The 288358-nt window shown below is 38.1% G+C and overlaps 2 protein-coding genes, 1 long non-coding RNA gene and 4 other non-coding genes across 13 annotated transcripts; 5 read left to right on the top strand and 2 right to left on the bottom strand.

Annotated features, from left to right (window-relative positions):
- The first annotated feature begins 51316 nt into the window (after positions 1-51316).
- Ogdh (oxoglutarate dehydrogenase Nc73EF) lies at positions 51317-185601 on the top strand. 6 transcript variants are annotated; one of them, XM_083134421.1, is made up of 21 exons: positions 51317-51416; positions 60870-61346; positions 97893-98102; positions 112949-113051; positions 115065-115124; positions 125509-125767; positions 127319-127553; positions 129770-129949; positions 134237-134417; positions 138202-138329; positions 148034-148186; positions 150853-151081; positions 152335-152485; positions 152598-152725; positions 154346-154524; positions 156068-156190; positions 158583-158746; positions 159492-159639; positions 160634-160788; positions 166315-166434; positions 184018-185601. In XM_083134421.1, the coding sequence occupies exons 2-21, from the start codon at positions 61098-61100 to the stop codon at positions 184115-184117; spliced, it is 3255 nt and encodes a 1084-aa protein (XP_082990547.1). In that variant the 5' UTR covers positions 51317-51416; positions 60870-61097; the 3' UTR covers positions 184118-185601. The 6 variants fall into 6 exon arrangements, with proteins under 6 accessions (XP_082990547.1, XP_082990545.1, XP_082990550.1 ...); XM_083134419.1 differs by lacking the exon at positions 112949-113051 and adding an exon at positions 106645-106765; XM_083134420.1 differs by lacking the exon at positions 112949-113051 and adding an exon at positions 106645-106765 and having other exon boundaries at positions 51382-51525.
- A 3417-nt stretch (positions 185602-189018) lies between these two features.
- On the bottom strand, positions 189019-214741 carry LOC145997028 (isovaleryl-CoA dehydrogenase, mitochondrial). The gene is made up of 9 exons (XM_083133648.1): positions 214577-214741; positions 209891-209980; positions 208419-208640; positions 202706-202867; positions 196323-196488; positions 192860-192953; positions 191056-191146; positions 190684-190852; positions 189019-189364 (listed from the first exon to the last, which is right to left on the bottom strand). Exons 1-9 carry the CDS (start codon positions 214727-214729, stop codon positions 189231-189233), a joined length of 1281 nt encoding a protein of 426 aa, XP_082989774.1. The 5' UTR covers positions 214730-214741; the 3' UTR covers positions 189019-189230.
- Positions 214742-278982: 64241 nt separating this feature from the next.
- Positions 278983-279053, bottom strand: TRNAS-GGA (transfer RNA serine (anticodon GGA)). The gene has a single exon. It is a non-coding gene; the product is annotated as a tRNA-Ser (tRNA).
- A 242-nt stretch (positions 279054-279295) lies between these two features.
- Positions 279296-279366, top strand: TRNAS-GGA (transfer RNA serine (anticodon GGA)). The gene has a single exon. It is a non-coding gene; the product is annotated as a tRNA-Ser (tRNA).
- Positions 279367-279547: 181 nt separating this feature from the next.
- LOC145997027 (uncharacterized) lies at positions 279548-286333 on the top strand. Of its 2 annotated transcripts, XR_014442848.1 has the most exons (4): positions 279548-279799; positions 282930-283028; positions 283485-283583; positions 285643-286333. It is a non-coding gene; the product is annotated as an uncharacterized LOC145997027 (long non-coding RNA). The 2 variants fall into 2 exon arrangements; XR_014442849.1 differs by lacking the exon at positions 279548-279799 and having other exon boundaries at positions 282919-283028.
- Positions 279568-279638, top strand: TRNAS-GGA (transfer RNA serine (anticodon GGA)). The gene has a single exon. It is a non-coding gene; the product is annotated as a tRNA-Ser (tRNA).
- TRNAS-GGA (transfer RNA serine (anticodon GGA)) lies at positions 279840-279910 on the top strand. Its single transcript has one exon. It is a non-coding gene; the product is annotated as a tRNA-Ser (tRNA).
- Positions 286334-288358: the final 2025 nt, after the last annotated feature.

Here is a 288358-nt window from a genome sequence, read left to right as displayed (position 1 = left end):
TTTTCGACTTCTCTCGTTCTACTGGTAATAAATGAAAGCAAGTAATTGGAAATGTCATAAAATATATACAGACCATTATACGCAATTCTTGGGACACGCTTTTATAATTTGTAGTGCATATTTTAAGTCCATACGCTTGTTTTAATGCATGGTTTGGCCTCATTTAGTGTATATAAATTCACCCTCTAACGACGATGTAATGAAATTGAATCATTGAGTAATTTGGTTTATTTTACTTGTTTTTCAGCCACTTTTGGCTAAACGCGAAGATGAGGATCAGTGACGATATGATGAAATTGCAATCACAATAAAGATTAACCATGAACAGGCCGGGATTAAAACCTGGACGTGCTGTGCACAAAGAAATTGATGAAGGGACACTCACAAAAACACCTAAGCCCAGGCCGGGATTCGGACCCAATATAGGCCTCCCCTATGGCGCAGTGGTAGCGTCATCGCCTTGTAATCAAGGGGTCCCGGGTTCGATACTCGGTGGAGGCACATAGTGGTTCGGATCCCACTTTAAACTGTAGGTCCAGTCCCAATTAGCCTTACTGTGCATAAAGTGGACTTAAAACACCAACTCAATCAATCAACAAATCGAACCAGATATGCCTGGCGTCCTTCTTTGCCACAGATATCGGCACTCGATTTTTAAAAATGCCATGATAATCACGTCCATTAGCAAATTAGGGACATCTTATCTTTTATTAAATATTTGGACAAACAAATAATTAGGACAATAATGGATTTTTAGTTAGTTAGTTAGTTAAACTCAATAAATTTATTACAATGCACAACAAACCGATGATTTGTAATGCACTAACCAGTCGTATATGCTACATATACAGGTGGCTTTGTACGCACATAGTTAAAATATGTGAATGACTTGCTGAACGATCCTGCTTCCATACATTCTGTATCTAAGTACATGACCACTTTGTCTCGTTCTGCTTCCCCACCAACTTCGCTTATGAAAGTGGACGTGATTTTTTCCAACAGAGGCACTTTTCCCAGAGTAGAAGAAATGCCTTTTTCTCCAAATCGCTGATTAATTTTGAAGTTATTGTGTTCCAGAAAATATTCAAACCAGTTCATGAAGGACAAGAACGTCCCACTCCCAATCCTCCAGACGCCCTTCCGTATGGGGTATTTAAATAAGAAATCAAATACGTAATGCAAAAATAACATTCGCCGGCCCTCGTGGCGGAGTGGTTAGCACATCGCGCTACGACGCCAGGGGTCCTGGGTTCGAATCCCGGCCTGGGCATGGATGTTTGTGAGTGTCCATTTATCAGTCAATATCAGCATATCATCACTCGTCCTCATCGCAATTTAGCCAAAACTGGCACAAGAAGCGAAGTAAAATCAACCAAAACAACCAAAAATAGCGATCCTAATTTCTTCTCTTTTTTAAGATTTGGAATCCACTTGCTTGCGCTTTAAATTTTTACCCGTCCCCCTTTTTGACGTATGTGTGAAATATAGGTGTAATTTCAAAATTTCAAGTCCGGGCACCCCAGGCTGATATTGAGGCAGCATTCGCGGAGTTGAAACAAGGGAAGTTTCAGAGGACCTGCTCGTGCTTCATCAGGGAGAGAATCGAGGCAGTGATCGAAGCGAAAGAAGTTTATGTTCATACTCCTTTATGTGAAACAAATACGCAATATTCTTTTCACTTCATCAAATCTCTTCCATTAGCAGATTTTGCCAACTCAAGTCAATTCATTGTCGTTTCAAACAGTATTGCGTGCGGCTTCCATCGAAGCCTCATATCCACACTATACGTAAGAATCCTCTAACAGCACCGATAACGGTCGCGGGTTCGAAAAGGAACTTATCTTGTTCGAAATTAATCAAGATGTATTTAAGAACTGGATCAACGATGGTTCAGTTAGTTGGGTGCATGAGTGCCAGGCGGGAGAGACTGAGTAGCTGATCTAAACGGATGTTTTCCGGGTTTGTCCCTTGTTACGCCCCTGCTTTATTTGACAAATTTCATAGATCAATTAGAAAGAGAAAATATATAAGGTGCAAAGTTTAAAAGTTGTAAACTAAAAGATATGTTATGACCAAAAGAGTAGATTTGATTGTTCCAATATACTTAATATTATGACGTAAATGAATGAACGCCGATTTAAAATTAGAAAGATGTTAACGTACTAATCTTTATGTATGAAACTGGTGACGGAAGGTTTAATATATACTTATTGATGTACAAATATTTCTTAACTAAGAAAGGTGCATCAGAGACTTTTGTCAAAGCTTACTAATTTATAAACTGTATATTTTATTGTAACCTGAGAAAGATTTTGTCTTCATAACTTGCTAGACAGGGGTTCGAAATTATATAAATTGGGTAGAAACACGCCAAATTTGCATTGCTAAAGAAGTTGATTCTTAGTATCAGCGCCTGCGTGAGTCTTTTCACAGACTTAGTGTTGAGTGGACAGATACCCCGCAGCTTTTTAAAGTATAAAGTTCTTTAGGACGATCTCAGACGGATATTTAAAAAAAATCCGCGTTCAAATCCGTAAAAACCCGATTTCTCAGTCTCGCGTAATTTTCTACCCAGATGTACGCAGATTGACTTGCCATGATAAATTGATATAAACCTATATCAGGCGGTTCGAATAGTTCTTTATGCCCACCTGATATGGTACCAGTGCGGACCTTTGGAGTTTCCGTGATGCTGACTACAGGAGCTGCGGGAAATTAACTTGGTTTCTTCATCCTCGTCTGTCTGTTTACAGGCACAGTGTTAAGTCGCTCACACCCTGCAGTTGTTGAAATGCAACACTCTTTAAAAAGCTGCCTATGGGTTCATCCAGCCTGAAATAAATGGGCATCTGGGGACAACGTATGAGTAAAGGTGACCGAAGCGTGGTGATCGCATCACCTCAGTTCCCAAAGAAATGGTCGATATGTAGAATATGTGGATTGTGTAACATTCCCTCCGCATCATTCTAGTACCTTCGCGGTGGCACGGTGCAATGACCACGCGAACTTTGCCTTTACATATTTCCGGACTAAATGTAGTTTTAAAAAATACCCACTTCACTCCAGGCCCGTAGCCAGGAATTATTAGTAGGGGGGGCAAAGTCAATTCTTGAGGGGGCAAATTTTTAATATATTATTTCGCATTGGCAGATATAGTGGGGTACATAGGAGGACGCGTTGACCCCCCCCCCCCCACACACAAAGCAATTACTAACCGGAAAGGGATGATATTGTGAAACTCCAACGAACAAAAGAAAAAAAGTCTAACATCAAATATGAATAAAATTTAAGATAAAGAGGCTAATCCGGACTGTATCTACTTGAAATTTAAATGTGCTGCCACCGAAAATCGAATCTGAGGGTCTCTTAGGACTACCACGGATCCTATTTGCTTCAAAGGGGAGACTCTTACATCACTACAGAAAATGTTGGCTTACTGGTTACTTTAACCAATTTGCAAAATATTGTGTGAATTGTATTATTTTATTGTTGAAAACACATTTCTTTGACACCCGACAAACAAATGGGAGCCCCTTGATTGATCAATGACTTCTTGGATTACGATGTCATTTCATACTAAGGAATTTTGTATCCTCTTTACATTATGAAAAATATGTTCCTTAATGACTATAATATGAAATCAACTATACAGTGTATAAGGGGCCTCCTTCACCTTACTCCATCCTTGCTGCGTGAGGTCTCACAGATGCCTGTCACCACCAAAGCGTACAAACCCCAAATATCAGGGTTTTTTAAAATACTGATACTGGTTTCTGTGAAAAACAGAATGGCTTAAGATGAGTAAAATTAGGAAAATCCACTCCACAGCTGAAGAGTTGACAGAATGTTTTGGCAAAAAATTAGGTTATAAAAAAGGCAAAGTTTCCTGTATATAGCACCGTGCCATGAAGACACATTTAGGGGATGTGGGGATAGATCCACACCCGTTCTCGACCTCGGCCAAATTGAAGGTGATGTGATCAGCACCATGCTCCGGCAGCCTTTACTCCCCAGGGTTACGCCCAGGTACCCATTGATTTAAGGTTGGATGAGCCCCAGAGCTGTTTTATGCGGGACAAGACAGGAAAAATTCCGATCTTAGATCACCCACCCCAAGAATTGAACCCAGGTCTCCCACGTGGCATACAAACGCCATAGCGACTTTTTTAGTTTTTAAAGGAACACCCCTAAGCGGTAGCATGCCCTGTTATTCACTTTTTCTCAGGTTGTCATTTTTTACATTTTTGGACAAACACAAACATCCATGTCCAAACCGGGATTCGAATCCAGGACCTCTGGCAACGCAACGTCATTTTCTTGAACCTATATACGCAGGGCAATTTTCACAATGTGTAGAGGACATCAAGGCGAACAACTTTTCTTATATTTGCTCGTCCAGTTCTTGTTTCGATGCTACAATACAAGCCATCGAAAAATGGCATCATCTGCCATTCTTAATGTATGCAATCCCAATTAGCTTCACGGTTGCAAATGGCATTTATTTTTACTGCCTTAAATATTCTAAAAGCAATAGAATACTATGGAAATGATAGCATGCCTACAGGAAGTCAACACTTACCCTTTCCTTTATAAAATACATTTATCATATCACACACCCATGTTGCTTATCATATTTGCCCCCCAAAAACATCATTTGCATTTGAAATCATCGCATTAATGTAAATTACTATGAAAAATCAAATTACACGTGTTAAATATATTATTTTAGGTTGACATTCATTTTTCTAAGGGGGAGGGGTGGCTTTGCCCCCCCCCTTCCATGTTGCTACGTTATTATACTTTCACCTAGAAATTTAGTGTAGAGGAATCTTATCACCGATATTAGACGACATTAGACTCTTAAAGAAAATCAAGTATTTTCAAGCGATTAAAGTTCAAAGCACTACGGGGGAAGAGGGTGCAGTGGCGCAACCACAGGGGGCAATGGGCATTGCCCCTCCCAAACCTTGGACAGAAATCAATTCTAGGGGGACAAACATTGAGGTTAAAGAAAGCAAGACTAGGAAAATCTAAGAGTAACAGGACAAAATGATACTCAAGATACTCTTTCTTGCATTATTTCTTCCAGGCGGCCAAGACCACCTGCAGGGGGACACAAAGGGGCAATTGCTTTTATTGCAGTTTTGTTAAGTTCAGAGCCGTAGCTAGTGGGCGGAGGGAGTTGGCCTTGGGTGCCGAACGATCTAAGTGAAAAAAAAATGTAAAAGAGAATGCCATGGCGCCCCATGGAATTTTAGTGCCATATTAAATCAATATTGTTTTCAGTTTGCAAAAATTTGGATGTAAAAGATTTCTTGCTCGCTTCGCTCGCAGTTTTATTATTTTCTCTAATGCATTGTAAATTGCAGAGAAAAAAGTTGTCTTAAATGTATGAACACAATTATTTGGAGGAAAAGGAGGGCAGCATATTTCACAGATAATTTATTTATTCGTTATGGTGCCTCTATGTTACTGCATTATATATACCCACCAATGCAATGAAACTAAACAGAGAATAAAATGAGGATTTTCTTTCCCGACTGAACTTTCATCAAGGCTTTTGCCCCTCCCCCTCCCCTAATCAGAAGGTCTGCTCACGCCTATGCCAGTGTCTGTGCAAGAATCTCGATCAGTAAAGAAGAGGATGGTGGTCGCCTATACTGTAAGGAGAGTTGTGGAGCACGTGGTGCTATTAACACAGAAGACCGTCACCGCGAAGTGGTACACCGAGGAGTGCCTGCCCAAGTAGTTCAAGCTCTCAAAAACACTCGTCCACGTTCGAAGGCAGACGCTTAGTTGGCATCGAGTATTTTGCACCTACGGGACTGAAAGTGCTGGAGCATCCTCCCTACGGTGCAGACCTCGCCATGTGACTCTGCACTGTTTTCTCACGTCAATAACAGGCAAAAAGGAATAGGTTTTCCAATTAAGAAAACCTTCTAAGGGCGTGAGATGACGAGTGTACCCACTTCCCTCAGGAAATATGGAAGAGTTGGTTCGACGAATGGTTTTGAAGGTTGAAGAAGTGGTGGAAAGTATTTTCAAAGATTTTGAAAATGAGAGGTGTATTGCAAAACTTTCCTAGAACCTTGTCTGTTTACACTCCAAAAGATACCTGGTGTAACCGACATCACACCACATTTTTTATTGCTTTCTAACAGAAATAATAAATGTGAAACACTATCACATTTTCGTCATGTTTGATAACTGACCCAGTAATCTGTCCTACATCTTTCACTAGCCGACTTTCATGGTGGGGTGGTTATACAACGCACTGCGACGTCAGGGGTCGGTCGCTTTGCAAACCCCAGCCTGGGCATGGATGTTGTTTAGGAGTGCCCCTAAATCAATTTCATATCATCACTGGTCTCATCGTCACGATTAACTAGAAGTGGCAGAAAAGAGACGTTAAGTAAATAAAATGAAATATCCACTCTCTCTCTCTCTCTCTCTCTCTCTCTCTCTATCTCTACCACATGTATCAGTATTAGCAAAAGGTAGATGTGGGAAACAAAAAATTGAGCAGTTCAAACTCCATAAAAATACATTCAAGAAAACATATCCAAACACATTACGCATCTTAAATAATATAAGGTCACTCAGAAAGTCTAGATACTGAAAATCGTGAAATCATTTTCCGAAATCTGAATATGGAAAGATTTTTTTCCCAATTCTGGTACGACATTATGGAATCCAACACACGTTCCTTAATAAATCACCAAATCCATAAGTGTCTTTGTTAAGTTCCCAGAACAATATAGGTTATAATTGTAAAGAACAGTGAGAATTCCAGATAGGAATGTGTTCTATATTTTTCACAGGGGGGACAAGGCATGGTCTCAGGGGGGGCAGTTGCCCCCCTTGCCCCCCCTCTAGCTACGGGCCTGCTTCACTCACAGCATTATCGACGGATTATAAAGTGATGTTGGTGTTAACATTCGAATTCCAGGACGTGATTGAAAACTTGGCTACACAAAAAGACGAAAGCTATATATTAATATCAGGAGCGTATATTTCAGGCTAGCTAGGCTATCTGCGAAGCCTAGAGTGTAAAATGCTGAAGAAAAATCGATTAGAAACAGTGAATTAACCTGATTTGAAAAAGAAGATAATGGCGATTCTGAAGTTGGCAATCTGAATTCTTAGGAATTGGCAACCTGAAGTCTTTGAATTTGGCAACCTGAATTCTTAAAAGTTGGCAACCTGAATTTTTATAAGTTTGCAACCTGACTGCCCGTAGGATGGCAACGTGGCTTACTTGAAGACGTAAAAAATGAGCCTAGTCTTTTCCCCTCCTCCATAGCCTAGGACCAGGTGTCATAGTGAGCTAGCCCAGGTCTTAGGACTCAGCATACGCCACTGATTAATATTAAATATAAACTGGGTGCTTTTCTCTTAATTGTATTTGTGTTCCTTATAGAAATTACCTCTACAATCACACCGCCGTTTGAAATCTTCATGCTTTCATAATACAAGTGTGTAAAGATTTAAAGGGCACACATGAACACATTTTCCATACCATCTGGATACTCACACACTTACACAGGGTGTCGCTCTGAATCACTGACAAACTTTCACAGGATATATAATTTTTCTGAATAAGGTTATCTTCATTGTGATCGATCCCCAGAAAACATTTTTATCCGGTATTCATCACGTAAATGGCTGTCACTATCATTATTTCTGACGATGATGAACAAAATCTTTAGTACGTTACGGACAGACAGCGAGGGAGCACCGTCAGAATGTGAATGTCTCAGAATATAATATAACGAGTCTTTGATGGAGAGGTATTAAATACGTTAAACTACTAGGGTGAATCAAATATAAACGGGAATTTATTTTTCATAATTTATTGAAACAAAATACAAATACAAAAGAAAGTAATTACTTTTCTACATAGCTCCCTTGAACTGAAATTCACTTTTGACAGCGGATAGGGAGTTTGGCAATCCCTTTGTCCCAGAAAGTTCTCGGACGTGTGTGCAGCCAGTTGCACACGAACTCTTCCACTTCTGCGTCATCCTGAAAACGCTTACCTCCGAGTGCTTCTTTCAGGGATCCAAACAAGTGATAATCACAAGGGGATACGTCTGGACTGTATGGAGGATGTTCAAGTGGTGTCCAATGAATTTCGTCCAGTTTGTCACGTGTTGCACCAGCTGTGTGAGGTCTAGCATTGTCATGAAGCAGCAGAACACTTCTGATGGGTGTACCACGTCGTTTGGTCCGATAAGCAGCATTAACACTTTCCAGGAGTTGACAATAGTAAGCAGCATTTACTGTTCTTCTTTCATTAAGATAATCAATAAAAATGACACCTCTGAAATCCCAAAAAACTGTGGCAAGAATCTTCCCAGTTGATGCGTGGCTTTTGGCATTGACAGGCCCAGCCTCTTCTTTTTTCCGCCACTCCTAGCTGACCTGTTTTGACTCTGTTGTGTATACCGCGTTTGTTACAACCTGTCCCGGTTCCCGCGCTAGGCGATCGCTGGCTTCTCTCCGTGCTGTGGAAAGTCAAAGCCAGGCAGCCAATTAAAATACGCAACGTCGGAACAGCGCCTACGTAAGCGCCTCTCTTCTGGCTTCCATTCGCTCCTCGCTGCCCAGCAGACGATTTTTTCCTCGTTTCTCATTGACACCGAAACTGTCGAGCGCTCCCTAGCGCGGGAAACGGGGCAGGTTCTACCAAACGCGGTATAGTGGTGGACCCAAGTTTCATCACAGGTGACAAGACGGTGCAAAAATTCATCCCCTTCTCTCTCATAACGAACCAGGAGCCTTTGAGAGATTTCCAGTCGAACCTTTTTCTGCTCCTCAGTGAGGAGGCGTGAGACCCACCTCGAAGCGATTTTTCTGTAGCCCAAGTTCTCATGAATGATCGTGTGAGCACTACCATAACTTATGCCCACTGCAGATGAAATTTCACTGACTGCCAAGCGACGGTCACCTTCAATCAAGTCCTGAACAGCCTGAATGTTTTCTTGAGTGATGCTTTTCCTTGGCCGCCGTTGATGTCTTTCATTTTCCACAGTTTCCCGTCCTCCCAAAAACATGTTGTGCCATTCATACATACGGATCTTTGAAAGGGTGGACTCACCAAACTGTGCTCGAAGTCTGGTCAAAATTTCACTTGGTTTTACCCCTTCGTTTGTAAGAAATTTGATAATGATGCGTTGCGCAATGGACGGGTGTACCTCCTGCCCACTCATCGAGCTACTGACTGATGTTAAAAGTTGACAAGGACTGCAGGGAAGGAACAAACTCCAGATACACCCATTATCATCACCTCAAGGCCACAGGACTCCACCACACTTTCCCTGCAAGTAAGAAATAAATTCCCGTTTATATTTGATTCACCTACGTACAATGCATGAATTGAGCGAAAAGGTTAATTTCAAGTTTTTCATCCTGTCGGCTTCTCTGCTAGCATGATCCCATTTCCATAGAGTAGTGACGTCTTTAGTGCTCTATGAAAGAAATGTCTATTCTGTAGTATTTGTATACATACGCAGACGATAAAATATTGTTTTACGATGACTAGTAAAACCGAAATATGGCGTCAAGTGGAAAAAATATCTAAGGATTTTTTTGTCTCAATGTTCTTTAAACAATGCCAAAATTTCATCGATGGTTACAAGGAAATCCAATGTTAGCTTTGATGACCGGGAGTGTTGGGTGGGGGTGGGACGAATAATAATGCTGATAATCATGTTGGTTCCAGTGTAGAATTTTACGAGTTGTGGAAAGTGTATGTATTTCATTCCCCCCCCAAATATAAGTGCCCCGCGTTTCCCAAACATGACTCTGACGGTGATGTCCCAACTCAGAAGTGCCGACTGAGAAACTCTGACGGAAGTTCCCAACTCAAGAACTTCTCTTTTCTGATGGAATCGTTGAAGTGGATTTTTCTCAACTCAGGAAACGTTTCTGATTGGCCCGGAAGGAAAGGGGTAGAGCTAATGACCGGTGTTTCGTTAGGGGAGCAATATTTCATAGGGGGGATATTCATTCTTCCATTTAAGGTCTTCCTGCCCTCCCCGATGGCACGGTGGTAGCATAGTCACCTTCCAACCAAGGAGTCCTGTGTTCGATACCCAGTGGAGGCACATAGTGGTTCGGATCCCACTTTAAGCTGTAGGTCCACTTCCGATTTTAATTCCTTTGAGGGACCATATTTCCATAGGTGGAGTTTGTTACCCTTAATAACCTCTCTCGAAATTGGTTTTGCAGGGGGTACCACATTTTCCGGTGTGATATCCGTCCACCTTCTAAAGATCTTTCGACGTTATTTCCAGAGGGAACCACATTTCACTGAAGGTGCAATTTATTTTTTCATTGTGAATTGAACTTCTGTAGCATAAAGACGCGAACCTTCAGACAAAATGTCACTGAGAAATGGTAAAAATAAAGGGAGTTGGGTAAAATGAATATCGAAAAATCAATGTTACGAGAGAAGTTAACACTCGTTTCAGCAAATGTTGACCAGGCAGATGCAGGAAAGTAGATGCTCAATATGATTTACTTGAAATATAGCTATTGAGAAAACTACGTATATATTTTTAAAAAATACTTTTTGGCCTGTAATATAGAAAGTAATTTAGACAAGAAAATAATCATTGTAGCTATGTAACATAGCATTTCTTCCCTTTTTCACAGCTTACTTTCTTGGAAACCGAGTTTTTTCTGTTCATAGCTCTTTGAAAGTCTTGGAAATGTTTCAATTCCTGACAATTATCAAATGAGGGAAATTAAGTCACCCATTACCTAAAACGCTAGGTTGAAGATGCTTTGTCATGAATCGAAGTTTCTTTTCATAGCATATGGAAATAATGCAAAGATGTTTTTTTATTTGTTTGTTTGGTTGTGTTTAGGGTAATTTTAATCAAATCCTGTATGTTTGATTTTGTACTCCCACTTCGGAAACATTCACTTTCGCTAAGCCATGGCAGTGTTAACTCTTTCACTGCGGAATTCTCTGGCACACAATATCCCTTGGCTGCGTAATTAAATTTGAAAATATATTTTTTTTATAAACAAATAATTTTCACAATTACATTGCATTATATATGAGAGAGAACTTACAAAAGTCATTCCTTGCACTTGAAAACCATTCTGTAGTCCCTGGTGGTATGATATTTTGAAAAAACAACAACATTTTTTTAGAAACAACAATTTTACAAACATTTTTTTAGAAACAATAATTTTACACAATTACATTGCAAAATATGTTATAGAGAACTTACAAAAGTCATTCCTTGCACTGGCAAACCATTCTGTACGTAGACCCTGGTGGTATGATATTTTGAAAAATTTTGAAATTTTGAAAAAAAAACAAAAACATCTGCTCCATGATGTTACGGAGGGAGGTACAAATTCTTCATCAGACACTACACAAATCACTGTCACCACTTAAAGTCTCATAAAAACTGTCGCTATTATCGTCACAACTTAATTCACCTTCTGATTCTGAGTTGGCAAATAACAGTTGAGTAACATCATTATCAGACAAGTGTTGACGACTTGACGAAGTCATGTTGTTTACATTCGAACATGCATTTGAAACTGACATGTCAGAGCACTCAACGCTCGTATGTCAAAGAATTCTAAACGGAAGCGTAATTAGCGACATCATAAGGATAAAAACAAAACTACAAGTTCAAATAGTTCCAAATACTATCAACAGATGTCAGAAGGCTACTAAAAGCAACGTACTGCAGAAATGCGACACCCGCAGCGAGTGGAAGTACGAAGTCGCAATAATGCGACTTCCGCGGAGCAAGGCACCTGGCGTGCTGTGCATAAATGCGACGACCGCAGCGAAAGAGTTAACTGGATCACAAGTCTTATGTTTCAAATTTTAAAGATGGGATAAGGTTAATTATAAATTAAGGCATTATCCATTTCCATATTTTCCAACGATTTTCGTTATCTTACCCAGTAAACTAATGTAAATACAAGGACAATGAAATTTCTAACAGAATAATGTTCTCTGGGCCTTTCTAGTATCGACAATATTCACAAGAAAAATATGCACGGAGTTAAGATAAAAATATACTTTTTTTATTGAAGCTCTCGTATCTTCCCAAATACTGTCTTCTTGAATTTGTTTAGGTGGGCAATCGGGCACTTGCCCAGTGCCCACCCTTGCCCAACCCTGGCGCTGTCCCTCCTCAGGTGAATGTTTAATTTTGTTTCGCTGGCCGCAATTTGCAGTTTAATGTCAATGATTTCCTGTATTTTCTGGGGGGGAACAATACAAACCATGACTAACTCTCTAGCCTTCCTAAACCCGAAGGTTCATGGCTGCAGCAACACAGGGCTTCCATCTGTCCCTATCTTGAGCAAGATCTATATACTCTTTTCCATCCCTACCGATTTCCTTTAGGTCCATCTCAACGTTGTCCCTCCATCTTCGTCTTGGCCTTCCTACAGGTCTCTTACCATCTGGTTTCCCAACAAGAATCCTGTAAACTCCTCATTCCTCTCCCATTCGTGCCACATGGCCTGCCCACCTAAGTCTTCTTGATTTAATTATTCTAATAATATCTGGACATGAGTACAAATTATGTAGTTCTAAATTATGTAACCTTCTCCACTCACCTGTCTCCTCATCCCTTTTAGGTCCAAAGATTTTCCTAAGGATCTTATTTTCAAATACTCTCAATTTATGTTCCTCTTTCAATGTAAGGGACCAAGTTTCACACCCATATAACACTACAGGCAAAATTACTGTTTTGTACATTTTAACTTTTAGTTTCTTAGATATTAAACGAGAAGACAAAAGTTTATGAAGAGAGAAGTAACATGCATTTCCTGAATTAAGCCTACTTTTCATTTTCTCTTTAATACAATTTTCATTTGTTAATATTACTCCTAAGTATTTGAATTTGGAAACTGGTTCAAACGAGTTGTTATCAATAATTAGATTTTGATTATTACCTAACACTTGGTTTCGGCCTGTAAGCATATATTTAGTTTTCTCTTTGTTAACTTCCAAACCTATCTCTTTAGCAGTTTTGAAAAATATTTTAGCATTAGTCTTAATTGTATTCACATCATCCCCCAGTAAGTCTACATCATCTGCATATGCTAACAACTGAGTCACACCATTTAATTTTAGTCCTTCTTTAGTTTCTTTTACCTTCCTAACAGCATATTCTAAGGCAAAATTAAAGAGCAATGGAGATAATGCATCTCCTTGTTTTAACCCATCATGAATTGTAAATTTGTCAGACATATTAATACCCACACGAATTTTACTTTCTGTTTCACTGGTGCATATTTTTATCATACTAACAAGCTTCTTAGGTATTCCAAACTCTACTAATATATTATATAATTTATCTCTTTTGACCGAATCATATGCCTTTTTGAAATCAATGAATAGCTGATGATTATATTCCCACTTTTTTTCAAGTGTCTGTCTGATGTGAAAAATTTGATCTGTAGTTCATCGGTTACGTTTAAATCCTAATTGATAATCACCTATAATTTCATTAGCATATGGGGTTAGTCTTGTTAAAAGAATGTTAGACAATATTTTGTATGTTGTTGAGAGTAGAGAAATTCCACGGTAATTACAGCAGTTCATTTTATCACCTTTTTTAAACACAGGAACAATTATGGATTCTTTCCACTGTTGAGGGATTTCTTCTTTATTCCATATTAAACAAATTAATTTATGAATTTGACATATTAATGAATTTCCACCATATTTAATTAACACAGCTGGTATTAAATCAATGCCAGGTGCTTTGTTATTCTTTAGCCTTTTAATAGCATCTTTAACTTCAGTCAAGTTAGGTTATGGAACTAAAGGTTCTGCTGTGTGTACTTCATTTACTTCTGATTTATCTCCTACATGGACATTTAAAAGGTCGTCGAAGTAGTTCTTCCATCTATTTAGAATATCGCTTGGGTCAACTAGAAAATCACCGTCTTTATCTTTTATCAAGTTTACTTTAGGTTGCCACCCCTTCCTAAACTCATTTACACCTTTATATAAATCTCTGATATTTCTATTCTTGCTGTTTGTTTCAATTTCGTTAATTTTGTTTTTCAAGTAATCTCTTTTTTTACTTCTAAACGTGCGGTTAACTTCTCGCTTTATTCTATTATAATTGTTTAGATTTGTATCATCAGAGTTATTTAACCACCTAAGTCTAGCCTGATTTCTTATTTTTATTAGATTATGACATTCATTATCAAACCATGGCTTACTTTTTCTTGGTTTATGGTATCCTATACTTTCTTTAGCTGCTGATTCCATTACATTACGTATGTGCTCCCAATTCTTATTTACGTCTGTTTCATTTATATTTTCATCATCATTTAAATCCTGCAAAACATCAAATCTATTTGACAGTTTAATTTGGTAATCTTTGTTAATTCTTTCATCAGAAAACTTTCCTGTTTCAAATTTTATAACTTTTAGATTTTGTTGCTTATGATTTATCACTGAGAGTCTTTCTCTTAATTTAGCAATTACTAAATAATGGTCACTGGCACAGTCAGCACCTCTATGTGTACGAACGTCAATTATACTAGTATGCCTTCTCTTATCAATGAGAATATGATCTATCTGATTATGAGTTTTACCATCTGGAGAAGACCAGGTATATTTATGGATATCTTTATGTTTAAAAGTGGTACTTTTCACAATTAAATTCTTTGAGGTTGCAAAAGTAATCAACCTTATACCATTATCATTACTTAATTCATGAAGACTTTCTTTACCAATCGTGGGTTTAAATGTCTCTTCTTTGCCAATCTGTGCATTACAGTCACCTAACAGAATTTTCATATCATACTGAGAAAATTTATCAAAGACCTGTTCTAACTCTGCATAAAAATCATCTTTAGTATTACCATCTTTATCTTCCGTTGGTGCATGTATGTTTATTAAAATAATTTTACACTACCTACCCTGTAAAACTGCATATGATATCCTATCATTAATAAATTCTACTGTTTTAAGAGCCGAGATAATTCTATTATTTATGAAAAAGCCTGTTCCAAAATATATTGATTATATTGCAGATATTTTGCTCGTAGAAGGAACATATGGCGCGCCGCTTGGTGAAAACAGCATTTCATTGAATTTAGCCTTAAAAGCCTGTAAAGGCTGGGGTGTCAAGTGGGTCGAGATGATAATTTCAACGTCGCTCTGTCTTTTATAAATATGTTGGTCCAATACATACGTGCGCAGAAAAGCTTTATTTATTGTTATTATGGGGATAGTTTAGATAACAGTAATACTCGGTATAGTGGACATGCCCAAGGGGGCATTGGGAGGTTCATGACCCCCTGCCTTGTGCACAGTATTTCTAAAAACAAGAACGTGAATGTCAGGAAGAGATGGCAAAATGAGTGATGACTGGAAAAAAAGAAAGTATATTCGAATATCTGGAGCAGGCCACTGACTCGGTATATTTTAACACAGGCGATAAAAATACGTGTCTGCATCTGCATCCCCTACTCCCGCTTTCATAAAGGATTTGCCTTCATGCATCTTCACATTTTCCGCGTAACAGTGCAAGGCGCTCAGGATATTTTTTTCTAGATAGGCAGTGAATTGGATAAGTTAGAATTAAGAAGAACAACAGAGAAAACAACACATGCAATATTTTAAGCTTCTGTACTAAGCCTTACATAAATAATGTATTCGTCTGTCGGTATTTTACTTCGAAACCATACTAACTAGAGGCCCTTTTCTTTCGAAAAAGGATCCAAATTTTAAGTATTTTACCACAGAGTTTGTGGCATCCGCAGCATAATTCCGACATTCGGATGTGCTAGTACATGAAGCGACTCTGTGGAAAATCGCCCACGTTTTTGCTTATGACTTGAAGAGAACCTCGAAAAAAATCGTAAACCAAATTTGAAATATTTCAGAGTACACTGATATTGGAGTTATGACGCTTTAATTTTCATATTTAACGGTGAAGAATTCGTTCTACCGCGAGGGAATTAGAAGGATTTCCTTTGGTTCAGAAGACATTTCCATTAAATATTCCAACTGGTAAAGATCAGTTCCTGAGATGGCACCGTTTTCATTGGAATTTTCATAGTTCCTAAGTTGAGAAATCCTAAATCGTAAATAGACCTGATTGTGACATGTGTAAAAATTGATATAGCTATTGTTAGATACATTTTGGCATTTCCAATTACACGTCTGTAGGGTAGCATAGGTTTGCTTGTTCCGTCGACATGTATTCTGTGGATGGCCTGGGCATACTTAGTCATTGGGGTCTCCCCGATGGCGCAGTGGGAGCGTCGTCGCCTTGTAATAAGGGGGTCCCGGGTTCGATACCCGGTGGAGGCACAAGTGGTTCGGATTCCACCTTAAACTGTAGATCTAGTCCCGATTAGCCTTACTGTGCATAAAGTGGACTTAAAACACAAAATCGATCGAAATCGATCATACTTAGTCTTTGTCGTATTGTCACTCATCCTCATCTTCGCAATAAGTCAAAAAGTAGCAGAAAAGAGAAGTAAAATAAAAATCAATCAATACAAGCGAGATACAAGACAATGTGTTGAAACAAAGTAATAATATGTGTTGGCTTATTTTGATTCTTACTATTTTATTTAGAAATATGTTTGGCCCTTCCATTAAAAATTAGATAACTGCCGCAGGACATTAATTACCCTTGAAAGTTCTGATCTACGTTATTTGCTAGCACGCCTTTTGTCATTCCTTTCCACAAAATGGATGTCCAAGCGAAAAAGAAACTCGAGAAGGAATGAAACAACTTGTTGCCTGACGCCACCTGTCAACATATTTTCTCGCGGTCAAAGGAAACCTTTCCGGTTCACACCCCCACTCCCTCCCCTAGCAACCCAAGTGCCAGAACCCATCTGGTCGGTCGGTCCTATTTGGTAGACTGCTTGTCGCCACGGTTCCAGCTCTCTCCCTTCGAGGAAAGGACAAGGAACGAAATGCCCGGATAATGATCAAATGCTATCTCTTGACTACACTAGCACTCATAATTAATTATTAGTTGTTGATAATAGGATCAATAGAATTATGCAATCTGTTGCTTGAAACTTTAACCTCGAATTTTCATCGAGACAAACGAAAGGTTTTGTCCTGGTATCAGCTTATCCATTAATTTAGTTCCAGATAAAAAATCACATTATTATATATCGCTCTGACTATAACATTACCTGCTTTGCCCGTTTCTCTACACAAAATTTCTAACTGACAGTATTAGAACAGTATTAGGATGAGGCAACTGCCCCGTGTCCCCGCCCCGGTACGCACACCATTGTTTATGATATGCATTCATTCAGAGCTTTTCTGTAAATAATTTAATTATGTCCTTAAATGTATGAATTAAACATAATTGCCCATATTCCCCAACAGAGTGCTCATATTACCCCAATATGGGTTTGCAGACTCTTTTTTTCTCTCACTTTTTGGTCCCTTGAAAAAGATTTCTACTCATATGTACTAGTGCAAATACTGATCTTCATTTTGCAAATATGAAACTTATTTTTATTTCAATAAATCTCTTAAATTATTAGCAATTTTGCCTTAAAGTGTTCATATTCCACCACTTCCAATACTTACTCCACGGCTCTCTACAGCCCATGCAGGGCCTTGGCCTCCTTGGTGATAGCTGCCCACTCATCTCGGTTCTTCTCTCTAGTTCCCCACCACCTTACGTCCATTTTTTTTAGGTCTTCTTCCACTTGGTCGAGCCATTTCTTCCTGGGTCTGCCAACACTCCTCTTGCCTTCTTGTTTCCCTTGGTAGTTCTTATACCATATATGAATTGAATGTGACCATTATTTTCAGCATTTTGCAATGCTCAGTTTCCATCTGTCTTGGAGAGTTGTGGACGTTTGTATCGAACCACTTAACCCTGTGCAATGTTTACGACTGTTTGATTGTGATCCATTAAATTATTTTCTTCCCTTCATGGAAAAGTGTAAGAAATGTATGTTCAATGTCCATTGAAAACAAAGGCATAGTTTATTATGAACCAAGATACACTAAGATTAAAATTAAATGTCGTCTTTGTGTAGCAGCAACCATTTCCGGGTTAAGTCCTTGCAATCGGCCTTAACTGAATGAGGCTTGATCAGTAGAGGCGGATCAATATGTACTAAAAAGACCTAAATATGCATCACCTAAATATACATTAAAACAGGAAAAAATATGCACTATAAATTTAAAAAAGATATATTGTGACCTACAGGCCCTTACTCAGGGGAGGGGCCATGTGAACCATGCCCCCTCAAAGTATGAAATATTTTAATGAGAACCCATGAAACCCTACCGAAAGAGAGCTATTTCGTCCTTGCATAAATAAATAGATTTATTGTAGGGATAAGCAGGTTCCAGAAGTCCGCAGACTGCAATATTGAGTAATTTTAGTTTTAGAACAATTGGTGCAATGCTACCAGACCACCCGATTTGGTCAGGATGTCCATTCTTTTTAATTCTTATTCCGACTTATTTGGAACTGCATTCGTGATTCAAATATGTCTCGTTTATTTGGTTTACTCACATTTATACATGTTCATGATTTTAATAATCATTGCTAACACTTGAGAGTGTCAGGGAATGCTCTGGATATCAACTCTGGACTTGTACGTTTGCTTTAGCTGCAATACTGCCGTAGCATTCGTGGTCACATCTAATACTCCAACAGCATTTCACCGTCCACCATGGCGGAATGGTTAGCACAGCACGCTGTGACTTCAGGAGTCACGGGTTCGACTGCCTGCCTGGACATGGGTATTTTTTTGTAATTTCCCCTACACTAATTTTATCACATCACACATCCTCATCGTCGCGATTAACCAAAAGTGGGTCGAAATCGAAGTAAAACAACCTAATTCAATCAATGCAGCAACATTTAGGATCTTCTATTTGTTCCATATTTTCGGATCTGGCCCCTCATTCAAAAAAATATTGGGTACGGCCCTGGGACCCATAAGCATAGCCGCCGGAAGAATTAGTTGTAGGAGTTGGATTGATTGATTGATTTGGTGTTTTAAGTCCACTTTATGCACAGCAAGGCTAATCGGGACTGGACCTACAGTTTAAAGTGGGATCCGAACCACTTGTGCCTCCACCGGGTATCTAACCCGGGATCCCTTGATTACAAGGCAATGACGCTAACACTGCGCCATGGGGGAGGCCCTAGTTGTAGGAGTGTGCACCCAGTTTATAATTACATTTTTGGCAACATCGAGTACTTTAAAAAGGATCCTTTTAAGCTTGCTTTAAAAAGCTGTAGTGCACGTAAACTGAAAACGAGCGCCAATTCCCAATGAACTCGTGAAACACCCGCAATCTATTTGTTCATAGGCGATTAACTCTGTAATCCAAGCAGTCTCGATAGCAGTGTGAAATAAAGACAGTTGACACCTCTCGTCCAACTAATATACACACACAAACAAGCGGTCGCAAATATCAAGCAATAGCTTAGGTCGACATGAATGTGCAGTGGCGCACTATGCTAAACACTTCTACAAACGGATAGTGTCTTTGCCCCCTCCCCCCGGCCCCCTCTCAGCTCTCGCACCTTGCCCACCCAGTTTAGGAACCCAATCGCCGCTACAGTGCACGTGGCACACAGATAATTAAGAACTCATGATGCGACCGAAAAGAAAACGATGCATATTCTATTCCCTTGACTCAGCGATGCTGGTTAAAAGCAATGGTGGACTGCGAATAACAAAAACGTAGAGCTTAATTTACACGGGTTGAAATAAAATTGTTAAGACAATGTATCTGATTTATATAAATGTAATAGGTACTTCATAAGTATAATGACCGTAATAACATTTTGTGGAATTCGACGCCCTGCTTTAGAAATTAGCACAATCTCTTTTGCACTCCTGTTCTCCTGGTAGTAAACGGTGGATATCACTTCGAAATTTTAGAAGTGCAGTACAAAGGGAGGGTGCGAGTGATTTGTCGCTCCCCTTTATTCGAGAAGTATATTTGATATGTAAACCTTAATTTAGTTTCATAGAATATAACTTGAACATATTGATTAATAAGACTTTCTGGTTATTGTAGAGTAGATCCGAAACGAGGAGGGAGAAGATAGAATTCATTCCCGGAAAATAAATAGTAAGAGTTATCTTATTTTCATAGACAAGTTACGAAATTAAATCCTTTCAATAACAATTAAGCGTGAAAATTGTATTTTTTTTAAAAAAATATTAACTTTATAATTTTTCACAAGATTATACGAATAACGCTTGATTCAGCCGGTTCTTTGGCACGGTATGAAAACGCGTTTAATAATAATAATAATTTCCGCAAAAATATAATTTTATGTATATTTCTGTAATTTGATATTTGATTCAATGAAGAGATAGGCTGGCCTTGAAATCGGCTCTCCGCTTCTAGTGTGTTGCGCACAGCCTAAGTACATGCTTAGCCCGAAGGATTTTGAACTTTCTTTAAAGGGGTAGATTGGGGCAGCAAAGTATTTGATAGAATGAGGTTGTAGTACTATATAAGTATAATTACAGTAACTATATTTCGGGGAATTCGAAGGCCTATTTTAGAAATAGGCGGGCCCTTTAAATCGGTTTCTCGCGTCAAATGTTGCTCGTTCGGGCTGCACAACCTATCTTGCACTCCTGTTCTCCTGGTAGTAAACTGTGGTCACTTCGAAATTTTAGAAGTGCGGTACCAAGGGAGGGTGCGAGTGGGTTGTTGCTCCCCTTCCTTCGAGAAGTATATTTGACATGTAAACTTTAATTTAGTTTCATAAAGTATAACTTGAACATATTGATTAATAAGATTTTCTCGTTAGTGTAGAGTAGATCCGAAACGAGGAGGCAGAAGATAGAATTCATTCCCGGAAAAGAAATAGTAAGAGTTACCTTATTTTCATAAACAAGTTACGAAATTAAATTCTTTCAATAACAATTAAGCGTGGAAATTGTATTTTTTTTTTTTTAAAAAAAATATTAACTTTATAATTTCTCACAAGATTATACAAATAACGCTTGATTCACCAAATCTTAGAGCCGGTTCTTTAGCACGGTATGTAAATCCGTTTAATAATAATAATAATTTCCCCTTAAAAATAATTGTATGTATATTTCTGTAATTTGGTATGTGATTCAATGAATGCAATGAAACTTCACCTTAGGCCAATACAGTGAAGATTCGTTGCATCATGAAGAGATAAGCTGGCCTTGAATTCGGCTCTCCGCTTCTAGTGTGTTTCCCGCAGCCGAAGTACATGCTCAGCCTGAAGGGTTTTGAAATTACTTTATGAGGGTAGATTGGGGCAGCAAAGAATTTGATAGGAAGGAGGTTGTTGTGCTACATAAGTATAGTGACGGTAACTACATTTCGGGGAATTCGACGGCCTACTTTAGAAATAGGCGGGCCCTTAAATCGGGTTTTGGCGTCAAATGTTGTTCGTTCGGGCTGATGCGATGCACAAAGTGCCGATTTTGGAATTCCATTTTAAATGGTATATCGAGGCAGCTCTGTTTTTCATAGCAACAGGGATGTTGTACTACATAAGTATTACGACCGTAAATATATTTGAGCGAATTTGAAGGCTTACTTTAGAAATAGGCTGGCCTTGAAATCCGATTTTCGGCACATTTCTTCATTTGCCCGGCGTGCTCTGAGGGGGGGTTGATAGATGAGAGAAATTATTTGATTGCAAAGCGTTGTAGTTTGACATGCCTTGAGTCACCTTAGGCCAATACAGTGAAGTTTCATTGCATCATGAAGACATAAGCTGGCCTTGAAATCGGGTCTCCGCTTCTTGTGTGTTGCGCACAGCCTGACTACATGCTCAGCCTGAAGGGTTTTGAAATTACTTTATGAGGGTAGATTGGGGCAGCAAAGAATTTGATAGGAAGGAGGTTGTTGTGCTACATAAGTATAGTGACGGTAACTACATTTCGGGGAATTCGACGGCCTACTTTAGAAATAGGCGGGCCCTTAAATCGGGTTTTGGCGTCAAATGTTGTTCGTTCGGGCTGATGCGATGCACAAAGTGCCGATTTTGGAATTCCATTTTAAATGGTATATCGAGGCAGCTCTGTTTTTCATAGCAACAGGGATGTTGTACTACATAAGTATTACGACCGTAAATATATTTGAGCGAATTTGAAGGCTTACTTTAGAAATAGGCTGGCCTTGAAATCCGATTTTCGGCACATTTCTTCATTTGTCCGGCGTGCTCTGAGGGGGGGTTGATAGATGAGAGAAATTATTTGATTGCAAAGCCTTGTAGTTTGACATGCCTTGAGTCACCTTAGGCCAATACAGTGAAGTTTCATTGCATCATGAAGACATAAGCTGGCCTTGAAATCGGGTCTCCGCTTCTCGTGTTTTGAGCACAGCCTAAGTACATGCTCAGCCTGAAGGGTTTTGAACTTACTTTATGGGAGTAAATTGAGGCAGCTAAGTATTTGATAGGAAGGAGGTTGTTGTGCTACATAATTATAGTGACCGTAACTACATTTCGGGGAATTCGACGGCCTACTTTAGAAATAGGCGGGCCCTTAAATCGGGTTTTCGCGTCAAATGTTGTTCGTTCGGGCTGATGCGATGCACAAAGTGCCGATTTTGGAATTCCATTTTAAATGGTATATCGAGGCAGCTCTGTTTTTCATAGCAACAGGGATGTTGTACTACATAAGTATTACGACCGTAAATATATTTGAGCGAATTTGAAGGCTTACTTTAGAAATAGGCTGGCCTTGAAATCCGATTTTCGGCACATTTCTTCATTTGTCCGGCGTGCTCTGAGGGGGGGTTGATAGATGAGAGGAATTATTTGATGGCAATGCCTTGTAGTCTGACATGCCTTGAGTCACCTTAGGCCAATACAGTGAAGTTTCATTGCATCATGAAGACATAAGCTGGCCTTGAAATCGGGTCTCCGCTTCTTGTGTGTTGCGCACAGCCTGACTACATGCTCAGCCTGAAGGGTTTTGAAATTACTTTATGAGGGTAGATTGGGGCAGCAAAGAATTTGATAGGAAGGAGGTTGTTGTGCTACATAAGTATAGTGACGGTAACTACATTTCGGGGAATTCGACGGCCTACTTTAGAAATAGGCGGGCCCTTAAATCGGGTTTTGGCGTCAAATGTTGTTCGTTCGGGCTGATGCGATGCACAAAGTGCCGATTTTGGAATTCCATTTTAAATGGTATATCGAGGCAGCTCTGTTTTTCATAGCAACAGGGATGTTGTACTACATAAGTATTACGACCGTAAATATATTTGAGCGAATTTGAAGCCTTACTTTAGAAATAGGCTGGCCTTGAAATCCGATTTTGGGTACATTTCTTCATTTGTCCGGCGTGCTCTGAGGGGGGGTTGATAGATGAGAGGAATTATTTGATGGCAAAGCCTTGTAGTCTGACATGCCTTGAGTCACCTTAGGCCAATACAGTGAAGTTTCATTGCATCATGAAGACATAAGCTGGCCTTGAAAACGGGTCTCCGCTTCTTGTGTGTTGCGCACAGCCTGACTACATGCTCAGCCTGAAGGGTTTTGAAATTACTTTATGAGGGTAGATTGGGGCAGCAAAGAATTTGATAGGAAGGAGGTTGTTGTGCTACATAAGTATAGTGACGGTAACTACATTTCGGGGAATTCGACGGCCTACTTTAGAAATAGGCGGGCCCTTAAATCGGGTTTTGGCGTCAAATGTTGTTCGTTCGGGCTGATGCGATGCACAAAGTGCCGATTTTGGAATTCCATTTTAAATGGTATATCGAGGCAGCTCTGTTTTTCATAGCAACAGGGATGTTGTACTACATAAGTATTACGACCGTAAATATATTTGAGCGAATTTGAAGGCTTACTTTAGAAATAGGCTGGCCTTGAAATCCGATTTTCGGCACATTTCTTCATTTGTCCGGCGTGCTCTGAGGGGGGGTTGATGGATGAGAGAAATTATTTGATTGCAAAGCGTTGTAGTTTGACATGCCTTGAGTCACCTTAGGCCAATACAGTGAAGTTTCATTGCATCATGAAGACATAAGCTGGCCTTGAAATCGGGTCTCCGCTTCTTGTGTGTTGCGCACAGCCTGACTACATGCTCAGCCTGAAGGTTTTGAAATTACTTTATGAGGGTAGATTGGGGCAGCAAAGAATTTGATAGGAAGGAGGTTGCTGTGCTACATAAGTATAGTGACGGTAACTACATTTCGGGGAATTCGACGGCCTACTTTAGAAATAGGCGGGCCCTTAAATCGGGTTTTCGCGTCAAATGTTGTTCGTTCGGGCTGATGCGATGCACAAAGTGCCGATTTTGGAATTCCATTTTAAATGGTATATCGAGGCAGCTCTGTTTTTCATAGCAACAGGGATGTTGTACTACATAAGTATTACGACCGTAAATATATTTGAGCGAATTTGAAGGCTTACTTTAGAAATAGGCTGGCCTTGAAATCCGATTTTCGGCACATTTCTTCATTTGTCCGGCGTGCTTTGAGGGGGGGTTGATGGATGAGAGAAATTATTTGATTGCAAAGCGTTGTAGTTTGACATGCCTTGAGTCACCTTAGGCCAATACAGTGAAGTTTCATTGCATCATGAAGACATAAGCTGGCCTTGAAATCGGGTCTCCGCTTCTTGTGTGTTGCGCACAGCCTGACTACATGCTCAGCCTGAAGGGTTTTGAAATTACTTTATGAGGGTAGATTGGGGCAGCAAAGAATTTGATAGGAAGGAGGTTGTTGTGCTACATAAGTATAGTGACGGTAACTACATTTCGGGGAATTCGACTGCCTACTTTAGAAATAGGCGGGCCCTTAAATCGGGTTTTGGCGTCAAATGTTGTTCGTTCGGGCTGATGCGATGCACAAAGTGCCGATTTTGGAATTCCATTTTAAATGGTATATCGAGGCAGCTCTGTTTTTCATAGCAACAGGGATGTTGTACTACATAAGTATTACGACCGTAAATATATTTGAGCGAATTTGAAGGCTTACTTTAGAAATAGGCTGGCCTTGAAATCCGATTTTCGGCACATTTCTTCATTTGTCCGGCGTGCTCTGAGGGGGGGTTGATAGATGAGAGAAATTATTTGATTGCAAAGCGTTGTAGTTTGACATGCCTTGAGTCACCTTAGGCCAATACAGTGAAGTTTCATTGCATCATGAAGACATAAGCTGGCCTTGAAATCGGGTCTCCGCTTCTCGTGTGTTGAGCACAGCCTAAGTACATGCTCAGCCTGAAGGGTTTTGAACTTACTTTATGGGAGTAAATTGAGGCAGCTAAGTATTTGATAGGAAGGAGGTTGTTGTGCTACATAAGAATAGTGACGGTAACTACATTTCGGGGAATTCGACGGCCTACTTTAGAAATAGGCGGGCCTTTAAATCGGGTTTTCGCGTCAAATGTTGTTCGTTCGGGCTGATGAGATGCACAAAGAGCCGATTTTGGAATTCCATTTTAAATGGTATATCGAGGCAGCTCTGTTTTTCATAGCAACAGGGATGTTGTACTACATAAGTATTGCGACCGTAAATATATTTGAGCGAATTTGAAGGCTTACTTTAGAAATAGGCTGGCCTTGAAATCCGATTTTGGGTACATTTCTTCATTTGTCCGGCGTGCTTTGAGGGGGGGTTGATAGATGAGAGAAATTATTTGATTGCAAAGCGTTGTAGTTTGACATGCCTTGAGTCACCTTAGGCCAATACAGTGAAGTTTCATTGCATCATGAAGACATAAGCTGGCCTTGAAATCGGGTCTCCGCTTCTCGTGTTTTGAGCACAGCCTAAGTACATGCTCAGCCTTAAGGGTTTTGAACTTACTTTATGGGAGTAAATTGAGGCAGCTAAGTATTTGATAGGAAGGAGGTTGTTGTGCTACATAAGTATAGTGACGGTAACTACATTTCGGGGAATTCGACGGCCTACTTTAGAAATAGGCGGGCCCTTAAATCGGGTTTTGGCGTCAAATGTTGTTCGTTCGGGCTGATGCGATGCACAAAGTGCCGATTTTGGAATTCCATTTTAAATGGTATATCGAGGCAGCTCTGTTTTTCATAGCAACAGGGATGTTGTACTACATAAGTATTACGACCGTAAATATATTTGAGCGAATTTGAAGGCTTACTTTAGAAATAGGCTGGCCTTGAAATCCGATTTTCGGCACATTTCTCCATTTGTCCGGCGTGCTCTGAGGGGGGGTTGATAGATGAGAGGAATTATTTGATGGCAATGCCTTGTAGTCTGACATGCCTTGAGTCACCTTAGGCCAATACAGTGAAGTTTCATTGCATCATGAAGACATAAGCTGGCCTTGAAATCGGGTCTCCGCTTCTTGTGTGTTGCGCACAGCCTGACTACATGCTCAGCCTGAAGGGTTTTGAAATTACTTTATGAGGGTAGATTGGGGCAGCAAAGAATTTGATAGGAAGGAGGTTGTTGTGCTACATAAGTATAGTGACGGTAACTACATTTCGGGGAATTCGACGGCCTACTTTAGAAATAGGCGGGCCCTTAAATCGGGTTTTCGCGTCAAATGTTGTTCGTTCGGGCTGATGCGATGCACAAAGTGCCGATTTTGGAATTCCATTTTAAATGGTATATCGAGGCAGCTCTGTTTTTCATAGCAACAGGGATGTTGTACTACATAAGTATTACGACCGTAAATATATTTGAGCGAATTTGAAGGCTTACTTTAGAAATAGGCTGGCCTTGAAATCCGATTTTGGGTACATTTCTTCATTTGTCCGGCGTGCTCTGAGGGGGGGTTGATAGATGAGAGGAATTATTTGATGGCAAAGCCTTGTAGTCTGACATGCCTTGAGTCACCTTAGGCCAATACAGTGAAGTTTCATTGCATCATGAAGACATAAGCTGGCCTTGAAAACGGGTCTCCGCTTCTTGTGTGTTGCGCACAGCCTGACTACATGCTCAGCCTGAAGGGTTTTGAAATTACTTTATGAGGGTAGATTGGGGCAGCAAAGAATTTGATAGGAAGGAGGTTGTTGTGCTACATAAGTATAGTGACGGTAACTACATTTCGGGGAATTCGACGGCCTACTTTAGAAATAGGCGGGCCCTTAAATCGGGTTTTGGCGTCAAATGTTGTTCGTTCGGGCTGATGCGATGCACAAAGTGCCGATTTTGGAATTCCATTTTAAATGGTATATCGAGGCAGCTCTGTTTTTCATAGCAACAGGGATGTTGTACTACATAAGTATTACGACCGTAAATATATTTGAGCGAATTTGAAGGCTTACTTTAGAAATAGGCTGGCCTTGAAATCCGATTTTCGGCACATTTCTTCATTTGTCCGGCGTGCTCTGAGGGGGGGTTGATGGATGAGAGAAATTATTTGATTGCAAAGCGTTGTAGTTTGACATGCCTTGAGTCACCTTAGGCCAATACAGTGAAGTTTCATTGCATCATGAAGACATAAGCTGGCCTTGAAATCGGGTCTCCGCTTCTTGTGTGTTGCGCACAGCCTGACTACATGCTCAGCCTGAAGGGTTTTGAAATTACTTTATGAGGGTAGATTGGGGCAGCAAAGAATTTGATAGGAAGGAGGTTGTTGTGCTACATAAGTATAGTGACGGTAACTACATTTCGGGGAATTCGACGGCCTACTTTAGAAATAGGCGGGCCCTTAAATCGGGTTTTGGCGTCAAATGTTGTTCGTTCGGGCTGATGCGATGCACAAAGTGCCGATTTTGGAATTCCATTTTAAATGGTATATCGAGGCAGCTCTGTTTTTCATAGCAACAGGGATGTTGTACTACATAAGTATTACGACCGTAAATATATTTGAGCGAATTTGAAGGCTTACTTTAGAAATAGGCTGGCCTTGAAATCCGATTTTCGGCACATTTCTTCATTTGTCTGGCGTGCTCTGAGGGGGGGTTGATGGATGAGAGAAATTATTTGATTGCAAAGCGTTGTAGTTTGACATGCCTTGAGTCACCTTAGGCCAATACAGTGAAGTTTCATTGCATCATGAAGACATAAGCTGGCCTTGAAATCGGGTCTCCGCTTCTTGTGTGTTGCGCACAGCCTGACTACATGCTCAGCCTGAAGGGTTTTGAAATTACTTTATGAGGGTAGATTGGGGCAGCAAAGAATTTGATAGGAAGGAGGTTGTTGTGCTACATAAGTATAGTGACGGTAACTACATTTCGGGGAATTCGACTGCCTACTTTAGAAATAGGCGGGCCCTTAAATCGGGTTTTGGCGTCAAATGTTGTTCGTTCGGGCTGATGCGATGCACAAAGTGCCGATTTTGAAATTCCATTTTAAATGGTATATCGAGGCAGCTCTGTTTTTCATAGCAACAGGGATGTTGTACTACATAAGTATTACGACCGTAAATATATTTGAGCGAATTTGAAGGCTTACTTTAGAAATAGGCTGGCCTTGAAATCCGATTTTCGGCACATTTCTTCATTTGTCCGGCGTGCTCTGAGGGGGGGTTGATAGATGAGAGAAATTATTTGATTGCAAAGCGTTGTAGTTTGACATGCCTTGAGTCACCTTAGGCCAATACAGTGAAGTTTCATTGCATCATGAAGACATAAGCTGGCCTTGAAATCGGGTCTCCGCTTCTCGTGTGTTGAGCACAGCCTAAGTACATGCTCAGCCTGAAGGGTTTTGAACTTACTTTATGGGAGTAAATTGAGGCAGCTAAGTATTTGATAGGAAGGAGGTTGTTGTGCTACATAAGAATAGTGACGGTAACTACATTTCGGGGAATTCGACGGCCTACTTTAGAAATAGGCGGGCCCTTAAATCGGGTTTTGGCGTCAAATGTTGTTCGTTCGGGCTGATGCGATGCACAAAGTGCCGATTTTGGAATTCCATTTTAAATGGTATATCGAGGCAGCTCTGTTTTTCATAGCAACAGGAATGTTGTACTACATAAGTATTACGACCGTAAATATATTTGAGCGAATTTGAAGGCTTACTTTAGAAATAGGCTGGCCTTGAAATCCGATTTTCGGCACATTTCTTCATTTGTCCGGCGTGCTCTGAGGGGGGTTGATAGATGAGAGAAATTATTTGATTGCAAAGCGTTGTAGTTTGACATGCCTTGAGTCACCTTAGGCCAATACAGTGAAGTTTCATTGCATCATGAAGACATAAGCTGGCCTTGAAATCGGGTCTCCGCTTCTTGTGTGTTGCGCACAGCCTGACTACATGCTCAGCCTGAAGGGTTTTGAAATTACTTTATGAGGGTAGATTGGGGCAGCAAAGAATTTGATAGGAAGGAGGTTGTTGTGCTACATAAGTATAGTGACGGTAACTACATTTCGGGGAATTCGACGGCCTACTTTAGAAATAGGCGGGCCCTTAAATCGGGTTTTGGCGTCAAATGTTGTTCGTTCGGGCTGATGCGATGCACAAAGTGCCGATTTTGGAATTCCATTTTAAATGGTATATCGAGGCAGCTCTGTTTTTCATAGCAGCAGGGATGTTGTACTACATAAGTATTACGACCGTAAATATATTTGAGCGAATTTGAAGGCTTACTTTAGAAATAGGCTGGCCTTGAAATCCGATTTTCGGCACATTTCTTCATTTGTCCGGCGTGCTCTGAGGGGGGGTTGATGGATGAGAGAAATTATTTGATTGCAAAGCGTTGTAGTTTGACATGCCTTGAGTCACCTTAGGCCAATACAGTGAAGTTTCATTGCATCATGAAGACATAAGCTGGCCTTGAAATCGGGTCTCCGCTTCTTGTGTGTTGCGCACAGCCTGACTACATGCTCAGCCTGAAGGGTTTTGAAATTACTTTATGAGGGTAGATTGGGGCAGCAAAGAATTTGATAGGAAGGAGGTTGTTGTGCTACATAAGTATAGTGACGGTAACTACATTTCGGGGAATTCGACGGCCTACTTTAGAAATAGGCGGGCCCTTAAATCGGGTTTTGGCGTCAAATGTTGTTCGTTCGGGCTGATGCGATGCACAAAGTGCCGATTTTGGAATTCCATTTTAAATGGTATATCGAGGCAGCTCTGTTTTTCATAGCAACAGGGATGTTGTACTACATAAGTATTACGACCGTAAATATATTTGAGCGAATTTGAAGGCTTACTTTAGAAATAGGCTGGCCTTGAAATCCGATTTTCGGCACATTTCTTCATTTGTCTGGCGTGCTCTGAGGGGGGGTTGATGGATGAGAGAAATTATTTGATTGCAAAGCGTTGTAGTTTGACATGCCTTGAGTCACCTTAGGCCAATACAGTGAAGTTTCATTGCATCATGAAGACATAAGCTGGCCTTGAAATCGGGTCTCCGCTTCTTGTGTGTTGCGCACAGCCTGACTACATGCTCAGCCTGAAGGGTTTTGAAATTACTTTATGAGGGTAGATTGGGGCAGCAAAGAATTTGATAGGAAGGAGGTTGTTGTGCTACATAAGTATAGTGACGGTAACTACATTTCGGGGAATTCGACTGCCTACTTTAGAAATAGGCGGGCCCTTAAATCGGGTTTTGGCGTCAAATGTTGTTCGTTCGGGCTGATGCGATGCACAAAGTGCCGATTTTGAAATTCCATTTTAAATGGTATATCGAGGCAGCTCTGTTTTTCATAGCAACAGGGATGTTGTACTACATAAGTATTACGACCGTAAATATATTTGAGCGAATTTGAAGGCTTACTTTAGAAATAGGCTGGCCTTGAAATCCGATTTTCGGCACATTTCTTCATTTGTCCGGCGTGCTCTGAGGGGGGGTTGATAGATGAGAGAAATTATTTGATTGCAAAGCGTTGTAGTTTGACATGCCTTGAGTCACCTTAGGCCAATACAGTGAAGTTTCATTGCATCATGAAGACATAAGCTGGCCTTGAAATCGGGTCTCCGCTTCTCGTGTGTTGAGCACAGCCTAAGTACATGCTCAGCCTGAAGGGTTTTGAACTTACTTTATGGGAGTAAATTGAGGCAGCTAAGTATTTGATAGGAAGGAGGTTGTTGTGCTACATAAGAATAGTGACGGTAACTACATTTCGGGGAATTCGACGGCCTACTTTAGAAATAGGCGGGCCCTTAAATCGGGTTTTGGCGTCAAATGTTGTTCGTTCGGGCTGATGCGATGCACAAAGTGCCGATTTTGGAATTCCATTTTAAATGGTATATCGAGGCAGCTCTGTTTTTCATAGCAACAGGAATGTTGTACTACATAAGTATTACGACCGTAAATATATTTGAGCGAATTTGAAGGCTTACTTTAGAAATAGGCTGGCCTTGAAATCCGATTTTCGGCACATTTCTTCATTTGTCCGGCGTGCTCTGAGGGGGGTTGATAGATGAGAGAAATTATTTGATTGCAAAGCGTTGTAGTTTGACATGCCTTGAGTCACCTTAGGCCAATACAGTGAAGTTTCATTGCATCATGAAGACATAAGCTGGCCTTGAAATCGGGTCTCCGCTTCTTGTGTGTTGCGCACAGCCTGACTACATGCTCAGCCTGAAGGGTTTTGAAATTACTTTATGAGGGTAGATTGGGGCAGCAAAGAATTTGATAGGAAGGAGGTTGTTGTGCTACATAAGTATAGTGACGGTAACTACATTTCGGGGAATTCGACGGCCTACTTTAGAAATAGGCGGGCCCTTAAATCGGGTTTTGGCGTCAAATGTTGTTCGTTCGGGCTGATGCGATGCACAAAGTGCCGATTTTGGAATTCCATTTTAAATGGTATATCGAGGCAGCTCTGTTTTTCATAGCAGCAGGGATGTTGTACTACATAAGTATTACGACCGTAAATATATTTGAGCGAATTTGAAGGCTTACTTTAGAAATAGGCTGGCCTTGAAATCCGATTTTCGGCACATTTCTTCATTTGTCCGGCGTGCTCTGAGGGGGGGTTGATAGATGAGAGGAATTATTTGATGGCAAAGCCTTGTAGTTTGACATGCCTTGAGTCACCTTAGGCCAATACAGTGAAGTTTCATTGCATCATGAAGACATAAGCTGGCCTTGAAATCGGGTCTCCGCTTCTCGTGTTTTGAGCACAGCCTGACTACATGCTCAGCCTGAAGGGTTTTGAAATTACTTTATGAGGGTAGATTGGGGCAGCAAAGAATTTGATAGGAAGGAGGTTGTTGTGCTACATAAGTATAGTGACGGTAACTACATTTCGGGGAATTCGACGGCCTACTTTAGAAATAGGCGGGCCCTTAAATCGGGTTTTGGCGTCAAATGTTGTTCGTTCGGGCTGATGCGATGCACAAAGTGCCGATTTTGGAATTCCATTTTAAATGGTATATCGAGGCAGCTCTGTTTTTCATAGCAACAGGAATGTTGTACTACATAAGTATTACGACCGTAAATATATTTGAGCGAATTTGAAGGCTTACTTTAGAAATAGGCTGGCCTTGAAATCCGATTTTCGGCACATTTCTTCATTTGTCCGGCGTGCTCTGAGGGGGGTTGATAGATGAGAGAAATTATTTGATTGCAAAGCGTTGTAGTTTGACATGCCTTGAGTCACCTTAGGCCAATACAGTGAAGTTTCATTGCATCATGAAGACATAAGCTGGCCTTGAAATCGGGTCTCCGCTTCTCGTGTTTTGAGCACAGCCTGACTACATGCTCAGCCTGAAGGGTTTTGAAATTACTTTATGAGGGTAGATTGGGGCAGCAAAGAATTTGATAGGAAGGAGGTTGTTGTGCTACATAAGTATAGTGACGGTAACTACATTTCGGGGAATTCGACCGCCTACTTTAGAAATAGGCGGGCCCTTAAATCGGGTTTTGGCGTCAAATGTTGTTCGTTCGGGCTGATGCGATGCACAAAGTGCCGATTTTGGAATTCCATTTTAAATGGTATATCGAGGCAGCTCTGTTTTTCATAGCAACAGGAATGTTGTACTACATAAGTATTACGACCGTAAATATATTTGAGCGAATTTGAAGGCTTACTTTAGAAATAGGCTGGCCTTGAAATCCGATTTTCGGCACATTTCTTCATTTGTCCGGCGTGCTCTGAGGGGGGTTGATAGATGAGAGAAATTATTTGATTGCAAAGCGTTGTAGTTTGACATGCCTTGAGTCACCTTAGGCCAATACAGTGAAGTTTCATTGCATCATGAAGACATAAGCTGGCCTTGAAATCGGGTCTCCGCTTCTCGTGTTTTGAGCACAGCCTGACTACATGCTCAGCCTGAAGGGTTTTGAAATTACTTTATGAGGGTAGATTGGGGCAGCAAAGAATTTGATAGGAAGGAGGTTGTTGTGCTACATAAGTATAGTGACGGTAACTACATTTCGGGGAATTCGACCGCCTACTTTAGAAATAGGCGGGCCCTTAAATCGGGTTTTGGCGTCAAATGTTGTTCGTTCGGGCTGATGCGATGCACAAAGTGCCGATTTTGGAATTCCATTTTAAATGGTATATCGAGGCAGCTCTGTTTTTCATAGCAACAGGAATGTTGTACTACATAAGTATTACGACCGTAAATATATTTGAGCGAATTTGAAGGCTTACTTTAGAAATAGGCTGGCCTTGAAATCCGATTTTCCGCACATTTCTTCATTTGTCCGGCGTGCTCTGAGGGGGGTTGATAGATGAGAGAAATTATTTGATTGCAAAGCGTTGTAGTTTGACATGCCTTGAGTCACCTTAGGCCAATACAGTGAAGTTTCATTGCATCATGAAGACATAAGCTGGCCTTGAAATCGGGTCTCCGCTTCTCGTGTTTTGAGCACAGCCTGACTACATGCTCAGCCTGAAGGGTTTTGAAATTACTTTATGAGGGTAGATTGGGGCAGCAAAGAATTTGATAGGAAGGAGGTTGTTGTGCTACATAAGTATAGTGACGGTAACTACATTTCGGGGAATTCGACGGCCTACTTTAGAAATAGGCGGGCCCTTAAATCGGGTTTTGGCGTCAAATGTTGTTCGTTCGGGCTGATGCGATGCACAAAGTGCCGATTTTGGAATTCCATTTTAAATGGTATATCGAGGCAGCTCTGTTTTTCATAGCAACAGGAATGTTGTACTACATAAGTATTACGACCGTAAATATATTTGAGCGAATTTGAAGGCTTACTTTAGAAATAGGCTGGCCTTGAAATCCGATTTTCGGCACATTTCTTCATTTGTCCGGCGTGCTCTGAGGGGGGTTGATAGATGAGAGAAATTATTTGATTGCAAAGCGTTGTAGTTTGACATGCCTTGAGTCACCTTAGGCCAATACAGTGAAGTTTCATTGCATCATGAAGACATAAGCTGGCCTTGAAATCGGGTCTCCGCTTCTCGTGTTTTGAGCACAGCCTAAGTACATGCTCAGCCTGAAGGGTTTGAACTAACTTTATGGGGGTAGATTGAGGCAGCTAAGTATTTGATAGGAAAGATGTTGTGCTACATAAGTATAGTGACAGTCACTTCATTTCGGGGGAATCGACGGCTTACTTTAGAAATAGGCGGGCCCTTTAAATCCGTCTTTCGCGTCAAATGTTGTTTGTTCGGGCTGACGCGATGCACAAAGTGCCGATTTCCGAATTCCATTTTCAATGTTAGATTGCTGACAGTGAAGGATTTTGAACTTAAAGTATTTCATAGGAATGAAGTTGTCGTACTACTTAAGTATAATGACCGTAAGTACATTTCGTGGAATTCGAAGGCCTACTTTAGACATTAAAAAGGCGTTTAAATAAGTTTCTCGCACGAAGTGTTGCTCGTTCGGGCTACACAATCGGGCTACTTGAATTTTAAAATTCGGGTGCGTCAGCACTTAGGCTATTTTGCAGCCGTCACGTTATACGGGGCCCAGCCCTTTACAATAACATATGACAAAACTATAATGACGCATAAATAAAATCTTAAAATATTCTGACTGGTTACAACAAGCTGAGGCTGTAAAAGGGCACTCAGCACACATAAGGACAACAAACAGGACAACACACTGGATTATACTTGCCAGTCGCCAGAGCCTCTTTAGTCTGCAATAAGCAGGCCAGGGTGTACTACTTGGAAGAGAGGTTGAAAATTGGGTTGTACTACTACGTGGAATGTAACCTCTTCACTCCAGTTGTTATGTCTTCCTGCCCACTTACAACAAAGTTCTGATTTTGGGCCGGTAGTACCTTCTCCGGTAGTACCTTCTCCACAACGAGTCGGGAGATTTAGGCGTCGGTCAGTTGTATCAAGCATTTTGAACCTACACCTTGTAATGTGGCACTTTCTCTTGCTTGCCGTACGACCTTGCAACAGAAACCGGAGAAAGTTCTATTTTCGATCGTGTTTCGTTTCTTTTTATTAAATTTTCATTATTATTAAAGCCTACTTATAATTTCGAAATATTTGTTAACGGAAAATATAAAATATGTTAAAAAACGATTTAGTGGTTGAAATAAAGTGAAACAGCTGGTAATTCATGTGTCCTACTCTCATTCAATATCAGAGGTTTATCTTATATTATACAGTAGCTATAACACGAAATCTTCCGAAGAAGTGGTTGTTTATTTCTAGAAACCTTTTTATTACAAATTCCTTTTCACCCACTTTCACCAGGTCTCAGACGCTCCAAAAGAAGTATACAAGAAAATAAGTTTATTATATACTCGTAGTTTATTCTCGAGTCTATGCCTACATAAATACACAGCGAATTTTTGTCCATTTGAAAATTATGCTATAGTGAGATAGCCAAGATTCTGTACCCAGTATACGGCACTTTTGCACAGATAAGCGTATTATAATATGTTTATCTTTAGTAGTTGCTTGCAAGGTTATTATTGTATGAGTGCTTGTATAAAACACCGTGGAGGAGTCGCGCTACAACGCCAGGAGTCCCGCCTTCGAATCCTGGGCATGGATGTTTGTGAGAGTCCATTCTTCAATTTCATCCTATCATCACTCATCCCCTTCTTCGCAAATTACACAAAAGTTGCACAAAAGTGAAGTAAGTAAAGCAAATCAACCAACCAACGAACAATACACTGATAAAAATTATACGTACATTATCTTTTGCGAGTTATTTCTCGAAAACAACTCATTGCTTGTTCATTTGCAATGTTATATTCACACCAATGACGACGGAATTGACTCGTAACATTATTTCCACTCATGTTTTAATTTTCAGATTACAAATTTGGACTGCGGAAAAGTAAGTTTTGCATGGTGTGCATTTCGTGTATTGTGTTCTTTGGTTGAGGAAATTTGATATATGAAACACACATTCATTTATTTGGAACTCCATTTTAGGATATTTTTGCAAGCATCAAACAAATTACTCAAATGAAATTCTGGAACCGTCGTTTTCATTTATATATCTGTACCAGCATGCATTCGAATTCTACTTAGCAAATTACAGTAAAACTGCTAATACTAATACGATAACACTGTTGGAATAGGCACGCAAAGGACCACCTAATATTATTTTTTTACACACATATTTATAAATGCTGCTTTATTTATTGTCTTTCATGGAGTAATTAACAAAACCGTCTTTTTGCTGTCATTGTGGTATCGCCATGTGAACTGCACACGCAGATTATAACAGGTACTGCACAGTGAAATTTGTTTCGATGTTAAACCGGCACTTCAGACATTAGGCGAAGTCCCAATCGCCACGTACGTTGCACGATACTAAGTGGCAGGTACTGTTAGGCGGATATTGAACAATTACAAAATTGTGTTAAGTTGGGTTTCAAACATAAAGCGGATATGGTGCAACTGGGCTTCATTTACATTGTTAGCCTACGATTAACTATATCCCGTTCAATCAACATTTTGCTAATTGGATCTGGTCGGGACTTGGGAGTGAAAGTGGCCATCGGGTCACTTAAATATAATCCTTGCAGGATTCCAGGTTGTTAACACTTCATTATAAGCAATAACTATTTAGCAACCTTTCTGTGGCACAATATTAATCCCCTCCAGTGACCAAAAGTCGTTTGTTATATTAAAGCCAATAACCTAGCCGTGTCGATCTGTGGACAAAGGAGTCTTTCCACAACATTACTCAGTAGATTCGTAACAGCTCGTTTTCAGGTATCCATGCTTTCAATCGCGAGTACAGGTGTATTCCGCAGGTAAGTCTAGTTGTGGAACTAATGGATTTCATTGCTATTCCCATTTACGTTCATTCTTTTTGCTTTTCACAAAAAGATAAAATTGACGACTACCAAACCCCCCTCCCCTCCTCCCTGCCATGGCCACAGGCAGTCTGCCCGTTGTGAAAACATTGTATCACATGTTCCTGTCCCGTGGCTTGTCTGGTAGGAGGAGGCAGGGTGACAGTTTAATGACCTTTCGGCCTCCGACTTTCCTTGTGTCTATTTCTCTTCCTACGAAGAGAGTTGTAGGTTTTTCTTATATTTCAGGGTAACACAAACCTTGCAATATAATTCCTATTGAGCCTGAAAGATCTTCATTTGCAGGAACGTCGTTAAGGGTGAGGGGGTCACGGGGGGATCTCGCCCCGGCAGTTGTAACTCTGGCCCCCGTAAACAAAATTTTGCTCGCTTAAAAAAAATAGCTACCTTCTGCACGTTGTAATCAGATTAAGTTTCCGTTTTCCGTTGTAACTTTACCTAGACGCAAGGTGGACGAACAACAAACTTTGCGCTATTTTTATCATGAAGAAACAAGTTGTAAGGCATATAATGATAATTTGTTGAAAACGCTACATCTTGTATTTCACAAGTAACATGCTTCGCATAGATATTGCAGTGCTTATTAATATCCTCTACCCATGGGCGTATTTAAGGGGTTTCAACGGGTCCACCCCCCCTTTTTTTTGGTTCACGCGAGATGGGAACCAAACCAAATGTCTGCAATTTTCTGATAGTTTTGGAATTTCTGCGGTAAGAAACTGCATTGGGAATGTCAAATCAGTTATATCTCCCCCCTCCCCCCGCTGAGTCTTCTTACAAAAAGTTGTTATCTTTAGATAAGCAATGCAAGAAAACCAGGGAAATACCGTAGCATTCTCAAGTTCTTTGACACAGAAAAGTATCAATACTAAGTAGAGTGATTTGTGGAAATCTAGAAACTTTAGAGGCTTTACAATTTACCAGAAAAAGAGAAACATTTCAGCAAGCTCTTCAGTTTATTCAGTGTGTAAACCTGTGGGGTGTATGAAATATCGCCACTTGTACAACATTGAGAACATGTCAAGGTATTTTTTAAAAAATACTAAGACAGAGTTCTGGGAACTTAATGAAATTTATTCCATAGCATATAAACTAAGAGACTATGATAAACAAATGAAGAGACCTAGAACACTCAACCGTCAAATAGGATGAAAAATGCACCAGCTGAGAGCACAAATCAATATTACAATGTAAACCATTATCGTCCAGTTTTTTTACCATTTTGTAGTAGAATGGAACTCACTCTCTCTGAACACAGTCAACACATTGCAAAATTGAAACTTATTCTGAAAATGTGAAATGGCTATCCCTCATTCATTGGAACATTGTGTCATAATGTTGGATGGCCTTGTTGATAGATTGGATTTTGATAGCATGATTATACCTAGACCTGCTGTACGTCCAGGATTTTCCGGGACAATCCCGGAATGATATCATTTGTCCTGTTGTCCCGAATAGTTTCTTCGGGATGTACAGTACAAATGTCCTGGAATCGGGTGGGAAAGAAGACATGATGAAGACTAAACTTTCCTGAACTTTATTTACATTTAAATGCGTAATATTAAAATGCTGATTTTACTAAACAATCAAACTGTACATTGAACCGATCCCTCTCGGTAATACAAGAGATATCGAGTTACAAGATGCTGCAAAGTCAAACTTCACGCTGGCAGCACTGAATTTCAGTTGCAAATCTCTCCCATTGCATAGTAAGCTGTTTATTGTAAATAGTCAGTGCTTGGGTGGCCGCACTGTTCACTCCGCAGTTCCCAAATAAAGTTTCGGCATTGTGAGATAGCAGCTGAATTTGATAGGAAGGAGGTTGTTGTGCTACATAAGTATAGTGACAGTAACTACATTTCGGGGATATGGCGGCCTACTTTAGATATAGGCGGGCCCTTTAAATCGGTTTTTCGCGTCAAATGTTGTTCGTTCGGGCTGACGCGATGCACAAAGTGCCGATTTTGGAATTCCATTTTAAATGGTAGATTGAGGCAGCTCTGTTTTTCAAAGCAACAGGGATGTAGTACTACATAAGTATTACGACCGTAAATACATTTGAGCCAATTTGAAGGCTTACTTTAGAAATAGGCTGGCCTTGAAATACGATTTTCGGTACTTTTCTTCATTTGTTCGGCGTTCTCTGAGGGGGGGTTGATAGATGAGAGGAATTTTTTTGATGGCAATGCTTTTGTAGTCTGACATGCCTTGAGTCACCTTAGGCCAATACAGTGAAGTTTCATTGCATTATGAAGAGATAGGCTGTTTTAAGTCCACTATGTGCAAAAGGCTAATCGGGATTGTACCTACAGTTTTAAGTGGAATCTGATCCACTGTGTGATGTGTGCCTCCACCGGGATTATAATATTATATATGTTATTATCAATCCCATCTGCGCTAACTTTATATCTATACAGTGAAATTCCATTTGAAATTTTATATATCGCATTTAATTTGATTTCATAATTCGAATAGCAGACGAGAAGAATATTTTCAGGTCAAGACCAGACGGAGATTGAGAAAGTAGTTTCTTTCTTAGCCAAAAGGTGACGCTAGTGTAAAGGAGGGAACTTGACCTCTACTGGGCAAATGGAAAACTACTTCGGAAGCACTGTCCTGTAAATCTCTTTTGCACTCCTGCTCTCCTGGTACTAAACAGTGGAAATCGACTCCAAGTTTTAGTGAAGTGCGGCACCATGGGAGGGTGCGAGTGGGTCGTCGCTCCCCCTCCTTCGAGAAGTATTTCATATTTAAACCTTAATTTAATTTCATAGACTATAACTTGAACATATCGACCAATTAGAGGATACAGGACCATAGCCAGAGAGGATTGATATTGATTGATTTTGTGTTTTAAGTCCACTTTATGCACAGTAAGGCTAATCGGGACTGGACCTACAGTTTAAAGTTTTACCCAAACCACTTGTGCCTCCACCGGGTATCGAACACGGGACCCCTTGATTACATGGCGACGACGCTGCCAATGCACCATCGGGGAGGCCAATAGCCAGAGGAAACTGGTGGATTTTTTTATTTTAAAATATTCATCTTATATTTTGTTATGTGAAAACTGTAAAAACTGCTTCTTGAAAAGTGTAATATCAGTGTGTAGATTTTCTGGTTATTGTAGATCCGATACGGGGAGGGGAAGATACAATATATTCCTGGAAAATAAATATTAAGAATTATCTTATATTAATATAAAAGATTAACCTGATGGTAAGAGACCAGTAGGAAGGCCAAGACGAAGATGGAGGGACAACGTCGAGATGGACCTAAGGGAAATCGGTAGGGATGGAAAAGAGTATATAGATCTTGCACAAGATAGGGACAGATGGAAGGCCTGTGTTGCTGCAGCCATGAACCTTCGGGTTTAAGAAGGCTAGAGAGTTAGTTAGAGTTACGAAATTTAAAATTATTAACGTTACAATTATTTCAGACGATTATACGAATAACGCATGCTCCACCAAGTATCGAAGCCAGTTCTTTGGCATGGTATCAAAATGTGTTTAATAATAATATTATTATTAAAAATAAATTACCTTAAACTTCAACGTAAACCTTAATTGATTGCTGAAATATAAATCAGTGAATGTCCAGAAATATAGTGGGAAGGCGGAAACAAAAAAGGATTACATTCACCGTTTTTTTCTACGTCACTGACGTCCTGGCTAGGGGCTTCTAATCGGGACTGAACCTTAATAGAATGTTCCCGGTCAACACGATCAGCGTAGAAACTTAATATCTATAAAGTGAAATTTTATTCTAAGTGCGGAAGAGAAAAAACTTCGGAAGCAATGTACTGAACATCTCTTTTGCACTCCTGTTCTCCTGATACTAAACTTCGCCTCGAAGTTTCGAAACCGTTAAAGGCCATCTGGTGTAATTTCGATAATGTACATCTCTTTTGCACTCCTGTTCTCCTGGTACTAAGCAGTGGATATTTCTTCGAAATATATGTATGCATGGAACTTACGTTCGGCAACCTTTAACGGTAGTCAACTTCCCATCTGGTGTATTTTGGATTCTCTTTCGGGTGCTATATTCATGTGCGCGGAACGTTCAGGCTGGTTTCTTTCAGGCTAACTTAATATATATGATTCTTGTTGGGAAACCAGATGGTAAGAGACCTGTAGGAAGGCCAAGACGAAGATGGAGGGACAACGTTGAGATGGACCTAAAGGAAATCGGTAGGGATGGAAAAGAGTATATAGATCTTGCTCAGGATAGGGACAGATGGAAGGCCTGTGTTGCTGCAGCCATGAACCTTCGGGTTTAAGAAGGCTCGAGACAGGCACGTATCCAGGAATTCCTTTCGGGGCGGGGCTGAACATCATATTTTTAAGGGGTAGTATAGATAGAACCTCACAATTGTATGTTTAAGGCCTGTGGTGGCGATTGGGTTCCAAAACCGGGGAAGGGGGGGGGGTTGCAAGGAAAGTTTACTTTTACTGCGAAGATATTGCGAGCGAAGCGATCAAGAAAATTTTACGAAATGTATTCTTATTTGTATAATATTTGAAATCCAGGGGGCAATTTCCACTCTGTGCCCTCCTGCAAGTGCCCTCGGCCGTCTGAAAGATAAATGCATGGAACACGTGAAAACTAATTCCATCTTGAGTATCCATTTGTCCTTGTTTTTCTTTCTTCCTCAATGTTTGCTTCCCCTAGAATGAACTCAATCCAAGGTCGGGGAGGGGGGATGGACAATGCCCCCTTCACCCCTGTAGTTGTGGCACTGTTTGTGAGTGTCTCTTTATCAATTTCACGTCATCACTAATTTTTGCGATTAGCTAGAAGTTGCACAAAAGCAAAGCTAAGTAACAAAAATTAAATATCCACTCCCTCTCTCTACCATATGATTCATATGATATGAATCAATATTACCAAAAGGTAGACTTGGGAATCAAAAATTTAAGCAGTTCGAAGTTCATACCAACACATCAAAGAAAAACATCCGAACACATTAGGGAACTTTAATACAACACTACTCAAAATGCCACAACTGTTCTAGATATTGAAAATTGCGAAATCATTTCCCGAAGTCTGAATCTCGAAGAGAATCCCCCCTTGCATCAATGATTGTAAAATAGAACTAAATATACACAATATTGCAGACTGCAAACTTCTGATGTCTGCCTCTCTACACAACAAACACATTCATTTTTGCAAGAAGAAAATTGGAATTTTACAAATTTGAAAAATCGTCGATGTTATTTTCGTAGCTTATTGTAAGTTCACATTTAAATATTTCATAGTTCGAGGAGGGGCATGCCCCCCGTGGCCCCTCCCCTGGGTACGGGCCTGCCCATATTATATAATATTGCCTAAAATACCAATTTTTCTATTATTTTTTATTCATCTTTATTTCTTCAACTCAGGTTTAAGTACATTGTAAATGCATTTATGACCTAATACATGCAAGAAAATGCCCTATAAACTTAGAAAAATGACCTAAAAATTCTGAAAGATTTTTAAAACAAATTTATAAACTACCCAAGAGAAATTCAAATTACAAATCAACGTTACAGTATCTATCACATGCTCATTGCGTATGGTGGTAGTACAAGTAAGAAAGTTCACTTTTTGTCATCTTTTACACTTTAAGTACTGAGTTACAGTACACAACGAATGATTGTCGGTTTTTGGACAAGAGAGCCTTGTACACGGAAATTTTTTTCTCGACTTCCACCTACACAAGAGTAGCTTACTTGAAATGAACAATATCATTTCCTGTTAAGTCACTTTCAATTCCATAGAGTGCAAATTGCTCCCTGACAAAATATCCGATACAGAGCACAAAACTTTGTACCCTTTGTTTTTTTTACAATAATCCGTCTGGCGACAATATATTTACTGATATAGGGGAAATCACATTGTTTGAGCTGAATTGTTATACAACACCTTGTGTCAACAATCCTGCACAGAATTTCTTTGTTTCTTCAAACACAGTCATTCAGAACTGAGCTGAAGACAATGAGACGAGAGTCGGGAACCTCTCTCCTTCAAAGGGTTACATTTGCATGTAAAATGTCCCTTCTTTCACCAAAATGTAGAAAATTCATAAAATGACTTAAAAAATGGCCGAAAAATGACAAACGGTTTTAAAAGTCTAAAAAATTACATTTACTTCAAAAAGGTTCAAAGAATTGCAAAAAAGTGCCCAAACAATGGCGTTACCATTTATACACTTACGTGTAAAATACGTTCCTATCTACTTATGCAATGTTTCTGCCTTACCAAAAAAAATATGCATTTGCATCAAAATCCTAGCCCTAGTTATCACATTACAAAGGATGTAATATTATTGAAATTCCAATTTCTCACCACCAAAGTAAAGAACCTGGATAGCTACTTGGTGACTCGGACAGAACGACACCAATCAGATGTCAGCCCACCCCTTCCTTTTTTTCAGCTCCACATTTATAGTAGTCAATCATTATTAAATTGTTTCGTTCTACGTGTATTTCGATGCCCGGCCTGGCATGGATGTTCATTGTGAATGTTCTCATATGAATTTCATCATATCATCACTCATCATCATCGCCGTGATTAGCCAAAGTGGCAGAAAACGACGTAAATAACCTAATTCAATCAATTGAGCATTCAACACTTTCGAATCTCCCCCCCCCCCACAAATGCTTTGTGTGAGCCTTCTTCAAATCAACATGTTCTCGTTGCTGAAATGGCGACCCTCGGAAGAAGTTTCACCTACGTAGGTGACGTCACAGCAGGCCTGTAGCTATAGGGAGCAGAGGGGCAACTGCCCCCCCTGTAAAAAATACAGAATACATATCTACCTGGAATTCTCACTAATCTTTACAATTTGATCCTGTATTACTCTAGCAACATAACCAAGACATTTATTGATTTTGTGATTTATGAAGGTGTGTCGGATTCCGTATAATGTCGGATCAGGATTTGGGGAATAAAATCTCTTCCAGATTCAAACTTCAGGAAATGATTTATCAATTTTCAGTATGTAGAACAGTTGTGATATTTTGAGTAGTCTTGTATTAAAAGTGCCTAATGAATTTGGATGTTTTTCTTGGATGTGTTGCTAAGAAATTTGAACAGCATAATTTTTTGTTTCCCAAGTCAACCTTTTGGTAATAGCGATTCATGTGATAGAGAGAGGGAGTGACGTGAAATTGATGAAGAGACACTCACAAACACTGCTGCAACCACAGGGGGTAGGGGCATTGTCCCCCCCCCAATCTTGAACGGAAGTCCAATCTGGGAGGGGGCAAACATTGAAGTAAAGAAACATGACTAGCAGAATCTAAGAATAGTAGAACAAAATGGATACTCAATTTGGAATTAGTTTTCAAGTGTTTCTTGCTATTTTCCTCCAGACGGCTAAGGGCACTTGCAGGGGACAAAGAGGGGCAATTGCTCCCTCGATTTCAACTTTATTTTACAAATAAAAGTACATTTCGTAAAATTTTCGCTCGCTTCGCTCGCAAGGTCAATATTTCCTATTCTTATAATCCCATTTTCAGAGCTATAGCTAGGGGGCGGCGGGAGTCAGCCCTGGGAGCCAAAACGATCTAAATAAAAAAAAATGTTAAAGAGAATGCCATGTTCCCCGTGAAAGTTGTTGCGCCCTATTAAATAAATATTGTTTTCAGTTTGCAAATATTTGATACTAAAGATTTTCCTGCTCGATTCGATCCCAATATGATTATTTTCTGTAATGCATTCTAAATTACCCGAGAGTGAGGTAAGGCCAGATATATACTTCAGACTGTTGCTGCTTAAGTGCATGAACAATTCTTTTGAGGAAATGGAGCGTTCACATTTGAGAGACAATTTGGCGGATGAATTGACCATGTAATGTATTTAAATTATATATATATATATATATATATATATATATATATATATATATATATATATATTAAAGAAACTTTGAATACGTACACAATTTAGCGTTAACATGTTGCATATGTGTTTTCTTATTTTATGTCGCTCTATGTTACATATGTTTAAAATATATGTTGTATACATGAAAGTTATACTTGTCATATGTACAAAATAATAATGTTCGTCATTATTCTGTCCTTGAAAAATACGGTTTGTGTGCTTGTTTTCCATTATTAGCTAATATGAAATTGAACGTGTTGAAAAAATATTTCAAATAATTTGTTCAAACACAAATGCTTTAGCACCGACTTCTATCCCCTTTTGCATGATTTACGACGATAATAACGTCTTGTAATGCTACTATTATTACTACCATTACCACCACTATATTACTATTATTATTATTGGCACGTTTGTCCTGGTACTTGACCCCCTCTCCAGATAAAAAAAATGTGGTTTCGCCTCTGCTCACAAAGAAGACTCATGCCCAGGCTCGAACCTGGAACCCCTGGCTTCGCAGTGTGTTATGTAACCATCCTACCATGTAGGTCGGCTAGTGAAAGATCTAGGACAGCTTACTGGCTCAAATTATTATCAAACACGATGAAAATGTGATAGTGTTTCACAATTATTATTTCGGTTAGAAAGCGATAAAATTTGTAGTTCGATAGGGTTACACTAAGCATCTTATGGAGTGTAAATATCAATTTCAAATCTTATGAATCATTTCTCTATCCAAACGCATCAAATATGGTAAGCAACATAGGTGTGTGTTATGATATCCATTTTATAAAGGAAAAGTTAAGTTTTAACCCTGACTATTTGCATGATATCGTTTCAATAGCATGTTATATATTGCTCTCAGAATTTTAAACGGCAGTAAAAATAAATGACATTTGCTACTACGAAGCTTACAATGGGATTGCATCCATTAAGGACAGAAGATGCCTATTTTGATTGCTTGTAACATCGAAAGATGAATTAGAGGCGCAAATAGTGACTGAGAAAAGTTGCTTGCCTTGATGTCCTGCACACACTGTGAAAATTGTCAATGTTATCAGGCGGCACCTTATGAATGTAGGTTCAAGAAAATGACAAGTAGAAAAAAGCTGCAGTGAAATAAATACGATTGAAAATCTCTCAAATTACATTCTATTTATTTTCTTATATTTATAATAATAAATTGTGTCTGTAGCAGAAGTTGTCTGTTAAACCTACCTCAGGCACAACCTAATTTTTTGACAAATAATTATGTCAACTCTTCTGCTATGTAGTGGATTCTCCTAATTTTATTCATATATCTTAAGCCATTGTGTGACTGGTAAAAATTAGTATCAGAATAAAAATCCCTGATATTTGGGGTTTGTACTCTTCTGCTCAAAAAGTGGTGACGATAAGCTGCTCAGAGACTTCGTGCCGCGGAAATGGGGTAAAGCGAAGGAGGCCCCTTATATCTTTCGGTTTCGTACCATAGTCATTAAGGAAGGTATTTTTCAAAATGTAAAGAGGATACAGCATTTCCCTCGATAAAACTTGATAAAACATGAAATATTAATGATGACAGTGTAATCCAAGAAGTCGCTGATCAATCAAGGGATTCCTATTTGTTTGTCAGGTGTCAACACAATATTTTGCAAAATGGTTAACGTAGGCAAAGATTGTCTGAAGTGATGCAAGAGTCTTTCATTTGAAGCAAATAGAATCCATGGTGGAGTAAGGGACCCATTTTAATGTTTTAGCAAGTAGGTCTAAAAAAATGTAAATGTTTACACAATTCATCAAAGTGTAGATAATATGTAACCATTATTATTTAATTAATTCTATTTTTCTTGCCTAACACAACACAATGGTGTTCTTGGATTCTCGTTAGATTCCTTTGTGCGTAAAAATCTTGCATACTGGAAACTAGAGGAAAACATTATGAAGCACGATTTATAAACGTCTTCCTTAATCAGTTCTGCAGAGAAGCCCAAAGCTGTTGGTACATATTAATCGTCTATGAACATTATTGACCTGTAAATATAACGTAGATACAGTCCCGATTAGCCTATTTATGTTAAACTTTATCTTTGTATTCTTTGGTAGTCCGAAAAGGTCATTATCGAAATATTGTTATTTGATGTTGCTCGAACTTTTTTGTTCGTTGGAGTTTCATTCAAGATATCATCCCTTTCCTGTTACTTATCACTTTTGGAGGAGGGGGGAGGGGGGCATCTTCCAATGCAACACAATATATTAAAAATTTGCCCCCTCTAGGATTGACTTCGCCCCCCCTACTAAAAATTCCTGGCTACGGGCCTGCGTCACAGAGAAACTGGCTCTGGCGGGATTGTAAACACGAGAGTTGGGGGAAGAAAATTTCTGTAGGACCTTCAAAAGCGGGCCAAACCTGAATCTGATCCGCGAGCAGTTTGGGCATCGGGGTAATGGTTGCGGTCGTAAACTTGGGAACATTACGACAGTGAGTGAGTCCTAACTCAAGGTTAACCCCCGCCCTCCTCCTCGAAGCCAATGCGTCGCTATTTTTCCACAGAAGATTTGAATCTGAAACCTGCGAAGATTGACATAACAGCTACTGAAGGGAGGCACGAAAGCTCAATTGATCATGATAATTAGACAGTGGCGTAGTGGCCGCCCGGCAATGCAGGGTGTGGCGAGGTGTAGAACCATCCCCGCAATATTCTTTCTCTCTCTCTGCTTCTGAAATTTTATATAGCTTAGAAAATCAACAGGAAGTGTCGCTTATGAAATAATTTAATTTACAAGACAGAAATCCGGTTTCCAGTAACATATGATACGACATCTTCTATAATAAGCAGGGGCGTTCTGGTTCGGCCAGAGGGGCCCGGCTAACTTAACATATGTGTCCCCTCCGAAATGCAGAATTAACTTCCTTGCTCGCAGGTGGACATCTATAGGAAAAATCCCATATCTCATAACTAGACCTCGGATTTTTAGATTCTAAAAATCCTGAAATAGGTCCTAAAAATCTTAAGCTAGGCTCGAAAAATCCTAAAATAGGTTCGAAAAACCCTAAAATAGGTTCTAAAAATCCTGAAATAGGTCCTAAAAATCTTAAGTTAGACTCGAAAAATCCTGAAGTAGGTTAAAAAAAAACTTAAAATAGTTCAAAATTTCTGAATACTGCTGATTAGGTATAGTCACCGGCAATGAAAATGGGAAACATATATCCTGAAATATGCACTATCTTGATTAACGTTATGTGTGTTGCCTAACCCTACGGCGATGGCAGAACTCAACATTGGAAATTTGCTATTAAAATCCACTCATCGCCGTATAGTTAGACACCAATCTGTTTTCATGTTAACCACAGTAAAACTCCGCAATTTTGTCTGTGAGGATCATCTTATATTCTGAAAATCTTACAACAAAAATATAGTGAGTGGTGCAAACTTCAATGCTGAAATGTTAGTTTGCAAGGCGTGAATGCCACAAAGCATGGAAGTGACGCCAAAGTGAGCAAGACCACACAGATCAGACCACTTTGTATTGCACAGGTAACAGTGGAACCTAAAATAGGTTCTAACAAGCAAAATAGGTTTTTAGGCACTAAAAAACTTTTGTTGCGTTTTTTAACGAAACGCTGACATAACTTATTATTTCTTGCATGAATCCAGTATAGAAACATCCAGTTACTCAACCAGTCGTTGCTTTGTTGCTGCACAATATAAAGAATTAAATTTGATAAATCATGAACTTTTATCACTAATTTTAATTTTACGTGTGGTATTTGAATGTAACTTCACATCAAATATTTTCAAGATGGCTCTAAGCCTTTTTATATTCAAATAAGAGCTGAAAAAAACTGTAAAATAGTTTACACCTGTTCCATGTTACTTCAAAGTGGTCCCAAAACTCAGTTTGATGTGGAGTCGAATTATCCCTTTGCCCTAAGGGTTCACAGCGTACGGGTTAAATGTTACCATTATTTGGGGGCATTTTGTGAAGTTCATTTTTCTTCCATATTGAAATTCTGTGGACATTTCCTTCTTTCCAGTGTGTTTTTATTTTATGATCTACAGTGCTCGAAGTGGATACTCCTATAGCTGGTATGCTTGGTCGAGGAGGATTGATTTGGTGTTTTAAGTCCACTTTATGCACAGTAAGGCTAATCGGGACTGGACCTACAGTTTAATGTGGGATCCGAACAACTTGTGCCTTCACCGGGTATCGAACCCGGGATCCCTTGATTACAAGGCGACGACGCTACCATTGCGCCATCGGGGAGGCCTCTTGGTCGAGGAGGGTCTTTGTGTAGATCAGCATAGAGACAATGAAGAAGTGGGGGATGCTTATGCAAATTATCCTAACAGGAGGGGATGGTTAATGGAAATGTACATAACTGGGGGAAAAGCACCCCTCTGCACTCCTTCTCCACACCCACAACTCCAGCACTGATGATCTATTATTAATATAAAAAGGTCTTGTTTCATGAAATATATCGAAAAGAAATGCTATTGTTGAAATTATTATTAATAATGTCCACTATTATTAAAATTGAAATCCTTTTCGGAATTCAGTCTTTCCGATCGCTTTCATTGAGTGACGAATTTTCAGTGAATGAAGTCCCATCACCGCCCTATTACCCGTCTTTCAAGGCTGGAGTTCCGCCATATTTCCTTCTACTAGATTTCAATTGAACTTGTGATGCTGGGTTAACACTGGAAATCTAGAGGTCCAGTTCAACCCCCAAAACAGAAATGAGCACATTGTTGAATACATTAGTTACTATTAGTATTAGAAGGCTAATGTTAGGGGATTACTTTATATCATACATTTTAGTCCGATGAGAAGGTCCGGAAAAATGCAGATAGATACCTCAAAAATTTTTAGATCCAATTTGTGCAATTGAAAACAATATTGATTTATTAGCGCGCAATTAATTTCCCTGGACGCCACGGCATTCTCTTTTTACAACTTTTTTTAGATCATTCGTGCCCAATGGCTGGCTCCCGCCGCCCCTCTGAACTTGATGAAAACAAGAATAGCAGATAATGCGAGCGAAACAAGCAAGAAAATTTTACAAAATGAATTTTTATTTGCATAAAATTTGAAATCGAAGGGGATAATTGCTCGCATTAGCCCCTGTCCCCCCTGTAGTTGAGTCACTGTATAATGCAGACATATTTAAGCAATATATGTTTACTTTGGATACTTTAGGCTCACTGCCATTGTTAGTCAACCTTATTCTGCACAGTTGCCCGACTAACCTTGTGTTAATGCGAATACCACGCACCCTTCCCCCTTCCATCCAAACCGATTCTAAAGGCATAAGAGATAATGTTTTACTTCAACCCTATCGCCGCGATCACCCACAGGTAGGTAGAAAACCTATACATAATAACCAAAACTAAAAATCAATAACAAGTCAATCAAACGATAATTTAAAGTGGGATCCGAACCACTATGTGCCTCCACCAGGTATCGAACCCGGGACTCCTTTATTGCAAGGCGAAAACGTATTCACGGCGCAATCGAGAAGGCAGTTATAAATATCTGATACATAAAAAATATCAAATAAATTCCCTTATATGTATTAAATACTAATGTATTTTTACATGTTCAGTAATTTACTTTATATTTAATAACATTATAAATATTAATCATATAGGCTCTTTCTTCTCAGTTGCTTGGTAGAAAATTTGAAAAGTTTCATGCACATACATAATATATATGTATAGTTTGTGTATGTCTGTGTAGACCACAATCTTCTTGCCCCCCCCAAAAAAAATCAATCTTCAATGATTTCGCGCCCTGGTAGGGTATGTAGCTGCCTGGCAAAGTCCTCATTCCGTAAATTCTCGAACTGCATGAAATCAGAAAAAGACATATATTCCCCCCTCATTTTCAGAAAACCTGTTTCACAACCCACCCCTGTCCTTTCTGTGGTGAAGGACACTCCAGTGGGACAATGAATCTTCCCCCCCCTATTTACTGCGAGCAGCAAAAGAAGACGGCCGCGCCATCTACTCGCCACCGATGGAAATGCAATTTCAAAGCGCAGCGAGGTTTAAATGTGGGGTAATCCTCTACTCCTAACTCCTCTATGATAGCACTGAAGCGATAAAGCAGCCATCTAACGGAGCAAAATTACTCTATGGTATGACATCTTTTGGCGCAGACCGCACCAACCGGGCCTCTCTTATCGCACAACACGAGGACTAACTTGCGTTCTGACGTCAGAAGAACAACCGGACTTTGTTAGGTCAGGCCTGTCAGATTTGTTTTTTTGAGAATAAATATATTGTAAATATATTATTTATGCTAAGAGATCTAAACCTAACAAGCTTAACCTAACAACTTAGTCATTTAGTCTAACAATGAACTCCTTTACCGATGACGTCAGAACACAAGGTTGTCCTTGCATTGTGCGATAAGAGAGACCCAGCAGCCAGCACCAACCAGCCAGCGAAAGGATTTCTATTCACTTGTCTTCTCGAGACCAGATGCGGCAAAGGAAAGCTATCGTACTTTAGGGTAGGAGAAACATTTTATTTGGGAATACATGGTTAAATTTGGAGTGTATTGACATTATTACTGAATCTAGTTTACAGAGTGTTTTCTTTATGTAGCCACATTGTCTCAGGTACGTGTGTTTTCAAATTTATCGTGTCGTAATTCCAGGTCTACTTATGTGCCTAGGTGAAGTAATTTTTGAATTGCAGGTGCACACGTATATTTATTCAGTGTGATGCCGACGTAAGTGTACAGAGTTGCGTCATGGCGGTTTTCGTTTTTTAGGGGAATGTTTGTACCTAAAGTTTTTACATTGATTGCTAGAAGTCCAGGATACCCAAACTGATAATGCAAACCTAGTGCATTAAAACTTACAATAGGCACGTAATAGCACTTACTATTTCTTGTTTTGGGATTATTTGGAAAGAGCTTGTTTTATGGACGAAAGAAAGAAAGGGGAGGCTAAATATGATGTTCCTTGCACTTAACCACCTACTGCCAACCACACAGTGTCGGAAAGTTTAATGCGGGGCCGTCGACCCACTGTACCCCCTCGAGAATTACGTCAATTTTTTTAATCGACAGATTTTAATGTCTTACGTAATAGAAAAGTGGTTCCAGTGTTAGGAAACCACAAATAACTGAGATATTTGATCGCAAAGTATGACCCGTGTAACCACAAGAAACTCCTATTTCGGACTACTTTCACTCATTTTCCCCGTCAAAAATTCCCAAACAGCAGCAAAACTAACACTCCTGGCATAACATAAATGTGAAATCACAATCGGTACCAAATATGACCCTCCTAACCTAACCATTTCCAATACGAACGAGAATACATAATTTTCGAAAGTACTAAGAAAACAACGTGAATTCACTATTGTAACCAAACCTGGCCCTCCTAACCTAACAACTATTTCCAATGCGAACAAAAGTATATAATTTTAAAAAGTACTAACCTTAAAACAATGTACTTTCTGCTACGTGGTTGCAAGGGCGAAATGTGCCAATTGGCAGACAAATCACACATTTTCATTGATAGCACTCCACACTAAAAACGTATGCTCACCTTCCAAAGAAAATCCGGGCCAGTACCATGTCACATGACTGTCTCACTTATTGCACAACACTTTAGCAACCTTGTGTAGAGATGTCACGGGCCCTACGTTGATAGGTTAGGCTAGCTAGGTTCAGTACTCTTAGCCTAAATAATATTTTGCCATTGTATTTATGCTGATGCTACCTTACCTAACCTCGTAGGCATTCCTCATCTGACGGCAGAACACAAGGGTCTCACTTATTGCACAACACTTTAGCAACACTTTGTGTTCTGACGTCACGGAAGATAGCTTTTTAATTTTAGGCTAAATGCCTACGTTGTTAGGTTAGGCTAGCTAGGTTTAGTTCTCTTAGCCTAAATAGGCTAATAATTTGTCATTGTATTTATGCTAATGCTACCTAACCTAACCTCGTAGGCATTCCTTGTCTACCGAAACATCGTCTGCAGTAAATCTCACACTCCCTGATGTAACACCAGGATTGCCAACCTTCAATCTCAGACATTTCCAACACTGCTCCAAGTTACAAAACACAAACAACGTAACAACATGTTTCTTCATGTCACATGCAGATGGCAACGATGAAAATGACGTCATAAATAGTCCCATCAAAAAACTCTCATTACTAGACTATAATACAACCCCTAAAGCTAAAAACAAAACAAATCGTTTGTATAGAACATAATCTTCATAAATGACACAAAAATCATTACCTTATCGCGGGGCTACAGAGGGCCGATGGTACCGTTTAATGCTTATGTGAGCATGATATGAGCAATTTGATTATAAGTGTGGGTAACAGTTTCATACATCGGAGACACATTTCTTCAATTTTACACAAGAAACTGCTTACGGAAATGAGTTTCTCGGTTTACAACGTTCATCGAGGTATTTTCTTCCATCGTGTATTTTTCAAGAGGAATATCTCACCGACGCACAATTGCCATTGCTTTCATTTGCTTGCCCTACGACAACTTGATGCTTCGTACGTTTGATGATGTAAGCCCCTGTCAGTGTTTCAACCCCCCCCCTTTTTTTACTATGCTTGCCTAACGTAACCTAACCTTATCAAAAATGGTTCGTGGGGCTATCCATGAATGGTTGGTGGGGCTATCCGTGAATGGTTCGTGGTGCTATCAGTGAATGGTTAGTTGGGCTATCTGTGTATGGTTCGTGGGGCTATCTGTTAGCTACCCGGGCTATCTGTCAGTTACCCGTGCATAATGTATAATTTCCACCGGTGACGAACACGATAGTAGGTATTTTTCGGTGAAAAAGGTTTAAACACTACATACTCACGTGAGTCAAGATGTGCCCGCCATATTGTGTGTTCCGGAAGCAAAGGAAGGCATAAAGAAAAGCACTCAGAATGTGAAAAATTGTGTTTGTTTTCGTGTAAAAAGCACAATGGCACCTTGAACTATGTTCCACAATACACAATTGGTAAGTACGAACCATGCGAAACACAAAATATGCGATTTTAATGTGTCTCCGATCTATGAAACTGGTACCTAAGTGTGAGTTTTTAAGTCCACTTTATTCACAGATAAGGTTAATCGGGACTGAACCTACAGTTTAAAGTGAATCCAAACCTCTATATCCGAGTGGTTAGCACATTGCGCTGCGACGCCAAGGGTCCCGGGTTCGAATCCCGGTCGGGCTTGGTTGTTTGTGAATGTCCATTATCAATTTCATAATTTCATCACTCATCCCCATCTTCGCAAATTAGCCAAGAGGCACAAAACGCGAAGTAAAATAAACTAAATCAACAACAAACCTCTATATGCCTCCACCAGGTATTGAACCTCAGACCCCTTGATTACGAGGTGACGATGTTGCCATGAGTAGGTTAGGCAGACCAGGTTTGGTGCTCTTTGCTTTGTCATTATGGCATGGGCGGTTATTCCATGGAATGAGTCATTCCCTTGCAAAATATAAAACTATGTTTTTGTGGGCAATTTATTATTACAGTTTTATTCAAATTGTTCGTGTGTAGTCGCCTGCTAGCCAGCAGACAGCTTCACTATATCGGTAACACTCGGCACGTTTCGTTACACTTCGGGAAGGGGAACGCATCTGCCTACTCATTCCGCTGCCTTGTAGTATCTCGTGCCTTATAATGTAATGTTTTTTTTCTTAATTAAGAACTAGTTTTTTTTTCCTTAGATTTATTCCAATGAATTTCATTTTTGTTGTGTGGAATTTGTATCAAACAGATATGTTTAAAAAATCATACTTAACAGTTGACTATGTTACCGTGGTCCAATTGACCCGAGGGGAATGAATCCATAGAACTCATTCCAGGGGGAAAGTCGCTTGGAAAATGGCCTCAGCTCGAGAAGTATATAAGAGAAGTGTGAGATTATTCTGGTGGTACACCACTGCCTAATTTACTGAGTCTAAAAACTAAACTAAAATGGTGGGTTAGATGTTCGGCATATTAATTCAGATCAATACACACTGATCCAGAATCTGGAGCTCTCTATTTGACCCCTAAATCAATGCAACTGTGTAAGATTAGATATGTCAAGGAAAAATTGACATTTTTAGGATTTAGATTTTTATATAAAAATATAGTTTTATGACCTATTTCAATAAACACTTGCAAGCACCGTACTAATCAATACATTTAAAGACTGAAGTACATTCGTAGAAATAAATTTAATGATTATGCTGATGATAATACCATAATAGTGAAAATTGTTAAATCGGCCTCTGTGGTTTAATGGTTAACACACAGAGCTACGACGACAGGGTCCTGCGTTCGAGTCCCGAAAGATGGAAGTTCGAATGGAATTAACTTTAAAATAAGACCGGAAAATGTTAGTTATTATTATTATTTCAAATCAGATTGGGAAATGTTAGTTATTATTATGTGTTTTCATTTCTTATGGCATGTGCTTCCCTTGCTGTAGAAAGCACCGACCGCCCCTGCATTATGGTGTTACTATGCATGCATACATTTTAAATAAGTTGGTATTTCCGTGCCTACGTTGATCTTCTGCACATGTATACAACATTTCCCATTTGTTGACCTCTATGGCAGAGTGGTTAAGATGCCATGGGCTCGAATTCCAGCCTAGACATGGATGTTCTCTGTGAGTGTCCGTTTATCAATTTCGTCATAGATTCTCATTGTAGCAGTTACCCAAAAGTGGCAGAAAAGCAATGCTGAAAATGCAAATGAAGTTAATATTTCCCTTTTGTCTCCCGAATGGTGTAGTGGTAACATTCTGACCTTGTAATCAAGGAGTCCTCCTGGGCTTGATGCCTGGTGGAAGCACATAGTTGTTCAGATCCAGCTGTAAGTCCAGTCCCGATTAGACTTCTGTGCATAAGGTGGACTTAAAAATGCTTAAACCTACAAACATTTTCCATGTGAAAACATGTAAATTGGAACATGGTAATTTTAACTGTTAAAAGCATCAAATTTGATCCGTATGACTTAAGATGACCGGACCCCTCTCCGATTTTCTTCATATTTGACATACTTATTAATTGAGGCCTGCTAATGACGAATCTGAAGTTAAAATTTGTCGCAAACGTCTAGAAATTGCAAAATAATTGTAAACCATCGACGTGTGGTTAGGTTAGGCAAACATAGTTAAAATTTGGTGTCGTGGTAGTATCAGGAATATATATATTTCCTTTTGAAACAAAAAATTTCGCGAAAATCAGCTGTTTCCATTCTGAAAACTAACGCCTTATTTTAGCTTATTTTGCAATTTCTAAACGTTTCCGACAACTTTTAACTTCAGATTCATGATTAGGAGGCTTCAATTAGTGAGTATGCCAAATGTGAAGAAAATCGGAGAGGGGTCGGATCATCTTAAGTCATTCCATTTGATCTTACTAATAAACTGACAGCAGGGTGGACTATATTTTTCTGGCATAAAATATAACCCTTTGAAAAAGCATTCTTACAGATCTCATGTTAAATCAGGATGTCGACCAGTTAAGAATGTCAAGGAATTATGCCTGTGGTCAAAACTTTTTGCAATTACAGTATAGTGATTTTACATTGTTATATACTGTATAGGGATTTGATAAAATTGAATATTTGAAAATCTAAAATTGTATTGAGTTGTGGCTAAGATTTGTTCACTTCATTTCTTAAGAATTATATTCTTGTATGCATGAAGTTTTGTAAAAGTGTTAAATAAAGTATTATCCAGGATGAAGTCTGAAGCATTAATTTTTACATGCATAAGCAAGTCTAAACAAAGTACAGCTTTCATCTTAACCGACCTTGTGGTAGAGTTTTTCCATTGAATAAAAATATCTAGTTTCTTAATTTCCAACTATGCATAGGTAGGGGGCAATTAATTAAATGTTATGAAAAAAGGGAAAGAAGTCAAGAATTTTGGATTTGTTATTTTGGTAGACACCATGTAAACTGTGCAGTGCATGTTATGTCTTTTAATGCTGCACTGTAGCTTAAAATTATGGAACAACTTAAGATGACCGGACCCCTCTCAGATTTTCTTCATATTTGGTATACTCACTAATTGAGGTCTGCTAATCACGAATCTGAAGTTAAAAGTTGTCGGAAACTTCCAGAAATTGCAAAATAAGCAAAAATAAGGCGTTAGTTTTCGGAATGGAAACAGTCTATTTGTGTGAAATTTTTTGTTTCACAAGGAAATATGTATATATTCCTGATACTACCACGACACCAAATTTTAACCATGTTTGCCTAACCTAACCACACGTCAATGGTTCGCAATTATTTTGCAATTTGTAGACGTTTCCAACAAATTTTAACTTCAGATTCGTCATTAGCAGGCCTCAATTAGTAAGTATGCCAAATATGAAGAAAATCGGAGAGGGGTCCGGTCATCTTAAGTCATACCAAAATTACTCATATTATCTCAGGTGTGAAATGTATATTGCCTAACTTGTTTTTAAACTTGATTAATTAATCTCCTTTTCACTAACAAAGCTTTTCTTTAGACAAAGGGCATCTCACTAGTGGCTGTTAAATGGAATGGCATTGATATTCATCCAGCAATATAGATATAAGTTTTAGTAGTAATCAGTGGTGGTGATTGGGTTCCAACACTAGGAGGGGGGCCAAGGACAATTGACTTTCTCTTGGTAGATAAGATTTAGCATAGTGTGGGGACAAAAGTGGGGGCAACTACCCCCCCCCCTCCCATCGTCGCCACTGGTAATAATATACTATAATAGAACCACATACAAAGAAGCCTGCGCAGACCCGCGACTCCTATGCGTGGAGTCAAGGGGCAGAATGGAGCATGCTTCCTTATGGCCGGAGTTGATTGGAAGAAAAGGGGGGAGGGTGCATGGAGACATTTTGCCGAAGGTTCTTTTGTTTGTGGTCGCTCTATATACTGTTTTCCCTAAATTTTACTTGATTAATTACAGTCTAAAAACTGATAATTAGCAAGCTAGGGAACATAATAAATTGCATTATCAAGCTTTATTTATAATTTATACAGGGCATACACAAAGGAATGGTGCAGTTTCAAAAGTTAATAAAAATAAATATTTCTCACGTTACACGAGTGGAACATATACCATCAGTGTCGGAAACTGTCCAAGTTTCTCATTCGCTACCAGCAGTTCACTGCTCATGCTTACTGTGAGGCTGCTTGGCCAGTTTCCAACATGGCATTGCAGCAGGAAATGGCTTTCTGCGTGTTCCATTTTGAGGTGTTCAGATCTACGATTACAGTGCAGCATGGGTTTAGTGCACTGTTTAAGAAAGATGCACCACAACACGAGAATAACATAACCATGTGGTACCGACAATCATGGGCAAGCAAGGTACTTTTTTTTCCAAAGGGGGAGCAAAGGAGGCATATTTTTCCCCATAATAGTGATGGCCCCCTAAAAAAAAAATATTTGTCTGAAATTATCATGTTCCTTGAATGTGTTACTAATAATTAACATAAATTACTGTGGCTGAAATACAATTATGTGGGAAATATATAATTTTGGTACTACTTTACTATACCGGAGACACCTATCAATGATTTATTTTGCAATTTTTTACATTGCTAATGTACTATTCTGCATTGCGGAACATTTATTTAGGTGAAATAATGAATTTCTAACGAAAATAATGTGTTATTTCTTACATTAACGAGTACTTACTGTTGTTCCTTATTTCCCACAAACCATCCACGGGTAGCTCCAAAAACCATTGATGTTAGCCCAAAAATTCACGATAGCTCCCACGAACCATCACGGGGACGAGGTATGCCTACTAGGTTAGGTTAGGCCTGTTAGGTTAGGTTCCATTAGCACTCCTTTCATTCAATTTAGCATATACGGACAATACAAGAGCGTATTGTGCTCTCGTGCTGAAAGCAAATGGCGGCAGCAATAGCACGTTGGAAATAGATTTTCGTAGAAAACCACATGCATTTGCATTAAAATGGATCAAAACTACATTACCGAACATCAACAACGCTACAGAAAATGATTTGCGTAAGTACTTTCTCCTGTGAATTTGAAGAAATCCATCTCCGGTATAGTAAAGTGTTCCCATAATTTTCAGGTGTACATTCATTTTCCGGATGTCCATGCTGACAGTTTGTGGAAACTGGATGCTTGTGTAAAGGGAAGAGTTCTAGCCAACCTCGTGTGTCGGATGAAAACATTGAAAGAGTGCGTGAAACGTTTCGGTGAAGCTCCCTCCTCCCCCAAGTCAGTGACTAGAGCGAGCAGGGTTCTCCGACTGAATACCAATTATGACGATTACATTCTACAACTGGACGCAGCCCTCCTCCCCCCATTTTCACAGGAACGTACGGGTGCTTCTCGATGGTGTTCTTTCACAGTGCTGGATCGGACTGTTGCAAATGGAGACAACAACCATCTCTTTTGGCCACCCCATTTGCCAGATCTTACACCATGTTGTTCCATTCTTTGGGGGGTCATTACAGGGAGTGTTTAGGTATCACCATTTCCCAAGTTCATCTATGAACTTCGTGATCGGATAACATATGCACTGTAAGCCATTACAGCAGACATGCTATGTTGAGTGTGGGATCAGTTTGATTACCCTGTAAATGTGTGTCGTATGACCGATGGCACACACATTGAAGGATTGTAATTAACGCAAAAGGAACTTGGACAGTTCTCACTGCTGACCGTGTATGTTGTGTCCCAGTAAAGTGAGAAATATTTTTTTTTATTAACTTTTGAAACCACACCATTCTTTTGTGTATGCTCTGTGTATTATTAAATTATATTATAAGGCTTACAAAGAAACAGATTTTTATATCCTAAGTGGGACGAACCATTCTTTTCCCAATATAATAATAATATAATAATAATTTGGTACATAGAAAGGTAAGAAAATATGATTCAAAAACAGAAGAACAAGGACCACAAGAAAACTTGGATCACATACAAGTTTTGGTGCCAAAGAAAGAAAACCGTAATGAAAACATTAGTTAAAATATCAATACCAATCTCAACTGCAAATCAAAAGATACTATTTATAATAAAATCATTCATACAAAACACAAAATTAGGTCATTGAAAGTAATTATACATATGTATTAATGAATAAAGAGAAAAGAAACATGTACCCACAGTTTAAAGTGAGATCGGAACCACTTTCCACTGAGAATGGAACCTGGGATCCCTTGATTACAAGGTGACGACAATACCACTGCTCCATCGTGGAGACCTTCAAGATATTGACTAATGTAAATGACGCATAGTAGTGCTGAAGACTAATATATATTACTGCAGTTTATTTTTATTGTATATTATTGCAGAATATAGGCTACTTTGTTTTACAATTTCATGAAATAGTTGCAAACCTCTTAAAATTATTGCAAGAATAAAAAAAATATCAGTTGGAACCATTTTTATTATTAATAATAGAAATGATCATAATACTTGCTAGGAAAAATAAAATGCTTGTAATCCAATGCTTATTTTATTGTGTGATACACTTTGTTACAAAATATCATTAACTTTTGTACACCTCTTAAATTTCTTGAAGGAGAATAAAGAAATACAACAGTATCATTTTTATTCTTAATGGTAACAATAATCATAGTAGTTACAAAAGCATAAAATGCTTGTAATTCAATTCTTATTTTATTGTGAAATACACTTTGTTACGAATTTTTTTAAAAATAATTGTACACCTCTCAAATTTAATGGGAGAAAAACTATATGACAATTAATACAATTTTTATTATTCATTATAATAACAATAAAGGAGTATTAAATACTTTAATCCAATTTTTTATTTGATACAAAAACTCATTATAGGGGGAAGGTTCTGTTGCAAGTGAACATACATACTGCTCATTGGGTTAATGTACCCTTCCAAGCTACTTATTTTGTGTTCTGAACTTATAATAATTTAATTCAATCCAGATTAATCACATTCTACTCTTTCACAATGCCTTTTCTTTTGTTGCAGCATTCAGCTGTTTCAAAGATAGGAGTCAAGTGTTGAAGCAAATTTTGTAGGCATTTGGCACAGCCACTCGTCTGAATATAGTTTTTTGGGTGAGAGCCAGTGTGTGAAGTGTGCAGTGGAGTTCTGAGCCATTTGGAATCCGTCGGCCCCAGAGAGACAAGACTGGTGTGCCTACCTTTGCCATCAGCCTGGCTACAAAAGTTTCGCAAGAATTAAGGACGTGCAATAATGCATCGAGCTCGGACAGTGATAAATAATTTGGGCCCCTTGGCCCCCTTGGTGCCGCAGGTCACACCGGAATGTTTCGCCTCTTGGCTGTTAAAGACCAAAGCATCTAATGTTGTGGCAGCCACCACCGTTCCTGCAAGGCACTACAATGCACCGGTTGCGGCTGAACCGTTCCTCAACGGGAGCACTTCCAACTATGTGGAGGAAATGTACAATTCGTGGTTGCTGGATCCGAAGAGTGTGCATGCAGTGAGTACAGAATATTTTTTTTCTCCATATTGAAATGCCTAAATACCATATTTTATGAGATACCCTGTGTGGAAGGTACACATTGTATGTGTGAAGAGTTTTGCAGTTTTAGAGCTTGAAGAAGAGAAATGTGTTGGTTTGTTCTGGTGCATTTCCCCGTGTTATTAAAAAAACAAACTATTTTGAATTTAATGTAGTTGGTACCCTTAACCCTCTGTAAGAAAGTGAAATATTTTGCATGGTTTATGAAGATATCGTTTATGAACGTTTTCTGTTGTTCTCAACTTGCAAAGATGTGTTAAGTAAAGTAAAGCATGTCTGTTACTTTAGCGTGTCACCTTACAGTGAAGCAGAACAGCCCAGGTGAATATAGCACTCAACATGACATTCCACAACAGCGGCTATAATTTGCATCATTAGGTTTGGAGTTGATAAGAATTTTCGACATGATCTTTCTCTATTTTAATGTGCATGCAAATAGTTTTTACTAATAAGAAGAGGTGAACGTCCTCTAAGATGACACGTTTTTACTTATGCATCCATTCTTTGGGTTCAAATATATCCATTATTTGTGTTTTTCTGTGCACTGAAATCAATATTATATTGCATAAAACTTCTGTATCTGTCGATAAAAAAAATCACAAATTTTCATTGAAATGTTTACATAACAAAGATAGAGGCAAGGAAATTCTAATTAATCCATTTTATTTCAAGCACAAAGCTTTTGCACAAGAGAAATGTGTGTGAAAAATAAGAATGTTTCTATCTTCATTATTTTTGGCAAAACCTAATTTTGTTCATTACTGTTTAAATAGACTAAAAAGGAACTGGAATTTTAACTATCAGTTTCATTGCTTGGTACTTGAAATAAATAAACGAGTTACAGTTAGGGTCCGCAGTGGTCGAGTTAGTAGGGCATTGACTGCGATGTGAGTGATGCATGTTTGATTCCTGGAGGTGAGTGACCTGAATTTTTCCAGCCTTGTCCCTACATAAAGCAGCTTCTCCATCCTATCATAAATTGGCAACTGGGAGTAACCAGTTGATAGCATGGGCGGAGTAGGAGCTTTTGCTTTAGATTGGGGAGGGGGGAGGCAGACTCTGGGAGAAGCATATGATGTACCTGAGGTTTATTGAATATTTTCTAGTTTATAAGGGGTCCGGAGGCCTTCCCCCGGGAATTAAAAAAAAAAACAACTTAAAAACACTGAGTTTTAGGCCTTTTAGATTCGAGAATGTTAAATTTCCTCGCTTAAGTAAACAAATATTAATTAGTATATTGGTTGTCAGTTCAGTTTTAAAAGAAGCAAAACAGTACGATTATTGGATTTTGCATTTCATTAATTTTTTATTGATACAATATTCGTATTACTTTAAAAAAAAGTTACAGTACAATAGTAAGCTTCATAAATTTTAGAAAAAAAAAATTGAAAAGTTCTTTTGATGCCTCAACAGTAATTGTTGACTCAACACAAAGATATTTTATGTTTTTCTTTCTTCAAACTGTACACATCAATCAAATCGTGTAAGTTAATTTTTTTTAACAACATCTGATTCAGAGTATAAGATCATTAAATTGTTCAATCTCTCTTGACCCGTTATGCAACGCAACCAGTTGTGGATTCGCCTCATAGCAGAAAATGTCCTCTCCAAGTGGCACTATTTGATGGTAGGGTAAGAGCAATTTTCAGAAGAATGGTACATTTTTTGGATGTTTCTGTATGTTTGCTCAAAAGTGTGTCCACTATCTTTGGAACAACATTCTTCAAAGGTGTACTTATCAAACTCAAACCTGAACTTTCCATTACATTTCTTAAAATGGTAATTTCTGCCTTCAACATTGTTGTGTCATTACCAGGAATGTTCAAAAATGTTTAGACCATGGGTGGTTATACCATGGAATGAAGGGAATGAGTCATTCCCTCGCAAAGTAGAAGTATTAACTGTGTTTATGTGGTCAATTTATTTTTAGTTTAATTCAAGCTATTCTTATATAGTCGTATATCTAATTCTAAGGGCTATTTTAAAAACCGAGACACGTGTGTCATGATCGTAGGAGATGACAATCAGTGTCTGTGTCGCTCACCCTCGGCAAAGGGAAGGGAGCATTCGGCATTCTTCGTAGATCTTCGGCGTAGGGAATGCATGCCTGCCACTCATTCCAAACTGTTTTTTTTTCGAACTAAATCCACCTAAAATAAATTAAATTGCTATATTTTTTCTTCATTTACAGCGAATTTTGTGTTGTCAGTTATCCCAGTAAATTCCATGTGCGTTATTTCTTTATTTTGTATGAAAACCATAGGTTTAAAAGTCAATTTACTTAAACATCACAGTGTCATCGGCAAACTCAAATCCACGCTGAAATTTTCCTGACAATGTTTGCAGGGAATAATCTTGCAAAAAGAACAACAGTCTGAACTGGAGATAATGAATCGAAAAAATAAATTGAAGTTTCTACAATAAGTTGATAAAAAAAATGCAAGAAAGTTTTCCTGATGACTTTTTCTATTCTTTGAAATTAAGTTGTGATCAACATTTCACATGGCTCGTCGCAGAAGTGATCTAAGTGTCGCTTATTCCTCAGATTAATATATCTCGATGGGAGAACAGAAACCTTTGTTTTACTTGAAGGAAACCTTTTTTGAATTGTTCAAGTTAAGCATTTCTGAACTAAAAAACTAACATTTTCCGATTAATGCAGAAAGTGTCGAGAATTAACGACTTTTTTAAATGACCATATGCATTTCTGGACTAAAAACTAACAATTTCCGATAAGTTTCAGAAACTTACAATGCAGAAAACGTCTAGAATTAACGACTTTTCAAAATGACCATTCGGTATGGGATGGGATTTTTTTTCCCAATTTCGGGATCCCGCACAGCCCTAAGAAATACCCAAGGACAGTAATTGAGAAGCTGCTATAACTGAAATGAAAATGCAGAAGATTAATTCTACAATCTAGTGATAGAAGAATTCATAAAGAAGGCGTTAATAATAATAATAATAATAATAATAATAATAATAATAATAATAATAATAATAATAATAATAATAATAATGCTTTTTAAAATGTCTTGCTATACACCAGAACACAACAATCACTCTTATCAAGCCACGAATGGAAACCACGCAGTAGTCTACAGTAGTAACTGCAGACTGCACTGACAGCGTGCCTAGGAATTAGGACGAGTCTATTTCAGGAGAAATGGTGGAGGAAGGTAGTGAGTTGAGTGTTGCGTCAGAGCCAGTGTTTCCAATCCCACTTGTAAGGACTACCCGCTATTGCGGTGCAATTACCGCACATGCCAAAGGTCAAGATTTGCGGTATGGCTTCATAACAAAAATGTAGTAACTGAACTTAATCATGTATTATTTTTTAGTCTTTTTTAAGTTGGGGGGCTGGCCCCTCCAGAACTCTGCCTAAGGTTGGTAGGTGGTTGGGGCATGATGCTGATCATTTCACCTCTGAAAATGGCAGAGATCGAGAATCTACATGCACCATCATGGCATGGTGCAATGTGCATGGGAAACTCATCTTTTAGTTATGGTTAATTAAAAGAAAAAAAGTTTCAAGGTTCAAAATTAATTGTGTTTCGGAGGTGCTGTCTGATGATGACCCCTTTCACTTCATGCTTTGTTACTCACAGAATGAAAACCTTGCATTATTCCTTGTTTTAATTGTGAGAGTATTATCTTTATGGTTTTATTCTGGTAGGGTGTACAGAAGACAACAAAATTTATAGCAAAAAAGGGGTTGGACTCCTCTACCTCCCTTTTTTATAAACTTGAACTTGATATGACTGTAGCATTCAAATGGTACGTGTGAAATTATCCACTGTACATAACTAAGGGAACTTTGAGACCAAAGTGTCATGCAAGACGGGGTCACACTGAAGCCACAAGAAATATGACAAGGTGGCTAATCACCAGGAATTCAAGAAATTATTGGCTCCGGGAATTTTTCTCCATAGACATGAAAAGTTTCAACTTTTATTAACCCTTAACTAGTGAGGTGCGGTCTCACAGACCACTTGAGGTTCTGGAAGTTTCAGATTACCGCCTTTCGTTCAAGCTAGTGTCGCCACCTTCCGTCTACCTTATGCAATAGTGTCCTTGGCTCTCCTCACAGCATCCGTTTCTTGCCAGCTTATCGCATGAAAGGAGCGAAGCTTTGTTTATTGCCAAGTGTGGTCTGCCTGACGTACCTCACAAGGAGTGACGTGCAGTCTTCTATTAAAATTAGAAAAACAGAAAAATATTTTTGAATACTTCTTGCTTTCTGCAGTTAATTGCACTTACTAGTTGCTTAATATATCGTAAAAGGTTATTTTTTGTGTATGTATTTGACAGTACGACAATTGAAATGAATATGTTCACACTTAAAATAATTTTTGTAGATGAATAAACTAATGAATATAGTAGCTATATAACTTACGTTCTGGCACTAATTGCTGTCAAATCAGTCACTAATACCAATAATGTATTATTCAATATCAGAAAATTAAATTGGTTATTTATGTTGATTCAGGGGTGAAATATTCAGAGCGTACCTTACAAAGTATGTTCCAATATAAGCACCTCACAAGTTAAGGGTTAATCCAAATCCCATTGAATTTAAACATATTTATAAATGTCCTGAGGCAAGTTTTTAATTGTTTAGCTTTTTTTATCAAGAAGGAAAATAAAACTGCATGGAAAACAAAACAGAATGTTCTCAGTCCGTTTAATTTACTTTGGTAGTGTCCTTTGCAGAACAATCTATCTGACAGATGGAAGATGTATGCTTGAATTTTTGGAAAGTTCACCTTGAAAACGGGGAATTACTATATGTGAATTATACATCCTCGAGTGGCCCCTCCCTGTCTGGCATCAAACTACATAACCCGAATTACTACAGTCCCTTGTCTGTGAAAATAGTTACTGCAGATGTGGGACCAACAGACCGAAGCAACACAGTGCACACTTTTGAGAAAACTGCCCGGCCTGTTTGATTCTCAAGGGATAAGTAATGTTCGTAACTTGTCATGCCACCCTAGTTTGAAAGGCTGTATTCGTTTCTTAAAGTTAGTTTCCAGATGACAAATATCACTTGCACTTGCAACAAACTAGAAGATTTTGAAAGCATCTTATATATGATAAATAAACACAGATTATACACGACGAAATGCTGAACTCTTACTGGGAATTTAAATGCTGGTTTAACAAAACGTTATGCTAATGTAACAGAGGATGGCTGTTCTTACAACTACAGGGTGACCATAAAATTTTGAACCATTTTAGATTAAGATTAACACATTTTCTTAGTGCAAAACATACTCCATATGTTTGCCACCAATCTCAATACACTTCCTCAAATGTTTTCACATATTTTCTTGCATATATATATATATATATATATATAGTTGCTTTTCTTGGCTTTCATATACAGGGAAGATATGATTGATGATGGTCAACTATATACTGATATTACAATGCTGACATCTGTTAAAGTAAATATTGGTGCTGGTGGTTTTGAGAGACATTATAAAAAGAATCCTGTGAAATGTCAGACTGTCTTTGCTTGTATGATGTGGTGAATAAGTTTTACTGTTGGACATGTTGATTATTCTCGACTTTTAAAAAATTCGAAATGATCAAGGGTATGCAGATTTGAATCATCTTAATATGCACCTTAGAAAAGAAAAGTGAATCATTGTTCAGAGAGAATTTGGAATATTTGATAACAGAAAACAGAGGGATGAGGGTTAGCACTTCTTTGCTTTGCCAATCTCTTAAGTTTAGAGTCAGGAAATGCAACTGATTCCTGGATGTAACCGGGATAGAATTTATAAAATTTGGTCTCCTAGGTTATCCTTCATTTTGAACCCTGCCAACATTATGATCATCAACAGCATGGTATCAAGGTACATACACTGGTAAACTATAACTATGGATACATGTGACTAAAAATTATTCTTTAAATTTCAATAAAACTGATAATTTGCTACTCTGATCTGCCAAAAGAGGATATCTAAATGTTCCATTTGAAACATTCTTCGTGGAGGCTTTCTGTTACACCCGGGGGAGGGTTGAGGGGGGTTTTGCCATTAGGCTTTCCTAGAGGCTGAACAAAAAATGAGACCCTGAAGGGGCAGAAGGTACAAAGTCTTTTAACAAGAGAACACTCACCCAAAACTGTTTCCTAATACTGCACACTCACCAAAGGTAAAGAAACTGACATTACATTATGGTAGCCGCACTGGCCACGAATTGGGAGACAAGAATGTTGGTTTCAACCGTCAGAATCCCTACACTTGACTTTTGTTGGCATTCAAAATGTTTACATTCGTGTCTTCGAGGAAGAGTTGTTTGTATTGGAGCCCTGTTGCGTGACCTTCCACTGTTCCCTTTGCAGTCTAGTTGTAATACAGTATTGAAAATAGGGTTATTTGGAAGATGTTATTTAAATGCTAGAAACTCCTTCCTTCTGCCTTCTTTCTTGAAATAAGGAAGTAAAGGATTTTACATGTTTTATTTTGCTAGTATGACAGTATTACGGAGTTTTTATAGTCAGTGGTCTTTGTACCTTCTGCCCCTTCAGGGTCTCATTTTTGTGCAGCCTCTGGGATAGCCAAATGGCAAATCCCCCTCCCCCCACTCCTCCCCTGGGTGTAACAGAAAGAGCCTCCACGAAGAATGTTTCAAGTTGAACATTCAGGTAGCAAATGATGAGGAATTTAAATGAGATGGTTTTATCATCTTCATGTGTGATTTGTCAGTACTTAAAAAAAAAAATGAATTTATGGTGCACATGCCAGTGTGCCACTGACATGACAAATCTTTTCAGTTCAATCAAGATAACACATTCTTTTATATTTTTTCCCAACCTAGTCATAACTTACTCCTCTGACAAAGTACCCCAGTTACAAAATTCTTTCTCTGGCATTGGGTTTCCATAAATCCTGAAAAGAATAAATGTTGCAGATTAAGGTCCATGTTCTCTTCTGTTTCCTGCAGTGCTTTTTACCATCAGGTCACCTTTGTCATACTGATTTTTTTAATACAAAAATGAAAACGTAGTGCAATAGTAAAGAATGAAAAAAGTTTTGTTCTATCAACATAAAAATATGTAGTTTTCTGTTCCATAAAAATGTCATGTGGGGATGTTGGATGATTAAATGAAATCTCAGTTTCACTTTTGAATTGTTATTTTTATCTATGTTATCAACTTTTGACTAGTTTCCACCTTACATACCCTTCTGATCCAGAAACACCAATACCACGATTTGAGTTACCTTTAAACAGTGAACAAGCACTGAAAGATGTTGACAGGCATAAAACTATACAGCTTGCCATACACGATGGCTGATGTATCCTTGTGCACAGTACGGTGGAGGTACATAGTGGTTCTGATCCCACTCTAAACTGTAGGTCCAGTCTCGATTAGCCTTACTGTGCAGTGATAGCGTCGTCGCCTTGTAATCAAGGGGTCCCGGGTTCGATACCCGGTGGAGGCACAAAGTGGTTCGGATCCCACTTTAAACTGGAGGTCCAGTCCCGATTAGCCTTATTGTGCATAAAGTGGACTTAAAACACCAAATCAATCAATCAATCAATCATGTGACTAACAGTCCATCCATGCTGTTCTTACTGAAGCTCATATGGTAGAATGGCACTAGTTTGTCCCCTGCAGTGTTACCCACAGTTAGAGGTAGTGTAAAGGGGGCAGCAGTGTAGTGGTGACATCATCTTGTAATCAAGGGGTCCTGTTTTCGATCCCCATTGGAAGCACACAGTGGTCTCACTTTAAATGGTGGGTTCTGTGCCCATTACTTTTTTTGTGCATATAGGAGACTTAAAATAAAAACTAAAAAAAAAAGTGTATCAAGGTAGGAGGGTGGTGAAAGACTGTGGCCAGTAATTTCTGAGTGGAACAACATGGCAAAGCTTCACTTTACGCATGATGATGCACAACCTCATTTTGCAACTGATATCTGTGAATGGCTGCGTAGTTGTTTCCCAGATTGATAGGTGAGAGATGTGCATGGGTTTATCCGGAATTTTCTGTCCGGGGCAAGGGGGAGGCAGAATATTATTTTTAGGGGGATGCAAGGGTACATTTAGTCAAAATGACCATAAATTGTGCCTGTGTGAAAAGTTTTTGGGGAGGTGTCTGATAAATCATTCAATATGCAGTCACAAATAATTTTCTTATGGCCCACCTGTAAGCCAGATCTAATACTATGCAATATGGATGAAGTGCATTAAAGTTCAGCCACAAGAGTACCATGCTGGAACACCTGAAAAGTTTAAAAAACAAAATTTATAATTATCTCAAATTTTGTCATAGTGGTCCTGAGTTTGAATCCCAGCCTGAGCATGGATGTTATTTGTGAGGGTCCCTCCATCAATTTTATCATGTCATCACTCACCTTATCGTAGTGATTAGCCAAAAGTAGTAGAAAAGCGAAGTAAAATATAATCAATCAATCATCTCATGTATATGTCAAGAGATAATCACACTTTCAAGAAATTTGGGATAAAAAGTTACAATCATTGAAATTTACGAAGTTTTTTTTTTTCACAAAATAATTTGAATGTTCAAAAAATCTTGTGACTTTTTCCCAAACAGGAACATTTCTGGAGGCCTCATTTCATCATTTGATACAGGCTCGTAGTCAGAATTTTATTTTGTGGTGGGGGGCTCATCCCAAATCAGCAGCACCCCATGTGAAGGTTAACAAGTCGGGGTAGAAGCCCTGAAGATGAATTTCTGAGTACAGTGGGCACCCTCTTGGCCAGGCCTTGGTTTAACTGGCCGCTCATCTGAGGAAAACAATATTGATTTCTTCCAGAATAAAGTACTGGCTTCTTTAAATACATGTTTGTATTTTTCAAGATGTAGTCTACAATTGTTTAGTTTTTAAAATGTGTACATACTTACAGTAATACATGCACGGTAGTTTTCTGTCCTTTTTTTCCTGCTCATCTTGTGAAGTGATGTTTACTGTATTCCATTACATAATTTGGTTGAACTGGCCATTTTGTTATCCAGCTAAGGGTCCAGCCCCGTTGTGGCCGGTTAAGAAGGCACGCACTGTATACTACAGTACAACTTATTATACAAGATTTTAATCCCGCTAAGGAACTGAAAATTAGTTACCACTATGCACTATTTCCAATGAAACATTTATAAGACTTGGCATGGGGGTGCTTCAGCCACCAGGCTATGTGCCTGCTTCTGTACTTTATTTATTTATTTATTGAAATTTCCAGTACAGCAGAAGCCATTTTAAACCAGATAGAAACAACATTAAAACAATAGACTAAGATTAAAAACACAAAAGAAAGGATAACATAAAATAAACAAAAATAAAACAAGCCAAAAAAGTACCAAGTTAAATAGATCAGTTTCACAAAAGCATTACTTATGTACAATTTTTTATATGTTGGTGACAAAAAATGATATGAACTGAATATATCTATTTGGTTTAGGATGATATTGAACTGATTTGGTAGCCTATGGAATAGTGAACGTTGTATGAGTGAGAGCCTGGGAGTTGTAATGTGGAAAGTCTCCTTGCTCCGTGTTTTGAAAAGCAATTTTTACTGCCTTTAGAATACAAATCAAATACTACGATAAATTCTGGTTCTTTTGGATAGAGAGGCAATGTAGACAAAGAAAATATTATTTGTTGCTTTTAGCTACTAGAAACTAGATTCTTTGAACAGCTGCATCTTGTATCTGTCGAATTATTGGAAGTGGTAAAAGGGGTACAATTGGGATCGAAGGACTTGGGGTACTGTACTCCCTTCCAAGATTTTGAGTCCCGTTACTTCTCCACTGTTCCTGTCCTGCCTTGCTGGCATGGGGTGTTTGATATAGCATCTTGTAACCGAAGGTTCCATATCGTGCATCATCGCCTTGTAATCAAGGGGTCATGAGTTTGATACGTGGTGGATGCACATGGCACAGTGGTTCGGATCCCACTTTAGTTCAGTCCTGATTAGCCTTTCTGTGCATAAAGTTGACTTAACTCTCTAGCCTTTTAAAACCCAAAGGTTTATGGCTGCAGCAACACAAGCGTTCCATCTGTCTCTATCCCGGGCAAGATCAATCCAATCTTTTCCATCCTTACAGATTTCCTTTAGGTCCATCTGAACGTTATCCCTCGATCTTCGTCCTGGAAATTGACTTAAAACAACAATTCAATCTTAGTTTGGGCATGAGTGTTTGTGAACGTTCATTCGTCGATTTCATCTAATCATCATTCATTCTCATTCTCGATTAGCCAAAAGTGCCAGAAAGACTACATAAAATAAAAATAATTACAAATAAAAACCTGTGGCAAATTTTATTTGAGTACCTCGCTCACTGAAAATATAGAAGTGCAGTCTAGTGCATATTGCAAAGCTCTGAAAGAGCAAAAAGTCATTCCCCCAATAGAGGTGCAAGGAGAGACCTTCCACATAGTACACCCAATTGTCAACCTCTCTTTCATGTAGTACACCCTGGACTGCCTTTTGCAGGCTAACGAGGCTCTGGCGACTGGCTCTATGGCCAGCAGTAGCGTGCCCAGGATTTTCGAAAGGGAGGGGTTATGTGTAGTTTTTCTTGGTAGTCAGCCTTCATTTTGTCACACATTTTGCCTACCTTTGACGTTCTTTCTTTTAGGAATGCTGGACCAAAGGGGGGGTTATAACCCCCACCAACCCCCCCTTGGGCACGCCACTGATGGCCAGTATAATTGTGTGTGTGGAGTGCCTCTTTACATCCTCAGCTTTTAACCGGTCAGAATATTTTAAGATTTTAGTTATGCGATGTTACGAGTTATGTTATTTGTTATGGTAAGGGAATAGCATAACTGCTAACGCACTCAAAATTTTAAATTGAAGTTCAAATTTAACAGAAAAAAATCATTCCCCTAATAGTGAGATGTTAACATTTTTTTCTGCTGGCCCAGTGGCCAAGCACGTTGAGTGTTCGACTTTTGACCAAAAATTCCTGTTGGGGGAGAGTTTTTGTTGCACCCTGAGTTTCACAATTGCAAATTGTCTTCCCTTTGCAGAAAAAGCGTGAGTGTGTGTGTGTGTCGTTCGGTCAGATCGCGGCGCAAGTTCGGAAAGGAAAAGTTTTGGGTTGGTTAATTTTAGCCACCGGCTAGTTGGGTCATGTGGTTGGGCGCTTCTAGATCCCTCCTCTAACGCCTCCGGCTTGCAGGCCCAGCTGTACAGCACCGATGACGTCACGTTGTCATAGCGACCGGGGAGGGGGGCCCCCTTTTAAAAAGAAAGGTTACCTTCGTTACGTAACGTGAACGTGTTGACTTTGAAGGACACTCGCCCTTCGTTTCGTGACGTTGGGGTTATGTAAGTTCGGAGTTCGAGCCTTGCCTAGGTGATATGTATTGATCTACACTTTGTGGATTGCTACTTCTGACAAAGGGACAATAGTGTGTAAATTCACTAGTTTAGCAGGAAGAAATTTAAAGTTGTTAAATTGTTTTGGTTTATTTTACTTCGCTTTTTTCGCCACCTTTGGCTAATCGCGATGAGGATGAGGGATGATACGATGAAATTGATTGAAACACTCGCAAAGAACACCCATTCCCAGGTCGAGATTTCAGTTCGGGGCCGCTGGCGTTGTAGAGCGCTGTGCTAACCACTCCTCCACAGTGGCCCGGCTATCTTTATTATTACCGTTGTATTCAGTGTTTGACTTTTTTAGTTCAACAAAATTTTGGGAGCAGCTGGAAATTTTTCAGCTATATTCCTGCATGGAACGGCTCGGGGGTTTACAGAGCCTCTAATCAATGGGTAGCTGAAGGGTAAAAGCGGCCGGAGCGTGGTGATGACCCCCATCACCTCCATCAAGGATTATTAATAACAACCCTTGGTTCAATAGCCCATTGAAGGTCCGCGCCTATCTACCAAATGCAGGCCTCGCTCCCATCTGATTCTACCCAAGGTCTATGGAACTCACCCGAGGTGGGAGATAATCCAATCAGTTACCGGGTGACATGTGGTCAGCACGACGACCCCCCAGTCGTTGTTATAGGTTTCCACGACCGGTTTACGCTGCTCGTTCGTAGCTTCCCAATTTCCTCACGATGGTGGGTGGCCACCGGGCCCCCACACAGGACGTAATCTCAGGAGAAAGGTTGTTGCGCTTCCACCAGGAGACTCGAAGCATCGAGCGTCCCTTAGCCCGAGCCCAAAGCATGACGCCTTAGATCGCACGGCCAAGGTGCTGGACTCATAATGGATTCCAGGGTTCGATACCCGTGGAGGCACATAGTGGTTCGGATCCTACTTTAAACTGTAGTTCCAGGTCCGATTCGCTTTTTTGCATAAAGTGGACTTGAAAACCAAGTCTCAGTCACTTCCGCGTGCACCCTGGACTGCATGGGCGTCGCAAGAAATTTTTGCAGAGGGGCGGTCAAATGATAGAAGTTGAACAGTAGAATAATAATTAGTTTTCAATTTCAATTTTATTACTCCATATAAACCATATACATTGGTATTTGGAGGGTTCAGTACAGTTCATATAAAAGAAAAATATATAATTACAAATTTTCTATAATTTACAATCTAGATATTCACTAACACTATAATATTCCTTATTAACTAATAGTTTCTTTAATTTATTTTTGAAACTTGTCATACTTTCTGCTTTTATATAATTTGGTAAATGGTTGAATATTTTAATTGCCATCTGTTGGGGTTCTTCTTGAACTAATGTTAGCCTGGTGAAGTAAGGCTTTAAGAGCTGTTTATTTCGGGTGTTATATGTGTGTTCTATTGAACTTCGCAGCGCAATATTTTTTCTGGCATATAATGACATTTCATATATGTACAGAGAAGGGAGGGTTAATATTTTAAATTTCTTAAACAACGTTTTGCACGATTCCCTAGGCTTTATACCTGCTATAATCCTAATGGCTTGCTTTTGTTTTCTAAATGCTTCTAAACTTGCCGGTGAGTTCCCCCAAAATTCTATTGCATAATTTATTAGTGAATGAAACATTGCATAATATACCTGAATTAGTGAATTTGTTTGAAGTGTTTGTTTTAATAACCGCAGTGCAAATATTTTGGAATTTAGTTTTTTAACAAGTATTTTACGTGGTTTGACCAATTTAGATTTTCATTTATAGTAACTCCTAAAAATTTTGTTTCTCTAACTAATATTACTGGAAGATGGATATTCTTTACTACATCTTTAATTTTATTGTTTTGTTTTGTGTGAAATAGCACGTAATTTGTTTTCTGTTCATTCAATAGTAATTTATTACTGTCAAACCAAGATTTCATTTCTTCCATTGTTTTTTCAATGTTGGCTTCTAACTCGTTCACATCATTTCCCTTTATTATTGCGCTAGTATCGTCTGCGTACAACAAAATCTTTGTATTCTGTATATTAAATGGTAAATCATTTATGTACAAAAGAAAAAGTAGTGGGCCTAATATTGATCCTATTATTACCACGGTTATAAATGGTATTATACAATAATAATTATTATAAACTGACAAGAATACATTTTATTCGCAATAATAATAATTATTATTATATAAATGTGGAGACTCGATCCACCATACGAGTGAATACCATCACAACTATTGCCATTATGTCTTTTGCATTTTATGCAGTTAGTATCTGAAATGCATTTTAATATTAACTTTTGCACGTCTCGTTTAAGAGAAGGCTTTAAGTGTTAGGGGGGAATTTTTTTTTCGTAAAGTTTGTTGTGTGGCTCTCACCTGCAACTGTAGTTCTTAGAGTTTGAAAACTGGAACCATTTGTTCTTTGGATGAAATGGTATGTTCCTGTATTTTTCAATGTTTTCGATCCAATGCATTTCTACTTTGATTATTCTGTTCGAATACTAACTAAATGAACTTTATTTCTGTTCTTAACAATAAGAGTAACAAACTTTCGGCTTTCTTATATCTTTAAATGAACGATGTCAATTTCCAGGGGGGTCCACCGACCCGTTCGACCCCTCCCGACGCCCATGCTGGACTGCATTTTTGCACACCAACATGTGCGTTTGTGATTGTAGTTTCATCAATTTTATCTTATCGTTATCACCTTTGATCCTCATCGTCGCGGTGAGCCAATAGAGGAAGAAAAGGTATGTAAAATAACCAAATGGAAGCAATATGCAAGTGGGTAGCTTTATACCTCTTACTCTACGTACCTATTTTCAGCATGGCTCATCACCGGGAATTCTGCGTGAATTATTGGCTCCAAGAATTGTACGTGAATTTTTCACCGTAGACGTGAAAAATTACAGACTTTATTCATCCAAACCTAATTGAACTTATTCATATTTATAAATGCCCTGAGGTAAGATTTTCACCGTTTTTATCAAGAATGGAAAGGAAATCTGGGTGGAAGTAAAACCAAATTATCTCCATCCGTTTACTCTGTTAGTGTACTTTGCAGAACAATCTGTCTGACAGACGGAATATTGTTGGAAGATAAGGTTCTCGAAGTTGATTAGGTAAATTTGAGTATGGAATGCTTATGCAGTTAACAATTTTTCATACAGTAGTATATCCCGTAACATTTGTGACTTGTGTTTGTAGATGTATTTCAAGTCTGAGTATGTGAAATGGCAAATGTAAACTCTTCACCGTAAATTAAATATTTTAAATATGTATACCGTTACCTCCACACCCCCTATACGCCTTCATGGTGTGGTGCTAAGCACTGTGGAGCACTTTACCTTTACCTTTTTATGTATACCGTTTAATTAAATTGAACTATAATTTTTGGATACATGGGAATCACAGACAGGCACGTAACCAGGGGGAGGGCTAAGGGGGCTGAAGCCCCCCTTAAAATCCTACAAATATACAATTTAAATAGTTTATAGTGGTAATTAATGTTATTTGCTTAGCAAGGTTAAACATTAGGTAGAAAAATGTTCAGTGTATAATAGAGGAACGAGTTTATATTTTTATATTCTGTCATTCAATCAAAAGAATAAATGAATCCACAGCTCCCAAAATGTATAGTTTTCTTTGTGAGAGATCACACAATATAAGCTTTGAGTAAAATTTGTTCCTAACTTTTTCCTTTTTTGAATGGAATGTGTAAAAGTTTTTAACATGTAATAACTCTGAATTTCAGTACAAATTGTACAAAATATAAGAAAAATAAGAAAAATAATAACAGTTCACTCATATGGTGGATCGAGTAGTAAAATCTCCCCATTCATATAATAATAATAATAATAACAATTGGATTAAAATTTGTTTATTTTAATAACTATTGTAATGTGGTAAGAATTACTATTGCCATTATTGTTTCTACTAAACAAGATAATCAATGGCCTGCCCCCCCTACAAATATTTCTGGCTACATCTGTGCTGGTAAGGGATGAGCCCCCTCCCCCGAAATAAAATCCTGGCTACGGTCCTGACACAGACCCTGTATTTTTTAAAAATATATTTAAGGTTGAAATAGAGAAAACATCTGCTTGTACCCTTGAATTTTTGGAAATTTAGCCTTGAAAACCGGGAATTTTACTTGAATTTCATCATGTCCTTGAGTGACCACCCTAATTTTACAAGTTTTTTTGTGCACATAAATCTACGCTCAAGTGACGCTGCTCCGTGGATAGAGAAAGCCGGAAATACCGTCAATTTGTTTCATCGCCTTCGGTTGTGCCAGGCCCGTCAGTTATCTCAAACGTGGAATGTGCTTCGAATACAGATGACCGATAAACGCACGGGGTCAAGCTTGTAGCGACGGTGGATTCTTGTGTTTCCCACATCACGTTGGGTCTCGCTCGGGCAGGTTGACCTACCTACCCCAGAATCGATTATTTTCAAGCGGAACTCGGGGAACTTGTGTTGCTTGCTGCTGCCGCCTGGGTGGACATGTGTTAAGGTTCTTTGGGTACATCGAAGCCGTTTGTTTATTCAACTTTTAGTTCGATTCTCTTTGCACGCACGTGTCTAGTTGGTTTCAAAGTGCAACACTGAGTTCTCTGCTTTGTTGGTGAGTGTGTTTTTGTTTACTTTATGCACAGACAGGCTAATCGGAACTGGACCTATAGTTTTGAAATGGGATCCGAACCACTGGGTATCGAACCCGGGGCCCCTTTATTACACACGTTATCACTACGTCATCGGGAAGGTCATCCTATATTATTATTATTAAAGATTTTGGATAAAATTCCTTTTCTCATTCCTCAAGCAGAGTTTTAACCTTCCAAACGATTTTTTCATCTCCCCGTTAGTAAAGTATGACAGTGTATTAGCAAATGGTTTTAACTTTTTGAGAAGAGCGGGGGTCTTCCACTATTAATGAGGAATTTTTTTATAGTGTTCCGGTGTTCCCTTAAACCTTTTTAACGTGTTGTTTATTCTGATCGGTCTCTTGACTACCTTGCACTTTCAACCTTTCTCAAGATGCTTTTTACACCCCTTTTCAACCCAGGTGAGGATTTTGTATTTGCCCGCATGTTTTGAAGGGTGCAATATGACCACATGTGGCTATGCACCAAAAAAAAATAAAATAATAATAATAATTCAGTCAATCGAAAAGTAAGGGGTGCCATTTTTGAGAAAGCACCCAATAGTCAATCTCGCTTCCACGTAGTACACCCCTGTAACTGCAATGTTGCAGGCCAACGAGGCTCTGGCGTCTGGACTTGCGGCCAGTATAATCCTCTGTTTTGTCTTTACATGTGCTGAGTGCCCCTTTACAGCCTCAGCTTTTAATACGCATAAGATGATTTCAAAGCCCAGGTGTTGATTTTAGCTAATGTAAGGGACTGTCCCCGTATAAAGTGACGGGTGCAAAAAAAAAGCCAAATTGCTGATGCACTCACAATTTCCATATTAATGAAAACCACGACAACAATTTTTATTGTTATTTATTTCTACTCTTCAAGTTTTATCAGTAGCCATCCTCCCCCCCCCCCCTCTTAAGAAATGTTTCTGGCGTCCTCCATGATTTGGTTGAACCAGGCTGACACTGGGATACACCTGCCATAAAATGCGACGAGCTAGAAAGGAATACGAAAGAAATATCTCCTGCTCCCAAATCGCTGAGAATTACAGAACCATTCGGCCAAGGTCGGCATCTCCTTTTTCCGTCACGTGGTCACGTCTGTAAAATGCAAGACCGTTGTCATTGTTAGTGGTGCGGAACTGGGTCAAACCTGGTTAACTCTCACTTTCTCTGTTGACGTTGCAAACTCTGGGTTATGGAGTACAAGAAACGATCTCGAACCTTTTTCGGCACGGTGGGCGTTCAGAGCAAACTTCAAGCGGTCATTGTTGCTGATTTTATGACCTCGCTTTCGCCCGATATCATTATTGGAGCTGTTCTAGACCAGTGGTCCTCAACTTTCCCGAGAATTCGGCCCGGTAAATTCCTTTTTAGGAAAGTCTATGTCCCGATCCCAAGAATTGTACTTTCTATAAATTTTTACATTATAACCAGGGCCCGAATTTTGATGACAGGTCACCTTTTTTCCCTTATTTAGTATGAAGGATATTAGATCCAGTTGACGAAAACTAAGTTCTTGATTAATATTTTATTCATATTAATGTAAGTTGTAGTGTGCATACATCTTCCTTGGTACTGTCATTCAAAGTCGTATGATAACAATCTGGTCTTAAAGGGGAGGGCGTACAAGATTCTGCTTAATTCTAAATATAGGTACAAATTCGCAAATACATTGTTTCACGAGCGTACTTTACACCAAAAGATTAAGCCTCTCCCCTGTGGATTACACCGTACAATCTCCCACATAGTGAAGGAGATATTATCAGCACCACGCTCCAGTTGTTCTTATTCCCAAGGCTTTCCTTGGAGTTGAACGGCATTAGTAGTGTCACTTCTGTATTCATCTTAGCGACCCCGAAAACTATGGATTCCACACTAATATCGGTCGTTTTCTATTATTTTTACATGTCATTCTCTTCCCACCCCCACCGGTAGGGGTGCCAGAGGGGTCTTGGAGCTGAACGGCACTGGGAGTGTCACTATTCATCTTAGCAACCCAAAAACTATGGATTCCACACTAATATCGGTCGTTTTCTATTATTTTTACATGTCATTCTCTTCCCACCCCCACCGGTAGGGGTGCCAGAGGGGTCTTGGAGCTGAACGGCACTGGGAGTGTCACTATTCATCTTAGCGACCCAGAAAACTATGGATTCCACACTAATATCGGTCGTTTTCTATTATTTTTACATGTCATTCTCTTCCCACCCCCACCGGTAGGGGTGCCAGAGGGGTCTTGGAGCTGAACGGCACTGGGAGTGTCACTATTCATCTTAGCGACCCAGAAAACTATGGATTCCACACTAATATCGGTCGTTTTCGATTATTTTTACATGTCATTCTCTTCCCACCCCCACAGGTAGGGGTGCCAGAGGGGTCTTGGAGCTGAACGGCACTGGGAGTGTCACTATTCATCTTAGCGACCCCGAAAACTATGGATTCCACACTAATATCGGTCGTTTTCTATTATTTTTACATGTCATTCTCTTCCCACCCCCACCGGTATTGGTGCCAGAGGGGTCTTGGAGCTGAACGGCACTGGGAGTGTCACTATTCATCTTAGCAACCCAGAAAACTATGGATTCCACACTAATATCGGTCGTTTTCTATTATTTTTACATGTCATTCTCTTCCCACCCCCACCGGTAGGGGTGCCAGAGGGGTCTTGGAGCTGAACGGCACTGGGAGTGTCACTATTCATCTTAGCAACCCAGAAAACTATGGATTCCACACTAATATCGGTCGTTTTCTATTATTTTTACATGTCATTCTCTTCCCACCCCCACCGGTAGGGGTGCCAGAGGGGTCTTGGAGCTGAACGGCACTGGGAGTGTCACTATTCATCTTAGCGACCCAGAAAACTATGGATTCCACACTAATATCGGTCGTTTTCTATTATTTTTACATGTCATTCTCTTCCCACCCCCACCGGTAGGGGTGCCAGAGGGGTCTTGGAGCTGAACGGCACTGGGAGTGTCACTATTCATCTTAGCGACCCAGAAAACTATGGATTCCACACTAATATCGGTCGTTTTCTATTATTTTTACATGTCATTCTCTTCCCACACCCAACCCTAGGGGTGCCAGAGGGGTCTTGGAGCTGAACGGCACTGGGAGTGTCACTATTCATCTTAGCGACCCCGAAAACTATGGATTCCACACTAATATCGGTCGTTTTCTATTATTTTTACATGTCATTCTCTTCCCACCCCCACCGGTAGGGGTGCCAGAGGGGTCTTGGAGCTGAACGGCACTGGGAGTGTCACTATTCATCTTAGCGACCCCGAAAACTATGGATTCCACACTAATATCGGTCGTTTTCTATTATTTTTACATGTCATTCTCTTCCCACCCCCACCGGTAGGGGTGCCAGAGGGGTCTTGGAGCTGAACGGCACTGGGAGTGTCACTATTCATCTTAGCGACCCAGAAAACTATGGATTCCACACTAATATCGGTCGTTTTCTATTATTTTTACATGTCATTCTCTTCCCACCCCCACCGGTAGGGGTGCCAGAGGGGTCTTGGAGCTGAACGGCACTGGGAGTGTCACTATTCATCTTAGCAACCCCGAAAACTATGGATTCCACACTAATATCGGTCGTTTTCTATTATTTTTACATGTCATTCTCTTCCCACCCCCACCGGTAGGGGTGCCAGAGGGGTCTTGGAGCTGAACGGCACTGGGAGTGTCACTATTCATCTTAGCAACCCAAAAACTATGGATTCCACACTAATATCGGTCGTTTTCTATTATTTTTACATGTCATTCTCTTCCCACCCCCACCGGTAGGGGTGCCAGAGGGGTCTTGGAGCTGAACGGCACTGGGAGTGTCACTATTCATCTTAGCGACCCAGAAAACTATGGATTCCACACTAATATCGGTCGTTTTCTATTATTTTTACATGTCATTCTCTTCCCACCCCCACCGGTAGGGGTGCCAGAGGGGTCTTGGAGCTGAACGGCACTGGGAGTGTCACTATTCATCTTAGCAACCCAGAAAACTATGGATTCCACACTAATATCGGTCGTTTTCTATTATTTTTACATGTCATTCTCTTCCCACCCCCACCGGTAGGGGTGCCAGAGGGGTCTTGGAGCTGAACGGCACTGGGAGTGTCACTATTCATCTTAGCGACCCCGAAAACTATGGATTCCACACTAATATCGGTCGTTTTCTATTATTTTTACATGTCATTCTCTTCCCACCCCCACCGGTAGGGGTGCCAGAGGGGTCTTGGAGCTGAACGGCACTGGGAGTGTCACTATTCATCTTAGCAACCCAGAAAACTATGGATTCCACACTAATATCGGTCGTTTTCTATTATTTTTACATGTCATTCTCTTCCCACCCCCACCGGTAGGGGTGCCAGAGGGGTCTTGGAGCTGAACGGCACTGGGAGTGTCACTATTCATCTTAGCGACCCAGAAAACTATGGATTCCACACTAATATCGGTCGTTTTCTATTATTTTTACATGTCATTCTCTTCCCACCCCCACCGGTAGGGGTGCCAGAGGGGTCTTGGAGCTGAACGGCACTGGGAGTGTCACTATTCATCTTAGCGACCCAGAAAACTATGGATTCCACACTAATATCGGTCGTTTTCTATTATTTCTACGTCACCCCCTTCCCACCTCCTCCCCTAGGAGTGCCAGGGGTGTCTTACCCCCACATATGTATTGCTCTTAACTATTAAAATCCTGAATACAAACCTCTGTTTATAAAAAAATGTGATTCTTTATTGTGTATTTTTCATCATATTTTCTACTTTTTTAGTTTTATATAATTTTTTTCAAGATAACATCATTTTTGGTCATTTTTCACGTTTTTAGTCCTTTTCTGTTCTTTTTTGTTGTGTAATTGCAAAAAAAGTAATGTTATTGCATTACCTATCACTCATTTTTTTTGCTAGTAAAGGACCCTTTGATGTCGGTAACAATGAAAGCAAGAATTGGATTGCCATGCGATTGTAGGAAAAAAGCAACATGCGGCTCGATGTTACCTACTGCAACAAGTTAAGATTTTTACAGATTTTTGTACCTAAAATTCACGTACACTTTGTAATTTCAGTTCTAACGTTACACAACTGTGCCGTTCTCTCATACCCTGAAATAAAGACAATTTTTGTCACTTTTAGGTCATTTTATAGATCATTTTTTAGGTCATCAAAATCCGGACCCTGATTATAACTACTGTGTGTCCGTGAAATTAAATATTAATAAATTATGGCTTAATCGTAAAGAGTAATAGTTTGAGTGTGGGTTTGTTGACAAATATAAACTTAGGTTTAAATTAGTTGTCGAGCACTGGACCTAGTGAAATCTTGAAGTTTCCTCAGACCAACATCATTAAATTAATTTGTTAAGTGCTTATTTTTATTCGCATGTTGCATTTTGAACACCGTAAAATTCCAATTAATACTAATCGGGAAGTCTATGACTTTATTGTTGCGCTCGGAAATCTGATAATTACATTGTTAATTTGATTTTAATTTTGTTGGTTAAGAAAAATATTTCGCGAGAACCTCTAGCAGCCCGGCCCTGTCGTTTCCGTGTGAAATCTTTCTAAATAATATTATTTCTTTTTCCAGAAACAGTTGGCCTCTGACTATAAACGCTCTTATGTCATTAAACGCGACAATTGAGGTCTGTTGCTTTCCTTTTTTTTTTGTTCATATTTTGCAAGATTCACACTCTTAAGTGTACTTAACAATATGATTAAAACTATCAGTGTACAAACCGATAATGCACAAAGCAACCTATATTGTAACCTATAAAATTGTATTGTATAGCCCTTATGTTTAAATGCATTAAAACACGCGTTCATATGTTTTTTAAATTTTAAAAAGTCTTGCATATTTCAATATGCCTATTTTATGCCAATTATGGTTATCTCGTCAGTATTCTACCACGAGTAACATTTTTTGTAGAGGTTAACATTTTTTGTAGAGGTTAATTGACTTGCTTTATTTTACTTCGCTTTTTTGTGCCACTTTTGGCTAATTTGTGAAGCTGGGGATGGGTGATGACATGGGCCGGGATTCGAATCCGGTACCCCTGGCGACGGAGCGCGATGTACTAACCATTCCGCGTAGAAGTTAATTGACTTCATGCATATATTTAATGGAAACCTAATCCAAACATAATGAAAGCATGATGTTCACTTAAAGTTTCAAGAAGCTTAGCGTATTCCCTGTGAACATTTTCGGACGACAGCACTGCTTACGAATTTAGGTAAAAATGGCAAGCGGGAAAAATGGAAAATACAATTGTTATGATTTTACTTGAAAATTGAGAAATTTCTTGTACATCACAGTTTGAAGTTAAAATTTAATATAATGGTGGTATCTTTAAACATTAATTTTATTTGATGTTTCCAAAAATAATTGTTATGCCGTTTATTTATTTCTTTTGGCAGGAGTTAACTGCCGCTGTAGAATCACATGTTAATAAAAGGTAACCTTTCTAATGAAACTCGAGGGGCAGCATAGCATGGGTTTTCATATTGACTGAAAACAAGTTGACGCCTTGCGCTCACTTTCTGACGAATCACACTTCCGAGCCAGCTGGCCTATCTACTTTCGTTCCTCCAACAAATTTCGCCCAGAGACACGAACTTGTTTATTTATTAAAAACCCAAGGTGAATAAACATTGTCTTGGTTAAGTACAGTATCGTAAAGTGACGAAATCGAAGATGAATAAATATTGTTAGTTTAATACAGCATCAATGTTTCTTCTTTACAATTTACATGTGAATTATTTATATCAATTCATTTGCTTTTGCTTTCTTTTTGTCCCCATTTTTATTTTTGCCATTCTCACTATGATACGAGATCGAGACAATGCCTGATACCATACCTTGCCCCAGGAAATCGAACCGGGACCTCCCGCGTTGCAGCCCGACGCCCAAACCGACACCACGCAAATCATACGTTTCAGAGAGAACGACACCAGCTTTACCTACCGTAAACATTCAAAGGTTGGCAGCACGCGAGAACATTGCATAACGCCTCCCACACTAATGCACTCCATGAGAATCATAATTTGCTCGTTTCGGAACAGGAAGATGCGTGCAACTCTGTGACGCAAAGCGGATTGTCCTACAATTAATTTACACACTCAAAGCCCGGCCACCTCACCGTGACGATAACAAGGCACTACGTCACTCGCATCTATAATAGCCGGTGCTGTAAACACGGTGGAATCTTCCACTGGCAAGGAGGAGGAATGTAGGGCACCTAGCGCATCAAAGATGGAAAAGGAAAAAAGTAGGCTTACCATACGTCCGGGATTAACCGGGACAGTCCTGTTTTTTTAGTGCTGTCCGGGATTGCAAAATGTCCGGGGTTTTGAGAATCTGAACATGAAAATAGCTACCGGTATTGAATATTCACGACCAATTTTTAAGCCGTTTTAAAAGACTGATATTTCATGTACTAATATTTCTAAAATGGTTGTCTTTGCTATCTGCTCCAGTTGAGAGAGTATTTTCAATTATGGGGAATATTTGGTCTGCAGAAAGAGGTAAGCCCCGCGACAGGTTAATCTTGCAGCAACTTTTCGCATATATAGACCCAAACGTGCGCGCAGAAAATAGTTCCGCTGCAATACTGCGGATTTTCTCACTGTGATATGAACAGCTCAGCAGTTAAGGCGAGACTGGCACGGGGAAGCTGAGTGCCGCTCTAGAGTGGATTGATACATAAAACCTGCTGCAAACTTAACCTGTCGCGGGGCTTAGACTTCTAGTATCCACTGTTAAACATCTGCTGAATGTTAAAATTAATTCAGAACTTTCATGTTGTGAATTTTATGATGTTATTAAAACAAACTAGCCATTTCTGAAAAAAGTCATGTCTAGTGAAAAGTACAACTGAGTCAACTAAGAGATAATGCTATCTAGAACAGAGAGGTTTCCTAAACATCAGAAAATGTATTATTCAATTAAAAATTTGAAAATTAATTGATTGATTTTAGAAAATAATGTTAGTATTTTTTCTTGTAGAATTTATAGTTTAATGTTTCTATAAAATGTTAAGGCTTTTAAGTAATTTCAATTTATTTTTGTAAAAAAAACTGAAATTCAGCAGTAACGAGTTGATCGCGAATATGTCCTGGGTTGGACCCCAAAAAATATGGTAAGCCTAAAAAAAAAAGCCGATCGTGTCCCTTGTCGACCACTGGTACCTCGGAAACTACAAGGGCTATGAAAACAAAACATGATTGATGAAAAACAGTTCCTCCCGTAAACGTATACTCTGTTCCTACTATCTCTGGAGCAATAGGCAACGCATAGCGGCAGAGGAGAGGAATCGAGTGGGCAGAGGGAAACCGTGCACGAAGGCTGGTAACTGCAGTCGCTTTTCCCCCTCCATGCAATTCCGTTCATTACGCGTGTTCGTTGGTGGAGCCGTGTCGCGTCACTACTTGTTTTCGTTCGATTGCTATACGGGACAGAGTATAGTCCACTCCGAACTGCACTTTGCAGACTAGCGAGGCTATGGCGTCTGCAGTCACAGTCAGTATAATCCTCTGTTGGGACTTCTATTGTGTTCTGTCCCTCTGTGTTTGTGACTGTCCTTTCTCAATTTTCATCTTCGCGCTTTTTCGCCCGCGTAGCTTCGTTTATTACCCATTTCACACGCTCCATTATTCGCGGTTGTAAAGCGACCAGCCACTTTTTCGCTCTTGATGGCGTCCAGATTTCTGAACATACTGTCCTGTGTAGCTCTCCCAGCCACTAAACAGCGTGTATATTGGGCAATCCTTGGGAGGTAAAGGTGGCAGGAGCGTGATGCTGATCACATCACGAATGTGTGGAATCTTACCTCCGCTCTCGCACTACACTTCGGGGAGTAAGAGGGGACCTTTTGAGGAAGTCAACCCCACCTTAGTATACCCCGGTAAGTGCAGTCTTGCAGACTAACAAAGCTCTGGCGTCTGGACCCACGGCAAGTATAATACTCTGCAGCAGGGATGCCCTGCGTCATGGGGATTTTTTTTCGGGGGAGACAAGATTTCATAGTTTACCTACCAATTCTACACAAAAATAGGGGATCGTTTCGTTTAATTTATGACTTGTTATTAGATGCTCAGCATCTACTTCATGATTTAACAACTTCCACAAGATAAGACCACTATTTCCTGTAGGAAACATGAAAGTGAGCCGTCCTTTTTCTTTCTTTAGTCTTTTAATTTCAACTGCGATGAAAGGTTTCGAATGTCATGCGCCTTTCGATTGTTGGCATCTCGGCCAGTGGTAAACAATGCCTGGTGTTTTCTTTCAGTTTTGGTGTTGGATGATTTTAAGTACGATTAGTTTAGCTTGTATATAGCCTATGTGTTCCTGCGCTGCGACTGACTGGATAATTGTAAAATTCTGTCTTTTAAAATTTAATTTTTAAAAAATGAAATCAAATTGTCCACATTCAAACAAAAACCAATAACTGCGTGTTTATACAAACTATATTCGTGTGTGTATGGGGGGGGGGGGGTGATGAACAGTTCATTTGGGGAATTTTGATGAACGACTTTGGAGGGGGATTCGTCCACGGCCTTGGGGGGATGGGACCCCTACTCTGTAGTGCTGTGTTGAGTGTCCCTTTACAGCCTCATATTTTAACGTGGGCAAGGATATTTTAGTACTGAGAGACGTATTGATTTTATTATGGTAAGGGGATTGGCTCCCTTTAATGTGACGCACGCACAATTTTACTTTCAATCAATCAATTCCCTACCCTTCATTGTTCTGACATATTTGTGATAGTTTCGTGGCACTTCAAGCCTGTACGACAACAGCGTAAAGAAACCACACGAAGATTCACGGGAATAAAATAGATGTACCCTTTTCAGGTTTTGGAATATCGTAGCGGTTTTGCGAGAGGACAGGAAGTTTCGAAAACGAATTTGTTGGCGGCGGATCAGGTCCAACGCGACCTTAATAATAATAATAATAATAATACTGGTGCTTTGAGTTGAAATTACAGTTATTATGTAATGCACATTTGAATTGAAATTGCAATACTTTCCTTCCGAGCGTGCAACATTTTGTGCTCGCTGAATTTGAAAGCGAAAGCGTTCACGAGCGCGGAGTGTATGCGGAAGTTCGCATCCCATTTATCAGTGCAATTGGACCGTAGTTAATTGAATCACAAAGCATGAGAGGAATTCCATGATTAGCGAGAGTGCGCGCGTGGCTGTAATTGTCTTAATAGCAGGGTTCGGAACTATATCTTCATGCTTAGATCCAGTTTGGTAACGTACTACGCCCAAGTGCCATTCATAGTTCGGTGTAATACCAGTAATTGTACTTCTGATGTTTTGGAAGTATTAAAATTTACTTACTTCACGAACTAGTTTACTTTTGTGTTACAAATGTGACCATTATGTTGTTTTTCCGGCACACCCGTTGTCAATTTGAACCGTGCTTACATCTCGACTTTAGGAGGCAAAACGCACTATAAATGCCCTGTAGAGCTGACATTCATGTGGTGCAGTTGTTTCAGCCTAATACCAGCAAGATTAGTGCAGCTCTTGGTTTCTAAGGCCCGTTGTAGACAGAATCATTTTCCTTAGCATTTTTGCTAGTGTGAATGCTTCCGAAATTCTTTTCGCATTTTTATAGCAGACAAAACTTTACACTGAAGCACTTCCTATTAACATTTGCGATTGCGATACGAACCGTTCGAAAAACGTTAGATATGTACAACACGAAAGGCATACGAGATGAGCCATTGCCCGGTATTTACAATTCAAACAACTAATTTATTCTTCCATACTTTTCCTGTATACGTTATAGAGTATGTATTGAAGATGCGCCATTGATTGGTACCTGATGCCGTTTTATAGAAAACGTTATTCCTCCCGATTGAATAGTTATCGGCTTTTTAAAATGCGAAGTGATACATTCTTTACATCTTACGCGGCCGCCATTACAACTGCACCCGTGACATAGCGGTCGCTTCTCATTGGTTATGCGAGAAATACCATGCCATGGCATCTGAAATGCCATAAGATTTTTCACTTTAAACGGTAGCTTTTTTGGTCATGGCGTAAATGCTAAGAAAAAGTTCTAAAAGAAATGCTTTCGTCTTAGACTTCAAGACTGAACTGCGAGACCACACTCGAAGATGTCCGCTTTAAGTGCGGTCTTCTGCCTTTCGGACAGCGTGAGGCTTCATAAACATGGAGGAAATTCCCATACATCGCCTTCTCATGGCGGACAGACCTTGAGGAATTCAATAAGAGAGTTGGGAGAATCTATTAGATCAGAGAAATTCCCAGGAATTTTCTAATCGATGTGCGATTGTGGGTCTGCGTCCGCATTTTAACTTCACCGATCGAAGTCCACATAAACAAATGTGGAGTGTAAATATAGAAAAAAAAAGCATTGGTGGCTGTAGGCCTGCCACGTGTGACCTTTGGCACTGATTTGTATTTTGAACTTGAAAGAAAGCTCAATGAGGTTCAGAAGTTAATATGAGCCAGGATGTTTTCGCTGTCTGGCCGGATCTTGTCGGCTCAAAGTCAACATAGCAGGATGCGCTTAAGTACCTTTGGTTAGTAAAGCAGGACAATTTTTTTTTTAAAAAATGCAAAATGATGCAAGCAAAACAGATATGGTGTTGAATTGCGCGTTACTTTTTTAAACCCTAGTTGTGGTTAGTTTCATTAATGATGACTAGACGTCGGATTTTAGGTTTTTAACCTATTTTTTCCATTACAGGTATGTAAGAAATAATAAGTTATATTAGCGTTTCGTTAAAAAACGGAACAACTGATGACGTTTTATAGTGTCTAAAAAAACTATTTTGCTTGTTAGAACCCATTTTAGGTTTATGCGCCTAAATCAAGCCTTTTTTTTAGGTTTTTGTGTTTTTTAACGTTTTACAGGATTTTTATGTCACAGGAATTTGCTTTGTTTGAGCACGAAAAAAGTCAATGACGAACGTGTTTGAAACGTACTCTCTGTCGATTTCCTTCCTCCAAGTCCATGGTGATTTTTCAAAGCTCTAAACAAAGCAAAATGTCTGGTGCCACTGTTACCTGTACAGTAAAAAGTGCAAACTTCTGATATGTGTGGTCTTTTTCACTTTCGCGTCACTTCGGTACTTTGTGGCATTCACGCCTTCCAAACTAACATTTCAGCATTGAAGTTTGTACCATTGACTATGTTTTTGTTGAAAGATATTTTCAGCATATAAGATGATCCTCACAGACAAAATTGCGTAGTTTGACTGTGGATAACATGAAAAAAGATTGTTGCCTAACTATAAGGCGAAGAGTGGATTTTAATAGGAAATTTCCAATGGTAAGTTCTGCCATCGCCTTAGGGTTAGGCAACACACATAACGTTATGCAAGATAGTGCTTATTTCAGGATATAAGTGTCCCATTTTCATTTTCATTTCCCAGTGACTATACCTAATCAACATTTTTCAGGAATTTTGAACTATTTTAAGTTTTTTGAACCTACTTCAGGATTTTGCGAGCCTAACTTAAGGTTTTTAAGACCTATTTTGGGATTTTTCGAACCTATTTTAGAATTTTTAGATCCTATTTTAGGAACCTAAAAGCACACTTTACAGAACCTAAAAATCTGAGGTCTAATAATGACCCAGTCGGTAGAGCAACTGAATGAAGCTATCGTATTGTAATCAGTGGGGCCCAGGTTTGATTTACGTAGAGGTAAATTGCACACTGGTTCGAATCCGAGTTTTAACGTAAGTGCATGGAAATTTCAGCGCAAATTGTACTCGACCAGGACTCGAAATACAATAAGCTTTGACAGAAACAATTGAACATAGGTAAAAACAGCGGAAGCGAAACAGGTAAAAACAGCGGAAGCGAAACAAGGGATGGCTCGTTGGCTCAGTTGATAGAGCAATGGCACTGTATGCCAGAGATCCGAATTCGAGTCCTGGTTCAAGCCTGCATTTTTCGCTACGAAATTTCATATTTGAGCATAAAGTGAGCCTAAATAGTCTAGGTTCAAATACCCATCTCTGCCTCGTTTCTAGGTGCAAATGCCCATCTCGGTCTCCATTTCTAGGTGCACATGCCCATCTTGGTCTCCGTTTCTAGGTGCAAATGCCCATCCTCATCTCAGTTTCTAGGTGCAAATGCCCATCCTCATCTCCGTTTCTAGGTAAAAATGCCCATCTCTGTTTCTAGGTTCAAATGCCCATCCTCATTTCCTTTTCTAGGTGAAAATGCCCATCCCGATCTCCGTTTCTAGGTGCAAATGTCCATCCCGTTCTCGTTTCTATGTGCAAATGCCCATCCCGTTCTCGTTTCTATGTGCAAATGCCCATCCCGTTCTCGTTTCTGGGTGCAAATGCCCATCCCGTTCTCGTTTCTGGGTGCAAATGCCCATCTCGGTCTCGTTTCTATGTGCAAATGCCCATCCCGTTCTAGTTTCTGGGTGCAAATGCCCATCTCGGTCTCGTTTCTAGGTGCAAATGCCCATCTCGGTCTCCATTTCTAGGTGCAAATGCCCATCCTCATCTCAGTTTCTAGGTTCAAATGCCCATCCTCATCTCCGTTTCTAGGTGCAAATGCCCATCCCGATCTCCGTTTCTGGGTGCAAATGCCCATCTCGGTCTCGTATCTAGGTGCAAATGCCCATCTCGGTCTCCATTTCTAGGTGTAAATGCCCATCCTCATCTCAGTTTCTAGGTGCAAATGCCCATCCTCATCTCAGTTTCTAGGTGCAAATGCCCATCCTCATCTCCGTTTGTAGGTGCACATGCCCATCCCCCTTCGTTTCTAGGTGCAAATGCCCATCCCGATCTCCGTTTCTAGGTGCAAATGCCCATCCCGATCTCCGTTTCTAGGTGCAAATGCCCATCCTCATCTCCGTTTCTGGGTGCAAATGCCCATCCTCATCTCCGTTTCTATGTGCAAATGCCCATCCCGTTCTCGTTTCTATGTATGCCCATCCCGATCTCCGTTTCTAGTTGCAAATGCCCATCCCGTTCTCGTTTCTATGTGCAAATGCCCATCCCGTTCTAGTTTCTGGGTGCAAATGCCCATCTCGGTCTCCATTTCTAGGTGCAAATGCCCATCCTCATCTCAGTTTCTAGGTTCAAATGCCCATCCTCATCTCAGTTTCTAGGTGCAAATGCCCATCCCGATCTCCATTTCTGTCTCGTGTCGAAAATCGATATTATGGTTATTTACATATTTTGTCTGATCTGATTGAAAGTATTTTATTTTCACTTGGGGTTTTTAGTGATTTTGTATTTCAGTTTTCGATATTTGCTTCCTTTATACTACCTTCGGTTATTGTACGTTTGGTTTGATAAATGCTATATTTTTTCGTTTTTTTCATCATTAATATTGTATTTCCAATATATCCCATCTTACGTCTGTTAATATCAACCTAAGAGTTCTACATGGCTTTTATCTCCTTGACGTTTTCGTGAGGATATGACATTTTTCATGGCTGGATTTCCGCCAAACAGCTTCTGCCGTGCAATTTGTAGTGTTGTACCCGTGACCTTGAAGAGTTGCTTCATTCTTTACGCAAGACCTGTCAACAGTGTTCATCCGGCTGCCTCTTATCAGTTGGTTTGTAGTCGTTAGGAACATTGTATTATAGCAAGATTGCACTTAAGAACTGAGTAATCGGCCGGAAACTATAATCATTTTTCTCCGTGATTCTTATACCTGCATAGTTCCAGGAAAACAACTGACAGTAATTGTTTGGTTTGCATTATTATTGTTATTTATTTGTTCAGCACAGGATAGATACATTTCCCAATTATGTTGAACATAATACACTGTGAATAAATAACTAGAAGAAAAAGTGAAAATGTAAACGTCTATCCATCAATTTATGAACTTATTGTTGTGATTATCTATTTTTCAGCACACTACGTGAGTCTGTGAACATTTCGAAGTCTACAGATTTTAATAGTTCATTTACCGTGTCCTGCATGCGCACTGCAGGTGAAAACCTATGCGTGTTGACCCTTGACTTCTCCGTGTAGAATAATTTTCGGTTTCTTGCACTGTGTCGGCCTACATTAAAGTTTATGCTTTCTAACAGTGCAGAACACTCATAGACATGATTAATCAATTTCTGTAAGAAAATTACATCACTGACGACTCTTCTGTTGAACAAAGTTTCGAGACCGAAATGCTTGCATAAGGATGTATAGTTAGTTATTTTTGTGATATTCAGTGTTCACCTTCAAGCACAGCCATTTCACAAACTGCCTTTAAACGCTCTCCACTTCCTCTTGCCATGTCTTGTACTGTGGATTTCATATGGGACTGCAGTATTCCAGTACTGGACGAACAAGTGTGACGTATATAAATATTTTGCATCAATCGGAACTTGAGTAGTTGATTGGTCTTACGTCAGGAGCACACTGGCACGACACAGTTCAGTCTGTTACAGCATGGAGGGAAATTTCCCTCGTGACGGGAAAATAAATGCAGAATTTAAGGGGAAAGGGAAAAAGTGAAATTCGATGCTCACATATTAAATTCAAGATCATAGGAGTGGGGAAAAATACTCCCTTTTGTTATGTAATTTATCACCCACTCACCCAAGCCTATTAACAGCTAGTACCAAGAAAATGTTAATGAATTTTCGTATTTTACATATTTTGTTTTCATCCATTCAACCAATCCAGACAGTGGCTTCGATTAGGGGGGCGTGGGGAGCAGTTGCTACTGAATCCAGATATTTCTGTGCATCAGTGAGGGCAATTGGGTTCCTAAAATGGGGGGCAAGGTGCGAAAACTGGGGCAGGGCAAGGACAATTTACTTCCCCTGCCCCCCCCCTCACTCCTCTTACTCTATGCCAGGGCTGTGAATTAATATTTTCTACACCTAAGAGAAGTACTACCACCACTAATAGCAATAATAATTCTTGATAAATATTTATAATCGCATAAATGAATATTTTTGGCTCTTTGAAAGTGACATTGTGCTCAATGTTATGGCAACACTGGTCCACTCAAATCATGAATTACAATGGGTAACTTTGCAAGGTTAATTTATACAGCCAGAGGCAAAGATAGTAGTAGGGAAATTGTCCATCAGTATGTTGTTTGGTGATTGTTTTCAGCAATGTAAGATTCAAGAACCAAAAGAAAATTGTCATTTTAACAAAGAACAAGCCTAAGTAAAATTCCATTCCTTAAAAAGTAACAAAATTTAGAAATAGTAGCAAAATAGAGTTGGACATTTTGTGTACTATTCTCTTTGACATTGAATGTACACCCAGCAGCAAAAGTAATAGTGGCCTGTTTTCCAGGATGTGAAGATATGAATTGAAATAATTTGTATCTGTGCAGTTCTGTTAAAGATTATTCAGTTATTTGATGTTCTAATCTTAAAAAAATTAAGTCTGTGATGAAACACCCCTTTGAGAGGTAAGGCCTGCCAACCGACTTTTCGTTGGGTGACGCGTGGTCAGTGCATATAGAGTCCCGTCTCCGCTGTTTTCTGGCTTCAGAGACCAGATTCTGCTATATCTTGTTTTCAAGCAGCTCTCTAATTGTCCTCACGATGCTGGGTCAACACTGATTTTTTTTAACTATTGGGAATCGAACCCAGGACCGCTTACACCAAAGGTGAGAGTGCTAACCATTGGCTATGCGAGAGCCTCTTAACTGCAACACTATATTTACAGAATACAGTTCATTATAACGCAAATAGAAGCAGCTACTCAAAATTAATGTCAATATAGTCAGTGCTATAGTCCCAAAATTTTCAGAGGGTATACGACGCTAACTATTGTGGAATAATAAATATGAACAAAATGAAAGTTGATGGAAGGTATACGCTATCGAGAATGGTTAACCAGAGAGTATATGGTGTATACCACCTTATACCCTCTACTACACCCCTGAATATATTAAAATATGCTGGAAGAATTTGGTGAAATATGTAAATTATTAATTTAAGCTTTCATTTTTTCTGGCATTTGGCAGAACACCTGACATACTGCCCCTCCCCCAGTGACTGGTTAGTTAGGGTTAGGGTTGCCAGATCATTATAAGGGAAAACTAGGACATCATGTCCCAAAATTTAGGACACTTTAACATTCACAATAAATAATACACATTTCCAGAACATGTAATGTAAAGCTTAACACTTTGCAGATTTTAAAAAATATGATTTCTTAATAAATTCTTAAATGCAAAATTTTCAAACTTGTAATCAATACTAAACAATACACTTCTCACTACACGTGTTTTAACTCGTACTTCTCAGAGGAGCCAGCTTTTATCAAAATTTCAAGTTTAGTCAAAATTTGTGAGAGACTGAAGAGTCAAATTCTTTGAAATTATACTGAACCCCAGTACCATACTTTTTTACAGACTTTTTGAAAAGAAATATTTCTCTCATGACTTCGTTGTGCTGATGGTATTGAAAATACTCTCTCATTATGACCTGGAATTGCAAACAATTATTCAGCAATTACCGTAACTTGAAATGGTTCCAGAAGTTTCATCTAGGGTAATTTTCAGTTCAAAAACTTTGTTCTCTACAGCCTCTGCTTTATAATCAAAATATTGAATAAGAATGGGAAACACCTTGTTCCATCATAAATCAGAAATTCTGATCAGGCACTGAACAGTGACATCATCAGAATGTGGCCACAAAACTTTGTTCATTATCTGCTTCCATTTTTATTATAGCAGAAACTTTAATTTTATTTTGGGGCAGTGACTGAATCAAATCAAATTGCACTACTGAGTTTGAGTGTGCAGTCCATAGACTTGTAACACGCTTGATTTCTCTTTGTGTAACTAAAACATGTATTTTCCTAATTAATATTATGTGACACTCAAAATGTAGGAGGCCTCCCCGATGGCGCAGTGGTAGCGTTGTCGCCTTGTAATCAATTCCCAGTGGAGGCACAAGTGGTTCGGATCCCACTTTAAACTGTAGGTCCAGTCCCGATTAGCCTTACTGTGCATAAAGTGGACTTAAAACAACAAATCAATCAATCAAAATGAAGGACATTTATGATATTTTTTAAATTCCTCTGGGAAAACCAGATGTCTGGTAACTCTAGTAACACTGCACAATATCAAGCCCTTGGTAAATCTTGCTCATAACTTGCAGATAATGAAGTCCTCAACCTGAGTTGAAGTACAAACTAAGGAATCCCCCTCTCCCTTGATACCAGGTCATCTTGAGCATGGTAAGAAATCAACACTTGTTGTAACATGTTGACTTATTCACATTTTACTGTCTGAGTGATGTCATTTGTGCAACTGAGATAAGATTAAAAGTAAGAACTTATCCATATAATGCCACATGTGAATGTAAGATAATGTTCCTGTTTGTAAACTGCCATAGGCAAGATAGTGTGTTGTCATGTGTGTTGATAAGGCAAATGTAAACCAGGGTATTAAGTTGTGAAGTTTCTTGGACTTTTAGATATAATTGACCTTTCGCTCCCTTAGCAGGGAACAATGAGACTTCGTGCCCTACTCAGAGGTGGGGAAAATAATATTGAACAACCTTTCTTTAGTTATAGTTTGTAAAATTGCACAAAAAAAACAACCTAATCAGAATACATGCCCATATACTAAATCTTGATTTAAATCAATGCAGCTTAATTTAAACACATGCAACAAGATACAAATGCAAGACAAATACAAGGATGAATGTCATTGATCAAGAGCAATATGCAATAAAATTAAAGAGACTAATACAGTAAAACCTTGTTAATCCAGACTATGGGGGGGATAAGTTGACCGGTTTAACGAAAGTCCGGATTAACTTAAATAACCTAAAAGAACAGTAGAAAGTGCATTAAAACTCCGTTTATAGCAACTAAACATGTTTATTATGGTGTATTTAAAGGGCATATGCCTAAATACACTATACAGTACAGTACAAAATCTGCGGGAAACAGAATTTCATCAGTGGTTGACTGCCTTTTCTCTGGGAAGTTCTCTTGTTGACTTCTAGCCACATTTAAAGCCTTGCATTCTGCTTTTTTTTGGCCCTTTGCCTGTCTGGCTTATTGGGGTCCAAATTAACAACGTTTTACTGTACTTAAACACACTGTCTCCAAGGATTCTGTAATTTTTTTGCATATTTCCCTGATGGTGTAGTCATTACCCTGCTGCATTGTATTCAAGAGGTACCAGGTTGCCTCGCTGGTGCAAGCACAGTGGTTTGGATTCCACTTTAAACTGTAAGCCCAATCCCGATCAATCTATCGTCGTCACCTTGTAATGAAAGGGTCCCATTGATAACAGGTTGAAGCACATGGTGGTTTTTAATAAGGTTGAGCTGATACTGATGTCCATACTCGAAAATGTCAATAATTAAGAGTTGTTCAAAATGTTGATCATATTCTTCTCTGATTATATGCATCAATTTACCAAGAAATGTGCTTTAGAATATTCAAGAATTACATCAGAATGTTAAATGTTAGTTATGTAATCACAAATTCCAGTTTGTCATGCAAAATAAAAATATAGTTTGAATTTTGCGGAACTTCAAGGATAATTAGACTCCCAGGGTGGCTACCCGCTGGGAATTCCAGGAATTCTATGAGAATTATTGTCTCCGGGAGTTTTGCGTGAATTTTTCTCCATAGACGTGAAAAATTCAACTTTTATTAATTCAATACCCATTGAATTTATACATATTTATAAATGCCTTGAGGTAAGTTTTTTCCATGATTTAGCTTTAATTTTTATTGAGGAAGGAAAAGGTATGCAGTTTTTCGTAGATTAGTATATCCCGTAACATTTGTGACTTGTTTGTATATGTATTTTGAGTGCATTTGTGGCAAATGTAAATTAAATATTTTAAATATGTACACAGTTTAATTCAATTGAATTAGAATATTTGGATACGTTGGCATTACACAAACCCTTTATATTGTTAATATGTTTGTGTGTGTATGTGTGTGGGTGGTGTGAGAGGTGGTAATATGTTAAGTTGAAATAGAAGGAAACATATGCTTATACCCTGAATTTTTGGAAAGTTCGCCTTTGAAAACCGGGAATTATACTTGAATTTTATCATGGTCCTAGAGTGGCCACCCTGACTCCACGAAAGTGTTGCATGGCATTTTTGTGGATCCCGTGAAAGACCAAAATGCTGGAAAAGTATCGGCCGGTATCGGTGTATGAATTCTAACCGATACTTTCTGATACCGATACCACTGGTACCTAGTTTTTATCCCACTTTAAACTGTAGGTCCAGTCCCGATTAGATGATCTGTGTATTAAGTGAACTTATAACAAAAAGTGGAACTCAAAATTAAATTACAAACTGTAATTTATTAGAATTTTGAAGCTTAGAGAGAGTTTTTAAAAGAATCCATTTCATAATGAAATTTGAATTATTTGCTGTATTGTGTAAATGTGCTTTAACATTTTTTTTTCAAATCAAGAATGTACAGCCATTTTTTGTATTACTATTTGAGTTTATCTGTATTTATCATCTTGGTTTACAGTATCTGTAGATGAATTTAATTATTTGAGCTTAAGAGTGAAAAATGCATTTTTTTTCTAAATCCTGCATGCTCTTTACTTGCAGTCATGGGATGCATTTTTCCGAAGTACATCAGCAGGGGCATCACCAGGCCAGGCATACCAACCCCCACCTTCACTTGCCCTGCAGCAGAGAAACCAGGTTCCTATTTCATCCGTCGTTCCGTACCTTGGTGGGGGTGCAGCTCTCGGGACCGTGGATGACAAGCTGATAGATGACCATTTGGCTGTGCAGGCAATCATTCGATCTTACCAGGTAGGAGGGCTGTATTTACAAATGCTTAGCGCAGAGGGTAGATCTTGCATGGTAAGTTCACCAGATCCTTGCAGGATGGAGTAAATGACCTGTTTTCCCTTACACATGATAATGCAGACAAAAATCTTTTGACAAGTGTGATCAAAGTAGGGGTTCTGTATTTCCTGGTGAAGTGAATCGAACAAGTGTTTTTGAGCTACGAGACAGGTTAAATCGATGTTAGCATCTAATGTTCAAAGCGAATACATTTCTCTCTAAAGGTTGGTTGCGAACGCTGATTTAACCTGGCTGGTAACACGAGAACAGTTGTTCGAAGTGAGTTTAAATTTCCTGAGACATTTCTTCATTCACAATCATCCATTCTACTACATTGAAATCGCTAAATGCATGGCCAAGAAAATAGGTGGCTGGACAGAATTGCGCTGGTGCCACATATGGGAAAAGCAATGCGGGAGCGGGACAAAAGTTGCTGGTTCCCCGTGCACTGTGTGGCAACATCAACCGGGCTGCGTTGCCTAGTTCGAGTGTCAGACTGACCTCTCTCCGGGACACTTTTGTGTCATCCCTGACCTTTCGTGCATATACTGTCAGTCCATATCGCATAGATTACAAAGACTCTACAACGAGATCTTTCATTCTCTTTATCCTCCGAACCCATGGGATTGTGCTCAGACTTGGCAACAGCGCAAACTTCTGCCTAATTTCATGGCCGTGCCTTTGTTATAAATTAAATTTAAACAAACTACCTTTTAGTCATGTGTTTTGTGGTCGTTCAGTGTTTGAACAAATAAACATTGCATCTTCTTCAGGAAGCAATAGAAAATATTTCAGCTGAAATCACATGGTATTAAAATATTAAAATTATCTAAAAAAAGGTTTTACCTGTTTACCTTTGTAACTAGATCATTTCAACTTTTTTATACCATGTGATTTTAGTTGAATAATTTTTTAATGTATCCTGAAGAAGACCCAATGTTTATACTACTACAAGGTAGTTTGTTTAAATTTCACTTTTTACACATCAATATCTTTTGTTGCTCTTCTGCTATTTCCCATGAAATCATTTACACATTTTTAATTATTAATATATATTTGCAAATATTCATCTTTCTTTGAAAATGTCTTGATACCAGGTTGTCATCTTACAAACAACAATTCACTTAAATGTTTTAATAATTCACAAGCATGTCCCTCAGTAGATAAGAAATTACATTTTTTATTTAATTGCATGTTTAATTTATTGGAGAAAGATCTCAGTACCTCATTCCTGTTGATTCTCCCTAGAAATTCATGTCAATACCATTACGTGATCATTTGAATGTACTAAAAAAAATTCAGACAGAAATGTTTTATTTCAATCGTGATGTAGCAGTTTGCCAAAGTTTTGTTCTAAATTTGTGTTTGATTACTTTATCGGATAACTACAATATTTTTTTAAAATTTAATTGAATGAAGTACATATTTACCCAAAATTTTATGGCAATATTAATAAAAAAAATCAATGTTTTGTTCACTTATCATTATTATTGTCATCCATTAAATAGTAATAATAATCAGAAAGAAATAATTCAAATATATTAATTGTGAACACTTTGTAGAATGCTGATGTAGTATTTGCTTCTACATGTTTGAATAGTGAGTTAAAGCATACGTGATTTAAGTTATTTATTAAATAAATACACACATTTGTTTATTCATACTGTTAAATGTGCCTTAAAAGGGCGAAAGCAGAAGTGCAATATAAATAAAATGCTTGAAGGACTACGTGGTGTGCTAAAGTAGTGCAAAGAATAATGCAAAAGCACGACTTAAGTTATGAAATACAACAGCCTTGCAGTTTTTACACAACTGTAATTTTTCTGAAGAAAACTTTGAAATATGCTAGTCCTTCATGCACCGTTTGCTGTACACACTATTTTTTGTTGTTTATTTTGATTTTTTGTTAGGACTGCAGAAACTGGGAACAGAAATAAAATGACCACACGTCATTTATGAACCAGAGTTACAACTCAAAACTCCAGTTTATTTTCTTTCCATTGTCTTCTACAGTATAGCTCATCTTTCATAATTGTCTATTATTTACACATGCATCTTAAAGAAATAATTTGACAACTTGAGCATAATTGTCCCTTTTTGAGATATTTTGGTGATGCGTTTTTTAAAGGTCCATGCATGGTGCAGTGATGTGCAGAATTCTAAGAATTTTATTATTTATTTTTGTGTATAAATGTACACATAGTGTACGGATATTTTATTCAGTGGGGTAACCATGCGATTAAAAACTAGCCTGGATAATAAGCATTTTGAATATTAGAACTTATGATAGAAAAATATAAAGAGGTATAGTAAGTAAGGAATGATTTATGAATCAGGCATACACCTGGTTTTATATTCATAATTCTTATTGTATACATTATTCATAATATTTAAATACAGTCTGTTCATAAAGTAATGCAACCTTATGTAAATATGAGACATTAACGACTAATTTCAAAGCATTTGCGGCTGGTCCTATCTCCAGACGTAACCCCTTACATTTTTTTCCTTAGGGATATCTCGAAGATCCTCATACAATTCAACATCTTAAGGCAATGCTGTGAGATCAAGATATCCATGGAAACGTGGCATATAGTGTTTGCAAGCATGATTCATCATTTACAGTGGTGGGGATGTAACACTTCTTATTAATCTTGTATCTCTTCATGAGGTTGTATTATTTTCCGAACACACTGTAGTTAGTGTACTTAGTCATTTGTTTATTTTTATTTTTCAGTGCTCTTATTATTGTTTCTTAATTTACTATTATTCATTTTAACAATTTTTTCTGATGATACAGGTATTTTAAAAAAAAAATATTTGTAAGATATCTTTACAACTTGCGTTTAATGGTGCCACTCATGAAATAGTGCCATTTCGTAAGGATCCAATAAAATCTTTAATGTGTTCTTCCATGAATTTGTAGTGCAGCATCTATGCTTTTTTTAATTTTAATTAGGGAAGCTGAGTGAATGACTTGGGTAAATTCTCTGCTATACAGTGTGGTATTTGGTATAAATGTTTTACTTTTTCTTGGAGGTGTGTGTGTCTGTGAATGTATTCAGATGTTTGTTGTTCTTTTGTCTGGAACTGTGTTATTTTTGTAAGCATATAACTGGCAGGGTGTAACTTCTAGTATCTGTCTTGCACCTGTTAAAAAGCATGAGTAGAACAGGGTGGCTACTCACCGGGATTGGCTCCGGGAATTATGTGTGAATTTGCTTGAATTTTTCTCCATAGACGTGAAAAATTGCAACTTTTATTAATCCAAATCGTATTGAATATATACATATTTATAAATGAGGACTGAGGCGAGTTTTTGACAGTTTAGTTTTAATTTTTATTGAGGAAGGAAAAGAATGCTGTGCGAAAAATAAAACAGAATTATCTCGATCTGTTTACTTTGTTAGTGTCCTTTGCAGAACAATCTATCTGACAGACTGAAGATTATTGCAAGATATCTTAAAGATGACTAGGTAGATTCGAGTTTGAAATTCTTACACAACAATTTTTCGCAGGTTAGAGTATTCCATAACATTTTTGACTTGTGTTTCTAGATGTATCTCAAGTCTGGGTATGTGAAATGATAAATGTAAACTACGGACATCAAATTAAGTGTTTTAAATATACCGTTTAATTAAATTGAATTAGAATTTTTGGATACATTTGAATCACACAGACCCTTTATATTGTTTCTATATTTGCGTGTGTGGGTGTTGAGTGGCGGTAATAAAGGTTGAAATATAGAGAACATCTGTTTGTAATTTTTGTAAAATTCACCTTGAAAACCGGGAATTATACTTGAATTTTATCATGGTCCTAGAGTAGCCACCCTGAAGAATGAAAAAGCATTGTATGCTTTTTGCCGTGAATAGGCAACTTTACCCCATCCCTCATTCTGCCGTAACCATAGTGCATGCCAGGGTTGACAGTCGAAAGTGTGACCACGTCTTTTCCTTCTTCTCGTCTGTCAACAGTCAGCCTTCTCGATATGGTTGCATTGCCCAGCGACATGCATGTGAGGGAGTGATGAAGACACGAAGGTAAAAAAGAAAAGGGCTGAACCGAATCTTCCATGAGCCTCAAGAAAATGCTTTAAGATAACGGGAAAAACACCCACCTTCACCAACCGCTTCCTTTCCTGTTTAATAGGGGGGAGGGTGGGGAGAGGCAAGATGCTGAACTAGCCATCCTTTCATACTATGGGAATGAGAGACGCGGTAATAGATAAGTAAGGTACTCACGTTTTCCACGAAGCTGTTTTACATTATTTTCTATTAATTTTGGTAGCCACTGTCACCATCCTCGTTGGAATTCGTTGTGGTGTTGCTTGGCACGTTTATCTTGTTTTTTCCTAAATCACCACTAGGTGTGCTGCTGTCGCCTGCATGTCTGTGTATATGTCGTCTGCTGTTCACCAGTGTTAATTGCTGCAGTAACGGAAGTCAGGCGTGGTGAACCTGACCACTATCTATGTTCAGTTCATGGTTGTAGTGCATGATGGCATGTGTTTGATTTTTGTGTCTATGAGAGTGTGTGCTTTGTATTTGACATGTACTTTCTCAATTTCATGGTTGTGGAATTGAATATGCTTGGCAAGTCCGGTGCTGGGTTGGGCAGCTTTTGCATTTGATAGGTGCTGCTGAATTCTCTCACTGATGGGCCTGATGGATCTGTCGATGTAACGAGCCTTGCACTCGCATTCAGCATCATAGACGCCTGGATTGTTGAGGATTCATCATTTATGTTTGTTTAGTTGGTCAGCTATAGTAATGCATTTGGCTGAAAAAAGATTACTCCAAACTCTGGAACTCAAATTCATCAAATATGGACGATACGCTGATGACACCATAGTCATATACAAAAAAACAGAAGAGATCAACCTGTTGTTGGAAAAACTAGATAGCATCCACCCCAGACTAAAATTCACCATAGAACATGAAAAACAAGGCATAGTCAATTTTTTGGACCTCACTATCAGCCGCGGGGGCAACAAATTCACAACCACAGTTTTCAGAAAACCAGATGCAGGCAACCAATATATCCATGCACTTTCCAACTATCCACCCAAGCAAAAGGCCAACGTATGGCTAAACTTCTTTCGAAGAGCCTTCTCCTACTGTTCCAGAGAAAAAGACCTGAGGGACGAGATAGCAACCATCATGGAACCGGCACTAAAACATGGATATACTGAATGTCAACTCTCCACATGGTGCAGCAAAGCTGAAATTTAAGTTGGACAACCTGCACCATCAACACAACCCGCTCCACCATCGCAACCAGATCCCAGTAGCAAACCCAAGTGGTTTGCCTTTCCCTACCATCCCACCACAACCAACCGCCCCTACAACATCCAAATAGCGCACAAACCAATCTCCAAAATAGCTGACCAACTAAACAAACATAAGCGGTACTTCCTCTCCACCCTCAACAATCCAGACGTCTATGATGCTGAATGCGAGTGCAAGGCTCATTACGTCGACAGATACACCAGGCCCATCAGTGAGAGAATTCAGCAGCACCTATCAAATGCAAAAGCTGCCCAACCCAGCACTGGACTTGCCAAGCATATCCAATTCCACAACCATGAAATTGAGAAAGTACATGTCAAGTACAAAGCACACACTCTCATAGACACAAAAATCAAACACATGCCATCATCCACTACAACCATGAACTGAACATAGATAGCGGTCAGGTACACCATGCCTGACTTCCGTTACTGCAGCAATTAACGCCGTTGAACAGCAGAGGACATATATGCAGACATTCAGGCGACAGCAGCACACCTAGCGGCGATTTATGAAAAAACAAGAGAAATGCGCCAAGCAACAACAACAACAAATTCCAACGAGAATTGTAGCAGTGGCTACCAAAATTAATATAAAATAATGTAAAACATGTTGATGTATACTAAACTCCCAAGAATGAATTTATGAATATAGTTTTCTCTCCAATTGGGGAAATGTAGAACTTTTAAAAAGGTTGGAAACTGAATCTTTCTCCATTTACAGTTACCTTATTGGTGCAAAGGGTTAAGCTGGAAAGATTGAAGAAGTAACTACCGTTACAAAGATTGGGTTGGTAATGGTCACAATCCTTTCCTTTGGTCCAGTGTTCCTAAAAAAATGAACGTCAAAGGCAGGAGAAGATGGCAGAATGATTACTGACCACTACATAAAATATACATAACCCCCCTTTCAAAAACCCTGTGCACGCCACTGGTTTCTTTGCTCCCTTTTAGACATGTAGCAAGATTGGGACGACGTAACTGGGAACAAGCATAATGCTATCAAGCCACCACTATTGGTGCATGGCATTCCTTGTACTCTATATTATAATATAAATCAATATAAAAATATCAAATTGTAAGCTACATTAAATATAAAAAAATAGGTCATATTAATGCGAGTTCGAACTGGGCACAGCCGTCTCACCCATGGTCATTGTTGGACCCTCTGCTGTGTTGCCTATGTAATGCTATTTTTAGTGTTTGGCATATTCTTTTCGACTGTGCCCGATTTTGCTTTCCTCAAAGTTTAAATCTTCCCAAGTGTTTATCGTTCCTTTTGGGATGTGATGACAGTGTTTTAACAAATGTTTTTGAGAAGAGTAGGCCTCTTACACTGTTTATGAGGAAGCATTTTAGTGTTTCCTTACCTTTTTAATGTGTCTTATACGTCCTGTGCAGGTCCCATTACAACCTTGCACTTTTAACCCTTTTCAAGGGACTCTTTGCACCCCTTTTTTAACTTTTAAGTTAAGAGTTTTAGATAAGAGGATTTTCCTTGTACACTTTGAAGGGTTCAAAATGGCCATTTGTGCCAACACACTCAGAACTTATAATTCACTAGCTGATACCCGGAGTAGCCTGGGTATTTACTTATCACAATCTTCTATTAGACACAAAAGTATTGAATTCAAACTATAGTGTATAATGTAACTAAAAGCTATGGATTCCACACTAATATCGGTCGTTTTCGATTATTTTTACATGTCACCCCCTTCCCACCTCCACCCCTAGGGGTCCCAGGGTTGTCTTACCCCCAGATTGTAAGTCATATGTGTACCAAGTTTGGTTGAAATTGCTACAGGCGTTCGAGAGTTATGCCAGAACAAACATACATACATATATACACACATACATCCATTTTTATATATATAGATTAATTCATGTTTATTCCCTTACATATTGGATTTGGTTTGATTAACGTGCAAAGTTGAAGAAATAACACTCATTTATTAGTAGCCTCGATCATCATAGAGTGGTCTGGAAAGCTACGAAATGTGCTATTATGGAATGAGTGGAAACCATGTCCATATTGGTAGTAGAGCTACTATCTTTGACGTGGCATATCTTTGACTTCGTGCCATTAGCACGAAGTAGCAGTAACAAGAACACAAACACAAAATGATGTATTGCAATTGTGTAATTTTTGTCATGACTTGTTTAAAGATTTTTGCGTGCACTCCGTAAGCACACCTGATTAGGAGACTAAGCAGTCATGACTGCTCTCTTTTGACATTGGTAATTGATTTCAGACCATGCTCTTGAATGTACTGTCTTTTCTGTGAACTGCTCAAAATTCTATTAAGCTTTATGCGTTTGTCCCTGATTTATGATATTTTTTTTCAGGTATTGATTGTGCATGTTTGGGAATTTACTTTTGTTTGCAAATTAGGTTCATAATTATGATTTACTTAGGGCTGAACCGATACCAATGTATTGATATCAAAAGGTATTAGTCAAGAATTACACCAATATTTTCATGAATATCTTTATCTCATGGTATGTGCAAAATGCCATGTGACAATTCCACAAACTCTAAATATCGTGAAAGTCTTGTGGAATCCACAATTTACATTCATTGTACACTAATATTGTGTGATTAAGTGGCAGCTTTTTTTAAAAATATTTTGATTATTAATATACTGACTGCCATGTCGGAGACCAGAGTTCGATTCCTGAAGTGGCTAATCTAAGGTCGGAATTTTCCCGGTCTTGTCCCCGCTCTGGTGCTCACCCAGCCTCAAATCATTGGGTACGGGGGCAACCCTGGCAGGTAAAGGTGGCCGGAGCTTGGTGCTGATCACATCACCTCCAAAATGGCCGAGATCAAGAATAAGTGGAGCCACATCCCCAACAATGTACCTTCATGGCACGATGTTATATGCACGAGAAACTTCTTTTAATATATTAAAGTTAATCTCTGTTATTGATATTGTATAGTTCCAACAAAATATTTAACGTATTAACATTTATAAATATTCTGAAAAGTTTAAAATTTTGTCTTCAAGCATCGGTATTGATCAAACTTATATCAGCTCAGCCCTAAATTTAGCATATATATATATTTAGTTATAATTTATGCTTCCAAAGGAAATATTAGTAGTGCAGTTTTTGTGCATGATGGTAGTTGCTGTTTAAATATATATTTTTTTTCATTTCTTTCGATTTATCCTGTGTTTTGAAATCACTGCTTCTCCTTGCAACATCTGCAAATAGGTTGAGGGTCACTTCTTGGCGACTATAGACCCATTGGAAATTATGTACCCTACTACGTACAAGCCCTACAGGATGGGTGAGGGCAAGTCTGACCCAGGTCAGAAGGCTGCGAGTTCATTCGGTAAGGGATTTTTACAGCCTCCCTTATTTCGATGTAGTTGGTGGAAAGAAAAGAGCAGTATGAGTATGCAAGTACAATATTACATCATGTATTTTCGGTTTTCTGTACAAGGAAGACTAGTATGTAGGGTGCCTTACGCTAATTTTGTGTGGATAGTTTTTCTATTCTGTAAGAAGAAGGTAAGTGCCGATTGCTATGTGAGAACGTGATCCGGAACTGTTGTGTTGATAGTCATGAGCTTATCTAGAGGTAATGTGGTAGAATATTTGTTTAGAGATGTTGTTTTGTATTTAAGTTCATTTTAGTTGTTTTGTATTTAAGTTCCTTTTAGTTGTTTTGTATTTAAGTTTATTTTAGTTGTTCCTTAGCAGTAAATGTAGTGTGTTTTATGAGCATGTAGAACCTAACTGTCCATTGTCCTATGGCGTGTAGAATTTTAATGTTTTAATATTTTCTCTAACAATAAGTTTTTCATCATTTGCAATTATAATTCATGTGATCTGACAAAATAAGCATCTTGTTGCAACACGTTAAAGATGATCACAAAGAATTTTCTTTATAATTTCATTACTAGGTGTGTTATACCGTCCTCCTCCGTAGCCGAGCGGGTTAAGGCGTTCACTCGTCTTGAGATTGTTCGCTGCGGGACGGCGTAGGTTCGAATCCGGCTCTGGTCGGAATTTATTCGGCCTACGTATAGGACCGGTGGCAACCCACCATCGTGAGGAAATTGGGGAGCTCCGAATGAGTGAGCGGTAACCCGGTCGAGAAGACCTACAATGGCTGGGGGTTCGTCGGGCTGACCACCCGTCACCCCAATATTGGTCTAAGATCTCCACGCTATAACAGGTGACGGAGGAACAGTGTGGGAGGGAGACCAGCAGTCGGTAGGTAAGCCAAGGCTCTCATAGGGCTGTCGCGCAGTGGTTATTATTAGGTGTGTTATACCATGATGAACATACAAATATTTTTTCTTCTAATATGCTTCCTGAGGGACAAAGTGACATAACTTAAGTGTACAAGATACTATACTTATTATGGCTTGCCATGTAAATATCCAACAACTGTGGTTATCTTACTGTTATTTTTCAGTTGAGATGCATTGGTTGCTATTATAAAAATGCTTTATCAAGGCATATTAGAAATACTTTATGTATTGCAAAAGTTTAAAAAATAGACTTTTTTTTTTCCATATTTTGAGTTCCAGTTATGCTGCAAAATATCACATGAAAATATTACTTAATTCTATTTATGTTCTCCCCTGCAGTATAGTGACTAATGACCTTCTAATAAATAAACAATATAGATCCCACGTTAAATCGTAGGTCTAGTCCTGCTTCTACAAGCACAGAAGTGGATTTAAAACATTACTTTTTCCACTTGTACTCAACTATTAGTGTTTTTATTTAATAAAATTTGCATTCAATTGCAAATGCATTTCATCACTTCATCATTCATCCTCATCATCACAATTAACCCAAAGGGGTGGAAAAGCGATATAAAAAACCAAAGAAAATAATTTGTACGACATTACACCATCTTGGTAGTGATGCTAATGAAAGGATTAGCTTTTGCTTATTAGGAACAAAGTGCAGAAATTTTAGTTTCAGTAGCTGATATCAGTTTTTTTGTATAGTTTTTTTTTTGCTTTACTAAAGTTCTTAACATTTGTAGTGCATGTGTTTGAGTAACAGAGACTACTCTGCTGGTGCAGTTCATTTTCATTTATTTGGTTCGGTATTTGGATAATTTTCGTATTTTGGTAACCTTAGTATTCTATTAGTTTCTTATTTTGTAGGCTTTATTATCAACTTCCATTCGTTAGGTGTTTACACTGTCTACTCTACTTGTGCCATACTGCATTAAGTTTGTGGCTCACGTATGGATCCCAGATGTTCTGTAAAATACAGGAACACAAGTTTTTTTTATTATTAAGATATCCCACTCCTCCAACAAAAGTCCTTGGAACAGGTTTTAGTCCTTGCAAAAGTCTCTGGGATATTGTTCCAACAAAAGTCCTTGGAACAGATTTTCGTTCTGGCAAAAAAGTCCTCTGGACAGGTTTTTGTCCTTGCAAAAGTCCTCTGGAGAGGTTTTGTTCTTGCAAAAGTCCCGAGGATGACAAGTTTTTATCCCGGCAAAAGTCCCAAGGACAACAGGTTTTTGTCCCAGCATAAGTCCCAAGGATCACAGGTCTTTGTCATCACAAAAGTTCCGAGGACAGGTTTTTTCTGTCTCTGCAAAAGTCCCGAGGATGACAGGTTTTTATCCCGGCAAAAGTCCCAAGGATGATAGGTTTTTATCCCGGCAAAATCCCAAGGATGACAGGTTTTTGTCCCAGCATAAGTCCCAAGGATGACAAGTCTTTGTCATCACAAAAGTTCTGAGGACATTTTTTTTTTGTTTCCGCAAAAGTCCCGAGGATGACAGGTTTTTATCCCGGCAAAAGTCCCAAGGATGACAGGTTTTTGTCCCAAGAGTCCCGAGGACAGGTATTTTTTGTCTGCAAAAGTCCCGAGGACAGGTTTTTTTTGTCTGCAAAAGTCCCGAGGACAGGTTTTTTTTGTCTGCAAAAGTCCCGAGGACAGGTTTTTTTTGTCTCCGCAAAAGTCCCAAGGATGACAGGTTTTTATCCCGACAAAAGTCCCAAGGATGACAGGTTTTTGTCCCAAAAGTTCAGAGGAAGGTTTTTTTTTTCCTTCACAAAAGTCCGGTGGGCAGTTTTTTTTTGTCCGTTCATAACTCCCGAGGACAGGTTTTTGTCCCTGCAAAGGTCCCGAGGACAGGTTTATATCACATACTTCAGTGTTAGTGAGTATTCGAGTTTAGGCCAGTGGGTATAGTTACACTTGCCAGAGGTAAAGATTAAAGATGGAACCATCTTTTTATCATGCTTATTTGTTTTTTTCTGTCTGCCAAGAAAAGCTGAATGATTACAATGTATGTAGTTGAGGTACACAGTTTTATATATTTTTTATATAAGGAAAGTATGTCACTCACATAGTCTACGTAGTGTTGGAAGTAACATCTATCATGATGATTTTTTTTTTAGTTGGTTTTCTGGTCAGTATTTTACTAGCCTGCTAGTGGATCTTGTAGAATTATCTGTACTCTGGCAATACCTTCTTTCCTGTAATTCCTCTTTGTAGATGTAGTACATCGTGTTTCTGTTATTATTTATGTCCAAATATATTTATTGTTCAAGAAAACATTCTGAAACTGCACATTGGTAAAAGTTATGCCCTGAGAAATTGGTCATCATAACATGATATGAAGCCAGATGTTCATCATCCATATCTTCAGTTCATAATTCATCCTCATTGACACAATTAAGGCAAGAGGTAAATTAACCAAAACAGAAAGGAATGAACAGAGGAATGAAGTAGAATATTTTGACACATCCAGCGACCAATCTCCATGGTGTAGTGGACCACGAAGCTGCGAGTGCTGGATTTGTTCCCTGAGTAAGGCATGGATGTGTCAGTGTTTGTCCCATTATGTATTTCGTCTAATCATTATTCTTTCTCATCATAACAACCTAGAGAGGTAGAACCAAATCTAAGTCTAGTTATAAACATGAGATTATTAATCTTTGCCATTATGATATTTCAAAGAGCAATCCCTTTTGCCTTGTTTCTTTTGGCTTCTTTGGGTATATACTGGTTTGGTGCAGGTGCAGCGGTTCTTCCTTCTGGTGGTGCTACATGACAGTGGTTCTTCCTTCTGGTGGTGCTACATGATGCAGGTCTTCATGATCATTGTGGTGGCCTAGCACGTTTGGTACTACTGAGGGTTCCAAGTTTGAGCTCTGGCCTGGACATAAGTGTTCCTTTATATCTATTCCTTTCATTAATTTTGTGTAATCATCATTCATCATCATTGTTGTAATTAGCCTAAAAAGGCAGACATATGACATTTAAAAAAATCATGGGAACAACACCTTGCTGTTTGGCAGTCTTGTAGCACCGTGAACACAAATTTCTGCTTTATTTTGTGCTACTTGAAGTGGTTTAATTTTGTTGTAATCGACACAGACAAGCAACCAGTAGGCATGAAGGATTAATTCACAACTAAAATCTTCTGTACAGAAATATCTGTACATGTTTCAGAATAAATATCTCTGCTTCAGTTTGCTTTCACATTGTACACAAAATGATACACAACATGTGTTATCTAAATTACCATACTGTTAAACGAAACACGTCTTGGACAAAACCTTACACAGCTTTGTCAAGACAAGTTATTGCAGTTAGAAATTAATTTCAAGGAGCCAGACTTACAGAATGTAAGAGAAATTGCAGCACAGCTGTCCTGATGACATAGTGGTAAAAGGGTCCCTAGTTCGATACCCGGTGGAGACACATAGTGGTTCGGATCCCATTTAAACTATAGGCCCAGTCCTGATTAATCTTGCTTTGCATAAAGTGGACTAAAAAGCGAATTCAAGAATATCATCGTTTTATTTAGATAGGCTAATCATGAATGGTTCTCCAGTTTAAAATGGAATTCAGATCTTTGTAGTGCACATCCACTGACAAGGGAGATTATCTGTGTGTCCCCCTCCGATTTCCATGAAACTTGGTAGGTGTATAGAGGGGTCCAAGAAAAGAAATACGTGTTCTTGTGTGCCAGCTAAAAAACTGTTTTATGGGGCAACCCCCCCCCTCAAATGTCAAGCTGAGGAGAAATTGAAGTGGGGATCTGACCCTGAAACCACGTAAATATGGCATAGGAAAAAAACAGGGTGCATAGGGGCCCTCTATACACGTGCCAAATTTCACGGAAATCGGAGGGGGACACAGGGGTCAGATCCCCACGTCAATTTGTCCTCATCTTGATATTTGAGCCTCTGGGCCCCTCTATACAACTGCCAAGTTTCATCAAAATCGGAGGGAGACACAGGGGTCAAATGCCCACTTCAGTTTGTCCTCATTTTGATATTTGAGGGGGGGGGGGTTGCCCCCTAAAACAGTTTTTTAGCTGATACAAAAAACACTATTTCTTCCTTTGGGCCCCTTTATACACCTGTAAAATTTCATGGAAATCGGAGGGGTACACTTAGATAACCTCCCTTGTGAGACCCGTTGATTGAAAGGAAGTGCAACACAAGTGAGAAAGAAGCAAAACTAGGCTTTCTAAAGGAGGAAGGAGAAAAATTCAACTGTATTTTCACTTGTAAGTTACATAGATACTTGAAGCATTTTGCAATTTTAGAAGCTATTTAGGAGTGAAAACTGCCTTGATCTGGCCCCAACTGTGCATTTAGAGTTCTAACTCTGAACCAGCCATCACGGCTAAGTGACGTGCTTGAAGCCAGCGGTCCTGTGTTGAAATCACAGGTAGGACATGCACGTTTCATTGCCCTTGTTCCCTCATCTATGTCATCATTCATTCTTGCCACAGTTAACCCTGGGACAGGATTACAGGTCCTCTTGTTTCTGAATAATTGTTGATAAGCATTGTTATGTATGTGTTTAAATTAATTGTGGGGCTTTAAAGTTGGTAAATCTCCTGAAATGGAAAAATATTGTCTACTTTAAAAATAAATACAATATGTATTGAACCATACCTCTGTGCTATATTTTGGGTATGGATGGAAACATAAGAAAACTATGAAATTTAGTGAATACAGGCTCGACTAGACTCGAACTTCAGGGGTCTGGCATAACATGCCATTGCTCTATCACTGAGCTACCAGGATAATCTGTATATCCAGATATCAGAATATCCGATATCTGGATATTTGAAATCTGGATAAAATTTTATCCAGATATGGTTATCCCTACTTGATAATAGAACAGTGGCACAATATGCAAAAGACACAGTTTGGAGTCCTGATCAAGCCAACACATTTCAATAGATTTTGACGATAAAATATTTCCTTTGTGCTCGAAACTTAATGTCACAAGAACTATAAAGTTTGCTGTGTATAATGTACAAAGTACGATGTAACACATTGTAGAATGGGACTAAAAGGACTGCACCATGCTTTGATTCCTATATGTGTATGCCATTAACTGCACCAGGCTGGTTATTCACACTTAGGTGATTGGTTTTTTTACAATAATAGTGTGTGTAGTTACTAGTAGTAAGGTGTGTGTGAAATGTGTGTGCGCTTGCGTGTGATTCGATGTAGATAGATCATACATAGGGTTTGGACACCCTTCATTCGTCTATCTTCAGATCCGAGGTCATCATATCGCGGAGCTGGATCCTCTTGGAATATCGAGTGCCGACTTGGATGACAGACATCCCCCAGAGTTGCTCTATAGTCACTATTCTTTTGGTAAGGCAAATGTACAAAAAAGTTATACATGATGTAATCTTTTTATGTACGTGCTTATTTTTTGCACGGTTGTACTTGATTTGGTTAAAACATGTACCATAGTCTCACTTCTTTTAATTTAATAAAAAAAAGTATTAAATTTAGTTTAAAGAAAGAAAGCATGTTGGCTGTTCATACATGTCATTGCCTTGTACTAATGTGGCTAACACTATTGGTTCGTAATTGCCATGCTAAGTGTTATTTGTTTAAGAAACTTCATTTTTTTCAATTCCTTTGTTTTTGACTTAAAGTTGCACATCTGTTTATTTATCTTGCTTGATAAAATAAATTTTATTTTCTCAGTCATTGTTGGGTATTGTATTGATTCAAAATATATATTTTTTTTTGAAAAGGTTTATCTCAGATGTTGATGATGTAAATTTTTAATCAGAATTGTACATGTGTTCATTAATGTTTTGATATTATTGTACATGTACTTTTTGATTTTACAGTCAGCTTAAAAGTAACCTAATCTCCCTCTTTTTGTGTTACATATCAGAACATTGATAGAATTTGATTTGTGTATATGTAAAGTTTTTCCATGAGCATAAGGAGGATTTTGAGATTTGCAAGCATCTCTTTATGTTGATTATGAAGCTGTATATATTAAAAAAATCATGAATAAATGGGTTTCGTATTCCTCTCTATTTATACAGAATAAAACAACTGCTCTCTTTAACTTAACACTTTTGCTGATTCGAACATTATTTTGCTTTGTCGTATTATTATTTATTACCCGGTGGAGGCACACATTGGTTTGGATCCCTCATTAAACTGTAGGTCCAGTCCCGATTAACCTTACTGTGCATAAAGTGGACTTAAAACACCAACTTGAACTTGTCATATTATTCATTAACATTTCTTCTTTCTGTACATGTTCTTTATGCAGTTAAATTAAACATTATGTTCATAGGGTACAAATGAAAAGTAAGTGCCCGTGTGAAATTCTAGCTTCCATCTGCCACCAGAACACACAGATCTCAATCTCCTTCAGCTACTTACCTTTCGTGAAGGTAACTGCACCTTTCATCCTTAAGTTATTCTACTAGTGAAGCTTCTCGGAAGTTGTCAACTCTTCAGGTTTCAGTAAAAAGAAAAAATGTGTGGTATACAGTAGTACTTTTGCATTATACCTTTAATTTTCATGGTCCTAGTAAAGCAAATGGCTGTGCGGTCTATGGCATCAAGCTACAGGATGTGCGCAGGTTCAAGTCTTTTGGGTGGGGGGGGGGGGGGGTAGCAACTTTCGGCAAGTGTATGGGACTGGTGGCCACCCACCATGAGGAAATTGGGGAACTACAAATGAGTAGCATAACCAGGCTGCGGTAGCTCAGTCGTTGGGGTGTTCGACTACCAGGCAAGAGACATGAGTTCGATTCCCGGGTGGGGGAGAACCGGGACTTTTTCCCACCTGTTCAAGTGGCTCCGGCACCCACCCAGCATCATGTAAAGTGTGTAACTGGAGGAAACTGGAGGGTAAAGGCGGTCAGGAGTGTGGTGCTGATGACATCACCCACACCTTCGGCCGAGATCAAGAAACTGTGCGGCCCTAACTCCACACTCCCTATACACCTTCATGGCATGATGCAAAGCACAGGGGAGCATTTTACTTTTTTTTAACCAAGTGATGGAAACCTGCAACAACAACCGGGGGTTTGTCATGCTGACTGTACGTTTCCCGTAAGTAGTTGAACGATTACCTACCTCTGCCGAGGCATGTGCGAACGAGGTCGGTAGATAAGCCCTGTCCCTCAAGGCTTGTTGTGCTAAATATTAGTTTAAATTTTTTTTCTTCCACATTTTACATTTTCACCTTGGTCAAACACAAAATCGAAGTGTCACTGTAGTTTTAAGTACGAAGAAAAAGAAAGGAAATTGAAATAACTGAAATTCAATTTTCGGGGTCATCAGCTTCTGAGATATACCTCTATTAAGTGCATTGTAGAGTAGACTCTATTGTTGTTGTGTCTTTAGGTAGGGTGGTAAGCACGAGCTACTCTGGCCTGCAGGAGAAAGTGGAAAGCATCTGTAAACGTAGGTAACACCCTGCAAACCTATTTTGTTTTAAGTAAAAAAAAAATAAAGTAAATTTTGTATGCTTGTATATGCGTGCGTGTGTTTGTCCTGTACATTTCTGTGTATATACATAATTTATATTAACACTTAAAAGTGCATGAGAAGGGTTTCTCTAGTGTAAGCATGATCAATACTTGCATGTATTATGTAAAGTGGGATTTTTACAAATGTATTTCATTTTTTAATAAAATATTTCACTTATAATTTGACTTTTTCTGTGCATCAGTGGGATATCGGCATGACGAATTTTGCATGAAGATAAAATTTCATTTCATTTGCTTGGATTGTAACACATTTATTCTTTTGTAATATTGTAAATATTAAATAGAAATAAGTATTAAAGTTATTGAAATTCTTATAAATAATGATGATGCTACATTCTTCATAATTTAGCGAGAAGCATAAGTTAAATTTGAATTATGCAATTATTCATTTATATTTATAAAAGTAGCTAAAATTGTGTTTATGATTTTATAAATACATCAAGCTGCCATACAGTATAATGCGTAGATAAAAACATTCAGCATTTTCACAAACTCGAATTAGCTGATATATTACTTCATTACATTTATTTTGTAAACAAAAGGTAAACAAGTTAACGAAAATTGATTTACAATTAAACACACCCTATTATAGATTAAAATAGGATTCTACTTATTTTCGTTACGTGGGTGTCTATTACTATGTATGTACATGTTCTTTATGCAGTTAAATTAAACATTATGTTCATAGGGTACAAACGAAAAGTAAGTGCCCGTGTGAAATTCTAGCTTCCATCTGCATGAAGATAATTTTGCATGAAGATAAAATTTCATTTCATTTGCTTGGATTGTAACACATTTATTCTTTTGTAATATTGTAAATATTAAATAGAAATAAGTATTAAAGTTATTGAAATTCTTATAAATAATGATGATGCTACATTCTTCATAATTTAGCGAGAAGCATAAGTTAAATTTGAATTATGCAATTATTCATTTATATTTATAAAAGTAGCTAAAATTGTGTTTATGATTTTATAAATACATCAAGCTGCCATACAGTATAATGCGTAGATAAAAACATTCAGCATTTTCACAAACTCGAATTAGCTGATATATTACTTCATTACATTTATTTTGTAAACAAAAGGTAAACAAGTTAACGAAAATTGATTTACAATTAAACACACCCTATTATAGATTAAAATAGGATTCTACTTATTTTCGTTACGTGGGTGTCTATTACTATGTATCAGAAAGGAAAGTTTCCTGAATTTCTATCATCAAATTTTAAAAGAGTTTTGCGCTGTATTTGTTACAGAAAGGTTGATCTCTTCTTAACTTATTCGTTGAAGTTGTTCTTATGGAATCAATATGATTAAAATTACTGTTTTGCTAATTTTGAAAGATATTAGATTATTATTATAATCGTTAATTACTTATATTAAACTTGGATACTATATTTTCACTACCAATGTTTGTTGACATTAGATAGTAACTGTGTGCATTGCTAAAACGTGTACGATGTAGTGCATAGATCTAATCAGAGATAGAAGTTTGTTAAATATTTGTTTTCTCTCTTGTTCAGAAGTACGTACTGTGTTAACATAGGCTATCAGTAAGGAACTTGATTTTTCACACCACAATAAACTCCAATTGTTGCAAGTTTAATTACCAGTAACTGTACATCCTAAGCACATTATTGATGTTGCACAAAATCTCAGAGGAATTTGAATTTGTCTCAATTGCTAATTTCTCCACATTTTCTATGTAAACAGTGAAAAATTATTCAAGAATTCCTCATTTGTCATTGCTAGAGTCTGAACTGTCATCCTGTACCATTTACATAGCAAAAGGTTTTTATTGAATTTTCTGTGGTAATGAAAATAGGAATACAGAAAATTGTCAACAAAATTTTATTTCTTACAAATATCAAATGTGGTCGTACAGCAATAAATATTTCACAATAATTATTATATACACTGGCAATTCTTAACCTTTCACATGCCACATACGTACCACCTCTGCCATTTAAATATAAACAGGATGGCCATAAAGCCTTTCCAACATTACAAATGTTTATTACAATAACACTTGTTGCACAGCTTCGGCACTCTCTTCACTGATGGATGGTCACCCTGTTCGTGGGACGGGAAAGCACACTTCCAGTCTCCTTAAACTTGTCATACCATGCAACAATGCTTTTGTAATGCTCGTCCATATTCCATCCTAAAATTTCGCTCTACAGAAATCGATGACTGTGTCATAATACCATAAAGCACATTGAGCTTTGTCCTGCACTGGCGCCATTTACAGTTCAGCAATTGCAGCGCCTTCTATACTAACTCAGCCTCTACCTAGAACAATGGGGAAAAGCCATGCAGATGTAACTGTAATAGTTTCTTTGTAAATAAACCCTTGTAATGTTGGAAAGACCCTCCCTGTATATTAAATGGCAGGTGTGGTGCATGTGTAGCATATGGAAGATTAACTGCCGGTATGTACCATACTGTGAACTTCTCAGTTGGCAAACAGTCTATTGACACTTTACAGTTAATAAAATTTCTTTAGTAACAATGTTAAACATCAACATTCCATATCTCAAAATTGCTTATCGAATTGCATATACTGACCTTATTTTTTAACTGAGGATGAAGAATTAGTGGTATTAAATTATGTACTTAGTAGGGAAGTTCTAAGATGTACATGGTAAACAACATCTGTGCATTCAGCAACTGAAATTCCTAAATTTTTCAGTTTGGAAAATCAGGGATCCTAGCTATTAATGATCAATTAAATTCAATTTTAATTTGCTCCCTTCATAATGCCACAACTATTTATTATCATAATGTCTTAATTATAAAATAAAAGAATACACAAACCTAGTTATATACAATATGTCCACAGTGTAAGTTGTAGCCGTAGGTGACTGCATTTAAGCACCTTGTAAGATACCCACGCACTGGAAAACTGGCACCATGGTCGACTTTGATCTGTCACCCAAGTTCCTGGATTCGAATCCTGACCAGAGCATGGGTGTCGTGATTTGCCAAAAGTTGCAGACAGCTGACTAAAAAAGTACAAACAGAAAATATCTGTGATCAATTTACATAAAACCAATGTTTTGCGACATCAATACCAATATATGGTTATCAACACAGCCCTAAAAATATTTGTATTATGAAATGAGATATATTCCATGTCTCATGTTGTCATTATAACATACCTTGCATAAAGCACACCAATACCTGAAATATTGCTCTACAAATTTCCAAAGCTACTGTTTTTTTCTCTCAAGAATGGGAAAAGAAGTTAACAACAGTTACATGTTCATTGAAAGACAAGGTTGAAAGTAGTATAAAAGATTAAAAACAAAGTGTATAACGTATATATATTTTATTAACATTTAACTTTTTCTCACTGCTGAGGAATAAAATTGGAGTTTTGGCGAATTTGAGGAACAATTTTTTTTCAATTTGCTGTAACATTGGCATTAGAAGGGTACAAGTTACCAATCATGCATTTTTAGAATAAGAAATGTAATAATCTCTTTGCATGTAAGCTTCAATTATAGTGTTTTGCAGGAGGGTTTGAACAGTTCCTCCAAAATGTAGGTTTGACCTAATCTAGAAATTTAAGTGTTTGTTTAGTAGGTTGTTTAGTACTAACATGTGTGTTTTATTTTGTGAAACTGCGGTAAGTATATTCATTAACAAGAATTTGAGTAGAGTAGAATTTATAACCATTTTGTTGTTATTAATATGAATGTTGTTGTCTGATTCAAAGGAGGATGCTAGCTCCAGTTTTAGTTGTATCAGTGGTCAAGGGTGTTGAGTGGTAGACTCACGATTTGGGCATTTGTGTTCCTTTGTGACAATCGTGCATTGTCATCGTCATGATTAGAAAAAAAAGTGTCAGGAAAGCAATGCAACTTGAATAATTAAAGCTTCAGTTTTGCTTTATGGTCAGTGTTTAGTGTGTTTTAAATTTCTTGCCACCACTCTCCGTGGTGGAGTGGTCCGTGTATTGGGCTACTAAGCCAGAGGTCCTAGGTTCTAATCCTGGTTAAGACACGTGTTTGTCCCATCTTGCATCTCATCAGTTCATTCATCCACATTGTCGTGATTAACTCGTTAAATTAAGCTTAAAGTTTATAGGAACTAATTTGCCACTTGTAACTGTGAACTTTTGTCAAGCAGTTATCATGCACTTATCAGTTGATACATGTGGAAACCTTTTAAATGATATACACAATCAATAATTTACAGAGAAATTATTCATTTGGGTGATTTACTTGATAATGATAATGGAAAGGATAATATAAGAAATATTGAATATTTAACCTTGCTAGATATGAATTTTAAATCTTAAGAGAATGTAAAACATTTTTTTTTTATTAAGATCAGATAACATTTGTAAGTATCACAAAGTATGATTTTCTGAAAAATTAACTTAAAAGGTGTGTTAAATTCTGGCACTTTTGTAAACTGAAGCTCTGTCTGAAGCTTTCTATTAGGTTGGTAAACATCGACACACATGCAATGGAATAGAAGTGGTAATGCAGACCCATCAAATTGTAGTAATACAACATGCATGTTTGAACTAAATGCTAGAAGCACCAAATCTGATCAACCTAATCTCCTCACGTAGTCATATATAGGTGGGATTTTAAAAAAATATTTTTGCATGAAAGTTGCAGTTATCAGTAAGTCTCTTCAAAATGTGCTTCTAGACACAGAATTCGGTCAACAACGTTGGAATAAACTACTTGGAACTATACTTCAATTTCAACTTGCTTGTCTGCATGATGCATGTTCATTGGCAACAAAGTTGAAATAATGATATGCTCAATAGTGAAGTATATTTAGTTACAACGTATAATGCAGCTTGAAGATTATAATCTGAAGAGAGATTCTCCAATGTGCCAAAACTTGTCAGGTTTTTTTTCTAATGGTGAACTTTTGTCAAATATAGTTCACATGTCAGTAATCAATTAATACATGTGGAAAGGAATTGTAATATAACCTTTGTCTGGTAAGTTTCGAGACTGGTAAAATAACTACAAAAATATTGTACTCAAGAATTATTTGAGTTGCCTCTGGAATTGACACATCTGCGTATGCTTCTGCAGGTTCTGGTAGCACGCAGAGAACTCCTCTTCTGGGATGCTGCATAGCTCAGCTGTTGCGGCCGCCTGGATATTTACAATGTGTCTATGTCATGTCCCCTTCAACTGTGCTCTTTTCAACAATGGAAATAGGAAGGTATCACACAGACACATATCAGGAGAGTATGGAGGGTGTGGAAGAGCTGTAATTCTGTTCTGCCATAAATTCCTGGACAGACATAGCGGTGTGTGGTCGTGCGTTGTTGTGCAAGAGAAACCATTATCAAGAAGCCTATCGGTCAGGTCATCATCGTCTAATTGCCTCCAGCAAATGTTTCAAAGCACTCACACAGAGAGTTTGGTTCATTGTTTCATCTTGAGGCACATTGTCATCAATATGGGTTGTCGATGGCCGCCTGGAGCGAGGCTCATCTTCCACCAACTCCCTGCCATTCACAAAACTCTTGTGACACTCAAACGCTCATGCTCTTCGTGATGACTCCTCACCATACGTCTTCTGGATAAGGTTCCAGGTTTTCGTGGCTGGCTTTCCTAACTTCACACAAAACATTATGCTCACATGCTGCTCGATTTTCACATCCAATGCTCTATCATCGCCAAGAACAATACCACTGCAGCGAAGACACTTGTGTTAACATGTACCTCCCTGCCACCTGGTGACATCTCGCGGAAACACTTTCAAGGTCACAGGAAGAGCTGAATCAAGCGTACCACCTGCCATGAAACTGATTTCTAATTAATTCTAATTCTACTTCCAATTATAGCCTGTGTCTCAACTCTCCGGACAAAGGTTCTACTACATAATCAAATGACTTGAAGTCATTTTATGCTTGCCACACTGAGATGTCGCTGCTTCTGCTAGCCTGTTGATATAGCCTGCCTGCTTTTGTGGTGATCTGGTTACCATATATATGCTACAAAACCAGGGATTCTGAGTAAATTCATTCTCAGTATTACAGGTACGAGGTGTGTCCATAAAGAAACAAACTGAACTTTCAAACTAGCACACCATTATATTGATACTCGCTATTCTGCTTCCAACGCTGCATAGTGGATTCTTTACAAACAATATTCAGTGTGTCATGCCTACTATGCAAGCATTCAATTGAGTCAGTGTTTCATGTTTTTAGCAATTTTCTGATACAAAGAAAACAAAGATTCCTGTGCATCAGCCCTCCTATTCTCCTGATTTGGTAACTGCAAACTTACTTCAATTTCCTAGGATGAAATCTACCCTAAGATACCATTTCCAGACCATAGAAGAGATTAAGGAAAATTCGTTAAGAGATCTGCCAGGTGTTACACAACATGCATACCAGAATGCATTCCAAATGCTAGCAGCAATTTACTAACTGGAGGAAACTGTTTAGAAGCAGATTAAGCTGTATAGCAAGTACATAAAATAATTTTGAAAATGCAGTTAGTTTTGGTCACACCTTGTCTAATAGCAATGTAAAATAACAAAGATATAAGCTCGTTAGTAGTAAAAATTTCCACCTTACAACTGAGAATATAAGCAGACATCCACAAAAGGTTAAAACCACTTTTTCAGTCACTTAAGTCAATATTGACATCTGTTAATGATGACAAAAATTGGAGCTAAACTTCCTCCTTTGACAAATTTAATTAATTCAGTCTATGTTTCTTTCAGAGGGCTTTCCTATAGAAACATGTCTGTTTTAAATCTGTCACAAAACATTAGAACTTGTTAAATGTGCACATTATTTCCATCATCTATTAACACCAAGAATATATAAAAATCTGTATTCTTAAGTTTGTAGTGCCAGTGTTTCAAACCCCCCATCTTTTATTTGAAGGCAATAGTTCTTACAGTTAGTATTCACATAATATAATTGAGGAAAAATAATGTCGTCTGGTGAACTAATTGCAAGAGAAATGAAACCAACTGCCCCTATAGTAAAAAAACAAAAGAAAAATGTGAGGAATCTGATTTTAAAGATTTTTCTATCACTCTCGGACCTGTAGATTTGCTGCCATCTTCAAAAAATGGTGCCAAAAATTCACCTTGTAAAGTAAAATCTCAAAAACGGTGCGTTGTACACAAAAAAAGTGAAGATAACCAAAATGAAAACAGAAAATTTGCTAAATTGTGGTTTTTGTTTGATAGAGGTTCCATAAATCTTATTTGAATTACAAGGCTTCAAACATTTTCTTTAATTTTTAGATTTAGCGTAAGTTGGTTTATGACACAAATAACAGTAAATATGTAAGAAAGAGACTATGTAATTTACATCATAAAGTCACTGGACCAAATTCATAGATCGTGATTTCCTCCAGAGAATGTTTTTTTGTTTCATGCTTTTAGTGTCTGGGGTTGAGAAGATATGTAGTTTAATGCAGAGTCGTGAGATTTTCTTGTCTTGAAATTCAATTAAGATTTATGGTAGCTCTTATCAAACAAAAACCATAATTTTGCAAATTTTCTGCTCTTTCATTTTGGTCATCTTCACGTTTCGTGTACAATGCACCGTTTTCGAGATTTTACTTTTCGAGGTGAAGTTTTGGTGCCATTTTTTCAAGATGGCAGCGAACCTACAGTTCAGAGAGTGGTAGAAAAATATTTAAAATCGGATTCCTCATATATTTTTTACTATAGGGGCAGTTGGTTTCGTTTCTGTTGGAATTAGTCCCTCAGATGGTCAAAAAAATTGCATAACTTTCCTCTACTAATAAAGCTCTCTGCAGATGTACCTGGGTCGATTTAGACCTCGCTGTCCACATCACCTTCAGTATGGATGCCCTCTACTCATTTTGTCCTGCACCTCTCCATTACTGAGATTGCCATGGAGGTTAAACCTTTTTGATCAGCTTGCTGTGCTGCAACTGGAGCTTTAACGCCATTCTCCCTGTAACTCTGGGTCTAATATCCAGAACTGCCATTGGTTGATTTTGAAAGGGTGGGCCTGCATCCCTTCAGCAACCCCAAGTAGGATTTCTAGTTGAGCGAACTGACTGGTTATCTGGGAGTTTTAATGACCGTTAGAATTTCTTGTAATTCATTAATGGTTGCTTTGTGTGCCTTGGAAATGTTGGCACTAAACAATGCAGAGGTGTAAGGAGTAACCCTTCTGTAAGGCACCCAAATGCAAACTCTTTTCCATTTATTACAACCTCGACTGCATTTTGCATACTAACAAGGCTCTGACACATGAACCCAAAGCCAGTGTAATCCTTTGTAGGATTTGCATTGTGTACTGTCTAGGGCTGAGCCGATGCCATTACTCTTACCGATTCCCACTGATACCGATACTTGAAAATTGCAATAATTAGAATTTGTTCAAAATATTGATCAATATTGGTGTGTTAATATTCTTCTCGAATCAATTTACCAAGAAATTCGCTTCAGAATATTAAAATTGATGTTATGTAATCGCAAAATATAGTTTTTTGTAAAAAAAATTTTGCAAAAGAGAAAGAAAGTTTGAATTTTGCATAATTTTCTGGATAATTATACTCTGCGAAAGTCTCTCACAGTATTTTTGCATACACCGTGAAAGATCAATTTGCCGGAAAGGTATCGGCTAGTATCGCCGATACCGATTCATCGGCATCGGCTCAGCCCTAGTACTGTCCCATGTGTACTTCTTTCAGTTCATCTTATTGTCATTCACCTTAGCAGCAATTGGGTGAAAAACTGGGAGGGGGGGGGCTAGGCAGTGTACTTGTTCCTGGTAGGCCTCCTCACGTGTCTCCCTAATCGCCATCGCTGACCATTCATCCTCAGCTTTGCCACTAGCCAAAAATGGCGCAGTGGTAGCATCATTGCCTTGTAATTAAGGGGTCCTGGGTTCGATACCCGGTGGAGAGACAAGTGGTTCAGATCCCACTTTAAGCTGTAGGTCCAGTCCCGATTAGCCTTACTGTGCATAAAGTGGACTTAAAACACCAACTCAAACCAAACCAAAGCCACTAGTCAAAAGTGACAGATAAGCAAAGTATATTTGCAAATTTACTTAAAATTGGATTTGAACGTAATTTTATTTCAGGAATCCAATTAGTGAACTACACATTGCAGAAACTCTGTATCGTAACTACAGATTTTTATATTTTCTTGGTGATTTCATACAAAAAAAAATATTGACTGTCTTATAAATATCTTCATGAATGTGTACTATTCTGAAATTCAGAATCAAATCAGTCATGTAGAAGTTAAAATATAAAAAGAAATAATTGAAATAAATATTGGAATGTTGGTAAAACCATGGCACTGAAATTGATATGATTGATAAGTATAATTCTTGAATAAATACTCTTAAGAACTATAAAAATTGCTGCATATGTTGACCTTAATTTCAGTGCATGTAATACATGAAACATGCCAGATTTTGTAGTTTAGAATGATGTGAAAATATATCTTGCCACGGCATGGCTGTTTTATGTTAAGTGCAAACCAGATTAATTTAAAGAAAATTAGCAAGAAAAAATTATTCCTGATAAATTATATGTTTTTTCATGAAGGATTCAGTTTAACGATTTAATCTTTTATGGTTAAATACAATGTAAATTTTGGCTTTATGCAGGAATTTTGTTGTTATTTTGATGTTTGCACTTATTTAACTACTGATTTAGCATTAGAAATATATTGAGTTCCCTTACACATCTGTGTGTCTAATCACTTGCATCTAATTTTAGTTAAATGGACAGAAATATAGATTCATTATTTCTTACAAGTATTTCCAAACTCTGCATCAATTTCCATCATGGCGTATTATGCAACTACACTAAATCAACACTTAACGAAGATAGAATGCAAACTATTCTGTCACTGTATATTAATTTAGTTGCTCTTATTCACTTACGTCAAACTATAAACTGTAAGTTCAGTGTAGCTCATTTCTGATTATTCTATTTGTATTGCTCACCTCTTTAGTTCTGGGTTCAAATCCTAGCTTGAGCATGACTGTTCTTTGTGAGTGTCCGTTCATCAATTTCATCACTCACGACCATTTTCTGAATTAGCCAAAAGTGGCAGGAAACCAAAGTAAAATAAATCAAATGAATCAATTCAAAACTTATTTGTATTAATTGCATTTACGTAGAATCCTTTATGCATTCTAAATTCTTTGTTGCAAAGCTCTGTTAATAATTTATTTATCTAGGTTTTTCTCTATTACGTTCAAGCTTAGTTTTTACACAAATTTATATGCGTGCAAGTATTATACAGTGAATAATGTGAATAGTATTCTGTTCATCTTATGCTCGCATTTTACAGAGGATAAGGACATGGACCGAGTATTCAAGTTACCGTCGACGACATACATTGGAGGGAAAGACGAGAAGGCTCTCCCCTTGAAGGAAATTCTGGACAGATTGGAGAACGCATATTGCAGGCACATCGGTGTCGAGTTCATGTTCATAAATTCCTTGGAGCAGTGCAACTGGATCAGGAAGAGATTTGAGACGCCTGGAGTGATGGAGATGGACGATGACCAGAAGAGACTTATCCTTGCAAGATTGACAAGAGCCACAGGGTAAGATTTGATTTCAAAGCTCTTTACTTTTTTAAGAATATACAGGGTGATTCAAAATGTTGTTGACTAGAGCTGACTCTTATTTATTACCACTGATACTGATAAGTAGGGCTAGGATTTTGATGACCTTAAAATTACCAAAAAATGACCTTTAAAAAATGCATTTATGACCTAATACATGCAAGAAAATGCCCTATAAATTTAGAAAAATAACCTAAAAATGCTGAAAGATTTGTAAAACAAATTTATAAACTACCAAGAGAAATTCAAATTACAAATTAATGTTACAGTATCTATCACATGTTCATTGCGTATGGTAGTACAAGTAAGAAAGTTCACTTTTTGTCATCCTTTACACTTTAAGTACTGAGTTGCAGTACACAACGAAAATCATATGCAAATTTTCAAAAGTCAATGATTGTTGGTTTTCGGACAAGAGAGCCTTGTACATGGAAAAACTTCTCTCGAGTTCCACCGACACAAGGGGAACATCTTGAAATGAACAATATCACTTGCTGTTAAGTCATTTTCAATTCCATAAAGTGCAAATTGCTTCCCTGACAAAATTTCCGACACAGAGCACAAAACTTTGTACCCCTTATTATTTTAACAATAATCCATCTGGCAACAATGTATTTATTGATAGTGGGAAATCACATTGTTTGAGCTGAATTGTTACACAACAGCTTGTATCAACAATACTGCACAGAATTTCTTTGTTTCATTAAACACAGTCATTCTGAACTGAGCTGAAGGCAATGAGACAAGAGTCGGGAACCTCTCTCCTTCAAAGGGTTACATTTGCATGTAAAATGCATCTTCTTTCACCGAAATGTAGAAAAATGGATAAGATGACTTTTAAAAGGCTGAAAAATGACTTAAATGGTTTAAATAGTTTAAAAAATGACCTTTACTCCAAAAAGGGTCAAAAAATGCAAAAAAAATGTCCTAACAAAGGCATCCCAATTAATTCACTTACGTATAAAACACGTTTCTATTTACTTATTCAATGTTTCTGCCTTACCAAGAAAAGATGCATTTGCATGAAAATCCTAGCCCTACTGATAAGGTTTTTGGTTTGATTTGGTTTGAGTTGGTGTTTTAAGTCCACTTTATGCACAGTAAGGCTAATCGGGACTGGACCTACAGTTTAAAGTGGGATCCGAACCACTTGTGCCTCCACCGGGTATCGCACCTGGGACCCCTTGATTACAAGGCAATGACGCAACCACTGCACCATGGGGGAGGCCCCCTACTGATAAGGCTTGAACATTGTAACAATTTAAAGTTTTTCAGAATATTTATCAATGTTAATATGAGGTGAACTCAATAAATATCACTTTGCATAATTCTCAATATATTTAGGTACTGCAAAAGTTTCCCATTGCATTTTGCAGACCATGCAAGAAACCTGGACTTCAGAAAAGCATCAGCTGATGTGAACCAATACTTTCCAATACAATACCATTCTGATCTAGAGACAAAAAAGGGAAAATTAATATGTAATGTTCCTAGGTGACTTCCCTGAAATATTTTCTTCATATTTTTTAGGCTAGAGGCATTCCTGGCTCGAAAATGGTCCTCCGAAAAGCGTTTCGGTTTGGAAGGCTGTGAAATCCTGATCCCAGCCATGAAGCAGATCATTGACAAATCTACGGAACTGGGAGTTGAATCCATTATCATCGGCATGCCTCATCGTGGACGACTGAACGTGCTGGCTAACGTCTGTCGCAAGCCCCTCGAGCAAATCTTCACCCAGTTCCATGCCTTGGAGGCTGAGGATGATGTAAGAGCTTCTCTTTTTTTTTGTCTTGTCTGCTTACAGTGGATAATTTAACTTTTCTAATATAGGGTGTACGCCTTAAGTCATAATGATGTGCACAAACTAAATTAAAATTACTGGCCTTGTGAACTTGGTGAATTCAGTTTTTGTTTTTTTACCAACTTGAGGAACACAGTAGGCGAAAGCATCATTCATATTGTTTTGGTTATTGAAAGTTTTCACATGGCATCCAGCGGAAGACAAGTCCACCTGGCTCTTCTTTCTATCTATCTTTCACTTGAGAGAGAGAGAGAGAGAGAGAGAGAGAGAGAGAGGAGGAGGAGGAAGAGAAAATGAGAGGGAGAGAGATGGATGCCCACAACTTCTTCTTCTTCTCTCTCTCTCTCCTTCTCTTCTCTTCTCCTTCATCTTCTTCTGACTCCTTCTTCTGACTCCTTCTTCTTCTTCTTCCTCTTCTTCTCTTCTTCTTTCTTTCTGAGAGAGAGAGAGGAAGTGAAAAAGGAAGAGAAGAGAGAGAGAGAGAGAGAGAGATAGGAAAAAGGAAGAGAGAGAGTGAGTGTAAAGAAGAGAAGAAAAATAAACAAAGAATGAGAGAGAGGAGAGATTGATTGATTGATTTGGTGTTTTAAGTCCACTTTGTGCACAGTAAGGCTAATTGGGACTGGACCTACAGTTTAGTGTGGAATCTGAATCACTGTGTGCCTCCACCGGGTATCAAACCCGCGACCCCTTAATTACAAGGCGAAGATGCTATCATTGCACCATCTGGGGGGCCTGGGAGAGAGAGAGAGTGAGAGTGAGAGTGAGAGTGAGAGAGTGAGAGTGAGAGTGAGAGAGAGAGAGAGAGAGAGAGTGAGAGAGTGAGAGAGAGAGAGAGAGAGAGAGAGAGAGAGAGAGAGAGAGAGAGAGAGAGAGAGAGAGAGAGAGAGAGAGAGAGAGAGAGTGAGAGAGTGAGAGAGTGAGTGAGTGAGTGAGTCTCTTTTATTTGAATAACAGTTAAGGCACACTCAGCTTGTGCATGTTGTTTCATATCTCTCTCTTCAAATAATATTGTGGGCTGTAAGTCAACTTCTTTTCCATGTAGTACACTGTGGAGTGCATTCTGCAGGCTAGCAAGGTTCTGGCATCTGGAACTGCAGCCAGTATAATCGTCTGTGGGGTTCGTGCTGTGTTTTCCCTGTATGTTTGTGATTGTTCCTTCATTTATCTTATCACCATTCCTCATCTTCGCAATTAGCTGAAAGTGGCAGAGGAGTGAAGTAAAATAAACTAAATCAATCAATCTTATCAAATAATATTGTATTTTCCAAACTAAGCCCCACGACAGGTTAGGTTTGCAGCAACTTTTCGCATATAATAGACCCAAACATGCACACAAAATGTAGTCCTGCTGCAATACTCCCGATTTTCTCACTGTCTGTGATATGAGCAGCTCGGTAGTTGAGGCAAGACTTGCATGGGAGATACTGAGCGCCATTCTGGCGTGGTTTAATACATAAAATCTGCTTCAAACTTAACCTGTCGCGGGGCTTAGTGCAGTTCAAAACCATCATGTACACACATTGTCTGCAAGTAGCAGATGATTTTCGCAGAACAAGCCAGCCTTCTAGTCTGCGTGTCGACCTCCGTGACAGGGTGGTAAGCACAGGACCCTTTGATGCCAGGGGTCCTGGGTTCAAATTCCAACCGGGGCATACGTGTTCTTTGTGAGTGTCCATTCATTAATTTCATAATATATCCTTATCATCATGATTAGCCAAAAGTAGCAGAAAAGCGACACTAAATAACAAATCAATTATAGTCTGTGCATTTCGTGGGAGAACAAAATTCACTCGTCGCACAAACATTAACTTTATGATGGCCGTAACAAAACTTTACAAGCTTCACATGAGGAATTAAGGAATGGCCAATTGTCATGTCATTTAACACATAGACTCTGGTGACTTAAGTGGGATCCGAACCACTATGTGCCTCCATTGGGTATCGAACCTGTGAGCCCTTGATTACAAGGCAACGACGCTACCACTGTGCCATCGGGGAGGCCCTGGTGACTTTTGGACCATGCCTATACTCGTAAAAAACAAACCCAGTTTCTGCTTCACACTGAGTGAAGAAGTTCTTGATTTCTGTGAAGTAGTTGCATTGTGGATTAATGAGAGTTCAAATTGTTCACAAGGTGGTTTCAACAATAGAGCTGAACCATTGGATTTTCTTTGCAGGGCTCTGGTGATGTAAAATACCATTTGGGCACATACATCGAGCGTCTCAACCGAGTTACGAACAAGAACATTCGCTTGGCCGTGGTGGCGAATCCTTCCCATTTGGAGGCTGTAGACCCTGTAGTGCAGGGCAAGACAAGAGCAGAACAGTTCTACAGAGGAGACAGCGAAGGAAAGAAGGTAGGTTGCAGAAGCAAGCTAGTTGTTATTACTACGACAGGCATATTATTGAGAAGACGATTGAATTTCTTTTACTATGGCTAGAAACTAAATATGTGATCCTTACAGTTTCGACTGCACAATTTCAGACAACATAGACACAATAATAAGCACATTGAAATCACAATAAGCAATCCATTTCTTGTTATGTAAAACAATATTTATTGTTACAAAGGCAAGGATCATGTAATAAACATTACAAATTAGGTAAATTCACAAATTGTTAATTGTTGTAGATTGCTTTGGTTCAACACAAACGTTTTTTCACTAATGTGGAACTGAGTTTTATACCTAGGTATTGCATAAAAATGCACAAATTCACATGTAATTAATTGGTCAGGACATAATAATTTTTAATTTGTGATTATATCATTCTTTCTCTGAAATAAACGAACTTACAGGAATTATTGTTTTTTGAACAACTAACTCATTGAAATAGGTATATTTACCCCCAAACATAGGAACAGTCTTTTGACATTGCAGATTGAGATCCTTAGCATCTCGAGGGGCCCGAACAGGCCCACCAGCTGTGGAATCGAATTGTAAAGAAAAGTGCAAACAAATAACAAAAAAATATCAATATATATATTATATATATATATATATATATATATATATATATATATATATATATATATATATACACTAATGATGAAGGAGACAGTAAACACTTACCACACGAAGAGAAATTGTTCAATATTTCGCGATCTATGTCGCATTTTCAAGTTGAAGAAGAAAGATCGGCGTTGCTAAGAGAAGAGGCACAGAATACTGACCGTAGCGTCTCTACGATCAGTGTTGCCAGAAACAGTTGATAGATCACGAGAAGTACTTTCACCAGTGTTTACTGTAAGGTGGGTGGGTAATTTTGGGGAGGAGAGGAAAGGGTTACTGGTTGGCTAGGTTGAGTCTGGGGGGTATAGTGGCGTGCATGCCTGTTATGTAGGCCCTTTCCCAGCGCCTGCGGAAAGATGTGTCAGCACACTGACATTCCTCACCCCCCACCACCCACTGACTGCACCTCCGTCTTGAACCTTTCCAACCACAACCTCACAACCACCGAAATTGACGTTCTTTCCAAAGGTCTTACCTTCTCCCCAGCCACCACCCCTAACAATTTCCGGCTACTATTTGACATACAAACCTTCGCCCGCAGACTTAGGTGGACGTATTTTTGGGCCAAGAATCCCCCCTCCAATGCTAATCCCTCAGACACACATCCCAGTCTCCTCCAATTCTGCCCCCCCTCCCCCCATGATCCCCCCTCTATTCCCAACAACCACCCTCTTGAAAGATACATCACCTCTGTTATCAACAATGTTTCTGACAGTACATACCTCCAAAACTCCTCTTCCCACCACAATCTAACCCCGGCCCAGCACCAAGCCCTCCGGTCCCTCCGCAACAACCCGGACATCAAAATCCTCCTCGCCGACAAAGGGTCCACCACAGTAGTCATGAACTCCTCTGACTACGTGGCGGAAGCCTCCCGTCAACTCTCCGATTCATCAACCTACAAGCCCACCACGGTTGATTCATCTACCACACACCTTGACAAAACTCGGGATTTTGTCCTCTCCCGAGGACCCCCTGAAGGCCTATCCAATTCCACCATCTCCTCACTCATACCTGACAACCCCCGCACCCCAACTTTCTACATCCTCCCGAAAATTCACAAACCGAACGAACAACCCCGGGAGACCCATTGTGTCCAGCTACAATTCACCCACTGAACGCATTTCAGCCTTTCACCTCCAACCCCTCGTCCAAGCCCTGCCCTCCTACCTCCGTGACACCAACCACTACCTTAACATCATCCAAAACTTACTACCTCTACCACCTAACACCATCCTCACAACTGTTGATGTCGCATCCCTCTACACTAATATTCCCCATGCCCATGGCCTCCGTGCCACAGAATCATTCCTTAACAGCCAACCCAAACCCCACAATCCCAGCACTCACTTCCTGATACAACTAGCCAACCTTGTACTTACCTGCAACAACTTCTGCTTCGGTGATCAACATTACCTGCAGATACGTGGCAAAGCCATGGGTACCCGCATGGCCCCCTCTTATGCCAATCTGTTCATGGGCAGGCTGGAACAGGAATTCCTTGACTCCCAGCAACTGAAACCACTCCTCTGGCTCAGATTCATAGATGACATTTTTCTCCTCTGGACACATGGCGAACCCTCCCTCACTACATTCCTAAACCAACTTAACGACTTCACCACCCTCAAATTCACCTGGTTCCATTCAAAAGACCAAGTGACCTTCCTAGATGTGGACATCCACATTGCGGGAGATCACTTGGAAACTTCCATACATATTAAACCGACCAACCACCTCCAGTATCTCCACTACTCCAGCTCACACCCCTACCACACCAAAAAAGCCATCCCATTCTCCCTTGCCCTCAGAGGCCAGCGCCTCAACTCATCCCCCTCATCCCGCCAAAACTACAACCTACGCCTGCACCAAGCCCTAACCAACTGTGGCTACCCCTCCACCCTCATCAACAAACAAATCACCAGAGCCAACTCCCACAACCGCACCAAACAACCTAAAACCAACCCTCCAACCCTGATCACCCAATACCACCCCCATATTATGAAAATCAGACATACCCTCCACTCCCTCCTCCCCATCCTGCAGAGTGATCCTGATACCAGGGATATCTTTCGGGATAAACCCAGGGTCGTCTTCCGTCGCCCCCCCCAACCTCAAAAACATCTTGGTCCGGAACACTCCCACCCCATCCACACCACTCCCCCAGCTAACAGGTGCAACAAACCCAAATGCAAGACCTGCCCCATACTCATCACCTCCCCCACCCTCCCGATCCCCACAGCGGCAGGCGAGTTCACCCTTCACCATAAGGGCACCTGCCACTCATCCAACCTAATTTACACCCTCATCTGTCAAATCTGCGGCAACTTCTACATAGGCGAAACCTCCACCCCCTTGAACCTAAGGATTAATAATCACCGTTCCTCCACCCAAAACTCCGATTTCACTGTTGCCATCCACACCAACAGCCATAACACCACCTTCAATAACTGCTTCAGTGTTGCCATCATCCATCTTTTACCCCCCCCCCACTCTGACACATCTTTCCGCAGGCGCTGGGAAAGGGCCTACATAACAGGCATGCACGCCACTATACCCCCCGGACTCAACCTAGCCAACCAGTAACCCTTTCCTCTCCTCCCCAAAATTACCCACCCACCTTACAGTAAACACTGGTGAAAGTACTTCTTGTGATCTATCAACTGTTTCTGGCAACACTGATCGTAGACACGCTACGGTCAGTATTCTGTGCCTCTTCTCTCAGTAACGCCGATCTTTCTTCTTCAACTTGAAAATGCGACATAGATCGCGAAATATTGAATAATTTCTCTTCGTGTGGTAAGTGTTTACTGTCTCCTTCATCATTAGTGTTTATCCGCCCTTCTGGCACCTTTTCTGATCCTATTCCTGTGTTTATATATATATATATATATATATATATATATATATATATATATATATATATATATATATATATAAGTGCCATCTAGTGAACCAGCGTGAAATCAAGTAATATGATTATGGCCAAATATGGCCATATACTTTGTTATACTAGGACTTAACATAAAATTTCTTGAATATCAATTAACAGCCTTCTGTGAATAGCGATAGCAAGTCATTGTAATTGATACGAGGGTAAAATAATTGTTTTCGCAGGAGAGACATGGAATTATTATTAGTATAATAATGTATGTGTGTGTGTGTAAAAAAAGTTAATGTTGGTATTGTATCAATGCTGGTGAAAATTTCACATTGGTTCCTAATACACAGGGTGTTTCAAAAGTCACTATCTATTTTAAAATGCTCAAAGGAATTGGCAAATCGGCAGTTCATCATCAGTGATATGGGTGTAAAATGGAAAATTTAACAATTACACACACTTCGACACTAACCAATTAACATTTTGTAAATACACAAATTTACACCAAAGATACATATTTTAATGACATCATAGCAACATCATATAATGATCTAATGTCCCGGAAATGGATAGTGACTTTTTGAGACACCCTGTACAAAAGGAAACAAATGAACCATTCATGGTCTTCATTAATAATTTACCATTGGATGAGTAGATCAATAAATTATACATTCATATAATAATCATATTGGTATCTGTAAAAGTTACGTTTGTGATTCGGTAATTATTAATAAAAATGCTGTATTAATTCGCAGGTGATGTCGATCCTGTTGCACGGTGATGCTGCTTTCTGTGGACAAGGCATAGTGTTTGAAACCTTTCACTTGTCTGACCTCCCTGACTACACCACCCATGGAACTATCCACATTGTGGTTAACAACCAAATTGGTTTTACCACTGACCCTCGATTCTCAAGATCTTCACCATATTGCACAGGTATGCTATTGACATTACTTGAAGTTAATTGTGAAGTACAGATCAGCCCCGTTGTTTGTTTGCAAATTCTGTGTTTATTCATTCTTAAGAGTACAAAGATGGCTGAATGTTTCAGGCCAGATTTGGTGAAGCAATGGTGTACATTTATTTCTCTTGTAGTCTACAGTTATTACAAGCATAAAAACAGTTTTTAGTTGTGACGTTTCAGGAGAACTCACTCTCCCTTCATCAGACATTTATTTTTAGTTTGATTAAAGCTACAGTTATAACAATGGTTAATTTTTTTTAAACAAAATAGAATCTGTTATACAATGGACGTTGTTAATGTTACATTGTTGTAATATAGCTAGTTAACTGTGAAAACAAGCAGTCTGTTTTATTTTTATTTTGATAAAAAAAAAGATAAAAATTTTGATCACATTATTTTTTATTTAAAAGTTATGAATCCCAAATATCATTAGGCAATGATGAATTACAACAATGTAACATTGCCAACATCCATTGTATAACTGATTCTTTTTTGTTCAAAAATTTTTAACCATTGTTATAAATGTATCTGTAATCAAACTAAAAATATATGTCTTATGAAGGGAGTGTGTGTTCTCCTGAAATGTCACGAGAAACTGTGTTTTTATGCTTGTAATAAGCGTAGACTACAAGAGAAATAATTCTACAATGTAAGCAATGCGTACGTACATACAAGAAAAATTATTAAATGGTGTACATGTGGTACAGATGTAAAAAATGTTTATTTTGTGAAAGAAATGTCTATTGCAGAACATGTAGTTTAAATTTTACAATTGGCGATGATGATTCACAGAAAAATGAAGTCAAATTGTGTTACAGTTTTAAAGCATAACACACACAGTAAATTTTTGTTAATGCTTTTTGTGCATTCAGACTACATTATCATACTCAATTTTTTTTCATTTGTTAGTAGACACCACAAAGTACTTCAAAATTTTATTCAGTCAGTTTAGTATGAGTATTTTAATCCAATTGCATGTCTAGAACGTTACATTTTATGTGTAGATGTTACACACACAACGCTGGAATGCTCCAGTAACAATGTTGAACAGTATTTTAGGAGGAACTGTGATTGTTTCAGGAGCTGTACTTTTAGGTTTGAGCTTGACTGATCGGTTTGGTTACCTACTGGTCTTCAGTAACTACAAAAAATGCAAAGACACCTAAAAATGCAACTCCCAGGCTACTCTATGCAGGCACACGTCTCCCTTGTGCGACGTGTGGTGTTCCCAGATTATCAGCTAGTATTCCCCAGAAGACTCACTGGTATCTAAAAGAACTTTCAGCCTAATTATCTGGTAGTGGAGGAGAACTTAGCAGAATTACATATCCAGGAATGAAACGAGATCCCTTTCATTGGACCGACATATTTATTTGCCAATTTAACACAGACATTTTGAAATCACATAGGCCTGAACAAACATATATACACTTTTACATTTACAGCATTTACATAAAAGCAACTTGGTACTTACAGTAACTGGAATCAGCAATATATAGATAGATATTAAGACTTTACACCTGGTTTGGGGCCTTTGTTGCACACACACACACTATGTTCGGAGATGGCTCGTTTTTGGGGGGAAAACAGCTTTTAGCGGTACAAAAACACATGCTCCTGCATGTCTTGCACCCTATCCTAACTATTAAGGAGATCGTGGGTGGTGGATGGTTCTTATGAGGTTGGATTGAAGTGGATTCACTCAGCTATGCACTCAATAGCCCTGCTAGCATAGCCATGTGGCCATACGTGAGAGAAATGGAGATCGCAAACTGCGCAATTTCCGGTATGCCCGAGTCCCGATTATTGGCATGGAAACTTTTCCTGACTACTTTTTATCCTTTTAGCCCTTGCTAGGCATTCGAGGGACTATAATTTGCCATTACAATAGTTAATAGTGCTCACTTGCATTACTGAAAAATGGCACAATCATTTTTCGTGACCTTACTCAGTCAAAAACTAACACAAAATAAGAGCGTGAAGGCTTACCTCACACACAGTAAAGGAATTTTCTACCTTTCCTCATGACATCAGGGCCTGGAATGCTTCCCACTAAGGTCATGGGTATCTTGGATCAAGTAGTTCCAAGTTTGGCCACCAGGTGTCTGACTAGGATGGGAGCTTTTTAAGCTTGCGAATGCTTTTACCAAAAAAAACACCGATTTTTTTTTTTTTTTTATGCATAGGCTGACTAAGGTCATGGGTAGCTTGGAATGTAGTTCCAAGTCTGGCCACCAGGTGTCAGACTAGGATGGGAGGTTTTTAAGCTCGCGAATGCTTTTACGAAAAAACATTGATTTTTTTTATGCATGTTTATGCTAAATAAGTTATGTGGATGGTATTTTCAAGACAAGGGGGTTATTCTGCCCCTACACAAATGTTACGTTGAAAATGCGTAAATAAATAAAAATTTCTTCTAAGTCAATTGTAGCACATGGTGCTCATGCATGAAAAATGGCTTTGGCATGTTGATAATACAGTAAAAACTGCATATCCCAGAACCTCTATAAGAAGGAAACCTGTAAATACGGGAAAAAAGTCCCCAGAACGGACCGATTTTATACCTGAAAATGACCTGCTTAAGGCAGAAACCTCGTTAACGCCGAAACGGAACACCATTTAAAGACCAACCAGATGTTTTTATTCTCGGTAAGATGGAAATTTCTTCCTTTATTTTTTTTCGCTCGCAAGAAAACAATGCAATACTGTAAGTGGAACACGCCTTGGTTGCCACTCGCTTATCGGTAACATTGTCGATATGAAAGAATGCGCTACAATACTCATAGCTGTTAGGATTCAGTTTCTCTCTTTCATCTCTCACCCTCTTTCTCCACCTTTCTTTGTCTATTTCTCCTCTGTTCTTTCGTCATCTTTCTATTTTTTCTTGTTATCCCTCTTTCTTTACTTTTATCTCAATCTTTCTTCAAATCTCTTATTCCATCTTTCAGTCTTTCTCTTTCCCTCTATCCACATCGCGCTACGGTGCCAGGGGTTCTGGGTTCGAAGCCTGGCATGGGCTTGGATGTTTGCAAGTGTCCATTTTACTTTGCTTTTTGTGCCACTTTTGGGTAATTTGCGAAGATGGGGATGAGTGATGATATGATAAAATTGATGTATGTATCGCATTTTTATTCATATACGCACATGCATTAGTACTCTACATTATAAGTAATGTGAAATGTAAATCTGTCTTTCCATTATTTCCTGCAGCTCTCTATACTGTATTTAAAGTCAACCCTGTATAAGAAGGAAACTGTTAGATGGAAAATTTTGCTCTGAACCATCATGTTCCGGGATAGACAGGTTTTACTGTAACTTATTTTGACATGAATTGCAGTTTTTACTTGGTTTTAGGCTGTTTCTTATGGTTTTTGGTTATTAACCTTAATTTCCGCTAGTATTACTAGTAAACAAAATGGCTTCCCATGGCATTTTAGCCGTGGTAGCAATGAGACTTGCACTTGGGTGGAGTAGTGTGCTGTTTTGCTTGTATTTAAGAATGTATGTCCAATCCTTGATTGGTCATAGAACCACCTGTGTACAACAGTATCAAGAAGTGGTATGAGAAATTCACCAAGACCTGTAGATCATGTTAAACAAAGCAAAGATGGCACATAGAGAATTTGTGAGGTGTGTACAAAAACTTGGAGAGTTTGTCGATCAGAGTTACCACAGACAGTTGTATTGTTTATTTGTAGTAAGTTTCTTAAATGTTTCACAAACTTATGAATCACCCTGTATTGGTTTTGATTTCAGATGTTGCTCGTGTGGTGAACGCCCCCATTTTCCATGTGAATTCTGACGACCCCGAGGCTGTGATGCACGTCTGCAATGTTGCAGCTGAGTGGAGAAACACATTCCATAAAGATGTAGTCGTTGACATTGTAAGTTAATTGTCACTATTTCTATATGTGTGTTTGAAAGGGATGTAAGAATATTCTGTGTTCATTAAAATTAGAATACTCATATATTAGCATTAGCTTTGTAAGCAATGAAGTGATAAAAGTGTGAATTTCAAATCGCAGAATGGATTTAGTAGGGTTACAGCATTAATACAAATATTTTGAAACCAAACTTTTCTCTTGTTACGTACACTTACTCAGCCAATGAAAACTGATGGAATCAAATTACTACATAAAAGAGTGAATATGTTCCAGAATTACCAATAAAATAAATTCATGTTCTATTAATTTTAGTGGCGTCTGCCACCCCATACGCTGAGGAACTCGTTGCTTCACTGCCGGGTTGGCTTCCAGTTCCTGTAGTTTCCTCGTGTGCCGCTAGGAGTGCTAGTGTAGCCAGTTTGTCTGCTGCGTACGATGGGTTTAAGTTGTTGCAAGAGTGGGGTCAAAAGTGACGTGCCTGTCCACTGTCGATATTAAGATCATGCGGAAAGTGCATAATTGCCTGCATCTCTTTGATTTTGGTGTCTTATCAGTGTGTGTGCTGTATGCCTGACCGAAACTATTTTGATGTGTTTTGTTGAATTTTACGTGCCTTGCTAGACCAGTAATGGGTTGGGATTTTTTTGCATTGGATGATAGGTGCTGCTGTATGCGCTTATTAATGGTTCTGATGGATCTAACCAGCAAACAAACTGGTGACGAAAAAAAGCCAGCATCCTAAACAAACTGTAACGACCCTGCGTGGTCGCCTTTTCCTAATAGACCCTGCGTGGTCATCTTTAACATATTATTAGGCCCAACCTGATTTACACCCTCATCTGCCAAATCAATAATCACCGTTCCTCCACCCAAAACTCTGATTTCACAGTTGCCATCCACACCAACAGCCATAACATAACCTTCAATAACTGTTTCCGTGTTGCCATAATCCATCTTTTAATCCCCCCCCCCCCCCAATCAGACACGTCTTTCCGCAGGCGATGGGAAAGGGCCTATATATCAGGCATGCACGCATTTATACCCCCTGGACTTAACCTAGCCAACCAATAACCTTTTCCCTTCTTCCCCGAAACCACCCACCCTATGCAGTAAACACTGGTGAAAGTACCTTATATTTGTTTCCTATCGTCTTTCTCTGGCAACATTGTACCAACGCTACAGTTAATATTCTGTGCTCCTACTCTTCATCATTCTGTGAACCGCTTTCTTCTCCGTTAAAAATGTGGCCGAGGCTACGAAATATCAAACTTTTTCCTTTAATGTGGGAAGTGTTTACTGTCTCCTCCTTCATTTGTGTGTGTGTGTGTGATTGTATGTATATATATATATAATCACCGTTCCTCCACCCAAAACTCCGATTTCACAGTTGCCATCCACACCAACAGCCATAACACCACCTTCAATAACTGCTTCCGTGTTGCCATCATCCACCTTTTACCCCCCCGCTCTGACACATCTTTCCACAGGCGATGGGAAAGGGCCTATATAGCAGGCATGCACGCCACTATACCCCCCGGACTCAACCTAGCCAACCAGTAACTCTTTCCTCTCCTCCCCGAAACTACCCACCCACCTTACAGTAAACACTGGCTAAAGTATTTCGTGTTTGCTTTCAACTGTTTCTGGCAACACTGACCGTAGAGACGCTACGGTCAGTATTCTGTGCCTCTACTCAAAGTGTCGTCGATCTTTTATCTACCTTCTTGAAAATGCGACTCGGATCGCAAAATATTGAATTATTTCTATTCGTGTGGTAAGTGTTTACTGTCTCCTTCATTATTTGTGTTTATCCGCCCTTCTGGCACCATTTCTAACCCTATTCCTGTGTGTGTGTGTGTATATATATATATACATATATATATATATATATATATATATATATATATATATATATATATATATATATATATATATTTTCATTTTCAAGAAGGTAGATAAAAGATCGACGACACTTTGAGTAGAGGCACAGAATACTGACCGTAGCGTCTCTACGGTCAGTGTTGCCAGAAACAGTTGAAAGCAAACACGAAATACTTTAGCCAGTGTTTACTGTAAGGTGGGTGGGTAGTTTCGGGGAGGAGAGGAAAGAGTTACTGGTTGGCTAGGTTGAGTCCGGGGGGTATAGTGGCGTGCATGCCTGCTATATAGGCCCTTTCCCATCGCCTGTGGAAAGATGTGTCAGAGCGGGGGGGTAAAAGGTGGATGATGGCAACACGGAAGCAGTTATTGAAGGTGGTGTTATGGCTGTTGGTGTGGATGGCAACTGTGAAATCGGAGTTTTGGGTGGAGGAACGGTGATTATTTATCCTTAGATTCAAGGGGGTGGAGGTTTTGCCTAGGTAGAAGTTGCCGCAGATTTGACAGATGAGGGTGTAAATTAGGTTGGATGAGTGGCAGGTGCCCTTATGGTGAAGGGTGAACTCGCCTGCCGCTGTGGGGATCGGGAGGGTGGGGGAGGTGATGAGTATGGGGCAGGTCTTGCATTTGGGTTTGTTGCACCTGTGGGCTTGGGGAAGGGGTGCGGAAGGGGTGGGGGTGTTTCGGACCAAGATGTTTTTGAGGTTGGGGGGGCGACGGAAGACGACCCTAGGTTTTTCCCGAAAGATGTCTCTGGTCTCGGGACCACTGTGCAGGATCTTGGTCCGAAACACCCCCACCCCTTCCGCACCCCTTCCCCAAGCCCACAGGTGCAGCAAACCCAGATGCAAGACCTGCCCCATACTCATCACCTCCCCCACCCTCCTGATCCCTACAGCGGCAGGTGAGTTCACCCTTCACCCTAAGGGCACCTGCCACTCATCCAACCTAATTTACACCCTCATCTGTCAAATCTGCGGCAACTTCTACCTAGGCAAAACCTCCACCCCCTTGAATCTAAGGATAAATAATCACCGTTCCTCCACCCAAAACTCCGATTTCACAGTTGCCATCCACACCAACAGCCATAACACCACCTTCAATAACTGCTTCCGTGTTGCCATCATCCACCTTTTACCCCCCCCGCTCTGACACATCTTTCCACAGGCGATGGGAAAGGGCCTATATAGCAGGCATGCACGCCACTATACCCCCCGGACTCAACCTAGCCAACCAGTAACTCTTTCCTCTCCTCCCCGAAACTACCCACCCACCTTACAGTAAACACTGGCTAAAGTATTTCGTGTTTGCTTTCAACTGTTTCTGGCAACACTGACCGTAGAGACGCTACGGTCAGTATTCTGTGCCTCTACTCAAAGTGTCGTCGATCTTTTATCTACCTTCTTGAAAATGCGACTCAGATCGCAAAATATTGAATTATTTCTATTCGTGTGGTAAGTGTTTACTGTCTCCTTCATTATTTGTGTGTGTGTGTGTGTGTGTATATATACATATATATATATATATATATATATATATATATATATATATATATATATATATATATATATATATATATATACACACACACACACACATAAAAATCAAAGAAGGTAAAAGGAAACACTCACCGGACAGTAGAAAAATTCAAAATTTTCGCTAATTTCATAGCATCATCGGTGTGAGAAGAAATAGACGGAACCGGAAGTTCCGGTTTTTGAAAATTTTGAATTTTTCTACTGTCCGGTGAGTGTTTCCTTTTACCTTCTTTGATTTTTACTTAGCCCTTTTGGCCCTCCTTGCTTTTATCCATTATATATATACATACATACATATATATATTTTTTTTATATGTAAAATCAAAGAAAGAGAAAGGAAACACTCACCGGACAGTGGAAAAATTCAAAATTTTCGCTAGCTTAGTAGCATCATCTGTGTGAGACTGAACCAACCACTTCCGGTTCCGTCTCACACCGATGATGCTACTAAGCTAGCAAAAATTTTGAATTTTTCCACTGTCCGTTGAGTGTTTCCTTTCTCCTTCTTTGATTTTTATTTAGCCCTTTTGGCCCTCCTTGCTTTTATCCATTTTTTCCACTATATATATATATATATATATATATATATATATATATATATATATATATATATATATATATATATATATATACACTGGCTGACAAAAAAGTTAAGCACCCAGAAGGAGTGGTTGGACGTGAATGAAACTACATATGCTGAAAGTCCATGTACCTTTATTGAACTGATTACAATATAGGATGCAAGAGTCAAGGTCGTTGGCAGTTACAGGTGGAATGGTGGCACCAGGTCAGTAGGGTGTCGCACCCCCTGTGGCCGCAATGCATGCCCTTATGCGGTTCGGAATAGTGTCAAACAGCCTTTGGATCCTCTCCTGAGGCACGTTCGTCCACAGGTGTTGCAGCTGTCCCTCCAGATCCCGCAGGTTGGCACTAGGACGGAGTCCCCGTCCAATGTCATCCCACACATGTTCAATGATGGAGAGGTCCGGGGATCGTGCAGGCCACGGGAGGACCTCAACATGCTCTAGGCAGTCCATAGACACATGGGCTGTGTGTGGGCGTGCATTATCTTGTTGGAACACTGCCCCAGGGTGCTGTGCCATAAGGGGTAGGACGTGTGGACGCAGAATGTCTGTGACGTATCGCTGTGCCATCAAAGTCTGCCGAAGCACTATTAGAGGTGACCTGAACGCATATCCAATGGCTCCCCACACCATGATGACAGGGGTCACACCTGTGTGTGTCTCCACAATGTAGGCAGGATATGCCCTCTGCCTTCTACGCTGCCACACCCCCACACGATGGTCATCGGAGGTCATGGAGAAGCGGGACTCATCACTGAACATGATGCGACGCCATTCGTCCTCTGTCCATGCCTCCCGAGCACGGCACCACACCAACCGCAGGCGTCGGTGTTGTGGTTGCAACCGGCGCATGGGGCGGTAGGACCCGAATCCGGCGGATGCGAGTCGTCGAGACACTGTGCGGGAACTCAGGATGTTGTAGTGTGTCCAGTACATGTTCTTGGATGACGGGTGCCGAAGTTGTGGGATCCCGCACTGCTTGGAGCGCCATACGACGGTCCTCCCTCGGAGTGGTGTTTGACCAAGAACCTGCACTACGTGCATGGGTGCCCTCATGTACCCATTGATTCCAACATCGGGCCACTGTGACATCTGAATGGCCCACATGCCTAGCAATTGCCCGATATGACCAACCCACCTCATGCAGTCCCACAATGCGGCCTCTGTCAAATGCTGTCAATTGCTGGATCGGCTGTCTAATGCGTCTGCGAGGCATTGCCGGTGCTTCGTTTTCCTCTCTGAACTTCATTCTGCACTGTCTGACTCACAGCAGGTGACTGGTCCCACCTTATCAGCAACAGGAGGTGACGTCACAAATGCCCTCTGGTGGGCGTTCTACACATTACAGATCCTTGTACATCTAATCATTTACTCACACATCAATGGTATGCATGTATACCAAAATGGGGTAATCTTCGACAACTCCTTCTGGCTGCTTCACTTTTTTTTGTCAGTATATATAATGCTGTTGTTGTTCACGTTTCACCCAGCAAGTCCTGAGATATCTAGAGTCTGTGTTCTCTGATTGATTTAAGGAAGTTAGCACTTATGGGTAGACTTTTGCCGTCCTCCAAATTGAAGTGTGGTGATTGTGTGAAGGGGATACGTGGTAGGATGTTGCAAAACACAAGCAATATTTTCTCTCACTCCTGGACAACTCAGGAGTATATGATACTCAGTGTGAGTGCAATTCAATTCACATTACATTGGCAGATCTATCAGAACCATTAATGAGGGATTGCTGATCCCTGATTTAAATATTGTTTGCCAGAATATTTGCCATTTGATTTTGTGTGAGTGAACTCTAGATTATCAGTAGAGATCATGACATGAAAGATAAACACTTGATTTTACGTATTATTCACGAACTAGGAACTTTCACTGAAACAATTGCAACAATCTCAGTATGGGATCCTAAATGTGAAATACTACTATGTACAAAAAGTATCTGGAATTTGTAAATAAAACACAAAATGAGTGGTTAATCATCAACATTTATTTTGTCACCTTCAAAATAGACTCTTATCAGATGCAACACACATATGCCAATGCTTAACCCAGTCTTCAAAACCCTTTTCAAACGCAGAAGACAGTATCGACCTGAGTTCCTTCTGTGAATTTCCTTTAATGGATTCAGTTGATTCAAAATGCTTCCCCGAAGTGGTAACTTGAGTTGCGGAAAGAGAAAAAAAATCATACTGAGCCATATCTGGAGAATATGCAGCTTGGGCAAGAACAAGTGTTGAGTTTTTGGCCAAAAGAACAAGAGTCGACGTGTGCGTCGATGCATTATCGTGGTGCAAAATCCAAGAATTGTTTTTCCATAACTGTGGTCTTTTCCGGTGAACATTCTCATGCAGACGCCTCATAACGGTCACATAAAACTCTTTATTCTGAGTGCAAAACACCACAATAATCAAAGAAAACAATGAGCATGACCTTAATTTTTGAGCGACTTTGGCATGGTTTTTTGGGTTTTGGTTCATTTTTTAAGTGCTATTCCGAAGATTGTTGACCTGTTTGCATGTCATATTCATACACCCATGTCTCATCACCAGTTATGTTGCGTTTCATGAAGGTTGAGTCACTAGAGGCTCACGAAATCATGTCTTCAGCAACATCCCTGCAATGTGCTTTTTGTAGGAAATTCTGCTCGTTCCGAACAAGTCGTGCCGCGACTCGTTTCATGCCGAACACATCAGTCAAAATTGGTGAACGGACATGTGTGATATGCCAAGCTTATGAGCCACCTCTCTCACGCTCGCACGCCAGTTTTCAAGCACCATTGTCCTGATTTTTCCGACGTTTTCGTCAGTCGTCGACATGGAAGGTCGACCAGAATGGGGCAAATCAGCAACAACTTCTCTGCTTTCTTTTAAAGCCTTGTACCATGCATATGCTTGTGTTTTCAACAGGCAGGAATCACCAAAGCCTTTTGTAGCATTTTCAACGATTCAGCACACTACAGTCCGTTGGCAACACAAAATTTCAAACAAATTTTTTGCTCGATATTTGTCTCCATTCTGTAAATCGCAGGACACTCGTCAACACAACTAACGTAACAGCTGCTGTGCAGAAACTGATGGATAGATTACTCTACCCCTCTGTGTGGTCATTCAGTACAGTGCTGCCATCCTATGGACAAAATTAATTCTCAATACCTCCAATGTGGGACTTTTACCAGCCAAATTCCAGGTACTTTTTTACTGAAGGTATAAACATTGTTTTGTTTTATAGTGTAGCAAATTTTGTAGGTTGAGAGGTATCTAATTGTCTGTTGTTCAGTCGTACAGTCACAAACACTTCTGGGTTGTAACGATTGACTTTCAGTAGAAACATAACCAAGAACTGTCCATGACTGTACTAACCATATCCACTAGTACTCCATAATAATTTATGTTTGAACAAAGGAATTATAATTGTAAGAAAAAAGTTTTGTATCAACTTCAGTGCAGTATGAACATAAACACAAACAATATTGGAAGAAATAATACTTAAATTATAGTAGTGTTCTCACCCTGTCACCATAATATAATGTATTGTAAGTAGTGTGGGCAAAGATTATTTTCTTGAACGCAGTATACCTTTACTGGATGCAGTTACTGAATCTTTAATATTGATTAATATATTAGTGAGAGCCACGGTCGTCTGGTCGGTAGGGCATCTAACTGCCATGAGGGAGACCTGAGGTCAATACTCAGGGTGGATGATCTAAGGTTGGAATTTTTCCAGCATTGTCCTCACGTAAAGCAACTGCATCATCAAATGAAGGGCTGGCTACCTGGGTGCAAGAGAAAGAGGAACGTGTGGTCAGACCATGGTGCTGATCAAATCACTTCCAAAATGGCTGAGATTAAAGAATGATTGAGCCCTTTCCACTATACGAGGGCCACTATTTATATTTTGAGCCTTGGCAACACTGATTGAAGTTAGGCACGATTTGACGTTTGCACGGAATCGTCTGGCATTATTGACCATAACGTACTTCAAATGTTTTGTCAATAGCTTGATTTGTGTTGTTTATGTTGCCTTGGAGATTGCGCGACAACAATAAAATGGAATTAACTCGTGAACATTTTCGTGCGATAATCTTTTACGATATTCGACGTGGATTATCAAGACAAGAGTGCATCGATCAACTTACTTCCACATTTGCCACTGTGAAACGCTGGTATAACGAATTTAATCGTGGCCGCCATTCGCTCACCGACGAGATTCGCGAAGGTCGTCCAAAATCAGTTGTTGTTCAAGAAAACATTGATGCTGTGCAAAACCTAATACTGCAAGATCATCATGTGACATACTGTGAGATTGAGGCAACCATAGGCATTAGTTCCACCAGCATATATAAAATATTACATGATCATTTAGCTGTGAGAAAGGTATGTTCTCGTTGGATCCCACACAATTTGACAAAAACTCAAAAAGACGCTCGCGTCAATTATGCAAACAAATGCTCAATAAATACAATCGTGGTGCTTCAAAAGACGTATATAAGATTGTAACAGGTGACGAATCATGGATATATGCATATGAGCCGGAACGTAAACAGCAGTCGACTGTATGGGTGTTTCAAGATGAACCCAATCCAAGAAAAGTTGTTCGCGCTCGAAGCACATCGAAACAAATGGTTACCTGTTTTTTCGGGAAAACTGGTCATGTGGCAACTGTGCCTTTAGAGGAACTTAGAACGGTCAACTCTGAATGGTACACAACAATTTGTTTGCCAGAGGTCTTCGGTCAAATACGGAAAACAAACAAACGCCGTCAGATCATTCTTCATCAAGACAATGCCAGCTGTCACACATCTCGTCTAACAACCGACTTTATGAACAGTCAAAAAATCGAATTGATGGGTCATCCGCCGTACAGTCCTGATTTGGCACCCAATGACTTCTTCTTGTTCCCGAATGTCAAGAATAAATTGCGTGGACAACTATTTTCGTCGGCGGAAGATGCCGTTGATGCGTTCAAAAACCATATTATGGAGGTGTCTCAAGAAGATTGGAAAAACGGCTTTGACAAATGGTTCAAACGAATGCAAAAGTGTAGTGACCATAAAGGAGAATACTTCGAAAAACAATAAAGCAGTTTTCAATGCCAAATTCCTGTTTTTTCATTGTTAAGCTCAAAATATAAATAGTGACCCTCGTATATGCCTCATTACATGGTGCAAAGTGCATGGGCAACTTTAGCTTTACTTGATTGCATTAGTAGATCATAACATTCATACAAGTAAATTCGCCAGTTGTAAGTGGATTATAGTTTTAGCCATTTCCATCAATCCCCTTCAGGAGTATAAAATGACCTTCATTGGCACCGTATTAAGAAACGCAAGTAAATAAAAAATAAAGCGTGGCATAACAGCTACGGGGTGATGTGAGGTCAACACAACAAACCCCCGTTGTTGTTGTAGGTGTCCGTGCCCAGGTTACACTGCTCATTCGTAACTCCCCAATTTGCTAACGATGGTGGGTGGTCATCGGTCCCATACACAAACTGACATCTTATGAAAATTTGTATTGCTTCCTCCCAGGAGACTTGTACCTCGTAGCTGGAGCCTAAAGCGTGATGCCTTAGACTGCACGGCCATGGTACGTGACAAAAATAAAGAAAAAGAAGTAGTAATATTAATATCCATACAAATGTGGCCCTGGTTATCGGCCTTAGTAAACTAAGTAATATGTCGTTCCTCTTTCCACAGGTGTGCTACAGACGAAACGGACACAATGAGGTGGATGAGCCCATGTTCACTCAGCCGCTCATGTATCAAAAGATCAGGCACACAAAGCCAGTCGTTGAGAAGTATGCTGATGCACTTATCTCTAGGGGGGTTGTCACAGAGGATGAAGTCAAGGTAAGTAAGCATAGACAGTCAAACTGCCTTTCTGTTTAGTTTTCTGAACCAACTTTATTTTACAATGAGAGGATATATATATTCAAATAACATGACAGTATATCGCTGACATGATATATATCGCCAAATATTGTGATGATGTATCACCAACATGATATATATTGCCAAAATATCATGACGTTATATTGCCAACACGATATACATCACCAAAATATCATGACAATATATAATCTAGTTGATATCGCTTGGGCGATATTTTTTCAATATCACAATATATTGTCTGGACAATATATCATCCAGCACTAGTATCTACCAGTCAAGGAAAAAGTCAAGGAAAAGTAAAGAAATCAACAAGTAAGTTAAGCAGTCAATATAGAGTCGCAAAATTATACTTGTGGTCAAGCATTTGTGCCATCACAATGACTGACTGATTAATTTAGTTTATCTTACTTCACTTTTCTGCCCCTTCAGCTAATTGCTAATTTTCAACTTCATCTAAGTATAATAAAGGTTAAGAAAAACAAAAGAAAGAAAAGGTCAAGACAGAGTCAAGAATTTTCGATTTGTTATTTTGGTGGACACCCTGAATGTTCAAGTAACTTCTCTTTCACGTAGAGCAGTGGTTCTCAACCTTTTTCAGTCCAGGACCCACCGTGAAAGATATTACACTTAATGGGACCCAGCCAGAGACAGAAACGGCAAAGGAGGATGATGAAGTACTTTAAGAAGCCCTTTTTTATGCTTGCTTAAACATATTACACATACTTCATTCTAAAACAGGAAATATGTGATTTTAAAGACTAATTTACTCCAGTCTAACATGTAACTAAACACACATGCTGAAATTGAAAACAATTTTTTTACTCACCGAACTAATGTGACAAATGTGCAATAGTAGAGCACAAATAACAGAAATATAGATTTTAGACTACGTACAACAAGGGTGTAATTTAAATGGTTAAAACAATATATATCTTAGTAATTTAAATGTAATAGGTTTTTAAGATTTGAGGAAATAAATTTTCATGGCCCGAGTTCGCAACCCACCAAACACCCCCTCAGAACCCTGCACCCATAGGTGACCTAGAGTCTTCCTGATAGCATACTTGTAACCAGTGGCGTAGCCTGAAAATTTCACATGGTTTACCATAACAATATATATCTATTGCATATATTTATTATGCACCCTTCCATCTAGATTAGTTGGATATTTTATAAATAAGACACCAATGCAGGCATGTAAATGAAAAAAAGCAAAACATCGATTATATTTTTTTATGTGTAAAAAAAACTTCGGTTGTCGTCACCTTGTAATCAAAGGGTCCATGTTCGATTCCCAGTGGAGGCACATTGCACAGTGGTTGGATCCCATTTTAACCCATAGGTTTCGTGCCGATTATCCTTTCTGGCCATAATGTGGACTTAAATACAGAACTGAAACCCACAATACTTTGGTTAAACATTGAGTCCACTTTTTGTCGTATAGGCTAATCAGGACTGAACCTAAAGGTTAAAGTGAGTTTTGATCCACTGTGAAATCTGGCTCTACTGCATACCCATTGATTAGTTTATTATTACTATTATTATTATTATAAAGTGCACAACATTAATTGTTAATTTTTAAATCTTAGCGTTTCCCCCCCCCCCCCCATCTTTTCCCCGACATCTATTGTAGACGTAGCAGCCTCTTTACAATATTGCCACTCTCCTTGCCTTCTTTGTGAAGAAGTCATTGACACAATTGTAGAACCTGAATGGACTGTTCCTTAGTTCATGTAATAACTTGAACTTGACATTTTTTGCAAAATTTTCCTTTAAAAACAGCATTATGTATGGCCATTTTTACTCCAAATTTACCTTTCCACCCATCTAGAAACATTATAACACCCCTGGAATGGAAAATCAAAATAAACATTGCCCCTTCCTATATAAATTCTGTTTAAAATCTCAAGTTACCTGAGGAAAGAGAATATGAATCTCACTGTATCTAAAGTTAGCAATTTAGTATATTATAGGCTTTGAACATATAACCAGAAAAGTGTTTTTAAAGTAACATGGAGGCATTCATCCGAGCAGGTTCCATTCAGGAGACACAGCAGGCACTGCACTGAGAAGCTAGAGAATATGCCTCCTCCGACCTGGGGGCTTCTGTTTCTGTACGCTGCCATTGGTTCTCTATTGTCCAACTCATTGTATCATGTTGTGACACTCTGGCATGGTTCACGGCGACCCTCATTGAACCATTGTCGCAGCCTGCAGTCTGCATCCACTTCCACAATTTGTATCTGAACAGGCAAACATTCCATGGCAGACTGATTGCGAGACTTGCAGTTTCCTAATCATGGGAGACTTATGCACATGTGCACCTGTGTTCAGACATGGTTGCCAACTGATATTTGTAGACACAATATACACCATCCTGTATTACTGACTGTTCATCTTCATCCCTTTTTACCTCTCCATCTTAGTAAATAACCAGTTTTTGAACAGCCTGAAAAATAGAACAAATCTGATATTGAATTAACAAACCCGTGTAAGAAAAGAATCACTGTGCATGCACAACCAGTATACCAAGGCGACACAGCCTGGTATAAGTAACATGCTTTAATTAATGAACATTGCATAAAACAAGGAAACATTACACATGTCTTCTTGTGTGTTTTCAGGACACAAAAGCCAAGTATGACAAAATCTGCAATGAAGCATATGAGCTTGCAAAGAAGGAGACCCACATCAAGTACAAGGATTGGCTGGACTCTCCCTGGTCAGGGTTCTTCGAGGGTAAGGACCCTCTGAAGGTTTCCCCAACAGGAGTGAAGGAAGACACACTGATTCACATAGGAAAGAGGTTCTCTTCTACACCACCAAACGCAGCAGAATTTGTTGTTCACAAGGGTTTGTATTATTTGTATTAAAAATTTTGTTATCATTAGGGCCTGGGACTTTATGTCCTATAAAACTGTAAAATATGTATGAAATTCAGGGTGGCTACTCACTGGGAATTCTGGGAATTCTGCATGAATTATTGGCTCTGGGAATTCTGCATGAATTCTGGTTGAATTTTTCTCCGTAGACGTGAAAAATTGCAACTTTTATTAATCCAAATCTCATTAAATGTATCCATATTTATATGTGCTCTGAGGCAAGTTCACAGTTTAGCTTTTATTTTTATCGAGGAAGAAAAAAAAATCTGCATGGAAAATAAAACAGAATTCTCTCAATCCGTTTGCTTTGTTATGTAATCACAAAATCCAATTTTCATGCAAGAATAAACTAAAAAGTAAGTTAGAATTTTGCATAATTTCCAGGATAATTAGACTCCGTGAACGTGTCGCGTGGCATTTTTGCAGACCACGTGAGGGTTCAAAATGCCAGAATAGTATTGACTGGTATTGGTAGATGAATTCCAACTGATACTTTCCGATAACCGATACATTGGCATCAGTATCGGCTCAGCCCTAAAAGTAATGTTTCATTGTGAAGAATTTGATCACCAGGGTGCATATATGTAGCCACTAATGAACTTGTAAAATAGGCCAGTATTTAGGCAAATGTTGAAAATAGGCACGTGAAAGGCACTATTAAGTATGACACCAAAATAGGCATCAACTGAAAGGTTTGTTAATTTTCTTGTAATTTGCACTTATCAACTTGAATTGTTTGTATTTGATTGCATTTTTCTTATTTTTGTGTTGGTTTTCTGTTACTTTTTGCTAATCGCAGCAATGATGATAAATGGTAGTTCAATGAAATTTTGAATCACTCTCTCATAATAAGATAATGCTTTCTATGGTGTACCCTGGAGAAAGCTAAACTAGCGAAATAAAGGGGGAGTAAGCCAATAATATTTGAAAATAAATTTTTAGGCAAGATTATGCAAATAGGAAGTAAACATTAAAATAGGCATTTATAAGCTCTACTATCAGGCTTGACACATGAAACAAATTAAAAAAACATTTAAGTCTATTGTTTTAATACAAAGGAATTCAAAAGTCAAATAGGCAACTTCTGAGGAGAAGCACAACCATGTTTCAAGAACTAATTCCTAGCATTTAATATCTTGAACTTGGAAGAAGTCATGTGATCTCTGTAATATTTAGCATGTTTTGGTTAAGTGTGCATTTCTGGACTTTGTGTTTAAATTTCAGGTATTGAACGTATTCTGAAGGCCCGCATGGAAATGGTGGAGTCCCGAACTGTCGACTGGGCTCTTGGAGAAGCCATGGCGTTTGGTGCTCTTCTGAAGGAGGGCATCCATGTACGCCTGAGTGGTCAGGACGTGGAGAGAGGCACTTTCAGGTATGTTCAGTGCTTTGTGTTCATCAGGATTTTTTGTTCTGGCCGTAACCTATATTTTTTATAACATGATTGCATAAACTGTAATCATACATTACTGTGTATTCCATTTCAGCCATCGCCACCATGTTCTTCACCATCAGACTGTGGATAAGGCTACGTATCGCCCCCTCTGCTATTTGTACCCTGACCAGGCACCCTACACTGTTTGCAACAGCTCCTTGTCAGAATTTGGTGTACTCGGTAAGCAGAACTATACATTAAATTATGAATTATATTGTGACTTTAATGTTCTTCTTGAACTTTATTCATGATTCACCATTTTTCATTGTTGGCGTTGTTGCTAACCAAGATTATAGGCCACAAAATGTAACTTTTTCATTTCACCCAGAAAATCATCCTTATTTTTACACCAATCACAAAATTTTGGAGTATGAGCATGCAATAATTCTATATCCCCTTTCTCTCTCTCTCTCACTCACTCACTCACACTCTCACTCACTCACACTCTCACTCACTCACACTCTCACTCACTCACACTCTCACTCACTCACACTCTCTCTCACTCACTCACTCACTCACTCTCCCAACCAACCAACCATTGATTATAGGTTTATAGGTATGTACCGTTGAACCTTGATGTTACTTTTTCAGGGAACCAAGCAGAAAAACTTACAATGCAGGGAAATGTAAAATAAGAAAATTTTATAGCATTTTGCTCTGTTGGGACCATGAATATTGAATGTATAATGCGGGAAAATGTAAAATTGAGGAAAGCAAAATCGGGGTTCCACTGTATAGAATAAATAGACAACTAATTTAACATATTTCAGTGGGGAAGACCGTAATGCAGAAGATCCAGTGCAAATATCCCACAGTTCTCATGTTGTAAGTTATAACCCTTTGCGCAAACAGCCAGTGCCTACCTACCGACTGCATGCAACACTCCCACATGTCTCGGCAGAGGTGGGAGATCATCCAATCAGTTATGGAGTGACATGTGGTCAAAACGACGAACCTCCACTTGTAGCTCCCCAATTTTCTCACGATGGTAGGTGGCCACCAGTACCACACACATCTCCGGAGAAAATTTGTTACACTTGCCTCCCAGGAGACTCAAATTTGTGCATGTTCCATAAACCAAGCCTAAAGCCTGACACCCTTGACCGCACAGCCACAGTGCAGGACCATGTATGTAGAGAACAAATTTATGGACACTAAAATCTTTACAATAGTCAGGGAAGTAGGCACTTGAAAAGGCACCAAAATAGTTGCTACTTGGTTGGAGCCTTATAGATTGAATTCTTGTATTGCAATGTTTTTTATTATTTTCTTTGCTTTGGCTAATTGTGATTGTTATAATGAATGCCGATTCGATCAAATTCAGTACAGAGGTTGTGACTGAGTAGACTATTCAAAATGCTCAACTGCCAAGTAAGATTTTTCAAAAATTTAGTAAATATCAGTTTTCAGTTTAACATAAACAAGAGTTTGCCTTCTACAATGTACTGTGGAGAAGGAGCCAAACTAGTGAAAGGAAGCAGAATAAGCAAAACTTATAAATAATAGTCAATTTTAGGTCAAATAATGCAAAATATGCATTATTATAAATGAAGTTGAGTTTTCAGGCTTGAAACAATATGAAATGATTTTAAGAGATCAAAACCCATGTTGATACAAAGTAATACAAAAAGGGAAACAGGCAAAAAACATAGTTATAAACACCTTTGGAAAACATTACATTATCTAGCTAATATTACTGGGACAATATATCAACCAAAACAAGAAAGGATATTGGTGTTAGTGGCAGTTGAACACCAATCTTCAAGGTTTCATCAAGCATCTAATTTTCTTTGTTTTCAGGCTTTGAGCTCGGCTACTCTATGACAAACCCCAATGCTCTCGTCTGCTGGGAAGCACAATTCGGAGACTTTCACAACACCGCTCAGTGCATCATTGACCAGTTCATCTCATCCGGACAGGCCAAGTGGGTTCGTCAGTCGGGACTCGTCATGCTGCTACCACATGGCATGGAGGGCATGGTATGCTCTACCCAGAGATGTGTTGCGGTTTATAACTTCTAGGAATAGATTACTATTTTGTGTATTCAAAAGTTGTTCCTATGTTTTTGGTGTACTTGTCAAAGTTTTCAAATGTACTATAGCTTTTGTCACAGATACACAAAATATCATATTTCATGTTCAAACTTTTTTTGCAAATTAAGTTAATAGTAACTACAAGATTCATGCTGTTGTTACAAGTAGAATATACATGTAAACGAAAGAGTGCATTTACCATAATCTTTTTCAAAATTCTGTTGTTCAAAATGTTGATGTTACTTCACTATCTAACGACCAACATTTGCAGTGAAACAGCAGTGACAGAAGGTATAAAACTTTGGCCGACTACATTTAGAGACGAATATTAACAATTTAAGAAACTTATTTTTTTATTGATAATATCTTCATTGTTAATGCTTAGTTGTGCAAAAGACCCATTATATTCTAGTGTGTTATTATTTTTGAAGAATCTATGTATTGGTCGCACAATCCCTAATCAAAAGGCTCCTGGGGGGAGGCAAGGGCAGGAGGGGTAAAGTTGGCTGGAGTGTGTTGATGATTACACCATTTCAAGTATGGCCGAGGTTGAGAAGGTGTGTAGTTGTACCTCCACTCCTAATCTCCTCCATGGTATAGTGCATTGTTATCATTATTATTGCTATTAATAGAGCTACATATTTATAGTGAATAAGAGTTCAAGATTTCTGTACAAAAACTGGGCATATTTCTGTGTTAAAATTAATATATTCCTAAAGTTGATTTTAAAATTATACTTATTAAACAAAATAAACTTTTCCCTTCTAATAGCGCATTCATGTAGTTGTTATAGTACTAAGTTTATTCCTGTGAAAGAAGTCCATTTTTGTATGTAGTCCACAAAGGAAAATTTTGAATTTTACATACTTTCCAAGATAGATAGACTCTATGGAAGTATCGCAGACTCCAGAAAGTATCTGCCGGTTTTGGTTTCTGATATGGGTACCACTGATATCAACTGAGCCGTACTTTTACCTCCCAAATATTTCTCCTCTATGTTGGGCAATTCATCACTTGAAGTCCGCCCGGCCAAATAATTTACTTGAGGAAATCCAGACTATCCACCTCCAGTTCAAGGGGGGGAAAGCGGTGTTGCTACCAATTGCTACACGCATGATTTTTGTCCAGTCGTAAACGACACCTCCTCCTGTCAACATGCCCCCTTTGCTTGCATTTCATGGAGAAGCAGGGAATCGGAGACCCATTGGCTTAGCAAGCGCTGTGATTGACCTTGTTGGGGGTGCCACGTGATTTGAAAACGACTCGAAAAGAAAAATTTGGCAACGCAGAATATCACCACGGCATCTGGACAAAGCTGATTGGTTCAGTGGTTCATGTGACCCACCCTGGCTTTCGACAGAAAAGATAAAAATAGAATTTCCAAACCCATTCTTTGGCCAGAATCACTGTAGGTACAGTGGATTTTTTTTATAGTCTTGTTAATTTGCAATTCTCGGTGTTAATTGTAATGCGAAACTTATTATTTTAGGGTCCTGAGCACTCAAGTGCTAGGCTGGAGCGATTCTTGCAGATGTCGTCTGATGATCCAGAATATTTCCCACCTGAGAGTGAAGAATTTGCCGTTCGACAGTTGCATGATATCAACTGGATTGTAAGTATAGCTACAACAACTTGTTATTCTAAAATTGTATTGTGATCATCATGCATATGAGGAAACTAACATCTTGTAAGATGTATCCAAAAAAATTCGCAGTATAAATATGTGCACACATGACATAATAACAAAAACACCATTGTTGTATTGTTCAATTAATGCTTTAAATACATTTTCAAATAATGGGATAGATAAATAAAAATTATAATTTGCTGATCCAGAACATAGACAAATAAACTAGTTTTTCACCAAATTTGTACAGTCTGAAATGTTTTGTAACTGCAGTGTGTTTGAAAAGTCCCCATACTCAAAGTTTGAGAATTTTTTGCTTACGAGTGGGGGCTGCATCCCCCGAATTTCAATGAAAAAAACATAAAAATGTGGAGTTTGCCCCCTCTTCTCCAGCTACTTTGGGGAGAAAACTGGAACTTTGGCTTTTTTTTTCTTGTTCAAAGAATGGACCTTCCGTAACAGAATGAAACTTGATTCATGTTTGTGGGTGCAATACAATTTGAATAATAAGGCAAAACATAAAACTCTGTTTTTTTACTCAAAACAGCGAATTTTAGCCAATTTGCATATTATTCATAAAATTGTTATAACTCTGACACTATGGGACCAATCTAGTTCGGATAACTTTTGTTTTGCAGGTAGAACATCAGTGCATGCAACCATGTAAAATTTGGATGCCCCAACCGCAGGGGGGTTACATCCCCCGAATTTCAATGAAAAAATCATAAAAATGTGGAGTTTGCCCCCTCTTCTCCAGATACTTTGGGGAGAAAACCGGAACTTTTGCTTTTTTTTTCGTTCGCACTTGCATCTTGTGTAGCTACTGTGAATCTATTTCTTCCCTGTTGACTCGGCTCTTTGTGGAAATATGTCCAGAAGGAAACGATTGTGCATTAGGGAGATCGATGAGCTGTTATATGATACGGTCTTTCACAGCCACTGCTCAGAAAGATTATGGCGAGGCCTTTCCTAACAGATAAGGGGAGGGAGCCTTTGCAATTGTTTGTTTTGTCTATACTTCTGGATAAACTCACGCTTCTGGCCTCTGGCTATCGTCAAGCTTCATTGCATTTCTAACATAGAGGCGACAGAAAGCTGACACTGCCAAACCTCATCCAATCCCCCCTCTCCTTCCACTTTAGCTGGATCACCAGGTCGAAACACAAAGAAGAATGTGTGCCTTATCAGTGCTAAATCACAGCGTTGGAAGCTTGGAGGAAAACAGCATCGTAAATACCAAGCATTTATTGTCTTGTCAACTGAGGAGCCGAAACACGTGACATATTCCGAGAAAGGGGGCGAGGAATTTTGGAATTTTCGTAAACACGATTGCAAAACATGTTCCCGAACGAACTGTCAGTGTTTCAACCTCAGTATATAAATATAAGTGTGGCAAACCCTTGATAATTGTATCTAAAGCTGTTTGTTGCACATCTGCAATGGCGGCAACAACGGACATATTTTTTTGTTGCATATCTGCAACGGCAGCGGACTAAGGGTTAAAAGTCTTACTGAGAGTCTCATCATAGATTTCCACAGATTTTATGCCTTCGTTCGCAAGAAACTTCATCACCATATACTGTTCCATGCACACACTAACATTGTTTGTCTGCCATAATGATTAATAGTATCTGGACTGCCCTGCGCCATGTGTATCAGTAATAGGACACACTAGCCACTTACTACTGCATGTAGTGCTGCCACGCCAACATACATTGTTATATGTGTAAAATAAAAAGTCCTGGTTTGACTTGAAAACTTCTTGTAAAATGCAGGAAAATGTAAAATTGGGGTTTCACTGTATATAGATATGTGAGGGTGGATCAAATGAAAATGGAACAATGGATATATTGGGTTATATTTATGTATGTGTGTGGCGACAACCCTGTGTAGAGGTAGAACGGGAGGTAAGGAAGGAAACCCCTACTACATAATGGACTCTCCCTAGATAGTTGCACGTGATATGCATACGCGGTCGTGCAGCACTATCGTCTCAGCAGCAATCAAGGCCAAACGGCCCGGCCTCTTGTCCTCTGGAGTGGTTTTGCTGCATGACAACGTAGACAGTGTTGGAACACCCACCATATAACCCTGATGTATCAACATGCGAATTCCATATCTTTGATCCGTTGAAAAAGGTATTGAAGGGTCGGCACTTCCACTCGGACAATGAAGTCATGGACAATATTTGCAACTGGTTCCGATTTCAGCCAAAGGAGTCCTACAAGCAGGGTATTCACCGCTTGGTGAAACAGTGAGACAAGTGCTTGTGTAACTTTGGAGATTACATTTGAAATAAACCTTGTTGATTTCATTCTGTGGCCCCTGTTCTGTTTTCATTTGATCCACCCTAATATATTGTTCTGTTTGTTTTCAGATTGCCAACTGCTCAACTCCCGGAAACTACTTCCATATTCTAAGAAGACAGATTGCTCTCCCGTTCCGCAAGCCGCTCATCATTATGACACCCAAGGCTCTTCTGCGACACCCCGATGCTAAGTCCAGCTTTGATGAGATGGTCGAGGGAACAGAGTTCCAGAGGTACTTTCATAGCTGTCCCCAAGGCTTATATGTGTTCTTTAGAGGTCTCATATTAAGTTAGATGTGAAGGTTGATCAATGGTCATCTATTAGCTAACACAGTCCAGGATTTTTATAATCAGAGTGAAGTGTAGCAGTAGTACAGGGTGTTCACAATACAGGTAGCTTGCAAAATGAAATGATGATCTAGAACAAAGAATATACCACATATACTCCTTCATTCTTATTCAGTCCTGGTCTTAATGGGATGTTCAAAATACTCATGAACTCTGTCGTAGAGTCCAAATATAACAGGACTTATGGGAAATGTGCAATTTTCATTATTTAAACTATACTCCATGGTGCAACAGCCCTCTAAGGATACTTTGTCAATATTCTGTGACAAAACTTAATTTTATATTTAAAATTATTACAGTTATTCCATATTAGAACCTATGAATATTTTTAAGCCAAATTCTGTTGGCTTAATTATATATTTTTCATAATACCTAGGATATTTGAACTCTGTGAATATATGGGTTGGCATTTTATATATTCAGCAGAATACCCAGCATCTGGAAAATTCTTGATTGCCTGTCACTGACTAAATTTGGACCAAGACTTTTCTATCATTGGCTCAACTGTTTGAACGCATGCATGCATTGTTCAAGTGTGATTGATTAGTGGTTGTCCATTTCAGTTGAATGTGTACTCATTAGAATCATTGACGTTAATAAACCTTAATTTACCTGGTGCTTTCATTGCAGAGTGATTCCTGATGCAGGCCCCGCCAGCCAGAACCCCAGCAGTGTCCAGAAGATCATCTTCTGCTCCGGGAAACTGTATTACGAATTGTCCAAGACTAGGAAGGAGAGAGGGCTAGAAAGCTCCGTAGCAATTGCTCGAGTTGAACAGGTGAGTTCAACATATTATACTAATGCTTTTTCCATTGGTCACATAAAATAAAGGGTGTTCAATAATTATTGGTTGATTTTGTAAGACTATATTTTCACCAGTAATGCACAGAAATTATAATACTACCACCATTTGAAAGAGGAATATTTGAAGTTTTACACAGACCTGAAATGTATTTAATCTGTGCCCAGTGTGTGGCAGGGCATATGTCCAGACGGTACTCCCATTCTTGACAAACCTTCTCAAGCATGTTTTGTGTTACGTCTCCGGTGGCGGTGTTGATGCACCTTCGCTTCTGACTGTGTCTGTGGAAGTTGAGGAACGTAAACATTGTCTTTGATGAAACCCCACGGGAAGAAATTGAACCCTGTGAGGTCCGTCGACCGTGGAAACTGCCATCACACACAACATGCTTGAGAAGCATTATATCTAAAAATATCTGTTTGACGGTTACGCAAAGATAGATAATTCCTTCTAATGAGTTCACAGTTTAATTTCCGCAACGCAGAAAAAATTAAACTTGAACTCATTAGAATGAATTATGCTTGAGAAGGTTTAGCGAGAATGGGAGTACCATCTGCCCTGCAACACATTGCATATACATCGAACTCATTTAAGGTCTGTGTATTATTGGTGAAAATATAATCTTACGAAATCAGCCAATAATTTATGAACACAGTTTATCATCCTAGAACCCCAAAATTCTTAAAGTTCTTACCGATTATGCATATTATTACATTCATCATGGTGAAAATTGCTGTGTGGGGAATGCTTTCTTAAGTTTGCTTGAGTTTGCATGTTTAACATGGTGGCAAGTAGATATCTGGGGAGATAGTTTGTTATGCTATGTTGTTTGCATACCTTGACACCCCCTTCACTTCTAGCATGGTTTGATAGTAATGATAATGCCTCCATTCAGAAGATAATTTTAAGTATTTCACTTTTTCTGTTGTATATAAATGTATCATGTTACTAGAGTTATCATTTGTTTCAGATATCTCCATTCCCATTTGATTTGGTTAAGAGCGAGTGCAACAAGTATCCAAATGCCGTGCTAGCATGGGCGCAAGAAGAGCACAAGAACCAGGGTGCTTGGAATTACGTGCAACCTCGATTCGAAACTGCTCTGAACAACACTCGTCCTATTGCGTAAGTACTGAGTTACAATACATGTGCTATGTAATTGCTTCTTTGTAGTAATGTCATTATATGTTGTGTGTAACCACAGAATTTTGTGCCTTCGATGCATATGTTTCAGCTTTGGTTTTCAACAGCATGTGTGTACTAGCCGAGAGCCTGCACAGTCTGTTCCTGATGATAACCCACACAGACTGCCTAATGTAACCTGAGTCAGGCAGTCATGTTCAGATTCCTTACTTTGAATTGTTGATTCTATGCTTTGCTTATTATTGCACTATTTGTTTTAAAAACTGAAAAGTAGTACTTAGATATTCCAAGCAAATTGTGTTTGTTAGGGCTGGGCCATTACAGAAACTGTTCATTTCCAGTTTAGTTACTGATGGATGATAAATCATGTATCATGCGTCTGCAAAATGATCATTATGAAATTTTTACTAAAATGGATTCAAGTAGTAACATTAGGGATGGGACCAATTAATCGGTACTCTATCGGTATCGGCCGATATAGGCATATCGGTGTATCGGTTTATCAGTAAAATTACCAATTATTTTACCGATCCGATATATCGAGAAATATCTGATAATTTAGTGCAAAATTCTGCCATTTTGTTGTAATTTTTATGGATAATATCCATGCCCTAATTTCTAAAAAAGTAAATTTCTTTTTCACGGCAGTCACCTCAAAACACACATTTATTAAGGAGGTCAATGAACCTTTCAGGTTCTTCAAGGACCATTTCTAATTTTATATCGGATCAGTAGAATATCGGTTATCGGTATCGGTAAATTTTATATCGGTACTTTATCGGTATCGGCCAAAATTTCATATCGGCCCATCCCTAAGTAACATAAAGTTTTCTTATATTGTTAACCAACGTTCTATCGATGCAATAAAAAAATATCAAATGCCACATGCTAAACATTAATGGTTCATTTACTACTTTAATTAATGTACGTGTACAGGTGAGTGTAATAGTTTTTGCCTTTAGAAAAAGAATATGCATTTTGGGAAATGATATCTGCAATGCCTTAATATTAATATGAAGATAACAAAATATGAGAATTTTTCATTAAATTATATGGTATTTATGGAAATGTTGGATTGGTAAAATTTTCTGATACCCTGATATGCCTATCAGCTCATGCTGATTGGTTGATTTCTCTCCTATCAACAATTATTGAAGATAGTATAATGGTCATTTCATATTTCATACTGAATTACATTCCGCTTCTTTCTTTTCTTTTAACTGCATTTCTGGCATTTTGCATGCTGTTTTCTACCTTAGGTATTGTCTTGTTATGTGTATTTCCATGTGTGATGCGATTAACCCTTGGTTAAATGTTTAAGGAATTTATAATACAGCTTAGAGTACTGTGCGAGACCACTTTCGCTCTCTCGTAATCATTTGAATCTCTCTCTACAAATCAAATATCATTTTAATGTGACAGTATTTACATGTAAAATATTCATCCTGGTAGTTTCAGCCCATAATCATCTATTTCATTTTCATATATCACTGTATTTTTGAACATTGAGATGATCACCATGTTCAGTTTCCATGTGAACTATTGGGTGCTCAAGCAAAAAGTCCTCACTGCCGCACTAATGCAGATAATATAATTTGTGGGACAATTTGAAACAAATTGCTTTATCATCACCATTAAGGTAAATTTATTTATTAGAGTGGGTTATTTGTAGGGGTGGAACAGATTAATGGGTACTCTATCAGTATTAGCCAATATAGGCATATCTGTGTATTGGAATTATTTTATCGATCCAATGTCTTTTATTTACTCAACATTGTTATAATTTTTATGGATAATCTCCGTGCCTTATTTTTTTTTTAAGTCAATCTCTAAATGTGCAACTTCTTTTGCACTGAAGTTGCCTGAAAACAAGAAGGTCAATGAACCATTCAGGTTCTTCAGAACCATTTGGAATTTTATATCAGATTGGTAGAATATCGGTACTTTTTATATTGGTACTTTATCGGTATCTGCCAAAATTTCATATCGGTCCATTCCTACTTTTTTTGTGATTATTGTTATCTTTGTGTTAGTCTTTCTTCTGCGTTGTCTCTCTCTGTGTACAGCTTCAGCTTTTATACTTGATGCAAAAGATTTGAATGTTGTGTTACAATATTTTTCATGTACTGTTCTTCCTTCTCAGTTATACATGGGCATCCTGAAGGGGGGGCAAGGGGGGACCATGCCCCCCCCCCCCCCCCCGAAAAATGAAAGTCAACCTAAAATTATATATTTCACACATATAATTTCATTTCAGTCACAATAATATGTGTGAATTATTGCATGAATATGATAAATTCAAATTTAAGCAATGTTGTTTAGAGAAAACAATACTATTATTGGGGAAAATGTGCCTTGTTTGCCCTCTCCTGGAAAAAAATACCTTCCTTGCCCCTCCCTAGAAAAAATCCTGTGGATGTCCATGGACTTATAGCATTATTACTTACGCAGATGGATAGATGTGTATTGTGTTTCCTTTAGGACATTTCACAGTCCATGTATTATTACTAGTGGATATCAATATATTGGCATTGGAGAGTATTAGAATTTAATCACCAATACTGGCTGATACTTTCCAAAGTCCTGATGTTTTGTGAAGTCCCCAAAATTACATTTTTGTGGAGTCTGAATAACTGCATAATGTTCTGTAATTTTTGCAACGACATCGTGGAGAGAAATTGCTTCTGTGATTAAATAAATATGTCATGTGAAATTATGAATATTTGAAAGGAAAAGTCGGGTAATGAAGTACTAGGAATTGTAGTTTTCTTGGCGACTTGATTTGAACAATTGTTCTCGGGTTACCAAACATGCTAAATCTGCATTAAAAGCACGGCCATGAAAATAGGCAGCTGGGCAGTATTGCACTGGTGCCACATATGGGAAAGGCAAAGTGAGAGAGGGACAAAAGTCGCTGGTTTCCACATACTGTGTGGCATTGTCAACTGGACTGCGTTTCATAGTTCGAGCATCAGACCGACCTATCTCCGAGACACTTTTGTGTCGTCCCTGATCTTTCGAGCAAATACTATCAGTTTGTATCACATGGATTACAAAGACCAACTCTATAACTCTACAACAAGATCTTTCATTCTCTTAAACCTCCTAACACACGGTGTTGTGCTCGGACGTGGCAACAGCGCTAACTTCTACCACCCTCCTAATTCCATGCCCGTGTGTTTAGAGTCAAACATTTCAGGTGCATATGTGGCCTATCTAAAAAGTATCTGACTTTATGCCGGTAAAAGGAAGACACTTTCCTGGTATGGTGCTAATCCCTTCAAAGTAACCTCCTTGGAATTTCACATGCTTAGCTCAACGAGCCTGCTATTGCTGGGTGCACTCCTGGAATCCCTCTTTTGGAATGTGTCTCAACTCCGCCGGCACGCTACACATAATATCCTCTGGGCTGTCAAAACAGGAGCTTTTCAGTGGAGATTTTAGCTTCGGGAACAACCAGAAGTCACATGGAGCCATGTCGATCATCATCATCTCCAGTTATCAGGGTATTGAGAAACTCTGCATCCCTATTGACAGTCTCCAGCATGTTTTGTGCGACGTCACTTCGACGTTCTTGCTGTTCCTTCGAAAGCTGCTGGGGCGCAAGTTTTGCTGCTACCTTGTGCATGCCTAAATCCTCCCTTAAAATTGAATGCACCGTATCTTTGCTAATACCAATGTCATCAGCAATTACCCTGACTGTCAAATGACGATCTTGCATTATCAAGGACCTCACTTTTTCAACGTTTTCTGCATCCAGCTTGTTGATGGCCTCCCAGAACACTGATCACTCTCCGCGGAAGTGTGGCCATTATTGAAGTGGTTGTACCAGTCCTTTATTTGGTTAACTCCCATGGCATCATCGTCAAATGCCTGTTGAGTCTTGCGAATTGTTTCCCTTTGCGTATCTCCAAGCTTCTGGCAAAACTACTGCTCCATGCGTTCCGTCATCCTAACGAACAAGGAAATGCAACATTACACAGAAACACTACCTCACTAGACAGCTGCCTCTCATCAACAAATGGGCCCAACACACCCAGCAACATGCATGCACCTGCATGAAGGTTCCCTTGACCTCTGTGCAGAGTGTAGCCTACCATAGATATTTTCCGCGGGAAAAGAAAAGTTCGTACACTTTTTAGACAGGCCACGTACATTGCTCTCATCACCAGGGAATGTTCAATAGAGACCCAAGGGTGAGGTTAAATAAGTGTGGATTAAGAGGTGGAGCTTAGTCCTTTCCTGTCTTGTGATTAGTTCACTCTGGATCTCGGTGTTCTATTGGTGGATGCTGTGCTTTTATGGAGAAGTGTTCCAGGCGAGACTCAGCTTAAGTTCCACGTCCCTGTTATACGTGTTTTCTTGGGCAATGACTATGGGTCTAAAATCCACTTCTCCATAAAAGCAGGACATTTGCCAGTAGAACACCGGGATCCAGAGACTAAGCTCTACCTCCTAATACACACACATTTAAACCTTTGTCATTGGTATTGCTGCAATGCAGTATTGGCAAAGCCCTAATCCATATACAGTATTTTTGTTCAACATGTTTGGTTTTATAAGATGAGCGATTGATATACATTTGAAATGAAAAGGTAAAGAGCAGTTCATTGAATTCTCATCTATGTGCTACATAACTTCTTTTAGCTGGATGCATTTTGACTAACGCTTCTTGCCAGAATGATGCCACTTGAATGCAACAAGTTTTTGAACTCTTCATGGTAGCCATTTGTGGTATCAGTTTTGTCATAGTTGCTTCATTTTTATTTCTTCCAATTTTTTTTCTTTAGCTTTGGAAATTAGAGGACAAGGCATCAATTCAAAACGTTACTTGTGAATTTTGGGGATTGCAATAGTTGGTGTGAGCTAGTGCATTGTGTGGATTGAAAAAGCACTTATTCCTGACCCAGTGTGGTGGTTTCACTGTGAATTCATTGTCTAAATGTTGTAATGAGCTACATAATACTCACTTGTGATAGTTTTACCCTTTTCAAAGTACTCAAGGAAAATTATTCCCTACTCATCCCAAAATAATCACCGCCTTGCCAGTTGCTAGAATTGACTTTACTATTTTACTTGTCAAGAATTGCTGCATTTCTGACACCACTTGGTTTCAGGTATCTGTAACCGTCAGCATCAGCATTCATTTTATGTGATATGAATGCACCATTAATTACCAGTCTTAGTTTAAATGTTATATCGATATTCCTAGTAAAAACTAACACCATAAATGTGAAAAACCTAACTGCTGCTTTGAAATGGCATTTTGTAAACACTTGTTCCAGTCGGATATTTCCCCTGGTGGTATTGTGGTTCAATATTTTTCTGTGCATTGGCATTGTATTTCAGCATTCATGTGTATATTTTAACAACATTCTTTCTTCTGCATCTTTCTCACACACTCCTTTCAACACTCAGCGGATATTGTAGAATTTACATATCTTTCAAATTGTTGATCACCATCTTTGATTCTACATATAATTAATACCGCACTTTACATCCTTGCAGTCGGCTACATGCAAAATCTGTAAAGAAACGAGGATTATTTTCCACAATTTTCTCATCTTCTAAAGAAGAGAAGGAGGAAACGACAAGCCACATTCCAACAACCCAACCCAGATTTATTAGGTGAGGGGTGAATGATTTTTTTGTGGTTCGTTCATAACCATATAGATTGTAACGGAATTGCAAAGAGATATTTCAAAATTTCACTGTATATCCAAAGAAATGCTCTCTTGTCATTTGCATTGTTTCGATTTGAATATGTGTTTATCGTTTTCAAAGCAGTCTAGGTCAGGGAGTCGTAACGTACCCAATTTGCGTTACACGGTACGTTCCATTTTGTAGGAGGAAAAGTATGGTTCCACTGCTGGTACCCATGTAACGTAACGAAATGCAATATGTTATAGACTGACGTTACAAGGAACGTAACAAAATGTATTGTGGTAGATATTAACGTTATAAAGGAACGGAACGAAATGAGCACATTGGAACATAACGTAATATGCAATATGGTATATACTACCGTTACAAGTTACAAGGAACGTAGTAACGAAATGCAATATGGTATATACTAGCGTTACAAAAAAACGTAACGAAATGCAACATGGTAGTAAATAACGGTATACATAGGAACGTAATGAATGCAATCCTCCGTAACGGAATGAAGTGAAAGGCAATATGGTTAATTAACGTTACATAGGAATGTAACAAAATGTAAACCACTGTAGCGGAACGGAACAAAATGCAGTTGGGTACATACCATCTACATAAGGAACGTAAATAAATTCAGTATGGTAGATGTTAACGTTACAAGGAAAGAACAATTCACAAATGTTAGCTAGTAACGTTATAGGCGCGTGACGAATATAATCTATTTAACATCACGGAAGAAAAAGGAATAGCCAAAATCTCTTACCTTTCATTGGAACATTGCGAAAAATAACTCAGTATATCGTATGGGATTAATGTGAAATAGCCGTGAAAAATATGGTTGTTTGTAAAAAAATGAATTTCAACCAGGGTTGTTAAAGGGTCAGGAATTTTAAATCAATTCAATTCCGGTTCAGCAGGGAATATTAGCAAGCATAAATGGATCTGGACCGTAAAGAGCCTTTTTATGTATTTCAGATCGTTCCAGGGACCTTTTCTCCTGATCAATTGAAATACGGCAAAGGGACCTTCTTTCCGGATCAATTAAAAGACGGTCTAAGTTCCATATTGAAATGAAAGAATACGCAACTTGGACCGAATTTAAACTGTGCGATAAAAAAGTTTCCAGTCTTGTTGCGGAACCCAATAGAACCCATTAGAATTTATGGGTTCGTGGACGTTTAACAACCCTGATTTGATATTAAATTACATTTTTGGCTCGAAACTGAATAAAGCTTCCAACTAGTGTAGAAAGGAGTAGCAATAGGCGTGCGCACGGGGTGCAAGGGGAGGGGTAAAATGCCCCCCTCGTCATGGACATCAGAGAAATATGCCATATGCAATTGCATATTAACCCGATAATAGTGTTGCCCCCTCAAGAAACACCACTTGAATTCGAAATTATCGCATTCCTGCATCCCCATTATAATAATTAATGTAAATTAGTATGACAAATCAAATTATACGTGTGAAATATATACTTTTAGCTGACATTCGTTTTCTAAAGGGGAGAGGTGGCCATCCTCGCCCCCCTTCCAGATTTCCATGCCCTTATAATATTATACTTTATTCCAGAAATTTAGGGTAGAGGAATCATATCGCCGGTTATTAAACGATATTATGCTCTTGAAGAAAATGAAGTATTTTGAAGCCGATGAAAGTTCACAAAGGAACAACGGCGGAAGAAGGTGTTGTGGCACAACCACAGGGGGCAGGGTAGATTAGCCCTCAAACTTGTACAGAAATCAATTCTAGGAGGTAAGGAAGGCAAACATTGGACTATAGAAAGAAAGGTTGCAGAATCTAAGAGTAGCAAGACAAAAGGATACTCAAGATGGATTTAGTTTTCACGTCTTTCGTGCACTATTTCTTCCAGACGGCAAGAGCACCTGCAAGGGGGCACAGAGGGGCAATTGCCCCCTCTCGATTTCTATCTTTATACCAATTTTAAAAAAAGTTATATAAACTTGGACAGTTGCTGCTGATTACGGTGTAAGTTTTGTCCGTGTAAGGTAATAAATAGATTTATTATTAATTTTTGAAGCCGCACCGTTCATTTATAAACACACTGTATATGAGTCATTGTGAATTCGAGTCAATTTAAACATTTTGCGTTGTTGCGAGATTATCTATTAGGATACAATTTGGACATAAACAATCTAAGTAGAAAAAGTGCATCTTGTATATCAAAATTGCCATGTCCATCTGATCTCCGAAAGTAGTGTTTAGCACGTCATTTTTCAAGTATATGATTGATTGATTTGGTGTTTTGAGTCCACTTTATGCACAGTAAGGCCAATCGGGACTGAACCTTCAGTTTGAAGTGGAATCCGAACCACTTGTGCCTCCACCGGGTATCGAACCCGGGACCCCTTGATTACTAGGCGACGACGCAACCACTGCGCCATCGGGGAGGCCATTTCAAGTATAGTCCATGATTGTATCTAGTATATGAATGAGATTTGTCCCTCCTCTCAAACAATTCGTGGCTTGTCCCCACCGAACGAAGTGTGTCACTTATAAATTAAGTTTCCGAAAGCAGGCATTATGCATGAACAGAACAAAAAATACTCCTGAGAAATTACAAACATTATAAGCCAGTTCGTGACCGGGAGTTATTGACGGTCTCCCCCCCCCCCCAACCTATCCACTTTAGGTCCCGGGTTCGAGTCCTGGTCTGTAAATATCTTTTTTAGGTGTCTCTTCATCAATTTCATCTATTTATCATCCATCTTCATAGTTTCGATTAATTATAAAAGTGACAAAAGCAAAGCAAAATAAGAACAAATAAAAATAATTGCAAAATGACTACAATGTCAGAACTACATTTGAAAAATAAAATGCGAGCAGAAGATTCATTTTCAAACAGGTATTTGGGTAGAATTGTGTAGACAGACAGCATGCTCCCGAAAGTTGCCAATCCACGTGTAGCATGACCTTCGATACTGGGGTTGCGCTTTTTCAGGAAAGTTTTCTCGACCCTCCTCAGGCGTCTTATCAAGAATGCCTCAGTGTTCGTAGCATTGCCAACTTATTTTCCGTCGGAAAAAGTATTTTTCCTCCTATTTAATCTGCGGTTGGCTCTACAATACATACAACAACTGAATTACGGCGAAGTAGGTTAGAAACCCTGCGTGCTCAACAGCAGCTTCGATAAGGCACCTGATTGTTTCGAGCTGAACCAGGAAATGGGCGATCTTTATTCCCCAAGGCCATTCCGTAAAACTAATGCCACAAGAAGTTTTCTGTGTGGATTTGAGAGCATGAAATTGTAGGCTGATGATAGTACTAGAAGACGTCAAGTGGATTTTTTTTCTGTTTCGTTATGTTATATAGCTTTTCCTACCTATATAGTTTGAATAACTAATCAATCATTTGATGAGTAGACAAACACGAAGAAGCCGATCCCGTGGCAAATTAGTTAGCGTAATACACTGCGAAGTCTAATGTCGGATTAGAAAATATGGATGGGTCATTTGTCTTTATACCACTTCCATCACCTATCACATCCTTTATCATCGCGATTAACCGAAAGTGGTAGACGCGAAATAAAAATAGAACCTTTGCATGAATGTCCGAAAAAAAGGCAAGGGCACGAACCACCTGGAAAAGGAAAGTCAACCAAAAATTATATATATCGCGCAATTGCATTTTAGCTATAATAATATATGTTAATTATTGCATGAACATGCTTGAGGGGAGGGTGGGGGAACACAATTTTTATCCCGAAATTTTGGAATTTTGAGAGTTAGCCCCCTCCCCCTCGCCACATATTTGCAAAAATTTCATATAGTCTGAATCTCTGGTTCATTCCGCGTACAACGGTATATCACTCATCTCTCTAGGACAATTAGCTTCCGATCTACACTTATTTAATTGAAACTCTGCATTTTGCTCAAAATCGGCTCGGTACCCAGAGGCTTACTTGTGAAAAAGGTCTTGGGCGTCAAAAGGTTAAAACAAGACAAACTTTCATTCTAACCTCAGTCAATTGTGGGAGCTGCTTAGAAGTAGTAGTGTTGCTGGTATGGTGGACTTCGGTTCTTACTTTTGCTTTTAACAGATAGATACATTTTGAATAATAGTGAAATCAAAGTAATCGATTATTCTACCGAATGACAAAGTTATAATGGAATTGTGTTATCTCCATTACAGAACAACTACCTAATCTCATTCAATTCCAGTGTTCTATCTGGTAGATAGATATATCAACCTTTGCAATGATGTAAACTTTCAGTGCAATGGCGACAAAAGTCCAAGAACTATAATGTCAAACTTTAAAGGTTTCCTGACAAAATAAAAAAGGGACAGATCATTTACATTCTCAATGGACATGTTGAAAAAAAGACTAATATTCATTTTTTAAAATTTCTTTTTTTAGCGTAGGTAAAAGGAAGTCACTTGAATAAAGTGGGAATATAATCAAAATGTCCATCAGGTATTCATTGATTTCAAAAAAGCATATGATTCGGTCAAAAGAGATAAATTATATAATATATTAGTCGAATTTGGAATACCTAAGAAGCTTGTTAATATGATACAAGTATGCACCAGTGAAACAGAAAGTAAAATTCGTGTGGGTATTTATGTGTCTGACAAATTTACAATTCATGATGGGTTAAAACAAGGAGATGCATTATATCCATTGCTCTTTAATTTTGCCTTAGAATATGCTGTCAGGAAGGTAACAGAAACTAACGAAGGACTAAAATTAAATGGTGTGACTCAGTTGTTAGCATATGCAGATGATGTAGACTTATTAGGGGATGATATAAATACAATTAAGAATAATGCTAAAATACTTTTCAAAACTGCTAAAGACATAGGTTTGGAAGTTAACAAAGAGAAAACTAAATATATGCTTACAGGCCGAAACCAAGTGTTAGGTAATAATCAAAATATAATTATTGATAACAACTCGTTTGAACCAGTTTCCAAATTCAAATACTTAGGAGTAATATTAACCAATGAAAATTATATTAAAGAGGAAATAAAGAGTAGGCTTAATTCAGGAAATGCAAGTTACTTCTCTCTTCATAAACTTTTGTCTTCTAGTTTAATAACTAAGAAACTAAAAGTTAAAATATACAAAACAGTAATTTTGTATGTAGTGCTCTTATTAAATGGGTGTGAAACTTGGTCCCTTACATTGAAAGAGGAACATAAATTGAGAGTATTTGAAAATAAGGTTCTTAGGAAAATATTTGGACCTAAAAGGGATGAGGAGACAGGTGAGTGGAGAAGGTTACATAATTTAGAACTACATAATTTGTATTCATGTCCAGATGTTATTAGAATAATTAAATCAAGAAGACTTAGGTGGGCAGGCCATGTGGCACGAATGGGAGAGGAAAGAGGAGTTTACAGGATTCTTGTTGGGAAACCTGATGGTAGGAGACCTGTAGGAAGGCCAAGACGAAGATGGAGGGACAACGTTGACATGGACCTAAAGGAAATCGGTAGGGATGGAAAAGAGTATATAGATCTTGCTCAATATAGGGACAGATGGAAGGCCTGTGTTGCTGCAGCCATGAACCTTCGGGTTTAAGAAAGCTAGAGAGTTAGTTAGTTAGTTTAAAAGGAAGTAGCTATAAATGAGTAAATAAAAAATATTACGTGGCAGAGTGGTTAGCACAGCGCACTACGACGCCAGGGGTCCCGGTTTCGAATCCCGATCTGCACATGAGTGTTCTCTGTGAGTGTCCCTTCGTCAGTTTCAGCATTCGTCGCTCATGCTCATCTTCGCTTTCTGAACCGCCAGGTGTACAGCACCTGGCGCAGCGTTTCGCGTCCGAATTCCAGGAACAGGCAACTTACGGTTACCTGACCAAGTAGCGTTTCGTCCGAGGGCTACCATCCTAATAGTGTTTAATGAAGCAAACTCTTGCTAACACTCTTAAATGCTCCATCGAAGAAAATATATATTTTTTTGTTTTAATATTTCTTTCCCTCTGGAAATTGCAAATCTCACCTTCGTAGTTGACAGATAGTAAGAAAGTGTTGCCATCAGCCATGACTAAAATTTCTAGATCCAAGTTCACTTCCTCTCGACGATTTGTTTTGATTTGATTTGTTGTTTTAAGTCCACTTTATGCACATTAAGGCTAATAGGGATTGGACCTACAGTTTAAAGTGGGATCCGAACCACTTGTGCATCCACCGGGTATCGAACCCGGGACCTCTCTCTCGACAATTTGTCTTGAGTCTGCACTCCGCTGTCTATGCAATGTAGTTTTAAAAGTTGTAAACCGAGGTATACTAGTCACCAATTCCATCGCTGCCAGTGGTTAGTCAAGGTGTGACTCATCATCAGCCAGGATCGAACAAAACGCAACTCATTAAACCGTCGCAGACGAACTGTAGCATTTTTCTAGAAATTTCGCTTTCGGACGAAACGCTACTTAACCGTACAGCAGTCCCAATGCCTACTCCAAGTTGCACAGCTGCTTTCGGAGCTCTTGGTTTGGAAAGGGGGTCGGGATGAGGAAAGGGTCTTGATTTTTTATACTGAAGCTCCTTCATTTCAATCTCCTATTTCTCTTGGTTGAATTTTCTGAGATACGGAATCTACCTCATTTTGCTTGTCATTACGTTTTATTGCATCACCCACGGTACGCTTACATATACTACTTAACATTTTCAATTTCCCTGTACCCTTTGGTTAGGTACGGTAAAAATAAATAGCTGCCATTCGTCAAATGTTGTATTTTTGTTTTTGTTACCCATTTTTCTCGTACTTCAGTCAGGGAGCAATGCAGCTACTGGTAACAAATGTAGTCAGGAAGTAGCATCAATTGTTCCTTCCCCGCACTGTAGTTGACCAGTAAAAAAAAAACGATGTAAAGCCTCGTTTCTATTACCACAAATTTGCCGCGCAACATGACGCGCGGCATGCGACGCTGCATGTGCCAAGCATTTGTTGAAATGGAAATTGTCTGCAACATGCCGCGGCGCAAGTGCCGGGGACAAAATTGCCCCAACAATTAAGACACACAACATGCGCCGCGGACAATGGAAACAGCCTGCAGCAAGTTCCTGGGGCATGCGCACTAGAGTAGAAACAGACGACGCGACTACAATCTGTGGTCCAACAAGATTTAATAACAATGCAAAATCACTTACAGTCATTCTTACAAAGTTTTCGTATCCACTTTGAAGACGTAAGTCTCTCATCAACGAGTTATATGCTCCTTCCGAATTTCTTTTCGCTAGAAAACTTCTAATCCACCATCTAGGTCGTTTTCGCCTCATATTTTTACAAGTTCATGGTACGCGCCTGCCATAACCACAAAACCCGCCATAGTTGTATTGTTCATCTTTACACAAGTTAAATCACTACCAAATTATTACAATACAAGAGAAGAAACACTGACACAATGGAACAACGCTACACTCAAGTCCTGCACTCCGGTGCTGTTGTAGGCGTATTTTGCAGAAGTAGTTTTGAATTGGAAACAGTGCACTGAATGACGCGCAACATGCGCCTGCACATGTTGCGCGTCATGGGTCTGGAACTTGTCAGAATGGAAACGTAGCTTAACAGAAACAGAAGGCTTTCACGATTTGTCTGAATATTAAAGTGATCTCTTTTTTCACACCCAAACATAAATAACTATTTTCAAATATTTAAACGTAACAGGGGTGTAAGGGGTGACCTTCCACGTATTACATCCAATCCTCAACTTCATTCCACGTAGTACGCCCTGGACTGCTCTTTCCAGACTAACGAGACTCTGGCGACTGGCCCTATGGCCAGTATAATTCTGTGTGTTCTCCTGCTTTCTGTCATATGCGCTGAGTGCCTCTTTACAGCCTCAGCTTTTAACCTAAGTCAGAATATTTTAATATTTCAGTTATGCGACATTACAGTTATGTTATTTGTTATGGTAAGGGGCTGCACCCCGTATAACGTGGCGGGTGCAAAATAGCCTAAGTGCTGACGCACCCAAATTTTTTTAAAAAAAGTTACATATAACTTTAAGAAATGCGTATAAATATTTCACCATCGTTTATATTTATGTACATGTTGTTAATTTTCAAATATTGTGAAGGAATGCAGCAAGATGCTACGTATTTGATTACTAATGTGAGCCACTGTATATGTTATGTTTTTATTTCATGAACAATGTATGGTCAAACATTATTTTGCAGAGCTCCGTGGCGGAGTGGTTAGCACAGTGCAATACGACGCCACAGGTTCCGAGTTCGGATCACAGCCTGTGCATTATTTTCTTTGTGATGTCCTTTCATCAATTTTGCCATTTCATCACCCATCCTCGTCTTCGCGATTAGCCAAAACTGGCATAAAACCAAATTTAAATATAACAAATCAAAATCAAACATTACTTGGCATGACAAGAATGGATAGGTTATTTTGAAGCTGCTGTTATTAAAAGCAAATTGTATGTAGCTTTCCTAGACAGAAGTTTCACACAGAGAAACTGATTGATTGGATAACGGCTGCGGATTCCTACTCGAGCAGAAAATATATATATTTCCATTTATTACTTACAACAATAGACTGATTTCCTGCTAAATCAAAGAAAACTTGCATTCACAGTTACAAATTGACGTGTTGAATGAACTTAACTACAGATTTCTCTCACTCCAATTCTGATTAATCGAACAGCACACCACAACGTGGGTCATTATATTAGGGATGGGACCGATTAATCGGTACTCTATCGGTATCGGCCGATATAGGCATATCGGTGTATCGGTTTATCGGTAAAATTACCGATTATTTTACCGATCCGATATATCGATAAATATCTTATAATTTAGTGCAAAATTCTGCCATTTTGTTGTGATTTTTATGGATAATATCCATGCCCTACTTTCTGAAAAAGTAAATGTCTAAATATTAAACCTTTTTTGCATTGCAATCAGCTCAAAACACACATTTATTACGGAGATCAGTGAAAATTTCAGGGTCTTCAAGGAGCATTTCTAATTTTATATCGGATCGGTAGAATATCGGTTATCGGTATCGGTAAATTTTATATCGGTAATGTATCAATATCGGCCAAAATTTCATATCGGCCCATCCCTACATTATATATTTCCAGCTTACTCTCGAGTTCCTCAACTAAAAATAAATTGACTGCGAGACAAAAACTCCTCTCCGATAACACATTATATGCAGATTGTACGTAAGTTGAAATTCCATCATAATAATAATTTGAATTCTTCAAGTAGTAGCTACAAATATAATTTTTCATACATATTTTCTTAGCAAAATATGAAGTTCCTCACTTCACAAGGATAACATATACACAGTATTTCACAAGAATTTTTAGTTCGAGCTAGTCGTAGGCCTAATATGAATATAAACGTCACTTCATTACTTAGTTAAAAAAAAAAGTGCCAGGCAATCAGAATTCAAGGGTATGCCTGAAACTATTTGTAGTATCTCATGTATAAAGGGGGCTTTTTAAGTAAAATGAAGGATACATACCACATGCTTTGGTCAATTCAGAGTAGTAGAAACGTAATTATACTGCATGTTGCAACTGAAACCGTAGCCTCGAAGGCCGAAGTCGTTTAGTAATCCATTCATACACTCGGTACGTACCAAACATTTCAAGTTCGAGTAGACATCTGGGCATGGCTGTTTTTTTTATAACATCCCTTCATAGATTTAATATGATCATCATTCATCTTCATAGTCGCGATTATCTACAAGTGGCAGAAAAGCGATATAAAACATGAATAATACAAAAGTATAACAAACAAAAGAGGATAAAAGGATGAACTGAGTTTGAGTTAATTATAGGAAGTTTTATAAAATTACTGTTTCTTGAATAATCTTGTCCTTTGTTCCGATTGTATTTCTCAGTCACACGTTGCTCAATATCCATGTCGACTGCCGTTCTTGCGTTCTTGAAAATTACTTTCTTGTCTGTCTATGACCTTCTTTCAAACGTGGTAGGTAGGCGGGCATTCTGTCTGTTTCTACACCAAAAAGTTTAATGCACCTCCTGTCCAAGAAGACAAGAATTACTGAAAGTAATTTTCAAAATTGTAAGCGGTTGAGGGCCCTTGTAAATGATAAAATATACTGTCATTTTATTCGCTTAGTTTTAAGAATCACTTTCCATACAATTCTTGCCTTCTTGAGAGTCCAGTGGCCCTGTCTAGCTACAGACCAGTTGCACAAACGCGGTTTCGTTTGTTTCGTACAACAATTCCATCTAACATTTCGTTTCTACGCATTTTCTACTTGCCAAAAGTGCCTTTCATATCGCCCCAAGGCGTTGTCTACTCGGATGCTTCGTGATCGAAAGTCACGTGTACAAAGTTTCAGGATTCAGATTTTCCGATTTTGCGTGGTGCTGCTGCTATCAGTTCGGTTCGCCTTCTCAAGGTCGCGCAACAAGCAATTATTTTTGGTCTTCCGATAGGAGAAAGCTTGCCTCTCGCTTAGGTGGACGAACGATTGGCACGGATGATTTTTTGGCTCGACCATGGTTGGTCCTTTATGTTTCGTCCTTCAGCAACTTAATCTAAGCACGAATCATTCTCATCGCCAAACAACTGTATTTTTTTTAAAAAAAAATGATGTAACACATGTAAACAGAGAGAGAGAGAGAGAGAGAGAGAGAGAGAGAGAGAGAGAGAGAGAGAGAGAGAGAGAGAGAGAGAGAGAGAGAGAGAGAGAGAGAGAGAGAGAGAGAGAGAGAGAGAGAGAGAGAGAGAGAGAGAGAGAGAGAGAGAGAGAGAGAGAGAGAGAGAGAGAGAGAGAGAGAGAGAGAGAGAGAGAGAGAGAGAGAGAGAGAGAGAGAGAGAGAGAGAGAGAGAGAGAGAGAGAGAGAGAGAGAGAGAGAGAGAGAGAGAGAGAGAGAGAGAGAGAGAGAGAGAGAGAGAGAGAGAGAGAGAGAGAGAGAGAGAGAGAGAGAGAGAGAGAGAGAGAGAGAGAGAGAGAGAGAGAGAGAGAGAGAGAGAGAGAGAGAGATAGATAGATATAGATATAGATAGATATATATGAGATAGATATAAACGTTTTCCCTCAACAAACGTTTGCTTTGCTATCGTATAAAGTGAACGTACATGTTAAAATTCATCTTGCATAAATAATCAAATTAGAACAAATTCACATAAAGCGATTAAGTATGCAGAAAAGAAATATATTTGTGATAAATACATAGTTAATAAGTAAATTCCAATAACCAGAACTTTTGTCACGCCGAATCTTGTTTACGGATGTTTTCAAACGTTTTGTTTTACAATTTAATTTTTTCACTGACATCCAAAACGAAAATACGTATTATAACTTAGTGACTTTCAAGGGGTCAAAGTACTGTAATGTTAGTATGCTGCCGATCATAATTATGAGGCTTCTTCGAAAACGCCTTCGATAACGGTATTTGCTATTCGTAACGGATATGTGTATCACTTTTTCGAAACAGACTTTTGTGGAGGAAAAGAACTGTAACGTTACAAAAGTAACGAGCACAATTATACGAGAGACCTATGTTATTCTCTCCGGAACACGGCATCGGACACGGTATTGCACATCGGAACGTCTGTATCATACCAGCTATAAATAACGTTGTTGCTTTGAGAAAAGGAGTGTAACGTTTTTACAACCGTGACCTCAATTAAGTTACTGGTTAATTGTAACGTTACTATCACTTTCCACACACACTAAAGTTACTAGTCAATACGTGACGAACCTCTTTCTTACCCTGTAACGTTACTGGGTGCCGGCAATGGATGTAACGTTAAAGTGTCACGTGAAGACCTACTCCTTTAGAGATCAGTTATGGTTCGGTACCGTTATGCACACCTGTAACGTAATGTTCATATACCTGAGGTAACGTTTCTGTTCACGAAAAAAGTTCTTCTGTTTCTGGTTGTAACGTAACGGAAACCGTAATTGAAAATACCGTTCCATTTCGTTACGTTACGACTCCCTGGTCTAGGTATCTTTAATGAAGATATTATGCATGGTGTAAACTAGTAGAAATGGTTACAGTAATAATTGGAAAGCAAGGTGGTTGAGGGAAGATTTTGTTGCACAAGTGATGTCTAAAATGTGGTCTATGACTTTACTCCAATATTTAATGCCGTTTCTAGTTTTTCTTGTAGATTCCTTTTGTATTGCTTTTCCCCAGTGTCGTTTACTTTCTTCTAACTCCTTATTTTATTGTTCGATTTCTGACCGTGGGCTCATAAGAATTCTTTCACTTGTGTGTGGCATGAGTACAGTGTGTCCGAAAAGTCACACAACCGAGATTTTGAGCATACATAACTTTTGTACAAAAAAAGGATAAGGACATGAAACTTGCACTGCTATTAACTTTGTCTATGTGGATATTTTTGAAACAAGAAGAAAATATGTTATATATGAACATTCAGTATGCGGAAAAAGTTACTAAGGCAAAAAACAAAACAAAAAAAAAAACCAACAACTTCAAAGAAATTCTCCCCTGTGCTTAGCACCATGCCATGAAGGCGTATAGGGGGTGCCGGGGTAACGCCCCACACTTTCTTGATCCGGTGGTGAGTGGGGGTGATGTGATCAGCATCACACCCCTGACTGCCTTTACCCCCCAGGTACCAATGTCATTCGACGCTGGGTGGGCACCGGGGCTGCTTCCAACATTAGAAAAGTTCCTGGATTTGAACCGGCTGGGGGTCGAACCCGGAACCTTTAGCATGGTAGTTACCAACTGAGCTACCATGGCCACAATTTTTTTGTACAAAGTAAAAACAATCATGAATAAGAGACACCTGTGGTGTCGCTTGCAAAAATGTTTAATATGTATCGATTGTCTGTGTATTCATCAAATTGATAAAACAACTATAAATCTTTATGCATTTCATGCAAGGAATACAGTCGATTTTATGGGGTTATTTTTGGCATATTCATAAAAAAAGTATGTTTTTTAAAAAAAATACGAGGTATACTGGCAACATTGCTCATGTCAGAAGGCAGTACCAGGTTTACCGACATCTGACTACATTATTCAATCAATTCCCAGGTGGAAAAAAAGATTTGATATTTATCGTACACATACCTAACCTACTTATCCTGTAACACTTTCGACTAGTTATTCACATCAATATAGGCAGCAATATACTGTATTTCAAGGATAATTTTACTTGTGCAATAATTCCATAAACAGCCTTATGACATGTTTCTGCCGAACTGCCTAGTTTGCAACTCAAGATGCCTGAATGTTTCTATATTTGGGTGCCAGCCTGGACACGGCTGTTTCCTTATGTTTTTCCCTCATCAATTTAATCTAAACACCATCCATCCTTATCGTAATTTGTTCAGGAGATTTTTATTTATTTATTGTAAACTAGATGAGTCTGTACCAAATTAGTATATTATTACATCCATTCTATTCACCTTTCATGTGTAATTAAACTGAACTGAGAACACTTTGAAACGATACCGATACTCTTTATACTGCCCGCAATTCCAACTGGCGGCTGGGAAACAACAAATCAGCGATCAGTTGAATTCTTTCCGACTGACATCGGACATTTTCGTCTCACAAGGCACCCAAATGTTGCTAGCAGGACGAAACAAATAAACGTCGGATACACGGCATGTTGCCAAACGTACTGTGAAACGGAGGGAGAGAGTGAGTGAGAGAGTGTGTGTGTGTGTGTGTGTGTGTGTGTGTGTGTGTGTGTGTGTGTGTGTGTGTGTGTGTGTGTGTGTGTGTGTGTGTGTGTGTGTGTGTGTGTGTGTGTGTGTGTGTGTGTGTGTGTGTGTGTGTGTGTGTGTGTGTGTGTGTGTGTGTGTGTGTGTGTGTGTGTGTGTGTGTGTGTGTGTGTGTGTGTGTGTGTGTGTGTGTGTGTGTGTGTGTGTGTGTGTGTGTGTGTGTGTGTGTGTGTGTGTGTGTGTGTGTGTGTGTGTGTGTGTGTGTGTGTGTGTGTGTGTGTGTGTGTGTGTGTGTGTGTGTGTGTGTGTGTGTGTGTGTGTGTGTGTGTGTTTTTTTTTTTTTGATCAGCATCGTAACTGAATAAAACTTGTACAATAGTACACAAAGCACGGAAAATTAGTACACAAAACACCCAAACACTGTACGAACAAGCCAATGAAAACAGCTGACAAAAACAGACGTACACTTGGCAGTGTTGTAACGGAAGAGTGATGTTACCCTTGGAGCTTTTACTTCGCAACTGAGGTTGTTGAAACTCATCTAGGCACACCTACAGTTAGAGCTATGTAGCAAAAAGTAGTTGAGTTTGCGATCAGTATAGCAATACCGATACTTGACAATTGTACAGGCCATTCAGTTTTGCTTGAGCTCTGGCCTTCACCTGTGCAGAAGCCTGCCGTCAGCGGGACGATGCAAGAGTTCCACTGAGATCAGAGTTGCTAACTGCTTTAACAATTACCTATATCCATAATCTGACTTCAAGGGGTGTTCGGTACTTACTGGTGTCTGCATTTAGTTTTTTAAAGCAACTGTTTGAGAAGGTAAAAAAAAAAAAAAAAAAAGACAGAGGATTCTTTGTGTCAGTGAAACCCCCATTTATTAAGCCCCCTTGGCGAGAGAGGTATTCTCTCTCTCTCTCCTCCCTTTCCTCTCCAGGGATCGTGTTACCACGAGTAAGGTGATTGTTGATCTGTGTTGTTTAGGGTATTTTAATTCAACGGAAGCTGAGATGAAAACTGGAAAGAATAGAGAGTAGAGAAATTATCTCAACATGTATAAGTTTATGAAGAAAGAAGCTGACAGTGGTCGTGCGTTGAATGTTAAACAAGTGCAAAAGCATGTTTTCGTGGCTACTGGTGGGCCAGTAAGTACTTTGAAACACATCTTAAACAAGAATGATCGTAACACAGTAACTGGGAAGGGATTAGTAACGCCTAACAAACCATGCAGAAGAAAGAAAGTGATGTGGACCAATTTGGCAAGTGTTTTATTCGTAGAACAGTTGACGAATTCGACTATCATGAAGGACAGTGCCCTACTTTAGATTCGGAAACATTTTTTTTAATGAGACAACAGCATAGCATATAGCCTTTGCCAGTTTCATGTCTGGTGGAATTGTAACTTGCGCGAATTGCAACACTGCTCCTATGAATCATGTGACGTCTTCTGCAGACGACAAACATTTCCCGCTTTCCGTATGCCAGAGCTCAGGCTAAACTGAATGTGCTGTACCAGTTCAAAGTAGTTTAGAATATTAATAAATTAATAACCCATGGCACGATAGCCCTCGAAGGGCCTAGGTCTAACTCCCAACTGCCAGTCTTCCTCCCACAATCCTACCTACAGGTTTGGAGATCTTCGGGGTGATGTGGGGCCAGCACGTCGAACCCTCGGCCATTATAGATTTCCGAGACTGGGTTACGCTATTCACTCGTAGCTCCCCATTTTCCTCACAATGGTGGGTGGGTTGCCACCGTTCCTATACACAGACCAAAAACTCAAAGACTGAACCCATAACTTCCCGCAGTCAGAGTCGAATATATTAATAAATTACAATGAGTAATTTTACCAGTGGAACTGTACCACAGCAATCTACCAGAATTTTCCTTTGAAATATTCATAATTGCACACGAGATAATAATTTAACAGGGTGTCTACTAGTCAAAAAAGGGAAAGAAAGGTCAAGAAAAAGTGAAAAATTTTGGATTTTTTATTTTGGTAGACACCTTGTTTAATCACACAAATTCCAGTTTTTTCTTCTTTCCACAACGTTGTTGCCCACAACGTTGTTGCAAAAATGCAAAAGTGTTACATGGTATTGTGCAGACTCTACAAGACACCTAGACTTGGTACGAGTAAACGTAAAGTTTCATGTGCACATAGCACCATGCCATGAAGGCATGTTTAGGGGATGTGGGGTAAGGCCCCTGTAACGTACTCTCAATCTCGCTCGTTTTTGGAGGTGATGTGATCAGCACCATGCTCTGGACACCTTTAACCCCCAGGTATTCTTTTAATTGAGGCTGGTTGAGCCTCAGAGCCACTTTGTGCGGGAACAAAGCCAGAAAAATTCCAACCTTAGATCACCCACCCCAGGAATCAAACCCTGGTCTACCGCATGGCAATCAGACATCCTATCGACTAGACCACTGCAGCTCCACCTAGACTTGGTATTGGCCAGTATTGGTAATCAAATTCCAACTGATACTATCTGATACCGACATTGCTGGTATCAGCTGATAATGATCCCACTTGTTATGTAAATGATAGAGAGAAAATGGGGTGGGGGTCTGGACCCCCTCTCTTCCCTCCCTCTCTGTGTCTGTCTGTCTGTGTGTGTGTACAACTGAAAGTGTGTGCTCTATTGCGGAGCATGTTAAGTGGTCGACTTTTCTATCTTGCCACCTTAGTTCCTGGATGTTCTTTGAGTGTCTCTTCATCAGTTGCATCTGATCATCACTCACCGTTGTGATCAGCTAAATGTGGCAGAAAAGTAATGCTAAAAAAACAAAATACAAATAGTACAAAGTGTGTGTTCTTACTTCTTTTCTGTTCTGGATATCTACACTCATGTTCAGATAAATTGGCACACACTTCAACTGCACAGCTTATAAAATGCGCTACTTTATGTGAACAGAGTGTACAACTGATAAGTTGATTTGGTGTTTTAAGTCCACTTTATGCACAGTAGGGCTAATCAGGACTGGACCTAAAGTTTAAGTGGGATCCGAACCACTATGTGCCTCCACCAGGTATCGAACCCGGGACCCCTTAATTACAAGGTGACAATGATACCACTGCGCCATCGGGGAGGCCAGTGAACAACTAAGGACTAAACGAAAATGATGAGGAGTGGCAGTCAAATGTAAAGCCATGTTCAGGCATGGATTTGAACGTGGAACATTCAGTTACAAGATCATTATTCACCCGCTGTTCCATATGACATTTTCTCTTTAGAGGAGTGCTTTGGCACTTTGGGTATTTCATCCTTTAAAACTTTAGGGAGATCCTCATAACTAAAATCCACACCCAAGTTAAAAAATAGGTGTGCAAAGAGCCCCCACTAAGGATTGGAACGTAGGGTGTAAATTACCACACACATGATGAACATAACACATTAAAAGATTATGGTATTTTTTCTTTAGATTACACAGCTGTAATATGTTTTATGCTAAGTTGTAACTTCTTCATTCGAAGATCCTTGCATTGAGAAATCAAATCATAGAACATGCTCAAGGTAAAGATATACATATTTAGTATGGCTGAGCCAATACCACTTTGAATCGATTCTCACCAATATTGATAGTTGAAAATTGCAATAATTAAAATTTCTTCAAAATATTGATCAATATTAATGTGTAAATATTCTTCACCAATTATATCCATCAATTTACCAAGAAATCTGCTTTAGAATATTAAAATAGGTATTATGTAATCACAAAATGTAGTTTTTCATGCAAAATTGGTGCAAAATAAAATGCCCGAAAAGTATCGGCTGGTATTGGTAAATTAATTTCAATCGATACTTAACCGATACCACTGGTATCGGCCGATACAAATACATTGGCATTGGTTCAGCCCTAATATTTAGATACTCTAAAAGCCACAATGTTTATCTAGCAGACATGTTTATCTAACAAATATTTATCCCTTGCAGTTATGTGGGAAGAACAGTCTCCCCATCGACCGCTACAGGAAGCAAAGTTATGCATGCCAAAGAGATCGAGTCGATCATGAACGACGCTTTTGCTCTATGAAATCCCAGCAGTTAAAGACACCTCCAAATTTTGGAACTAGCAAGTATTCAAGATGTTTATTAATACCATAAAATTAGTATTAAATGTTGCCAATACCACAAAGCTCATAAATGTAACTTAGGTACATAGATTTTCATTCTAATGTATTTATGTAGAAAATGTACAGCGTATAATAGCATTTTGCCCTCAGCAAATCCTAGTTTTACATCATTTTTGTGGCTTTTTGTTTGTGGTGAAATTTGTAAATTATGATTTGAACGCTCTGTACATATGCCAAAGGTGAAAGATTAAAAAACTGTATGTTATTGAGACTGGAATGTTTGTCTAATATGTAATATAAAGTTGAGAGTACCTGGAACCAGTTATGTATAAAACAAAGTTAAATAGGCAAAAAAAAGAAGTATATTTTGAAAGTTGTGTATGTGCAGTGGTGTAAATTATTTTTTTAGTGTTATTTGGGGTTTAATTCAGCAGTAGTTGACACAACTGATACTTGTTTTTGATTCTTTTTCCAGTCGTAGTGTGCGTAAACTGTCTACAGTCTATTGTTACTTCATTCTCTTCAGTACAGTATTGGCTGTACAAGATCTGTTGCAGAGAATTTAAATTATTGCAAATGCTTTGAAGTGATTAATGTATTTTGTTGCATTGTTGTGTATGTTAGCAATATTCTATGTTCACTATCGCCCGTTTTTCACGTGCCTTTTTCCGAATCACTGCTCACTTAGCTTTTCGCACACACTCGTCTCCTGTGTCGAACACCACGGATCCGCTAAATTTAAACGCACACCATTGCCGGTATCTAACAAGTTCTAAGAGATGAAAATGTGCAGTGATTTGGACCAAATTCATGTTTAGCGTTTTCCTCAAGAACTGCAACAGGAAAGATGAATCACATTGCCTTGCTTAATGCAAAAATGGCAGTTTGTTATCAAGAAGCTAACATGTTTAGGCTTGAAGCGTCACAAGCAATGTGTTCAGTATAGAGCTTGTTTAAACATGGGGCAGTGGTGTAACCAAAAAACTTGTTGTACTTAGATGGGCCGATTCAAGGTTTCCATCCAACATTCATTGAACTTGTTCAACTGATTCTGATTTTCGAATCTCTCCCTATTATTACTGTAACAATTGATTCATACCTTGTCTCAAAGACAATCACCTATTGTACATCCAGTAAGTAGTGATTTAATGATAATGCACATTATTTAATACCTATAAGAACTTCCTGAATAAGAATTGGCCCTTGCTAGCTGTATTATAAAGAGTAACACGTGTCATATTCAGGTGGAAGCATATTTTTCTGCAACTTTACAGAGAAGGGTAAAAAAAAATCGTGAATTTTGTAGCTCTGCATTTGTTCTAAAATGAATGTTACCAATGTGCATGTGATCCATGAAAGGTTATTTATTTCAAAGTTATTAATCATTATACATATTTGAGCTCTTACAAGCAATTTTGAGCGAATAAAAGATCTTGAAACTTGATTGAAGTAAATTAATGTTATTCCTTCACCCAGATAGTCCTTATTTTGCAGTAGGACTTTCACGTGCAGAGCAGTTTGTGTTGATTTTACAAGGTGAGTTGATTTCATATTTTGGGAAATGAGAGATGGGGTAGTAAATAATTACAGAGAAGCTTAGTAAGCAAGCAACAACTCAACAAGTTCCAATGAGGATGGTGGCCTCAAAACAGCTTCACAGAAAACGGGAGTACTAAGTTTTTCTGTAATTAAGGTGAGTTGAGTTTTACCATTTCATCTAGCTATACAAAGATGATATACAGGGCTATTCAGAAGTGTGCAGGCAGTCCTGTAGTTCTGTGTAGGGATGGCCAAATCCAGATAAAATTTTATCAGAATATTGGATGTTCTGATATCTGGAATAACCAGGTGTTCGGATTATCTGAATATCGAAATGTGTTCATTATCCAGATAGTTTTATCATTTACCTGTTTTACAAGGCTCTGCACATATTCGTCTTGTCTGTATTTTTACAATCTGTCCATTTATCCATTTACTGAAAAAACTTCACTATGTTTGAGGTGGCAAAGTGCTATGTAGATCAACAACGAGGGGTAACACTTAAAGAGGATCTGCTATACAGATGATGACATGACGTTGCTGTGAAACAATGTAACATCCTGAATCCGAAGGCACATGATCATCTCTCTGAAGTATAATTTCAACACTGTTTAATTTAATGTTACTACTATGGCGAGCAATGCAAGTACAATACAGTGGAACCCAAATTTTACATTTTCCCACTTTATAACAGGTGCGGCAGTGAAACGGGCGATTTGGCAACCCTGGAAATAGCAAGTTACGTAAGGAATCAGATAACGGGAGTGGTGCCATCTGGACAACAAACCTTTGTTATTGACACTGATATCGGTGTTCAGTCGAGATGGCTTGCGCTGCGACGCCAAGGGTCCCGGGTTCGAATCCCAGTCGGGCTTGGTTGTTTGTGAATGTCCATTCATCAATTTCATCATTTCATCACTCATCCCCATCTTCGCAAATTAGCCAAGAGGCACAAAACGCGAAGTAAAATAAACTAAATCAATCAATCAATCATTCAGTCGAGATGGCGTCGTGGACTGGTGAACAACGTGGTTTTGCCGTAAAGGCGTTTCACGAAAACAACGACAGCTATGTGGCCGCGCAGCGTTTTTATAAAATGCCTTTCACGGCAAAAGCACGTTTTTCACCGGTCCATGACGCCATCTCGACTGAACACCGATATCAGTGTCAATGGCAAAGGTTTGTTGTCCAGATGGCACCACTCCCGTTATCTGATTCCTTACGTAACTTGCTATTTCCAGGGTTGCCAAATCGCCCGTTTCACTGCCGCACCTGTTACAAGGTAATTCAAAATGAATGGTACAACTTTGCAGTTATTATGACGTTACTATTTATGATAGGAAATCAGACAAGGCATCAATAAAAAGATGAACTCTGGAAGTTTTACTCACATTATAAAGAGTCAACATGGGAACCACGTGTAACGTGGAATAGGTCCAAACGATAATCAAGTACTTGCTATGCACAAGACAGCAAGTTGTCATCAACAATTTTGAAGGCACTAACAATTTGCAGTTGTAACTTTGGCAAATCTTTCGGAAGGGCGAAGCACATGCATTACTACCAAAAAGCATGCAGAAATGTCTTTGCACCATTGTGATTGAATCAGTTCTCGATAGCTCCAGTGGCAGATTCAGAAGTTGCATTTGGGAGGGGTGAATTTCAGTCAAGTACCTCACCTCACAAATTGTAACCTACACGTGCCCTGTTTTTCGTAAAGAATATATGATTCTGTGAACAGAAACCAAACCGATTAACATAAAATGGAAATAAGAGTAGTTATTGTTTTGCATAAATAGTTCAGGGATGGAATAGATGGTTATCGTTGTTATAATTCCTCCCATGCTACAATAAGCTGAACAATCAGATATGAAGTAAATAAAGAAAACAAAACCTATTATTAGAGGTTCTTGCATTATTCCATGTGCATAAAATGGACTTATATCAAACTTCAAAGAATATTATCAAACTTGTTAAACAAGTTAAAGCAAAAAAAGACACAACATTTGAGTCTTGAAAAATCTTAGGCATAATAATGTATCTAAAAACCAGGCTGTTGGGAGGAACGATCGCCTCTATCACCCTCCCCATGGATCCAAGCCTGGATAGCTCCAACACACAACACGCCTTCTACTAGTCATTAGCCATTTTGTGACACTGGCGATCCTGGTGGAGCATCGGCTAAGCAGAACAAGCCTGCTAAGTGGGAATAAAACTTCCAGTTTTTCTTTATATTGATGCCTTGTCTGATTTTCTATCATAAATAGTAACGTCATAATAACTGTGTAAAGTTGTACCATTCATTTTGAATTACCCTGTACATTCAATCTTGATGGTCCCAACATAGTAAAATGATACAAAAAATTTTCTTGATTTTACATTTTAAGTTTTTTCAGCTTGGTCCCCTGAAAAACTTAAAATCACGTATGGTTTAAAATATAATAGAGTTTGTTCAGATGATGTTGGACGTGGGGGAAAGAATGCTGAAAGAACATATGTTCATCACTTCACTTGACAGTGTATATAACAATATGCATACACGGTTTATCTGGATATCTGTACTATACAGATGTACGAATTGTTCATGTAATCAAGATATTCGGATATATCCATTAACCGGATTGTATGGCTGCCCTAGTTCTGGTATGTGATAATAATGATAGTTGTAGGACGTAGACCTACATTGGGCTTCTAGTGAAATTCTAGCGTTCTTTGATATGCCACTGCAATACTCCATTCCCATTTAAGAAATAACTCACGTAAAAAGTTACAAAAAAAATATTTCAGCTGGGAATTTAACTCTGTGGAATATTGTTGCAAGGTATGTCGAAGTAAACTGCCACAATTTCCACATCTTATGCCTCTTTGTAAGTATGTTAAGTCTTGAAATGTATAAAGTTCCACATTTTCTCATGTTTTATTCAACTGATTTGATTCAAAGGTTCACTGTTTTGGTTAGCATAAGTTATGGTGCCATAATTTAAGTTAACAAAGGTAGTGGATGAAAGTAAGCAGTTAAAAAACTAGAGCAATGCATAAAAACACAACTTTTCCGATATAATACATGTTCTCATTGCTTTTGGACACCCTTAAAAACACTAGGACTTTTGTCACTGAAATTGTGGGAAGGTCAGTGGATAAGAGTTTGTCAGGGAATGCCAAAATCATGGATTTTTATCTCACATTGACTGAACCACAACGTTTTGTTATTTTTTTTGTACTTTGAACATAACTGATAAGGTATATTCAGACCTTTCCAGTCATAACAATATGTGTAACTTCAAAACCTTAATGAAATGAAGGAAACACTATATTTTTTTTATTCTGCTTTTATTTATCCCTTAATAACCATATTTAATTTCATTTAATGTTCATAAACAGTCTTGTATATCAAACGTATAAAATATATTCATTTGAAAATAGGAACAATAGAATGTAAAAAAATATTAAGCAATTCATTTTGTGGCTATAACACTCATAAAAATATATATATGATCTTTGTAAAAATATTTCTCCCTTTACAGTGTTGCCACTTTAGGCATATTCCTCATTGAGAGCTCTTCCAATGACAAGACGTCTGACTTCGCTTGTTCCAGCACCGATCTCGTACAATTTGGCATCTCTCCAGTATCTTCCAGTTGGGTACTCGTTAATGTACCCATTGCCTCCTGCAAAATATTAGACAGGTTTCCTTTAATCATGTGTTTAAACATAAGAACTAGCGATGGGAGTCTACCAAACTTCTTTCCTTTTTCTTGGCCTTCTTTTGTTTTTCTTAACCTTTATTTATTCAACCCCTACTTAAGTAAAGTTGAAAATTAGCAATTAAAAAATATTTATTTAATGAAAAACCACTACCCAAAGGCCAGTTAAGATGAAAACTCAAGCTGTATTTAACAAGAGATTTAGACTAGCATCTGGACTCCCAGCCAGTATATTCTTATGTGCAGCTTGTGTTGTCATCCCTGTATATTTGTGATTGTCCCTTCATTCATGTTATCTTACTATCATTCATTCTCAACTTCGCGATTAGCCAAAAGGGGAAGTAAAGTGAAGTAATATAAACCACAAGCATGACTTCTTGACCTACTTGTTGATTTATTTACTTTCATTACTTTGACTACAGGCATATAAACACAAGTTTTGATGTACCGTTTCGGGAGAACACACGCTTCATCCCTTCATCGGATATTTATTTTTAGTTTGATTCATGATACAGTTACATGGAATAAATTTATCAAAAATTGAAGCAGTTATAAAATGAATCTTCTAATAATGTCATAACTGTAACATTAATCAAACCAAAAATAAATGTATGATGTTCTCCCAAAATGTTACATTAAAAATTATGTTTATATACTTGTAACAACTCTAAAACTACAAGAGCAATAGTTCAGAATATTATTTCCATTTGAATTTCATCATATCAATCTTCCTTACTTTTTCTTAAATATTCATGAGGTTTTTTTTTGAGTTGGTGTTTTAAGTCCACTTTATGCACTGTAAGGATGATCTGGACTGAACCCACAGTTTAAAGTGGGAACTGAACCACTATGTGCCTCGATCCTGGAACCCCTTGATTACAAGGCAATGATGCTACCACTGCATCATTCAGGGAGGCTACACATGAGATAATCGTAACATGCATTTCTGATCTCAACGTAGTTGCAAAAATAATGAAAATTAATTAAAGCATAATTTTCAAGACACTTAAGTATGGTATGGATTATTTTGCAGACTCCAAAAATGTATCAAATGACATCAGTGAATCAATTCCAGCCATTATTTGATACATGGGTATCTACTCAGCCCTTATGAGCATCGGAAATAGCAACACATAAGAAATGCAGACAAGCAACCAGAAAAATAGAAATATTAGTTCAAATTAATCTTGCAATTAAGAGATTCAAGGTTCAAATTCCTAATGGCACAATTTTGATGCAAAAGGGGTCATTACTTTGTTCTGTGCATATTGACAAACACTTACCTAGGCATTGTATGGCATCTGAAGCAACTTGCGTTGCCTTCTCAGCAGAGTAGAGTATAACACCCGCACAATCTTTTCTGTTTACATTCCCTGCGTCACAGGCCCTGGCTACATTGTACACATATGATCGGCAAGCACTTAGGTTTGTGTACATATCTGCTATTTTTCCCTGAAAAAAATTTCAAACCAATAATATGTATTTCTCACTTTACTAACTTTTATGTAACAATAAGTGAAACATATTCCAAGGCACACGCAATAGTGTGTGAAAAATTGCGCCATGCCATGAAGGCACAATAATATGAAATAAAATGTCTAAATCCAGGATTATGAAAGTGGTGAACACTAAAAAAATCTGTGTTTTCTGCTTACTTGTAGTAGTTGGAATGTTCCTATCTTCTGTCCAAATTGTTTCCGGGTGTGAACGTACTCAAACGCTGCATCACAACAAGCCTGCATTAGCCTATAAAATAAGATTTGTTCAAGTTCCAAGATCATTATTTCATGTTTAAGATTGTACAGTTAAAACATCAATGATACTAGGAAATAAACTGTCCATCATTATTTCCACCTCTTTTTTTTCATTCTACGCCATGTGTCGTTTCAAGGACTGGAATTCCGTTGAGTCAAAGCAGATGTCTTCTATTAAAGTTTTAATTTTAACCAGACAATGAAAATCGTGACTGATAATTTGCCTACTGTTTCTTTTGCTCTCGAGTGTACTTCATTATCACTAGGTATGTACAGTCAGGAAGGAAACTGTAGTAGTTGTAGATCTATTGAAAAACACTAAAATTCTTATACCTCATCGCAACAAAGTAGCTTTGTCTTCATTATTACCATTATCTGGCTTGTCAGCCAAAACGAATTATAAATAACCAAGAACTTTAGGATGTATTGTAATGATTTCATAATGCAAATTTTATCAGTCTGACAAGGTGAGAAGTATTTGGTTATCATCAGTGATAAAAAATAAACGTCTCTGGTGAATTAGAAATGTAATTATTTTTATACATGTTGATCTTTCAATTAATACTTAACTACAGCATTATCTTTTGTCAATTAAACTTCAAAATTGCAAGAAATAATTACATAAGCTATTAAAATTTTATTTCACATATTCACAGTGCAAACAGTTAAAATACAATTCTTTGTTATTGTTATTTTGTGATCTATATCCTAGGCGATAAAAATATTTTACACAATTAATATTATCCCTTCACTAACTAATGGAACAGCCAATTCAGTTAAATTTGTTACAATAGCCTCCTGACAAATAAAATTTACAAAAACTTCCTAACTGTAAATTTATTGATTGATTTGCTTTATTTTACTTCACCACTTTTGGCTATTGCGAAGATGGGGATGAGTGATGAAATTAATGAATGGACACTCATAAACATCCATGCCCAGGCTTGGATTCGAACCCGGGACCCCTGGCATCATAGCGAGATGTGCTAACTACTTTGCCACAGGGGAACACAGCTGTAAATTTAAATGGAGTTATTTCTGTATGATCAAAGCCCTTGTAAAGCTAACTGATGTGAGCATTAAATAAAGTTATTAAGACTCGGCCATTACGTGCAATTTGTAACAACTTGTTCAAGTAGGTTAAATCGGCATTATCTTCCAATGTTTTGAGCGCATACGTTGCTCTCATTAGCAGGGGATGATGAGAGCAATGTATGCTAACGTGAATTTAACCTGAAAACACATTGCCAGGAAACCTACAATTCCTATTTTGTTCAAGTAGTTTTACATTTTGCTCAAAAATATCCATATATTCGTAACAGTTGTTCACGCTAATAAATTAACTGACATTTAAATATCAAACCAATTTTCACATTAGGCGTAGAAAAAATTAAAAAGTATGTACAGTAGTATGTATAATTGCCAGAAAATGTTCACACTTGGAAATCATGGATGGTACAATGTGGCCCAAAAAAAAAGGTAACCGAAATGTAGAACCATTGTATATGTGTTTGGTTACCTTTTTCTGGGCCACCCTGTATTGGAGATTAAAATTGAAACTGTACTGATATTTAATACGCTTATAGTCTAGCATGTTCAGTAATATAAGAGTATAAAGACTACAAGAAAACAGAACTACAGAAACATGCAAAAGAGGGAAAATAATTACTAAGGATAATTAGTAAGCATATGAACATGTACCTACCCTATTGGCCCTCCAGCTAAAACAAGTCTTTCTAGATCCAAGCCACTAAAAAGCACATAGATACCTTTATTTTCCTGGCCCAACATATTCTTTGCTGAAAAGTTAATAAAGTAATTCAGGCTGCATACTTAAGAATTCTGTCATGCAAGTAAAACTACATGTTTGGGAATGTGCAGAAAAAAAACATTATCATAGAGTGCCGGCACGTCAAAATTTCTATTTAAAGCTTAAATAGAAGCCATAGATGCCTAATGATACATCATTCCTTGGAAAACTGCTGATTACTGCTTGATTTGGTTTATTTTACTTCGCTTTCCTGCCACTTTTGGGGAATCACGAAGATAAGGAACAAATGCAACATAAAATACAATGGAAACCTGTTTTACATTTTCTCACTCTTTGTACATTTCTGGTCCCGATAAAGCAAAATGCTATAAATTTTTTGTACAAGCAAGGTTCTTCTGTAGTCATGGACACTTCTGGGTTATAACTAGGGAACGGAATAAATGTTTGTTTCTGCGACAAGATAGACTCCCTCGTTTTTGCCAAAATTCTGATCATAGCCTTATATGTCAACACAGCAAATTTTATTTGACATAAAAACACATTTTTTCCAGTTTTCCGTATGTAAATACATATTTTGCGAATTTTCATTTTAAATACATAAAATCGCTCATTGACTTCAGCTACCTCGAAATCCTCGAAGGAAAAAAGGTTTATTCTCCGCACCTCTTTCATATCGAGTGTGTCAGGTTTATTTTGTCTTTGAACACGCTCGCTGGCAGACTTCTGGCACCTCGCCTACGATCCTATTGGGGGAAAATATTACCCCCACTGGATCTAACGCACGTACAGATTTTTTGGGAAAAAACCAAGGTTTTAAGTTAGTGGCATTTGGTGCTTTAAATATGCAAGAATTGTTTCTTGTGATGTGGATCGATCTTTCTCACAATATAAGATGCTTTTTAGAGACAATCGTCACAAATTTACAATGGAGAATTTCGATAAAACTATGGTGATCCACTGCAACTCTTCCAAAAAAATAGCTCACTAAGAGGTAAGCATTTAGAAACTGCTTTCAGGTGTTTAAAATGCATGTAATACTTTGTTTTTGTTACCAAATGTTTTTTTTTATTATTTTTGTCACATATTTTCCTGTTTTTATCACATATTTTCAACATTTATGAGACCTAAAAAAATAAATATTTCTGAGTTTTTTAGCACATAAAGTTCCGTTCCCTAGTTATAACAATCCAATTAACTTTCAATGGAATCATTACAGCCCAGGAATGTCCATGACTGTACGAACAAAAGGAATAGATTGCTATAAAATAATATTAAAATATAAAAGTATGATCCGTCATTCGCAAACGTTCCAATAATATTATTTCCTATGTAATGTTGTCCTTATTATTATTGTTATTAGATATGTACAGACTTTATTTGTAACTTTAAGTTTAATAAGACAGGGTAGCCGAGAAGATAATGGACAGAATGGAACCATTTTGGATTTGTCTTACTTTCCATGCATTACCACTTATTTTGGGCCAATTACAAATTATGAATAGATTATATTAATGACCTGGCTAAGACTCGATCTCTGAACCCATGTAGGTGAGATATGAGCCTCCCACTCTACTTGCCCAGCCACCAAGGTGGCAGAAGACGTTTGCTTTCATAATCTCTGTTAAATCTACCATTCCAGCATTCACCAGAACCAAATACAGGAAAACCTCGTTAATTCGAAGTTCAAGGGACCAAAAAATGTCAACTTCGTATTAAACGACTTCGAGTTATCCAAACTTTTCAAAATGGCGCCTGTTTTCAGGTGTAAATAAAGTAGAGTATAAATTACACCCACAAAGGATGTTTTATACTCGGTGGTAGCTCAGAAAATAAGCTTTATATGTACTATATAATAATATTGTACGTTTTAAAGAAAGTGTAAAAAATGTTACACAAAATGAGAACACGGAGCTTACGCGGACACAAAGATTCCAAGGGGACGGTTAACACCATTTATCCTGCCTAGTTATACAACCGGTTATGCACGGGATGCATGTTGTGGCAAAAAAGTCTTTTAAAAAATGGTATTTTCTTTTAATTGTGCAAAGTCGTTGCTCTTCCACGGAATTCTTACAATTTTAGTTCATAAGAAACCCGTTTGCACCAAGATCTACGGAAAGGAAAACAATCTCGTTTATTGCAAGAAGTGAAACTCGGAAGAATCTTGACAGTAGTCACATTGGCGCGAGCAGGAGACTCGGACAGAATGAATATTGGATTTTATGTGAGTTCACTAGAACACTGTCCATTACAGGATTAACTGGCAAGACAAGACTCTCTTGGGAGAGAACACAATCTTTCTCTGGCACAAAACAAAACAAAAAAAAAAAAAAATTGGTGTTGTAAATGTCATTCTGGTTCGGCTGTCTAAAACACATCGTAAAAAAAAGTCACGTATTCTTTGCTTCAGTTTTCATATTTTCCCCCTCCCCCTTTGCAGGGATCAGTTCAAACTCTTCCTTAACTTGCATTGTAATCCACTCTGAAAAAGTAAACACACAACTTGCGATCTGTTTGCATCGAACTAAAAACAAGCTTTACGAAACTTGCCTATTTTCAGATTAATCGACAATTTATTGTAGGTTTCAGGAGTATTCTGGAGGTCAAATTGTTTTTTGTTTTTTTATTTAACAGCAGCACGCTAATGGTTCTGAAGAAAAGTGGGGATTATATGGCTTTGCGAGATTCAATTCGCACTGGATGAGTCATTGCAGTTATCGGCCAGCGAGAGCTTTCCAGACGCTAGTCGAAGACCGAACTTTTATCAGCAGTGTGAAAAAGAAAAATGATCCTTGCATTGCCTTTTACCATGCAACAGACAATAATACGGGCAATATTTCTATCCAGAGAGCTGCATTCAAACAAGAAAGAGGGACCTGAATTCTGCAATTATCACATTACCATGCACACCAGTGGCAGATAATGAGCTGTTGTAGGAGAAGGAAGGGGGTCACTTTTCTTTTACTTATCATGCGGTTTTTGTTCGTCTTAAAGAAGGTATTCAGAACTGTTCGCTTTTTTTTAGACGCCAAAGGAAAGGAGCCCGTGTGCGCACACGAGGAAGAAAATCGTGGCCGAAACAATTAGCAACGGACTGATTCGTATCACCCCCTTCTTTCTATACTTGTGCACAACTTTGCTGGGCTTGAGTATGCTTGTACCGTGTACGAAAATGCAAACAATCAAGGGCCAAGAATCCTCTGAATTCCTTGACCCTCTATCCAAACCATTCACGAGTGCCGCGTCATTTCCTCCAGTTGGTTTGTTTTACAGAATTATTCACACAAGTCACCCAAGTAATTCCTAATAAGTACAATACTCGAGCTTAAATGACACACAAAAAAGATTTGGGCAGCCAAAAAAGTTGATACGAAATAATTATGTGTGTACAATTAACCTGGAACTTTGCAGTCTTCAAATATGAGTTCGCCTGTGCTGGAGCCCCGGTGTCCCAGTTTATCCAGCTTTTGTCCAGTCCTGAAGCCGTCCATTCCTCTTTCTATCAAGAATGCTGATATTCCATGTTGAGCTTTGGCAGCATTTGGATTTGTTTTTGCGTACACCTGGAAAGAAAGTACACTGCAAATTATGTCAAATGTATTTTCTAGGGATGGTATCAAGAGCTCAGGTTGTACAGGGTCCGGCAGAGGAGTTAGACGGTTTTGAAATGTGATTAACACACTTAATTTTCAAAGATACAGAAATGTATTACTACAGAAATACAGGTTATTGTATGCCATTGTTATTTACCACAACAGTTCATGTAAAAAAAAAATGATACTTCTATAGACATTCGATGGCCTTTTTCCTTTCCTTTTAAATGACCTATGTAAGATCTTGAGTCAGCACTTTGTCCGTTTGAACAATTGAAATAAATTCAAATCAACAATCGGCAATCCGGTGAGAAGTTGGTGGCCTGCTTAACTGTTTGTCAGCCCAGTAAGCATGGAGCCCTGGAATGTGCAACATCGAGCGTTTGTTGTGGAGGGATTCTTCAAAACAACGTCTTTTTCAACATCATTTTCATGTGGCACGCCATAGGCGTGTACCAAGCCACAACACTATCCTCAGGTGGGCGCAGAATTTCATATTGACAGCATCAGCTATGAATAGGTCCCCACCACCTGGCCGTGTTCGAACTGTAAGGACACCAGAAAACATAGGACGAGTAAGGGAAGCTATCGTTAGGAGCCCAAGAAGGTCTGTAGCCAGCATGCTGTAGCATTGGGGATTTCAGATCACTCTGTACAATGAATGTTACATCTGGATCTAAAATTTCACACTTACAAGATTATGCTTGTGCAGGAGCTGCATGATGATGACTTTGTCAATCGTAAAAGATTTGCTGAACAGATGCTCCAAATGTCCGAGGAAACTATTATTCTTACGAGTGACGACGCACATTTCCATTTAAATGGATCTGTAAACAAGCAAACCTTTAGATATTGGTCAAACGAAAACCTGCAGGAGCTTCATGAACGGCCGCTTCACAGTTCACGAGTGACAGTATGGTGTGGTGTAGCTGCATTTGGTGTTATCGGCCCGTATTTCTTCGAAGATGAAGATGGGGATTGTGTGACGGTGAACTCCGAATGCTATATCGCAATGATGAATACTTTTGTTTTACCAGAACTTCGTCAGCTTCGGCGTAGGATAAATCAGCAAGACATTTGGCTCCAACAAGATGGAGCAATGGCTCACACATCTAGATCCTCTATGGCTGTTGTTCGTCAACTTTTTTCAGGACATGTCATTCCCGGTTTGGTGACATACCCTGGCCTCCTCGATCACCAGACCTTACAATCTGTGATTTTTTTCTGTGGGGATTCCTCAAATCCAAAGTGTATATGAATAAACCTAGCACATTACGTGACCTGAAGGTTGCAATTAGAGATGAAATTGCAAACATTGCAACGTGGCGTCCGCAACTTCTGGGAGAGGCTTCGATGTGTGTACACGTAAATGGAAGTCACTTGAAGGACATAATTTTTAAGTCATAAAGAATTGCCATGGCAATTAGCATACAATAACTTAAAATGGCATACAATAACCTGTATTTCTGTAGTAATACATTTCTGTACCTTTGAAAATTAGGTGTGTTATTCACATTTCGAAACCGTCTAACTCCTCTGCCGGATCCTGTACGATATCACTACATAAATTTTCTTGCTGAGAGGTCAGCAAGTCAAACAACTTTTTTCATGTACGTTTCAATGCTACAGACTCTCAAAAAATTAATTTTTATCCTAAATACATGTAACCATGCAGCACGTGCTCACAAATGCCAAAAATGGATTTATATTGTAATTACTAGGCCTAGGATTTTCATGACTTAGCAATTTTTTTTGGTAAGGGTGATGTGTTCCCTAAATATATAGAAATTCATATTGTGAACAAACTAATTGAATTAAGGTGTTTAAGGGCATATTTGGCCATTTCTACACGATAAAGCATATTTTGATGGATTTTCGGTCATAGCATATTTTCGCTTTTTCAAGAAATATACAGTCATTTTCCAAGTGGATTCGTTCTTACTCCCATGTTCACTCGAGGTTTTTTTTTTTCCTTTGAACTGCAGCAAAATCTTCTTCATTTCTAATTGAAAATTTACAGGAAGTATTCATTGTGCATTTCAACTCATCACGGCCCATAAAGTAAACTAAAAATAATATGTATATGAAAATATTTCAGCATAAGTTAGATATTGATGTCTAAGAGTCCAGTTAAGAAATTATTTGTACTCACTTGTGAGTGTAATATGTAGAGTTATATACATCTCAGCAAACTTTAAAATTACAATCTTGTGTGATGCAATGACTCACAATCTGCAAAATAGTTGTTACAAGTAGAAATATGAAGGTATGCTCAGCACAATGATAGTATCCCCCTCTGTACGAAATTGTTGGCTTAAAGTTTACCTATATACAGGGTGCGGCAGAACCGACTAAGCAGTTTCTATCGATTACCGCGGGAGCTGTGGTGGGGGTAGGCAGTTGCACATGGTCTGCCTTTGTTCAGGCTTTGACCCCATTTCAGTAGCTAAGATGGTCTGGACCGGTGCACATCGTGGTTTTGCCGTTCGCGCGTATTATGAAAACAACAGATCTGTGATCGCTACACAACGAGCTTTTCGGCGCCAGTTCAACGTTCCACGCAACAATGCCGTTCTTAATGCAAACACAATTCGGTCGTGGGTTCGGCAGTTGGAGGAAACTGGTAGCACACTAAGAAGAGATACACATGGCCGACGCAGATCCATCAGAACGCCAGAAAATGTGCAGCGGGTGAGAACAGCAGTTCAACAATCGCCGCAACGTTCTGCTCGACGACATGCTGTTGCATTGGGGATTTCAGACCGCAGTTTGAGAAGGATTCTGCACTGCGATTTGAAGTTCCATCCTTTCAAAATAATGATTGCTCAAGAATTACGCCCAGCAGACTACGCCAACCGTAAAAATCTGTATGAGCAAATGCTTGATCAGATCCCTCCGAATGCAGCTTTCTTCAGTAGTGACGAGGCACATTTTCATCTTTGTGGGTGCGTGAATAAGCAAAACTTTCGCTACTGGGCTGAACATAACCCCCGCATTATTCATGAAAGACCGCAACATTCTCCTAAAGTGACAGTGTGGTGTGCCATATCACAATTTGGCGTGGTAGGCCCTTACTTTTTTGAGGAGGAAGGAGTGACAGTGACAGTGAATTCCACATGTTATGTTTCAATGTTGCAAAATTTTCTGCAACCCAGAATGGACGAGTTTGTTGAAGAACATGGACTGGGGGACTTGTGGTTCCAACAGGATGGAGCTACTGCTCACACAGCTCGAATTTCACTTGATGTTTTGAGAGAAATGTTTCCGGGACGCCTCGTCTCTTTGAGGGGTGATGTCCGGTGGCCTGCGCGGTCACCAGATTTGAGCATTTGTGACTACTTTCTTTGGGGATATCTGAAGGAAAAGGTTTTCAAAAGCCACCCTCACACCCTACCAGAGTTAAAAGAGCGGATTATTGACGAAGTGAATGCCATACCGCGCGATATGTGTGCAAGAGCTGCTCGAAACTTCAGGGATCGTCTACAACAATGTATTGATGCTGACGGCCGCCATCTTGAGGACATTATTTTCAAAACTAAATGAATGTAAAATGGTATATTGTACTAATTTAGAAAACAAATACATTTTTTCTCTATATATCCAGATTTACTTTTTATTGCTCCTTAAAACTGCTTAGTTGGTTCTGCCGCACCCTGTATAAAGGGTCACATTTCCGGTCTGTAGCAGCAATGACATTTTGGGAAGGCAAGGGTTCTGTGGAAATCGTTTGCTGTGGAAACATCAATGAAGTAAGTAGAGATATGTTTCCAATTATGGAAGGGTTCAGAATGAAAATAAAAACAAGCAAATCTATATAAACAAAATATCACAGCGTAGTTTGGCTGTTGCTTCTACCTGCTTCCCCTCTAGCATTTGGAATAGATCTTGACTGCATATGACCTATTCATAAATAATCAGTCTAATATCTGCTTTGGCATGTAGAAAAAAATGGAACTAAATTTGGTTCACGTGAATTTTTCAAATGATGTACGAATTTCTCGAATGAGACAAGCTCAGAACTAAATTTCAATCTTACGTTGACAATTTTACAAGCCTATATCGACACCATCCATTGCTCTTATAAATAATCCTAATTGTATTTAAATCATTCAAATTTTAATGTCATTGGGTGCACCTGTATATCACTCTACAGCCCACATTTCTAAGTACGAGGGTCACTATTTATATCTTGAGCCTAACAATGAAAAAACAGGAATTTGGCATTGAAAACTGCTTTATTGTTTTTCGAAGTATTCTCCTTTATGGTCAATACACTTTTGCATTCGTTCGAAACATTTGTCAAAGCAGTTTTTCCAATCTTCTTGAGACACCTCCATACTATGGTTTTTGAATGCATCAACGGCATCTTCCGCCGACGAAAATCGTTGTCCACGCAATTTATTCTCGACATTCGGGAACAAGAAGAAGTCATTGGGTGCCAAATCAGGACTGTACGGCGGATGACCCATGAATTCGATTTTTTGACTGTTCATAAAGTCGGTTGTTAGACGAGATGTGTGACAGCTGGCATTGTCTTGATGAAGAATGATCCGACGGTGTTTGTTTGTTTTCCGCATTTGACCGAAGACCTCTGGCAAACAAATTGTTGTGTACCATTCAGAGTTGACCGTTCTACGTTCCTCTAAAGGCACAGTTGCCAGATGACCAGTTTTCCTGAAAAAAAACAGGCGACCATTTGTTTCGATGTGCTTCGAGCGCGAACAACTTTTGTTGGATTGGGTTCATCTTGAAACACCCATACAGTCGACTGCTGTTTACGTTCCGGCTCATGTGCATATATCCATGATTCGTCACCTGTTACAATCTTATATACGTCTTTTGAAGCACCACGATTGTATTTCTTGAGCATTTGTTTGCACCAATTGACGCGAGCGTCTTTTTGAATTTTTGTCAAATTGTGTGGGATGCAACGAGAACATACCTTTTTCACAGCTAAATGATCACGTAATATTTTATATATGCTGGTGCAACTAATGTCTACGGTTGCCTCAATCTCACAGTATGTCACATGACGATCTTGCAGTATTAGGTTTTGCACAGCATCAATGTTTTCTTGAACAACAACTGATTTTGGACGACCTTCGTGAATCTCGTCGGTGAGCGAATGGCGGCCACGATTAAATTCGTTATACCAGCGTTTCACAGTGGCAAAGGATGGGGCTTCATCGCCCAATGTGGAAGTAAGTTAATCGATGCACTCTTGTCTTGATAATCCACGTCGAAAATCGTAAAAAATCATCGCACGAAAATGTTCACGAGTTAATTCCATTTTATTGTTGTCGCGCAATCTCCAAGGCAACATAAACAACACAAATCAAGCTATTGACAAAACATTTGAAGTACGTTATGGTCAATAATGCCAGACGATTCCGTGCAAACGTCAAATCACCTAACTTCAATCAGTGTTGGCAAGGCTCAAAATATAAATAGTGGCCCACGTAATAGAAAATGTTATGGAAACATGTGCATTTTTGAAACTGTGTGTACTTCTAACAAATTCCACTCAATTGAAGATGTTTAATTACATTTTACAGGTAATATTTACATCTCCATTAATATATAAATAAGTATGGTTCATTTAAAAATGTTATATTCATAAAAGTTCATGAAAAATACAAGTTAACCACTTGCGTGATTAACCTGAGTTAACTCGGAATTTGTTTTTGCTTTACATATTATTTACCCAAGTTATCTCGTTAAAATCATACAACTACAGTGCACTTTTCTGACTACCCGGACAGTCTCGTTTGAGCTTTAATAGGTGTTAATTCTCATTTTGGCCACTAGGTGGAAGGTGTAGATAGCTTGTCGAGGTACTGCTGCCATCTACCGGATTCCCGTGACACTACGTAGTTGTAGTACTTTCCTTATATGTACGAGTTAACTCAGGTTAATAATTATGGAGGAATTTTTTAAATAGTTTTGTGACCTTATTTGAACCCAAAAATAGAATTTCGTTACTGTTCCTTAATTGCCCATATTGATACATTAAAATACAGATTCTTATATTTGTCTAAACATACCATGTACCAAATTTCATCAAAGCCTGAGGTGATGCAGTGCCCAATGTACACCTTGGCCAGAGGATTTGGAACGACCCAGTGCAAGGGACTACATTGATAACGGAACTGCAATGTGCTCATGCAAGAGTTGCCACTGTACTCACCACAAGTACGTCAGCATCTGGCCCGTTGGTGATCCAGAATTTGTTTCCATTCAGGACATAGAAGTCTCCTTTCTTCTCTGCTTTCAGCTTCATGGAAACAACATCAGAACCAGCTTCCGATTCAGACATGGCTAATGCACCTATGTGATCTCCAGAGCACAGCTAGAATGCAGGAGACGCAAACGGTTCATTAATGGAATTAGAATTGCTGTCTAGGTTGTCATAGAAGTAACATTTCATTATAATAAAAATGTTTATAGTTCCAGTGCATGGAATCTATTCACATGCATTTATATCCACTATAAAATTTTGCATGAATCAAATTAATTCATTGAAAGCATATGAATTTTCTCCCAGAGGAAAACACATGAAAAAAATCTACCCTGTTATTTATCACAGCAGGTTGCATCATAAAGTGGATGTTCCTTTTACATAAAATGCCTTCCACGTTCCAGACTGTAAAGTAATCAATTTTCTCTCCTTAACACTAGAACAGCCGAATTTTAGACTAACCGAAAACCGCCGTGGGGGGTCAACTTGACCCTCATAAGAAATTCAAGCTCTATTAAGAGTAAATGATATTTATAATGATGAACAGGGCATGAAATTTCAAGTTTGAAGTCAGTCGCCAGACTAAAATCTTTGGTCGCCACTATTTTATATTGATAAGTAATAAAAATATGAGCAAGTATTAAAAAGAATTAATGTTTGTAGCGCTGTCGTTCTGCACTGAAGTACCACTTATCAATCGCAACTGCTGGGTCAAACTCTGACCAGGGGGGGGGGGGGGGGTCCATTTACAGAAACTCGGAGCAAATCATCCAGTGTCTCAATCTTCAGAGAGTTCCTGTAATTAAGTAGTCTTCAGTCTGTTGTGACAGCTGAAACCTCTCACATGAAACTGTGCTCACTGGTAGAACAGTACAAAATGTCAAAATCTAGAGCAAATTGGGGAATCTTGTTGAACACTCCTCACTCTGAATTTTCTCCAGCATCTGATTCAAAGTCAGAGAAGGAAACAAAAGTTTGTATTCTGTCCACTCTGCTAACAGAACATCCATTTTCTCATTATGAAGGCTCGGGTTCAAGTACATGTAGAGCTTCTTTAGTTCTTCTATCCCAAACTGAAGAATATTTTCTCTGGGAGGCGGACCCAAAGTGTCAAAAACATGCAGAGATGCAATTACATCTGTTGATATAGATTGCAATCTTTCTGTGATGTACACCTTCGCATTGTTAATTAAGTTTCCTCTAACAGTCTGAAACTCTTGCTCTCCATTTTGAATGTTTGTGACCTGCACATCCCTGATCTTCCCTGAAATGGATACATGGTCCAAGAAATCTTGTTTGCTTGGTCCAACATTAGATTGTAGGTCATCCAGTGTTCAATTCTTATTTTCAGAGATGCAATCAAAAGATTCTTATTTTATAGTGCCACGCTTAAAGGGTTCAATTTCCTGTAGAAATCCAAAAGGAAGTACAGAAGCTTAACAAATTTAAATTGCTTCAAACTTTTCAGCAAACCCTTAGCTTTAGCGCCATCATTGTATTTTCCATGGGCCACCTATTCAAGCTTTCATGATTGCAAGAGAGCTCTTACAGCACTTCTTGCTGGCTAGCCACCTAATAGTGTGGATATCACTCAGTTTTAGAATTTCTTCTATAACTTCTGCTGTTTCTCTCAAGAGGTAAAGTCTTTTAGAAGAGCCATGATAGCACTGAAAAACATTCCTAATCACGGAATCAAATGTTCTAAGATATTCAACTTCACCACATGCATCCAGCACAGCTAACTGCAAACGGTGTGCAAGGCAGTGAATATTTATCATTTTATTACAAATAGCTTTAATTTTAACAGCCTATCCTGATTTGTGCCCGACCATATTTGCTGCAGTACCCAAGCCTACAATGTAACACTTGTTTCTGTATTTATTTGAACCTATTGCCTTATCTAAATAATCAGTTATGGCTGTGAACTAGCCAGCAGAAGTAGAGTTTGGAAGCTCTATTACTTCTAAAATGTCCTCCTTGATGTGACCTATCATTTGCATCCACGTATTGAACATACACATCCATCAATCAGAAGGCTGATGTATGTATTTATCTGGAACCACTTCACTCACAGGCAACTACCACCGAACCAAAAAAAAAATTAGGTAAACAAAACAAAATTTACTAACACGTCAACCAACCTTCACGAGTGCATTTATCGCATTCTTTTGTCAACAAAGACTGGACACTGGAGAGCAGTTCACAACTGTGAAAACAGGGTTTTTCCGTGCACAAGCAAGGAGCCTCGGTTGGGCCACGATCTGCTCCACTCTACCCCTCCCCACCTCAAGTCCGAGTGGAGGAAAAGCAAAGCAGGGAAAATGGGTTGGGTTTGGTTGCATGTGCATGCAAAGTGGTAGCATCCCAACAGTTGCAGAACTGTTGTGCCGATTAGATGGTGTCGGCATTGAGTGGACGCGGGATTTTCAATCGGCTCGCTTTCCAAAACCATGTACGAACGTTGGATTGAGATGTTCGGGCATGTTTGACACATATTTGAAACAACAAAATTTTAGTCGCCAGCCCCAAACTTTTGGTCGCCAATGGCGACCTGGCGACCGGAAATTTCGCGCCCTGATGATGAATGATGTTGAAATGACAATATATAAGATTTAACCTGTTTCAGAATGTGCTTTCGCATGAGTACAAGTTATACGAGACCAAAAAAAGTGAGATATGACTCGAAACACATATTACAAATTAGCACATAACATGTTTCAAAGTGAGGTTACACATGAACATAAACTATGAATGAACACACAATATGTTCCAAAGTTCGTTAGACATCAGCACAAGTTGAACAATATGCACGCTTGACAGTGACAGGAACAAATTTTCCACAAATTGGTTTCTGACATCCCTCACAGCTGACAGAAGCCTTATTCTGTCCCTTGCACAGTTGAAAGGCACACTTATTTGGTTTTGTGCTCTGTACTGGAACAATTGGAGAGAGTGAAATTCTGGAGCCCGAGGATTCCTTGAAAAGTATCCAACCATTGAGTGCAGCAATGTCAAGGACATTGAAAAATACTTAAACAGGTCACCTGCATGTTCTACATCCTGTACTGTATTTCAACTAAAGCTTAAAAGATTATAAATCAGTAACTTACGTGTGTGAGCATGAGATTGGTCAAACAACATTTCGAAGGTTATACTACCTCTTTCTTCAGGTTGATGCGATGTTTTCAGACACCTGACATGGAGCCTCGTCGAGAAAGTGTTGGTTGAGGATTTAGGTCAAAAGGTATAGGAAAGAACACTTACTAAAAGAATGTTGTAAAATATACATACTTAAAACCGCGCAATACTCTATCAAAACAAAAGAATGTTCAAAGTTGCTGAAGGCAAACTGCCGATCGGTGCTCGGGGTAGGCAAATGTACGGTGTCAGCTCGTGTTTGGATAAGGGTGTCTGCATTTCCTCAGCATCTGGTCTGATACATCTACGCCACATTTGTGCCATTGTAGTAAGTGGCAGTGTTTGGCTTCTTCTTTGCGCTTTCGTCTACAGACACGTCCGTGTGCATGGTGCTAAGAATCACAACATTCTTTTTGCTCTTGCACCTATAAATCATGATTGTGTTGTTTCCAGTTCTCAGTGCAACAGATGAATATCGTGGCGTTGAACTGTCACGTGTTATAGGAGGCAATTCTCGCTTGTTCAGACGCATCGTCCCAACAATTGTGGTTTTCTTCGCAGAAAGTTCATCTGCAAGTTTCACAGAAGTAAAAAAGTTGTCAGTAGTGACTTAGTGTCTGGAGTTTAGATGTTGTTGCAGTAATTTGAGCACCACACTCTCCCCAAGTTGTACATCATTTGGTCGATCTTCATCCTTGCCCAAATACGGAAAGCCATTCAAGACATATTTGGATTTTACATCAACTGCTAACTAGAACTTGGTGCCAAACTTGTCCGGCTTATTCGCCATGTATTGGATAAATCTGCATCTAGATTTACATGGCAACAACTGTTCATCATCGGTTATTTCTGGTCCAGGACTATAGCACAAATAACAGTTTTACATCAGCTTGTACCAAGTGTCAGAAATGAGAGCAATTTTGTTAGTGGCCAGGCGGTCAGCTCTGCTGCTTCGGACATCAAATATGAGATACCGCATGATTTCATGGAACCAATTGAGAGACATTGTTTCTTTGAACACAGGTGGTCCCCAATTCTTGTTCTACAAATAATCTGCACTAAGTTTTTAATGACCTACTGCACCACGAGCATACATAAGGGCGAAAAATGCATTCAGATCCTCCAGAGTAACATTCCAGTTACTGTCATCTCCAAGATGACGTCGTGCTTCAGCAACTGTACATATTTGAATGTGTTTCACCATCAAACGCTAGGTTGAAGCAGGATTACCTGAATCTAACTTCTCCAGGAATGCAAGGCACTCCTGTACATTCACTCCTCTCTTCATCGTTTACACGGAAAGATGCTTGCACACTGGTCAAAAGCTGCTGAACACTGCTGAGGAAAGTTCTGTCGCTATGACTCATCAACACAAGGCCAAGTTTTATTTTTTCCTCAGAGTCATAACGATAAAAGGTGCATGTTTTCCCCATGCCGAGGAATCAACAATGAGTCATCGGTAATGCGAAAACAGACATTCACTTGAAAATCGGTACTTTTTCTTATGAGGGTCAAAATGACCCCTATTGACTGATCTAGGTATTTCTATGATTATTTATTTTAAAAATTAATACAGAAATATGAAAATTTGTCACAGTATACTTGGAAGCATGTTAGGAAAAGTCAGAAAATATCAGCTTCGACATTCTATTGTATGTTGAGATAAAGCATAGGAAATTGAAAAAAAGGGTCAAAATTACCCCAACGGCACTTCTAGTGTTAAACATAATTTTTATGTGGTTAACACCAGAGGCATATTCTGAAAATCAAACCATGTTTACTGCAACAATTCTTATTTATTGTATAGCCTCCACGATGGCGCAGTAGTAGCGTTGTTGCCTTGTAATCGAGGCAAATCAATCTATGCATGTGAAAGAAGTTGGTTTATTGGCAGATGGGAAAATATGCCACTATGCTAATATAACAAGTCCCATTGTAACTAGGGCAGAACCGACACCACTTTTCAATGAATACCATTACTGATACTTGAAAATTTGAACAAATCAAAGCAGTTCATAATGTTTATAAATTTTCCATTACAAACAAAGCATAGCAATCTATCAGATTTCAAACGAGATATCAAAAAAATCCACCTCTCCACACAATATTGTTGCAAAAATAATAAAAATTATGCATATTGCATAATTTCAAGGTTCTTTAAAGAAAACTGCAAAAGCATTGGCTATGATCAAATACCAATTGATACTTTCCAATCTCACTAATTCGGCTCCTCTCTACTCATAACCATATAGAAACAATGCTTAACAATGATTAATACTCTACTACAATAATGGTGACAAAGCATGTTGAGCAGTCAACTCGTCTCTCATCAGCAAAAGCTCCAGGTTCAAGCCCTACCCTAGGCATGGATGTCCCGTGCAAGTGTCCCTTCATCAATTTCGCTTGATCATCATTCACCCTAAAGAGGCAGAACACCAACATAAAAATAAAAAACTACAAAGATAAAGAAACAAAAAGATTTAAAATGTCACACAGTAATAATATTTTGCACTTATCAACAAACCTTTGGCAAATATTTTTGCTTCTGTTCGTCCGTTCCATTACGATTAATTTGGTTCACGCAGAGATTCGAATGGGCACCGTAGCTTAGGGCAATTGCACCGGAGGCTCTCGTAAGCTCTTCCATTATTACAACATGGTCAAGGTAACTGCTGTCAGATCCACCGAACTTGCTAGAAGCTGTAATTCCCAACAGACCGAGGGAACCTAGTTTCTTCCAAAAGGACTGACAACAGAATAGGAATAAGTATTCTATAGACAGAATAATATATACTATACTCTTTCATTTTAGTAACTTAACTTTTTTATTATTCCATGTTTAGACACAATTTCACTCTTTTTCAAGTATTTTTCCTATCTTTTAGTTTATTGGTTATACATTATCTATAAAAGCTAACAAGTTGCAATACATATTGTCAATTGCTTTCCTAATACATGTTTAGAGAAAGAATGAAATAATAACAAATGAACAATTTAATACAATATCAACAAAAAGTGTTCATAAACTGTTGCATTATTGCATTTGAACTATACTTCTTTACTTTTAGTCACTAAAATGAAACAGTACAATTTCTATTAATAATACTATGAATGTACTGCACAGATAATCTGCAAACATTTCATTTCTTATAATTATGTGACCCTGTTTGATGTTAGATATTTCATAATTCACACTTCGGCCAAGGGCAGACTAAGAAAGGGGGCCTGTGAGATTAAATTAAATTATTATATATTTTTAAAAACTTTTTCAAATTTTGCAGGTTATTTCAAAAAGAATAATGACTTGTGAAACTCAGTTTCTACATTAATATAATAGTCATCCTTCGTTATTTATAAAAAAGGCTAATTTGTTATTACAAATAAAATAATTCAAGAGAAAAAACAAAAGTACTGATAATTTTTTATTCATCCTACCTTTATTGATACACACATAAAAATACAAATCCTATTTTAAACAAATGACATTTATTGGTACACTAATTGCTGTAAAATAAAAAATCTTGTTACATGTCACAACTTAAAAACAAAATTACAAAACTAGTTTTATAGCAGTAGTCACTATGCAACTAAGCTGATTGCTATTGTAATCACCTTGCGATCAAGGTGCCCTGGGTTCGATACCCAGTGGAGGCACATTATACAGTCCCACTTTAAACTGAAGGTCCAGTCCCGATTAACCTATACATGCATAAAACAACAATTCAACCAAAAAAATTGGACATGACTACTTTCATCAACTGCATATCTACATAAATTATATAGTATATTCAAATGATACTTTGTTAACAATATCAGGCCACGTTGCAGGTTATATCCTGCACATGCAGAGTTTAAAATCTGGTGAAAATAATCTTCGCCACCACTCCATAAGAAAAATTAAGAAATGTACTACACCTATAATTGCAATACGACATAGTATTTTATAAATATCTGAAACTCAATTACAATAAAACTGCTTCAAGATTGTTTACTCACCCTTAATTCAGGGAAATTGTTGTTCTTATCAATTTCATTTGCATGCGGGGCTAGTTCCTTCTGTGCAAGATTGAAAACAGTCTGCCGTAACTGAAAGTAACAATGTGTGCTTGTTAAAAAGCACTTATGGAAAAAATATTTTAAGTTTTACTACATTTTTTTTATTATACTGCATGTTAAAAATGGCGTTGCAAATTATAAAGGATGGTACAACAACTGTTACGTTCTGGTGTCACTAGTACTATTTTCTTATCTATAAATAGAGCATGCAATCGGCATGTGGATGTTCGCAGATCTAGAAACATTTAGAAATTAAAACAACTAGGTGACAGTTCCCAATGTTTAATGTTGTTCACAAGTTTTTTAGGAGTATTGGGAAGTGTTAGAATTCTGGAAGCGAAAGTTCCAGCAGGTTTCATGCTTGAAACCATATATTACGTGATCAGAAAGCATTTACGTATGCTATTTTAAACTTAACCTACCTAACAACAAAAGCGTTAAGCAATGCTGTCTGTATCCAAAATGACAGCAGACAAAGATTCATATAGAAGTAGGCTATATGGAAAAGAAAAATCTTTCTCCAGAAAACATACAGTAAGTAATCGCTAAGTCAGTGTTAACAGACGTAAATAGAATTCAACCATGTAAAAATGCTGGGTAAGAATTTACAATGGTAACATTATCGTATGAGGGAAACGGATTCCTTCAAATTTACAGGAGAAAGTACTTACGGAAATCATTTTCTTTAGCGTTGTGGAAGTTCCTGAATGTAGATTTGATCCATTTTAATGTGAATGCGTGTTGTTTTCTGCGAAAATCTCTGTCCGACACGCTGTTTCTGCTCCCGCCATTTGCTTTCTGCATGAGAGTGCAATGTTCCGTGTATTAAGATTATGCAACCCCGTAGCCAGTGTTTCAGCTTTGCCGTGTTTTCACTAGAACATGACGTGTCGAGTATTTTTAATTATTTTTTTTAACTATGCTTGCCTAACCTAACTTAACCTAACCTTACGGAAAATGGTTTTTGGGGCTAACGTGAATGGTTTTTGGGGCTAACATAAATGTTTTTTGGGGCTAATGTGAATGGTTTTTGGGGCTAACATAAATGTTTTTTGGGGCTAACGTCAATGGTTTGTGGGGCTAACGTCAATGGTTTGTGAGGCTAACGTCAATGGTTTGTGACGTATTAGCATAATTTCAAATCCGGGCACGAAAGTAGATATTTTCCGGTGAACGAGGTTGCAACACTGCATAAATCGACAAAACACTCTCAGAACGCCCCCTAAACCAGTACGCTATCATGGCCATAATGTGTTACAGATTCAAAACAACAAGTAACAGTAAGTACTCGTAAATCTAAGAAATAGACATTGATATGCATTATTTCACTTTAGGAAATGTTCCACATTCGAAAATAACACGTTAGCAATGTAAAGAAGTCCGAAATATATGATTCGTAGGTGTTTCCCTCATACGATAATAGTACCTTAAAATGCAGGGGTCATGTGTAGAAATTGTACATTACGCACGGGTAGCCCCACAAACCATTCACGGATAGCCCCACGAACCATTTTCAGTAAGGTTAGGTTAGGTTTGGCAAGCTTAGTTAAAATTTTGTTCGTAAAACAATGTGATACAGCTCTAAATATATATATATATATATATTCCACTTACATCGATTTTTTGGAGCGAATTTACAATATAGAGAATCGTCTCCAATTTCGTCAATATTTGGTATACTAACTAATTTTGGCCTCTAAACACGAATCTGTTGTTAAAATGCAGGGGTCACGTGTGCAAATTGGGTAAAAAAGTCGATGTGTTTTTTTTAGCTGTATCGCATTGTTTTACAAACAAAACGTGGTACTAATTTACTATACATCGGACAGATTTCTTCAATTTTACACAAGAAACTACTTATGGTAATAACTTCCTGTAGCATTATCTAACATCTGGAAGATGTTTTGTATGATGTGGGAATGTTTCATAGTGGAAATTCATGTTCTTTGTTGAAAATTAATTTTCTGACGGACAATAGCCTTTGGCGCATACATCCTCGTACATCATCACGCGTCGTGATTGTGTTTTGATCATGTTCATTGGGTATCCAATGTTTCGAACTGTCTGTGTTTGGAACGAAAGTTAGAAGCATGACGTGTCGTGAATGCGTGGTGAAATTTGTATCGGGTGTGGAAGATCCAGCAGATTTTTTAATTTAATTGAACACTGGATCGTGAAGAAAGGAAAGGAATGTCGAAAATCTGGTAGTGAATGTAAGTTACTCGTTAGAAGGAATGGAGTGTGGGTATATGCCTAATATGACGTGTCGTGGATGCGTGGTGACATTCAGGTAAGTTTTCCGTATCCTGGAAACTGATTTCTTCAAATTTAAAAGTTTGGGGCTCATTTGGGGGCAGGTGACTCTGGCCAATTTCTAACATGTCTTGAACAGGGACTCTATAGAGAAAGCCGGGTACCCGGAGCGGAGGTGGGGCCACGGTAGTGGAGGTCAATTACCCCAGGAATGAAGCCCGGAATCAGTGGGAAATTTGGACGAAAAATTTTTTTTAGTTTAAATTTTCCAGCGATTCCGGGACAGATAGCCTCAAAAAGCATTCACGGATAGCGCCATGAAACATTACAATTTTCTTCGTAAAACAATGCGAAAAAGTTTTTTTTTAAAAAAAAAAAATAGATCAGATGAGATTTGTTCACGGGTATTTCTTGGGTTCCAAAGGTTGAAACACTGCATAACAAATAAAAATCAACAAAACACAAGCACGACACACGTTTATGTAGGAAGGTGTACGCGCCATTGTGTGTCAGGCAAGCAAAAAGGCTACGAGAAAGAAGTACTCGTAATGTGAAAAATTGCAATTACTTTGATCAAAAAATGTCAAAACACCTTAAGGAATGTTCTGCGAAGCAGATAGGTAAGTGCGAATGTCAAAAATTGACGAAACAAAGAAGTTATAGGTGTCCGACGGATAGCAAATTTTTACCCAAAATTTTAACTAAGCTTGCCTAACCTAACCTTACTGGAAATGGTTCGTGGGGCTATCTGTGAATGGTTTGTGGGACTATTCGTGAATGGTTTGTGGAGCTACCAGTGCATGGTTCGTGGGGCTACCTGTGCATAATGTACAATTTTCACATGTGACCCCTGCATTTTAACAACAGATTTGTGATTAGAAGGCCAAAATTAGTTAGTATACCAAATATTAACGAAATTAGAGACATTCTCTATATTGTAAATTATTAACGGCTTTTTCCCTATTTGCACACGTGACCCCCGCATTTTACCAACAGATTCGTGATTAGAAGGCCAAAATTAGTTAGTATACCAAATATTAATGAAATTGGAGATACTCTCTATAGCCTATTGTAAATTTGCTCCAAATGCTGTGTACCATGAATAATTCGAAAGTAAGCAACCTAAAATTAGGATAAGCTGCACCCTCATTCGGCTAGACTCTACTTTACGTCCTTATCTGCATGGTGATTGCTTCCTTGCGTTCGCGGTGCGTGTTCATGGTGCGGCAGCCGGCATCTCTTCGGGTAAGTACCTTTTCCTTTTTACACTTTCTGTTCACGATAGCCCCACTAAACATTCACGGGGACGAGGTATGTCTACGAGGTTAGGTTAGGTTCCATTAGCACTCATTTCACCCCTAAATATGTGCTTCATCATCGAATAAATGGAACGAGTTTACAATACCGGACCACTCTCAAATTTCTATGAAATTTCGCCTACTCACTAATTGTGAACTCCTAATCACGAATCTGCATGTAATAATTGGCGGTCAAGAATGGAAATCGAGAAAAAAAAACGAAATAAACTATGTATGCTTAACGTAACGCAACCCTACCATAAGAGCAATAGCTCCACGGAAAACGCCATTTTCCCAACATGAAGAAATCAACAGGCAAGACAAGGTATAGTTCTCTTAGCTAAAATATTATTTTTTTCTTTGTATTTATGCTAATGGAACCTAACAGGCCTAACCTAACCTCTTTGGCATTCCTCGTCTGATATCAGCACTATTGTTGTGCGTAAAGGAAAACCATTAACGAATTGCGAAAGAAAGATGGTTCCGAATTGCTGTGTATGGACAATCACCGTGGTAAATCGCAAGGTTATTTTACAAGTTTTACACGTAAATGTACAATTTTAACAAGTGACCGCCAAATATGAACTACAGCTACGTCATCAGGACACCGAAATTAGTAAGTAGGCGAAATTTTATAGTAATTGGAGAGTGGTCCGGTATTGTAAACTCATGCCGAATAAATTCCTCAGTACGTTCAATTACGCATATCCGGACAACATCGGTTTTTCTAGATTTACTCCTCCAGGAAATGTTTCCTCGCATTGGGATTTACGTTGTTGAATTCCTTATAAAATAAGCTTTCCAACGATATATGACACGTATTCCTTAGGAAAAGGACGTAAACTAGAATCTTACCCCTCATTCTGGCAATATGTGTTGTTAATTCAAAGGTCCATTACACATTGGTCCACCCTTCGATTTTTCATTCTTTACTAAACAGAATCTACCATGTTTACATTTCTTTGTAATCCCTGTCGTTCTCACATTCTGTAAACATTTATTACTTTTTGCATTCTAGCAGAATGTTGGAATCGGGATCGTGTACGTACAACAAATATGTCACCATGTCACCCACCTGCTTCTGCTCGCTTGTCAGGCCGAAAATGTTTTCATCTATAGGATAGTATTGTGAATACTCCTTTCTATGAAACTGTTGGCCAGTTAAGCATTTCCAATAGTAATTTGTGTGTTTGGACACCAGTCTAAAATTACGCACATTTATTGCCATATTCGCGATTTCTAAGAGATAAGCGATGGTATTTCATACAGCATGGTTGTCTAAATTTTTATTCATAAATATTTGGGCAAGATCATTGTGATTGTTCATGTTAGTTGTATTCCACTTCAGGTCCGCAAGTGTGTTCTTAGCATTGCATTTCATATTTCCGACCGAGGTGGTTAGGTGGGAGAACAGCCACAGGCTGAACCTCGCCCTTTAATAAAGAAAATTTGAATTTGAATTGAATTTGAACAATCGTGAAGTATATATAAAAAATTCGATCCAAGTGCACCGTTGGGAGGGGCAGAGGAAAACCATTCCGGTTGATCGCACGCTTCTCAAACAACTTTTGAGTCCAGCGCTGTCCATCTCCTTTTCACGTAAGTGCGAATGCCGTTGTTGTTAGGTTTAGTTCTTTTAGCCTAAATGCACTGCAATTTTCGGAACTACATTGAAAAGGTATATTTATGCGAGGTGACCTAAATCTAACATGTCTAACCTAACAGGACAATATTTTACCTGACGTCAGAAGGCAAAGGGCGTGACTTGACCTATTGTAGTTTGAGAAGGGTGCGATAAGTGAAGCCCCCACTTCATTTTCACTGGCTGCCACGCGCGTAACACTTTTCAAGCGCTATGTTGAAGCGTGTTTTCGGTAAATCAAGTAAGGTATGTGGTATTATGTATTATTTGAGTAAAGGTATAATGAATGCAACGCTATTTATAATTTCATGGAAGATTATGATAAAACGGGAGTGGCCGAATGCCAAATCCATGTGATTTCGTCCCTCCGAAAAACTTAGTGTATGTACGATATTTATGAATAAGTTACGAAAATTATGTGAATATATGAAAAATAGTCTTATTAATGTGATATACATTTGCACAGGTTCCGTTAGCATAATTACTTTCTACATCCATAATTTCGGTGGAACACGTGGTAGTCGTAGTCTCGGTATCATGGCTGTGGTCTCGAGGCCATCACGCCAAGACTACCTACATTTTTTTATTATTTTCTTTAGTTTAGACACACGTAAAGGCAGTACCATAGGCAAGATTTTGGTAAAATTTTCGTATCCCCAAAACGTATTTCTTCAATTTTACAGGAGAAAGTACTTACCGAAATGGGTTTATTTATACTTTAGGAAGGTCTTGGAAGTTTGTTTTCACCTCGTTGAAATTTTTTTGCCGGTAAATCATGTAATTTTAGACATTAATGTCACTCCAATGCACGAAAGCTGTTCCCTTGATGTCCGTCTACTACGTGAACCAAATATTTGCGAGCGTTTCATGACGTAACAACCGGTCAGTGTTTCCAAATACGCGGTTTTGTAACTGTGTAACAGTTCTAGAACGTAAATAAACGTGAGTTACTGTTCATCATTTCTGATAACGAACTTGCGACAACATGACGTGCACAGGATCAGTGGCGTGCTCAATGTGAGGTTGATGGGGGCTATAACCCCCCCTTTCGCCCAGTATGTCTAAGGCTATTTATGAATGGTTCGTGGGCTATTTATGTATGGTTCGTGGGGCTATCCGTGAATGGTTAGTGGGGCTATCCGTGAATGGTTAGTGGGGCTATCTGTGAATGGTTCATGGGGCTATCCGTGAACGGTTCGTGGGGCTATCCATGAATGGTTCGTGGGGCTATTTATGAATGGTTCGTGGGGCTATCCGTGAATGGTTCGTGCGGCTATCCGTGAATCGTTCGTGGGGCTAGCGCCAATGGTTCGTGGGGCTATCCGAGAATGGTGTGTGGGACTACGAATATTTTTTTCGAAACCAATTTTTAACTATTGAAACCTTTGCGTGGCCCTACTAACCTATCCACGTGCCAATGGTTCGTGGGGCTAGCGCCAATGGTTCGTGGGGCTATCTTTTTCACTATTGAAACCTTTGCGTGGCCCTACTAACCTATCCACGCCCCAGTGGTTTGTGGGGCTAGCGCCAATGGTTCGTGGGGCTAGCGCCAATGGTTCGTGGGGCTATATTTTTAACTATTGAAACCTTTGCGTGGCCCTACTAACCTATCCACGCGCCAATGGTTCGTGGGGCTATATTTTTAACTATTGAAACCTTTGCGTGGCCCTACTAACCTATCCACGCGCCAATGGTTCGTGGGGCTATCTTTTTCACTATTGAAACCTTTGCGTGGCCCTACTAACCTATCCACGCGCCAATGGTTTCAGTTGCTTTGTTTTATTTCAATCACTTATCGCACAACACTCTTGCTACCTTGCGTTCTGACGTCAGCAGACTGAAGTTTATTTTTAGGCTAAAGGCCTATGTTGTTATCCATATCATTAAAATTTCAGTAACCACCAAACGTCTCTAATTCCCTTATTTTCGTATTTTCCACATTCATACTTACGTATTCTCCATACTAGTACCTAGATATTTTTGCTATGAAGAAGGTCGCAACACTGCATAACCACTGTTCATGGACTACGCTAGTCAAGATTTCTCCGCCATATCGCGTGTAACGCAAGCAAAAGCGAAGAAAATAAAAATACTCCATATTTCGAAAATTGAGATTATTTGCCTGCAAAAAACGAAACGCGAAATAGAAGAATCCTTACGAATGCAGAATATGTAAGTATCAATGTGAAAAATACGAAAATAAGGGAATTAGAGACGTTTGGTGGTTACCGAAATTTTAATAAGATTTTTTTTTCTTGGAGGGACTGGAATTGTAAAAGTGGACATCTGTAACTGTCCTCCTCTGGAAATTCAAATTTCATTAACCAAGGAATTACGTAATATATTTACAGTTCGAAATAAACAGACCCTAATTTATGATCTGGCCAGATCTCGCACAAGAATGAAAAGCAAAAACACTAAATTTATACACGATTATATACATAATAGAAATACTGGTAACATTTTAGTATACCCGAAACGTATTTCTTCAATTTTCCCATCGCTTAATTTAATTTGCCCGTAAATCATGTATTTTTGAATATTAATGCGTCTCCAATGCACGTAAGCTGTTGCCTCTATGTCCTTCCACTACGTGAATCAAATTTTGCATGCATTCGATGAGTTACCCCTGGTCATTGTTTTCCAAGAACATGACAATTTTAACTATGTTTACCTAACCTAACTTTACCGTGCATGGTTCGTGGGGCTGTTTATGAATGGTTTGTGGGGCTATCCGTCCATGGTTTGTGGGGTTTTCGAAGCTGGAAAAAAAATACAAAATCAGTAACACAAAAGTAGGTATTTTTCGATTAAGAAGGTTGCAATACTGCATAACCACTGATCATGGACAACACTAGTCAAGATTTCTCCGCCATATTGTGTGTAACGCAAGTGAAAACGAACAAACAAGACTTACCCGATATGTTGAAAATTGAGATTATTTGCATGAAAGAAATGAAATGGCACCTTCAAGAATCCTTAGGAATGCAGAATACGCAAGTACCAATGTGAAAAAGAAGAAAATAAAGGAATTTCAGACGTTTCGGGGATACTAAACTTTTAATGAAATACTGTTTGTAACAAATAAGGTTGCCAGATTTCTAAAATAGAAATAACGGGAGATAGGGTGGAGGCATTAGTTTTGGCCACTACCCCACTTATGGCCACTTTGCTGTTCATAATTAATTGGTAGCTACCTAGATGATTAAAGCCAATCAGAGAACAGCTTACATCCATGTTTCCTCGTTGTACTTCCTGTAGGAAGTAAGCTGCTCATAAGGTAGAAGTTTCTTGATACAGTATAATTTCTTATGCATTTTCACAAGAAAAGAGAGAGCTACAATAATGTTTTCCACATTAGTTATATATATCAGTAACATATAATTTGTTCAGATGTAAGTTTAAATGTTAGAATTGCAATATTTATATCCTGAAATAGAATTAACCACAAAACAGTATGTGTAGACCACATGGCCATTACTAGATACAGGTTTGTAAACATTCTTTGATTATGGCCACTGGAGAAAATGATTGCAGTTTATTAATATATTGCTTTTTTTACAGTAAGAATGGCTACAAAAGCTCCAAAGAGCCTTTATATATGGAAGGAGAAAAGATTCCAGTATTCCCCTGCAAAAGTGAAGAATGCACTGAAAGCCATAGATGGAGGAATGAAAGTGGCAACCGCAAATAAAATATTTGGAGTTCCGAGGACAACTTTTAGTTACAAAATTGCAGGGATTTCTCCAAAATCTTCAACAGGACGCTGTGGGCCACATTCTGTACTGGGCAAGAAAACAGAAAACGTGTTAGTCGAGTGGATACTTCAATGTGCACAAATGGGTTGCATGTGGATAAAGAAAATCTTATGTCTTCTGTTTAGAAGGTACTAAATGAAGCTGTGATAGAGCATTCTAAGCCTACTTTTGTGAAGAATCGTCCAGGGGAAACGTGGTATTACAGGTTTCAATATGGATGAAACTTGTTTTTGTCTTGCTCTAAAAGGTGGATTGATCATTGGTCCAAGAGATTGTCAAGTATATGACGAAAGTAGTAACTCTGAAAAAGAAAATTTTACCACTTTGTTTACTGCAAATGCTGCTGGAAATTTTGCCCCACCACTAACTCTATAAATATGAGAGGATTCCTGCTGCAGTAGCTCAAGCTGCTCCACCAAACTGAGGGATTGGGAAAACAGGGAATGGCTGGATGACTGGAGATAGTTTCTTTAAATACATGACTAATGTGTTCATTCAATTTCTGGATCATGCTGAAATTCGTCGGCCAGTTCTTGTATTTATGGATGGACACCGTTCACACTTAACACTGCACCTGAGCCGTCTGTGCCGTGAAAATGAACTGTATGCCAGAGACCCGGGTTCGAGTTCTGGTCGAGCCTGCATTTTTTGCTGAGAATTTCTACATGGCATTTTGTTGTTTCGTTTACTACGGAGTGACCTGAGAAGTCTGGAAATGTTAATAATTTATGTTGTTCAACTACATTTACACTATGTTCATCCATTGACAACTATGTTATTTACCTTTAACATATTGTGTTTCATCTGTATTACTTCATTATTTGTTCATAGACAAGGTGGCCATAAGTGGGGAAATCGGGTGGCCAAAACTGAAGAATAGTAGGTTTGGTTAATATTTTTAATTTTTTTTTCTGACTAACTTGTTTGTGTATTTGTTAATGTTTAGTACAGACTCTGTACCAGTGATCATAATTTTTGTAAGCCATCAGTAAAATTATTGTGGTACTAGTTTACTATCCTTCGGACACATTTATTTATTTTTACAGAACAAACTACTTACTGTAATAAGTTCCTGTAGCATTGTCAAACATCGGGAAGGTGTTTTGTGTGATGTGGGAATGTTTCATAGCTGAAATTCATGTTGTTCGTTGAAAATTAATTCTCCGACGGAGAATAGCGTTTGGTGCGTACACCATCACGCATCGTGACTGTATCATGACGCGTCGTGATTGTGTTTTGTTCATGTTCATTGGGTATCCAGTGTTTCGAACTCTCTGCGTTTGCAACGAGAGTTAGAAGGATGGCGTGTCGCTAGCCCTACGAACCATTGGCACGTGGTTAGGTAAGCAATCATAGTTAAAATTTGGTGTCGTGTTAGTATCAGGATCTAGAAATTGGAAATAATTGCGAAACATTGGCACTAGCCCCACGAACCATTGGCACGTGGTTAGGTTAGACAAACATAGTTAAAATTTGGTGTCGTGGTACTATCAGGAATATATATATTTGGTTGTGAAACAAAAAAATTCGGGAAAATAGACAGTTTCCATTCCGAAAACTAAGACTTATTTTCGCTTATTTTGCAATTTCTAGATGTTTCCCACTTATTCAAGGACGGATAGCCCCCAAAACCATTCACGGATAGCGCCACTAAAGATTACAATTTTCTTCGTAAAACAACGTGGAAGAAAAAAATGAGGTATAATTTAACAATACAGGGAATTTCTCCAATTTGTTTGAATTTTCGGTTACTTACTAATTTGGGTCTCCTAATCACGAATCTGCACTTAAAATTTGGCGCTCACGTATAAATTTGGCGCTTATTTGGGGGCAGGTGAATCCGGCCACTTTCTAACATGCCCTTAACAGGGAGTCTATAGATATAGGCGGGAAGCCGGAGCGGAGGCGGGGCCGCGATAGCGGTGGGGGGCGGTAGGTCGATTACCCCAGGGGCGGAGCCCGGAACCGGCGGGAAATTTGGAAATCGAGGGTGTGGAAATAAGAACTTAATTTCGATTATTTTGCTATTTCCACGTGTGAGCGCCAAATTTTGACTGCAGATTCGTGATTAGGGGGCCAAAATTAGTGAGTATGCCGAATTTCAAACAAAATGGAGAAATTCCCTGTATTGTAAAATCGCTCCAAAAATGAAAAAGAAATAGATCTGATGAACTTTGTTCACGGGCATTTCTTGGGTTCCGAAGGTTGAAACACTGCATAACAATTGAAGATCGAGAAAAGACAAGCCCGACCCATCATTATGTAGGAAGGTGTGAGGCAGCGGAAAGACTAGGAGAAAGAAGTACTGGTAATGTGAAAAATTGCTCTTACTTTCATCAAAACAACGTCAATACACCTTCAGGAATCTTCCGAGAAGCAGATACGTACAGTTGGGAGCTGACTGCCAGTGCGGGGTGAACGGGGAGGTAGTGTGGGGAGGGAAGCTTTGACTTGGTGTTCAATTTTTCAGTGTTGCCAGACATGCAGAAGTCCCTGTAGGAAAGGGTGTGAAGGGTGAGAATCTGATAATGGAATTGGGACTTACAGTGTGAGGTGCAGTCTGGCGTTCGGTAAAGTTCGGAACCATTCTTGAACCTCCACGGATGATGTCAGCCACGGGACATCTCAAAGACCAGCAACGGCATAGGAATTCACACTTCTTCCGTGTTTTCTGAAATGAATTTGTTTTAAAAATCGAATGAATGTTCTGGCGTGTGTGTATAAGTAAATGTATATGTATAGAGCAGACTATATCTAGTAAACTGGGTCGCTGAAAGTTAACTATCAATAGAATTAACATGCAACGAAAAGAGGGAAAGCCGACTCGGGGGTTGAGCAAAGGTTTATTCAGATTTATTTTTTATTTGAGGGGTGTAAGTTTGTGTTTATGTGTGTGAAAAGGTATACTTAGAGCCAAAATGACCATAAATTTGTCCTTTTATAAAAATTGTGTGGGGTGTTAGCATGGACGTCCGCAGGATTCTTTCCAGGGAGGGGCAAGCAAGGAATTTTTTCCAGGGAGGGGCAAAGGACACATATTTTCATCTAAAATAGTGATGCCCCCTCTAAAAACACTGTTTCAGTCTGAAATTATCATGTTTCTTCAACGAATTTATAATAATTAACATAAATTACTGTGATTGAAATGAAATTATGTGTGAATTATATAATTTTTATGTACACATTCATTTTCCAGGGGGGGGGGCGTGGCCCCCTCTTGCCCCCCCCCCTTGCAGACGGCCATGGGTGTTAGGGCGTAGTTGGTGGATAAATCAATGGGGCCGAGACATTACAACTTCATGTTCCATAATCCGAAAGTTGCAGAAAAGCGATGCTACATACCAAAATGTAAGGCAGTGTCTGCTGCCACGTTCTTTTTCTGCTGGAACCTCAAAAAAGATGCACGTGGCAGTAGACTCGGTCTTTGTTTTATCGTGATTTCATCATGCTATGTATGCAATTACGTCTGTAACACATACTGTAAAGTTGTAGCGATTACTTTCACAAAAATGTTTTAAGATTAGGTCCCTCAGCATTCTTCTAATAATAAACCTATATGCTCTTGTAGTTAGGTTAAGTTCTATTAGCATTAAAATAATATTGCTAAATGTTTTCTAAAAGAAAAAGGTTCTAAATTACCTGTACATTCATTCCCACTAATCATAAACTTGCATTTCTCTCGTCTTAATCTGTTCTTAAGATTTATAATATCCTCTTAGCAGACGAATTACGTGGCAGCAGCAAATTTCATGCTTATTCTTACTGCTGACACGTGCTTGGCAGCAGACTTGGCCAAAATGTAAATACAAACGAGGGAGAAAATGTACTACCCTGCATAAGTTAAAATTAATTGATCCATGTCCAGGAAAGAAGCATTAACAAGATGCTAGGAAATACACAAAAAGCACGCACACACTCTTACTTTCTTAGTCACGTTGGAAGCAGATTGCTTTGATTTGTGAAGTTTTATTCCATTATTAGTATTGCTTTCATTTGTTACTATGTAATATGTTCCATTCATTTGCAATGCTTTTTCGTACCATGCCTTTTTTATTTATGTCGCTGCCACCCTGAAGGGAAGACGAGCTGGCTGCACACGGCGACAACATGCAGGTCAGTTTCGCATTCCACAGCCTTGCAGTCTTCTCAGCTCCCAACTGTAAGTACGAATGTCAAAAATTGACGAAATGAAAAAATTAGAGGTGTCCGAAGGATAGTAAAATGTGTTTTTAAGAATGCTGTCTTTTTTTTTTTGGGCAATTCTTTTTGAGTGTTGTCCTCATATTCCCGTAGGCTTATTAAATATATGTATGTAGTATAAACATATTCACATAACATGAGGGGCCTCCCTCCCCGATGCTGCATTGGTAGCGTCGTCGCCTTGTAATCAAGGTACCAGGTGGAGGCACAAGTGGATTGGATCCCACTTTAAACTGTAGGTCCAGTCCTGATTAACCTTACTGTGCATAAAGTGGACTAAAAAACACACACTCAACTCACATAAGTTGAGTAGATTTGTATGTGTTTTTAATACGTAGAACCTAATAGTATATGGTATGGGAAAATTTTCAACTTTTATTAATCCAGATCCCATTGAATTATACATATTGATAAATGCCTTGAGCCAGATTTTCACAGTTTATTTTTTATTATCGAGGAAGGAAAATAAAACAAAATTCTCTCAACCTGTTTACTTTGTTAGTGTCCTTTGCAGAACAATATCTGACATGCTAGATACGATAAACAAGCAAGGATCATTTGAGTCATAACATTCTTTGATCTTGATTTTTAAAAAAATCCAAATTTGTAATTTTTTTGCTTTATTTTTTTCAAAACGTTGGTTCACTATTGGAGACTGTGACCATTGTTGGTATTTTCAATTCTAGAACACTGTGAGGAGCAGCAGTATTATTTGTGTTAGTGACAGCCAGTAAATAGCCTGTGTGGTATTAGAATTCATTTGGGAGGATTTACATAATGGTTTGCTAACTGTTTTAGTTTTCAATTTTTCAATGATGATTATTTTCGCCAGTCTTGCTTCTGAATGGAGATTGAAGAAAGTAAACCAACATCTGAGAAACTAACTTTGTTGGACAGACTGCTGTAGATGCAATGTTTTGAAGGATTGTTGGTAAAAATTTGTTTTTGTTCCCTCAGGTTTTCTATGTGAGTGTGAACGTGATAACCAAAGAAGGCAAAAGAGCAGGAAAATTATCAGATGATGGCTGTCTGTCTTTGGTGTTCACAATATGACATGGTAAGTGATTTGTGCTTTACTCTTTTGAATCAACATTTATAAACAAGCAAGAATCCTTAAAGTCTTGAATTTGCTTCATAATGTTATTTGATCTTGATTCCAACAATTCCAAATTTGTAATTTTTGCTTTATTTTTTCAAGACATTGGTTTTCAATTTTTCAATGATGATTATTTTTGCCAGTCTTGCTTCTGAATGAAGATTGAAGAAAGTAAACCAACATCTGAGAAACTTATTTTGTTGCACAGACTGCTGTAGATGCAATGTTTTGAAGGATTGTTGGTAAATATTTGTTTTTGTTCCCTCAGGTTTTCTATGCAAGTGTGAACGTGATAACCAAAGAAGGCAAAACAGCAGGAGTATATCAGATGATGGCAGGCTGTTCTTGGTGTTCAAAAAATGGCATGGTAAGTGATATGTGGTTTACTCTTTTGAATCAATATTTATAAACGAACAACGATCATTGAATTTGCATCATAACATTATTTGATCTTGATTTAAAAAAATCCAAATTTGTAATTTTTGCTTTGTTTTTCAAAACATTGGTTCCCTATGAGAGACTGTCACTGTTTGTCTGTTTTCAATTCCAGAACATTGTGTGGAACAGCAGTATTATTTGTGGTGTTGTTAGGGACAGCAAGTAAATAGTAAAAATTTTGAAATTCCCACACCTAGATCAATGCTGTTTTGCACTCTGCTCCATGATGTTAAGGGGGGTGGTACAAATTCTTCATCAGACACTACAAAATCACTGTCACCACTTGAAGTCTCATTAAACTGTCCTTATTTTCGTCACAACTTAATTCACCTTCTGATTCTGAGACGGCAAATAACAGTTGAGTAACATCATTATCAGACAAGTGTTGACGACTTGACGAAGCCATGTTGTTTACATTCGAACATGCATTTGAAACTGACATGTCAGAGCACTCAACGCTCGTATGTCAAAGAATTCTAAACGGAGGCGTATTTAGCGACATGATACGGATAAAAAGAAAACTACAAGTTCAAATAGTTCAAAATACTATCAGCAGATGTCAGAAGGCTACTAAAAGCGACGTACTTCAGAAATGCAATGCCCACAGTGAGTGGAAGTATGAACTCGGAATAATGTGACTTCCGCGGAGCAAGGCACCTGGCGTGCTGTGCATAAAAGCGACGACCGCAGCGAAAGAGTTAATTTAATTTGGGTGGCTTTACATAATGGTTGCTAAATGATTTAGTTTTCAATTTTTCAATGATGATTATTTTCGCCAGTCTTGCTTCTGAATGGAGATTGAAGAAAGTAAACCAACATCTGAGAAACTAACTTTGTTGGACAGACTGCTGTAGATGCAATGTTTTGAAGGATTGTTGGTAAAAATTTGTTTTTGTTCCCTCAGGTTTTCTATGTGAGTGTGAACGTGATAACCAAAGAAGGCAAAAGAGCAGGAAAATTATCAGATGATGGCTGTCTGTCTTTGGTGTTCACAATATGACATGGTCAGTGATTTGTGCTTTACTCTTTTGAATCAACATTTATAAACAAGCAAGAATCCTTAAAGTCTTGAATTTGCTTCATAATGTTATTTGATCTTGATTCCAACAATTCCAAATTTGTAATTTTTGCTTTATTTTTTCAAGACATTGGTTTTCAATTTTTCAATGATGATTATTTTTGCCAGTCTTGCTTCTGAATGAAGATTGAAGAAAGTAAACCAACATCTGAGAAACTTATTTGTTGCACAGACTGCTGTAGATGCAATGTTTTGAAGGATTGTTGGTAAATATTTGTTTTTGTTCCCTCAGGTTTTCTATGCAAGTGTGAACGTGATAACCAAAGAAGGCAAAACAGCAGGAGTATATCAGATGATGGCAGGCTGTCCTCGGTGTTCAAAAAATGGCATGGTAAGTGATATGTGGTTTACTCTTTTGAATCAACATTTATAAACTAACAACGATCATTGAATTTGCATCATAACATTATTTGATCTTGATTTAAAAAAATCCAAATATGTAATTTTTGCTTTATTTTTCAAAACATTGGTTCACTATGAGAGACTGTCACTGTTTGTCTGTTTTCAATTCTAGAGCATTGTGTGGAACAGCAGTATTATATTTGTTGTTGTTAGTGACAGCAAGTAAATAGCCTGTGTGGTATTAATTTTATTTGGGTGATTTTACATAAGGGTTTCTAACTGTTTTAGTTTTCAATTTTTCAATGATGATTATTTTCGCCAGTATTGCTTCTGAATGGAGATTGAAGAAAGTAAACCAACACCTGAGAAACTTACTTATTTGCAGAGACTGCTGTAGATGCAATGTTTTGAGGTATTGTTGGTAAATTTTTGTTTTTGTTCCCTCAGGTTTTCTATGAGAGTGTGAACTTGGTGACCAAGGAAGGCAAAGCCACAGGAGATTAGAATGATTTGATGATGGCTGGCTGTCTTTAGTATTAACAAAATAGCATGGTAAGTGATTTGTGGTTTACTCTTTTGAATCAACATTTATAAATAAGCAAGGATCATTAAAGTCTTGAATTTGCTTCATAACATCATTAGATCTTGCTTCAAAAAGATCCAAATTTGTAAATTTGGCTATATTTTTAAAAACATTGGTTCACTGTGAGAGACTGTAACCATTGCTGTTTTTTTCAATTCTAGAACATTCTGAAGAATGGCAGTATGATTTGCGTTGGTTTTAGTGACAGCCCCTAAATAGCTGAGTGGTATTAAATTAATTTGGTTAGATTTACATAATGGTTGCTAACTCTTTTAGTTCTCTATTTTTCAATGATGATTATTTTCGCCAGTCTTGCTTCTGAATGGAGATTGAAGAAAGTAAACCAACATCTGAGAAACAAACTTTGTTGCACGGACTGCTGTAAATGGAATGATTTGAAGGATTGTTGGTAAATTTTTGTTTTTGTTCCCTCAGGTTTTCTATGCCAGTGTGAACGAGATGACCAAGAAGTCAACACAGCAGGAGAATTATCAGATGATGGCTGTCTGTCTTTGGTGTTCACAATATGACATGGTAAGTGATTTGTGGTTTACTCTTTTGAATCAACATTTATAAATAAGCAAGGATCATTAAAGTCTTGAATTTGCTTCATAACATCATTAGATCTTGCTTCAAAAAGATCCAAATTTGTAATTTTGGCTATGTTTTTAAAAACATTGGTTCACTTTGAGAGACTATGACCATTGCTGGTGTTTTCAATTCTAGAGCATTCTGAAAAGCGGCAGTATGATTTGTGTTGGTGTTGGTGACAGCCACTAAATGGTTTGTGTGGTATTAACTCTTTTGCTGCGGAATTCTCTGGCACACAATATCCCTTGGCTGCGTAATTAAATTTGAAAATATATATTTTTTTATAAAAAAATAGTTTTCACAATTACACTGCATTATGTATGAGAGAAAACTTACAAAAGTCATTCCTTGCAGTGGAAAACCATTCTGTAGTCCGTGGTGGTATGATAATTTGAAAAATTTTGAAATTCCCGCACCTAGATCAATGCTGTTTTGCACTCTGCTCCATGATGTTAAGGGGGGTGGTACAAATTCTTCATCAGACACTACAAAATCACTGTCACCACTTGAAATCTCATTAAACTGTCCTTATTTTCGTCACAACTTAATTCACCTTCTGATTCTGAGACGGCAAATAACAGTTGAGTAACATCATTATCAGACAAGTGTTGACGACTTGACGAAGCCATGTTGTTTACATTCGAACATGCATTTGAAACTGACATGTCAGAGCACTCAACGCTCGTATGTCAAAGAATTCTAAACGGAGGCGTATTTAGCGACATGATACGGATAAAAAGAAAACTACAAGTTCAAATAGTTCAAAATACTATCAGCAGATGTCAGAAGGCTACTAAAAGCGACGTACTTCAGAAATGCAATGCCCACAGTGAGTGGAAGTATGAACTCGGAATAATGTGACTTCCGCGGAGCAAGGCACCTGGCGTGCTGTGCATAAAAGCGACGACCGCAGGGAAAGAGTTAATTTAATTTGGGTGGCTTTACATAATGGTTGCTAAATGATTTAGTTTTCAATTTTTCAATGATGATTATTTTCGCCAGTCTTGCTTCTGAATGGAGATTGAAGAAAGTAAACCAACATCTGAGAAACTAACTTTGTTGGACAGACTGCTGTAGATGCAATGTTTTGAAGGATTGTTGGTAAAAATTTGTTTTTGTTCCCTCAGGTTTTCTATGTGAGTGTGAACGTGATAACCAAAGAAGGCAAAAGAGCAGGAAAATTATCAGATGATGGCTGTCTGTCTTTGGTGTTCACAATATGACATGGTCAGTGATTTGTGCTTTACTCTTTTGAATCAACATTTATAAACAAGCAAGAATCCTTAAAGTCTTGAATTTGCTTCATAATGTTATTTGATCTTGATTCCAACAATTCCAAATTTGTAATTTTTGCTTTATTTTTTCAAGACATTGGTTTTCAATTTTTCAATGATGATTATTTTTGCCAGTCTTGCTTCTGAATGAAGATTGAAGAAAGTAAACCAACATCTGAGAAACTTATTTGTTGCACAGACTGCTGTAGATGCAATGTTTTGAAGGATTGTTGGTAAATATTTGTTTTTGTTCCCTCAGGTTTTCTATGCAAGTGTGAACGTGATAACCAAAGAAGGCAAAACAGCAGGAGTATATCAGATGATGGCAGGCTGTTCTTGGTGTTCAAAAAATGGCATGGTAAGTGATATGTGGTTTACTCTTTTGAATCAATATTTATAAACGAACAACGATCATTGAATTTGCATCATAACATTATTTGATCTTGATTTAAAAAAATCCAAATTTGTAATTTTTGCTTTGTTTTTCAAAACATTGGTTCCCTATGAGAGACTGTCACTGTTTGTCTGTTTTCAATTCCAGAACATTGTGTGGAACAGCAGTATTATTTGTGGTGTTGTTATTGACAGCAAGTAAATAGTAAAAATTTTGAAATTCCCGCACCTAGATCAATGCTGTTTTGCACTCTGCTCCATGATGTTAAGGGGGGTGGTACAAATTCTTCATCAGACACTACAAAATCACTGTCACCACTTGAAGTCTCATTAAACTGTCCTTATTTTCGTCACAACTTAATTCACCTTCTGATTCTGAGACGGCAAATAACAGTTGAGTAACATCATTATCAGACAAGTGTTGACGACTTGACGAAGCCATGTTGTTTACATTCGAACATGCATTTGAAACTGACATGTCAGAGCACTCAACGCTCGTATGTCAAAGAATTCTAAACGGAGGCGTATTTAGCGACATGATACGGATAAAAAGAAAACTACAAGTTCAAATAGTTCAAAATACTATCAGCAGATGTCAGAAGGCTACTAAAAGCGACGTACTTCAGAAATGCAATGCCCACAGTGAGTGGAAGTATGAACTCGGAATAATGTGACTTCCGCGGAGCAAGGCACCTGGCGTGCTGTGCATAAAAGCGACGACCGCAGCGAAAGAGTTAATTTAATTTGGGTGGCTTTACATAATGGTTGCTAAATGATTTAGTTTTCAATTTTTCAATGATGATTATTTTCGCCAGTCTTGCTTCTGAATGGAGATTGAAGAAAGTAAACCAACATCTGAGAAACTAACTTTGTTGGACAGACTGCTGTAGATGCAATGTTTTGAAGGATTGTTGGTAAAAATTTGTTTTTGTTCCCTCAGGTTTTCTATGTGAGTGTGAACGTGATAACCAAAGAAGGCAAAAGAGCAGGAAAATTATCAGATGATGGCTGTCTGTCTTTGGTGTTCACAATATGACATGGTCAGTGATTTGTGCTTTACTCTTTTGAATCAACATTTATAAACAAGCAAGAATCCTTAAAGTCTTGAATTTGCTTCATAATGTTATTTGATCTTGATTCCAACAATTCCAAATTTGTAATTTTTGCTTTATTTTTTCAAGACATTGGTTTTCAATTTTTCAATGATGATTATTTTTGCCAGTCTTGCTTCTGAATGAAGATTGAAGAAAGTAAACCAACATCTGAGAAACTTATTTGTTGCACAGACTGCTGTAGATGCAATGTTTTGAAGGATTGTTGGTAAATATTTGTTTTTGTTCCCTCAGGTTTTCTATGCAAGTGTGAACGTGATAACCAAAGAAGGCAAAACAGCAGGAGTATATCAGATGATGGCAGGCTGTCCTCGGTGTTCAAAAAATGGCATGGTAAGTGATATGTGGTTTACTCTTTTGAATCAACATTTATAAACTAACAACGATCATTGAATTTGCATCATAACATTATTTGATCTTGATTTAAAAAAATCCAAATATGTAATTTTTGCTTTATTTTTCAAAACATTGGTTCACTATGAGAGACTGTCACTGTTTGTCTGTTTTCAATTCTAGAGCATTGTGTGGAACAGCAGTATTATATTTGTTGTTGTTAGTGACAGCAAGTAAATAGCCTGTGTGGTATTAATTTTATTTGGGTGATTTTACATAAGGGTTTCTAACTGTTTTAGTTTTCAATTTTTCAATGATGATTATTTTCGCCAGTATTGCTTCTGAATGGAGATTGAAGAAAGTAAACCAACACCTGAGAAACTTACTTATTTGCAGAGACTGCTGTAGATGCAATGTTTTGAGGTATTGTTGGTAAATTTTTGTTTTTGTTCCCTCAGGTTTTCTATGAGAGTGTGAACTTGGTGACCAAGGAAGGCAAAGCCACAGGAGATTAGAATGATTTGATGATGGCTGGCTGTCTTTAGTATTAACAAAATAGCATGGTAAGTGATTTGTGGTTTACTCTTTTGAATCAACATTTATAAATAAGCAAGGATCATTAAAGTCTTGAATTTGCTTCATAACATCATTAGATCTTGCTTCAAAAAGATCCAAATTTGTAAATTTGGCTATATTTTTAAAAACATTGGTTCACTGTGAGAGACTGTAACCATTGCTGTTTTTTTCAATTCTAGAACATTCTGAAGAATGGCAGTATGATTTGCGTTGGTTTTAGTGACAGCCCCTAAATAGCTGAGTGGTATTAAATTAATTTGGTTAGATTTACATAATGGTTGCTAACTCTTTTAGTTCTCTATTTTTCAATGATGATTATTTTCGCCAGTCTTGCTTCTGAATGGAGATTGAAGAAAGTAAACCAACATCTGAGAAACAAACTTTGTTGCACGGACTGCTGTAAATGGAATGATTTGAAGGATTGTTGGTAAATTTTTGTTTTTGTTCCCTCAGGTTTTCTATGCCAGTGTGAACGAGATGACCAAGAAGTCAACACAGCAGGAGAATTATCAGATGATGGCTGTCTGTCTTTGGTGTTCACAATATGACATGGTAAGTGATTTGTGGTTTACTCTTTTGAATCAACATTTATAAATAAGCAAGGATCATTAAAGTCTTGAATTTGCTTCATAACATCATTAGATCTTGCTTCAAAAAGATCCAAATTTGTAATTTTGGCTATGTTTTTAAAAACATTGGTTCACTTTGAGAGACTATGACCATTGCTGGTGTTTTCAATTCTAGAGCATTCTGAAAAGCGGCAGTATGATTTGTGTTGGTGTTGGTGACAGCCACTAAATGGTTTGTGTGGTATTAACTCTTTTGCTGCGGAATTCTCTGGCACACAATATCCCTTGGCTGCGTAATTAAATTTGAAAATATATATTTTTTTATAAAAAAATAGTTTTCACAATTACACTGCATTATGTATGAGAGAAAACTTACAAAAGTCATTCCTTGCAGTGGAAAACCATTCTGTAGTCCGTGGTGGTATGATAATTTGAAAAATTTTGAAATTCCCGCACCTAGATCAATGCTGTTTTGCATTCTGCTCCATGATGTTAAGGGGGGTGGTACAAATTCTTCATCAGACACTACAAAATCACTGTCACCACTTGAAATCTCATTAAACTGTCCTTATTTTCGTCACAACTTAATTCACCTTCTGATTCTGAGACGGCAAATAACAGTTGAGTAACATCATTATCAGACAAGTGTTGACGACTTGACGAAGCCATGTTGTTTACATTCGAACATGCATTTGAAACTGACATGTCAGAGCACTCAACGCTCGTATGTCAAAGAATTCTAAACGGAGGCGTATTTAGCGACATGATACGGATAAAAAGAAAACTACAAGTTCAAATAGTTCAAAATACTATCAGCAGATGTCAGAAGGCTACTAAAAGCGACGTACTTCAGAAATGCAATGCCCACAGTGAGTGGAAGTATGAACTCGGAATAATGTGACTTCCGCGGAGCAAGGCACCTGGCGTGCTGTGCATAAAAGCGACGACCGCAGCGAAAGAGTTAATTTAATTTGGGTGGCTTTACATAATGGTTGCTAAATGATTTAGTTTTCAATTTTTCAATGATGATTATTTTCGCCAGTCTTGCTTCTGAATGGAGATTGAAGAAAGTAAACCAACATCTGAGAAACTAACTTTGTTGGACAGACTGCTGTAGATGCAATGTTTTGAAGGATTGTTGGTAAAAATTTGTTTTTGTTCCCTCAGGTTTTCTATGTGAGTGTGAACGTGATAACCAAAGAAGGCAAAAGAGCAGGAAAATTATCAGATGATGGCTGTCTGTCTTTGGTGTTCACAATATGACATGGTCAGTGATTTGTGCTTTACTCTTTTGAATCAACATTTATAAACAAGCAAGAATCCTTAAAGTCTTGAATTTGCTTCATAATGTTATTTGATCTTGATTCCAACAATTCCAAATTTGTAATTTTTGCTTTATTTTTTCAAGACATTGGTTTTCAATTTTTCAATGATGATTATTTTTGCCAGTCTTGCTTCTGAATGAAGATTGAAGAAAGTAAACCAACATCTGAGAAACTTATTTGTTGCACAGACTGCTGTAGATGCAATGTTTTGAAGGATTGTTGGTAAATATTTGTTTTTGTTCCCTCAGGTTTTCTATGCAAGTGTGAACGTGATAACCAAAGAAGGCAAAACAGCAGGAGTATATCAGATGATGGCAGGCTGTCCTCGGTGTTCAAAAAATGGCATGGTAAGTGATATGTGGTTTACTCTTTTGAATCAACATTTATAAACTAACAACGATCATTGAATTTGCATCATAACATTATTTGATCTTGATTTAAAAAAATCCAAATATGTAATTTTTGCTTTATTTTTCAAAACATTGGTTCACTATGAGAGACTGTCACTGTTTGTCTGTTTTCAATTCTAGAGCATTGTGTGGAACAGCAGTATTATATTTGTTGTTGTTAGTGACAGCAAGTAAATAGCCTGTGTGGTATTAATTTTATTTGGGTGATTTTACATAAGGGTTTCTAACTGTTTTAGTTTTCAATTTTTCAATGATGATTATTTTCGCCAGTATTGCTTCTGAATGGAGATTGAAGAAAGTAAACCAACACCTGAGAAACTTACTTATTTGCAGAGACTGCTGTAGATGCAATGTTTTGAGGTATTGTTGGTAAATTTTTGTTTTTGTTCCCTCAGGTTTTCTATGAGAGTGTGAACTTGGTGACCAAGGAAGGCAAAGCCACAGGAGATTAGAATGATTTGATGATGGCTGGCTGTCTTTAGTATTAACAAAATAGCATGGTAAGTGATTTGTGGTTTACTCTTTTGAATCAACATTTATAAATAAGCAAGGATCATTAAAGTCTTGAATTTGCTTCATAACATCATTAGATCTTGCTTCAAAAAGATCCAAATTTGTAAATTTGGCTATATTTTTAAAAACATTGGTTCACTGTGAGAGACTGTAACCATTGCTGTTTTTTTCAATTCTAGAACATTCTGAAGAATGGCAGTATGATTTGCGTTGGTTTTAGTGACAGCCCCTAAATAGCTGAGTGGTATTAAATTAATTTGGTTAGATTTACATAATGGTTGCTAACTCTTTTAGTTCTCTATTTTTCAATGATGATTATTTTCGCCAGTCTTGCTTCTGAATGGAGATTGAAGAAAGTAAACCAACATCTGAGAAACAAACTTTGTTGCACGGACTGCTGTAAATGGAATGATTTGAAGGATTGTTGGTAAATTTTTGTTTTTGTTCCCTCAGGTTTTCTATGCCAGTGTGAACGAGATGACCAAGAAGTCAACACAGCAGGAGAATTATCAGATGATGGCTGTCTGTCTTTGGTGTTCACAATATGACATGGTAAGTGATTTGTGGTTTACTCTTTTGAATCAACATTTATAAATAAGCAAGGATCATTAAAGTCTTGAATTTGCTTCATAACATCATTAGATCTTGCTTCAAAAAGATCCAAATTTGTAATTTTGGCTATGTTTTTAAAAACATTGGTTCACTTTGAGAGACTATGACCATTGCTGGTGTTTTCAATTCTAGAGCATTCTGAAAAGCGGCAGTATGATTTGTGTTGGTGTTGGTGACAGCCACTAAATGGTTTGTGTGGTATTAACTCTTTTGCTGCGGAATTCTCTGGCACACAATATCCCTTGGCTGCGTAATTAAATTTGAAAATATATATTTTTTTATAAAAAAATAGTTTTCACAATTACACTGCATTATGTATGAGAGAAAACTTACAAAAGTCATTCCTTGCAGTGGAAAACCATTCTGTAGTCCGTGGTGGTATGATAATTTGAAAAATTTTGAAATTCCCGCACCTAGATCAATGCTGTTTTGCACTCTGCTCCATGATGTTAAGGGGGGTGGTACAAATTCTTCATCAGACACTACAAAATCACTGTCACCACTTGAAATCTCATTAAACTGTCCTTATTTTCGTCACAACTTAATTCACCTTCTGATTCTGAGTCGGCAAATAACAGTTGAGTAACATCATTATCAGACAAGTGTTGACGACTTGAGGAAGCCATGTTGTTTACATTCGAACATGCATTTGAAACTGACATGTCAGAGCACTCAACGCTCGTATGTCAAAGAATTCTAAACGGAGGCGTATTTAGCGACATGATACGGATAAAAACAAAATTACAAGTTCAAATAGTTCAAAATGCTATCAGCAGATGTCAGAAGGCTACTAAAAGCGACGTACTTCAGAAATGCAACGCCCACAGCGAGTGGAAGTATGAACTTGAATAATGTGACTTCCGCGGAGCAAGGCACCTGGCGTGCTGTGCATAAAAGCGACGACCGCAGCGAAAGAGTTAATTTAATTTGGGTGGCTTTACATAATGGTTGCTAAATGATTTAGTTTTCAATTTTTCAATGATGATTATTTTCGCCAGTCTTGCTTCTGAATGGATATTGAAGAAAGTAATCCAACATCTGAGAAACTAACTTTGTTGGACAGACTGCTGTAGATGTAATGTTTTGAAGGATTGTTGGTAAAAATTTGTTTTTGTTCCCTCAGGTTTTCTATGCCAGTGTGAACGGGATAACCAAAGAAGGCAAAAGAGCATGAAAATTATCAGATGATGGCTGTCTGTCTTTGGTGTTCAGAATATTACATGGTAAGTGATTTGTGCTTTACTCTTTTGAATCAACATTTATAAACAAGCAAGAATCCTTAAAGTCTTGAATTTGCTTCATAATGTTATTTGATCTTGATTCCAACAATTCCGAATTTGTAATTTTTACTTTATTTTTTCAAGACATTGGTTTCAATTTTTCAATGATGATTATTTTTGCCAGTCTTGCTTCTGAATGAAGATTCAAGAAAGTAAACCAACATCTGAGAAACTTATTTGTTGCACAGACTGCTGTAGATGCAATGTTTTGAAGGATTGTTGGTAAATATTTGTTTTTGTTCCCTCAGGTTTTCTATGCAAGTGTGAACGGGATAACCAAAGAAGGCAAAACAGCAGGAGTATATCAGATGATGGCAGGCTGTCCTCGGTGTTCAAAAAATGGCATGGTAAGTGTATGTGGTTTACTCTTTTGAATCAACATTTATAAACAAACAACGATCATTGAATTTGCATCCTAACATTATTTGATCTTGATTTAAAAAAAATACAAATTTGTAATTTTTGCTTTGTTTTTCAAAACATTGGTTCACTATGAGAGACTGTCACTGTTTTCAATTCTAGAACATTGTGTGGAACAGCAGTATTATTTGTGTTGTTGTTAGTGACAGCAAGTAAATAGTCTGTGTGGTATTAATTTCATTTGGGTGTTTTTACATAAAAGTTTCTAACTGTTTTAGTTTTCAATTTTTCAATGATGATTATTTTCGCCAGTCTTGCTTCTGAATGGAGATTGAAGAAAGTAAACCAACACCTGAGAAACTTATTTATTTGCAGAGATTGCTGTAAATGCAATGTTTTGAAGGATTGTTGGTAAATATTTGTTTTTGTTCCCTCAGGTTTTCTATGCCAGTGTGAACGAGATGACCAAGAAGTCAACACAGCAGGAGAATTATCAGATGATGTCTGTCTGTCTTTGGTGTTCACAATATGACATGGTAAGTGATTTGTGCTTTACTCTTTTGAATCAACATTTATAAACAAGCAAGAATCCTTAAAGTCTTCAATTTGCTTCATAATGTTATTTGATCTTGATTCCAACAATTCCAAATTTGCAATTTTTGCTTTATTTTTTCAAGACATTGGTTTTCAATTTTTCAATGATGATTATTGTTGCCAGTCTTGCTTCTGAATGAAGATTGAAGAAAGTGAACCAACATCTGAGAAACTTATTTGTTGCACAGACTGCTGTAGATGCAATGTTTTGAAGGATTGTTGGTAAATATTTGTTTTTGTTCCCTCAGGTTTTCTATGCCAGTGTGAACGAGATGACCAAGAAGTCAACACAGCAGGAGAATTATCAGATGATGTCTGTCTGTCTTTGGTGTTCACAATATGACATGGTAAGTCATTTTTGGTTTACTCTTTTGAATCAACATTTATAAATAAGCAAGGATCATTAAAGTCTTGAATTTGCTTCATAACATCTTTAGATCTTGCTTCAAAAAGATCCAAATTTGTAATTTTGGCTATATTTTTAAAAACATTGGTTCACTTTGAGAGACTATGACCATTGCTGGTGTTTTCAATTCTAGAGCATTCTGAAAAGCGGCAGTATGATTTGTGTTGGTGTTGGTGACAGCCACTAAATGGTTTGTGTGGTATTAACTCTTTTGCTGCGGAATTTTCTGGCACACAATATCCCTTGGCTGCGTAATGAAATTTGAAAATATATATTTTTAAAAAAAAATAGTTTTCACAATTACACTGCATTATGTATGAGAGAAAACTTACAAAAGTCATTCCTTGCAGTGGAAAACCATTCTGTAGTTCGTGGTGGTATGATAATTTGAAAATTTTTGAAATTCCCGCACCTAGATCAATGCTGTTTTGCACTCTGCTCCATGATGTTAAGGGGGGTGGTACAAATTCTTCATCAGACACTACAAAATCACTGTCACCACTTGAAGTCTCATTTAACTGTCCTTATTTTCGTCACAACTTAATTCACCTTCTGATTCTGAGACGGCAAATAACAGTTGAGTAACATCATTATCAGACAAGTGTTGACGACTTGACGAAGCCATGTTGTTTACATTCGAACATGCATTTGAAACTGATATGTCAGAGCACTCAACGCTCGTATGTCAAAGAATTCTAAACGCAGGCGTATTTAGCGACATGATACGGATAAAAAGAAAACTACAACTTCAAATAGTTCAAAATACTATCAGCAGATGTCAGAGGGCTACTAAAAGCGACGTACTTCAGAAATGCAATGCCCACAGCGAGTGGAAGTATGAACTCGGAATAATGTGACTTCCGCGGAGCAAGGCACCTGGCGTGCTGTGCATAAAAGCGATGACCGCAGCGAAAGAGTTAATTTAATTTGGGTGGCTTTACATAATGGTTGCTAAATGATTTAGTTTTCAATTTTTCAATGATGATTATTTTCGCCAGTCTTGCTTCTGAATGGAGATTGAAGAAAGTAAACCAACATCTGAGAAACTAACTTTGTTGGACAGACTGCTGTAGATGCAATGTTTTGAAGGATTGTTGGTAAAAATTTGTTTTTGTTCCCTCAGGTTTTCTATGTGAGTGTGAACGTGATAACCAAAGAAGGCAAAAGAGCAGGAAAATTATCAGATGATGGCTGTCTGTCTTTGGTGTTCACAATATGACATGGTCAGTGATTTGTGCTTTACTCTTTTGAATCAACATTTATAAACAAGCAAGAATCCTTAAAGTCTTGAATTTGCTTCATAATGTTATTTGATCTTGATTCCAACAATTCCAAATTTGTAATTTTTGCTTTATTTTTTCAAGACATTGGTTTTCAATTTTTCAATGATGATTATTTTTGCCAGTCTTGCTTCTGAATGAAGATTGAAGAAAGTAAACCAACATCTGAGAAACTTATTTGTTGCACAGACTGCTGTAGATGCAATGTTTTGAAGGATTGTTGGTAAATATTTGTTTTTGTTCCCTCAGGTTTTCTATGCAAGTGTGAACGTGATAACCAAAGAAGGCAAAACAGCAGGAGTATATCAGATGATGGCAGGCTGTCCTCGGTGTTCAAAAAATGGCATGGTAAGTGATATGTGGTTTACTCTTTTGAATCAACATTTATAAACTAACAACGATCATTGAATTTGCATCATAACATTATTTGATCTTGATTTAAAAAAATCCAAATATGTAATTTTTGCTTTATTTTTCAAAACATTGGTTCACTATGAGAGACTGTCACTGTTTGTCTGTTTTCAATTCTAGAGCATTGTGTGGAACAGCAGTATTATATTTGTTGTTGTTAGTGACAGCAAGTAAATAGCCTGTGTGGTATTAATTTTATTTGGGTGATTTTACATAAGGGTTTCTAACTGTTTTAGTTTTCAATTTTTCAATGATGATTATTTTCGCCAGTATTGCTTCTGAATGGAGATTGAAGAAAGTAAACCAACACCTGAGAAACTTACTTATTTGCAGAGACTGCTGTAGATGCAATGTTTTGAGGTATTGTTGGTAAATTTTTGTTTTTGTTCCCTCAGGTTTTCTATGAGAGTGTGAACTTGGTGACCAAGGAAGGCAAAGCCACAGGAGATTAGAATGATTTGATGATGGCTGGCTGTCTTTAGTATTAACAAAATAGCATGGTAAGTGATTTGTGGTTTACTCTTTTGAATCAACATTTATAAATAAGCAAGGATCATTAAAGTCTTGAATTTGCTTCATAACATCATTAGATCTTGCTTCAAAAAGATCCAAATTTGTAAATTTGGCTATATTTTTAAAAACATTGGTTCACTGTGAGAGACTGTAACCATTGCTGTTTTTTTCAATTCTAGAACATTCTGAAGAATGGCAGTATGATTTGCGTTGGTTTTAGTGACAGCCCCTAAATAGCTGAGTGGTATTAAATTAATTTGGTTAGATTTACATAATGGTTGCTAACTCTTTTAGTTCTCTATTTTTCAATGATGATTATTTTCGCCAGTCTTGCTTCTGAATGGAGATTGAAGAAAGTAAACCAACATCTGAGAAACAAACTTTGTTGCACGGACTGCTGTAAATGGAATGATTTGAAGGATTGTTGGTAAATTTTTGTTTTTGTTCCCTCAGGTTTTCTATGCCAGTGTGAACGAGATGACCAAGAAGTCAACACAGCAGGAGAATTATCAGATGATGGCTGTCTGTCTTTGGTGTTCACAATATGACATGGTAAGTGATTTGTGGTTTACTCTTTTGAATCAACATTTATAAATAAGCAAGGATCATTAAAGTCTTGAATTTGCTTCATAACATCATTAGATCTTGCTTCAAAAAGATCCAAATTTGTAATTTTGGCTATGTTTTTAAAAACATTGGTTCACTTTGAGAGACTATGACCATTGCTGGTGTTTTCAATTCTAGAGCATTCTGAAAAGCGGCAGTATGATTTGTGTTGGTGTTGGTGACAGCCACTAAATGGTTTGTGTGGTATTAACTCTTTTGCTGCGGAATTCTCTGGCACACAATATCCCTTGGCTGCGTAATTAAATTTGAAAATATATATTTTTTTATAAAAAAATAGTTTTCACAATTACACTGCATTATGTATGAGAGAAAACTTACAAAAGTCATTCCTTGCAGTGGAAAACCATTCTGTAGTCCGTGGTGGTATGATAATTTGAAAAATTTTGAAATTCCCGCACCTAGATCAATGCTGTTTTGCACTCTGCTCCATGATGTTAAGGGGGGTGGTACAAATTCTTCATCAGACACTACAAAATCACTGTCACCACTTGAAATCTCATTAAACTGTCCTTATTTTCGTCACAACTTAATTCACCTTCTGATTCTGAGTCGGCAAATAACAGTTGAGTAACATCATTATCAGACAAGTGTTGACGACTTGAGGAAGCCATGTTGTTTACATTCGAACATGCATTTGAAACTGACATGTCAGAGCACTCAACGCTCGTATGTCAAAGAATTCTAAACGGAGGCGTATTTAGCGACATGATACGGATAAAAACAAAATTACAAGTTCAAATAGTTCAAAATGCTATCAGCAGATGTCAGATGGCTACTAAAAGCGACGTACTTCAGAAATGCAACGCCCACAGCGAGTGGAAGTATGAACTTGAATAATGTGACTTCCGCGGAGCAAGGCACCTGGCGTGCTGTGCATAAAAGCGACGACCGCAGCGAAAGAGTTAATTTAATTTGGGTGGCTTTACATAATGGTTGCTAAATGATTTAGTTTTCAATTTTTCAATGATGATTATTTTCGCCAGTCTTGCTTCTGAATGGATATTGAAGAAAGTAATCCAACATCTGAGAAACTAACTTTGTTGGACAGACTGCTGTAGATGTAATGTTTTGAAGGATTGTTGGTAAAAATTTGTTTTTGTTCCCTCAGGTTTTCTATGCCAGTGTGAACAGGATAACCAAAGAAGGCAAAAGAGCATGAAAATTATCAGATGATGGCTGTCTGTCTTTGGTGTTCAGAATATTACATGGTAAGTGATTTGTGCTTTACTCTTTTGAATCAACATTTATAAACAAGCAAGAATCCTTAAAGTCTTGAATTTGCTTCATAATGTTATTTGATCTTGATTCCAACAATTCCGAATTTGTAATTTTTACTTTATTTTTTCAAGACATTGGTTTCAATTTTTCAATGATGATTATTTTTGCCAGTCTTGCTTCTGAATGAAGATTCAAGAAAGTAAACCAACATCTGAGAAACTTATTTGTTGCACAGACTGCTGTAGATGCAATGTTTTGAAGGATTGTTGGTAAATATTTGTTTTTGTTCCCTCAGGTTTTCTATGCAAGTGTGAACGTGATAACCAAAGAAGGCAAAACAGCAGGAGTATATCAGATGATGGCAGGCTGTCCTCGGTGTTCAAAAAATGGCATGGTAAGTGATATGTGGTTTACTCTTTTGAATCAACATTTATAAACAAACAACGATCATTGAATTTGCATCCTAACATTATTTGATCTTGATTTAAAAAAAATCCAAATATGTAATTTTTGCTTTGTTTTTCAAAACATTGGTTCACTATGAGAGACTGTCACTGTTTTCAATTCTAGAACGTTGTGTGGAACAGCAGTATTATTTGTGTTGTTGTTAGTGACAGCAAGTAAATAGTCTGTGTGGTATTAATTTCATTTGGGTGTTTTTACATAAAAGTTTCTAACTGTTTTAGTTTTCAATTTTTCAATGATGATTATTTTCGCCAGTCTTGCTTCTGAATGGAGATTGAAGAAAGTAAACCAACACCTGAGAAACTTATTTATTTGCAGAGATTGCTGTAAATGCAATGTTTTGAAGGATTGTTGGTAAATATTTGTTTTTGTTCCCTCAGGTTTTCTATGCCAGTGTGAACGAGATGACCAAGAAGTCAACACAGCAGGAGAATTATCAGATGATGTCTGTCTGTCTTTGGTGTTCACAATATGACATGGTAAGTGATTTGTGCTTTACTCTTTTGAATCAACATTTATAAACAAGCAAGAATCCTTAAAGTCTTCAATTTGCTTCATAATGTTATTTGATCTTGATTCCAACAATTCCAAATTTGCAATTTTTGCTTTATTTTTTCAAGACATTGGTTTTCAATTTTTCAATGATGATTATTGTTGCCAGTCTTGCTTCTGAATGAAGATTGAAGAAAGTGAACCAACATCTGAGAAACTTATTTGTTGCACAGACTGCTGTAGATGCAATGTTTTGAAGGATTGTTGGTAAATATTTGTTTTTGTTCCCTCAGGTTTTCTATGCCAGTGTGAACGAGATGACCAAGAAGTCAACACAGCAGGAGAATTATCAGATGATGTCTGTCTGTCTTTGGTGTTCACAATATGACATGGTAAGTGATTTTTGGTTTACTCTTTTGAATCAACATTTATAAATAAGCAAGGATCATTAAAGTCTTGAATTTGCTTCATAACATCTTTAGATCTTGCTTCAAAAAGATCCAAATTTGTAATTTTGGCTATATTTTTAAAAACATTGGTTCACTTTGAGAGACTATGACCATTGCTGGTGTTTTCAATTCTAGAGCATTCTGAAAAGCGGCAGTATGATTTGTGTTGGTGTTGGTGACAGCCACTAAATGGTTTGTGTGGTATTAACTCTTTTGCTGCGGAATTTTCTGGCACACAATATCCCTTGGCTGCGTAATGAAATTTGAAAATATATATTTTTAAAAAAAAAATAGTTTTCACAATTACACTGCATTATGTATGAGAGAAAACTTACAAAAGTCATTCCTTGCAGTGGAAAACCATTCTGTAGTTCGTGGTGGTATGATAATTTGAAAATTTTTGAAATTCCCGCACCTAGATCAATGCTGTTTTGCACTCTGCTCCATGATGTTAAGGGGGGTGGTACAAATTCTTCATCAGACACTACAAAATCACTGTCACCACTTGAAGTCTCATTTAACTGTCCTTATTTTCGTCACAACTTAATTCACCTTCTGATTCTGAGACGGCAAATAACAGTTGAGTAACATCATTATCAGACAAGTGTTGACGACTTGACGAAGCCATGTTGTTTACATTCGAACATGCATTTGAAACTGACATGTCAGAGCACTCAACGCTCGTATGTCAAAGAATTCTAAACGCAGGCGTATTTAGCGACATGATACGGATAAAAAGAAAACTACAACTTCAAATAGTTCAAAATACTATCAGCAGATGTCAGAGGGCTACTAAAAGCGACGTACTTCAGAAATGCAATGCCCACAGCGAGTGGAAGTATGAACTCGGAATAATGTGACTTCCGCGGAGCAAGGCACCTGGCGTGCTGTGCATAAAAGCGATGACCGCAGCGAAAGAGTTAATTTAATTTGGGTGGCTTTACATAATGGTTGCTAAATGATTTAGTTTTCAATTTTTCAATGATGATTATTTTCGCCAGTCTTGCTTCTGAATGGAGATTGAAGAAAGTAAACCAACATCTGAGAAACTAACTTTGTTGGACAGACTGCTGTAGATGCAATGTTTTGAAGGATTGTTGGTAAAAATTTGTTTTTGTTCCCTCAGGTTTTCTATGTGAGTGTGAACGTGATAACCAAAGAAGGCAAAAGAGCAGGAAAATTATCAGATGATGGCTGTCTGTCTTTGGTGTTCACAATATGACATGGTCAGTGATTTGTGCTTTACTCTTTTGAATCAACATTTATAAACAAGCAAGAATCCTTAAAGTCTTGAATTTGCTTCATAATGTTATTTGATCTTGATTCCAACAATTCCAAATTTGTAATTTTTGCTTTATTTTTTCAAGACATTGGTTTTCAATTTTTCAATGATGATTATTTTTGCCAGTCTTGCTTCTGAATGAAGATTGAAGAAAGTAAACCAACATCTGAGAAACTTATTTGTTGCACAGACTGCTGTAGATGCAATGTTTTGAAGGATTGTTGGTAAATATTTGTTTTTGTTCCCTCAGGTTTTCTATGCAAGTGTGAACGTGATAACCAAAGAAGGCAAAACAGCAGGAGTATATCAGATGATGGCAGGCTGTCCTCGGTGTTCAAAAAATGGCATGGTAAGTGATATGTGGTTTACTCTTTTGAATCAACATTTATAAACTAACAACGATCATTGAATTTGCATCATAACATTATTTGATCTTGATTTAAAAAAATCCAAATATGTAATTTTTGCTTTATTTTTCAAAACATTGGTTCACTATGAGAGACTGTCACTGTTTGTCTGTTTTCAATTCTAGAGCATTGTGTGGAACAGCAGTATTATATTTGTTGTTGTTAGTGACAGCAAGTAAATAGCCTGTGTGGTATTAATTTTATTTGGGTGATTTTACATAAGGGTTTCTAACTGTTTTAGTTTTCAATTTTTCAATGATGATTATTTTCGCCAGTATTGCTTCTGAATGGAGATTGAAGAAAGTAAACCAACACCTGAGAAACTTACTTATTTGCAGAGACTGCTGTAGATGCAATGTTTTGAGGTATTGTTGGTAAATTTTTGTTTTTGTTCCCTCAGGTTTTCTATGAGAGTGTGAACTTGGTGACCAAGGAAGGCAAAGCCACAGGAGATTAGAATGATTTGATGATGGCTGGCTGTCTTTAGTATTAACAAAATAGCATGGTAAGTGATTTGTGGTTTACTCTTTTGAATCAACATTTATAAATAAGCAAGGATCATTAAAGTCTTGAATTTGCTTCATAACATCATTAGATCTTGCTTCAAAAAGATCCAAATTTGTAAATTTGGCTATATTTTTAAAAACATTGGTTCACTGTGAGAGACTGTAACCATTGCTGTTTTTTTCAATTCTAGAACATTCTGAAGAATGGCAGTATGATTTGCGTTGGTTTTAGTGACAGCCCCTAAATAGCTGAGTGGTATTAAATTAATTTGGTTAGATTTACATAATGGTTGCTAACTCTTTTAGTTCTCTATTTTTCAATGATGATTATTTTCGCCAGTCTTGCTTCTGAATGGAGATTGAAGAAAGTAAACCAACATCTGAGAAACAAACTTTGTTGCACGGACTGCTGTAAATGGAATGATTTGAAGGATTGTTGGTAAATTTTTGTTTTTGTTCCCTCAGGTTTTCTATGCCAGTGTGAACGAGATGACCAAGAAGTCAACACAGCAGGAGAATTATCAGATGATGGCTGTCTGTCTTTGGTGTTCACAATATGACATGGTAAGTGATTTGTGGTTTACTCTTTTGAATCAACATTTATAAATAAGCAAGGATCATTAAAGTCTTGAATTTGCTTCATAACATCATTAGATCTTGCTTCAAAAAGATCCAAATTTGTAATTTTGGCTATGTTTTTAAAAACATTGGTTCACTTTGAGAGACTATGACCATTGCTGGTGTTTTCAATTCTAGAGCATTCTGAAAAGCGGCAGTATGATTTGTGTTGGTGTTGGTGACAGCCACTAAATGGTTTGTGTGGTATTAACTCTTTTGCTGCGGAATTCTCTGGCACACAATATCCCTTGGCTGCGTAATTAAATTTGAAAATATATATTTTTTTATAAAAAAATAGTTTTCACAATTACACTGCATTATGTATGAGAGAAAACTTACAAAAGTCATTCCTTGCAGTGGAAAACCATTCTGTAGTCCGTGGTGGTATGATAATTTGAAAAATTTTGAAATTCCCGCACCTAGATCAATGCTGTTTTGCATTCTGCTCCATGATGTTAAGGGGGGTGGTACAAATTCTTCATCAGACACTACAAAATCACTGTCACCACTTGAAATCTCATTAAACTGTCCTTATTTTCGTCACAACTTAATTCACCTTCTGATTCTGAGACGGCAAATAACAGTTGAGTAACATCATTATCAGACAAGTGTTGACGACTTGACGAAGCCATGTTGTTTACATTCGAACATGCATTTGAAACTGACATGTCAGAGCACTCAACGCTCGTATGTCAAAGAATTCTAAACGGAGGCGTATTTAGCGACATGATACGGATAAAAAGAAAACTACAAGTTCAAATAGTTCAAAATACTATCAGCAGATGTCAGAAGGCTACTAAAAGCGACGTACTTCAGAAATGCAATGCCCACAGTGAGTGGAAGTATGAACTCGGAATAATGTGACTTCCGCGGAGCAAGGCACCTGGCGTGCTGTGCATAAAAACGACGACCGCAGCGAAAGAGTTAATTTAATTTGGGTGGCTTTACATAATGGTTGCTAAATGATTTAGTTTTCAATTTTTCAATGATGATTATTTTCGCCAGTCTTGCTTCTGAATGGAGATTGAAGAAAGTAAACCAACATCTGAGAAACTAACTTTGTTGGACAGACTGCTGTAGATGCAATGTTTTGAAGGATTGTTGGTAAAAATTTGTTTTTGTTCCCTCAGGTTTTCTATGTGAGTGTGAACGTGATAACCAAAGAAGGCAAAAGAGCAGGAAAATTATCAGATGATGGCTGTCTGTCTTTGGTGTTCACAATATGACATGGTCAGTGATTTGTGCTTTACTCTTTTGAATCAACATTTATAAACAAGCAAGAATCCTTAAAGTCTTGAATTTGCTTCATAATGTTATTTGATCTTGATTCCAACAATTCCAAATTTGTAATTTTTGCTTTATTTTTTCAAGACATTGGTTTTCAATTTTTCAATGATGATTATTTTTGCCAGTCTTGCTTCTGAATGAAGATTGAAGAAAGTAAACCAACATCTGAGAAACTTATTTGTTGCACAGACTGCTGTAGATGCAATGTTTTGAAGGATTGTTGGTAAATATTTGTTTTTGTTCCCTCAGGTTTTCTATGCAAGTGTGAACGTGATAACCAAAGAAGGCAAAACAGCAGGAGTATATCAGATGATGGCAGGCTGTCCTCGGTGTTCAAAAAATGGCATGGTAAGTGATATGTGGTTTACTCTTTTGAATCAACATTTATAAACTAACAACGATCATTGAATTTGCATCATAACATTATTTGATCTTGATTTAAAAAAATCCAAATATGTAATTTTTGCTTTATTTTTCAAAACATTGGTTCACTATGAGAGACTGTCACTGTTTGTCTGTTTTCAATTCTAGAGCATTGTGTGGAACAGCAGTATTATATTTGTTGTTGTTAGTGACAGCAAGTAAATAGCCTGTGTGGTATTAATTTTATTTGGGTGATTTTACATAAGGGTTTCTAACTGTTTTAGTTTTCAATTTTTCAATGATGATTATTTTCGCCAGTATTGCTTCTGAATGGAGATTGAAGAAAGTAAACCAACACCTGAGAAACTTACTTATTTGCAGAGACTGCTGTAGATGCAATGTTTTGAGGTATTGTTGGTAAATTTTTGTTTTTGTTCCCTCAGGTTTTCTATGAGAGTGTGAACTTGGTGACCAAGGAAGGCAAAGCCACAGGAGATTAGAATGATTTGATGATGGCTGGCTGTCTTTAGTATTAACAAAATAGCATGGTAAGTGATTTGTGGTTTACTCTTTTGAATCAACATTTATAAATAAGCAAGGATCATTAAAGTCTTGAATTTGCTTCATAACATCATTAGATCTTGCTTCAAAAAGATCCAAATTTGTAAATTTGGCTATATTTTTAAAAACATTGGTTCACTGTGAGAGACTGTAACCATTGCTGTTTTTTTCAATTCTAGAACATTCTGAAGAATGGCAGTATGATTTGCGTTGGTTTTAGTGACAGCCCCTAAATAGCTGAGTGGTATTAAATTAATTTGGTTAGATTTACATAATGGTTGCTAACTCTTTTAGTTCTCTATTTTTCAATGATGATTATTTTCGCCAGTCTTGCTTCTGAATGGAGATTGAAGAAAGTAAACCAACATCTGAGAAACAAACTTTGTTGCACGGACTGCTGTAAATGGAATGATTTGAAGGATTGTTGGTAAATTTTTGTTTTTGTTCCCTCAGGTTTTCTATGCCAGTGTGAACGAGATGACCAAGAAGTCAACACAGCAGGAGAATTATCAGATGATGGCTGTCTGTCTTTGGTGTTCACAATATGACATGGTAAGTGATTTGTGGTTTACTCTTTTGAATCAACATTTATAAATAAGCAAGGATCATTAAAGTCTTGAATTTGCTTCATAACATCATTAGATCTTGCTTCAAAAAGATCCAAATTTGTAATTTTGGCTATGTTTTTAAAAACATTGGTTCACTTTGAGAGACTATGACCATTGCTGGTGTTTTCAATTCTAGAGCATTCTGAAAAGCGGCAGTATGATTTGTGTTGGTGTTGGTGACAGCCACTAAATGGTTTGTGTGGTATTAACTCTTTTGCTGCGGAATTCTCTGGCACACAATATCCCTTGGCTGCGTAATTAAATTTGAAAATATATATTTTTTTATAAAAAAATAGTTTTCACAATTACACTGCATTATGTATGAGAGAAAACTTACAAAAGTCATTCCTTGCAGTGGAAAACCATTCTGTAGTCCGTGGTGGTATGATAATTTGAAAAATTTTGAAATTCCCGCACCTAGATCAATGCTGTTTTGCACTCTGCTCCATGATGTTAAGGGGGGTGGTACAAATTCTTCATCAGACACTACAAAATCACTGTCACCACTTGAAATCTCATTAAACTGTCCTTATTTTCGTCACAACTTAATTCACCTTCTGATTCTGAGTCGGCAAATAACAGTTGAGTAACATCATTATCAGACAAGTGTTGACGACTTGAGGAAGCCATGTTGTTTACATTCGAACATGCATTTGAAACTGACATGTCAGAGCACTCAACGCTCGTATGTCAAAGAATTCTAAACGGAGGCGTATTTAGCGACATGATACGGATAAAAACAAAATTACAAGTTCAAATAGTTCAAAATGCTATCAGCAGATGTCAGAAGGCTACTAAAAGCGACGTACTTCAGAAATGCAACGCCCACAGCGAGTGGAAGTATGAACTTGAATAATGTGACTTCCGCGGAGCAAGGCACCTGGCGTGCTGTGCATAAAAGCGACGACCGCAGCGAAAGAGTTAATTTAATTTGGGTGGCTTTACATAATGGTTGCTAAATGATTTAGTTTTCAATTTTTCAATGATGATTATTTTCGCCAGTCTTGCTTCTGAATGGATATTGAAGAAAGTAATCCAACATCTGAGAAACTAACTTTGTTGGACAGACTGCTGTAGATGTAATGTTTTGAAGGATTGTTGGTAAAAATTTGTTTTTGTTCCCTCAGGTTTTCTATGCCAGTGTGAACGGGATAACCAAAGAAGGCAAAAGAGCATGAAAATTATCAGATGATGGCTGTCTGTCTTTGGTGTTCAGAATATTACATGGTAAGTGATTTGTGCTTTACTCTTTTGAATCAACATTTATAAACAAGCAAGAATCCTTAAAGTCTTGAATTTGCTTCATAATGTTATTTGATCTTGATTCCAACAATTCCGAATTTGTAATTTTTACTTTATTTTTTCAAGACATTGGTTTCAATTTTTCAATGATGATTATTTTTGCCAGTCTTGCTTCTGAATGAAGATTCAAGAAAGTAAACCAACATCTGAGAAACTTATTTGTTGCACAGACTGCTGTAGATGCAATGTTTTGAAGGATTGTTGGTAAATATTTGTTTTTGTTCCCTCAGGTTTTCTATGCAAGTGTGAACGGGATAACCAAAGAAGGCAAAACAGCAGGAGTATATCAGATGATGGCAGGCTGTCCTCGGTGTTCAAAAAATGGCATGGTAAGTGTATGTGGTTTACTCTTTTGAATCAACATTTATAAACAAACAACGATCATTGAATTTGCATCCTAACATTATTTGATCTTGATTTAAAAAAAATACAAATTTGTAATTTTTGCTTTGTTTTTCAAAACATTGGTTCACTATGAGAGACTGTCACTGTTTTCAATTCTAGAACATTGTGTGGAACAGCAGTATTATTTGTGTTGTTGTTAGTGACAGCAAGTAAATAGTCTGTGTGGTATTAATTTCATTTGGGTGTTTTTACATAAAAGTTTCTAACTGTTTTAGTTTTCAATTTTTCAATGATGATTATTTTCGCCAGTCTTGCTTCTGAATGGAGATTGAAGAAAGTAAACCAACACCTGAGAAACTTATTTATTTGCAGAGATTGCTGTAAATGCAATGTTTTGAAGGATTGTTGGTAAATATTTGTTTTTGTTCCCTCAGGTTTTCTATGCCAGTGTGAACGAGATGACCAAGAAGTCAACACAGCAGGAGAATTATCAGATGATGTCTGTCTGTCTTTGGTGTTCACAATATGACATGGTAAGTGATTTGTGCTTTACTCTTTTGAATCAACATTTATAAACAAGCAAGAATCCTTAAAGTCTTCAATTTGCTTCATAATGTTATTTGATCTTGATTCCAACAATTCCAAATTTGCAATTTTTGCTTTATTTTTTCAAGACATTGGTTTTCAATTTTTCAATGATGATTATTGTTGCCAGTCTTGCTTCTGAATGAAGATTGAAGAAAGTGAACCAACATCTGAGAAACTTATTTGTTGCACAGACTGCTGTAGATGCAATGTTTTGAAGGATTGTTGGTAAATATTTGTTTTTGTTCCCTCAGGTTTTCTATGCCAGTGTGAACGAGATGACCAAGAAGTCAACACAGCAGGAGAATTATCAGATGATGTCTGTCTGTCTTTGGTGTTCACAATATGACATGGTAAGTCATTTTTGGTTTACTCTTTTGAATCAACATTTATAAATAAGCAAGGATCATTAAAGTCTTGAATTTGCTTCATAACATCTTTAGATCTTGCTTCAAAAAGATCCAAATTTGTAATTTTGGCTATATTTTTAAAAACATTGGTTCACTTTGAGAGACTATGACCATTGCTGGTGTTTTCAATTCTAGAGCATTCTGAAAAGCGGCAGTATGATTTGTGTTGGTGTTGGTGACAGCCACTAAATGGTTTGTGTGGTATTAACTCTTTTGCTGCGGAATTTTCTGGCACACAATATCCCTTGGCTGCGTAATGAAATTTGAAAATATATATTTTTAAAAAAAAATAGTTTTCACAATTACACTGCATTATGTATGAGAGAAAACTTACAAAAGTCATTCCTTGCAGTGGAAAACCATTCTGTAGTTCGTGGTGGTATGATAATTTGAAAATTTTTGAAATTCCCGCACCTAGATCAATGCTGTTTTGCACTCTGCTCCATGATGTTAAGGGGGGTGGTACAAATTCTTCATCAGACACTACAAAATCACTGTCACCACTTGAAGTCTCATTTAACTGTCCTTATTTTCGTCACAACTTAATTCACCTTCTGATTCTGAGACGGCAAATAACAGTTGAGTAACATCATTATCAGACAAGTGTTGACGACTTGACGAAGCCATGTTGTTTACATTCGAACATGCATTTGAAACTGATATGTCAGAGCACTCAACGCTCGTATGTCAAAGAATTCTAAACGCAGGCGTATTTAGCGACATGATACGGATAAAAAGAAAACTACAACTTCAAATAGTTCAAAATACTATCAGCAGATGTCAGAGGGCTACTAAAAGCGACGTACTTCAGAAATGCAATGCCCACAGCGAGTGGAAGTATGAACTCGGAATAATGTGACTTCCGCGGAGCAAGGCACCTGGCGTGCTGTGCATAAAAGCGATGACCGCAGCGAAAGAGTTAATTTAATTTGGGTGGCTTTACATAATGGTTGCTAAATGATTTAGTTTTCAATTTTTCAATGATGATTATTTTCGCCAGTCTTGCTTCTGAATGGAGATTGAAGAAAGTAAACCAACATCTGAGAAACTAACTTTGTTGGACAGACTGCTGTAGATGCAATGTTTTGAAGGATTGTTGGTAAAAATTTGTTTTTGTTCCCTCAGGTTTTCTATGTGAGTGTGAACGTGATAACCAAAGAAGGCAAAAGAGCAGGAAAATTATCAGATGATGGCTGTCTGTCTTTGGTGTTCACAATATGACATGGTCAGTGATTTGTGCTTTACTCTTTTGAATCAACATTTATAAACAAGCAAGAATCCTTAAAGTCTTGAATTTGCTTCATAATGTTATTTGATCTTGATTCCAACAATTCCAAATTTGTAATTTTTGCTTTATTTTTTCAAGACATTGGTTTTCAATTTTTCAATGATGATTATTTTTGCCAGTCTTGCTTCTGAATGAAGATTGAAGAAAGTAAACCAACATCTGAGAAACTTATTTGTTGCACAGACTGCTGTAGATGCAATGTTTTGAAGGATTGTTGGTAAATATTTGTTTTTGTTCCCTCAGGTTTTCTATGCAAGTGTGAACGTGATAACCAAAGAAGGCAAAACAGCAGGAGTATATCAGATGATGGCAGGCTGTCCTCGGTGTTCAAAAAATGGCATGGTAAGTGATATGTGGTTTACTCTTTTGAATCAACATTTATAAACTAACAACGATCATTGAATTTGCATCATAACATTATTTGATCTTGATTTAAAAAAATCCAAATATGTAATTTTTGCTTTATTTTTCAAAACATTGGTTCACTATGAGAGACTGTCACTGTTTGTCTGTTTTCAATTCTAGAGCATTGTGTGGAACAGCAGTATTATATTTGTTGTTGTTAGTGACAGCAAGTAAATAGCCTGTGTGGTATTAATTTTATTTGGGTGATTTTACATAAGGGTTTCTAACTGTTTTAGTTTTCAATTTTTCAATGATGATTATTTTCGCCAGTATTGCTTCTGAATGGAGATTGAAGAAAGTAAACCAACACCTGAGAAACTTACTTATTTGCAGAGACTGCTGTAGATGCAATGTTTTGAGGTATTGTTGGTAAATTTTTGTTTTTGTTCCCTCAGGTTTTCTATGAGAGTGTGAACTTGGTGACCAAGGAAGGCAAAGCCACAGGAGATTAGAATGATTTGATGATGGCTGGCTGTCTTTAGTATTAACAAAATAGCATGGTAAGTGATTTGTGGTTTACTCTTTTGAATCAACATTTATAAATAAGCAAGGATCATTAAAGTCTTGAATTTGCTTCATAACATCATTAGATCTTGCTTCAAAAAGATCCAAATTTGTAAATTTGGCTATATTTTTAAAAACATTGGTTCACTGTGAGAGACTGTAACCATTGCTGTTTTTTTCAATTCTAGAACATTCTGAAGAATGGCAGTATGATTTGCGTTGGTTTTAGTGACAGCCCCTAAATAGCTGAGTGGTATTAAATTAATTTGGTTAGATTTACATAATGGTTGCTAACTCTTTTAGTTCTCTATTTTTCAATGATGATTATTTTCGCCAGTCTTGCTTCTGAATGGAGATTGAAGAAAGTAAACCAACATCTGAGAAACAAACTTTGTTGCACGGACTGCTGTAAATGGAATGATTTGAAGGATTGTTGGTAAATTTTTGTTTTTGTTCCCTCAGGTTTTCTATGCCAGTGTGAACGAGATGACCAAGAAGTCAACACAGCAGGAGAATTATCAGATGATGGCTGTCTGTCTTTGGTGTTCACAATATGACATGGTAAGTGATTTGTGGTTTACTCTTTTGAATCAACATTTATAAATAAGCAAGGATCATTAAAGTCTTGAATTTGCTTCATAACATCATTAGATCTTGCTTCAAAAAGATCCAAATTTGTAATTTTGGCTATGTTTTTAAAAACATTGGTTCACTTTGAGAGACTATGACCATTGCTGGTGTTTTCAATTCTAGAGCATTCTGAAAAGCGGCAGTATGATTTGTGTTGGTGTTGGTGACAGCCACTAAATGGTTTGTGTGGTATTAACTCTTTTGCTGCGGAATTCTCTGGCACACAATATCCCTTGGCTGCGTAATTAAATTTGAAAATATATATTTTTTTATAAAAAAATAGTTTTCACAATTACACTGCATTATGTATGAGAGAAAACTTACAAAAGTCATTCCTTGCAGTGGAAAACCATTCTGTAGTCCGTGGTGGTATGATAATTTGAAAAATTTTGAAATTCCCGCACCTAGATCAATGCTGTTTTGCACTCTGCTCCATGATGTTAAGGGGGGTGGTACAAATTCTTCATCAGACACTACAAAATCACTGTCACCACTTGAAATCTCATTAAACTGTCCTTATTTTCGTCACAACTTAATTCACCTTCTGATTCTGAGTCGGCAAATAACAGTTGAGTAACATCATTATCAGACAAGTGTTGACGACTTGAGGAAGCCATGTTGTTTACATTCGAACATGCATTTGAAACTGACATGTCAGAGCACTCAACGCTCGTATGTCAAAGAATTCTAAACGGAGGCGTATTTAGCGACATGATACGGATAAAAACAAAATTACAAGTTCAAATAGTTCAAAATGCTATCAGCAGATGTCAGATGGCTACTAAAAGCGACGTACTTCAGAAATGCAACGCCCACAGCGAGTGGAAGTATGAACTTGAATAATGTGACTTCCGCGGAGCAAGGCACCTGGCGTGCTGTGCATAAAAGCGACGACCGCAGCGAAAGAGTTAATTTAATTTGGGTGGCTTTACATAATGGTTGCTAAATGATTTAGTTTTCAATTTTTCAATGATGATTATTTTCGCCAGTCTTGCTTCTGAATGGATATTGAAGAAAGTAATCCAACATCTGAGAAACTAACTTTGTTGGACAGACTGCTGTAGATGTAATGTTTTGAAGGATTGTTGGTAAAAATTTGTTTTTGTTCCCTCAGGTTTTCTATGCCAGTGTGAACAGGATAACCAAAGAAGGCAAAAGAGCATGAAAATTATCAGATGATGGCTGTCTGTCTTTGGTGTTCAGAATATTACATGGTAAGTGATTTGTGCTTTACTCTTTTGAATCAACATTTATAAACAAGCAAGAATCCTTAAAGTCTTGAATTTGCTTCATAATGTTATTTGATCTTGATTCCAACAATTCCGAATTTGTAATTTTTACTTTATTTTTTCAAGACATTGGTTTCAATTTTTCAATGATGATTATTTTTGCCAGTCTTGCTTCTGAATGAAGATTCAAGAAAGTAAACCAACATCTGAGAAACTTATTTGTTGCACAGACTGCTGTAGATGCAATGTTTTGAAGGATTGTTGGTAAATATTTGTTTTTGTTCCCTCAGGTTTTCTATGCAAGTGTGAACGTGATAACCAAAGAAGGCAAAACAGCAGGAGTATATCAGATGATGGCAGGCTGTCCTCGGTGTTCAAAAAATGGCATGGTAAGTGATATGTGGTTTACTCTTTTGAATCAACATTTATAAACAAACAACGATCATTGAATTTGCATCCTAACATTATTTGATCTTGATTTAAAAAAAATCCAAATATGTAATTTTTGCTTTGTTTTTCAAAACATTGGTTCACTATGAGAGACTGTCACTGTTTTCAATTCTAGAACGTTGTGTGGAACAGCAGTATTATTTGTGTTGTTGTTAGTGACAGCAAGTAAATAGTCTTTGTGGTATTAATTTCATTTGGGTGTTTTTACATAAAAGTTTCTAACTGTTTTAGTTTTCAATTTTTCAATGATGATTATTTTCGCCAGTCTTGCTTCTGAATGGAGATTGAAGAAAGTAAACCAACACCTGAGAAACTTATTTATTTGCAGAGATTGCTGTAAATGCAATGTTTTGAAGGATTGTTGGTAAATATTTGTTTTTGTTCCCTCAGGTTTTCTATGCCAGTGTGAACGAGATGACCAAGAAGTCAACACAGCAGGAGAATTATCAGATGATGTCTGTCTGTCTTTGGTGTTCACAATATGAAATGGTAAGTGATTTGTGCTTTACTCTTTTGAATCAACATTTATAAACAAGCAAGAATCCTTAAAGTCTTCAATTTGCTTCATAATGTTATTTGATCTTGATTCCAACAATTCCAAATTTGCAATTTTTGCTTTATTTTTTCAAGACATTGGTTTTCAATTTTTCAATGATGATTATTGTTGCCAGTCTTGCTTCTGAATGAAGATTGAAGAAAGTGAACCAACATCTGAGAAACTTATTTGTTGCACAGACTGCTGTAGATGCAATGTTTTGAAGGATTGTTGGTAAATATTTGTTTTTGTTCCCTCAGGTTTTCTATGCCAGTGTGAACGAGATGACCAAGAAGTCAACACAGCAGGAGAATTATCAGATGATGTCTGTCTGTCTTTGGTGTTCACAATATGACATGGTAAGTGATTTTTGGTTTACTCTTTTGAATCAACATTTATAAATAAGCAAGGATCATTAAAGTCTTGAATTTGCTTCATAACATCTTTAGATCTTGCTTCAAAAAGATCCAAATTTGTAATTTTGGCTATATTTTTAAAAACATTGGTTCACTTTGAGAGACTATGACCATTGCTGGTGTTTTCAATTCTAGAGCATTCTGAAAAGCGGCAGTATGATTTGTGTTGGTGTTGGTGACAGCCACTAAATGGTTTGTGTGGTATTAACTCTTTTGCTGCGGAATTTTCTGGCACACAATATCCCTTGGCTGCGTAATGAAATTTGAAAATATATATTTTTAAAAAAAAAATAGTTTTCACAATTACACTGCATTATGTATGAGAGAAAACTTACAAAAGTCATTCCTTGCAGTGGAAAACCATTCTGTAGTTCGTGGTGGTATGATAATTTGAAAATTTTTGAAATTCCCGCACCTAGATCAATGCTGTTTTGCACTCTGCTCCATGATGTTAAGGGGGGTGGTACAAATTCTTCATCAGACACTACAAAATCACTGTCACCACTTGAAGTCTCATTTAACTGTCCTTATTTTCGTCACAACTTAATTCACCTTCTGATTCTGAGACGGCAAATAACAGTTGAGTAACATCATTATCAGACAAGTGTTGACGACTTGACGAAGCCATGTTGTTTACATTCGAACATGCATTTGAAACTGACATGTCAGAGCACTCAACGCTCGTATGTCAAAGAATTCTAAACGCAGGCGTATTTAGCGACATGATACGGATAAAAAGAAAACTACAACTTCAAATAGTTCAAAATACTATCAGCAGATGTCAGAGGGCTACTAAAAGCGACGTACTTCAGAAATGCAATGCCCACAGCGAGTGGAAGTATGAACTCGGAATAATGTGACTTCCGCGGAGCAAGGCACCTGGCGTGCTGTGCATAAAAGCGATGACCGCAGCGAAAGAGTTAATTTAATTTGGGTGGCTTTACATAATGGTTGCTAAATGATTTAGTTTTCAATTTTTCAATGATGATTATTTTCGCCAGTCTTGCTTCTGAATGGAGATTGAAGAAAGTAAACCAACATCTGAGAAACTAACTTTGTTGGACAGACTGCTGTAGATGCAATGTTTTGAAGGATTGTTGGTAAAAATTTGTTTTTGTTCCCTCAGGTTTTCTATGTGAGTGTGAACGTGATAACCAAAGAAGGCAAAAGAGCAGGAAAATTATCAGATGATGGCTGTCTGTCTTTGGTGTTCACAATATGACATGGTAAGTGATTTGTGCTTTACTCTTTTGAATCAACATTTATAAACAAGCAAGAATCCTTAAAGTCTTGAATTTGCTTCATAATGTTATTTGATCTTGATTCCAACAATTCCAAATTTGTAATTTTTGCTTTATTTTTTCAAGACATTGGTTTTCAATTTTTCAATGATGATTATTTTTGCCAGTCTTGCTTCTGAATGAAGATTGAAGAAAGTAAACCAACATCTGAGAAACTTATTTGTTGCACAGACTGCTGTAGATGCAATGTTTTGAAGGATTGTTGGTAAATATTTGTTTTTGTTCCCTCAGGTTTTCTATGCAAGTGTGAACGTGATAACCAAAGAAGGCAAAACAGCAGGAGTATATCAGATGATGGCAGGCTGTCCTCGGTGTTCAAAAAATGGCATGGTAAGTGATATGTGGTTTACTCTTTTGAATCAACATTTATAAACTAACAACGATCATTGAATTTGCATCATAACATTATTTGATCTTGATTTACAAAAATCCAAATACAGTCAACTCTTGATTCAACGACCTTTCACAGTTCCCGGGAAAAGGGTCGTTATTTCGAAGGGGTCGTTATTGGAATTTGCCCCAATTTTCTGCTTAAACGGAGCTCAAACGGACACAAAGATGCATAGGAGATGGAAAAAAACATTTATCCTGGTAGTTATACAACCTGTTATGCACAGGACGCGTGTTGTGAAAAGGAAAATAGAACATGAAAACGTTTTCACAAAAAATAATGTTACTTTCTTTCAATTGTGCACAGTCGTTGCTTTTCCAGGAAATTCTTACAATTATAGTTCATGAGAAAGCCGTTTGCACCGAGACCTATGGAAAGGAAAACAATCTCGCTTATTGCAAGCGAAACTCGAAGAATCTTGACACCAGTTACACTGGCGCCAGCAAAAGTCGGGAGATAATCGGAGAGAATGAATGTTGGATTTTATACGTGTCTAGTGGAGCATTGTCTGTTACAAGATTAACTGGTAAGATTAGATCTCTCGGGAGAAACAACACAACCTTTCTAGGCACCAGACAAAAAAAAAGGCGGGGCTGTAATTTTCGTTCTGGTTCGGCTGTGTAAAATACATCGCAAAAAAAAAACACGTTTTCTTTGCTTCAACCAACCCCATTCACCCTCCCCCCTTTCCCCATTCAAGGGAGCAGTCCAAACTCCTTCTTTGACTTGCATTGTAATCCAGTGTGAAAAAGGAAACGCGCAACTTGCGATTTGTCTTCACCCAATGCGTATTCTAGGACACGTCATTAAACAGCAGCGTCCCAGTCGAAAGTCATTTAGGTTTGGAATTGAATTTCGCTTTAAACTGTATATTTAGTCTCGATTAGCCCATCAGCATAAAATGAACTGAAAACAAGCTTTATGAAACTGCGCACTTTTACATGTCAAAATGGTAGATCGTTATTTACTCTCACGTTAATCGATGATTTAATGTTGGATTTAGGAGTATTCCCGATGTCAAACACCCACTCCTCCAAAAGTTTTCCCCTTGAATAATGTCTTTCTAATCGATCTCAGCGACCATTCCTACATTGAGCACTTTTTTTTCTTCACATGAATGGTTCTGAAGAAAAGCGGATGTGCTTATCAGAAGGCGCAGAACATGAAGTTGTTTTAACTCTTGTTTTCCTTTCGAATTTCGTTATCGTCAAATGAAAACAGCTTTGCGAGATTCAAAACAATAACATTTTTCTTCGCGCTGGATGAGTCATTGCTGTTATCGGCAAGCAAGAGCTTTGCGGACGCTAGACAAAACACTGGCGCCAGCTGCATCGTAAAAACAAGGAGACCTGCTGGAAGTTCGAGCAACAGGTGGCGGAAGAGAAAAGTCGCAGTATTTTAAAGATAACGCAACTGTCGAAGACTGAACTTTTAACAGTAGTGTAAAGAAGAAAGAAATGTCCCTTGCTTTACGTTTTACCATGCAACAGACAATAATACGGGTAATATTTCCTATGCAGACAACAGCATAAAAAAAGACCTGAATTCTGCAATTATCAACATTGCCGTGCACACTAGTGGCGGAGAATAAGCTGGGAAAAGGGGGGAGGTACCGTGCACACCAGTGGCGGAGAATAAGCTGGGAAAAGGGAGGAGGGTTAATTTTTTTTATTCTGTTTTTGTTCGTTTTCAAGAATATATCCAGAACTGGTTGCCCCATTTTAGACGTTAAAGAAAGAGGGGTGGGTCCACTTCCACCCTCGCCTGTAATCAGCCCGTGTGCGCACGCGAGCAAGAAAATCGCCCCTCCCCCCTTTGCTGATAGGAAAAAGGGGAGAAGTCAGTCAGCCAACTTAACACTTTTTTGGCAGATAGCAGATATTACGACACAATTAGGAAAACGTATGAAGTGGGGAAACGGGAGTTATGATGCACGTAAGATCGAAGTAAACTTTTGTGGAAACCTGGATGACAACGCATTAAGCGGGTTGACGATCTTTAGTTTGCCTATGTGGCTTTGATTATCTCTAACAGTTTCGCTTTTTTATGAAGTGTTGCAGGGAACAAAGAACACGTTTTGAATGAAAGCGGTTACCGGAAGTTGTCGGCTACAAGGCCAAAAGTTGCTCACTCACGGGAACCTGCTGAACTCTAGGTCAGAGCTGGACAGATGGGCCAGACTTCCAGGCGCCACGCATCTGTATTTTCGAACATTCCTGCGATCTTATCTCTCAAGGTGGTGTATTTATCGATGAAAGAGCTTGACCTGCCATACACATTGGCAAAGACTGCAAGTCCAGCAGTCATTTCGGGCTGCTCCCCCCCTCCTCACCTGCGAGTTTTCAGCAGCTCTTACGACAAGGAAACAAGTCAAGGTCGATTTAAAATAACATCCAAGCACATTCCATCTTCTCTTCTCGCGTATCCAAGAGAAAGCATGGCAAAACAAGCCTGGCACGTTGGGTAGCGGCGGTCGGGTGGGGGGGAAACATTGGTGCTCTTGAGGGGGGGGGCAGAGGTCAAGTGCTATTGGATATCACTCAAGCATGGTGTGGTGGTGTCTATTTTTAGTTCAGACCCAATTGTGAGCGGTAGAGCGCTCGTGAAGGGAATGATTTGGGGGGGGGGGGGAAACGCATTTTTCGGCCGATTTCCTTCAATTTTTCAACTTTTTTTTCCAAAATTTTCAACTTTTTTCTAAATTTTTCACGGTTCCCGGGAAAAGGGTCGTTACTTCGAGGGGGTCGTTATACCCGGGGTCGTAGAATCGAGAGTTGACTGTATGTAATTTTTGCTTTATTTTTCAAAACATTGGTTCACTATGAGAGACTGTCACTGTTTGTCTGTTTTCAATTCTAGATCATTGTGTGGAACAGCAGTATTATATTTGTTGTTGTTAGTGACACCAAGTAAATAGCCTGTGTGGTATTAATTTTATTTGGGTGATTTTACATAAGGGTTTCTAACTGTTTTAGTTTTCAATTTTTCAATGATGATTATTTTCGCCAGTCTTGCTTCTGAATGGAGATTGAAGAAAGTAAACCAACACCTGAGAAACTTACTTATTTGCAGAGACTGCTGTAGATGCAATGTTTTGAGGTATTGTTGGTAAATTTTTGTTTTTGTTCCCTCAGGTTTTCTATGAGAGTGTGAACGTGGTGACCAAGGAAGGCAAAGCCACAGGAGATTAGAATGATTTGATGATGGCTGGCTGTCTTTAGTATTAACAAAATAGCATGGTAAGTGATTTGTGGTTTACTCTTTTGAATCAACATTTATAAATAAGCAAGGATCATTAAAGTCTTGAATTTGCTTCATAACATCATTAGATCTTGCTTCAAAAAGATCCAAATTTGTAATTTTGGCTATATTTTTAAAAACATTGGTTCACTTTGAGAGACTATGACCATTGCTGGTGTTTTCAATTCTAGAGCATTCTGAAAAGCGGCAGTATGATTTGTGTTGGTGTTGGTGACAGCCACTAAATGGTTTGTGTGGTATTAACTCTTTTGCTGCGGAATTCTCTGGCACACAATATCCCTTGGCTGCGTAATTAAATTTGAAAATATATATTTTTTATAAAAAAATAGTTTTCACAATTACACTGCATTATGTATGAGAGAAAACTTACAAAAGTCATTCCTTGCAGTGGAAAACCATTCTGTAGTCCGTGGTGGTATGATAATTTGAAAAATTTTGAAATTCCCGCACCTAGATCAATGCTGTTTTGCACTCTGCTCCATGATGTTAAGGGGGGTGGTACAAATTCTTCATCAGACACTACAAAATCACTGTCACCACTTGAAGTCTCATTAAACTGTCCTTATTTTCGTCACAACTTAATTCACCTTCTGATTCTGAGTCTGCAAATAACAGTTGAGTAACATCATTATCAGACAAGTGTTGACGACTTGAGGAAGCCATGTTGTTTACATTCGAACATGCATTTGAAACTGACATGTCAGAGCACTCAATGCTCGTATGTCAAAGAATTCTAAACGGAGGCGTATTTAGCGACATGATATAGATAAAAACAAAATTACAAGTTCAAATAGTTCAAAATGCTATCAGCAGATGTCAGAAGGCTACTAAAAGCGACGTACTTCAGAAATGCAACGCCCACAGCGAGTGGAAGTATGAACTCGGAATAATGTGACTTCCGCGGAGCAAGGCACCTGGCGTGCTGTGCATAAAAGCGACGACCGCAGCGAAAGAGTTAATTTAATTTGGCTGGCTTTACATAATGGTTGCTAAATGATTTAGTTTTCAATTTTTCAATGATGATTATTTTCGCCAGTCTTGCTTCTGAATGGAGATTGAAGAAGGTAAACCAACATCTGAGAAACTAACTTTGTTGGACAGACTGCTGTAGATGCAATGTTTTGAAGGAGTGTTGGTAAAAATTTGTTTTTGTTCCCTCAGGTTTTCTATGTGAGTGTGAACGTGATAACCAAAGAAGGCAAAAGAGCAGGAAAATTATCAGATGATGGCTGTCTGTCTTTGGTGTTCACAATATGACATGGTAAGTGATTTGTGCTTTACTCTTTTGAATCAACATTTATAAACAAGCAAGAATCCTTAAAGTCTTGAATTTGCTTCATAATGTTATTTGATCTTGATTCCAACAATTCCAAATTTGTAATTTTTACTTTATTTTTTCAAGACATTGGTTTCAATTTTTCAATGATGATTATTTTTGCCAGTCTTGCTTCTGAATGAAGATTGAAGAAAGTAAACCAACATCTGAGAAACTTATTTGTTGCACAGACTGCTGTAGATGCAATGTTTTGAAGGATTGTTGGTAAATATTTGTTTTTGTTCCCTCGGGTTTTCTATGCAAGTGTGAACGTGATAACCAAAGAAGGCAAAACAGCAGGAGTATATCAGATGATGGCAGGCTGTCCTCGGTGTTCAAAAAATGGCATGGTAAGTGATATGTGGTTTACTCTTTTGAATCAACATTTAGAAACTAACAACGATCATTAAATTTGCATCATAACATTATTTGATCTTGATTTAAGAAAATCCAAATTTGTAATTTTTGCTTTATTTTTCAAAACATTGTTTCACTATGAGAGACTGTCACTGTTTGTCTGTTTTCAATTCTAGAGCATTGTGTGGAACAACAGTATTATTTGTGTTGTTAGTGACAGCAAGTAAATAACCTGTGGGGTATTAATTTTATTTGGGTGATTTTACATAAGGGTTTCTGTTTTAGTTTTCAATTTTTCAATGATGATTATTTTCGCTAGTCTTGCTTCTGAATGGAGATTGAAGAAAGTAAACCAACAGCTGAGAAACTTACTTATTTGCAGAGACTGCTGTAGATGCAATGTTTTGAGGTATTGTTGGTAAATTTTTGTTTTTGTTCCCTCAGGTTTTCTATGAGAGTGTGAACGTGGTGACCAAGAAAGGCAAAGCCACAGGAGATTAGAATGATTTGATGATGGCTGGCTGTCTTTAGTATTAACAAAATAGCATGGTAAGTGATTTGTGGTTTACTCTTTTGAATCAACATTTATAAATAAGCAAGGATCATTAAAGTCTTGAATTTGCTTCATAACATCATTAGATCTTGCTTCAAAAAGATCCAAATTTGTAATTTTGGCTATATTTTTAAAAACATTGGTTCACTTTGAGAGACTATGACCATTGCTGGTGTTTTCAATTCTAGAGCATTCTGAAAAGCGGCAGTATGATTTGTGTTGGTGTTGGTGACAGCCACTAAATGGTTTGTGTGGTATTAACTCTTTTGCTGCGGAATTCTCTGGCACACAATATCCCTTGGCTGCGTAATTAAATTTGAAAATTTATTTTTTTTTATAAAAAAATAGTTTTCACAATTACACTGCATTATGTATGAGAGAAAACTTACAAAAGTCATTCCTTGCAGTGGAAAACCATTCTGTAGTCCGTGGTGGTATGATAATTTGAAAAATTTTGAAATTCCCGCACCTAGATCAATGCTGTTTTGCACTCTGCTCCATGATGTTAAGGGGGGTGGTACAAATTCTTCATCAGACACTACAAAATCACTGTCACCACTTGAAGTCTCATTAAACTGTCCTTATTTTCGTCACAACTTAATTCACCTTCTGATTCTGAGTCTGCAAATAACAGTTGAGTAACATCATTATCAGACAAGTGTTGACGACTTGAGGAAGCCATGTTGTTTACATTCGAACATGCATTTGAAACTGACATGTCAGAGCACTCAACGCTCGTATGTCAAAGAATTCTAAACGGAGGCATATTTAGCGACATGATATAGATAAAAACAAAATTACAAGTTCAAATAGTTCAAAATGCTATCAGCAGATGTCAGAAGGCTACTAAAAGCGACGTACTTCAGAAATGCAACGCCCACAGCGAGTGGAAGTATGAACTCGGAATAATGTGACTTCCGCGGAGCAAGGCACCTGGCGTGCTGTGCATAAAAGCGACGACCGCAGCGAAAGAGTTAATTTAATTTGGGTGGCTTTACATAATGGTTGCTAAATGATTTAGTTTTCAATTTTTCAATGATGATTATTTTCGCCAGTCTTGCTTCTGAATGGAGATTGAAGAAGGTAAACCAACATCTGAGAAACTAACTTTGTTGGACAGACTGCTGTAGATGCAATGTTTTGAAGGAGTGTTGGTAAACATTTGTTTTTGTTCCCTCAGGTTTTCTATGTGAGTGTGAACGTGATAACCAAAGAAGGCAAAAGAGCAGGAAAATTATCAGATGATGGCTGTCTGTCTTTGGTGTTCACAATATTACATGGTAAGTGATTTGTGGTTTACTCTTTTGAATCAACATTTATAAATAAGCAAGGATCATTAAAGTCTTGAATTTGCTTCATAACATCATTAGATCTTGCTTCAAAAAGATCCAAATTTGTAATTTTGGCTATATTTTTAAAAACATTGGTTCACTTTGAGAGACTATGACCATTGCTGGTGTTTTCAATTCTAGAGCATTCTGAAAAGCGGCAGTATGATTTGTGTTGGTGTTGGTGACAGCCACTAAATGGTTTGTGTGGTATTAACTCTTTTGCTGCGGAATTCTCTGGCACACAATATCCCTTGGCTGCGTAATTAAATTTGAAAATTTATTTTTTTTTATAAAAAAATAGTTTTCACAATTACACTGCATTATGTATGAGAGAAAACTTACAAAAGTCATTCCTTGCAGTGGAAAACCATTCTGTAGTCCGTGGTGGTATGATAATTTGAAAAATTTTGAAATTCCCGCACCTAGATCAATGCTGTTTTGCACTCTGCTCCATGATGTTAAGGGGGGTGGTACAAATTCTTCATCAGACACTACAAAATCACTGTCACCACTTGAAGTCTCATTAAACTGTCCTTATTTTCGTCACAACTTAATTCACCTTCTGATTCTGAGTCTGCAAATAACAGTTGAGTAACATCATTATCAGACAAGTGTTGACGACTTGAGGAAGCCATGTTGTTTACATTCGAACATGCATTTGAAACTGACATGTCAGAGCACTCAACGCTCGTATGTCAAAGAATTCTAAACGGAGGCATATTTAGCGACATGATATAGATAAAAACAAAATTACAAGTTCAAATAGTTCAAAATGCTATCAGCAGATGTCAGAAGGCTACTAAAAGCGACGTACTTCAGAAATGCAACGCCCACAGCGAGTGGAAGTATGAACTCGGAATAATGTGACTTCCGCGGAGCAAGGCACCTGGCGTGCTGTGCATAAAAGCGACGACCGCAGCGAAAGAGTTAATTTAATTTGGGTGGCTTTACATAATGGTTGCTAAATGATTTAGTTTTCAATTTTTCAATGAAGATTATTTTCGCCAGTCTTGCTTCTGAATGGAGATTGAAGAAGGTAAACCAACATCTGAGAAACTAACTTTGTTGGACAGACTGCTGTAGATGCAATGTTTTGAAGGAGTGTTGGTAAACATTTGTTTTTGTTCCCTCAGGTTTTCTATGTGAGTGTGAACGTGATAACCAAAGAAGGCAAAAGAGCAGGAAAATTATCAGATGATGGCTGTCTGTCTTTGGTGTTCACAATATTACATGGTAAGTGATTTGTGCTTTACTCTTTTGAATCAACATTTATAAACAAGCAAGAATCCTTAAAGTCTTGAATTTGCTTCATAATGTTATTTGATCTTGATTCCAACAATTCCAAATTTGTAATTTTTACTTTATTTTTTCAAGACATTGGTTTCAATTTTTCAATGATGATTATTTTTGCCAGTCTTGCTTCTGAATGAAGATTGAAGAAAGTAAACCAACATCTGAGAAACTTATTTGTTGCACAGACTGCTGTAGATGCAATGTTTTGAAGGATTGTTGGTAAATATTTGTTTTTGTTCCCTCCGGTTTTCTATGCAAGTGTGAACGTGATAACCAAAGAAGGCAAAACAGCAGGAGTATATCAGATGATGGCAGGCTGTCCTCGGTGTTCAAAAAATGGCATGGTAAGTGATATGTGGTTTACTCTTTTGAATCAACATTTATAAACTAACAACGATCATTGAATTTGCATCATAACATTATTTGATCTTGATTTAAAAAAATCCAAATATGTAATTTTTGCTTTATTTTTCAAAACATTGGTTCACTATGAGAGACTGTCACTGTTTGTCTGTTTTCAATTCTAGAGCATTGTGTGGAACAGCAGTATTATATTTGTTGTTGTTAGTGACAGCAAGTAAATAGCCTGTGTGGTATTAATTTTATGTGGGTGATTTTACATAAGGGTTTCTAACTGTTTTAGTTTTCAATTTTTCAATGATGATTATTTTCGCCAGTATTGCTTCTGAATGGAGATTGAAGAAAGTAAACCAACAGCTGAGAAACTTACTTATTTGCAGAGACTGCTGTAGATGCAATGTTTTGAGGTATTGTTGGTAAATTTTTGTTTTTGTTCCCTCAGGTTTTCTATGAGAGTGTGAACGTGGTGACCAAGAAAGGCAAAGCCACAGGAGATTAGAATGATTTGATGATGGCTGGCTGTCTTTAGTATTAACAAAATAGCATGGTAAGTGATTTGTGGTTTACTCTTTTGAATCAACATTTATAAATAAGCAAGGATCATTAAAGTCTTGAATTTGCTTCATAACATCATTAGATCTTGCTTCAAAAAGATCCAAATTTGTAATTTTGGTTATAATTTTAAAAACATTGGTTCACTGTGAGAGACTGTAACCATTGCTGTTTTTTTCAATTCTAGAGCATTCTGAAAAGCGGCAGTATGATTTGCGTTGGTTTTAGTGACAGCCCCTAAATAGCTGAGTGGTATTAAATTAATTTGGTTAGATTTACATAATTATTGCTAACTCTTTTAGTTCTCTATTTTTCAATGATGATTATTTTCGCCAGTCTTGCTTCTGAATGGAGATTGAAGAAAGTAAACCAACATCTGAGAAACAAACTTTGTTGCACAGACTGCTGTAGATGGAATGATTTGAAGGATTGTTGGTAAATTTTTGTTTTTGTTCCCTCAGGTTTTCTATGCCAGTGTGAACGAGATGACCAAGAAGTCAACACAGCAGGAGAATTATCAGATGATGGCTGTCTGTCTTTGGTGTTCACAATATGACAAGGTAAGTGATTTGTGGTTTACTCTTTTGAATCAACATTTATAAATAAGCAAGGATCATTAAAGTCTTGAATTTGCTTCATAACATCATTAGATCTTGCTTCAAAAAGATCCAAATTTGTAATTTTGGCTATATTTTTAAAAACATTGGTTCACTTTGAGAGACTATGACCATTGCTGGTGTTTTCAATTCTAGAGCATTCTGAAAAGCGGCAGTATGATTTGTGTTGGTGTTGGTGACAGCCACTAAATGGTTTGTGTGGTATTAACTCTTTTGCTGCGGAATTCTCTGGCACACAATATCCCTTGGCTGCGTAATTAAATTTGAAAATATATATTTTTTTATAAAAAAATAGTTTTCACAATTACACTGCATTATGTATGAGAGAAAACTTACAAAAGTCATTCCTTGCAGTGGAAAACCATTCTGTAGTCCGTGGTGGTATGATAATTTGAAAAATTTTGAAATTCCCCGCACCTAAATCAATACTGTTTTGCACTCTGCTCCATGATGTTAAGGGGGGGTGGTACAAATTCTTCATCAGACACTACAAAATCACTGTCACCACTTGAAGTCTCATTAAACTGTCCTTATTTTCGTCACAACTTAATTCACCTTCTGATTCTGAATCGGCAAATAACAGTTGAGTAACATCATTATCAGACAAGTGTTGACGACTTGAGGAAGCCATGTTGTTTACATTCGAACATGCATTTGAAACTGACATGTCAGAGCACTCAATGCTCGTATGTCAAAGAATTCTAAATGGAGGCGTATTTAGCGACATGATACGGATAAAGACAAAATTACAAGTTCAAAATACAATCAGCAGATGTCAGAAGGCTACTAAAAGCGACATACTTCAGAAATGCAACACCCACAGCGAGTGGAAGTATGAACTCGGAATAATGTGACTTCCGCGGAGCAAGGCACCTGGTGTGCTGTGCATAAAAGCGACGACAGCAGCGAGAGAGTTAATTTAATTTGGGTGGTTTTACATAATGGTTGCTAAATGATTTAGTTTCCAATTTTTCAATGATGATTATTTTTGCCAGTCTTGCTTCTGAATGGAGATTGAAGAAAGTAAACCAACATCTGAGAAACTAACTTTGTTGGACAGACTGCTGTAGATGCAATGTTTTGAAGGATTGTTGGTAAAAATTTGTTTTTGTTCCCTCAGGTTTTCTATGTGAGTGTGAACGTGATAACCAAAGAAGGCAGAAGAGCAGGAGTATATCAGATGATGGCAGGCTGTCCTCTGTGTTCACAAAAAGACATGGTAAGTGATTTGTGGTTTACTCTTTTGAATCAACATTTATAAATAAGCTAGATTCCTTAAAGTCTTGAATTTGCTTCATAATGTTGTTTGATCTTGATTCAAAAAAATCCAAATTTGTAATTTTTGCTATATTTTTCAAAACATTAGTTCACTGTGAGAGACTGTAACCATTGCTGTTTTTTTCAATTCTAGAACATTCTGAAGAATGGCAGTATGATTTGCGTTGGTTTTAGTGACAGCCCCTAAATTGCTGAGTGGTATTAAATTAATTTGGTTAGATTTACATAATGGTTGCTAACTCTTTTAGTTCTCTATTTTTCAATGATGATTATTTTCGCTAGTCTTGCTTCTGAATGGAGATTGAAGAAAGTAAACCAACATCTGAGAAACAAACTTTGTTGCACAGACTGCTGTAGATGGAATGATTTGAAGGATTGTTGGTAAATTTTTGTTTTTGTTCCCTCAGGTTTTCTATGCCAGTGTGAACGAGATGACCAAGAAGTCACACACAGCAGGAGAATTATCAGATGATGGCTGTCTGTCTTTGGTGTTCACAATATGACATGGTAAGTTATTTGTGCTTTACTCTTTTGAATCAACATTTATAAACAAGCAAGAATCCTTAAAGTCTTCAATTTGCTTCATAATGTTATTTGATCTTGATTCCAACAATTCCAAATTTGTAATTTTTGCTTTATTTTTTCAAGACATTGGTTTTCAATTTTTCAATGATGATTATTTTTGCCAGTCTTGCTTCTGAATGAAGATTGAAGAAAGTAAACCAACATCTGAGAAACTTATTTGTTGCATAGACTGCTGTAGATGCAATGTTTTGAAGGATTGTTGGTAAATATTTGTTTTTGTTCCCTCAGGTTTTCTATGCAAGTGTGAACGTGATAACCAAAGAAGGCAAAACAGCAGGAGTATATCAGATGATGGCAGGCTGTCCTCGGTGTTCAAAAAATGGCATGGTAAGTGTATGTGGTTTACTCTTTTGAATCAACATTTATAAACTAACAACGATCATTGAATTTGCATCCTAACATTATTTGATCTTGATTTAAAAAAAATACAAATTTGTAATTTTTGCTTTGTTTTTCAAAACATTGGTTCACTATGAGAGACTGTCACTGTTTGTCTGTTTTCAATTCTAGAACATTGTGTGGAACAGCAGTATTATTTGTGTTGTTGTTAGTGACAGCAAGTAAATAGTCTGTGTGGTATTAATTTCATTTGGGTGTTTTTACATAAAGGTTTCTAACTGTTTTAGTTTTCAATTTTTCAATGATTATTTTCGCCAGTCTTGCTTCTGAATGGAGATTGAAGAAAGTAAACCAACACCTGAGAAACTTATTTATTTGCAGAGATTGCTGTAAATGCAATGTTTTGAGGTATTGTTGGTGAATTTTTGTTTTTGTTCCCTCAGGTTTTCTATGAGAGTGTGAACATGGTGACCAAAGAAGGCAGAAGAGCAGGAGTATATCAGATGATGGCAGGCTGTCCTCTGTGTTCACAAAAAGACATGGTAAGTGATTTGTGGTTTACTCTTTTGAATCAACATTTATAAATAAGCTAGATTCCTTAAAGTCTTGAATTTGCTTCATAATGTTGTTTGATCTTGATTCAAAAAAATCCAAATTTGTAATTTTTGCTATATTTTTCAAAACATTAGTTCACTGTGAGAGACTGTAACCATTGCTGTTTTTTTCAATTCTAGAACATTCTGAAGAATGGCAGTATGATTTGCGTTGGTTTTAGTGACAGCCCCTAAATTGCTGAGTGGTATTAAATTAATTTGGTTAGATTTACATAATGGTTGCTAACTCTTTTAGTTCTCTATTTTTCAATGATGATTATTTTCGCTAGTCTTGCTTCTGAATGGAGATTGAAGAAAGTAAACCAACATCTGAGAAACAAACTTTGTTGCACAGACTGCTGTAGATGGAATGATTTGAAGGATTGTTGGTAAATTTTTGTTTTTGTTCCCTCAGGTTTTCTATGCCAGTGTGAACGAGATGACCAAGAAGTCACACACAGCAGGAGAATTATCAGATGATGGCTGTCTGTCTTTGGTGTTCACAATATGACATGGTAAGTTATTTGTGCTTTACTCTTTTGAATCAACATTTATAAACAAGCAAGAATCCTTAAAGTCTTCAATTTGCTTCATAATGTTATTTGATCTTGATTCCAACAATTCCAAATTTGTAATTTTTGCTTTATTTTTTCAAGACATTGGTTTTCAATTTTTCAATGATGATTATTTTTGCCAGTCTTGCTTCTGAATGAAGATTGAAGAAAGTAAACCAACATCTGAGAAACTTATTTGTTGCATAGACTGCTGTAGATGCAATGTTTTGAAGGATTGTTGGTAAATATTTGTTTTTGTTCCCTCAGGTTTTCTATGCAAGTGTGAACGTGATAACCAAAGAAGGCAAAACAGCAGGAGTATATCAGATGATGGCAGGCTGTCCTCGGTGTTCAAAAAATGGCATGGTAAGTGTATGTGGTTTACTCTTTTGAATCAACATTTATAAACTAACAACGATCATTGAATTTGCATCCTAACATTATTTGATCTTGATTTAAAAAAAATACAAATTTGTAATTTTTGCTTTGTTTTTCAAAACATTGGTTCACTATGAGAGACTGTCACTGTTTGTCTGTTTTCAATTCTAGAACATTGTGTGGAACAGCAGTATTATTTGTGTTGTTGTTAGTGACAGCAAGTAAATAGTCTGTGTGGTATTAATTTCATTTGGGTGTTTTTACATAAAGGTTTCTAACTGTTTTAGTTTTCAATTTTTCAATGATTATTTTCGCCAGTCTTGCTTCTGAATGGAGATTGAAGAAAGTAAACCAACACCTGAGAAACTTATTTATTTGCAGAGATTGCTGTAAATGCAATGTTTTGAGGTATTGTTGGTGAATTTTTGTTTTTGTTCCCTCAGGTTTTCTATGAGAGTGTGAACATGGTGACCAAAGAAGGCAGAAGAGCAGGAGTATATCAGATGATGGCAGGCTGTCCTCTGTGTTCACAAAAAGACATGGTAAGTGATTTGTGGTTTACTCTTTTGAATCAACATTTATAAATAAGCTAGATTCCTTAAAGTCTTGAATTTGCTTCATAATGTTGTTTGATCTTGATTCAAAAAAATCCAAATTTGTAATTTTTGCTATATTTTTCAAAACATTAGTTCACTGTGAGAGACTGTAACCATTGCTGTTTTTTTCAATTCTAGAACATTCTGAAGAATGGCAGTATGATTTGCGTTGGTTTTAGTGACAGCCCCTAAATTGCTGAGTGGTATTAAATTAATTTGGTTAGATTTACATAATGGTTGCTAACTCTTTTAGTTCTCTATTTTTCAATGATGATTATTTTCGCTAGTCTTGCTTCTGAATGGAGATTGAAGAAAGTAAACCAACATCTGAGAAACAAACTTTGTTGCACAGACTGCTGTAGATGGAATGATTTGAAGGATTGTTGGTAAATTTTTGTTTTTGTTCCCTCAGGTTTTCTATGCCAGTGTGAACGAGATGACCAAGAAGTCACACACAGCAGGAGAATTATCAGATGATGGCTGTCTGTCTTTGGTGTTCACAATATGACATGGTAAGTTATTTGTGCTTTACTCTTTTGAATCAACATTTATAAACAAGCAAGAATCCTTAAAGTCTTCAATTTGCTTCATAATGTTATTTGATCTTGATTCCAACAATTCCAAATTTGTAATTTTTGCTTTATTTTTTCAAGACATTGGTTTTCAATTTTTCAATGATGATTATTTTTGCCAGTCTTGCTTCTGAATGAAGATTGAAGAAAGTAAACCAACATCTGAGAAACTTATTTGTTGCATAGACTGCTGTAGATGCAATGTTTTGAAGGATTGTTGGTAAATATTTGTTTTTGTTCCCTCAGGTTTTCTATGCAAGTGTGAACGTGATAACCAAAGAAGGCAAAACAGCAGGAGTATATCAGATGATGGCAGGCTGTCCTCGGTGTTCAAAAAATGGCATGGTAAGTGTATGTGGTTTACTCTTTTGAATCAACATTTATAAACTAACAACGATCATTGAATTTGCATCCTAACATTATTTGATCTTGATTTAAAAAAAATACAAATTTGTAATTTTTGCTTTGTTTTTCAAAACATTGGTTCACTATGAGAGACTGTCACTGTTTGTCTGTTTTCAATTCTAGAACATTGTGTGGAACAGCAGTATTATTTGTGTTGTTGTTAGTGACAGCAAGTAAATAGTCTGTGTGGTATTAATTTCATTTGGGTGTTTTTACATAAAGGTTTCTAACTGTTTTAGTTTTCAATTTTTCAATGATTATTTTCGCCAGTCTTGCTTCTGAATGGAGATTGAAGAAAGTAAACCAACACCTGAGAAACTTATTTATTTGCAGAGATTGCTGTAAATGCAATGTTTTGAGGTATTGTTGGTGAATTTTTGTTTTTGTTCCCTCAGGTTTTCTATGAGAGTGTGAACATGGTGACCAAGGAAGGAAAAGCCACAGGACATTAGAATGATTTGATGATGGCTGGCTGTCTTTAGTATTAACAAAATGGCATGGTAAGTGATTTGTGGTTTGCTCTTTTGAATCAACATTTATAAATAAGCAAGGATCATTAAAGTCTTGAATTTGCTTCAAAACATTATTAGATCTTGCTTCAAAAAGATCCAAATTTGTAATTTTGGCTATATTTTTCAAAACATTGGTTCACTTCGAGAGACTATGACCATTGCTGGTGTTTTCAATTCTAGAGCATTCTGAAAAGCGGCAGTATGATTTGTGTTGGTGTTGATGACAGCCACTAAATAGTATGATTTGTGTTGGTGACAGATACTAAATTGTTTGTGTGGTATTAACTCTTTTGCTGCGGAATTCTCTGGCACACAATATCCCTTGGCTGCGTAATTAAATTTGAAAATATATTTTTTTTATAAAAAAATAATTTTCACAATTACACTGCATTATGTATGAGAGAAAACTTACAAAAGTCATTCCTTGCAGTGGAAAACCATTCTGTAGTCCGTGGTGGTATGATATTTTGAAAAATTTTGAAATTCCCGCACCTAGATCAATGCTGTTTTGCACTCTGCTCCATGATGTTAAGGGGGGTGGTACAAATTCTTCATCAGACACTACAAAATCACTGTCACCACTTGAAGTCTCATTAAACTGTCCTTATTATCGTCACAACTTAATTCACCTTCCGATTCTGAGTTTGCAAATAACAGTTGAGTAACATCATTGTCAGACAAGTGTTGACGACTTGACGAAGCCATGTTGTTTACATTCGAACATGCATTTGAAACTGACATGTCAGAGCACTCAACGCTCGTTTGTCAAAGAATTCTAAACGGAGGCGTATTTAGCGACATGATACGGATAAAAACAAAACTACAAGTTCAAATAGTTCAAAATACTATCAGCAGATGTTAGAAGGCTACTAAAAGTGACGTACAGTCAACTCTCGATTCAACGACCTTTCACAGTTCCCGGGAAAAGGGTCGTTATTTCGAAGGGGTCGTTATTGGAATTTGCACCAATTTTCAGCTTAAAGGGAGCTGAAACGGACAGAAAGATGCCTAGGAGATGGTAACACCATTTATCCTGGTAGTTATACAACCTGTTATGCACAGGATGCGTGTTGTGAGAAGGAAAATAGAACATGAAAAAGTTTGCACTGAGACCAATGGAGAGGAAAACAATCTCTCGCTTATTGCAAGCGAAACTCGAAGAATCTTGACACCAGTCAGACTGGTGCCAGCAAAAGTCGGGAGATAATCGGGCAGAATGAATGTTGGATTTTATACAGGTGCACTGGAGCATTGTCTGTTACAAGATTAACTGGTAATATTAGATCTCTCGGGAGAAACAACACAGGTTGTCTCTAGGTACCAGACAAAAAAAATAAAGGCAGGGCTGTAATTTTCGTTCTGATTCGGCTGTGTAAAATACATCGTAAAAAAAGTCACTTTTCTTTGCTTCAACCAACTTCATTCACCCTCCTTCCCCATTCAAGGGAGCAGTCCAAACTCCTTCCTTGACTTGCATTGTAATCCAGTGTGAAAAAGGATACGCGCAAGCTGTTTTCACCCAATGCGTATTCTAGGACACGTCATTAAACAGCGTGGCAGTCGATAATCATTCGGGTTTTGAATTGAATTTCACTTTAAACTGTATATTTAGTCCCGATTAACCCATCAGCATAAAATGAACTGAAAACAAGCTTTATGAAATTGCGCATTTTCACATATCAAAATGGTAGATCGTTATTTACTCTCATGTTAATGGACGATTGAATGTTTGATTTAGGAGTATTCTCGATGTCAAACACCCACCCCTCCAAACGTTTTCCCCTTGAATAATGTCTTTTTAATCAGTCTCAGCGACCATTCCTACATTGAACTCTTTTTTTTTTTTTTTCCTCCACATGAATGGTTCTGAAAAAAAGCCGACGCAAATTAAATTAAAGATTTGCTTATCAGAAGGCGCAGAACATGAAGTTATTTTAACTCTTGTTTTCCTTTCTGGAGATCAAATTTCGTTATCGTCAAATCAAAACAGCTTTGCGAGATTTAAAACAATAACCTTTTCCTTCAAGCTGGATGAGTCATCGCTGTTATCGGCAAGGGACAGCTTTGCAGATGCTAGACAAAACACTGGCGCCAGCTGCATCGTAAAAACAAGGAGACCGGCTGGAAGTGAGCAACAGGTGGCGGAAGAGAATAATCCCAGCATTTTAAAGATAACGCAACTGTCAAAGACGGAACTTTTAACAGCAGTGTAAGGAAGAAAGAAATGACCCTTGCTTTACGTTTTACCATGAAACAGACAATAATAGGGGCAATATTTCCTATGCAGACAACAGCATTAAAAAAAACAAAAAAAAAACAATTCTGCAATTATCAACATTGCCGTGCACACCAGTGGCGGAGAATGAGCTGGGGAAAGGGAGTTGGGTCACGTTTTTTATTACTTGTTATATGGTTTTTGTTCGTTTCAAGAATATATCCAGAACTGGTTGCCCCATTTTAGACGTCAAAGGAAAGGAAGAGGGGTGGGTGATTTTCCACCCTCGCCTGTAATCAGCCCGCATTAGCAAGAAAATCGGGGCTGAAAAAATCTGCATCCCCCCTCCCCCCCGTTTGCTGACAGGAAAAGTGGGAGAAGTCAGTCAGCCAACGGAACACTTTTTTGGCAGATATTACGACATCGACACAATTAGGAAAACGTATGAAGTGGGATTATGATGCACGTAAGATCGAAGTAAACTTTTATGGAAACGTGGATGACAACGCATTAAGCGGCTTGACGATCTTTAGTTCACCAATGTGGTTTTGATTATCTAAAAGTTTCGCTTTTTTATGAAATGTTGCAGGGAACAAAGAACACTTTTTGAATGAAAGCTGCTACCGGAAGTTGTCTACAAGGCCGAGAGTTGCTCACTCACGGGAACCTGCTGAACTCTAGGTCAGAGCTGGACAGATGGGCCAGACTTCCAGGTGCCAAGCATCTGTATTTTCGAACATTCCTGTGATCTTATCTCTCAAGTTGGTGTATTTATCGATGAAAGAGCTTGACCTGCCATACACATTGGCAAAGTCTGCAAGTCCAGCAGTCATTTCAGGCTGCTCCACCCCACCCCCCTCCTCCGCGAGTTTTCAGCAGCTCTTAGGACAAGGAAACAAGTCAAGTCGATTTAAAATAACATCCAAGCACATTCGATTTTCTTTTCTCGCGTATCCAAGAGCAAGCCTGGCGCGTTGGGTAACGGCCGTCGGGTGCGGTGTAACATTGGTGCGCTTGAGGGAGGGGAGGGCAGAGGTCAAGTGCTATTGGATATCACTCAAGCATGGTGTGGTGGTGTCAATTTTTAGTTCAGACCTAATTGTGAGCGGTAGACCGCTCGTAAAGGGAATGAGTGGAGGAAAAAACAACGCATTTTTCGGCCGATTTCCTTCAATTTTTCAACTTTTTTTTTCCAAATGTTTCTAATTTTTTCTAAATTTTTCACGGTTCCCGGGAAAAGGGTCGTTACTTCGAGAGGGTCGTTATACCCGGGGTCGTAGAATCGAGAGTTGACTGTACTTCAGAAATGCAACACCCACAGCGAGTGGAAGTGTGAACTCGGAATAATGTGACTTCCGCGGAGCAAGGCACCTGGCGTGCTGTGCATAAAAGCGACGACCGCAGCGAGAGAGTTAATTTAATTTGGGTGGCTCTACATAATGGTTGCTAAATGATTTAGTTCTCAATTTTTCAATGATGATTATTTTCGCCAGTCTTGCTTCTGAATGGAGATTGAAGAAAGTAAACCAACATCTGAGAAACTAACTTTGTTGGACACACTGCTGTAGATGCAATGTTTTGAAGGATTGTTGGTAAAAATTTGTTTTTGTTCCCTCAGGTTTTCTATGTGAGTGTGAACGTGTTAACCAAAGAAGGCAAAAGAGCAGGAGTATATCAGATGATGGCAGGCTGTCCTCTGTGTTCACAAAAATACATGGTAAGTGATTTGTGGTTTACTCTTTTGAATCAACATTTATAAATAAGCTAGAATCCTTAAAGTCTTGAATTTGCTTCATAATGTTGTTTGATCTTGATTCAAAAAAATCCAAATTTGTAATTTTTGCTATATTTTTCAAAACATTGGTTCACTGTGAGAGACTGTAACCATTGCTGTTTTTTTCAATTCTAGAACATTCTGAAGAATGGCAGTATGATTTGCGTTGGTTTTAGTGACAGCCCCTAAATAGCTGAGTGGTATTAAATTAATTTGGTTAGATTTACATAATGGTTGCTAACTCTTTTCGTTCTCTATTTTTCAATGATGATTATTTTCGCCAGTCTTGCTTCTGAATGGAGATTGAAGAAAGTAAACCAACATCTGAGAAACAAACTTTGTTGCACAGACTGCTGTAGATGGAATGATTTGAAGGATTGTTGGTAAATTTTTGTTTTTGTTCCCTCAGGTTTTCTATGCCAGTGTGAACGAGATGACCAAGAAGTCAACACAGCAGGAGAATTATCAGATGATGGCTGTCTGTCTTTGGTGTTCACAATATGACATGGTAAGTGATTTGTGGTTTACTCTTTTGAATCAACATTTATAAATAAGCAAGGATCATTAAAGTCTTGAATTTGCTTCATAACATCATAAGATCTTACTTCAAAAAGATCCAAATTTGTAATTTTGGCTATATTTTTAAAAACATTGGTTCACTTTGAGAGACTATGACCATTGCTGGTGTTTTCAATTCTAGAGCATTCTGAAAAGCGGCAGTATGATTTGTGTTGGTGTTGGTGACAGCCACTAAATGGTTTGTGTGGTATTAACTCTTTTGCTGCGGAATTCTCTGGCACACAATATCCCTTGGCTGCGTAATTAAATTTGAAAATATATATTTTTTTATAAAAGAATAGTTTTCACAATGCAGCCATTCCAGTTGTCACGGACGTTACAGTTTTACTAATTTAAAGCTCTTAACATTAAAATTAAATGTATTTTGTGAACTTTTTTAAACATGAAACACAGTAAATGGTGATGACCTCCCTACAGAAAAAACTACGTTGAGTAAAATGTATTACTATTCCGGAAACTGAAAAAAATGTTCAGTCACGGATGTCACAGAATTTGTGAACTCACATTAGAGGCTGTGAACTAAAATTTAAAAATCCAGGTTACTGCCTGAGACAAAATTCATTTTATACTCATTGTGTTGATCTGCAAGCTTTACAGATTCTAGTTCTGATCTATTAATTCAGAAAAACGAAAAGGAATTGATTTTATAATTGCTTTATTCATGTCACGGATGTTACATGGAATTCGTCACGGATGTTACATCTGACAATATATGACAGACAGTTAAGATTTGTACTGTTCTACCTTTCTTAAATTAATAAGATTACATGGTATAATTAACACAATTATGCAGTGACACATAATTAAGTCTCTAATTAGAAATCAGAGCAAATAATTTTATTTATTGGAAGAAACCATGGACTGAAGAAAAGTCTTGTGCGGTCATTATCCAATTTGTAATTATTATAACATAAATAGGATTTTAAAGACTTTTCTTAAAAATAAAAATCCTATAAGCAGATTTTGCTTTTGAAATCATAGATAACTTTACTTCCATTTTCCGTTATAGTTGGATTAGATAGAATGCGGACCACCTGCTTTATCCATTAAATTAGGCACACACAGGAGATGTACTATGTAGATTTTCAGCGAAAAATGCAGGCTCGACCAGGACTCGAACCCGGGTCTCTGGCAATCCGTGCCATTGCTCTACCACTGAGCTACCGAGCCGGCCTGGCTTCCCCTGCATTTTTCGCTGGCGCTGTTTTACCTGTGTGAAATCGTCTCTGCAAGTGCTACTGCAACGGGATCTGTTGCCTTTGAAACACTATAGACGTCGACGTTGCCTGGTTCCTCCCAGCGTAGACGTCTATAGTGTTTCAAAGGCAACAGATCCCGTTGCAGTAGCACTTGCAGAGACGATTTCACACAGGTAAAACAGCGCCAGCGAAAAATGCAGGGGAAGCCAGGCCGGCTCGGTAGCTCAGTGGTAGAGCAATGGCACGGATTGCCAGAGACCCGGGTTCGAGTCCTGGTCGAGCCTGCATTTTTCGCTGAAAATCTACATAGTACATCTCCTGTGTGTGCCTAATTTAATGGATTGACATCTCTACGCTGGGAGGAACCAGGCAACGTCGACGTCTATAGTGTTTCAAAGGCAACAGATCCCGTTGCAGTAGCACTTGCAGAGACGATTTCACACAGGTAAAACAGCGCCAGCGAAAAATGCAGGGGAAGCCAGGCCGGCTCGGTAGCTCAGTGGTAGAGCAATGGCACGGATTGCCAGAGACCCGGGTTCGAGTCCTGGTCGAGCCTGCATTTTTCGCTGAAAATCTACATAGTACATCTCCTGTGTGTGCCTAATTTAATGGATTGACATCTCTACGCTGGGAGGAACCAGGCAACGTCGACGTCTATAGTGTTTCAAAGGCAACAGATCCCGTTGCAGTAGCACTTGCAGAGACGATTTCACACAGGTAAAACAGCGCCAGCGAAAAATGCAGGGGAAGCCAGGCCGGCTCGGTAGCTCAGTGGTAGAGCAATGGCACGGATTGCCAGAGACCCGGGTTCGAGTCCTGGTCGAGCCTGCATTTTTCGCTGAAAATCTACACACCTGCTTTATGTTTATTTATTTTTCATCCTCTTTATTAGGTACGAATAAATTGCCAGTTTTTCCATACTGCTTCAAGAAGATCACACGTAAATCACCACTGTTTCGCAAAACACTTGTCTGACACACTGCAACATAGTTATGGCTAACCTGAGTCTTTCCATGACTAGTGATGCAGACTTCAATGTATACTCAGGTACAATATTCACATTGAGTTCACATAGGTCAAATTCTTCGGTTTTCGAGTTATGTCCAAGTTCATTTATGTTGTTTTCAACAGATGCATCATCATCACAGTCATCAGAATATGATTCAGATCAATTTTCTTGATTTGATGTATTTCTTGTATTCCTGGTGCCGTTCGCACGTACTCCCATCGTTTGTTCAAAAATACTGAAGTTTCTTCTGTCTCTTGGTTACAAAAAGAACCTCAGTTGACTTACATTGAGCTTCAGTGACTTTGAAGAATTCTTCAGCATTTTGAACAGTACAAAGTAGTGATTTTACTGCTATTGAAGAATATGAGCCCAAAGCTGAAGGGTTTGGAGGTGTATTGGTCTTCATCGCTTCGGCTTTTTTCCTCCTCCACTCCTGTACCCTCAATCTAGTCTTTTCTCTCCTCAAATTCAAAAGGTTTTTGTCTTTTGCACACTTTTCCTTTTCTTCTTGCCTTTTTAACCTATTTCTTTCTCTATCCTTTTCCAAATATGCAGCCCATCTCTCTGGATTTTCAGATTTCATTTTAGCTCTCATTTTTGCCATTCTAGGAGCAGACTTTGCAGGTGGCATTATCTGCAACAAGAGAAAACATAAACTTGGACCAAATTATAGGTTATTTTATGTTTCTGTTAGCTACCACTGATTTTAAGGACATTTCATTATAACTAGGGGCATGCATATTTCGTTTTTGACAAAAAAACGAAATTTAAAAAAACACATTATAGTGTTAATTTTTCATGTTTTTGAAAGGTGTGAGGTGCATTTTGTGACCATATTTTGTCACGAAATAATGCGAAATGAGCTGTAAAAAGCGAAATTAACTCTTAAACACGAAATTCAGGGTTTATTCACCGACGCGACACCTTCCGAGGTCTGAATTATCCTGAGAGTTATGCAATTCCCGGAAAATTGATTAATTCTGCTGTTAATATTGGAGAAGTAAAAAGGGACTCCTTTACACAGAAATAAACTTAATACTCTGATAATGTGCTATTAGAAGTGAAATGTTAATTCTGTGGAATAAGTGTAGTTTTTAAATCAAATTTAGGATTATTTTCACAATTTTAAAACTAATATGTCTTTTTATATACCACTTTTCATCCATTTTTTCACCGCTATAACACCGATATTTTATTTTATTTACCGCTTTTGAACCCGAAATCGACTCCGTTTTTGTACCGAAATTTTGCTTTTTTATTTACCAAAAATATGTGCCTCTAATTATAACATAAAAAATAAATTCTAGATGGAACGAAGAAAAATAATTTCATTTTACTCTATGACTTAATAAAATCAAGTTCTACACATCAATAATATATTTTAAATCTCTCTGAATTATACCAGTAATAGGTTATGTAACATGGACTATAGTTCATAAAGTTAGACAACCCAAACCTAAAATTATCAGTGGTGATAGAAATGTAACATCCGTGACATCTATTTTATTCTTATTTAAACTCAGATAATATCTTTAAGATGGTAGGATGCAAGTATTTTACTAGAATGTCAACATTATCTACTTTTGACAAAAACAAATTTAGTTCAATTCTGTATTTTTTAAAAAGTATCGTCTTTTTGTCACGGATGTTACACCATGTACATCTAATTACTGTTTTACATTTAATTCATAAATTTACTCACCTTGGTCTCTGAAATTCAGTGTGTAGACTCTCAAAACATAAACTCAGCAGTAAACTTCCTGAGAATGGAGTTAACAGTTGAACTGCATGTCTATAAGGGAGTTGCCAACTTAGTGAATGCTACTGGCCATGTATTGCCAACTAAAAGCAGCTACTTCTTGTAACAATAAAACATATCAAATATATTATTTTTCAAAATATCTCGGCAGAATGCATAAATGAGAAGTTTTATCTACTCATTGCATGCAAATAGAACATATTTTTGATTATTATTTTTTTTTGGTATAATTCCCTCTTTACCCGGAATGGCTGAATTACACTGCATTATGTATGAGAGAAAACTTACAAAAGTCATTCCTTGCAGTGGAAAACCATTCTGTAGTTCGTGGTGGTATGATAATTTGAAAATTTTTGAAATTCCCGCACCTAGATCAATGCTGTTTTGCACTCTGCTCCATGATGTTAAGGGGGGTGGTACAAATTCTTCATCAGACACTACAAAATCACTGTCACCACTTGAAGTCTCATTAAACTGTCCTTATTTTCGTCACAACTTAATTCACCTTCTGATTCTGAATCGGCAAATAACAGTTGAGTAACATCATTATCAGACAAGTGTTGACGACTTGACGAAGCCATGTTGTTTACATTCGAACATGCATTTGAAACTGACATGTCAGAGCACTCAACGCTCGTATGTCAAAGAATTCTAAACGGAGGCGTATTTAGCGACATGATACGGATAAAAACAAAACTACAAGTTCAAATAGTTCAAAATACTATCAGCAGATGTCAGAAGGCTACTAAAAGCGACGTACTTCAGAAATGCAACACCCACAGCGAGTTGAAGTATGAACTCGGAATAATGTGACTTCCGCGGAGCAAGGCACCTGGCGTGCTGTGCATAAAAGCGACGACAGCAGCGAGAGAGTTAATTTAATTTGGGTGGCTTTACATAATGGTTGCTAAATGATTTAGTTTCCAATTTTTCAATGATGATTATTTTCGCCAGTCTTGCTTCTGAATGGAGATTGAAGAAAGTAAACCAACATCTGAGAAACTTTTTTTGTTGCACAGACTGCTGTAGATGCAATGTTTTGAAGGATTGGTGGTAAATATTTGTTTTTGTTCCCTCAGGTTTCCTATGCGAGTGTGAACATGATAACCAAAGAAGGCAAAACAGCAGGAGTATATCAGATGATGGCAGGCTGTCCTCGGTGTTCAAAAAATGGCATGGTAAGTGATATGTGGTTTACTCTTGATTCAACATTTATAAACAAACAAGGATCATTGAATTTGCATCATAACATTATTTGATCTTGATTTTAAAAAATCCAAACGTGTAATTTTTGCTTTGTTTTTCAAAACATTGGTTCACTATGAGAGACTGTCACTGTTTGTCTGTTTTCAATTCTAGAACATTGTGTGGAACAGCAGTATTATTTGTGTTGGTTTTGGTGACAGTCAGTAAATAGTTTGTGTGGTATTAATTTAATTTGGGTTGTTTTACATAATGGTTGCTAACTGTTTTAGTTTTCAATTTTTCAGTGATGATTATTTTCACCAGTCTTGCTTCTGAATGAAGATTGAAGAAAGTAAACCAACATCTGAGAAACTTAGTTTGTTGCACAGACTGCTGTAGATGCAATGTTTTGAAAGATTTTTGGTAAATATTTATTTTTGTTCCCCTAGGTTTTCTATGCGAGGGTGAACGTGATAACCAAAGAAGGCAAAACAGCAGGAGTATATCAGATGATGGCTGACTGTCCTCGGTGTTCACAAAATGGCATGGTAAGTGATATGTGGTTTACTCTCTTGAATCAACATTTATGAACAAACAACGATCATTGAATTTGCATCATAACAATATTTGATCTTGATTTAAAAAAATCCAAATTTGTAATTTTTGCTTTTTTTTGTCAGAACATTTGTTCACTATCAGAGACTGTCACTGTTTGTCTGTTTTCAATTCCAGAACATTGTGACGAACAGCAGTATTATTTGTTGTTGTTGTTAGTGACAGCAAGTAAATAAATAGCCTGTGTGTATTAATTTCATTTGGGTGATTTTACATAAGAGTTTCTAACTGTTTTAGTTTTCAATTTTTCAATGATGATTAGATTTGCCAGTCTTGCTTCTGAATGGAGATTGAAGAAAGTAAACCAACACCTGAGAAACTTTCAACCTTAGTGACAATGAAGTTCGACCAGTCACAAATATAGGAGTGCGTTGTGAAAGAAGGAGAACACATGCATATGCTGAACATATTTTATTCAGCAGGCTACATGGAACAAAGGAAAACATAAATTTCCGCTGCAAGGCAGCTATGTATGGTGTCCACACAAAGTAAAACATTTTCGTCCATCTACACGTGACATTGAAGTTCGACCACTGTTAGAGGGGATCCTGTTTAACATGGTGTGACGCCGCCCCATCAGCGAATAACTATGGCAATGCGTCGGGGCATGCTGCGGACGAGTCGTTCAAGGTATTCCACATTGATGCGGTGCCATTTCTCCTGCAGGCAGGCGAAAAGAGCAGCCACTGTCGTGGGTCCCCTCTGTTGCACACTTCGCTTAAGAACACGCCACACATTCTCAATGGGCGAGAGGTCAGGACTCGATGGTGGCCATAGCAGAGTTCGCACGTGATGGCGAGTCTACCATTCTCTTGTCAGCCGCGCTGTATGAGGCCTGGCATTGTCGTGTTGAAAGATGAGACGCCGCCTGTGGAACAGGTGCCTTCGCACAGTGGGAAGATGCCACTCAAGTATGCGTGTATAGGCGTGTGCATTCACAATGCCCTCACAGACGTGTAGTGGGTCAACCCCAGATGCCGTCATGCATCCCCATACCATCACTGACGCAGGTTTCCGTACCCGATGTGCATAACATTTTGCTTCATTCTGTTCCTCCTTCCGACAAATGACTGTTTTCCGTATTTTCCCATACACAACATTGAAAATGGATTCGTCCGTCCACAAAACCCTGTTCCACTGCCGAAATGTCCATCCCCGGTACATTCCTGCCCATCGTAGTCGATTGCCTTTGTTCAACATGGAGAGGAAGGGTTTACGTTTCGCCTTGTACACTCGGTAACCGCATCGCTGTAGGTAACGGCGAATGGTTCTGGTTGACACTTCAATGTGAAAGCGTTCTCGAGTCCACAGTCGTAATTCGGCCACAGAAACATGATTGTTGGTCTGGATATATTGCCTAAATATCCGTAGGTCACGCATGCTCAGCAGGCGTTTTCGACCGGGGGCCTTACCTGGCTCTGTAGTACCTGTATTTTGGAGGTGTTTGATGATGCAGTGGACGGTTGACTTGGGTAAGTTCAGTTGGCGACCTATTTCCCGTTCACTGAGTCCATCCCGTTGCAACTCTACCACTCTTCTCCTCACGGTGTTGTCAATAGGTTTGCCCCTGGCCATGGTGATGATGCACTGCGGTTCCTCGGTGCACAGCACGCGCTTATATACGGCGGACTCCCTTATCGTGTCCGTGACGTCATGCTTCCGTCGAATACGCCACTATCTGGAATTTTCCGTATGGGTCTGGTGCCTGGTCGAAGTTCAATGTCACGTGTATAGTTCCCAGTTTTCGTTCTTTACGTGACCTTGGGTGCAACATGCTGGGATCACGATTCTTGCCTGCTCACACGCCTCCTCTTACACACATGCGTCACTTCTGCAGGTCACCCATTCCACCGCCTATGCCTCTGTGCATTTAATCACGTATTCCTTTCTGGTCGAACTTCATTGTCACCAAGGTTGTACTTATTTGCAGAGACTGCTGTAGATGCAATGTTTTGAGGTATTGTTGGGAAATTTTTGTTTTTGTCCCCTCAGGTTTTCTGTGCAAGTGTGAACGTGATGACCAAGGAAGGCAAAGCCACAGGAGATTAGGATGACAGTACCTACTTCCCAGGTGGATAAGTTGCAGCCATCCACTATTTTCCAACAAGACTGAGCACCACCGCATTAGTGTAATGATCTGTATATTCTGGATAGACTTTACCCTGGGAGATAGATAGGCCACGACAGACTTGGCCCCCCGCAACCTCCTAATATCATCCCCTTTGATTTTTAATCCTTTGGGGGTACGTCAAGGATTGTGTATACGAAACCCCTGTTCCAGATCTTGTTACACCTCGCAGAAGGATCATTGCAGCGCTGCAAGGAGTTGATGTTGATATGCTGCAACATGTATGGGTAGAAGGGGAATATTAACTTGACATCCTGAGGGCAACCAGAGGGGCACATGTTAAGGTGCTTTGATTGTAATGGTAACGAAATTTAAGGACACCCTGTATGTTTATATCCATAAAACTTGTAACAAAATGGCAGAATATTGCCCCTTGATTAACCCCTTTCTCTGCTTGTATTAGGCAGTGGCACAGCAAGACAGTGACCCTAATTACTATTATATTACATCCGAGACATTAGCCAAAAGAAGAAGCGGCTGGCAATCCAATGAAGAAAGTTGGATAGAAGAAGGAATTTGTATATAGAAGTTTGTAAATAAGAAATACATCCATTAGTAGAATAAGTATAAAGCCTATGAGTTCATAGATGAAGAAACCTGTGGAATCTCATGTACGAAAGAATATATATATATATATATATGATGCTATAAATTAGCGAAAATTTTGAATTTTCCTACTGTCCGGTGAGTGTTTCCTTTTACCTTATTTGATTTTTATATATATATATATATATATATATATATATATATATATATATATATATATATATATATATATATATATATATGAAAAAGCCTAATAAAGTTCATTAGTATACAGAAGAAGTAGTCTATTAGCCAATAGAAGAAGAAGCCTAATAGAAGTTCATTAGTACATAGAAGTCTATTAGCCAATAGAAGAAAAAGCCCAATAAAAGTTCATTAGTACATAGAAGAAGTCTATTAGCCAATAAAAAAGCAGCCTAGTAGAAGCCCATTAGTCCATAGAAGAAGAAGCCTGTGGATTTCAAATATGATCCAAACCCCACAATCCCAGCACTCACTTCTTGATACAACTAGCCAACCTTGTACTTACCTGCAACAACTTCTGCTTCGGTGACCAACATTACCTGCAGATACGTGGCACAGCTATGGTTACTCGCATGGCCCCCTCTTATGCCAATCTGTTCATGGGCAGGCTGGAACAGAAATTCCTTGACTCCCAGCAACTGAAACCACTCCTCTGGCTAAGATTCATAGATGACATTTTTCTCCTCTGGACACATGGCGAACCCTCCCTCACTACATTCCTAAACCAACTGAAGGACTTCACTACCCTCAAATTCACCTGGTTCCCCTCATCAACAAACAAATCACTAGAGCCAACTCCCACAACCGCACCAAACAACCCAAAACCAACCCTCCAACTCTGATCACCCAATACCATCCGCACATTATGAAAATCAGACATACCCTCCACTCCCTCCTCCCCATCCTGCACAGTGATCCTGATACCAGGGACATCTTTCGGAATAAACCAAGGGTCATCTTCCGTCGCCCCCCCAACCTCCAAAACATCTTGGTCCGAAACACTCCCCCCCAGCTCACAGGTGCAACAAACCCAGATGCAAGACCTGCCCTATACTCATCACCTCCCCCCCACCCTCCTGATCCCCACAACAGCAGGTAAGTTCACCCTTCACCCTAAGGCCACCTGCCACTCATCCAACCTAATTTACACCCTCATCTGCCAAATCTGCGGCAACTTCTACTTAGGCGAAACCTCCACCCCCTTGAATCTAAGGATAAATAATCACAGTTCCTCCACCCAAAACTCGGATTTCACAGTTGCCATCCACACCAACAGCCATAACACCACCTTCAATAACTGCTTCTGTGTTGCCATCATCCATCTTTTACCCCCCCTCTGACACATCTTTCCGCAGGCGATGGGAAAGGGCCTATATAGCAGGCATGCATGCCAGTATACCCCCCGGACTCAACCTAGCCAACCAGTAACCCTTTCCTCTCCTCCCCGAAACTACCCACCCACCTTACAGTAAACACTGGTTAAAGTACTTTTCGTTATCTCTCAACTGTTTCTGGCAACACTGATCGTAGAGATGCTACGGTCAGTATTCTGTGCCTCTTCTCCAAGTGACACCGATCTTTTTTCCTTCTATCTTGAAAATGTGACTCAGATCGCGGAATATAGAATTATTTCTCTTCGTGTGGTAAATGTTTACTGTCTTCTTCATCATTTGTATTTATCCGCCCTTCTGGCACCTTTTCTGATCCTATTCCTGTGTGTGTGTGTGTGTGTGTATATATATATATATATATATATATATATATATATATATATATATAAAAATCAAATAAGGTAAAAGGAAACACTCACCGGACAGTAGGAAAATTCAAAATTTTCGCTAATTTATAGCATCATCGGTGTGAGAAGAAACAGAAGACGGTTCCGTCTTCTGTTTCTTCTCACACCGACGATGCTATAAATTAGCGAAAATTTTGAATTTTCCTACTGTCCGGTGAGTGTTTCCTTTTACCTTATTTGATTTTTACTTAGCCCTTTTGGCCCTCCTTGCT

This window comes from Lepisma saccharinum, chromosome 13 (genome assembly GCF_977018435.1).
Source record: "Lepisma saccharinum chromosome 13, izLepSacc3.1, whole genome shotgun sequence".
Lineage (NCBI taxonomy): Eukaryota > Metazoa > Arthropoda > Insecta > Zygentoma > Lepismatidae > Lepisma > Lepisma saccharinum.
Note: the sequence above shows the minus strand (reverse complement) of the source record. Positions and strands in the feature narration are given on the sequence as shown.

Bases quoted from the DNA above. Each gene is read 5' to 3' on its own strand.
- Ogdh (XM_083134419.1), top strand. From the start codon at position 61,098: ATGCATCGAGCTCGGACAGTGATAAATAATTTGGGCCCCTTGGCCCCC. The intron at 98,103-106,644 runs GTAGGAGGGCTG...ATCTGCAAATAG, and splicing joins CAATCATTCGATCTTACCAG to GTTGAGGGTCACTTCTTGGC. The intron at 156,191-158,582 runs GTAAGTATAGCT...GTTTGTTTTCAG, and splicing joins TGCATGATATCAACTGGATT to ATTGCCAACTGCTCAACTCC.
- LOC145997028 (XM_083133648.1), bottom strand. From the start codon at position 214,729: ATGGCAATAAATGTGCGTAATTTTAGACTGGTGTCCAAACACACAAAT. The intron at 202,868-208,418 runs GTTTGTTGATAA...CCTGCATTCTAG, and splicing joins AGCAAAAATATTTGCCAAAG to CTGTGCTCTGGAGATCACAT. The intron at 191,147-192,859 runs GTAGGTACATGT...CTTATTTTATAG, and splicing joins TTAGCTGGAGGGCCAATAGG to GCTAATGCAGGCTTGTTGTG.